The sequence below is a fragment of the Bacillus rossius genome, chromosome 16 (genome assembly GCF_032445375.1).
Source record: "Bacillus rossius redtenbacheri isolate Brsri chromosome 16, Brsri_v3, whole genome shotgun sequence".
NCBI lineage: Eukaryota > Metazoa > Arthropoda > Insecta > Phasmatodea > Bacillidae > Bacillus > Bacillus rossius.
Window position 1 is genome coordinate 42,659,959 of NC_086343.1, and position 288,358 is coordinate 42,948,316.

A 288,358-nucleotide genomic window follows, 5' to 3' on the forward strand; every position below is an offset into this window, starting at 1 on the left:
TTATTTACGCCATTTTACCCAATTATGAAAATTATTGTTTTATTTACTCATTTGATGTATAATAACCCAAAAAAGGATAATAATCTAGGCGTTCACAACACTGATCATTATAAAAAATAACTACTATAACATACAAAGATCGCCTGCAGTAGCGGTAGCAAAGCGAACGAACTAAGTTATCTGTGACCTGTCTTCTTTGAATTCGAGATGGGAGCGGACAAACTAAAAGAGCGACCTAGCTCGCCGAGCTGCAAACTAACGTCCTAGTTCGCCAAGGAGCTGCGAACTAACGTCCTAGTTCGCCAAGGAGCTGCGAACTGAAGGAGCGCTCCCGGTCGCGAACTATTATGCGCAAGTCTAATGATAAGCTACTCTTAGTATTTACCTTTCACTTTTCTTATCCTGTATTGGAATTCATTAAAAAATGGTTTACTCCATAAAAGTAATGGGCTAAAAATTTGAATATAACCGAATAAACACTAACTCATTACTCACCTTTACTCTTAAGGCCGGGCTACATTCGCAATAGCACGCAAACAGCACACAGATAGCACACACGCACAGAGATAGCACAGAGCTTGATGCTACATTCACGCACAACACAACACAAAAGAATACCGGAAGCATTAAAAAAAATTTATTTTAAGAAATAATGTACATAGCTATAAAACCAGAAATAAATATTTAATTGATGTCAGTTATGAACGACTATGTAAATCATATAAGAGTTTTGAAAATGTAAGTGTAAGTTTTTTTAATAGATTACCCTTGTGTGCAAGGAGAGTATCTTTTGATAAGTATAAACAAATCTTAGAACAATGGCTCATATCCAATCCTTTATACTCACTAGACGAATGGAACAATTTAAATTTTAATGATCTTAAGTTTGTGTAAAGTTATATTATTGTTAAGATGTTAAGATGTATTTTCAATGACAATGTCTATTGCACCCTGTGTCTAATGACAATAACTATTATCAATTATCAATCAATTATCAATTATCAAATCTGGCTTCTTTAACACATTCATACACGGACTTCCAAGCATTTAATTTAGCTTCTTCATTTTTGTATCCTGCGGATCCCCTGTCATACAAAATATTTTTACTTTTTCTATTACAGCTATCAAATAGCTATCAAATGTGCCTCCATTTTTATGTTATCGTATGTTTGAAAACAATAACAAACCACTCAAGTCAACAGCACCAATACTTTCGTGACAATTGTTCTTTTATAAGCCCACTAGAGTAGTACTTAAACTGTTTGCTGATTGGCTACCACCAGGGTCGCGCACAGAAAATAACCTAAATGTTAAAAGTTAACGAACTTTCTGTGCGCGTGCTATTTGCCAATGTGACAGCTCATATCTCATAGTGTATGTTGAACTTCTGTGCGTCTGTGCTGTTTGCGTGCTATTGCGAATGTAGCCCGGCCTTTAACTTTCAGCAACGGCAACTGATCCCGCGCACTTTTTTTTTCATCTTTGTCTTCTACTTCTATTATTTCCTTTTTATCTTCAGAACAAAGCCCGACTAGCTTACTAAATAATACTGAAAACCTGTACACGCCACTATTCAAAATGTTTACACAAAGAGGACAGCAAAATAAAATAAATAGTACATCTGAAAAGTAAAACGTAGAGAAGCACTACACGACTGGGAACAAAAAAAAAATCACACACGTTTTCATACCAAAACGTTCGTGTACTTGTACCACAGTTGCCAATAATACGAGAAACCAAAATAAAACTATCTCGGTCATCTCGGTGTACTATGAGCTATAAAACTAGTAAGCATAGAATAATTTGGTACACGTACCATGACTATGGTGGCAATACAATGCTTGCGCGCGTGCGCGCCAGTCAGTTGTTATCACTTATCAGCAACGCAAACGCAGCAAAGATTTTTTCATGGATCCGCGACATCAAAAATGGCTTCATTAAAATGTCAAACTTCGTATAAATTATAGTATTCATAATTTCAGTTAATAATTCGCTACATACAATTAACAAAGACTATGAATAATATTAAGCTATAAAATGCTGCAGCAGGAACTTTAGACAAGATTTAATTTTTTCCCTGACTAGTTGAAAAATTTCCTGACTTTTCCATGACTTTTCCCTGCTGGCAAAATTCCCTGACTTTTCCCGGTTTTCCCGGTTGGTCGCCACCCTGTTATTGGACTTACGCACAATAGTATTGCTATCATACTAGCACAATCCCGGTAACCATAACTTAAATATTGTACTTTTTACATTTGGAAAACAAAGTGGTATTCCATAATACCCGAAGTTCCTCTAACCATGAGAAAATACACCACATATTCTCTGACTGACATGTATTCTTAAGTTATATATCTTACACCTAATATAATTGTCTTTTCTTATTTCTGAGGTCATGGTGTTGATCTAGTCATCTGGAGGCTGAAAGTGTGTCTCTGCCGCTGCGATGCAGTGCGCTGAAATGCAAGTTAGTACTAAGTGTTGCTAGAGCACATCCACCAGAATGGCAATATTCAAGTTTAGATTTTAAACTTATTTAACCTTAGTATATCTTTTTTCTGCCTAGGTCAAGATTGAAGTTTGTATTTTCTTTAAACTGTAATAGATACACTGTATGAAATCAGTAATTTGTTTACATTAGTGGTACAGCAATGGCGGTCCGAGCGCTGTTTCGGGTTCGAGGTGTGAGGTGGCGTCAATGACCACCGAACTCTGGATTTATTGACCTTCAATATTCCTCAATAATTACTAAATGTTAAAAAATTTCCCTATTCAGAAGAAAAATTTACTGTTTTTAGGGAAAATTTCCCATTTTCCTTAAAAAAAAAAAATCATAAATTTCAAATTTGAAAGAACTCAAATTCATAAAAGCGGCAAAGACTCCTAAAAGTAAGCAGCCATATGCCCCCAAGGTCATGACCGTGACCTTGACCATAAACAAAAAAGCTTTGATTTTTCACCAAAAAATTACGAAAAAATTAAAAACAACTGTTTACTTCAAACCTTGAAATTTTCGTTACGCCCGCTATATTGGTCATGTATGAAGCCATCGTTGCACTTTTCATTCCGGCCGCCATCTTCGATTTTATAACATTGCAATTTCTGTTACGTACGTCATCTTGTTGCAGCCTGTCATAGTTCGATTTATTTCTGTCGTTGTTTCGATCCTTGCTTGATGTAATAAAAGATTATTTAATTAAAATTACTAAAAATGTCAGATTAGAAAAAAAACAACTAAATAAAAAAATTTAAAAATTATTACTTAAAATTTACAAGTACAAAAACAAAGCACTAACGTTTCTCGATTCCTACGTTGTTCTTAGAAGGCGCAGCGAGTCGTTTGCATGCCTTGACATGTGTTTCCACCTGCAAGTCGAATAACCAGCTACGTCAGGTCGGTGGCCAGACGGTCGGTTGGAAAGGCTATCACGTCAAGTTGATGGTGAGGTACGTCCAGTAGGTGGACAGCCACGTCCAGTTGTGACCTCAGAATCCAAGATGGCGGACAGAATATCACAATCCACAACCTGCAGCCTGTCCCAGGAGCCTCATTTACATATTACTTTTGAATAACTTTATTTTTGAATTATGGATTTTTCTGTCACTTATAATTTACATACAATTATTAGCAATTTTGTTCGTGCTACGTAATTATGCATATGCAATTTATAATGTAGTTAACATTTTAAAGTTGTCAGTGGAAAAATATAGATACGAAAATAATTGGCCAAGTAGACATAAAATGTTTGCAAAGTGGTAGCTATCTTTTTTATACTATTATGAAAATTAATTTGGTAGCGCTTTCCAAGAATATAGTTCTGCTAAACTTTATTTATTTAAAAACCAGTGGCACTCGGCCGTGTTTGTTTACTTTTAGCTGTGAAGAATCGGTAGAATCATGTCCCGTTAGTGATAGACTTGCCAATCCTGTCGTTTGGAAATGAACTTAACTTTTGGAGTTCCGTTTTTGAAATAGTTAATATATTTAAGGGTAGTTGCATATAATGCATAATTATGTAAAACCAATGACATTTATACCTATAGACTATAATTACGTTATCAAGCATACAGTCAGCAAATAGGGCCTGCTGACTATAACTCTTGTACGTATGTAGTAGCAGAAGTTTTGTTTATGTATTTATTCCCTCGGTGACGAATCGCCTTTGAACGGATTTGTTTTTAAATCTAGAGACATCGTAGTTTAAATTATTTCGAGCTGCTGTTTACGAGTTCTGTTATATTTCTGGTAGCACTTAATTATTTATATATAGGTATATATATTATTATTTAATCTAGAGTAGTTCATAGGTCGCAGCTGTGGCCTAGGAGGCTTTTTAAAACATAAAAAATTATAATTAAGTTGATTAATTTAATCAATCAGAGACCAAAGTGATCTAGTATTAACTACTAATGTCGTATGAAACTATAAGATGTTGTAAAGATAGTTAATTTAAACATTTTAGTTTGGTCTGTGATTGTTGCATTCCCTTGTCGACCGGCTGCTAAAGGAGAGAATTGCTTCAGCCTCGCCGGGCCCTCTATGAGGAGGGGGGGGGGGGCAGAGCTGTTGTGGATTGACGAGCCTGATTGGGCGCTCCGTCCCGCCAATAGCGCGACCCGATGCTGCCCGTGTATTCCCCTGGGAGGTAGGGGGTGCGGGTGGAGACGGGATGGCTAGCCCCTCTCACCACTGGTTTTTTAAAGCGAAATAATGTAACATGATTCGCCTCTCAGCCTCGCGATAAACAATGCGTGCAACAACTGCCGTAGTCGCAAATACTTACTCAATTAGTCAACGGTCGCCATTTTCGTGGCTTCTGACATGAGACTGATGAAGCCGAGAAATATATGTTTATTTGTATACTACAACTCTTAAAAGGATAAAAAAAGAAACGCACAATTGGAACTGTAAAACTTTTCTTTTATAAACAAATACGCAGGGCTTCACTATAAGAACCATTCGGAAATTATTTTCATATGCTTAATATGTTAAATTAAAATCAAATATATCTCCTCAGAAATTTCCAAATTTTATCTTTTGATTTGATTACAATGAACAAAAGGAATAAACCTAATTAACTGATCCAGTTGTGTTATGAAAAAATATATTTATTGTTATTGAAAATCTTTCAGCTTGTGTCTTAAAAAATTTTCCTGAAAGAAAAAAAAAATCTTTATTTGCATACAAACCAGTTTCTCCAATAACATGCACTTGTTTGTAGCCACCGGCAGTACCACTGGCGTCGGTTCAATTCGCAATTTATTTCGTAATGAACTGAGCGTCCACGCAAGTGCTGCCGGACAGCTGTCCACACCAGTGCTGCCGGACAGCTGTCCACGCCAGTGCTGCCGGACAGCTGTCCACGCAAGTGCTGCCGGACAGCTGTCCACGCCAGTGCTGCCGGACAGCTGTCCACGCCAGTGCTGCCGGACAGCTGTCCACGCAAGTGCTGCCGGACAGCTGTCCACGCAAGTGCTGCCGGACAGCTGTCCACGCCAGTGCTGCCGGACAGCTGTCCACGCAAGTGCTGCCGGACAGCTGTCCACGCAAGTGCTGCCGGACAGATGTCCACGCAAGTGCTGCCGGACAGATGTCCACGCAAGTGCTGCCGGACAGCTGTCCACGCAAGTGCTGCCGGACAGCTGTCCACGCCAGTGCTGCCGGACAGCTGTCCACGCAAGTGCTGCCGGACAGCTGTCCACGCCAGTGCTGCCGGACAGCTGTCCACGCCAGTGCTGCCGGACAGCTGTCCACGCAAGTGCTGCCGGACAGCTGTCCACGCCAGTGCTGCCGGACAGCTGTCCACGCAAGTGCTGCCGGACAGCTGTCCACGCAAGTGCTGCCGGACAGCTGTCCACGCAAGTGCTGCCGGACAGCTGTCAACGCCAGTGCTGCCGGACAGCTGTCCACGCCAGTGCTGCCGGACAGCTGTCCACGCAAGTGCTGCCGGACAGCTGTCCACGCAAGTGCTGCCGGACAGCTGTCCACGCCAGTGCTGCCGGACAGCTGTCCACGCAAGTGCTGCCGGACAGCTGTCCACGCCAGTGCTGCCGGACAGCTGTCCACGCCAGTGCTGCCGGACAGCTGTCCACGCAAGTGCTGCCGGACAGCTGTCCACGCAAGTGCTGCCGGACAGCTGTCCACGCAAGTGCTGCCGGACAGCTGTCCACGCCAGTGCTGCCGGACAGCTGTCCACGCAAGTGCTGCCGGACAGCTGTCCACGCCAGTGCTGCCGGACAGCTGTCCACGCCAGTGCTGCCGGACAGCTGTCCACGCCAGTGCTGCCGGACAGCTGTCCACGCCAGTGCTGCCGGACAGCTGTCCACGCCAGTGCTGCCGGACAGCTGTCCACGCCAGTGCTGCCGGACAGCTGTCCACGCCAGTGCTGCCGGACAGCTGTCCACGCCAGTGCTGCCGGACAGCTGTCCACGCCAGTGCTGCCGGACAGCTGTCCACGCCAGTGCTGCCGGACAGCTGTCCACGCCAGTGCTGCCGGACAGCTGTCCACACCAGTGCTGCCGGACAGCGGTCCACGCCAGTGCTGCCGGACAGCTGTCCACGCCTGTGCTGCCGGACAGCTGTCCACGACAGTGCTGCCGGACAGCTGTCCACGCCAGTGCTGCCGGACAGCTGTCCACGCCAGTGCTGCCGGACAGCTGTCCACGCCAGTGCTGCCGGACAGCTGTCCACGCCAGTGCTGCCGGACAGCTGTCCACGCCAGTGCTGCCGGACAGCTGTCCACGCCAGTGCTGCCGGACAGCTGTCCACGCCAGTGCTGCCGGACAGCTGTCCACGCCAGTGCTGCCGGACAGCTGTCCACGCCAGTGCTGCCGGACAGCTGTCCACACCAGTGCTGCCGGACAGCTGTCCACGCCAGTGCTGCCGGACAGCTGAGGCTCGTCGCTGTCAGTGGTCACGTGACCAGCGAGACGCCTCAGGATCCAGTCACGTCACAGTGAGTGTCACGACCGTGTGACATCCGCACCTGATCGGTCACAGCTCACTAGTACGTTCTCTTCGCATACAATCTATCTTCTAAAATACCCACGTGTTTTCACGAATACTGCAGTAGAACAATATAGGAAACTCCGGTCTTTTAACATGGCGACACCCTACTGCAGCGATCCTAGCGGCTCGGCCTGAAGAACACCCGCGAAATTCAAATTTCCCTGTGATATAATGGGCGATTTTCTCTCGTCTTTTGAAAAATTGCTGTCATCGTGAAATAAATTTACTGTTCATATATTTGTGTTAAAACAGTGTATTCATAATTGAAACAAGTGTCTTAAACGTAAATGATCAAGCAACATTTGGCTACAAGGCAACATGGCTACGAACCTACAATACTTCGAAGCTACGAGTCTACGAGGCTCAAACTAGCTACGAGACTATGAGGCTAAGAACCGCTACGAGTCTGCAAGGTTCCAGCTGGCTACAAGGTTGCAAGGTTACGAGTCTACATGGCAAAAAAGGCTACGAGTCTACATGGCAGCAAAGGCTACGAGATTATGAAACTACAAGGCTGCAACTAGCTACAATACTTCCATTCAGCAGCGAGAGTTAATTTATCTCATGCAAATAACTTGTTAAAGTAGCCCTGATTCTTGCAACAGTTGGCCCCACATGCTGTGTTGTACAGGCAGTCACTCTTTCTATGTGGGATGCGGGATGCGGGATGCTCACTCACGACCGCAAGAGAAAGAGGGCTTCGCTAGACTTCAAGGAGAAGGAAATTCGTGTTGCATTATAGCGTTTCTTAGTCATCTCAGGACGTATTAATCTACTTAGTAAGAATCTCTTTTGTTTAAATTATACCTTATAAAATTATTGTAAGTGCTAGTTTAGTACGTAACAGAAATTCACTAATTAAATGTTACTCTGAATAAAATTGCATGTCTCATTAAATAAAAAAAAATTATACAGAGCTCGATTTATCAGAAATAATTAGAAGCGCTCGGAGAACATCAGCAGATGTCTGACAAGGAATATTCAGGAGCACTCGGAAAAAACCATCAAAATACGGTCAGGAATAATCAGGAACACATGGATTGAACGAACGCACGTTTTCCTTAATCATTATCATCAAATCACAGGGAAAAAAATTAAAAAATTAAAAAATTATAAAAATAATGAACTGTGTGTTCATTAATTATTTACCTATTGCATATCCAGTGTGTGTAATGCGTGTTCATTGCATGTCCTGTGAATGTGCACTGTGTCCTTTTTTTTGTATAATGTGTTTTTTTCTACGAATGTGCTTCCAAATATGTTTCCAAATGTGCTTCATATTATAAGCGTGCTTCCTTTATTGAATATTTTCTTTGACTAGCGTATTAATGTAAATGGTCCGTGTTTGACTAGTATATTTTTCGATCGGTCGTGGGTATATAAGCGAGTCCCAGACGACAGGACTTTCAGTTTGTAACTGTCTACGACGGTGTACGGATCACCGAGTTTGAATCGTCTGATACATAAGTACGGTATCTGGCTATTCTTGAGAACTCGATGGCATCTCTACCATCTTTAACGACGGCCTCAATGACAGTTGTACCATCGACGGAGACCTCGATAGCAGCGACGCCGACGGCATCGGAGTTCCCGGTGGCTACTCAGAACTCGATGGAATGTGTATCATCGCGACCGACGACATTAGAGGAGACTTCAGCAGGTGTGGATTCACCTCCAATGGTACTACATCAGTTAAATCAGCAGAATAAACTTTAATGTTTGCAGTGCTGGCTGCAGAGGAAACCTCGATGAGGGTTTTTTTTTTCGCCAGCAAAGGAGACTTCAATGGTTGTTGATACGTCAACAAATAATGAGCATCAATGCCGATACTGTGACAAGTTATTCTCGATCAACAGTAGTGTTTGTCGATACGAGAAGAAAGAGTGTGCTAAGAATCCTCCTCGCAAAATGTTTGGATGTAAGAAATGCCATAAGCAGTTTGTCAGAAACCACACCTGAAGACATGCACAGGTAGTGCTGCACGGTATAGGAAGTAAAGGTTTAGCTGCAACTGCGACGTCTCTGTGTGTATAAGAGTACACCGGGAACTGGCACTACATCAGTAACATCAGCATCTGGTTCTGGTCTGAAAGGTTCGTCTTCATCGACTAGACAGTCTTGCGGCTACTGTGATATGTCGTTCGCATTTTCCCATGATGCACGAAGACACGAGAGAAGTAAATGTACAAGGAATCCATCTTGTATGAAGTTTCGCTGCGATAAGTGTCATGTTTCAGACGACCCACAAAAAAAGCAAACAAAGCAAAAACGGTAAAGGTGAAGTCCGTGTGCCTACTGTGGATCTACCTGCAGACATTTCAACTCCTCGGTTTAGGTTGGAGACTCAAGCGTACAAGCTCACAAGCAGATGAGCCGCAACCGATTACGATGACGCCTGGACATTAAACTAAACACAAGAGAATGCTGGGTACCATACAGGCAAATAAATGAAAATGTATTCCACATGACAAAAACTACTATTATTTAAGTGAGTCCAGAGACATTTCTACTTTTCTTGACAATATCAAGCAGAACATTATCAATCAGCTTGTGGCCGGCAGGGCCACATTTTTACTTGTAATTTATTTTTGTTGCTGGTCTCTAGTTTTATATGGTTTTTTATTTCACGTATTTTTACGCCTTTTTTAATTAATGTTAATTTATCTGTAAATTTTTTAAATTATATTTGTTTCTGTTAATTAGTTATACGCCGTTTGGTAGCTATCGATTATGAGTTTAAGAACATCGATTGTGTTTCACGTAAATACCACTTGGCGAGCGCCCGGCGGTTGGCTGATGACGTCAGACATTCGGCTTGCCGGGAGTGGAAAATCAGCTGGGGCCGCGAGGAGTGTGTGCCCAGCGACCGTCGAGGACAGAGCTATGTGACGGTGCGGACTGGTGTGCCGGACGGCAACGGGCGACGAAGAGTATTGGGATGGAGGCTCCACGCTGGGTGACAGGGCAATGGATTGCCCTGTGATACAGAAGTTATCAAGGTAAAGAGAGGCCGCGATTTTGATTTTTACCCTCGTGGTGCTGCACTGGTTTTTGGCAAACCTAGTGAACTGTGTATTTTCCCATACTAAATTTTATTTGGACGGAACTTTTATTAGCCTGTTTGGTGAAGAGGCCCATTTGTTTCACACGTTGTTCCAGTGTGGGATTTTTTAAAAAGGTCGCCCGTTTGCCTGTAGTTGTAATAAAAGTATAAGTTTGGAAGAAACGAACATTTTGCAATTTGTTTTTGAGACTTTGTCTTCGAATTTGCATACTTAAAGTTGGCTTTAGCTAATATAATCAGCTTGCGCAGTATTATTAAAAGTATGCGATCGGTATTGGACTACATGCGCAGCCTGATGTTGGTTGGTGCGGCCATTCTACGTTTTTATGAAATCATTGGCAAGTTAATAAAGAAGTAAGACTTTGATAAATACTTCTGTGGTAACATAGTTATGTTACGTGAAGAGTTTTTGCTACATTTCCCTTAAAAATAAGATAATTTTTTTTTGATCATCGTTCACGCCTTTGTGAATTCGTACCTATGGCCCGGCGTGGCATTAGACTCTGGAGTTGGTGAGGAAGGTCAGGAAGCCAGCGCACGCCTAGGATATTAACTTTGTTTTTTGGCAAGTCTTTAGCAACGAACATCTGAAGAAAGACTAAACCGTTGATTGAGAGTTTAAGAACTTTATTTAAATAAATTTTTTGTACTTCAGTATTATTATTGTAGAATTTTTTATATATTTGTATTGATTGTCTTGTTTGATTTTTGGTATTAGGGCAGTCAGTTAAATTTGGTATTTTATAGTGGCCACGCCTCACGCCCTTTTGGTGATAATAGTTGATTACTTATTAAAGGCGTTGTTAATATTTTATATATATATTAATATATATATATTTTTTATACTTGTTATCAGTATTTATATTTTTACGATTTTTTAAAGGTTATTGTTAGTATCGCAAATGGGGATAAGATGCTGCCATTATTAACGTCAGCTTTTGTAACTAAGCTTGTATGGTTATGTATAGTAAATACTTTTTTTGCAAATTTCTATTTTTTAATAACATACGTCCAAAGTCTTGCCTCTTGTTTGTTTAATGGTTACTCTGCTATTATATCCTTTGAAGTTTTTGGCCTGACCCCTGGGCAGTGGTGTGGGGAATTTATATTGTTTAGCTTTTTATGCCTGGTTTTAATATTTATTTTTTTCCTTCGCGCCCAGAGTGAGTCGGGGACGCAACCCCTCTTCCAATTAAGGAGGAAGAAGGGTTTAAAGCTTACTGATGAAGTAGCAACATACGGACCTTTACAATATAACTTGTGGCTGGACTGTGTATATGGTAAAACTTACCATTCGAGAACCAAGAAAAGTTGTGCACTTTGAAGACTATGAATACTGCTCTTTACCTATCATAAGACGTGTAAGAGTCTGTTAAACAAATTATCGAGAATCTCTGTCGGGAAGAGTAAGACTAAGTCAGTAAAGGATCTGGCTGGTCTCTGTCTTCAGTAAACCGATTGGAGCTGAGAATTAGTCAGTTCACGCCAATGCAGACCTACTTGTTTATTAGTTTGCTAACTTAGGTGTTTGTGTAGTAGAGTAGAAATTATGTAATACCTTTTTTATTCGTAAATTTGTGGTTTTATTTCTCGGACATGTCATTTTTTGGTAATTTAATTCAAAATATCTTTTTTTTTTTTGCGTCAGTTAAGTATTGAACTAATGGTATCGAATCAGCCAGTATATAAATAACAATTTTTTAAAATGAAATTGGGAATATTTTGCGAATTTATAGCTTAAAAGTTACAAATTTTCAAGATGGCGACTAAATGTCAAAACGTCGGGCTCCCTGGCAATAAATGAATACTGCAATCTAGCGGGAAAAAATTAAACTAATATGGTGACAGCGCACTCTATCAGACGAAAACCATATTTCGGCAGCGACATCCAGGAGAATAAAACAAAATGGCTGACCTAATATCTGCATTGGCATTAGTGGTGGCTTCTGTGGAGGAAGGATCCATCGCCATTTTCAATCGATTGCCCCAGTCGGGTTTGAACCAAGTACCATTTTATAAATTTGACTATCGAAATTTAATTAAGTTTTTTATCAATTTTAAAATTTTCCCCGTTAAAATGGGATAATATTTACGGATTTTCTAGATTGCGGCTAAGATGCCCGACAAGATGGCGAATGGTACTAGAATTCAAGATGGCGGAAATAACATTTGTTATTAAAATTTATTTAAATCGCAATAAAGATTTTTTAATTTTTTTAATAAATCACATGTTAACTCTCGCCGGGAATCGAACCGAGGGCTGAGATGGATTCGATAACTAAACATTTGAAGTAAGCAATTTTTTCAATATTTGGGGAATTTTTTGTGGAAATTCTGGTCAAAAATTAAAGAATTTCAAGTTTACTGTCAAGGTCGTCATTACCTCGGAGGCTTAGGGCGGTTTGCTTTTAAGAGAATTAAGCCATTTTTATGAGTTTTGGTTTTTTAAAGGCCAACAATCTTTTGAGGCATTTTGAATTTCTAATTTTTGAATTATCGAGGAACTAAGCTGTAAATTTTCCCTCAAAACAGGAATTTTTTCTTCATAAAAGGGGAAATTCTAAGAATTTTGAGTCTTTTTAGGGGAATTTTGAGGAAATTTGACACCACAAATGGCCGCCACGACATCACAATACAAGATGGCGGACATTAGCTTTGGCTGAACACCCTGGACCCTGCGTCCAGAGCCCCATGCTCCTATACGACTATCCTGCGCTATAGTGAGTAAAAATTAAACTAATATGATGGTAGCTCCCTCTAGCATACGAAAACAATATGAGGTCCAAGATGGTGGCCTCCAGCTGACGAAAGCAATATGGCAGACGTGACATAATACTAGATGACGATATATATGTATATACACACACATATACACCTTGGCATTAGTGGTGGTAGGTCAGTCTGCCCGTGGCTTCCATGGAGGAAGGATCTACCGCCATTTTTTTTTGCACTCACCGGGTTTGAGCTGAGGACTCCTCGCTCCATGAGTAGTGCGTTTTTAAAATAAAGTTTTATTTAAATTGTAATTTATAATTTTTCATGAAATTAAAAATTGTTTCCGAATTTTTTTATTATAAAATTTCAATTGGCGGACGGTTTTCAAAACAGCGGAAGAATTTTTCATTAAGATTTTATTAAATATATTTTTTATTAATTTTAAAATATATCCCATTAAAATATGAAAATAATTACGGATTACAAGATGGCGACAGTATCGAAAATTGAATTGGTGACGCCTTTCCTTTCAAAATGGCGACTATCACATCCTAATTGTCAAGGTCATAATCTTAGCGGCTTAGGGCGGCTTGCTTTTAGGAGTCTTAAGCAGCTCTCAGGAATTTTCAATTTTTCTAAGAAAAAACTTTTTGAAATTTTTTGAATTCCAAACCTTTGGATTTTTTAAAATTTTTTTTTTCTCTCGAAAATAAAATTTTAGAATTTTTGGTAATTTTGTTTCTATGAAGTGGAGATTTTGGCGAATTTTTGGCAATTTTTGAGTAATTATTTTTTCAATAGTTGGCAAATTTTAAAGGTTAAGGTCAATTCCAAGGTCAAGGTCATCCAAAATGGCCATTGTGACGTCAGAATCCCATCCTCCATCCTCCCTCCTACTCCCGGGCCAGTATGTCCCCTTATATATTACTTCAGTGTCATAAAGCAATAAAAATTAATTCCTCAGGACTTCTAACCTTGTTTGTCTTGTTTTGACGGTTTATATTTACGTTATTTGAAATTAGGCCGTCGAAAACAATGGAAATGTTTGTAATTAATAGGTTCAAGTCAAAAAACAAGTTTCCACACAAACAGGAGTGTTAAAATGGCCTGAAAAATGCAAGGCGTCAGTAAAAAATATATAACGACCGTTTCAATATGGCCTACCTCAATGCAGGATAGCTGGACAATACACACTGACACACGCAATCTGTTTATGTGTGCGGATCGTGCGGAACTTTACCGTGCACAGAGTCAAGTGCACTGTACTGCGCCGACACTGCGTTCATTACGTCGCATACGCAACATGTACAATGTTTTTAGGAGGTCCTGACGGGAAGCTGTATTTCACAAGCTGGACCAAAACGTTCCATTCCTCAGAATGCTTGGCGCCAGGCGCTCAGTGATTGGAGGCGCCGCCAAAGCCTCGGCCAATCACAGGGCGCCGTCCAGGAAATCGAAGAAAACGAAATTTCGCGTTCTCAAAATTATAAATAAATAGTTATTTAAACAAACTGTCACTTGGCAACGTCTTTAAATATGCCTTAAATAGTGTTCAAGAAACAAAACAGTTTAGTAAATATTGTTTTTACACCTGTAAACCAAAACAAATAGTTACTTCAGGTATTTCGGCAACGGCAATCAAAACGCAAACAAAAGTTTAAATGTATAGTTTCAATGCTCTGTACTACTGTTATAGTACACCTCGACTGACACGTCCTACCCTGAGTGAAATAACAGTTAATATTATAACAGATATAAAATATATTTATTTAAATGAACAGTGACTAACTTATTGATCTTCAAGAGTCTATATTCGAACTTAGCATGTGTAATTTAAAAACTAATTTGAAAACATACAAAAAATTAAGATAAATTGGTATTTACACAAAAAAACTCCGAGGACGGGGCTAATACGGCCACACTAAATATGGTGAAAGCTGCGATAGCTCTTACTTGTCACTATGTGCTTAACCGGGTGAAACGAAACAATGTGGTATACGAGTAACTACCAGACAGGAGTATCCATCCTAGCTGACAAAATGGCTGCCGTGACGACACATTAGCTGGAGTAATATATCGTTTAGCATAGGTTGAGGGCGAGCAGGTAAGATGGACTGGGTGGTGGGTGGACATGAATGTATTTGATGGAAGCCATGTGTAGTGACTGGAGCCTGAGAAGGTTTGACAGAAGGAGAGCGGTGAGTGGAGGGGGAGCATGTTTGATGGAGAGTGTCTGTAGTGAGTGGAGGGTGAGTGGGTTTGAAAAATTGCGATGTTTGTGAGTAGAAGGCAAGCAGGTTTGACGGTAGGTGAGTTTATTGAGTAAAAGAGTAAGGGGTTGATGGAGGGCTAGTGTGGAGGGTTAAGAGTGAGTGTGTTTGACAGAGGGTGATTTTAGTGGTTGGAAAGTGAACGGTTTTGATGTAGGGTGAGTGTAGTTTGTGGTTGGTGAGCGGGTTTGACAGAGGACGAGTATGGTGCTTGAGGGGTGAGAGGTTCTGATGGAAAGCTAATTTAGTGGGTGGAGGGTGAGAGGGTTTGATTGAAGCGAACTTGGTGGCTAAAGCGAACTTGGTGGCTAGTAGGTAAGCCAGTTTAACGAAAGGAAAGGCAAGAGTAGTGGGTGGAAGTTGAGCTTTTCATGGAAAGCAAATTTGGTTGCTAGAGGGTGAGCAAGCAAGCGAGTGTGTATGTTGGGGGTGAGCAGTTTGAATGAAGTACGGGTATGTTTGAAGATGTGCGAGTTTGGTTGATTGGGGAATGAGCATGTTTGGTGGAGGGCCACTGTGGTGAGTGGAGGATCACCAGGTTTGAAAGGGCGGTGTATGAACAAGCTTGCCTGAGAGCGAATGTGGTGGCTGGAGGATAGGAGGGTATGAGGTGAAGTGAGTTTGGAGGTTGGAAGGTTGTGCAGGTTTGACAGGAGGCAAGTTTGGAGAGCGGAGAGTGAGCTGGTTTGACTGAACGAATGTGGTGAGCTGAGGGTAAGAGAGAGCATGTCGGATAGAGGGTTAGCTGGTTTGATGTAATGCAATTGTAATGCATGGAGGGTTTAGGGGCGAGCGTGTGGTTGCAGGGTGGGTGTGATGGAGGAGGGTGAGTGGGTGTGTGAGAGAGGCAGTGTGCGGTGTGTGGAGGCAGGCGGGGTTACCTCCTGGAGAAGGCAGCCTCGCAGTGGTTGCAGGGTGAGTGTATGATGGAGGCAGTGTGTGGTGGGTGTGATGGAGGAGGGCGAGAGGGTGTGATGGAGGAGGGCGAGTGGGTGTGATGGAGGAGGGTGAGAGGGTGAGAGAGAGAGGCAGTGTGCGGTGTGTGGAGGCAGGCGGCGTTACCTCCTGGAGAAGGCAGCCTCGCAGTGGTTGCAGGGTGAGTGTATGATGGAGGCAGTGTGTGGTGGGTATGATGGAGGAGGGCGAGAGGGTGTGATGGAGGAGGGCGAGTGGGTGTGATGGAGGAGGGTGAGAGGGTGAGAGAGAGAGGCAGTGTGCGGTGTGTGGAGGCAGGCGGGGTTACCTCCTGGAGAAGGCGGCCTCGCAGTGGTTGCAGGGTGAGTGTATGATGGAGGCAGTGTGTGGTGGGTGTGATGGAGGAGGGCGAGAGGGTGTGATGGAGGAGGGCGAGTGGGTGTGATGGAGGAGGGTGAGAGGGTGAGAGAGAGAGGCAGTGTGCGGTGTGTGGAGGCAGGCGGGGTTACCTCCTGGAGAAGGCGGCCTCGCAGTGGTTGCAGGGTGAGTGTATGTTGGAGGCAGTGTGTGGTGGGTGTGATGGAGGAGGGCAAGAGGGTGTGATGGAGGAGGGCGAGTGGGTGTGATGGAGGAGGGTGAGAGGGTGAGAGAGAGAGGCAGTGTGCGGTGTGTGGAGACAGGCGGGGTTACCTCCTGGAGAAGGCAGCCTCGCAGTGGTTGCAGGGTGAGTGTATGATGGAGGCAGTGTGTGGTGGGTGTGATGGAGGAGGGCGAGAGGGTGTGATGGAGGAGGGCGAGAGGGTGTGATGGAGGAGGGCGAGTGGGTGTGATGGAGGAGGGTGAGAGGGTGAGAGAGAGAGGCAGTGTGCGGTGTGTGGAGGCAGGCGGGGTTACCTCCTGGAGAAGGCAGCCTCGCAGTGGTTGCAGGGTGAGTGTATGATGGAGGCAGTGTGTGGTGGGTGTGATGGAGGAGGGCGAGAGGGTGTGATGGAGGAGGGCGAGTGGGTGTGATGGAGGAGGGTGAGAGGGTGAGAGAGAGAGGCAGTGTGCGGTGTGTGGAGGCAGGCGGGGTTACCTCCTGGAGAAGGCAGCCTCGCAGTGGTTGCAGGGTGAGTGTATGATGGAGGCAGTGTGTGGTGGGTGTGATGGAGGAGGGTGAGAGGGTGTGATGGAGGAGGGCGAGTGGGTGTGATGGAGGAGGGTGAAAGGGTGAAAGAGAGAGGCAGTGTGCGGTGTGTGGAGGCAGGCGGGGTTACCTCCTGGAGAAGGCGGCCTCGCAGTGGTTGCAGGGTGAGTGTATGATGGAGGCAGTGTGTGGTGGGTGTGATGGAGGAGGGCGAGAGGGTGTGATGGAGGAGGGCGAGTGGGTGTGATGGAGGAGGGTGAGAGGGTGAGAGAGAGAGGCAGTGTGCGGTGTGTGGAGGCAGGCGGGGTTACCTCCTGGAGAAGGCAGCCTCGCAGTGGTTGCAGGGTGAGTGTATGATGGAGGCAGTGTGTGGTGGGTGTGATGGAGGAGGGCGAGAGGGTGTGATGGAGGAGGGCGAGTGGGTGTGATGGAGGAGGGTGAGAGGGTGAGAGAAAAAAGGGGCAGTGTGCGGTGTGTGGAGGCAGGCGGGGTTACCTCCTGGAGAAGGCGGCCTCGCAGTGGTTGCAGGGTGAGTGTATGTTGGAGGCAGTGTGTGGTGGGTGTGATGGAGGAGGGCGAGAGGGTGTGATGGAGGAGGGCGTGTGGGTGTGATGGAGGAGGGTGAGAGGGTGAGAGAGAGAGGCAGTGTGCGGTGTGTGGAGGCAGGCGGGGTTACCTCCTGGAGAAGCCGGCCTCGCAGTGGTTGCAGGGTGAGTGTATGATGGAGGCAGTGTGTGGTGGGTGTGATGGAGGAGGGCGAGAGGGTGTGATGGAGGAGGGCGAGTGGGTGTGATGGAGGAGGGTGAGAGGGTGAGAGAGAGAGGCAGTGTGCGGTGTGTGGAGGCAGGCGGGGTTACCTCCTGGAGAAGGCAGCCTCGCAGTGGTTGCAGGGTGAGTGTATGATGGAGGCAGTGTGTGGTGGGTGTGATGGAGGAGGGCGAGAGGGTGTGATGGAGGAGGGCGAGTGGGTGTGATGGAGGAGGGTGAGAGGGTGAGAGAGAGAGGCAGTGTGCGGTGTGTGGAGGCAGGCGGGGTTACCTCCTGAAGAAGGCAGCCTCGCAGTGGTTGCAGGGTGAGTGTATGATGGAGGCAGTGTGTGGTGGGTGTGATGGAGGAGGGCGAGAGGGTGTGATGGAGGAGGGCGAGTGAGTGTGATGGAGGAGGGTGAGAGGGTGAGAGAGAGAGGCAGTGTGCGGTGTGTGGAGGCAGGCGGGGTTACCTCCTGGAGAAGGCAGCCTCGCAGTGGTTGCAGGGTGAGTGTATGATGGAGGCAGTGTGTGGTGGGTGTGATGGAGGAGGGCGAGAGGGTGTGATGGAGGAGGGCGAGTGGGTGTGATGGAGGAGGGTGAGAGGGTGAGAGAGAGAGGCAGTGTGCGGTGTGTGGAGGCAGGCGGGGTTACCTCCTGGAGAAGGCGGCCTCGCAGTGGTTGCAGGGTGAGTGTATGATGGAGGCAGTGTGTGGTGGGTGTGATGGAGGAGGGCGAGAGGGTGTGATGGAGGAGGGCGAGTGGGTGTGATGGAGGAGGGTGAGAGGGTGAGAGAGAGAGGCAGTGTGCGGTGTGTGGAGGCAGGCGGGGTTACCTCCTGGAGAAGGCGGCCTCGCAGTGGTTGCAGGGTGAGTGTATGTTGGAGGCAGTGTGTGGTGGGTGTGACGGAGGAGGGCGAGAGGGTGTGATGGAGGAGGGCGAGTGGGTGTGATGGAGGAGGGTGAGAGGGTGAGAGAGAGAGGCAGTGTGCGGTGTGTGGAGGCAGGCGGGGTTACCTCCTGGAGAAGGCAGCCTCGCAGTGGTTGCCGGGTGAGTGTATGATAGAGGCAGTGTGTGGTGGGTGTGATGGAGGAGGGCGAGAGGGTGTGATGGAGGAGGGCGAGTGGGTGTGATGGAGGAGGGTGAGAGGGTGAGAGAGAGAGGCAGTGTGCGGTGTGTGGAGGCAGGCGGGGTTACCTCCTGGAGAAGGCAGCCTCGCAGTGGTTGCAGGGTGAGTGTATGATGGAGGCAGTGTGTGGTGGGTTTGATGGAGGAGGGTGAGAGGGTGTGATGGAGGAGGGCGAGTGGGTGTGATGGAGGATGGTGAGAGGGTGAGAGAGAGAGGCAGTGTGCGGTGTGTGGAGGCAGGCGGGGTTACCTCCTGGAGAAGGCGGCCTCGCATTGGTTGCAGGGTGAGTGTATGATGGAGGCAGTGTGTGGTGGGTGTGATGGAGGAGGGCGAGAGGGTGTGATGGAGGAGGGCGAGTGGGTGTGATGGAGGAGGGTGAGAGGGTGAGAGCGAGAGGCAGTGTGCGGTGTGTGGAGGCAGGCGGGGTTACCTCCTGGAGAAGGCAGCCTCGCAGTGGTTGCAGGGTGAGTGTATGATGGAGGCAGTGTGTGGTGGGTGTGATGGAGGAGGGCGAGAGGGTGTGATGGAGGAGGGCGAGTGGGTGTGATGGAGGAGGGTGAGAGGGTGAGAGAGAGAGGCAGTGTGCGGTGTGTGGAGGCAGGCGGCGTTACCTCCTGGAGAAGGCAGCCTCGCAGTGGTTGCAGGGTGAGTGTATGATGGAGGCAGTGTGTGGTGGGTATGATGGAGGAGGGCGAGAGGGTGTGATGGAGGAGGGCGAGTGGGTGTGATGGAGGAGGGTGAGAGGGTGAGAGAGAGAGGCAGTGTGCGGTGTGTGGAGGCAGGCGGGGTTACCTCCTGGAGAAGGCGGCCTCGCAGTGGTTGCAGGGTGAGTGTATGATGGAGGCAGTGTGTGGTGGGTGTGATGGAGGAGGGCGAGAGGGTGTGATGGAGGAGGGCGAGTGGGTGTGATGGAGGAGGGTGAGAGGGTGAGAGAGAGAGGCAGTGTGCGGTGTGTGGAGGCAGGCGGGGTTACCTCCTGGAGAAGGCGGCCTCGCAGTGGTTGCAGGGTGAGTGTATGTTGGAGGCAGTGTGTGGTGGGTGTGATGGAGGAGGGCAAGAGGGTGTGATGGAGGAGGGCGAGTGAATGTGATGGAGGAGGGTGAGAGGGTGAGAGAGAGAGGCAGTGTGCGGTGTGTGGAGGCAGGCGGGGTTACCTCCTGGAGAAGACGGCCTCGCAGTGGTTGCAGGGTGAGTGTATGATGGAGGCAGTGTGTGGTGGGTGTGATGGAGGAGGGCGAGAGGGTGTGATGGAGGAGGGCGAGTGGGTGTGATGGAGGAGGGTGAGAGGGTGAGAGAGAGAGGCAGTGTGCGGTGTGTGGAGACAGGCGGGGTTACCTCCTGGAGAAGGCAGCCTCGCAGTGGTTGCAGGGTGAGTGTATGATGGAGGCAGTGTGTGGTGGGTGTGATGGAGGAGGGCGAGAGGGTGTGATGGAGGAGGGCGAGAGGGTGTGATGGAGGAGGGCGAGTGGGTGTGATGGAGGAGGGTGAGAGGGTGAGAGAGAGAGGCAGTGTGCGGTGTGTGGAGGCAGGCGGGGTTACCTCCTGGAGAAGGCAGCCTCGCAGTGGTTGCAGGGTGAGTGTATGATGGAGGCAGTGTGTGGTGGGTGTGATGGAGGAGGGCGAGAGGGTGTGATGTAGGAGGGCGAGTGGGTGTGATGGAGGAGAGTGAGAGGGTGAGAGAGAGAGGCAGTGTGCGGTGTGTGGAGGCAGGCGGGGTTACCTCCTGGAGAAGGCAGCCTCGCAGTGGTTGCAGGGTGAGTGTATGATGGAGGCAGTGTGTGGTGGGTGTGATGGAGGAGGGTGAGAGGGTGTGATGGAGGAGGGCGAGTGGGTGTGATGGAGGAGGGTGAAAGGGTGAAAGAGAGAGGCAGTGTGCGGTGTGTGGAGGCAGGCGGGGTTACCTCCTGGAGAAGGCGGCCTCGCAGTGGTTGCAGGGTGAGTGTATGATGGAGGCAGTGTGTGGTGGGTGTGATGGAGGAGGGCGAGAGGGTGTGATGGAGGAGGGCGAGTGGGTGTGATGGAGGAGGGTGAGAGGGTGAGAGAGAGAGGCAGTGTGCGGTGTGTGGAGGCAGGCGGGGTTACCTCCTGGAGAAGGCTGCCTCGCAGTGGTTGCAGGGTGAGTGTATGATGGAGGCAGTGTGTGGTGGGTGTGATGGAGGAGGGCGAGAGGGTGTGATGGAGGAGGGCGAGTGGGTGTGATGGAGGAGGGTGAGAGGGTGAGAGAGAGAGGCAGTGTGCGGTGTGTGGAGGCAGGCGGGGTTACCTCCTGGAGAAGGCGGCCTCGCAGTGGTTGCAGGGTGAGTGTATGATGGAGGCAGTGTGTGGTGGGTGTGATGGAGGAGGGCGAGAGGGTGTGATGGAGGAGGGCGAGTGGGTGTGATGGAGGAGGGTGAGAGGGTGAGAGAGAGAGGCAGTGTGCGGTGTGTGGAGGCAGGCAGGGTTACCTCCTGGAGAAGGCAGCCTCGCAGTGGTTGCAGGGTGAGTGTATGTTGGAGGCAGTGTGTTGTGGGTGTGATGGAGGAGGGCGAGAGGGTGTGATGGAGGAGGGTGAGAGGGTGAGAGAGAGAGGCAGTGTGCGGTGTGTGGAGGCAGGTGGGGTTACCTCCTGGAGAAGGCGCCCTCGCAGTGGTTGCAGGGTGAGTGTATGATGGAGGCAGTGTGTGGTGGGTGTGATGGAGGAGGGCGAGAGGGTGTGATGGAGGAGGGCGAGTGGGTGTGATGGAGGAGGGTGAGAGGGTGGGAGTGAGAGGCAGTGTGCGGTGTGTGGAGGCAGACGGGGTTACCTCCTGGAGAAGGCAGCCTCGCAGTGGTTGCAGGGTGAGTGTATGATGGAGGCAGTGTGTGGTGGGTGTGATGGAGGAGGGCGAGAGGGTGTGATGGAGGAGGGCGAGTGGGTGTGATGGAGGAGGGTGAGAGGGTGAGAGAGAGAGGCAGTGTGCGGTGTGTAGAGGCAGGCGGGGTTACCTCCTGGAGAAGGCAGCCTCGCAGTGGTTGCAGGGTGAGTGTATGATGGAGGCAGTGTGTGGTGGGTGTGATGGAGGAGGGCGAGAGGGTGTGATGGAGGAGGGCGAGTGGGTGTGATGGAGGAGGGTGAGAGGGTGAGAGAGAGAGGCAGTGTGCGGTGTGTAGAGGCAGGCGGGGTTACCTCCTGGAGAAGGCAGCCTCGCAGTGGTTGCAGGGTGAGTGTATGATGGAGGCAGTGTGTGGTGGGTGTGATGGAGGAGGGCAAGAGGGTGTGATGGAGGAGGGCGAGTGGGTGTGATGGAGGAGGGTGAGAGGGTGAGAGATAGAGGCAGTGTGCGGTGTGTGGAGGCAGGCGGGGTTACCTCCTGGAGAAGGCAGCCTCGCAGTGGTTGCAGGGTGAGTGTATGATGGAGGCAGTGTGTGGTGGGTGTGATGGAGGAGGGCGAGAGGGTGTGATGGAGGAGGGCGTGTGGGTGTGATGGAGGAGGGTGAGAGGGTGAGAGAGAGAGGCAGTGTGGGGTGTGTGGAGGCAGGCGGGGTTACCTCCTGGAGAAGGCAGCCTCGCAGTGGTTGCAGGGTGAGTGTATGATGGAGGCAGTGTGTGGTGGGTGTGATGGAGGAGGGCGAGAGGGTGTGATGGAGGAGGGCGAGTAGGTGTGATGGAGGAGGGTGAGAGGGTGAGAGAGAGAGGCAGTGTGCGGTGTGTTGAGGCAGGCGGGGTTACCTCCTGGAGAAGGCAGCCTCGCAGTGGTTGCAGGGTGAGTGTATGTTGGAGGCAGTGTGTGGTGGGTGTGATGGAGGAGGGCGAGTGGGTGTGATGGAGGAGGGCGAGAGGGTGAGAGAGAGAGGCAGTGTGCGGTGTGTGGAGGCAGGCGGGGTTACCTCCTGGAGAAGGCAGCCTCGCAGTGGTTGCTGGGTGAGTGTATGATGGAGGCAGTGTGTGGTGGGTGTGATCGAGGAGAGCGAGAGGGTGTGATGGAGGAGGGCGAGTGGGTGTGATGGAGGAGGGTGAGAGGGTGAGAGAGAGAGGCAGTGTGCGGTGTGTGGTGGCAGGCGGGGTTACCTCCTGGAGAAGGCGGCCTCGCAGTGGTTGCAGGGTGAGTGTATGTTGGAGGCAGTGTGTGGTGGTTGTGATGGAGGAGGGCGAGTGGGTGTGATGGAGGAGGGCGAGAGGGTGAGAGAGAGAGGCAGTGTGCGGTGTGTGGAGGCAGGCGGGGTTACCTCCTGGAGAAGGCGGCCTCGCAGTGGTTGCAGGGTGAGTGTATGTTGGAGGCAGTGTGTGGTGGTTGTGATGGAGGAGGGCGAGTGGGTGTGATGGATGAGGGCGAGAGGGTGAGAGAGAGAGGCAGTGTGCGGTGTGTGGAGGCAGGCGGGGTTACCTCCTGGAGAAGGCAGCCTCGCAGTGGTTGCAGGGTGAGTGTATGTTGGAGGCAGTGTGTGGTGGGTGTGATGGAGGAGGGCGAGAGGGTGTGATGGAGGAGGGCGAGTGGGTGTGATGGAGGAGGGTGAGAGGGTGAGAGAGAGAGGCAGTGAGCGGTGTGTGGAGGCAGGCGGGGTTACCTCCTGGAGAAGGCGGCCTCGCAGTGGTTGCAGGGTGAGTGTATGATGGAGGCAGTGTGTGGTGGGTGTGATGGAGGAGGGTGAGAGGGTGAGAGAGAGAGGCAGTGTGCGGTGTGTGGAGGCAGGCGGGGTTACCTCCTGGAGAAGGCAGCCTCGCAGTGGTTGCAGGGTGAGTGTATGATGGAGGCAGTGTGTGGTGGGTGTGATGGAGGAGGGCGAGAGGGTGAGAGAGAGAGTCAGTGTGCGGTGTGTGGAGGCAGGCGGGGTTACCTCCTGGAGAAGGCGGCCTCGCAGTGGTTGCAGGGTGAGTGTATGTTGGAGGCAGTGTGTGGTGGGTGTAATGGAGGAGGGTGAGAGGGTGAGAGAGAGAGGCAGTGTTAGGTGTGTGGAGGCAGGCGGGGTTACCTCCTGGAGAAGGCGGCCTCGCAGTGGTTGCAGGGTGAGTGTATGTTAGAGGCAGTGTGTGGTGGGTGTGATGGAGGAGGGCGAGTGGGTGTGATGGAGGAGGGCGAGAGGGTGAGAGAGAGAGGCAGTGTGCGGTGTGTGGAGGCAGGTTGGGTTACCTCCTGGAGAAGGCAGCCTCGCAGTGGTTGCAGAGTGAGTGTATGATGGAGGCAGTGTGTGGTGGGTGTGATGGAGGAGGGCGAGAGGGTGAGAGAGAGAGGCAGTGTGCGGTGTGTGGAGGCAGGCGGGGTTACCTCCTGGAGAAGGCAGCCTCGCAGTGGTTGCAGGGTGAGTGTATGTTGGAGGCAGTGAGTGGTGGGTGTGATGGAGGAGGGCGAGAGGGTGTGATGGAGGAGGGCGAGTGGGTGTGATGGAGGAGGGTGAGAAGGTGAGAGAGAGAGGCAGTGTGCGGTGTGTGGAGGCAGGCGGGGTTACCTCCTGGAGAAGGCAGCCTCGCAGTGGTTGCAGGGTGAGTGTATGATGGAGGTAGTGTGTGGTGGGTGTGATGGAGGAGGGCGAGAGGGTGTGATGGAGGAGGGCGAGTGGGTGTGATGGAGGAGGGTGAGAGGGTGAGAGAGAGAGGCAGTGTGCGGTGTGTGGAGGCAGGCGGGGTTACCTCCTGGAGAAGGCAGCCTCGCAGTGGTTGCAGGGTGAGTGTATGATGGAGGCAGTGTGTGGTGGGTGTGATGGAGGAGGGCGAGAGGGTGTGATGGAGGAGGGCGAGTGGGTGTGATGGAGGAGGGTGAGAGGGTGAGAGAGAGAGGCAGTGTGCGGTGTGTGGAGGCAGGCGGGGTTACCTCCTGGAGAAGGCGGCCTCGCAGTGGTTGCAGGGTGAGTGTATGATGGAGGCAGTGTGTGGTGGGTGTGATGGAGGAGGGCGAGTGGGTGTGATGGAGGAGGGCGAGTGGGTGTGATGGAGGAGGGTGAGAGGGTGAGAGAGAGAGGCAGTGTGCGGTGTGTGGAGGCAGGCGGGGTTACCTCCTGGAGAAGGCGGCCTCGCAGTGGTTGCAGGGTGAGTGTATGTTGGAGGCAGTGTGTGGTGGGTGTGATGGAGGAGGGCGAGAGGGTGTGATGGAGGAGGGCGAGTGGGTGTGATGGAGGAGGGTGAGAGGGTGAGAGAGAGAGGCAGTGTGCGGTGTGTGGAGGCAGGCGGGGTTACCTCCTGGAGAAGGCAGCCTCGCAGTGGTTGCCGGGTGAGTGTATGATGGAGGCAGTGTGTGGTGGGTGTGATGGAGGAGGGCGAGAGGGTGTGATGGAGGAGGGCGAGTTAATGTGATGGAGGAGGGTGAGAGGGTGAGAGAGAAAGGCAGTGTGCGGTGTGTGGAGGCAGGCGGGGTTACCTCCTGGAGAAGGCAGCCTCGCAGTGGTTGCAGGGTGAGTGTATGATGGAGGCAGTGTGTGGTGGGTGTGATGGAGGAGGACGAGAGGGTGTGATGGAGGAGGGCGAGTGGGTGTGATGGAGGAGGGTGAGAGGGTGAGAGAGAGAGGCAGTGTGCGGTGTGTGGAGGCAGGCGGGGTTACCTCCTGGAGAAGGCGGCCTCGCAGTGGTTGCAGGGTGAGTGTATGATGGAGGCAGTGTGTGGTGGGTGTGATGGAGGAGGGCGAGAGGGTGTGATGGAGGAGGGCGAGTGGGTGTGATGGAGGAGGGTGAGAGGGTGAGAGAGAGAGGCAGTGTGCGGTGTGTGGAGGCAGGCGGGGTTACCTCCTGGAGAAGGCAGCCTCGCAGTGATTGCAGGGTGAGTTTATGATGGAGGCAGTGTGTGGTGGGTGTGATGGAGGAGGGCGAGAGGGTGTGATGGAGGAGGGCGAGTGGGTGTGATGGAGGAGGGTGAGAGGGTGAGAGAGAGAGGCAGTGTGGGGTGTGTGGAGGCAGGCGGGGTTACCTCCTGGAGAAGGCAGCCTCGCAGTGGTTGCAGGGTGAGTGTATGATGGAGGCAGTGTGTGGTGGGTGTGATGGAGGAGGGCGAAAGGGTGTGATGGAGGAGGGCGAGTAGGTGTGATGGAGGAGGGTGAGAGGGTGAGAGAGAGAGGCAGTGTGCGGTGTGTTGAGGCAGGCGGGGTTACCTCCTGGAGAAGGCAGCCTCGCAGTGGTTGCAGGGTGAGTGTATGATGGAGGCAGTGTGTGGTGGGTGTGATGGAGGAGGGCGAGAGGGTGTGATGGAGGAGGGCGAGTGGGTGTGATGGAGGAGGGTGAGAGGGTGAGAGAGAGAGGCAGTGTGCGGTGTGTGGAGGCAGGCGGGGTTACCTCCTGGAGAAGGCGGCCTCGCAGTGGTTGCAGGGTGAGTGTATGTTGGAGGCAGTGTGTGGTGGGTGTGATGGAGGAGGGCGAGAGGGTGTGATGGAGGAGGGCGAGTGGGTGTGATGGAGGAGGGTGAGAGGGTGAGAGAGAGAGGCAGTGTGCGGTGTGTGGAGGCAGGCGGGGTTACCTCCTGGAGAAGGCGGCCTCGCAGTGGTTGCAGGGTGAGTGTATGTTGGAGGCAGTGTGTGGTGGGTGTGATGGAGGAGGGCGAGTGGGTGTGATGGAGGAGGGTGAGAGGGTGAGAGAGAGAGGCAGTGTGCGGTGTGTGGAGGCAGGCGGGGTTACCTCCTGAAGAAGGCAGCCTCGCAGTGGTTGCAGGGTGAGTGTATGATGGAGGCAGTGTGTGGTGGGTGTGATGGAGGAGAGCGAGAGGGTGTGATGGAGGAGGGCGAGTGGGTGTGATGGAGGAGGGTGAGAGGGTGAGAGAGAGAGGCAGTGTGCAGTGTGTGGTGGCAGGCGGGGTTACCTCCTGGAGAAGGCGGCCTCGCAGTGGTTGCAGGGTGAGTGTATGTTGGAGGCAGTGTGTGGTGGTTGTGATGGAGGAGGGCGAGTGGGTGTGATGGAGGAGGGCGAGAGGGTGAGAGAGAGAGGCAGTGTGCGGTGTGTGGAGGCAGGCGGGGTTACCTCCTGGAGAAGGCGGCCTCGCAGTGGTTGCAGGGTGAGTGTATGTTGGATGCAGTGTGTGGTGGTTGTGATGGAGGAGGGCGAGTGGATGTGATGGAGGAGGGCGAGAGGGTGAGAGAGAGAGGCAGTGTGCGGTGTGTGGAGGCAGGCGGGGTTATTTCCTGGAGAAGGCAGCCTCGCAGTGGTTGCAGGGTGAGTGTATGTTGGAGGCAGTGTGTGGTGGGTGTGATGGAGGAGGGCGAGAGGGTGTGATGGAGGAGGGCGAGTGGGTGTGATGGAGGAGGGTGAGAGGGTGAGAGAGAGAGGCAGTGTGCGGTGTGTGGAGGCAGGCGGGGTTACCTCCTGGAGAAGGCGGCCTCGCAGTGGTTGCAGGGTGAGTGTATGATGGAGGCAGTGTGTGGTGGGTGTGATGGAGGAGGGCGAGAGGGTGAGAGAGAGAGGCAGTGTGCGTTGTTGGAGGCAGGCGGGGTTACCTCCTGGAGAAGGCGGCCTCGCAGTGGTTGCAGGGTGAGTGTATTTTGGAGGCAGTGTGTGGTGGGTGTGATGGAGGAGGGCGAGAGGGTGTGATGGAGGAGGGCGAGTGGGTGTGATGGAGGAGGGCGAGAGGGTGAGAGAGAGAGAGGCAGTGTGCGGTGTGTGGAGGCAGGCGGGGTTACCTCCTGGAGAAGGCGGCCTCGCAGTGGTTGCATGGTGAGTGTATGTTGGAGGCAGTGTGTGGTGGGTGTGATGGAGGAGGGTGAGAGGGTGAGAGAGAGAGGCAGTGTGCGGCGGGTGGAGGCAGGCGGGGTTACCTCCTGGAGAAGGCAGCCTCGCAGTGCGTGCAGCGGTACTTCTTGTCCCCGGTGTGCAGCTTGATGTGGCGGTCTCTGCTGCGCTTGTGCTTGAACAGCCGGCTGCAGAAGTCACAGCGGAAGGGCATCTGGTCGCTGTGTGACTGCCAACAACACACCGGGACTGCCATTAGCCATCTGCTACCTGACAACACGTGCCCACACCACAGTCAACCACTTTTCACTGTGCTGCGAAAGTCACTTGCATTTATTCTCAATGTGTATGCACGGGTATGCTTACAGTTACAATACTTTTAAAAATAAATTGGAGTTAAAAACACTTCTAACTAAACTGAAAAAAAGTAATCATGTTTTATTTCCAGTGTTGTTGGTATCAAAGATCACTGGAGTGTTCCCCTATTCCCGAGCATACCTGGAGCCTCCAGTTGCAGGAGTGCAGACGGTAACGAAAACTCTATTACACATATTGCTTTAACTCACTGTCAGGTTCGATTGGGAAAGTAGGTTTTTTAACAAAAACTTGCACATTTATGTGTCATGTTACTGTATTCATGATAAAATATTTTTGGAATGTAACTCACAGTATTTTTTTTTTAATTACATGCTGTTGTATATCTGGTGTCAACTATTTAGATTTCCATTTCATCACTAAGGTTTCTGGTGGGCTACCACTGTCCCGAATGTTGTAAATATCGGTTCAGAAGTAAGGACGTGATCATTAACAAACAGCAGGACATACTCACTATTATACATGTTTATTAGCAGGATTAAATGTTAGCTTCATGACGAAAATAATGCATCCCAAGTCTGGTCCTTGTGTATCAATACATGCACATCTTGGTGCTTGCCTTTTGACTCTGGGCACTTGCGATCACAGCACCTTTACTTCTAATACACTCCTGTGCAAAAAAAAAAAAAGTTTTTTTTTTTTTTTGTCAAATGGATACTGGCTAGAAATACTCATGTTTGCCACCATAATTTGTACAATGACATTAGTTTCATTTTTGCTTAGCAGTGATTCTTGCCCGCTTCGTCTCTGTATTACAGTAAGAAATTTTAAAAGCCACCGCAATTGTAAAGTTAATGGCTGAGAGATGAAAGATTGGCCTTCCAGGAGAGATCCTCCAGAAGTATTCTTCTCTGTGTTCTCCGAGGCGAGGTGATGGTGGACTCCCCGCAAGCCGCTACAGTCGACTGTTCCCGCACAGAGAGTGTACCACACAACACCCATGCAGCACGCGGCTATACAGGCGGTGCCTCCCATTTCAGGTCATCACTGATCTACTTTAAGACTTTTTCAATTGTTTAACTTTCACGAAATGAAATAATATACAGCGCATCCTTTTTCCATAATTAGCGGCCTAAGTTACATTTTGAACGTTTATGGGTTGTACAAATAAGGAGAATTTAACTTATTACACAACTGAAACTTTTAAGGTTTAACTGCAATGCCACTGGCTACTTCATGATATGGTTTGCTTTTCTTTCACAAAAACTGATTTCATGTTTCTTGGCTGCCAAAATTGTAACAAATTTGATAAGTTTGAAATGCCAGGTAAAATTAATTAATATTATCTGAAATAAATTCAAACCATTTCTTGAAGTAGCCAGTGGCATTTCAGTTAAACCTAAAAAGTTTCAGTTGTGTAATAAATTAAATTATTCTTATTTGTACAACCCAAAAACGTTTAAAAAGTAACTTTGGCAGCTAATTATGCAAAAAGTATGCGCTGTATATATTTTTCATTTCGTGAAAGTTAAACAATTGAAAAAGTCTACAAGTTTATCTGTAATTACTGTAAATATAAAATCTTGACCTGCAAAGGGAGGCTCCCCCTTAAGGCGACAGAACTGTATCTGAGCTGTGAAGTCCCTGGCACCGGCTCGGTGGTAGCAGTCGTAGCCCGGGTTGTTCCTGAGGGTCCAGCCACAGCTGTCACCGTGGGGGTGTGACACGTCAGTAACCTGGACCCACGCGTGTTCTCTGCTGGCTCGTTTAGTTTAGGTGACTTCATCTGCGAGAACAACTCGTCCATGCGTGTGTGCTTTTATGTGGAATGAAAGTTTAAGTGTACGCCAGAATGTAGTTTAACCACACAATGACCAACTGCAAGCAAAAGTTGCTGTGTGTCGCAGACATGTTGTTCTGAAACAGAGTTTGGTTTATAAAAGTATTAATTATGAATAGTGGCTATATTTTCAAACGCAGATAACATGAAAAACTATCTGGCAACAAACATTTTGAACAAAACGCACAATGAAAATGGCATAAAAAAACCAAAAACACAACATGAGAGATAAATTAAAATTTTAATTTGTCCGCCTGGTTATAGGTATGTTTGGGTTCAGGAGGCAAGATGATAAGTGCGACGCTCGCTAGTGATTCTAGTGCGGTATCGCCTCTAAGCGCATGGCTGTTGACTGGCACGCAGTCTTCTCGTCGTTCATGAGGAACTAAGATAAATAACATATAGCAGGAAAATGAAGATAAAAGTGTAATGCACGTCTCTTGAGTACTTTTAAGAAAAACATACTGAAGGTTGCACTCCGAACTATCATTGTGAAAAAGCGTGTTAAGCCATTTTCAGTCTTATAAAACTACCGTTAAAACAACTACTCGCTCCCCTTCGAATAAACAATTTTTTTTTGTAAACAGACACCACTCGGATATCATAATCCGATTTTAAATCGGGTGGTTTTTTTTTCTGAGGTTCTGCACAGTGTATGTGTACTCAGATAGCTGAGTTCAATGGAAAGGAAATGTTAAACTTAAGAACATCTTGCTAATTGATAAGACTGAGTTTGGAGTATGGTCGGTAGAACATAGTGGTGTCCACATTCTTGGTCTAGAACCACAACAACTTAACCAGAGGTCCCCCCCCCCCCCCCAAACACTATGACTCACCCCCCTAAACTAATTATGTGCCCCCCCCCCCCCCCCCGAATTTTTTTATGCCATTTTCTAAATGATTTACTCAATTATTTTATAATATTATACTTTTTTAGTATTATATTTTATCACATTTTGCATTAATTAAAACTGATTTTCTAATAATAATTTTGGTCATATCAGGTAATATTTCCATCCTGAACCGACAGATGCCAAACTGCTTTTGTTGAGGAAAGTGCGGGGTTGCCAATTTTATTTACAAGATCCCTTTCAATTATCAAAGCACCAGAATCGTATTTTCACATTAGAAGCTATAATAATGTAAATAATATATACATTTTTCTCGTCTTTTAACCACCCCCCCCCCCCTGAAATTTTAATGACGCAGTCTGCGTCTTTACCCCCACTTGTGGGCACCCCTGGCTTAACGCTACCGTAGCCGAAGGTAATTTGTCTCCAGAAAGCAAGACACGAGTGCGGGACTCCAGACTCCAGACTCCAGGGCCAGGAGACACCCGCAGATGAAGCCGCGAGGCCAGATGGTATCTGGGCGGCGAGCTCAAAGCCGGCCCACTCCCCTCGCCACTGTCCTGTTCTTTTGTTCGGGCCGCCGCGGTCACCCAGACCTGCTATCAGACACTCGCTGGCATGCGCCCCGCCGTGTCCGCAGCCGTACTCACCACGTGGTCCGAGGACTGCGACCTGGCACCGCCGCCCATACTTAACAAGTCTACGTGTTTCCTGCACCTTTGAAACTTTATGCAGTCCCAGCTTTATAGCGTATGTAACTTTACTGGGCTAAATTACAAAATAAAACCCTGCCACAGACCTTAATATTACCTACACTGAAATGTGTTACAAACTTTTTTTCCAATTTCGTAACTATTGTTCTTTACATCAAACGAAAACAAACGCAAACTTACACATAATCCATTGCTATCACCCTTACCAAGTAAAAAGCCAAGAAATTTCTTAGCAATATTAAAGCAATCATGAGCAAGAAATTTACCCTGAAGCAAGTTCCAAATATTACTCTGCGTGAATGCGTGACAGTATCTTATTCGAAGTTGATGTGGCTTGTGAGGCGTCCTGAGTAACCATCTTTGGCCTGTCTTTATGAGTTAAGGCCACCCCTCACGAACTTTACGAGTCCCATAATATACTGCAATATCTTTTATCCGTCTATCATATCCTAGCTATAAAAAAATGTAGTTTTACGAGTGGAAAGAAACAGGCCCGGAAAGGATAAACCGTTTATTAAATGACAATTATATTTTTTTACCTAAAATTTAAATTTTTGTTTAAATGAAATGTTTATGTCTGCCCACACGTTATTGTAACTTTCACTCTTCCCACTGGCACTCAGCTCGACAGGTGCCAACTCCCTGCACGCACAGCTCTTCCACCCCGATGCACCAGTCCCCGATGCACCAGTCCCCGATGCACCAGTCCCCGATGCACCAGTCCTCGATGCAGCAGTCCTCGATGCACCAGTCCTCGCTCACGCAGCCAGTCGCTGTCCGCCCGCCTAGCGCCGCCTAGCAGTCATCTCGGCCCCGCTTGGCGAGGAGTCCCAATGCTGCGAGGTGCCTCGTCAGTAGGAGCCCCGACTTGACGCTCGAAGCTCCCAGAACAGCGGCTCCTAGTTACGCCACTTCAGGCAGCCTGGGCTCGGGGGAGACAGAGAGACGCCCCGCTGACAGTGCATGTAGGATATGTACTGCAGGCTGGCGTGCCTCGTCGCTAGTCATGTCCTTACAGCATATGTTTACTAGTTGATAAGCATACTCTCATGCGGTCTTAAAGTGCGTTGTTGTTTTACATAACATTTCAGTTTGGTTTTTAATTGTAACATTATACTTGAAACACTTTCAAACTTTCTTCATTCCTGGTTTATAAGAATTTTTCATTCATTGTAATGAACAGCTAAACTCTGCGCAAATACATGCAGCACAATCTAGTCAGTTATTTTATGTTAGTTTGTATTTATTTAAAAAAAAATATGAATATTTGGACATTAAAGTCTCCCTCAGCCATTCCGAAGTAACAGATGTGACAGACATATTTACTATCATTGAAACTATAGAATAATCAGGTTATTGGATTTTTAATTTCAGGACCATGTACAATTCAGTTCTTTTTACTTCTCTTGTAACTTTTAAACAAAAAATAAGTACTAATAAATGATGTCTTAATATGATTGGTAACGGACGTGACTCATAAAACTAATAGTCACGAGACTTACACATAACTACTTCAAATTCATCTGATCTGGATCATGTTATGTAAAAATTATTTTTACGTGTTCTGGTAAATAAACAAAGAAGCTTTCCATATGATTGAAATTAACACATCTACACTTGGAATGAGAATATGAATTTTTAGTTGGGTAATGGATGTGACTTCCTGAAGTAAACGATGTGACCAAATTGAGTACTGATTGTTCGTAATGTTATATGTCGTAATATTTCTAAGTCATTATGAATAATTGTGCAATAAACAAACTAAAATGTACACAATTAATGAAGACATTAATTCATACAAAATACCCTTGATTGCAATTAAATACGCATAACTTAGTCATGTTTATAAATGTCGAATATTCACATCTCTTTTGCCAGAAGCTTGGCAACTTATTTCATCAGAACTGTAAAACTTTTTTTTATCTTTATTCTGACTCACTGATGTTTTTTTGATGTTTTGGAAGATCTTCTTGCATACTTCAGGGTTAAATGTTTTTCTAGCTAGCTCTTGAACTACAAAAATACGTTTTCGTGGCAGTACTGAAACAGCTTTCTTTTCTGCTTTCCCAAAAGTTTGTGGTCCTTGATAATATTCACACTTGAAAATCGGGGAATCTCATTCAGTATATGCTAATCTTTTTCGTGCTCTACACTTTTGCTGTCGAGCTTTGGCTTCCGTCCTCTTCTTTTCTACTTAATTTTTGTCAAATGTATAATGTGACGAGATTTATTTTCTTCTGATTTCCTTTTTCTAATCAGAATCTTTCTGAAGGTATAAGTGCCCCTCTTATGGATCTTCTTTCCCCTATTCTTTCCAGACTCTGCCATCAGTACACCTTTTGGTTTTCCCATTTCTTGAAATAAGAGAGAATATAAATGATTATATGGTGTTTGCTGGCTGAATGTAAGAATCAAGTAGTGACTCTTGAAAAAATGTGTTGAGAAATGTACTGCATGGCTACAACACTAGCTTTTGCGAGTAACATGCAGCTGAACAGTAAGTCATTTATGTAACTACATAGTTTGACCCAATGTCACACCATAATTGAAGATGATAAGCATAAAATTATATACTCAACTTTCTGAAAACTTAGTACATATCTTTATTCAAGCTCTTGTACTAAATACAATTATTAATTTTCAATGTTATTATTCATATATTATCAAATAAATCCTTCTTGAACAAACACAAAGAGACTAGTATTAACTTATAAACGCCTAGAACACGGTACCAATCCTCACAACTGTTTCAAGAATGTTTTATTTTTTAAGTGGGCAAGTTTTGGCTTATAAAAACTTTTCATATCCGCTACCAAATTCAATGTCTCACGTCCGTTACCAATTTTTTTATATTAAAAAGAGTTTTTTTAAATTCGCATAAAATAATATATATATTTTTGAGACGATGATTTATGTATCCAAATTATAGTAATGCAAACTTAATAAAGTAGCAAAAAGATAAACTTATGTAAGTTTATGGTAACGGACGTGACACGAAAGTTGTTTACAAATGACACTCAAAAGTAAAATTTAAACTTACCTTTATCTACTTAGAGTTAGTCTTACAGAAAACTACTTGATTCAAGCTAACCGGAACATATACCGCAACTTTTACGGGAAACCTTTTTTTCACAGACGAGAGAGCCAAACGCCCGATCGTGTATCTTCGGTTTTTTTTTGTTCATTGTAACTCATGATAACGAATGGTCAATTAGGTTAGGTTAGCTACATTATAAATACTTTAAAACATTGTGGACGATTGATTTGGTTAGGATAGCTACATTAAGGATACTGTGAAATCATGCAAACGGTTTCCTAGCCCTTGATAGCTACACGTTAAAAAGTTATTTGCTAAGCAACCATAACATGATTTTACAGTATTTTTAATGTAGCAATACTTACCTAATATAACCAACCACAAACAATGTTTTAAAGTATTTATAATGTAGCTAACCTATCCTAATCAACCGCAAAATTTAATGCCACACAGATTTATACAATGAGATAGAACGAAAAAAAAGAAGCGAACATGAACTTCGGGGAACTTCGGGTGTGGCTCTCTCGTCTGTGAAATGAAGGCTTCCCCAACTTTTACAGCTAACCAAAGCAAAGACATTACAACTGTTAACATTATGATGGTGGCAGAGAGGTTTAGTGCAGTTCATATGTCACGTAACATACTAACCTAAAAAACACTGGGAAAATATAAAAAAAAATAGCTTTAAGATTAGTTTTATGAACTTTTTACGTTTATCATATACAGCATGTATACGTTTATAATGAGCAAAATTATTTTACATTTAATAATTTTGGTTTTACTTTTGTGGAATGGCTGCCCTTCTTTTGCCATTGCTGGCTATAATATAGTGCAGATAAAAACATAATTCCTCCTAGTAATACTATTATTTTACCTTTTTTGCGTCCAATGTGGTCCTTCTACAATATTGCATTCCTTATATTTCATTTTCATGTATTTTTACTATTTAATAATTTAATAGTTTCTTCCATATAATTTAACGTTGCTTTCATGCATAATTATGATTCTGTTTAATCACTACGTCTTCGTCAAATATTTAGATTGTTTTTCTGATATCTAATATAAACATGCGATAGTCAAAATTTTCTTGAGTCTGGCCATTTACTGTAGTACAAGCCTGAATAGAACATCAAGATCGATAATCCACAGTTGTGTGTAACTGCACATTTCCCTATACTTTTTTCCACACTCTTCACATATGAATGATGTTTTTGTCTTTATTTATTTCCATATTGTTTGAATTTTTACAATTATTTTGCTCACTGATCATTATCAATAAAATTAAAAATATATTGGAATGCCATCTAAATAGCTTATGTGTATTTCAATAGTCAATTACTAGGTCAGTTTTGGTTCAGAAATCACTCAATTTTCTGTTAAATTACATGATCACATCATAGCCTAGCATGTGATTATTAAAATTATTTTATTTAGTATTTTTGAGTGAAGCAAGGTAAAAGTAATATTGAATGTATTGCGACAACATTACACTTAGTGCATTCCACAAAATTGCAACATTTTAAAAATGATATAAGACAGTAAATATTTCATAAAAAATGCACAAATTTAAACCCAGGACAGATTGTCTTACAGATTTTGAAAATGAAACACAATACATAAAGGCAAATATTTTAATGCCTTATTAACACAAATAAAATTTTTAGCAATGAATCCTTACAGCTTATAGTAGATATAATGCAATATAAATAAGTTGAAATTTTTATAATTAAAATAGTAAAGTTTTTTTTTTGCATATTTAAATATTTATTATTTATAATTTTTGTAATATTTTGTCAAAATAATGTAAATTAATATAGAAACAAGAAGCATTCACCAGCAAGTTTGCGATTGTGAGGGTGTGGCCGGCAGGGCCACATTTTTACTTGTAATTTATTTTTGTTGCTGGTCTCTAGTTTTATATGGTTTTTTATTTCACGTATTTTTACGCTTTTTTAATAAATGTTAATTTATCTGTAAATTTTTTTAATTATATTTGTTTCTGTTAATTAGTTATACGCCTTTTGGTAGCTATCGATTATGAGTTTAAGAACATCGATTGTGTTTCACGTAATTACCACTTGGCGAGCGCCCGGCGGTTGGCTGATGACGTCAGACATTCGGCTTGCCGGGAAGAAAAAATCAGCTGGGCCGGCGTGAGTTGGTGCCGAGCGACCGTCGAGGACAGAGCCATGTGACGGCGCGGACTGGTGTGCCGGACGGCAACGGGCGACGAAGAGTATTGGGATGGAGGCTCCACGCTGGGTGACAGGGCAATGGATTGCCCTGTGATACTGAACTTATCAAGGTAAAGAGAGGCCGCAATTTTGATTTTTACCCTCGTGGTGCTGCAGTGGTTTTTGGCAAACCTAGTGAACTGTGTATTTTCCCATACTAAATTTTATTTGGACGGAACTTTTATTAGCCAGTTTGGTGAAGAGGCCCATTTGTTTTCACACGTTGTTCCAGTGTGGGATTTTTTTAAAAAAGGTCGCCCGTTTGCCTGTAGTTGCAATAAAAGTATAAGTTTGGAAGAAACGAACATTTTGCAATTTGTTTTTGAGACTTTGTCATCGGAATTTGCATACGTAAAGTTGGCATTTAGCTAATATATCAGCTTGTGCAGTATTATTAAATGTATGCGATCGGTATTGGACTACATGCGCAGCCTGATGTTGGTTGGTGCGGCCATTCTACGTTTTTATAAAATCATTGGCAAGTTAATAAAGAAGTAAGACTTTGTTTGAAGTATATGATAAAAACTTCGGTGGTAACATAGTTATGTTACGTGAAGAGTTTTTGCTACATTTCCCTTAAAAAAAAATAAGATAATTTTTTTTTTGGTCATCGTTCACGCCTTTGTGAATTCGTACCTATGGCCCGGCGTGGCATTAGACTCTGGAGTTGGTGAGGAAGGTCAGGAAGCCAGCGCACGCCTAGGATATTAACTTTGTTTTTTTGGCAAGTCTTTAGCAACGAACATCTGAAGAAAGACTAAACCGTTGATTGAGAGTTTAAGAACTTTATTTAAATAATTTGTTTGTACTTCAGTATTATTTTTGTAGATTTTTTATATATTTGTATTGATTGTCTTGTTTGATTTTTGGTATTAGGGCAGTCAGTAAATTTTGATATTTTATAGTGGCCACGCCTCACGCCCTTATATATTTTTATACTTGTTGTTATCAGTATTTATATTTTTACGATTTTTTAAAGGTTATTGTTAGTATCGCAAATGGGGATAAGATGCTGCCATTATTAACGTCAGCTTTTGTAACTAAGCTTGTATGGTTATGTATAGTAAAAATTATTTTTGCAAATTTCTATTTTTTAATAACATACGTCCAAAGTCTTGCCTCTTGTTTGTTTAATGGTTACTCTGCTATTATATCCTTTAAATTTTTTGGCCTGACCCCTGGGCAGTGGTGTGGGGAATTTATATTGTTTAGCTTTTTATGCCTGGTTTTAATATTTATTTTTTCCCTTCGCGCCCAGAGTGAGTCGGGGACGCAACCCCTCTTCCAATTAAGGAGGAAGAAGGGTTACAACCTGCGCCACTCTGCTAGGCAGAGACTTTGGACTTTTGCGATTTTGCTGACTTTTTTGATTTTTTTAATAATGGCAGTTTCTTGGATTTATAAACTTCCCAAAGAACAGGTTTACGCTAATTTGCAAGCTGCGGGAGCAGGATCAGCACCAGGAATTTTAGTGGTCTTTTAGATTTCCAGTGATGGTTTTGATTTTTTTCCTGTGAGGTTATAGTTTTTATAGTTCTTTGCTTTAGTTTGCAACCTTTAGTTATTGATAATTTTGAGAGAGAAGGTTTTGTCTAATACGTTTCGGATTTGACTTTGGAGCTTGTTTGTTTGTTTTGGCATACTTAGATCCCGTTTGTTCGGTTTGTGAGTTTAGTTTGTCTTTTCCGTTACTTGTTGGAAAATCCTTCTCTTGTTTTTTTTTTTTTTGAGCGTTGAAATTTTGACTGAGGCTTTGGAGGCAAGTTTTCCTTGTTGCAGGTTTGTTTGTTTGAGTTTGGGCTGGTTTGTTGGATTAGAAGTTTTTGAGAATACTTTGTCTCCAAGTCCAAGGTTTTTTTTTGACGTTTTAGTTTTTTAAGGTTGCTGTTTAAATTTTTTTTTGTTCAAGGCGGAGGTTGTGGCCGGCAGGGCCACATTTTTACTTGTAATTTATTTTTGTTGCTGGTCTCTAGTTTTATATGGTTTTTTATTTCACGTATTTTTACGCTTTTTTAATAAATGTTAATTTATCTGTAAATTTTTTTAATTATATTTGTTTCTGTTAATTAGTTATACGCCTTTTGGTAGCTATCGATTATGAGTTTAAGAACATCGATTGTGTTTCACGTAATTACCACTTGGCGAGCGCCCGGCGGTTGGCTGATGACGTCAGACATTCGGCTTGCCGGGAAGAAAAAATCAGCTGGGCCGGCGTGAGTTGGTGCCGAGCGACCGTCGAGGACAGAGCCATGTGACGGCGCGGACTGGTGTGCCGGACGGCAACGGGCGACGAAGAGTATTGGGATGGAGGCTCCACGCTGGGTGACAGGGCAATGGATTGCCCTGTGATACTGAACTTATCAAGGTAAAGAGAGGCCGCAATTTTGATTTTTACCCTCGTGGTGCTGCAGTGGTTTTTGGCAAACCTAGTGAACTGTGTATTTTCCCATACTAAATTTTATTTGGACGGAACTTTTATTAGCCAGTTTGGTGAAGAGGCCCATTTGTTTTCACACGTTGTTCCAGTGTGGGATTTTTTTAAAAAAGGTCGCCCGTTTGCCTGTAGTTGCAATAAAAGTATAAGTTTGGAAGAAACGAACATTTTGCAATTTGTTTTTGAGACTTTGTCATCGGAATTTGCATACGTAAAGTTGGCATTTAGCTAATATATCAGCTTGTGCAGTATTATTAAATGTATGCGATCGGTATTGGACTACATGCGCAGCCTGATGTTGGTTGGTGCGGCCATTCTACGTTTTTATAAAATCATTGGCAAGTTAATAAAGAAGTAAGACTTTGTTTGAAGTATATGATAAAAACTTCGGTGGTAACATAGTTATGTTACGTGAAGAGTTTTTGCTACATTTCCCTTAAAAAAAAATAAGATAATTTTTTTTTGATCATCGTTCACGCCTTTGTGAATTCGTACCTATGGCCTGGCGTGGCATTAGACTCTGGAGTTGGTGAGGAAGGTCAGGAAGCCAGCGCACGCCTAGGATATTAACTTTGTTTTTTTGGCAAGTCTTTAGCAACGAACATCTGAAGAAAGACTAAACCGTTGATTGAGAGTTTAAGAACTTTATTTAAATAATTTGTTTGTACTTCAGTATTATTTTTGTAGATTTTTTATATATTTGTATTGATTGTCTTGTTTGATTTTTGGTATTAGGGCAGTCAGTAAATTTTGATATTTTATAGTGGCCACGCCTCACGCCCTTATATATTTTTATACTTGTTGTTATCAGTATTTATATTTTTACGATTTTTTAAAGGTTATTGTTAGTATCGCAAATGGGGATAAGATGCTGCCATTATTAACGTCAGCTTTTGTAACTAAGCTTGTATGGTTATGTATAGTAAAAATTATTTTTGCAAATTTCTATTTTTTAATAACATACGTCCAAAGTCTTGCCTCTTGTTTGTTTAATGGTTACTCTGCTATTATATCCTTTAAATTTTTTGGCCTGACCCCTGGGCAGTGGTGTGGGGAATTTATATTGTTTAGCTTTTTATGCCTGGTTTTAATATTTATTTTTTCCCTTCGCGCCCAGAGTGAGTCGGGGACGCAACCCCTCTTCCAATTAAGGAGGAAGAAGGGTTACAACCTGCGCCACTCTGCTAGGCAGAGACTTTGGACTTTTGCGATTTTGCTGACTTTTTTGATTTTTTTAATAATGGCAGTTTCTTGGATTTATAAACTTCCCAAAGAACAGGTTTACGCTAATTTGCAAGCTGCGGGAGCAGGATCAGCACCAGGAATTTTAGTGGTCTTTTAGATTTCCAGTGATGGTTTTGATTTTTTTCCTGTGAGGTTATAGTTTTTATAGTTCTTTGCTTTAGTTTGCAACCTTTAGTTATTGATAATTTTGAGAGAGAAGGTTTTGTCTAATACGTTTCGGATTTGACTTTGGAGCTTGTTTGTTTGTTTTGGCATACTTAGATCCCGTTTGTACGGTTTGTGAGTTTAGTTTGTCTTTTCCGTTACTTGTTGGAAAATCCTTCTCTTGTTTTTTTTTTTTTGAGCGTTGAAATTTTGACTGAGGCTTTGGAGGCAAGTTTTCCTTGTTGCAGGTTTGTTTGTTTGAGTTTGGGCTGGTTTGTTGGATTAGAAGTTTTTGAGAATACTTTGTCTCCAAGTCCAAGGTTTTTTTTTGACGTTTTAGTTTTTTAAGGTTGCTGTTTAAATTTTTTTTTGTTCAAGGCGGAGGTTGTGGCCGGCAGGGCCACATTTTTACTTGTAATTTATTTTTGTTGCTGGTCTCTAGTTTTATATGGTTTTTTATTTCACGTATTTTTACGCTTTTTTAATAAATGTTAATTTATCTGTAAATTTTTTTAATTATATTTGTTTCTGTTAATTAGTTATACGCCTTTTGGTAGCTATCGATTATGAGTTTAAGAACATCGATTGTGTTTCACGTAATTACCACTTGGCGAGCGCCCGGCGGTTGGCTGATGACGTCAGACATTCGGCTTGCCGGGAAGAAAAAATCAGCTGGGCCGGCGTGAGTTGGTGCCGAGCGACCGTCGAGGACAGAGCCATGTGACGGCGCGGACTGGTGTGCCGGACGGCAACGGGCGACGAAGAGTATTGGGATGGAGGCTCCACGCTGGGTGACAGGGCAATGGATTGCCCTGTGATACTGAACTTATCAAGGTAAAGAGAGGCCGCAATTTTGATTTTTACCCTCGTGGTGCTGCAGTGGTTTTTGGCAAACCTAGTGAACTGTGTATTTTCCCATACTAAATTTTATTTGGACGGAACTTTTATTAGCCAGTTTGGTGAAGAGGCCCATTTGTTTTCACACGTTGTTCCAGTGTGGGATTTTTTTAAAAAAGGTCGCCCGTTTGCCTGTAGTTGCAATAAAAGTATAAGTTTGGAAGAAACGAACATTTTGCAATTTGTTTTTGAGACTTTGTCATCGGAATTTGCATACGTAAAGTTGGCATTTAGCTAATATATCAGCTTGTGCAGTATTATTAAATGTATGCGATCGGTATTGGACTACATGCGCAGCCTGATGTTGGTTGGTGCGGCCATTCTACGTTTTTATAAAATCATTGGCAAGTTAATAAAGAAGTAAGACTTTGTTTGAAGCTGATGATAAATACTTCTGTGGTAACATGGTTATGTTACGTGAAGAGTTTTTGCTACATTTCCCTTAAAAATAAGATAATTTTTTTTTGATCATCGTTCACGCCTTTGTGAATTCGTACCTATGGCCCGGCGTGGCATTAGACTCTGGAGTTGGTGAGGAAGGTCAGGAAGCCAGCGCACGCCTAGGATATTAACTTTGTTTTTTTTGGCAAGTCTTTAGCAACGAACATCTGAAGAAAGACTAAACCGTTGATTGAGAGTTTAAGAACTTTATTTAAATAAATTTTTTGTACTTCAGTTTTATTATTGTAGAATTTTTTATATATTTGTATTGATTGTCTTGTTTGATTTTTGGTATTAGGGCAGTCAGTAAATTTTGATATTTTATAGTGGCCACGCCTCACGCCCTTATATATTTTTATACTTGTTGTTATCAGTATTTATATTTTTTACGATTTTTTAAAGGTTATTGTTAGTATCGCAAATGGGGATAAGATGCTGCCATTATTAACGTCAGCTTTTGTAACTAAGCTTGTATGGTTATGTATAGTAAAAATTATTTTTGCAAATTTCTATTTTTTAATAACATACGTCCAAAGTCTTGCCTCTTGTTTGTTTAATGGTTACTCTGCTATTATATCCTTTAAATTTTTTGGCCTGACCCCTGGGCAGTGGTGTGGGGAATTTATATTGTTTAGCTTTTTATGCCTGGTTTTAATATTTATTTTTTCCCTTCGCGCCCAGAGTGAGTCGGGGACGCAACCCCTCTTCCAATTAAGGAGGGAGAAGGGTTACAAGGGGTTAAATTTTCTGAAGGAAAAAAAAAACGACAGTGATTGTGTAAATTATGTGAAAATAACCACTTAACAACTAAAATTTTTTTTTAACAAAATGCATCATGTTGGTACTTATTTAAAAGTTTATTTAAAAGTATTCAGCTATGTTTATACTCGTATATAATAATATTATATGCGCCCATGTAAGACTAATATAACAAATACATTCTGAAAAAACCCATGCAAAATAAACTGTATATATACACATATATACAATTGAAAATTTCCGCACGGAGGTAGGTAGCAATGTTAACTTTCAAAAGTAAAATAAAAACGGAGGTACTAATATCTGGACGATATCATTATTTTGCCTTGTGAAGCTAAAAGATCCACTAGTGACCCCGAGCCATCGAGAGAGAGGTTCACTCTGCTGTGACTGAGGAGTGCAGCAAGGGCGCAAGCTGCACACTGCTGCAGCGAGGCGTGAAGCCCGGGCGACTGTCCACTCCGGGAGCAGCTCGCATGCTCGTGTCGCCACTAGAGCCGCGGCACTCGCAGTCCCGGCGCGGGTCAAGTGTCGAGGGGCGACCCCGCGCGGCAGTATCTCAGCCGTTATGCCCCGCGCACGCGCCGCAACCAGGCCGCGGTCTCCGGTATCACTCCGCGTGCCGGCCTTCTCCGCCACAACACGAGTGCTTGCTTTTCATTTGCGGTCTGTGACTAACACTTCAGCACATGTTTTATTGGGTGTAAGACTATCTTCAAACAGACATAAGCTGGCTGCAGACGGATATCTTTTTTTTAATTTACTGAACCAGCGTAGTCTCGTTGATTGTTGTCGGATGCCTGAATAAACCCACCGTTAATTTTCTTTGCATATGCGGTGATTATCTGAACTATGTTTATTGTTTCGTCATGACGATACCAGTTTGTTACTTTCAGAGTAGCATTGCCTTAGTGACGGATTCAGAAATTTTTTTTTATGGAGCTGGAAAGAGGGGCATTTGGAAAAAAAATCTTATAAAATGAACACGTGTATTAAAAAAAACATACATTACTATTTACACAAACACACCGACAGAAGTTATCCGTGGTCGATGTGGCTTCTCACACAGGAACATACTGTCTTCACTGACTCCAGTCCTGTGAAGCACGAGCCGAGGAATATTGCCCTGCCGCTCTCTACGCGCGAGCCGGTCAGATTACTGTCAGTTACTCGTGTATCTCCATGTACTTTGCAGACTAGGTTTCAGTACTGCTTCGAGCTTCGTGTAAATTTATTTTCAATGACATATTGTTGCGTTGGAATTTCTTCTATTTTCCATTCATAACTGCACGGCAATCTTATTTAACTAATTTCATTGGTAGACCTACTCAGTACTAGGCAAGAAAGTCAAAAATTCTTTTTAATATAGGAAGAAACCAATGCAGAATAGTTCTTCCTAGTTTACCTCACTCTAGCGCGGTATCCATCAACATGGCACCCAGCATTATGAACATTCAAGAATTCGAGGGTTTATTGATCTGCAGGAATGACTTCGTGAAATCATGATCGCCGGATCACTAGGAACTGCTCACTGACATTGCCCAAGTAAGAGACCACTTCTGTGTGCAACCATGCACTTTGGTTCCCCCAGTACGTGTCAGCCAAACAGCAAGGCAGTTTTAAGAACAAAACAAACAAGCGAATGAATAAAGTGTTCCCTGGAAGTTCCAGGCCCTCTAAGTCTTCACCAGCCAGTTATCACCCACGCATGAGCTCGTAACCCACGAGCCACAAAAGCAGCATTCCCTGGCACATGAGCTTGTAAGACACAAGACATCAGACCCTGGCTCATTAGCTTGCAAAATACAAGACCGGAGACACTGGCACATAAGTTCGGTAGCCACTAATCAGCAGTTCCTGAACTATAAGCTCGTGAGCCACTAGCCAGCATCCCCCCCCCCCCGACACATGAGTCATCAGTCCTCGACACATACTATCATGAACCACGAGCCAGAAATCTTTGACACACGTGAGCTCGTGAGCCTATAGCTAGCAGTTCCTGGCCCAATAACGTATGAGCCACTATCCAGCAGTTCCCAACTCATGAGCTATTGAGCCACTAACCAGCAGTCCCTGAAATGTGTTCGTGAGTTATCATCTAGTAGTCTCTTGCATATGAGCTCGTAGTCACTAACCAGTAGTTCCAGTTACATTAGCTCGTGAGCCAGAAGTCCCAAACACAAGACATCATAGGACACTAGCATGCAGACGTTTGGCACATGATAACGTGAGTCACTAACCAGCAGTTTCCCGCAAATAAGATCATGTGCCACGATCCAGGAGTCCCTGGCACATGAGCTCGTAAGCCACTAGTCAGAAATCACCAATATATGATCTGGTGAGCCACTAACCAGCAGTCTCTGCTCGTGGGTCACTAGCCAGCAGTCCCCCGATATATGCACGTAAACCACTACCCAGCTTTCTTACATCCATAAGCTAATGAGTCACTAACAGCAGTCCCTGGCACAAAATCTCTTAAGGCATTGGTCGGCACTTCCCCCACATAAGCTCGAAAACCACTAGCCAGCAGTCCCACCATATGAGCACATGAGGCACTAGCCATCAGTCACCTGACAGATTTCGTGAACTATTAGCCGGAAGTCTCATAGACGAGTGTTCGTGAGCCACTAGCCAGATGTCTCTTGCACACGAGTTCCTAGATCCTGAGCCATTATTCAGTAGTCCCCCTAATGAGTTAGTGAGAACCTAGCTATCAGTTCCCCGTACATGAGCTTATGAGCCATTTGCTTCCGATCTCTGACACATGAGCTTTCGAGCCTCTATCTAGTAGTCACTGGTACAAATTCTCCTGAGCCAATAGCCAGCAGTCCCCGGCACAAAAGTTCATGTGCCACTAGTGAACAGTCCGTCGCAAGCAATGAGCAAACAGTCTCAGGTACAAGATCTCGTGAGCCTTTATCAAGCAGTCCCAAACACATGATCGCTCGTGAGCCATTAGCCAGGGGCACCCCCTACATGAGACTGTGAGTCACTAGTAAGTAGTCCCGCCATATGATCTCGGCAGCAATTAGCCAGGACTTCCTGGCATACGCGCTGAAGAGCCACTAGCTAGCAACCTCATGCTCAAAGGGGCTGGTGAGCCAATAGCTCCTACATGAGTTTGTGTGCCACTAGCCAGCAGTCCGCGGCACGGCGCACAGAATGGCGCTCGCCCTATGACCTCGCTTGTTCGTGTCTCCACCGGCGCTCGTTACAAACCCCGCGTGCCTCGCTGTAATGGCGTCGTCCAGGCTCGCATGGCCTGAGGTTACTGTCCGCGGCAGGTCAGCTCCTGTCTTGCGACAGCTATGCGCGTGCTACCTCGCGTACATCCACCCAGCCTTGCCGAGGAGTCAACATCTCGTGCTGCAGATATACCATGGAAACTATCCCAGATTTGAGGAATTTTAACTTTCATAGTTTAAATTGTTCAGTGAAATGTCTCTGACTAAGAAAGCCAGACATAGCATTTAATTAATCAATACTTTAATGGGTGACTTTTTGGATGAATTATGGTATTTTTTCCGATGTGTATCAATTTTGTGTTCATCTTAATTGAATGTGTGTCCTGAGTGTTTCCTTTTTGAAGATTGTGATCAGTGAGTGTTCCTTTTTTTTTATTGAAAATGTGTCCTTTTCATTATTGTACACAGTCAGGTTTGTAGTCACGACTGAATTTTTAATGGATCCAAACCCTTTGGTATGATTGTAAGCATAAAGCCATATTCAAGAAACCATGTTCTTTTTTAGTAAGTATAAAGCATGCTTAGATTGTCTATTTGCTTGTAACATATTATCGCCATACTCTAGTTATGACTGTTCAGAGACTCTTGTCTTATCTGCTTGAAATAGGACATAATTGTTTGAAATACATAACAAATTTTGACGACGAAGATCTCGTGGTTCGCAGATGCTTGGTCTATACGCCTGATACTGGACATGTGCGGGTTGAAAGGTACGCCGAGTATCGACGAAGTAGGCCTCTTGTTTTGGGGGCGCTTCACCTACACGCCTGACATTGTACATGACCTGTTTAACATTTCCGCCGAGTATCGAAGATAAGTCCGCTTGGCTACTGACTGAATGTGCTGCCTGACCACATAATGGTCATGCTTCGTTCAACCTACTAGTTGTGCTTGGTAAACCTGCTGGATGTGTCTGGCCACCCTATCTGGACGTGCCTGGTCAACATTTGGACATGCATGGCCATTGAAGAGACATGCCTGACGACCAACATGGACATGCATGGCCATAATTTGGGTGTGCATGTCCACTGACTGCACATGCCTGTTTAATTGACTTTGATGTGGGAATGCCCTGAAAACACATGCCAAAGCATTTATAGGACTCGCTTTGCACTCCATAAAACTTATTTGTTTCTGTTTTGAACTTGAAGAAACAACATTTGAAATTTTTGTTTTTGTAAATGTAATTTTTATCTCTGACTAAGAAAGCCATACATAGCATTTAATCAATAAATACATTAATGGGTGATTTTTTAAAATGAATTATGGTAATTTTCCCCGATTTTCTAGCTAAATAATTACTGATTTTCCAGATGGTAGACAAGATGGCGCACATTATGGTAGTAAATACTACTGCACTCTAGCGGGTCAAAATCAAACTAATATAGTGGCAACGATCTCTCATTGTGTGTACTATGTGACATTAGGGATCCTTGTATCGAGTATTGCAAACAAGATGGTGGCAACACTCTGCAGCAGATAATGATATTATTTATTCACATTTTAAAAATTTACAATTGTGAATATGTGCAATTTTGTATACATCCTTAATTCTCTGTCAGTAAATGTCTCGATGGCGTTCGGTCAAAGATGTATCTTTTCCAATCATGAGGCCTGAGCTTTCATTGTTCGAATCATCTCGCTACCAATGTATTTTTTTTATTAAAAATTAAATTAAATATGTCATAAACAGTTATAAAAAATGGTAGGCAATGGAAAATCGACATTATGTGCATGAAACAGAGTGATGCTGGCGCTCTCTAGAAACAAATAGTAGAAACAAAGCTATCGAAAAAGTGTCTGTTATGAAATATTCAAATATGGCTTATGTGACATTATAATCCAAAATGGCGGAGTATTCTACTGAAACGGAAATTACAAGGTGAAGGCAGTGGGGTAATCGTTGTAAAGATGGCTGGGTTAGGTCAAGGTCAAAGTTATCTAAGATGGCTGCTGTGATGTCACAATTCAAAACACCTGATCTGACGTAATTCAAGTTGGTGGGCATTATATTAAGGTCATGATCATAGCATAATAAAGAAATTCATTGGTGACATCATAATTCAAGATGGCCGCCGAGGTAAAGGTCAAGGTCAAGAGTCCCCTTCAAGGCTAATTGGAGTCTTGTAAATGAGGAATTTAACCTTTTTTTTGGGACATTTCAAGCTATCTTAATTTTTGAGGAAAAAATAGGAAATTTTTTCGTGAAAAGGGAATTTTTCCCTTGAAATAGGGAAATATTTTAGGAATTTTGCATCCATATGGCCGCTGTGACGTCACTTTACAAGATGGTGGACTCGCTACTCAATCATGAACTAGGGCTCGTACCTACAGTTATATACACTACTACCGACTCTCTTAGTTTTGGTACTGGTCGGTATTGTTTACTTCTGTCATCCGCAACTACTCGCCAGACTGTGGCCCCGCTGTCTGCCAGCAGCGTCCAGTAACCGTCCACACACCGCATCGAGCCCGACTGCTTTGCTGCAGGTCTTACAAGCATCTTACCCTCCCCCGGCCCATAGTCGACCCGACAGGGAAGTCTGAGAGCTGCTTGGCTTGTGCACGCTGGTGTTTTACACGAGAGCTTAAGGTTTTCAAATGTCTTAAAGAATAATTCACTGTTTAAGTTTTCAGCTGGCAATAGTATAACATGATAAAATTTGGAGTTTGGTTTTATAAAATGATCAGCCACGCATTTGTACAGTTTGTTTTTGCAGTCTGCTCATTTACCTTCTAGAGCGAACGCCATTACAGTGGTCAGACAAGTCACCATTAAGGCTCTTACGTGCCCAAATATATAGGCCCTTGCAGTGTGTGATTTCTCTAAAATATTGCTTCCACCAAAATTGCATTTGTTATTTTTACAGACCAGGTACCGTAAAGGAGGCAAGCATTCACGGAAGCCTGAAATTTCCGATTCAAATAGTTGTAATTATTTTTAAAGAACTGAAAATTATTCATTATGCATTCATTCTCGCCCCTTTAAGGTGTCTTGCATGCCTCTCCAATTAAGGGAAAGTAAATGCTTTCTGATGTAGTTTAACCTCGAGGAAGACTTTTCGTATAACAGGCTGAATAATATCTGCTTCACAGGGGTTGGCTGAGTTAGACAAGTTAAAGCTCACCTTTCCATGCTTCTTGAAGTAGTATTACCAAGGAAGGAATTGTCTCAGAACTGACCACCTGCTTTAGAGTGTACTGGCCATGTTTCACAGATGTTGAGGCTCACCAGCTATTTTTTTTTACGTTGGATAACCTCGGCTTGGCTTTGTCATATATTTGTCGGTATGGATTAGAGTGAACGGACTCTTTTACACTGGGATTTTCTCATTGTGGTGTGTTAAAGTTCACCTGCTCATTATTCTTGAATGATGATACGTGTAGTAAGTCAATGTTTTAGATGTGTTTGGCTGGATGTACTAACTCTGCTTCAATGTGTTTGGCTTAAAGTTGCTTCTTAAGATTCGCCTGTTTATGCTTTTGGAGATAGGATAAATTCTAGAAGGCCTGATGGCATAACTGATGAGCTGGATAAGAGTGTACTGACTATAATTCACTGAGGTTGGTTTAGTGTTGTGTTTAGGGGCCCACTTGCTCATGCTTCCTGTGGTAGGATGACCTCAGGAGCATCGTGACGCAGAAAAGACTGGACTATATTGTAAAGACCATGCTTTAGCGAGGTTGGCTTATGTGACACGTTGAGACTTACATGTTCATGCTTTCTGTCGGAAAAAAACCCTTGGGGTGGCTTTGAAGCATAACTGAACAGCTGAATAAAATTGTTTTGGCTCTCCTTCACTGGGCTTGGTTGAGTTTGTCATGTTGAAGCTCACATGCTCATGGTTTTTGTGTCATAATAATCTAATAAAGACCATTCCACAATACTGACAATATGGAATAAAATTTACTGACCTTCCTTCAATAGAGTAGGCTCAGAGTGATGTGCTGAAACCATCATGCTCATGCTTTCTAAGGTAGGATACACTCGGCAAGCATTTTAACAAAACTAACAGCATGGAAAAAAGTATACTGATGCTTCTTCACCAAGTTTGGAGAGTGTGATATGTTGAGGCTCTCTTGTACAAGCTTTCTAATAACCTAAAGGAGGACTTAAAGCATAAATTATGTGGTCGCTTATGGTCGACTGACGGATTTACTGGGGTTGGATTAATGTTGCATATTGAGTCTTAAATGTTAATTCTTTCTGTGGTAGAAGCACTTCGGGAAGACCTATTTGCAGAACAAACATCCAGGATACATGTTTAATGATATTCCTTCATTGAGTTAAGCTAAAGGTGGCATGATAAGCCTCAGTTGTTTATGCTTACTAACAAAATAAAATGTCAGGGACGACTTGTCGCAGAACGGGCAGACTGGATAACAGTGTGCTGACTCTGATTCAACAGGAATGCAAGAGTTTCGCATCATGAGGTTCATTGGTTCATGTTTATTAAGGGAGGATAACCTCGGCAAAGCCTTGTTAGAGAACTGACAGCCCGGATAAGAGTATTGACTTTACTTCACGGGGGTTGGCTGAATGTGGCATTGAGTATTACATGTAATGTTTTCTGATATAGGATAATCTCAGAGAGGCCTTGTAGTATAACTAATGAGCTGCTTCACCGGGGTTAGCTGAGTTTGGAATGTTGAAGCTCACCTGCTATGCTTCTTGAGGTAGGATAACTTCAGGTTAATCTAGTCGCAGAACTGACAGATTTTATAGTAGGTAGTGTACTAACCAAACTTTAACTATGTTGGCTGATGAGCCATGTTGAGGCTCAACTGTTTATGAGGAAGGATAACCATGGGGAGGACTTGTCATAGAGTGTAATAACTTTGCTGTAATGTAGTTTGCTGAGTGTGGCATGTAACGCTCGCCTGCTCAAGCCTCTTGAACTAGGATAGCTGCAGGAAGTATTTGTTTTAGATATTGTGGGCTAGGTAAGATCATTAAGACTCTGCTTCACTGGGTTGGGCTTAGTGAGGTATTTTGTGGCTAGCCTGCTCATGCTCTTGAAATATGATAACCTCCGGGTGGCCTTGTCACAGAACTGATGGCCTGATTAAGAATGTACTTACTCTGTTTCACCACATTTTGCTGAGTGTAGAATGTTTTAACTCAACTATTCATGCTTTCTGATGTAGGATAAACCTAGGAAAATCTTGTCGGATAACTAAAATACTGGCTAAGAGTATTTTGGAACTGCTTCATCAGGGTTGACCAATTGTGTCGTGTTGAGGCTCATCTGCTGAAGCTACTTAAACTATGACAGTCACTAATAGCCTTTGATTTAGATCTGTTAGTCTGGATAAGGAAGTACTGACTCTGATTTAATGGCTTTGGCATATTTTGGCTTGTTGAGGCACACCTGTTTTGATGTAGGATTACTTTAGGGAGGCTTTGTGGCATAAATTTTGAGCTGAATAAAAGTATATTTATCTCACTTAAACGGGGTTGGCTGAGTATGGCTTGTTAAGGATCACATTCTAATGCCTTTTTTAATGAAAATTTCCTAAGGGTCTTGTTGCAGAATTGACAGCCTGGATAATGGTGTTCTGATTCTGTTTGATCGGGATGTTATGTTTGGGGTGTGTTGAGGCTCACCTTCTAATTTTTCTTTAGCTATTGTATTCGCAGCAAGATTCTGTTTTATATCTGTTGGACTAGATAAGAGTAAACTGTCTTTGCTCCACTAGGGTGGTTGATTGTGGCATGTTGATCCTCACCTGCTAATGTTTCTTGATCTAGGATGGCAGCAAGAATACTTTCTTTTAGATATGTTAGCTGGATAAGCATGTACTGATTCTGATTCATTGGGGTTGAATGAGTGTGGCATGTTAATGCTCATATGCTCATGCCTTTTGAAGTAGGATAACCTTGGTAAGGTCTTGTTGGAGACCTGGCAGTCTCGATATGTGTATACTGATAATGCTTCACCGATATTGTCTTAGTATAGTGTGCTAAAGCTTGCCTGCACATGCTTATTGAGCTAGGATATCCACACAACGTCTTTGTATTAGATCTGGGGCGAGATATGTGAGTAATGATTCAGCTTCACTAAAGTAAGCTACGTGTAGTTCGTTAAGGCTTACCAACGCATGCTTCTTGATCTAAGATAGCCCCTGAAAGTCTTTGTTTAGATATGTTTGGCTCAATAAGAGTACTAATTCTGTTTCACTGGATTTGGCTGATATTTGGTTATTGTGGCTCACATTCTCATAATTGTTGAGGTGGTAAAACCACAGGAAAATTTTATATCTGACAGGTTGATAAGATGGAGCTGATTTTGCTCTACTCATATTGTTTGATTGTGGTTCGTTAAAGTTCACCTTCTTATGCTTTTTGAACTAGGAAAGCCATGGGAGGTCTTTGTCTTAGAGCTGTTGAGCTGTATATTAATTTACTGACTCGGCTTTACCAGGTTTTCAGATTGTGGCTTGTTGAAGCTCACCTGCTTATGTTTTTTTTAAGAAGAAAAATCAAAGGAAGATTTTGTTTTAGTTATGAGGGATATTTTGCTTTTCTCGGGTAGTTTGAGTGTGGCTTGTTAAGGCACACCTCCTCATGCTCTTTGAGGTAGAAACGCTGTGGGAAGTCTTTGTTTCAGAACTGTTGGGCTGGATATGAGAGTACTTACTGACTCTGCTCACTGGGGTATTTGATAGTGGTATGATAAGGCTCACCTGCTCATGCTTCTTGAGGTAGGAGAGCCGCGGGAAGGCCTTGTCGCAGAACTGACAGGCGTACGGAGTGCCCTCGGTCACCCCCACGGTGAAGGTCAGATCGGCGTCGGGCAGGTCGGTGGCGGAGTTGGGCGTCGTGCAGGAGCTGGGGGAGGGGGACGTCTGGTCGTCAGGCGTCTCGGAGCGCCACGACGAGCTGGGGTCGGTGCCCAGGGCGTCTGTGAACAACAAGCTCTGTGTCACTGGTGCTGCACGGCCCTTACTGGACCCTGGGAGTCTGTGAACAACACGCTCTGTGTCACTGGCGCTGCACGGCCCTTACTGGACCCAGGGCGTCTGCGAACAACACGCTCTGCGTCACTGGCGCTGTACGGCCCTTACTGGACCCAGGGCGTCTGTGAACAACACGCTCTGCGTCACTGGCGCTGCACGGCCCTTACTGGACCCAGGGAGTCTGCGAACAACACGCTCTGTGTCACTGGCGCTGCACGGCCCTTACTGGACCCAGGGCGTCTGTGAACAACACACTCTGTGTCACTGGCGCTGCACGGCCCTTACTGGACCCAGGGCATCTGTGAACAACACACTCTGCGTCACTGGTGCTGCACGGCCCTTACTGGACCCAGGGCGTCTGTGAACAACACACTCTGCGTCACTGGTGCTGCACGGCCCTTACTGGACCCAGGGCGTCTGTGAACAACACACTCTGTGTCACTGGCGCTGCACGGCCCTTACTGGACCCAGGGCGTCTGTGAACAACACACTCTGCGTCACTGGTGCTGCACGGCCCTTACTGGACCCAGGGAGTCTGTGAACAACACACTCTGCGTCACTGGTGCTGCACGGCCCTTACTGGACCCAGGGCGTCTGCGAACAACACACTCTGCATCACTGGTGCTGCACGGCCCTTACTGGACCCAGGGAGTCTGTGAACAACATGCTCTGTGTTACTGGTGCTGCACGGCCCTTACTGGACCCAGGGAGTCTGTGAACAACACGCTCTGTGTCACTGGCGCTGCACGGCCCTTACTGGACCCAGGGAGTCTGTGAACAACACACTCTGCGTCACTGGTGCTGCACGGCCCTTACTGGACCCAGGGAGTCTGTGAACAACACACTCTGCGTCACTGGTGCTGCACGGCCCTTACTGGACCCTTGGCGTCTGTGAACAACACGCTCTGTGTCACTGGTGCTGCACGGCCCTTATTGGACCCTTGCTCAACAACACATCTGTTAGACGATAATTTTGATGTTTTATATCACAGATGCACCTTCTCGTTTTACCTATAGTATTCTAAATAGAGAATATTTAACATCGTATTATTATGGAAGCTCAGCTTACAGAACTATTTGACATACATATTTTTGCGAAGTCATACTTTCCAGCAACATAAAGTGCTACATTCCAATAGTTAATAATATTGATTTTTTACAACAAAATTTATATTTTAAAGCAATAATCATACACGTTTGGTTTTATTATTTTGTGACCTTTCTAGGTGCATTTAATATAGTCTACTGAGAATATAGTGGAAATTATAAAATGTTCTACAATTGTGCACTAGGAAAGACAAGAACTGCCTGCAGGTTTGGAAGGGGAACTTGTTTGTGAAGATCACTGCGAGTCTGGTTTTGCAGTGTGTGACATTTTGGTGAGTTAAAAAAAAAGTGTATGGTTCTCCGTAGTTTACTGAATTTGCACAATAGATGATAAATGAAACATAAAGTTTGTATGAATTTGGTTTTAAAACCAGAACATATGCTTTAGGGACTTGTGAATTCTTTTGAACATCTTTCTGGTATATACATGTCACGGAGTCTTTTTATTTCATCTGGTTTAACAGATCAGTCAAAGATGATCCTATGCTAAGCAGGACTTGCACTTCAAAAACAACCGAAAAAAAACCTTTAAGTTCTGATTTAAAATTCTTTGACACTAGAACTATAAATAGGAAAATATCCGATTAACAGGAAAAAATGTATTTATGCGCTAGGAAATATATTTTAAAAGAATATATGACCATGCATCGACTGTTCGCGAAAATCATTACGAAATTGTCGTCAGACCAGAAAAAAGCCAACATGAAATGTTCCAAGAACGTATTGACTGAACTGAAACAGATCCTTAATTGGTTAAATATTTCCCTTGGATAGTCACTTTAATAAATCCTTATATTGATTGTTATTTTATTCTAAGAAATAACCTTCTTTAGTTATAGATGTCAATATTGTTTGGTAAAACTTTATCAAAAATATCTCTGCTCGATTTTAAAAAAATCCCTACGGCATAGCTTTCAGGCGTAGGTAGATTTTGAAATATCTATTTATTTGAGAAATATTTTGTAAAATTATACAAATCACTGGAAAATTATTAAGAACCTAATGTTCATAAGATATTTATGTTCTCCAATATTACAGAATGGTCTATTTAATACTTGCTCATTATCCATGCAGCGAAAATATTACGAATATTTGTACTCAATGTATCCAGGATTGAATAGTTAACAACGCAGCATTGAATAGCTTAGAACGAATTTAAAATTATATGCCAACTAAGGAAATTATTTAATTTAACAATATTTTTCACCCCTTGCACTAATAACGTGGTCGTATAAAGATATGCTTTGCACCAAGTTGTAAGATAATATTAATATGGTTTAAAATAAATTCGAATTATATTGAGAATAAGAATTTTTTTTTTTTTTAATTTCAACCCCTGTATTTACGGTAATAATTCGATTCACCAAAAATTGTTTTAGAAAAAGTTTTAGATGAAGTTTAGGATTCATACAATAAATTATAATGTATTTGATTGTAAATCTATTTAAACAAGTAATTTTTTTTTACTTTCAAACATTATTTCCACCCCTTAAAATAATGGTTGGTTAGATAAAAATATATTTATACAATTGTTTTAGTCAGTATTAAGAAAGATAAACAAAAAATAGAATGGATTCGGTAGTGTACATGGTAGGGAAGTTTTATTTATTTTCTTATTCCAACCCTAGGTTTTTTCAACTACTTGCAATAGTGGTTTGTTTTATCAATAAATATTACAGACAAAAGTTTTCCATAAAATTATAAGTTTGACAAACAATCTGAACGGACTTGATAATGTGCCTACTTAGGGAGAATTGATTTTTTTTTGTTATTCAACCCTATAATGGTAGGTTACATGGAAAAATATTTTAGCCAAAAGTTGTAGATAATAATTTAAGGTTTTAAAATCAATTTGAACGAATTTGGTTGTGTAAATGGCACAAATATTATGATTTTTTAAAATTTTTATCCTTGTTTTTATCAACTCCCTACTCCCCACTGCCTTGGTTCATCTCATGAAAAATTGTTTTAGATAAATTTTCAGATAAAAATTCTAAGATTTGCAAATAATTTGAATCCTTCGATTGTGTCCTTCCTAAGAGAGTTTTAAATTTGTTTGACTTCCAACCCTTGTTTTTTCCACCCCTTGCAGTTATGTTTCGTCTAATCAAAAATTGTTTTAGACAAACGTTTTAGATAAAAATTATAAAATTAATACAAATTCGCACGAATCCGATTTTGTGCCTATGAAGGGAGTTATAATTTGTTATCCTCCAACCCTTAATTTTTTCAAACCCTTGCATTTATGGTTGGTCATATAAAAATCTTATATTATCTTTGAAAGATTTGTGCAATGGGAGTGCATGACTTGATGTAAGCTTTTGGACATACGCCATTGATAAGCACTGTATGTCTGTAAAAGAAAACTACAAAAAACACAAATTAAGCAAAAAAATTGCTGTTGTCAACAGGATATAAACACCACATAATATTCCATAACAGGAATATGGTCAACAAACACAGAAAAACAAAGAAAAATGGAGTAACAGAACCAAAAAAAACCCAACAACAGCAATTTTTTGCTTAATTTTTTTTTGTCTTTTTTGGGTATTTTCATTTATTTCTTTATATTTTTTAGTTTTTAGTTTTTCTTCAACAGAAAAAGTTCTTAGCAATGGCGTATGTCCTAAAACTTACATCAAGTCATGCACTCCCATTGCACAAATCTTTCAAAGATAACTTCTGTGTTGTATCATACAATCCTTGGCTACTGTCCATTACACTTCCCTTTTTAAAACGAAAGGGGAGAATATAGGTGGAAAAAAAATATATATATTACACAACACAACATTAAATAATATTTTCTTCTCTGGATCAAAGCCTATTGCTAAGAAATATTCCTACTAGTAATAATTTATGTATATAGATTGTTCAGTAATATTCTGTATTAGTTGTATTAGTTTATACGCCTATTTAAACAATTGTCTGAAAACTCTCCAAGAAATATGTGGGATTCATTGGCATGAAAAAATTTATTAAAGTAACAGTAATTGCAACACCAAAATCATACAAAATAAAAGTAAATAATTTCAAAGGTAGAACATTATTCAGAGTAGATAAAACAACAATAACTTTTACAATCAGGTGCTTCAAAGTTGTTTAGATGTTTGTGTTAAGTCTATCACTGCGAGTGTACGAACTTTAGTGTTACCATCATTTACACGGACCTCCACCACAACAACAAGTACATTTTATAAGTTTTGATACCACCATATCCGGAGTTAATTCTGGATGACTTGGTGCATATTTGCGTGGTCAATGGTGCGTGGGCTAACATTGTAGACTATGGGGCGCAGCAAACACACGGCTTATTGTGGACGGTCTCATCCTTCGCTCTCTGTTGTTAATACGATAAGGCCAGCGCTGTGACTAGCGACAACTCGGCAGAGCGTCTAGCGGCGTGACTGTGTGTCTGCACGTGTAGTAGTCACTGATAAGCAGGCCACGTGAAGGTGGACCCGTGTCTCTGTCGACGCCTGGAAGAGCAGCGACCCGCAACACACGCGGCAGTGGCTGGTTGCGGTCGCCAGGCGCCTGGTGACGGCACAATGCTGTTATATCTCAGTACTTATCCTACAATATCTAAAACAAGCTATTATTAAGGTTTTTTGGTGAACATATTCGTTGATGTGTGCTATTTTAATTACAAGATAAATAATGATCATGATTTTTTTACACGTGGCTGGTTGTCCCGAGCAAAGGCAACGCCACGGTGAGACAGCCGTGACGTCATTGTGCTTGTCGAGGTGGGTGATTCCGCAATGGTTCACCATGACCTTCCGCGGGATGAAGGTGACAAGAGGCAAGGTTTGAAAGATTATCTCCGCGGCCGGCCACCAGCCAGACTCGCGAGCCATTAGACCGAGCGGGCGGACAAATGATAAGTAAACCAATATTAATTTATTTAAAATTAACTCTGGGATTTACAATGCGTAATGGAAACAATGTGATTATTACTGCTAGAATTGTGGGGCAATTTGAGTACACATTAAAGCTGTACATATCTGTGAAAAAGCTTGCAAGTTGATAACTACAAGTCTGTGTGCTGTGTGGATTTTCCAGCTGCGAAACATTGTGTTATCTCCTCTCTTGTAGAGCGAGATTCCACAATCACAACACCCAGCTGGTCTTCTTAAAAAAATATTTATAAATTTATATTAAATTATACTTGAAATCAATTTTCTCCAAAATACATGAGGTAGGCAGTGACTATTAAATCTCAAAAAGCAGGGTCTCAAACAAAGGGACGTTGAGTCGAATTGTGCCAGTTACTAAATTAAAATTACGTTCTTAGAACTTCAACTGGCGTTTTATTTTACCGAAAATCCAATACAAAAATTATTGCAGTAACATGATATTGGTGATGGACGCAATTCAAAAATATAATTATTACTAAAAATAACGATAATACTTAAAAAATGATTAAAAATATAATTTTATAATTCAAGAAAGAATTAAAAACCCATACATCATGCATGGTGCTAAAAGTCAACCTGACACCAGGGAAAAATTACCCCAAAAATCAACAATTTTAACATTACAAAATATCCCCTGTTAAGCGATTCTAACGCAAATAAACAAATGTGTTACAGTTATAACTATAACAGTAAATAAATAAAATTTCAAAATATTATTAAAGTCTCTAATAACTGGAGTCACACGACTAACTAAAACTTCTTCGCGATAGTATATCATTAAAGTACATGGGCAGTTAAAAAATATAGTAGACGCATTTTTCTTGCAATTTGAACCCACAAGTCAACAAGTTTTGGACTAAATCAAAGTTACTCCAAAGGTCGCTGACGGCTACGATTCCTTGAGTTTGACATGACTGTTTTACCAATAAACTCTTCCAAATTCACAAAGAAGTCTACTTCTAATTTAAAAGCTCAAATCCCACAAAACTTTCTGGAGTAATGAAACAAACTAAAAAGTAAAAATGAACAAACACTACTTACTCAGTTTCTGCAGCACTCGTACACTCAAAGACATAAAAAGCGCAAGCCTTCACAAAATTGCATCGAAAACGTCAACATATTGTGCTGAACCGATGTGCTCCAAGCAAGTGTGGGTGAACACACATCCACACACCCGCTCACCCGCACACACTCTCTCTCTCACACACACCACACAACCACTCACGCACCCGCTCACCCGCACACAGCCAGGAAACAAGTCCCGCCGCGCTATCGCGACAGTCACCGGTCAAGTCGCCCACGCACGCACGCACGCACGCACGCCTCGCAGCTCCCAACTACTGAGTGCTTCTCGCACTCCGAGTCCTCGGCCGAAGGTGCCAGTCTTGCACTCGGCGCCGTGTCTGCCCGCACGGTCTTCCAGTCACGCTCATACCTGAACAAAGTAACGGTCAGCTTTTATATGCAACTTCTTTAAAACGCCTTTAATACTGTTTTCAAGTCTCTTTATAAATTTAGGTCCTATAACAATTAAAACGTAAACTTCGACAACAATTCTAACAACTAAAATATTTTTCAAACCTAACAAAAATCTTAAATAAAATCATTCTAACACAAAACTAAGAATAAACCAAACTGAATTAACTAAACCTACTCGCTATGAGGCCAGGGAGCTGCCACAACATGAGGTGTTCTCTATTGTGACCCTTACAGGCAGTGCGAGCTGGACCCACAACACACGCGTAGGGCCAGCGAGTTGGTCGCCCACAGGCCTTACTGCGCAGTTCCTCTCTCTACTCTGCTCTCAGTTTGTTTCCCTATTCAACTGACACGGGGCTGCAATTCTGAAAAACAATTATTACCAAAGACAGAAGAGTGAAGCCTTGCTAAATGTTTAACTACATTACCGTCTTGTTAGCAGTCTGAATGAGATACAAAACGCTGTTTCTTATTGGGCATTCATTAAAATTCCCCAAAAATGTTATATATTTTTTAATGAAGTTATTGAAAAGTTTTAGAATGATACAATCTATATTATTGTAAAACTAAAAGCAATGAAAGTAGTCATTATTTATTCCAATGATTTAAAATATTTTGGTGAATAATATATAAATTGTTTTACCACCAAGCGCTAGTAAATTTTATGCAGTAACGTATCCTAACAATAAGAACATTTTTTTGACCGCAGATACTATTTAGTTAGTACACATAAAATTTTTATACATTTAGATATGCTGTTGCTTATTTTTGAAATGAAACTTCTTTACTGAGGACGTAACAATTTTCATGCGTTACGAATATTTCGAACGCATGAGGGGAAACTGCTAGATATGTGGTGGGGGACTTGGAAGAGGAAATGGCACAGAGCAGTAGAAATGACGCTTCATACTTGCACTCTTGCTCTAAGAGAGAGCTTAAAAATACATGGCAAGACTTGTAAAGCTACACTCACTTTCAATATAAATTACAATGATGGAGCTTCGATACGAAAAAAAAAAGGATTATACTGAATGACGAATATTATTCCTTGCCTTGAATGTGTTTATGTTCATAGCTCTCTGATATCGACCGAGAACTTGAAATTAAGGATGTTGAAGGTTTGAGGAAGACTGAACACGGTGAAAGTATTATTTAATGTGTAAAATGTGAAAATGTTTCAGACCATTTCTAATAGATCCTTCAAACTTTGAAAACTGATGGACACTTAGAAAGGATGCTTCAAGAAAAGGAAGAAGCTTCGATGTCAAAGATAACGAAATCTTACAGTAATCTGAATGAGTATAATGATTATGATAGCTGTACTGATGATTGCTGAGAAGATTATGAGGATAATGGCTATGTGGCTGGTGTTAAAACAAAAGATTATTCTGAGTTTCAGAATAATGACAGCAGAAGAGATATTATATGTATCTTGGGATGGTCTAAATGATTTGTTGGCAGTGTGAAACATTTTATTGTTTATATTTGTGTAGGAGCCTATATTAGTATCGATAAGATAACCTCCATACTTGAACTTATGTATATTTTTCGCCGTGTATTTTTGCATTGTGGTATTTGAGTGATTTTTATGTTAGATTGAATACAAAAATGGGGCTGTAATATGCTAACTTGCAAATTAATTTGATGGTGTTGTGGGTTGGTCTGATAATTTATATCTATGATTTATGGATTTAATGTGGGTTTGTAGGTATGAAGTTATTTACTCAAAATGTTTCGTGAGTAGCTAATGTTTTCGCTTGAATCACATAATCAATTTCACACATGTAAGTGTATGTTCTGAATAAAAAAAGTATTAGTAGGCCTATATGATGCCAATTTTTTGTATTTCCTTTCATAACTATAACTGTCATGTGGAAGTTAAACTCTGTGAGTAGATAATGTCTGTGTGCTGAGCGAATCTTGTGTCCACGATGTCGTGATTGGTCGAGTCTGTTGTGGCTAGCTCAGGCTCTCAGACATTCTTGAGCGATGAGTCATGATTCCGGAAGTACCTCGCGAGCATATCTCTAATTGACAAAGTCGATAGTGGTTGTACTTGGTCCTTGATTTAGAGATTAATCATACCTGTTGGCAAGCTACTAACACACTTTTGCCCCTTACCCCTTCACAAGTCACAGACCTGCCTCAAATCACGAGTTGTTTTCAAAACCTGAACATTAGCCATGTTGTTTGCTAAACTTTTAGCGATTATTAGGTTAGGTTGGTTTCAAGCCAGGGCTGCTTTATGTTGAAGCCCTATTACCTGCCAGCAAGTCTGCTATATGGGCGGCTACAATGTTCTAGGTGCGACTGTACTGTCCGTAATGCCTTCCCTCTTCCCCCCACAAATACACTCTCACCCAGGAGGACTACCTACTCAGGGCATGCCATAACTTGCTTGGCTAGGAGGCCTTAGCCTCGCATTCACGATTCCACTGCAAACTCCAGCTGAATCACAGCACCGCGCAGGCCAGTCACCATATATGTCGGCCATCAAATCACTACTGAACGAAATTCAAATGAACAACACTAAAATACATACATTGTCTAATCCTAAACGATAGTTAATTATAGAGGTTAAATAGTACTCTTTCATACCGAAAAGGATCGAGGTCCCAAGAAAAAGACATACAACAAACATACGATACATACTTTGAGTTCGGCAGTCCCACAAGTAAGTATACTTTATCACTTTTCACTCACGAACTCGCGGCAAATTTTCACTAATTCTCGTTCAGTATGCAAGGATTGAGCAGGTGCCTAAGCAAAGAAAGGCAAAGTAAATTAATACCATAAAATTATGTGACCCTTGATAATGCGTTACAGCAAATATGAACACATATAAATAAATTTATATTTAAAAAAAAATACTAAGGATGTTTGTCCAATCTAAACTGCCTTAGATGTGCTACTTTTGAGAAATAAAATATTTATCTGAAAATTCATGTACTACTTTTTTGGAGAAGCATTAGGAATAAACCCTTCGTAATAAAAAGCTTGACTGCAAGAAAGAGTGATGAAGAAAAAAGAGATATAATTTTTGATTTAGTCCAACCATATTTATTTCCGGCGCCGAAAACTGATTAACTGAAACGATGATTTAGACAACAGAATGATAGAGAAACATAAGCTGCTTGTAACAGTGTATATTAACCATTTTATTCAAGAAAACTTTAAAAAATAAATAATGTCGTCTCCAATAATTTTTAAAAAGTGTAAAATGTTTTTATATTACTGCAACCCCAAAAATACAAAAAAAAAATTGTTAAATTGCGTCTATACCAATAATAGCCTATATAAATATATTTGGTACACAGTATAAAATACATGTTTCAGTACATGCAAGGATTCTTATGCCTTTGAAATATTTCAGGAGGTGCAAGATTCCAAACTAAGAGATCGCATAAACTCAAAGTAATGTATACAGCTATACACAGTATACATTTTTTGGGAACTAGATGTCAAAAATATTAATTTGTAGTAGACAAGCATAATTATGTTCATTTTAAACTTATTTATGAGATTTCTATTTTACAGATTGCAACATGAATTTTATATATTCTAACAAAGTTTGTTCTATAATATTAAATGGTTAACGATCTTTAAAAACTAGATATCAAACAATTTTTTTTTTGTAAAAATACGAGATTATTTTTACTGTGTATGCGCATACGCAGTACAAACATTCGGAATGCTTTCCAGCTTAATTTGTATATCCTCATAAGAAAAGAGTAAAGATTCCTTACCAATTTCGCATATATTGGTAAGAAATTTAAATAATAAGTGCCTAAACAGTCAAGATCCCAATATAAAACAAATGTCGTCTCAGATTTGCTAAGACAAAAAAAAATGTTTTCTGCAAATTCAGCACAATTTTTTAATTAACTTAAATGTTGACTGCCTGCAAAACATAAATCCCAAAACGAGGCATGTATCATCATAGTTATACTGAGACAGATCAAGCACACTTTATCAAATCTTTCCTGTAATAATCATCTCATACATGTTATATAAGGAAGTACCTAAATGTACAAGATAAATTAATGAAAAATAAAACGTAAGTTCGAACATTTTCGTATGTAAAGACGCTTTCTGTAAACAACGTAATTCATTAAAGAAAATGTAAATATACAAACAAAAATAGTATTAAGGAAAATTTATTATTTGCTAAAAATATATTAGTGGATTGTTCATTGCAGTACATGAAAATATACACACAATTTTTACCATTGCTCTCAGCACTTGTAACAAAACCGTTCTTAGCTCTAATAATTTATAAAAAATCTCAGGATAAACAGTTGCCTGTTATTTTTTTTTCTTAGTTAAGTCCTAGGCCTAATATAGCATAAACGTTTGGTAGCAGTGCCTACATACAAATCCTTTTTAATGTTATTTTACTTGCAATTCACCTTACATTTTTCATGCAGCTATCTATTATTTCAGGCATAACGTATTTTAAGTAGAACGTGTCAGATTTGGTAGTATCGTGTTCAACCAAAACTGTTCATCTTTAAAAATTCTTTCAAAAAAACTTAATTACTGCTGTACGCCAAGAAATCGCAATATTGCTTGTTTGAAATGTTGTTTTCCCTAAATTTGGTAATAGAAACTGTGCTGTTTCATACCTCAATGTAAAATAGATTTTAATATTCATGTCAATAATTACAGTCTTTAATAATAATATAAGGATAAAAAATTGTAGTTTATAAAACACAATATGAACTGTCTTAGTGTTGTTAAAGGCTGGCTTTGAGTTATTTTTTTTTTTTTAGAAAAAAGACTGTTTAATATGTGTTACTTTTGAGAACATAATTTATTACGTTGTTAAAATGTTTGTTGCAGTTTTTTGGAGAAGCATTAAAAAAAGTACTTGGTAATATTGCTTGACCCGAAGAATGTATTCACAGAAAGAACATGATGCTATAGTATTTTTATATTTGTCTTCCAAATACAGTCTCAGTGTTGTTTTAGCATTTACTTATTAATATTTACTGCTAAAGGCTAGACTATTAAACAAATTTCTGATAAATGCTTCTCTGCATCTCTCAGCAAGGAAAAGAATTTCGAGATAATCGGTGCGTACAGCTTACTGAGTTCGAGGCGACATCGTCATCAGAATAACAGCTACAATTACAGATGGTGGTATAGCACTAATATCATTTGTATCAACACGTTTTCAAAACACTGTAACGATCTGCTGCTTTTTTCGATTGGAGTGGGCACTTAGATACTTATGATATATATTAGATGGTTGGAGATTAATCACATACACCCACTGTAAGCATGGGCGCAGCTAACTTAGTGTTAGAAAAGCTGGCAAAATATGTTTAGGAACATGACACATGGAAAAAAAACTGAAATAGGAGGAAAGACCTATATATGTGGGGTCCGACACCCACCTGCCTAACGAATTTCGTTGACATGTCTCAGCAACATTTGTGATCTCGAGATTCAACACATACAGGTTTGCAAAATACATTTATGTTTTAAAATACTCGAGTATAATTTTCTTTTCTGCCTACTACTCCCTTGATTTCAAATGTCTCAGAATTCTTTTTGTCAATACAAATGGGAAAAAGCGTCGTACACAGTAAACAGCAAATAATGAAAGAATAAATTGGAAATTTGTTGATTCTATGTTAGAATCCAAGAAAATGTCAAGAAAATTTCCCGCGATACGTACTACCATTTATAGCCTTGTAGTTTAAGCAGGAGTTAAATCAAGTTTCAGCGGACCATTTAGTTATCTAGCTCTATTGGGTTTATAAGATGCATTGCTTTTGGAAACGGCTTTCACGTTAGCTAAAACCCATGAGCGCAAAAAAATAAACGTGGGCGGTATTCGAACCCGCACCCTCTTGCACCAGAAGCTGACGTTTTACTGAGTACACAGTGATAGCAAGCTCCAACATGCTGATAAAATTGCATTATTAAAAGTAAAGCTGAACGTACATAACTACAACAAATAACAAAGTAAAATACTGACTGAAAATTAGAATGTAATATTTTGTTAAATCCGTATGTTGAAATAAGCTCTCACCTCTAGGTTTGTAGCAACACGTTGCAATACTCAAATTAAAGAAAAATAATAGTTTAAAAAAAAACTAAAAAACATCCTGTATATTGAAAACCAAACTAAAAAATAGAAAATTAATTGTAATAAATTTGAATTAATAATGGTGTAAAATTTTTTTATAAATATAAATTAGTAATAGAGTATTTAAGAAAAAATATATATTTTAATTTAAAAAAAAAAGCGTGGGGTGCTTTTTAAGATATTATCGAAATGATAATCCTTCTACTCATATATGTGAATAAAATATTTATAACTATTGACACCATGCACCCCACGCTTTTTTTAAAAAATAAAATACATTTTTTTCTTAATACACTATTATTAATTTATATTTATTAAAAAATTTTACTCCATTCTTAATTCAAATTTATTAAAATTAATTTTCTATTTTTTAGTTTGGTTTTCTATATAAAGCGTGTTTTTTTTAGTTTTTTTAAACTATTATTTATTTTCTACTTTTTAGTTTGGTTTATTTATAATTTAAAGTGATACTTCTTTATCGACGTATGAAAGAAATTTTATAACATTGTAAAAAAACTTGATAGTTATTACATCAATTTACTATTAAAGTAGATTTTTAATAGATATTGGCTGCAGTTAAAATAAAATCGATAAATATTGTTTTATCTCAGAAGTGTCTCTAGATGTGGCTCAATTTTTTTTTATTTATTACATGACTTTACTATTAAAGTGAATTTGAGTAGATATTGGCTGCTTCTAAAATATATATCCAATATAGCGTGTTGAAGAACAATTTCAATATCCTACTATGAAAATCAATATATTCGGGAAGTCATTGATGTTTATTCTAAGTCAGCATATCTGATGGGTGACCATACTTTGTTTGCAAATGTCTCACAAAAATTTTTCTCCCATTTGTTCCAGTCCGAAACCACTGTAGTTTCATTTGCATGCAGTTGTACCAAACTACACTGGAGTATTCTAAGAAATGTTTTAAAATTTCTATTTTCTTTTTGTTTTCTTTGATTAGGAAACGTTCACATTCTTTGTTGAAATCTTTAATCCACTGGTAAGCATTTGAGTTTCTGCGCTTGAATTTCTCAATCATGAAATATTTTGCTATTTTCCCTAAGTTTTGAGTTTCAGATAAAAAAAATTTTCTTCAAGAAATTTTTCTAACAATTTTTCCATTTTTTTTTATCCACTAGGAATGGATTCAGCACTTTTTGTTGTTTCCTCAATTTCTTCCAGGTAAAAATCCTTAAAATGTAAGTTTTTCTCTCTGTCCAAATATGTTTTTATATATCATCTGTCAAACTTATCCATATTTTCTGCGTTTGATGTCTTTTATTTAATGATTTACTGACCTTGGCATAGTTTGGAGTATTTGTAACTGCTTGGTGTAGATTTGCAGGTTGTTGTTCGAGTGGAACTTCAAAAATCTGCCCATCAGGTGTAGCTATTGAGGTTATGCATGTGGTGTTTTATTTCCCATCTGCTGTTGGTTTCACAGCAAAATCAAACGTCAATTTTTCCATGTTTCGTGAAATATTTGCAGAAAATTTTGTTTTATAATAATGTATCACTCTTGGTTAATTGGTAAAATAAAACCAAGACGTAATTGTGTTTCTCTATTTAACGAAAGAAACAACATTTAAAGCCCTTATTTCAGGTTTTTTTTCCTTCATATTTTTCAAATATAGATAATTTTCTCTTCAAGAAAGTATATTGTTCACAATAATCATAACCCACTCTCACTTTTCATTTAATTAAATGTCACAATATTTAGTAGGCTTCGTTTATATTGCATCAAAGACAAACTGAAAGAAAAGAGTTCACACATGAGCGAAATGGTTTTCTTTACAATGTGCGAACTCTTTTCTATCAGTTTGTCTTTGGCGCGATATAAACAAAGCCTACAAAATATTGTGAAATTATTTAAATTGACAATAATCTTATTTTGCAAATTGAATAATGGAATAATCTTATCCAATTAGTGTATTGTCATCGGTCCTCGATAAATCTATAAAGTTTGAATGAAATCTGGCCGTTTAAAGAGGGTCAAAATCGCACCCAAAGTAGTCGGTTACAAACATACAAACAAACAAACAAACATACTGGTGAAGCTAATCTAAAGCGTGTAAAAAAAAGTTTAATTTTACATTTTCAAATTCAATTCACATTCGGGAAGATATTAACTCTAACATTTTTCAAATTCTTACTTCGACGCAATTCAAACACATAAAATAGAATTGTATTACTAAAATATTAAACTGTATTATTTCACGTAAAATTGATGTTATTTTATTTCGATCGTGGATGAAAATCCCGAGGTTTGCGCGGAATTCGTTTACCCATTAATACTTTAATGTTAAATAAATAAACTCGAAGAGAAAATTTAATACATAAAATAAAAATTGCATTTATTTCCACAAACTTCACTTCACCTCACTTCTTCCTAGTAATGCTCACTACGTATGTCCCTTGAACTTTGACAAGTGTTTGTTTTGTGTGACTAATCTTCAAGGTCAGACAGCAGCCTACTGCTGCCCGACTGGTGAGGGGGGGGGGGGGAGGGGACTATTCAGCGTGGTTTAACGGCAGGGGGTGCAAGTGGGGTGCGTACAACACAGGCACAACTACTGTACAGTCCAAGAGAAGAGTGTTGTAGGCAACTGACATATAACAAAAAAAGTGTTGCAAAAGTGGATATTTTTTGAGTGTTGCAAATTACTTAAAACATCAAAATTAATTATATTTTACAGATTAAGTTTCAAACTAGCAATTAGCAAAATCTTAAATTTTTCCATTGAGAGATTAATGGTGGTTTTTATCAAAATAATAAAGTCTAATTCAAGCGACACTAATGATTACAGAAAACATTCGGAAATTGATTTATCTCTTCCATAATAAGTTATTTTGTTGGGCATTTTGTACAGATCACATCAAATACAATTCTTTACGAAAAAAAAATGAATAGTTAATCAAAAATATAGTACCCAAAGCACTGAATTATCAACTTTGAAGTGAAATATTTATAGAATTATAATTTTTAAACAAAAATAACTACAATTATAATATGTCCATGCACAACTATTTTAAATGGAAAAATAAAAAAAAATCTGTAAAATATGGCCTTAACTTGAAGGGTATGTTGATTAGTTGTAGTTTGTGGGTTAAATTTCGTGGGCGGCTATCTATATGGTCTTTTAAATAATTTCGTTAGTTATCAGAACTTGTAAACATTTTTCTGCTAGAGATTTCTGTCTTCTTAAACTTTGGGTGTGGTAATGTAGCTATGTGAGAAATCCTACAAGTTGTATTTTTATGACTTTTCACAGTTGATGTGTGTCTGTTTCGTAATTAATATTTCTCACTGCGTTTAAATATCAACAACTGACCAATTAATTAAATTTTTATAAAAAAACAGTTTTTAATTTAATATGTTTGATTATGTTTCACCTGCTTTCCTTCCTCCGCTCGCCTGGATGAGCCCTAGGCGTGAACTCTGCGATGTTGCCGATACAACTGAATGTCAACACTATCGTCCATCCTGGAAGAACCTATTGTGAAATGGGAAGAATTTATATACGCACCGAGACATGGTTGGCTAAAGGTTCTCCGTACCTCTTAGATGGCTATTTCAGATTCATGGTGTACGAGTGGTATAGTAGGTAGAGCATTAACGCAATGCAGGCGGAAGTCGCTCATACAACATGTTCAATGTTCACATGTGTGTTCACGTGGGTTGGGAGACGGCAGAGGGGAGAGGGGGGAGAGGGGTGAGGGGGCTTAGGGCTCTGGCCTTGAGCGGCAGCCCAGCAGCCAGCAGCCAGCGCCAGTGCAAACACAGCTCCGCTGCTGGCGTCCCATCCGTCTCCATAGCGCGATAGCTGCTCTGCGCGCCGTGCGGCGACACTGTTCCGCTACCCTCGGACCACTGCGTGCTCTGAGGTACACTCACACTGTCCAGCTGCCAGGCATGCCCAGGTGTTATATTCTCCAGTACATGTAGACAATACCAGCAAGAAACCAGACACGCTTTCTTATTACCGACTGAGAACACATTTTGAAACTCGTGGCGTTTGAAACCAGACTTTTTTGTTTTTGTTTTAAGAATGAATAAAAAAACATGACGCTCTTTATTTCAGTTTCACCTGATTTATACTCGCGTACAGGAAGTTTATGAAAGTAATGCTTTGGTGATTTCACTATTTAAAATAATAAATAGTTAATTTTCTTTTCACCAGTTTACAAAATCTTTAAGGGCCGGTCTTACCATCCCTTGGCAAGGTCCGGGTAAAATTTATCTCCTTGGCAAATGACAAAATGCGTCTTACCACCTATGAGTAGGCGTACCCGGAAAATAAATAATTGTCGATTTTACCGGGAGGTTGAAGCGCTGGGTAAATCGCTACCCGGCAGATAACTATATAATCTGTGCGCCACATCGTGGCGCGTTTATTGCAATGTGTTGAATTGTGTTCATTTACCAAAACGTGGTGCATGGACTGTAATTTTCTTCCCTCGTTTATCTAATTGGCCGAAGCAGAGTTCGTCGATGTTGTACCGTTACGGTGCATAGTTATCTTACAAATTGTGCATGTGATTCATTTAATTATTTTTATTTGCTACTCCATGGTTGCGGTCAAAGACAACCATGTCTATGTGTACATTATTCTTTGGAAAGGCTTGTTTTATGAAAAATAAGGTGGTTGCTAAGGACGCTAAAAAGGAAAATGTATGTAATTAATGCCGAGAAGATTGAAAATAATATTACTAATCCTATCTGTTGGGAAATACCAAAGGAATTGACGTAGAGTTCATTTAAGAAACAATGTTCGTATTGTAAGTTCATCCTGCTGATGTGGTATGTGTACTTTATTACATGTCTTTTCGGGTTCTACAAGATTCAATAATTATATACATATAAGTAACAGTCTAAAGTGAAATCGGTGATATTTTTAACAAGAAAAGCTGACAATTAAATATAATTTAAAATGAATCAAATATTTTCCGGATAATATGTTTTTCTGTTGAAAGAAATCAAGTCATTTTCGGCCCCCAGCAGTCTCGTTAGACAGAACTCAAGAAATGCTACCCTGAGATTAAACTATAGCCAAGGAATTAAAATAAATTTTAACCTTAAAGGAAATAATAATTAAAAATTGTTTGGTGTCATAATTAAACATAGACATCTTAACTAAACATTCATTATATTTAAGAACACTTGAGTGTTATGTGTCCGACCTAATCCGTGTACTTGATCAAAACTCAGTCTGGTACAGGGTAGATCCTATAAATTATATATTGTAGTTATACAATAATGGTAATTCAAATATAAGCTTTCATACCTAGTGTAAACATACTAATAATTCTTAAATTTGTATTTATCATTTTATTATAAAATTTGTCTACGGATCTGGATACATAACAGTGTGATGTATATACGCAAGGAACATATACGCACATAAAAATTTGTCAACTCAACGTGGGGCTCGATATTAAGCCAGAAAGTGATTTGATTTGGTTGATAGTTATTATTCTTTTGTGTGGTATAACCCACTAAATTTACCATGTCTAGACAAACTACCGCCGGATATTGTCTGCGAAATCGCTCTGAAATGCATCCTGATAACGAATTAAATGTAGAAAAGCAATCATCAAGTAGCGAAAATCTGACTGCAAATTCGGATAACCTAAGTATAGTAGATAATGTTAATGATGACATTGACAGTGCATTGATGACACGACAAGGAGAAAACGAGGAGGTGGAGCGGCCGTTGTTAGACGAACCAAACTTATCTCACGCTTTTGTACAGCCAGATGCATTGTTAGAAAACAATGATATAGTTAACACTCAACACCCTACATTATATGACCAATTTCAAGGTGAAGATACAGAAATTAATGTAGATGTTGGCAGATCTATTACTGCAAATAGTGAGTACACACGTACACCGGTAATTACCGTGGAAATATTACAACAAGTGTTGGCTAGTTTTAAGTCAGATTTTCAATCTAGCCTAGAGTCTGGTTTGAACAGCGTACGATCTGATATAAATGGTTTAGAGGTTAAGGTGAGCAGTGGTCAGTCTAGCCTACGTGCTGATTTTTAGTATGGTCTAAGTAACGTACAGAGGGATATTGGAGAATTACAGGACAGGTTAGGGGCACAAATAGCAGAACAGAATTCTGCTATTGAACATCTCAATGAACGAGTATCACAAGGACAGTCGCGACTTGATATTTTAGAAACGAAGACCACGTCTTTATTAACTGCTGCTCAGGAGAAACAACAAGAAATTCAGAACCAGTGCACGCACAACCATATGTTACTGAGGTCTGAAATACACAAGCAGGCAGAACAGCTGAATTTGAGGTTAGAGCAGGTGGAAGAGTCTACTGCTACTTTTCACAGCAGAGTAGATGCTCTAGGAACTAACTGCATCCAGGTAGCTACCGAAACAGTAAGTAGTCACACTGAACTGTTACGAAAACAGGTTAAGGAGCTGGAGCGGCGGTTAAGCAAAATAAGCTGTGATATGTCACCTCCCCTACCAACACTAAATAATACTACACCTATTCAGGCACCTAGAGTCGATTACATTCCTGAAACAGCGGTAAATGATCATATTTCAGGACAGGCATTGTTGAGTAATACCGTCAGTACCCCAAACATGGACCCTGCCACGCTTATGCATCACCCGGCACGCCATTGGTCTGAGGCAATGCCGACATTTTCCGGAAAAACATCCGAAAATCCTATCAGATTCCTTAATAAGTTTGAGGAATACGCCCAAACGTTTGGACTACAGGACACAGAAAAATTAAAATGCCTAAACACTGCTTTAAAGAGTCACGCATTTTATTGGTGGGAGATGGTCAACACTACGATCACGTCATACGAACATTTCAGAGAATCGTTTAAACAGCAATACTGGAGCTTAAGGATCCAGGGAAATTTGCGTGCGCAACTACATACTGAGCGGTATGATCATAAGCGAGGAATGTCGCTAGAAGCTCATGTATCCAGCATGTTTGAACGCACTCGTTATTTGGATTTGCAGATGACGGATGACGAATTCATCGCCACCATACTGACGCAATTACCGATAAAATATCAATTGCAATTGACTGGTAGGACATACAGAGAAATAAATGATTTCCGAGAACAACTACTAAATTTTGATAAACTCGAGAAAATGAATCGCACACAAACACCTCGCGATAATCCTGTCCACGACATTGTTCAACATTCGAAAAATATCCCCGTTCATAACTATTGGCATAATAGAGATAATCGACCTAAGGATGAACGAAAAGCCGCGGTAAACTACGTACGTTGGCAGTACCAGGAAGAACGACCAAGGCACCGAAACAATTTCAAGGGAAATTACCAACAATCAAACCAGCACCAGCGAAAGGCTGCATACAAAGGGAAAACATGGTGGTCTCGCAACAAGTGGTACAGTAATGATCATGAAGAGGATTACCATCAGAATAGGTACAGCAGGAGCGACAACCGACAAAGATCACTAACACCAGAACAACAGCCTTCCAGGGAATCCATGTACGAGAAACGGCGAGCTTATTCCGATGATGAATATGAAGATTCACGCAAGGCGCACGAGACAAAAGAATACCAGCAAGCATCGAGACACTGCACGGAAGATCAACAGCCATTATCTCAGTCTCCTACTGTACGAGGAGATCGTCTCAGCCCCAGAACAGCAGGGTACGCCTCGAACAGTAAACAAATCATTTCTACATTTCCTCCACCGTTCACTTCAACATTATCACCACAACCACAACATAGCTATTTTTCTAGGAACGAGCCATTGAACCCTACAGCTCCAAATTTCCAAACAGCTGTAAATAATGCCAACAAAGCAGGCATATGGATGCCATCAGGAGCTGCTACATCTACAGTAACCGACGGAAGAGAGGAAGGTGACCAGACGTTAAACTAGAACGGGTCAAGGTAATATCGCCCCGGACCGAGACCCTAGTACCTGGAAAGAGGTTAACTCCATTTGAAATCCTTTGTCTGAACCGTTCCGATGCGATAGACCCGCGTTACCTTCCTGGACTAGACGAGAAATCATCAAGAGAAGACCTACCTACGAGCGAAGATGTCCATCAGCTAGTACAGGCTAAACTACTGTCTGCCGCAGCAACAAGATGCCGAAGAAAGCCAGCATCTAAGAGAAGTAGCTTCGAAATTGGATCACTAGTTCTTCGTAAGACATCCAATATTAGCAAGAAATGGTATAATGTAACCAGCAAGTTATTCTTACTATTCACTGGACCATATGTGATTACTGAAGTCATCAATGAAAATTGCTATACGCTAGCTGAGGTAGATACTAAGCGTGTAATTGGTAGATACAATATTGCTCAATTACGCGAATATAAGCCTCCGATAGTGAGATAAATAGATGTCAACACAATGCTAATGTAATCTGTTATGAAAGTAAGCAATTGAGTATGGTCAGTTAAATGAAATTTAATTATCTACATACGTAGTTCTCCGGAGTAGAGAGAAAATTCAGCTGCATCGTGTATAACAGTATGGTACAGTAGTTATAAGTGCCGACGAGTCGCTGGAATTGACTGACTGTGTTTTTTTTGTGTCGGCTGAAGTATTTTCCAGTCGATGTCTGACGTATAGGTGAGGTGTGATACCGCCTGCGTACGGAATATTATGTCACAGTTCGGCGAAGTCCGAGGACTTAAAGCATAGATTCTATTTACTGTGATTTGTGTTCAAACCATGAGTTTGGCATTAACACGTCAGGTCAAGATATACAGAAACTATTCGGTATCAACTAGTACACTACTCAAGCACGAGAGCCAGTATTATTTAATTTGACGAGATTTTATCATATGATGATAGCTGATTTTACTCACATGTATATTTCAATAACGCCTGTTACATTTTGTGATCTGACGAAAAGCGTATTTTAGAACAACATCGTAACTATCAGGCTCTAAATCAGTATTACCTGCAAAATAAAGGAAGAGACTACACAGTTGCAAATACACTGTCAAGAATGAGTAATTACCTTGTTTGATGATAATTCAGTTGGTATCCAGTGAAATAAGAAAATATATGTATCCTCACTCGTAGTTGACACTATGTCGATTGGATTGAAAAATTTTAAAATTTTAATTATCTTAAGAAGCACACGAAAGGTGTACGGTATTTACAACGCCTCCGAAAAGCGTTTATTCGCCTTGTCAACGCAACGCATCGCTATACACTGTTTACATATTTTTTTCCTCAGCTGACAAGCTAATTAAAAAAATTTACTCTAGGTTATTATGTTAATCTAACACAACGTTAGTGTTAAATATTATTAAGTGTATTTAATTTAGTTAAAAAAAAAAAAGAAAGATCTATTCTGTACCAGACAACTTCAAGAAAAGAAGCTTTGTGTAGGTGTAAGACTTGCTCAAGGAATAGTGCAAGTAGACACATTTAATGTCGAAATTGGGACACGCTATGTTTCAAAGTGTGTGATAGGTAGTTATATGTAAGTGCTGGGACACCTACCATTAAACCCAAAAACCATTTAAGAGACTTGTATAATGGGTATCTGAACGACGATCAGCGGATGGTTGTGAGTCCAAGTGGCGGAAGCGGCACGGATCGCTGCCACGTGCTTCGTCGCGGTGATGGCGCTGTCGCCTGGGAGAGGCGCCTGTCATCGGCAGCAGCGACGCATGGACCAGAATCACTATCATCACCCCGAGGCTGACGACTAGTGACTGCCTGTCAACGCAGGAAGCTGCTTGAGTGGTGTCCACTGTCAGGACACTGCCAATCGACCTGTACCATTGCCTCTACCCAGGTACACTGTTGTTTTCAACATGGAGGTAAGAGTGCACCGTGATGTCTGCTTGTTTGTGTCGTCGTCATTGAACATCAACGCAGGATATGCAGAGCATGGAGTCAGATGCTGCGGTATAATGCAGTACGTCTTCGTGCAACGAGATGCAACATTGCTTCGGACAGACATCACCCATTGTTGTGAATGTTTATGTTACAGTGTGTGTTGATCGCCCGAGCGATAGTACGTGTTAGTAGATGTATTTGGTATGTATGAGGACAGGGGCTGGGGGCTGGGGATTAGGGATTATGTCACTTCCTTCGACCATGCACACACGAAAAAGTGTCCCGTTATGTTCATCAGCCATGTTGGATTACGTCACTTCCGCCGGCCATACACGCACGAAAAAGTGTCCCGTTACGTTCATCAGCTATGTACGCACGAAAAAATGTCCCGTTACGTAACGAACGAATGGAGGAGGACGGACAGACTAGCTCACCAGGACGTCTCGCACTGAAAAGTATTAGGCGGTAATAAACAGCCAGGAGGTAACGAATATAAGCCTACTTCTACACGTGTTATGAACGCCGGATACATACGGCCAGGCAACCATGTGTTTTGGCGCGCTGTACTTCCACGACGCGCAACGGCACCGGCAAGTTTTTATTACTACCTCCTCTCAAGTTCTGATCTCCTAATACTTCACAGCAGAGAAGCGCTGTTGGTCGGAGCCCGTAGGTACTTCCTTCGCACGCCATGTTTTTTTTCTATGTGAGTTAATTAAAACCCGTGTACAACAAAAACGGAATTTTGACAAGTTATTGAGAACTAAATTATAATAATAAAAAATGTTAACCAATAAATAATATTTAAATTCCTCACTACTATTTGATTAATTTAATGTCTTGTTTAAAATCTTTGAACATTGTAATAAATGTAAAAAAAACCTTGAAACCAAACACTAGAGAAAAATTTGTGTATTTAGCATAGGTATTCTAATATATTTTCAATTAAAATAAATTAAGTTTTATTTTTGCAAAGCTTTTTTTTCCAACCTGCTGAAAACTTTTCAATTTTAACATAAAATTTGACATCTTCAGTGACATAAAACTTCTTGACCTTGACCTTTGACCTTTGACCTTGACTTTTAACCTTGACCTTACCCTTGAACATTGACCTTGAACATTGACTTTGACCTTGAACATTAACTTTGACCTTGAACATTGACATTGAACATTGACTTTGACCCTGAACTTTGACCTTGACCTAGAAATTTGACCTTGACCTTGAAATTTTACCCTGACATTGAAATTCGACCCTGACCTTTAGCCTTGCAACCCTCGATGTTGCCAACCTGATATCGTCATCTAATCCATATGCTAACCTAACCTAACCTAACCTAACCTAACATAAATTAAACTAAACTAAACTAACCTAACCTAACCTAACCTAAACTAAACTAAACTAACCTCACCTAACCTAATCCATATGCTAATCTATGCTAACCTAACCTAACCTAACCTAACCAAACTAAACTAAACTAACCTAACCTAAACTAACCTAAACTAACCTAACCTAACCTAAACTAAACTAAACTAAACTAACCTAACCTAACCTAACATAACCTAACTTAACCTAATCCATATGCTAATCTAAGCTAACCTAACCTAACCTAACCTAACCTAAACTAAACAAAACTAAACTAAACTAAACTAACCTAACATAACCTAACCTAATCCATATGCTAATCTATGCTAACCTAACATAACCTAACCCAACCTAGCCTATCATAACTCAACCTAACCTAACCTAACCTAAACTAAACTAAACTAAACTAAACCTAACCTAACCTAACCTAACCTAATCCATATGCTAATCTATGCTAACCTAACCTAACCCAACCTAACCTAATCCATATGCTAATCTATGCTAACCTAACCTAACCTAACCTAACCTAACCTAAACTAAACTAAACTAAACTAAACTAAACTAAACTAACCTAACATAACCTAACATAACATAACATAACATAACATAACATAACATAACATAACATAACATAACATAACATAACATAACATAACATAACATAACATAACATAACATAACATAACATAACATAACATAACATAACATAACATAACATAACATAACATAACATAACATAACATAACATAACATAACATAACATAACATAACATAACATAACATAACATAACATAACATAACATAACATAACATAACATAACATAACATAACATAACATAACATAACATAACATAACATAACATAACATAACATAACATAACATAACATAACATAACATAACATAACATAACATAACATAACATAACATAACATAACATAACATAACATAACATAACATAACATAACATAACATAACATAACATAACATAACATAACATAACATAACATAACATAACATAACATAACATAACATAACATAACATAACATAACATAACATAACATAACATAACATAACATAACATAACATAACATAACATAACATAACATAACATAACATAACATAACATAACATAACATAACATAACATAACATAACATAACATAACATAACATAACATAACATAACATAACATAACATAACATAACATAACATAACATAACATAACATAACATAACATAACATAACATAACATAACATAACATAACATAACATAACATAACATAACATAACATAACATAACATAACATAACATAACATAACATAACATAACATAACATAACATAACATAACATAACATAACATAACATAACATAACATAACATAACATAACATAACATAACATAACATAACATAACATAACATAACATAACATAACATAACATAACATAACATAACATAACATAACATAACATAACATAACATAACATAACATAACATAACATAACATAACATAACATAACATAACATAACATAACATAACATAACATAACATAACATAACATAACATAACATAACATAACATAACATAACATAACATAACATAACATAACATAACATAACATAACATAACATAACATAACATAACATAACATAACATAACATAACATAACATAACATAACATAACATAACATAACATAACATAACATAACATAACATAACATAACATAACATAACATAACATAACATAACATAACATAACATAACATAACATAACATAACATAACATAACATAACATAACATAACATAACATAACATAACATAACATAACATAACATAACATAACATAACATAACATAACATAACATAACATAACATAACATAACATAACATAACATAACATAACATAACATAACATAACATAACATAACATAACATAACATAACATAACATAACATAACATAACATAACATAACATAACATAACATAACATAACATAACATAACATAACATAACATAACATAACATAACATAACATAACATAACATAACATAACATAACATAACATAACATAACATAAGCTAAACTAAACTAAACTAAACTAAACTAAACTAAACTAAACTAAACTAAACTAAACTAAACTTAACTAAACTTAACTAAACTTAACTAAACTTAACTAAACTTAACTAAACTTAACTAAACTTAACTAAACTTAACTAAACTTAACTAAACTTAACTAAACTTAACTAAACTTAACTAAACTTAACTAAACTTAACTAAACTTAACTAAACTTAACTAAACTTAACTAAACTTAACTAAACTTAACTAAACTAAACTAAACTAAACTAAACTAAACTAAACTTAACTAAACTTAACTAAACTTACTAAACTTAACTAAACTAAACTTAACTAAACTAAACTTAACTTAACTTAACTAAACTTAACTAAACTTAACTAACTAACTAAACTAAACTAACTAAACTAAACTTAACTAAACTTAACTAAACTTAACTAAACTTAACTAAACTTAACTAAACTTAACTAAACTTAACTAAACTTAACTAAACTTAACTAAACTTAACTAAACTTAACTAAACTTAACTAAACTTAACTAAACTTAACTAAACTTAACTAAACTTAACTAAACTTAACTAAACTTAACTAAACTTAACTAAACTTAACTAAACTTAACTAAACTTAACTAACTTAACTAAACTTAACTAAACTTAACTAAACTTAACTAAACTTAACTAAACTTAACTAAACTTAACTAAACTTAACTAAACTTAACTAAACTTAACTAAACTTAACTAAACTTAACTAACTTAACTAAACTTAACTAAACTTAACTAAACTTAACTAAACTTAACTAAACTTAACAAACTTAACTAAACTTAACTAAACTTAACTAAACTTAACTAAACTTAACTAAACTTAACTAAACTTAACTAAACTTAACTAAACTTAACTAAACTTAACTAAACTTAACTAAACTTAACTAAACTTAACTAACTAACTAAACTTAACTAAACTTAACTAAACTTAACTAAACTTAACTAAACTTAACTAAACTTAACTAAACTTAACTAAACTTAACTAAACTTAACTAAACTTAACTAAACTTAACTAAACTTAACTAAACTTAACTAAACTTAACTAAACTTAACTAAACTTAACTAAACTTAACTAAACTTAACTAAACTTAACTAACTAAACTTAACTAAACTTAACTAAACTTAACTAAACTTAACTAAACTTAACTAAACTAACTAAACTTAACTAAACTTAACTAAACTTAACTAAACTTAACTAAACTTAACTAAACTTAACTAAACTTAACTAAACTTAACTAAACTTAACTAAACTTAACTAAACTTAACTAAACTTAACTAAACTTAACTAAACTTAACTAAACTAACTAAACTTAACTAAACTTAACTAAACTTAACTAAACTTAACTAAACTTAACTAAACTTAACTAAACTTAACTAAACTTAACTAAACTTAACTAAACTTAACTAAACTTAACTAAACTTAACTAAACTTAACTAAACTTAACTAAACTTAACTAAACTTAACTAAACTTAACTAAACTTAACTAAACTTAACTAAACTTAACTAAACTTAACTAAACTTAACTAAACTTAACTAAACTTAACTAAACTTAACTAAACTTAACTAAACTTAACTAAACTTAACTAAACTTAACTAAACTTAACTAAACTTAACTAAACTTAACTAAACTTAACTAAACTTAACTAAACTTAACTAAACTTAACTAAACTTAACTAAACTTAACTAAACTTAACTAAACTTAACTAAACTTAACTAAACTTAACTAAACTTAACTAAACTTAACTAAACTTAACTAAACTTAACTAAACTTAACTAAACTTAACTAAACTTAACTAAACTTAACTAAACTTAACTAAACTTAACTAAACTTAACTAAACTTAACTAAACTTAACTAAACTTAACTAAACTTAACTAAACTTAACTAAACTTAACTAAACTTAACTAAACTTAACTAAACTTAACTAAACTTAACTAAACTTAACTAAACTTAACTAAACTTAACTAAACTTAACTAAACTTAACTAAACTTAACTAAACTTAACTAAACTTAACTAAACTTAACTAAACTTAACTAAACTTAACTAAACTTAACTAAACTTAACTAAACTTAACTAAACTTAACTAAACTTAACTAAACTTAACTAAACTTAACTAAACTTAACTAAACTTAACTAAACTTAACTAAACTTAACTAAACTTAACTAAACTTAACTAAACTTAACTAAACTTAACTAAACTTAACTAAACTTAACTAAACTTAACTAAACTTAACTAAACTTAACTAAACTTAACTAAACTTAACTAAACTTAACTAAACTTAACTAAACTTAACTAAACTTAACTAAACTTAACTAAACTTAACTAAACTTAACTAAACTTAACTAAACTTAACTAAACTTAACTAAACTTAACTAAACTTAACTAAACTTAACTAAACTTAACTAAACTTAACTAAACTTAACTAAACTTAACTAAACTTAACTAAACTTAACTAAACTTAACTAAACTTAACTAAACTTAACTAAACTTAACTAAACTTAACTAAACTTAACTAAACTTAACTAAACTTAACTAAACTTAACTAAACTTAACTAAACTTAACTAAACTTAACTAAACTTAACTAAACTTAACTAAACTTAACTAAACTTAACTAAACTTAACTAAACTTAACTAAACTTAACTAAACTTAACTAAACTTAACTAAACTTAACTAAACTTAACTAAACTTAACTAAACTTAACTAAACTTAACTAAACTTAACTAAACTTAACTAAACTTAACTAAACTTAACTAAACTTAACTAAACTTAACTAAACTTAACTAAACTTAACTAAACTTAACTAAACTTAACTAAACTTAACTAAACTTAACTAAACTTAACTAAACTTAACTAAACTTAACTAAACTTAACTAAACTTAACTAAACTTAACTAAACTTAACTAAACTTAACTAAACTTAACTAAACTTAACTAAACTTAACTAAACTTAACTAAACTTAACTAAACTTAACTAAACTTAACTAAACTTAACTAAACTTAACTAAACTTAACTAAACTTAACTAAACTTAACTAAACTTAACTAAACTTAACTAAACTTAACTAAACTTAACTAAACTTAACTAAACTTAACTAAACTTAACTAAACTTAACTAAACTTAACTAAACTTAACTAAACTTAACTAAACTTAACTAAACTTAACTAAACTTAACTAAACTTAACTAAACTTAACTAAACTTAACTAAACTTAACTAAACTTAACTAAACTTAACTAAACTAACCTAACCTAACCTAATCCATATGTTAATCTATGCTAACCTAACCTAACCTAAACTAAACTAAACTAAACTAAACTAAACTAACCTAACCTAATCTAATCCATATGCTAATCTATGCTAACCTAACCAAACCTAACCTAACCTAACATAACCTAACCTAATCCATATGCTAATCTATGCTAACCTAACCTAACCTAACCTAACCTAACCTAACCTAATCCATATGCTAATCTATGCTAACCTAACGTAACCTAACCTAACCTAACCTAACCTAATCCATATGCTAATCTATGCTAACCTAACCTAACCTAACCTAACCTAACCTAAACTAAACTAAACTAAACTAAACTAACCTAACCTAATCCATATGCTAATCTATGCTAACCTAACCTAACCTAACCTAACCTAACCATTGTAATGCTAGAGATTCGGGAAAAAGTTCAAAATTCATTAAATAAATTTGTAATTTATATACTGATTGATTAGATCGTCTAAGGTCCTTGGTTCGATCCCTGGCCGATATAAATCAACTTTAATTTTAAAAAAGTACCAGAAAAGTGTAAGGTTCGAGAAATAAAACACCTCAAAGTCATTTACAAACATAATATTTATTACTCAATTTCTATCCTACTACAGAATCACTTGCAAAAGCCAGCAATCTTATAATCATTTAGCCCTGCATAGACGTGCAACGACTACTTCTTAGCTCCAAATGGCTCCAAATGCTCCAAACGACCTTCAAATGGCTCCATCAGCTCCAACAACCTCCAAATGCTTGACAGCTCCAAATGACTCCTAATGCTTCAAAAGACTCCAAATGCTCCAACAGCTCCAAAAAAAGGCTCCAAATGCTCCAATAGCCTCCAAATGCTTAACACAGCTCCAAATGGCTCCAAAAGCTCCAAACGGCCTCCAAATGCTTGACAGCCTCCAAATGCTTAACAGCTCCAAATGGCTCCAAATGCTCCAAACGGCGCCAAATGCTCCTAATGTCTCCAAATGGCTCCAAATGCTCCAAACGGCTCCAAATGGCTCCAAATGCTCCAAAAGGCTCCAAATGCTCCAACAGCTCCAAAAAAAGGCTCCGAATGCTTGACAGCTCCAAATGGCTCCAAATTCTCCAAATGGCTCCAAATGCTCCAAATGTCTCCAAATGGCTCGAAATGCTTCAAAAGACTCCAAATGCTACAACAGCTCCAAAAGGCTCCAAATGCTTCAAAAGACTCCAAATGCTACAACAGCTCCAAAAAAAGGCTCCAAATGCTTAACACAGCTCCAAATGGCTCCAAATGCTCCAAATGACTCCAACAGCTCCAAAAGGCTCCAAATGCTTGACAGCTCCAAATGCTCCAAATGGCCCCAAATGCTCCAAATGGCTCCAACAGCTCCAAATGCTCCAAATGACTCCAAATGCTCCAACTGCTCCAAAAAAGGCTCCAAATGCTTAACACAGCTCCAAATGGATCCAACAGCTCCAAAAGGCTCCAAATGCTTCAAAAGGCTCCAATTGTTCCAAGAGCTCCATCTTCAATAGCTTCCAACTGATTCCAATTAATTTTCTTATCGAACTTGGCATGATTACTAACATGTCTTTATTAGTATACATTTTGTCTGACAGTGGTAACGTATTTTGCACCTTTAAGTTATAAGTTTTATTTAGAAATCAGATTTCGATAAATCGTAGATACCATTTGGAAAGAAAATATATTAATTTATCTTCAAGTTTATACACATACATTTAATTTAAGCCATTATTGTATGTAACCAGCTTCCCTCAGTTCTTTGAGTATGAAGGATATTTCTTTAATGTTCGAATAGTTTCCTGCACAAAGCGATCCATGTAGTAGTCGTAGCCTGTCAACCAATATGTTAGGATCTTCCCATGAGGTATAATCAAACTCTTCTGCTGCGTTCATCATCCTTGCATGTTTATAATAAATATTATTATCTCTGGTGTCTATCGTTTTAACACCAACCTCAAGGTCACTTTCGTCATCGTGCCAGTGATTATCACAAGCTTGATCAGGATAATTTATTTTATTACAACGTTTCCATCGTTTTGGTCTCAAACCACCATCACAGTCTTCACTCTTGCATGCTTTTGGTGCTTCAGCACAGTACTCAATCATGTCAGCCTTAGATGTGTCAGCACAGTCTTCGTTCACGCCAGCTTCTGATGTGTCACCACAGTCTTCAATCATGTCAGCACCACAAACTTGATCAGGATAATTTATTTTATTACGTCGTTTCCATCGTTTTGGTCTCAGACCGCCATCACAGTCTTCGATCTTGCCTGCTTTAGGTGCTTCAGTACAGTACTCAATCATGTCAGCCTCAGATGTGTCACCACAATCTTCAATCATGCACGCTTCAGATGATTCATCAAAGTCTTCGACCTTGTAAGCTTCAGATGGTTCTCTATCTTTCTCATTTTCATGGAGACGACTAGATATTGGAGTAAATATATTTTCATTTCTAATGTGGTTACAACTACCTTCGTTTGTTTTAAATTTTAAATTATTATCTTGATCTAGATCAGTAATTTTAGCATTAGCTTTTTCGCCTTCGTTCCTCTTCCGCGATGTTGTAGCCCAGTCTTCGTTATCTTTATTCATCTTAATTGTACAGGTCTTGTAATGTCTATCCAAGTAATATCTTCTACCAAAGGATTTCTGACACTGACTGCAATGAAACGGTTTTTGACAAGGACCCAAATTACACTCGCTTCTCTCATGTCGTTTAGCATTCTTTCTCAAGGTAAACACCTTGCTACAGTATCTACAGTGATGACGTTTCGATACAGCGTCAGATCCTAAATCGGAATTCATATTAGTTACCGAGACTAATGCCAGATGCAAACTAAGAGTTTTAAATTAGATATATTACTTAAATAGAATTTTTTAATTATTTCATCAGCGAGAATTAATTTATCTCATTCAAAGGTACTTGTTGCAAGTAGTTCTGCTTTTCAACAACAGATGTCGACACATGTTACTTTCAGGTAAATAATATTTAGTTCTTTTATGCGGGATGCTCACTAACGATCGCGATAGAACGATGGCTTCGCTAGACTCCAAGGAGAAGGAAGTTCATCCATCCTGTTAGTGCTTCTTAGATTTCTCAGAGATCATTTGACTGAGTAATGATATTTTTTTTTTTAATTTCCACCTGATAAAAATATTACAAGTGATGATTAAGTAGGAGATGTTCACTAATTATATGCAACCTTGAATAAAAAATGACATGCTTCATTAAGTAAATAATCCTTCATGCAGAGATAAATTCCTCATCAGTAACCAGAAGCACTCGGAGAAAACCATCAGATGTCTAGTCAGGAATAATCAGAAGTACCCAGTGAAAACCATCAAAATATTGTCAAGAATAATCAGGAGCACACGGAGAAATCCACCATAATACTGTCAAGAATAAACGGGAGCACACGGAGAAAACCACCATAATATTGACAAGAATAATCGGAAGCACACGGAGAAAACCGCCACAAGTTTTCTTTGATATCATAAAATTTCAGGAAAAAATAATAATAAATAAAAATAAATTAATAAAAAATTTAAAAAAATAAAATAAAAAATACATAAAATTCTGGCTTGTACTAGAACTATATCTTTGCTCAACAATGAGAAGTTCACAAGCTAGCAGAATCTGTTTATGTATTTTTTATTTTATTTTTTTTAATATTTATTAATTTATTTTTATTTATTATTATTTTTTCCTGAAATTTTATGATATCAAAGAAAACTTGTGGCGGTTTTTTCCGTGTGCTTCCGATTATTCTTGTCAATATTATGGCGGTTTTCTCCGTGTGCTCCCGTTTATTCTTGACAGTATTATGGTGGATTTCTCCGTGTGCTCCTGATTATTCTTGACAATATTTTGATGGTTTTCACTGGGTACTTCTGATTATTCCTGACTAGACATCTGATGGTTTTCTCCGAGTGCTTCTGGTTACTGATGAGGAATTTATCTCTGCATGAAGGATTATTTACTTAATGAAGCATGTCATTTTTTATTCAAGGTTGCATATAATTAGTGAACATCTGCTACTTAATCATCACTTGTAATATTTTTATCAGGTGGAAATTAAAAAAAAAAATATCATTACTCAGTCAAATAATCTCTGAGAAATCTAAGAAGCACTAACAGGATGGATGAACTTCCTTCTCCTTGGAGTCTAGCGAAGCCATCGTTCTATCGCGATCGTTAGTGAGCATCCCGCATAAAAGAACTAAATATTATTTACCTGAAAGTAACATGTGTCGACATCTGTTGTTGAAAAGCAGAACTACTTGCAACAAGTACCTTTGAATGAGATAAATTAATTCTCGCTGATGAAATAATTAAAAAATTCTATTTAAGTAATATATCTAATTTAAAACTCTTAGTTTGCATCTGGCATTAGTCTCGGTAACTAATATGAATTCCGATTTAGGATCTGACGCTGTATCGAAACGTCATCACTGTAGATACTGTAGCAAGGTGTTTACCTTGAGAAAGAATGCTAAACGACATGAGAGAAGCGAGTGTAATTTGGGTCCTTGTCAAAAACCGTTTCATTGCAGTCAGTGTCAGAAATCCTTTGGTAGAAGATATTACTTGGATAGACATTACAAGACCTGTACAATTAAGATGAATAAAGATAACGAAGACTGGGCTACAACATCGCGGAAGAGGAACGAAGGCGAAAAAGCTAATGCTAAAATTACTGATCTAGATCAAGATAATAATTTAAAATTTAAAACAAACGAAGGTAGTTGTAACCACATTAGAAATGAAAATATATTTACTCCAATATCTAGTCGTCTCCATGAAAATGAGAAAGATAGAGAACCATCTGAAGCTTACAAGGTCGAAGACTTTGATGAATCATCTGAAGCGTGCATGATTGAAGATTGTGGTGACACATCTGAGGCTGACATGATTGAGTACTGTACTGAAGCACCTAAAGCAGGCAAGATCGAAGACTGTGATGGCGGTCTGAGACCAAAACGATGGAAACGACGTAATAAAATAAATTATCCTGATCAAGTTTGTGGTGCTGACATGATTGAAGACTGTGGTGACACATCAGAAGCTGGCGTGAACGAAGACTGTGCTGACACATCTAAGGCTGACATGATTGAGTACTGTGCTGAAGCACCAAAAGCATGCAAGAGTGAAGACTGTGATGGTGGTTTGAGACCAAAACGATGGAAACGTTGTAATAAAATAAATTATCCTGATCAAGCTTGTGATAATCACTGGCACGATGACGAAAGTGACCTTGAGGTTGGTGTTAAAACGATAGACACCAGAGATAATAATATTTATTATAAACATGCAAGGATGATGAACGCAGCAGAAGAGTTTGATTATACCTCATGGGAAGATCCTAACATATTGGTTGACAGGCTACGACTACTACATGGATCGCTTTGTGCAGGAAACTATTCGAACATTAAAGAAATATCCTTCATACTCAAAGAACTGAGGGAAGCTGGTTACATACAATAATGGCTTAAATTAAATGTATGTGTATAAACTTGAAGATAAATTAATATATTTTCTTTCCAAATGGTATCTACGATTTATCGAAATCTGATTTCTAAATAAAACTTATAACTTAAAGGTGCAAAATACGTTACCACTGTCAGACAAAATGTATACTAATAAAGACATGTTAGTAATCATGCCAAGTTCGATAAGAAAATTAATTGGAAACAGTTGGAAGCTATTGAAGATGGAGCTCTTGGAACAATTGGAGCCTTTTGAAGCATTTGGAGCCTTTTGGAGCTGTTGGATCCATTTGGAGCTGTGTTAAGCATTTGGAGCCTTTTTTGGAGCAGTTGGAGCATTTGGAGTCATTTGGAGCATTTGGAGCTGTTGGAGCCATTTGGAGCATTTGGGGCCATTTGGAGCATTTGGAGCTGTCAAGCATTTGGAGCCTTTTGGAGCTGTTGGAGTCATTTGGAGCATTTGGAGCCATTTGGAGCTGTGTTAAGCATTTGGAGCCTTTTTTTGGAGCTGTTGTAGCATTTGGAGTCTTTTGAAGCATTTGGAGCCTTTTGGAGCTGTTGTAGCATTTGGAGTCTTTTGAAGCATTTCGAGCCATTTGGAGACATTTGGAGCATTTGGAGCCATTTGGAGAATTTGGAGCCATTTGGAGCTGTCAAGCATTCGGAGCCTTTTTTTGGAGCTGTTGGAGCATTTGGAGCCTTTTGGAGCATTTGGAGCCATTTGGAGCCGTTTGGAGCATTTGGAGCCATTTGGAGACATTAGGAGCATTTGGCGCCGTTTGGAGCATTTGGAGCCATTTGGAGCTGTTAAGCATTTGGAGGCTGTCAAGCATTTGGAGGCCGTTTGGAGCTTTTGGAGCCATTTGGAGCTGTGTTAAGCATTTGGAGGCTATTGGAGCATTTGGAGCCTTTTTTTGGAGCTGTTGGAGCATTTGGAGTCTTTTGAAGCATTAGGAGTCATTTGGAGCTGTCAAGCATTTGGAGGTTGTTGGAGCTGATGGAACCATTTGAAGGTCGTTTGGAGCATTTGGAGCCATTTGGAGCTAAGAAGTAGTCGTTGCACGTCTATGCAGGGCTAAATGATTATAAGATTGCTGGCTTTTGCAAGTGATTCTGTAGTAGGATAGAAATTGAGTAATAAATATTATGTTTGTAAATGACTTTGAGGTGTTTTATTTCTCGAACCTTACACTTTTCTGGTACTTTTTTAAAATTAAAGTTGATTTATATCGGCCAGGGATCGAACCAAGGACCTTAGACGATCTAATCAATCAGTATATAAATTACAAATTTATTTAATGAATTTTGAACTTTTTCCCGAATCTCTAGCATTACAATGGTTAGGTTAGGTTAGGTTAGGTTAGGTTAGCATAGATTAGCATATGGATTAGGTTAGGTTAGTTTAGTTTAGTTTAGTTTAGTTTAGGTTAGGTTAGGTTAGGTTAGGTTAGGTTAGCATAGATTAGCATATGGATTAGGTTAGGTTAGGTTAGGTTAGGTTACGTTAGGTTAGCATAGATTAGCATATGTATTAGGTTAGGTTAGGTTAGGTTAGGTTAGGTTAGGTTAGGTTAGCATAGATTAGCATATGGATTAGGTTAGGTTATGTTAGGTTAGGTTAGGTTTGGTTAGGTTAGGTTAGGTTTAGTTTAGTTTAGGTTAGGTTAGGTTAGGTTAGGTTAGGTTAGGTTAGGTTAGCATAGATTAGCATATGGATTAGGTTAGGTTAGTTTAGTTTAGTTTAGTTTAGTTAAGGTTAGGTTAGGTTAGGTTAGGTTAGGTTAGCATAGATTAGCATATGGATTAGGCTAGGTTAGGTTAGGTTAGGTTAGCATAGATTAACATATGGATTAGGTTAGGTTAGGTTAGGTTAGTTTAGTTTTGTTTAGTTTAGTTTAAGTTAGGTTAAGTTAGGTTAGGTTAGGTTAGGTTAGTTTAGTTTAGTTTAGCTTAGTTTAGTTTAGTTTAGGTTAGGTTAGGTTAGGTTAGGTTAGTTTAGTTTAGTTTAGTTTAGTTTAGGTTAGGTTAGCATAGATTAGCATATGGATTAGGTTAGGTTAGGTTAGGTTTGGTTAGGTTAGGTTAGGTTAGCATAGATAAGCATATGGATTAGATTAGGTTAGGTTAGTTTAGTTTAGTTTAGTTTAGTTTAGGTTAGGTTAGGTTAGGTTAGCATAGATTAGCATATGGATTAGGCTAGGTTAGGTTAGGTTAAGTTAGGTTAGGTTAGCATAGATTAACATATGGATTAGGTTAGGTTAGGTTAGTTTAGTTAAGTTTAGTTTAGTTTAGTTTAGGTTAAGTTAGGTTACGTTAGGTTAGTTTAGTTTAGTTTAGCTTAGTTTAGTTTAGTTTAGCTTAGTTTAGTTTAGTTTAGGTTATGTTAGGTTAGGTTAGTTTAGTTTAGTTTAGTTTAGTTTAGTTTAGTTTAGTTTAGTTTAGTTTAGGTTAGGTTAGGTTAGGTTAGGTTAGCATAGATTAGCATATGGATTAGGTTAGGTTGGGTTAGGTTAGGTTAGCATAGATTAGCATATGGATTAGGTTAGGTTAGGTTAGGTTAGGTTAGGTTTAGTTTAGTTTAGGTTAGGTTAGGTTAGGTTAGGTTAGGTTGAGTTATGTTAGGCTAGGTTGGGTTAGGTTATGTTAGGTTAGCATAGATTAGCATATGGATTAGGTTAGGTTATGTTAGGTTAGTTTAGTTTAGTTTAGTTTTGTTTAGTTTAGGTTAGGTTAGGTTAGGTTAGGTTAGGTTAGCTTAGATTAGCATATGGATTAGGTTAAGTTAGGTTATGTTAGGTTAGGTTAGGTTAGTTTAGTTTAGTTTAGTTTAGGTTAGGTTAGGTTAGTTTAGGTTAGTTTAGGTTAGGTTAGTTTAGTTTAGTTTGGTTAGGTTAGGTTAGGTTAGGTTAGCATAGATTAGCATATGGATTAGGTTAGGTGAGGTTAGTTTAGTTTAGTTTAGGTTAGGTTAGGTTAGTTTAGTTTAGTTTAATTTATGTTAGGTTAGGTTAGGTTAGGTTAGGTTAGCATATGGATTAGATGACGATATCAGGTTGGCAACATCGAGGGTTGCAAGGGTCGAATTTCAATGTCAGGGTAAAATTTCAAGGTCAAGGTCAAATTTCTAGGTCAAGGTCAAAGTTCAGGGTCAAAGTCAATGTTCAATGTCAATGTTCAAGGTCAAAGTTAATGTTCAAGGTCAAAGTCAATGTTCAAGGTCAATGTTCAAGGGTAAGGTCAAGGTTAAAAGTCAAGGTCAAAGGTCAAAGGTCAAGGTCAAGAAGTTTTATGTCACTGAAGATGTCAAATTTTATGTTAAAATTGAAAAGTTTTCAGCAGGTTGGAAAAAAAAGCTTTGCAAAAATAAAACTTAATTTATTTTAATTGAAAATATATTAGAATACCTATGCTAAATACACAAATTTTTCTCTAGTGTTTGGTTTCAAGGTTTTTTTTACATTTATTACAATGTTCAAAGATTTTAAACAAGACATTAAATTAATCAAATAGTAGTGAGGAATTTAAATATTATTTATTGGTTAACATTTTTTATTATTATAATTTAGTTCTCAATAACTTGTCAAAATTCCGTTTTTGTTGTACACGGGTTTTAATTAACTCACATAGAAAAAAAACATGGCGTGCGAAGGAAGTACCTACGGGCTCCGACCAACAGCGCTTCTCTGCTGTGAAGTATTAGGAGATCAGAACTTGAGAGGAGGTAGTAATAAAAACTTGCCGGTGCCGTTGCGCGTCGTGGAAGTACAGCGCGCCAAAACACATGGTTGCCTGGCCGTATGTATCCGGCGTTCATAACACGTGTAGAAGTAGGCTTATATTCGTTACCTCCTGGCTGTTTATTACCGCCTAATACTTTTCAGTGCGAGACGTCCTGGTGAGCTGGTCTGTCCGTCCTCCTCCATTCGTTCGTTACGTAACGGGACATTTTTTCGTGCGTACATAGCTGATGAACGTAACGGGACACTTTTTCGTGCGTGTATGGCCGGCGGAAGTGACGTAATCCAACATGGCTGATGAACATAACGGGACACTTTTTCGTGTGTGCATGGTCGAAGGAAGTGACATAATCCCTAATCCCCAGCCCCCAGCCCCTGTCCTCATACATACCAAATACATCTACTCGTGTTTTATTTAGTAATACAGTTGAGTGTACACGGTTAATGTGATTCTAGAGATTGTTAATGAACACAAAAACTCCATAGTCGAATTACTGTGTGCTGACATAGTCTGTTTTGTGTCATTATCAGAAGCGGCAATTATGTACCGTTACGGTGCATAGTTATCTTACAAATTGTGCATGTGATTCATTTAATTATTTTTATTTGCTACTCCATGGTTGCGGTCAAAGACAACCATGTCTATGTGTACATTATTCTTTGGAAAGGCTTGTTTTATGAAAAATAAGGTGGTTGCTAAGGACGCTAAAAAGGAAAATGTATGTAATTAATGCCGAGAAGATTGAAAATAATATTACTAATCCTATCTGTTGGGAAATACCAAAGGAATTGACGTAGAGTTCATTTAAGAAACAATGTTCGTATTGTAAGTTCATCCTGCTGATGTGGTATGTGTACTTTATTACATGTCTTTTCGGGTTCTACAAGATTCAATAATTATATACATATAAGTAACAGTCTAAAGTGAAATCGGTGATATTTTTAACAAGAAAAGCTGACAATTAAATATAATTTAAAATGAATCAAATATTTTCCGGATAATATGTTTTTCTGTTGAAAGAAATCAAGTCATTTTCGGCCCCCAGCAGTCTCGTTAGACAGAACTCAAGAAATGCTACCCTGAGATTAAACTATAGCCGAGGAATTAAAATAAATTTTAACCTTAAAGGAAATAATAATTAAAAATTGTTTGGTGTCATAATTAAACATAGACATCTTAACTAAACATTCATTATATTTAAGAACACTTGAGTGTTATGTGTCCGACCTAATCCGTGTACTTGATCAAAACTCAGTCTGGTACAGGGTAGATCCTATAAATTATATATTGTAGTTATACAATAATGGTAATTCAAATATAAGCTTTCATACCTAGTGTAAACATACTAATAATTCTTAAATTTGTATTTATCATTTTATTATAAAATTTGTCTACGGATCTGGATACATAACAGTGTGATGTATATACGCAAGGAACATATACGCACAATGTCGTCAATAATGTTGGTGAGATTTTTGGAGACGATGACGACGATGAAGAGATCATTGAAGTAATCAATGCTTTAGCAAGAGGTCCACGTATCTTTAGAGAAAGACCAGACCATTTGAACCAATGGAACGATAAAGAGTTTTCAGCGAGATTCGGGCTAAGTAAAGACACAGTTCTGCACTTGGAAGAACTTGAACCACTGATTAGATAGCGAACAGACAGGTGATTGCTTTTACCAAAAAAAATGCATTTGTTTCTACATTACAAATGTATGCTTATGCTATATATTCTGTAAAATTGAATGAAACTGATAGGTTTATAGGTTATATCGGACCATAACATGTGCATAATGTTTACATTGTCAATATCGCTTCAATAAAATATTCCTGCTTTTATTTTGTAAATTACATTCAGAATGTGCTTTATTTTGGCTGTTCTGAATTCTCAAAGTGCCTTTTTGTATTCCTACCCCAGTGTCCTAACCTACATGTAAACAACAGTTTGTCATCTTGTTGCTTTTATTTCCCCCAGAAATCATGCAGTCTCGCCACTGAACAAACTGTTGCTGACACTGCAGTTTTATGCCCTGGGAACAATGCTATTCAGTGTTGGATATTTTGTAGGTGTCAGTAAAGCAACAGCTTGTAGAATAATTAAACAAGTGACATTTGGAATTGCTTCATTGAGACCTGCATATATTAGGATGCCATCGACTGAGCAAGAAATAAGAAATGCTCAGACAAATTTCTACGAAATGGCCCAGTTTCCAAAAGTAATTGGTGCTATTGATTGCACACATGTAAGACTTAAGTCCCCAGGTGGGTATTTTTTAAAAAAAATCATTTTTCATCACTATAATAGGGCATAAGTTTGCATATACATGAGCTTTAGTTTTTTACACGTTTTGCTGCCCCCCTTTGTTGCACTTGGTAAACTGAAACTATGGTCACAGTGTGAATTACAGCTGTAGCCTTATTTGACAAGAATTGTTTTAAAGAGAAAGGAAATTCTAATTAAAACTACTGTAACATCTTCTACTTGACAAGTGTTTATTTATATTCCCAAATTACCGGGCGAATTTTCATCACAATGTAAATACACTAAGCATTCGGTACTCTAATGTTTAGCAAGATAAAATAAAAATCTGAGGGCCAATCACAATCATCGTTTCTCCAATATCTCTGTTAAAAATATACCAACCTAACACACATCCTCGCTATCCACAGGGCAAGTTCCAGTTAGCTACACGGAGGTGTAAATGGGACGGTAAGACAGGACCATCGGGTAAAGGGTCCGGGTAGCTTATCCGCAGGGTAGCTACCTGGAAGTTTGCCCAGAGGATGGTAATACCGGCCCTAAAACTAAGAAAATAAGTTTATAGTCAGTAAATTAACTTATCGATTGCAGGAAACATGAAAAGCTCGATCGAATGTTTCTAAAATTTTTTTACTCTTTATTATCATTCTATCATGTCTATCCCCGAACAGTCTGCGACGATTCATGTCGTCTTTTTATTAATACTCTTGAAAATATTAATATTTTCCCACACTATTCTGTACAAATAGTATACGTCACTTTTCTTAATTCAAGCATGTGAACAATTTTCTTTCGCTTTTAGAATTAAAAAAAAAAAATGCTAATAACTACGAAAACCCTAAAAATTTCAAATGTTTGCGGCGTTTGTGGAACCTCAAGATGATTCTCGATCGAGCCCCAGTTTTGACGAATTTGTGTAAATGGTAAAACGCAGGTTTTTCCTACTATTATGAAACGATTAGATGAAATACAATTTTTCTTTCCACCCTAGCCAAGAAGTGGGGACGAAGCACTGACGGAATAAATAAGAAGTATGACGTTCAGTCCACAACAAGGTGACCAGCCACGACACCGGGCTAATAGGTGAGGACAGAGCACTTGCGGAATGAACACACCGAGGTAGCCAACAGGCAGTGAGGGAAGCGATGTGTGGAGGATCATTGACGTAGTGTATACTAGGGTATGACATCTAGTACATACCGAGGTGACTAGAGACATGGTGATAACGTGGCACTAACGGAAATAAAGAGAGTGTATGAAATGTGGAACACACCCAGGTTAGAACACATCAGAAGGTATGCGAAGAGTGAACGCAGGACTGACAGAGTGAATACGAGGGTACGAGGTGACTAGAGACCACGAGGGCAGAGCACTTGGGGAACACAAAGAGCACACGCGCCTGTGCAGTGGCTGCTGGTTCCAACAGCTACAGTCCACTCCGTGCCGCATGAGGCACCGTGTTGTGACAGGGTCTAAGAGCAGTCAGAGGGGAGAGCGCAAGCGTCTCCAGAGAGGGGTGGAGGGGGGAGTGTTGTTCCCAGTGCTCCTGTTGCCTGCAGCCAGCCCAGTTGTCCAGCGGAGCGGTCCAGCCCGCGGCAATGACACACTTCCAGCGTCTTCCTGGCGTCGTCCAGAAGGTCGCCATGCGGCCGTCATTGGTCAGCCGGCATCGCTCCAGCTCTCCAGTACTCCAGCCTTCATTTACCTCTCCAGGCTTCTTCCAGTTCCTCTCTAGTCTTCCAGCTTTCTTCCAGCACTGCTCCAGCCGTCTGGCCTTCTATTAGCCCTTTTCTCTACCATCCCTCTGTATTTCATTTAAACATTTTTTCTTTATTTTGAATGAAGATGATTTTGCATCGAATAATCTTGTTAAATGCAAAATAAATGTATCATTTAGGATAATATATTTCCAAAAATATGTTATGGCTACATGAAACCAATATATCGATTAAGGTATATTTTTTAATTACAAATAATTATTAATCGTTCGTAATTAAAATTTTTAACTTTAAATGTAGCAAAGAAATTGTCACAATTTGAAAAAAAATTAATAACCCGGATTAATTAACGTGATTTTTTGTAGATAAATTTGATACAAACTTGGAGATCAGATAGCAGCTATTAGCCAGAAGCACCCTAACTACTAATTTTATCAAATGTTTCACTGTAATTTTTTGAGCACGTTTCAATTCCAAACCGCTCAACATACAACTATAAACACTAGTCACCCCTGGCATTCCCCTGCGGGTCAACTGTGCCGCCACGGCCACAGCCACGGCCACAGCCACGGCCACAACCACAGCCACGGCCACAACTATGGCCACAACTACGGCCACAACTATGGCCACAACCACGGCCACAGCCACGGCCACAACCACAGCCACGGCCACAACCACAGCCACAACCACAGCCACGGCCACAAGCACAGCCACGGCCACAACCACAACCACGGCCACAACCACAACCACAGCCACGGCCACAACCACGGCCACGGCCACAACCACAGCAACAGCAACAAACACAGCCACGGCCACAACCACAGCCACGGCAACAGCCACGGCCACAACTACGGCCACAACTATGGCCACAACCACGGCCACAGCCACGGCCGCAACCACAGCCACGGCCACAACCACAGCCACAGCCACAACCACAGCCACAGCCACGGCCACAACCACAGCCACAACCACAGCCACGGCCACGGCCACAACCACGGCCACGGCCACATCCACAGCCACGGCCACAACCACGGCCACGGCCACAACCACAGCCACGGCCACAACCACAGCCACGGCCACAACCACAGCCACGGCCACATACATAGCCACGGCCACAACCATAGCCACGGCCACAGCCACGGCCACAACCACAGCCACGGCCACAACTATGGCCACAACCACGGCCACAAATATGGCCACAACCACGGCCACAACCACGGCCACAACCACAGCCACGGCCACAACCACAGCCACAGCCACAGCCACGGCTACAACCACAGCCACGGCCACAACCACAGCCACGGCCACGGCCACGGCCACGGCCACGGCCACAACCACAGCCACGGCCACGGCCAGAACCACAGCCACGGCCACAACCACAGCCACGGCCACAACCACAGCCACGGCCACAACCACAGCCACGGCCACAATCACAGCCACGGCCACAACCACAGCCACGGCCACAACTATGGCCACAGCCACGGCCACAACTATGGCCAAAGCCACGGCCACAGCCACGGCCACAGCCACGGCCACAGCCACGGCCACAACCATGTCCACAACCACAGCCACGGCCACAACCACAGCCACGGCCACAGCCACGGCCACAGCCACGGCCACAACTAGTGCCACAACCATAGCTAGAGCCACGGCTACGGCCACAACCACGGCCACAGCCACAACCACGGCCACGGCCACAGCCACGGCCACGGCCACAATCACGGCCACGGCCACAACCACAGCCACGGCCACAGCCACGGCCACAACTATGGCCACAACCACAGCTAGAGCCACGGCCACGGCCACAACCACGGCCACAACCACAGCCACGGCCACAACCACAGCCACAACTATGGCCACAACTATGGCCACAACTACGGCCACAACTACGGCCACAACTATGGCCACAACCACGGCCACAGCCACGGCCACAACCACAGCCACCGCCACAACCACGGCCACGGCCACAACCACAGCCACAACCACGGCCACGGCCACAACCACAGCCACGGCCACAACCACGGCCACGGCCACAACCACAGCCACGGCCACAGCCACGGCCACAACTATGGCCACAACCACAGCTAGAGCCACAGCCACGGCCACAACCACAGCCACGGCCACAACCACGGCCACGGCCACAACCACAGCCACGGCCACAGCCACGGCCACAACTATGGCCACAACCACAGCTAGAGCCACGGCCACAACCATAGCCACGGCCACAGCCACGGCCACAGCCACGGCTACAACCACAGCCACGGCCACAACCACAGCCACGGCCACAGCCACAGCCACGGCCACAACTATGGCCACAACCACAGCTAGAGCCACAGCCACGGCCACAACCACAGCCACGGCCACAACCACGGCCACAACCACAGCCACGGCCACAACCACAGCCACGGCCACAGCCACGGCCACAGCCACGGCCACAACTAGTGCCACAACCATAGCTAGAGCCACGGCTACGGCCACGGCCACAACCACAGCCACGGCCACAACCACAGCCACGGCCACAACCACAGCCGCGGCCACAACCACGGCCACAGCCACGGCCACAACCACGGCCACGGCCACAGCCACAACCACAGCCACAACCACGGCCACAGCAACGGCCACAACCACAGCCACGGCCACAACCACAGCCACGGCCACAACCACGGCCACGGCCACGGCCACGGCCACAACCACGGCCACGGCCACAGCCACGGCCACAACCACAGCCACGGCCACAGCCACGGCCACAACCACAGCCACGGCCACAGCCACGGCCACAACCACAGCCATGGCCACAACCACAGACACGGCCACAACCACGGCCACGGCCACGCCCACGGCCACGGCCACAGCCACGGCCACAACCACGGCCACAACCACGGCCACAGCCACGGCCACAACCACAGCTACGGCCACAGCCACGGCCACAACCACAGCCACGGCCACAACCACGGCCACGGCCACAGCCACGGCCACAACCACAGCCACGGCCACAACCACAGCCACGGCCACAACCACAGCCACGGCCACAACCACGGCCACAGCCACAACCACGGCCACGGCCACAGCCACGGCCACAGTCACAGCCCCTGCTGAGCCACACGCAGACCTGCAGGCGGACTCACCGGCTCTTCACGCGGCTGCTGTCGCCCGATCCATCTCCATTAGCCGGCGCGCGCGTCTCCGCAGACATGCCGCGTGTATAAACCATCTTGGCACGTGGTTGGCGGGCCGCCAGGTGCAATAAGCGACCAAGTACACACGTCTACAGTTTACTCAGATAATAACAATGGTCTCCCAGGGGTCAAGTCCTGCAGATCGACAGTCACGAATTAAACACCCAAAGTTTTAATTACATCACATGTATTGTTTCAATCAAGTAATGACCGAGTAAATGGCACAAATAAAGTGTGTGAACTTCGAATTGCCGATTTCCACGCCCGGTTACCAGAGTCAATACTACCCAATAATAATCTACACAGTAAAGGAGAAAACCCAACACTCAATTGTTACCGAGAAATAGCAAATCAGAAAACGAAGCATAACATTATAAACCCGTAAAGTTGCACTCTGAGTCACCAAGGCAGCATGGCAATGGGTTAAAATGTCTGACCACCGCGCTAGCGACACGCTGGCGAATCATTGGCGACTTGCTGGCGACATGCTGGCGACATGCTGGCGACATGCTGCTGACACGCTGGCGACACACTGGCGACACGCAAGCGATACGCAGGTGTCACGCTGGCGACTCTATGGCTGGCTCTAACACTGGTTTCATTGCACACTGAACAGTTTATTTACTTATTTACGACAAACTTTCAACTGCTAGGGTGAAGGTGATACAGTTTATGTTTCAAACACATACCAAAGTGTGACAGTATTTACACAGCACTGTCACTGTCAATTTCTACAGATTTGACACACACTTGTGGGTGATACTTATCATAATATATGTATGCTTCTGCTTTAAACTCTCAAATTCTTCTTCTTAGGCAGAGTGACCTATTCTCCTATTCTAACCTTCAACCTAAACATTATAATATAATATCTTATACTTATTATGTTGAATCACCTTTATAATGTTTAGGTTTGTTTGTAAAACAATATTTACAGAATGATTTCAGTCGTTGCTTAATATATTAGTAATGTCATAGAAGTATATCTTATACTTAACGTGTGCATAAACTTTATACTATTATCTGTGTAATAAATGTTAACAAGGTGAGCAATATTTTAATAAAATTTCGTGTCTAAAATCAAGTCCATAGCCAGGATCTGATGAACCACGGTCATACAGACAGGTCCTATCCTTTGCCTTGGTGTGTCTCGCCGGCTCAGTGGAGCTCGTGGCGGCGCGCGAACTGATGGCGCTAGTTGCAGTTGTCCCCTCATGGTTAAATGGGAGTTTCATATAAAAGTAGGTATATTTATTAAAAAAACTCTTTCTTTCTAAACGTCGGGTAAAGTTTAGGGTTTTTAATTTATTTGGAAGTTTTATAGGGTTTGAATATACAGCAATAACTTTTATCTTTGCCGCAATCGTCAGTTTAAGTTTTAATCTAACCAATATATTTTATTCAATTGTTAAGTCAGTGGCATGTGTAATGGTTAAATGAATGGGTTGATAATCTGTGGGCTCCTGAGTCACAGTTGATGAGTAAAACTGATTAACAACACATATTCAAACTGAAATTATGGAAAGTTTTTTTGAATACATCACTGCAAACAATCGAACTCTAATGAACAATAGCGCAAGTCAGTGCTGTGTAACGGGATGTCCTCGTGGCACGGTGCATCAAGGAATATGTACAAGGACTAGTGTCTTACCTTACTCGTTAACTTTTCACGATAAAGACCAGAGTTGAGTTGACGTGATATCAGCGCAAATTGTTGAGCATCAAGACGAAATATGGATTGGCTAGACCAAACATACACCGCGGTAACAAGGATTTTTTGAAACAATTTCCAGACAGAAGGTCCCCAACTAGAGCATGCCTCTGATTGGTGTAAGCACACCTAATATTCGACATTGAGGTCGACTCGGATATCACAGTTAAATAACAGTGTGGTTAGTTAGTTTAAAATAATACTCAGGACTCTTTATAATTTAATCTTATTATTATTCAACACACATAAATGATTTCAGAAAATACTTAAAAACGGGTCTGAGACGTTCTCATGCATGTGAGAAGCCACAGCTCGTGTCGAATTCATGGCATGAGCAGGTTATATGAACTGGTGGTCGGAACACACATGACTCGCACATACCTTGGTCTGGGAGAAAGACAAAACAGGCAGCGCCTTAAAGCCCGCAACCAGCATTGCCGGGCAACATGGACTTTTTGCATGCCCGGTTTGCTGGCCATATTCCCGCTACCAGCATTGTTAGACTAAATGAGCTGTCGTCATGTCAAGTGTTCTGGCCTAGAAACCTGCTATCAATGCAGTCCTCCAACCAGGGCTGTCTGCATGTCAAGTATGCTGGCATTGACACACGGTATTAGCCATGCTAAAAAACGTGAGCTGTTGGCATGTCTTGTGTGGCTGCCTTGACGCCCGCTACCAGCGCTGCAACGCAACAAGGGCTATCTGATAGTCAGGTGTTCTGGGCTTGATGCCTGCTAAAAGTGCTGTCAGGCAACATGGGCCGTATGACAGTCAAATGTGCTGGATTCAAGCACGTTTCAGCGCTGCCGGACAAAGTGGTATGTCAGCCTGTCAGGTAGCTGTTAGACACACAGTACTAGCGGTGCCAAAAGAAAGTCAGGTGGTCTGGCCTTGACAGCTGCTACCGGCGCTGCTTTGTGACGGGTGCTATTCTGGAAGACAACCTAGGCAGTGCCTGGAAGTCTTCCAGCATGTTTCGACACTGTCGTCAGGCAGGCTGACATCGCCTCTCTCCAGTACAATGTTGGTTCGAATACTGCTGAAACAAAAACTTTTATTTGCCGCAAAGTGGGAGTTGTAGTAGGATTTTTATATTTCTTTTGTGTTAAATTTCATCCTTTCCTTGTCAATAATTTTGTTTTACAGAATTGTTTTTGATTAAAGACTCCTGTTAATTTTAGCCTCCTTTGATCAGAGCCTCTTAAGACCCTGTATTTTTTCCGTTTCTTGCATATCTTTTATGAAGAAAACAACATACAAGCTGGCGCAGTTCAATCTAGGAGCTCAGAGGAGTTCCCTACCGGTCAATATAACCAGCATATTTGGCAATAGTTTTTTTTTGCGCTTTCTGTATTATCAAAATATGAACATACAGTGCTAAATTTCATAATGGGATGTTATATCGAACTTCATAAACCCACCTATATGCATAAACCTACGAAAACAAATAATAAAAAAAAGTCTTCCACTGAAGTCATGTGCAGTTGACGTGCAAGCTGGTACAGGTTGTGCAGAGATGGGCCATCTCTCCTCCCGGCATGTCTTCATTACACGTGATGGATGTGAGTCGATGTTGCGCGCGGCAGACGGGCGAAGCAGATCTTCCGCCGCGCGTCATTTGTCTGCGTTACCGCCGCGCTCCAGATCCGCCATCATTGGCGCTGAGAGCGACCCGTCCCGAGCCCTGCTGATCCCCGCCACGAGGTCTGCTGGCGGCCAGTTCCCTCTCCGTGTCCAGTGCATTCCAAACATACCTTCACCTTACTTAATAATGTTCGCAGGCTTTCACGGCCATTTTCTGAAGTAGCTTGGCTTCTGGGTTGTAGCCGTGTCCTTGACGTTTCGGTCGACATTGCAGTCACCATCATCAGGGATCAGTTTGAGGTAAATGCTACCTGATGATGGTGACTGCAATGTCGACAGAAACGTTGGTGAATTATTCGCCAAGGACACGGCTACAACCCAGAAGCCAAGCTACTTCATGCACCAATACTTTCAAAGGCGAGAGTGTGTCTTTCGAACATTTGATTGCAAGTTGGATTCAAACTACGACTGCCACGAACAACGGCTGAAGCTCCTGAGCTGGTACTTGGACTGGTAATCAGGCACCGGTGCTATGCAGGCAGGCAGGCGCCAGGGCCCAGGTATGTGACGTCACTCGCAGCCGCCTCGACAGCTCACTCCATCATGCCGTCGGCTCCCTGGAGTCCTGCAGAGTCGCCTCCTTATCTGCGCGTAAATCACTCGCCCCCTCCCCCTCGCCTAGCTCCCGGCTGCAGGAGCGCCGAGAGCTCTGCATACTTCCTGGTGTATGGAAGCATATGCCACAGGCATTAGTTATTATTAGAGACCGGAAAAATTCGCGAATTCATTTCACGACTTGGTAAAATGCATATAAGTTGTTATATTTTTATGCAACTTCTGCTATTGGTTCACTGTTAACCTGGAGGACTGTGGGCCAAGTATAGACCCTCAGTCAAAGCAGTATCGAATCACGAGTCTCCCATTTGATACGCCTCACAAGTCTGTAGCCAATGAATAGGTGACATTTGCCCGAGTATGCACAGGATCGTGGAGTCTATCCTGGCGGTCATTCAAACCCGCGAATTTTTCCAGTGCCTAGTTATTATGATACTTGTATCGTGATGACATTTAAGAAGTCCACTTCCTGTGTGTTCATAAAAGGGAAGTACACATAACATGAGCTGAATAGATTTAGTTGACAAACATAACTTCATAAGCGCCAAATAAACACACTAAACTGTAGCACTGATATAAGTGTTACTATCGATACAATTGCTATTGTCGATGCAAGGCTACTGTAGATGCAAGGCTACTGTCGATGCAAGGCTACTGTCGACAGTGCAGTACCGAGGCCCGCCGGCCCTGAGGTGCGAGACTCCCAGGTACAGGTGAAGGTCGTGGTGTTACAAAACACCGACGACAAACACAGGCGCACACGACAATAGTTTGTCATTTTACAAGCTCCCTAGATGCGAGGCTATGCCCAGTACTAGTAGTGCCTGCGGGTGGTTCAAATTTAAACATTTCAATAATTTGGCCAGCGGTTGTAGCCTCGTGGACAGGGGTCTTGGAAACTGACGATGTTTGGTCGTGAGCGACGAGGTGTGTGGCTTGTCGCGGCTGTTTGGGCGTGCCTAATCCTTGCAGCATGTAATACGTCACTGGACGAGCACGTACCGGGCATGCCACGTGCTGCACACGTGGAAGATACCGGGGCAAGAACCGTCGCACTGAAACTGGATACAGTATGGATTGAAGTGGGATTTAAAATTACAAGAAAACATTACGAATTAATGCGTTATTTACCTACTTAAAGAAGAATTGTTTATTGATAAATGTGCAAAAAATGTTATAAAACACGAAATGATAATACTTCAACGGAACCTCGGTGTTGCTGAAACATGCAGAACATCACAAATAGACACGACGTGTACTTTTCAAAGCAACCCGCACAACCAGAGCATGCCAAGTTGCAGTGTTTCTGAGACGAGCATGGTTTATACCAATGTTGCCGCAGTGTCGCAGGCACATGTGTTGTCTGGGCCATAGGCGGAGGAACAACTCATCGCTTACCGGCTTCTCATGTGTCACTGATGGTCAACAATACATCATACAATACATCATATATTTAAAAAAATTAATTTTACTTTGATTTGTTTACTTAGCGTTCCTTATTATAATAAAGTAGCATTTAATTTTATAAAAAATTGGTTGTCTGTAAAGTCGGTTTACGGACGATAGTTTAATGTGACAACGTCATAACAAAACATTGATGAAATGATTGCATACTTTTATGAATAAAATTGAATCATTTTTATTTTAATAATAAAAGAATAAATACTTGAAATTACACTAGTAATCAGATTTCTAAAATGCAAGAATAATTAACCTTCACTGTCGAAATTGTTGTTGTAATAAGCAATGAAAACTACATTAACTTTTCATTTCACTTTATAACCAGTCGACGAAACAGTTCACGTGTAGATGTAAGTTGTGTGCTGCCGCTGTCTTTCTTCTCCTCGGACGCATAGGCCAATCGAGTGGAAGAGAGATAGATGCGGCGCAAGCGTACTATGAGCGTAACGGGACACAGTGAAACGGAACAGTGTGCGTAACGGGACACTTTTCCGTGCGTGCAGCCGGCGTTCATCGATTTATTAGACGTTGTCACGTCAAAAATTAAGCGTTTTTAATCCAAATAATTTATTTTAATTTTTTTTTAAACATTTGCAATATATTATAACACCACAATTTTTGTAACAGTAGAACCTTCCGCCATATTGAATTTTGACGTAATGTCCGCCATATTGTATCTGGGATCACGGCCACTTTTTCGATTCTGACATCATGTTTGCAATGTTGTTTTCGTCTGCTGGAGACCACCAACTAGGATGGAGTCACAGCCGCCATCTTGATATTTTTACACTTGTTATTATTATTAGTAGACTAGCAATCCACCCCGACTTCGTATGGGTAGCAGATCATATACGCATAAGTTTCAGTGTCGTATCCGCCTGTTGCGTCAAGCATGTGGGTAATATTAACTTCTGCCGGATTATGTGTAAAAACGAACATCTTATGTTTAGATGTTACACGTGACAGGGCATCTTGCAATTGGCAGTGTGAAAAAGCATTGAGTGGTTAAGTCAATCCCAGCAACATTCAAAGTTTGACCTTGAGCTTTATTAATAATCATTTCAAATAATAATTTAATTGGATATTTGAGCCGTTTGAACTGAAAAAGAAATTCTGAGGGTATCATCGGTATTCTTGGTATCAAAACATTATCATCAGTTCCGTAGTCATTTAATATTGTTCCTTCGAACAAAAAAATTCTGAAATAAACTATTTTGAGTCTCGCAACGTTGCACAGTTTAGGTGGGTTTTAATTTCTTAGTAATATAATAGGTGAACTTACTTTAAATATTAATTTGTAAGGATTAATTCCGGGAGGCATTAAAGAATTAAAAAATTCAGTTGGATAGGCCTAATGTACTGCCTCCTCCCTATCTACTAACGGGTCAACTGAGGAGTAGATTTGTGATGATACTTTAATATTTGAAAGAAACAAATAATTTATTTTACTAACTTTCTTATTTGTAGGTGATAGTATAGCCCTTTCTTAAAACCAAAATATTGTCTTAGTGGTTATGTTACAAATATCGATTCCTCCACATTTTGCACCAAAACACATAGATAATTAAGATTGATTTGGACATTGACGGCTTGAAATTCACCATTACCTATTGGGAGTAGGTCTTTAGAAAACTGCCTATCATGGTCTAAGGACAAACGGATGTCACGTTCCACATCGACATCCATCACCTAATTGAAAAATTATGCATCCAACCATTGTATCCAACAGCGAACATTAACACGTATGTGTAATACTCAAAAACAGACAACGCGCGATGAATCCACTCGCCTTCGAAAGTCAGTTTACTGAAGGGAATCGCGCGCTTTACCGCTCGGCTGAAAATTAAACTGGTTGCAGTCAACATATTCAGAGAAATTACACTCACATGTTGTATGTATACTAGACGGAAAACTTGCGTTTAAAACATTTCCACATTCACTGACAATTTACACAAAAGCTTAATGAATTATACACCTAATCCTTCCTCATGAACCACACGGTCCATTGGTGAAAACTGTGTGAAAATCCGTTCTGTAATTTTTGAGATTACCGCGTTCAGACAGACAGAAAGACGTGGTGGGAGGACTTAATTTTATGATATATACTGACTAATAGTTAAAGATAAAAAATATATTCCTGGGTGGTATTTCCTTGGTACAACCCCCAAAGTCCACGTACGCGAACATATACGGGTGCGTGCTACCACGCGCGCGAGTCCACCATCTTGCCGGCTTCTGTTCGTGGATACAGTTTCCCAGCATTCAACAGTAGTCATGCCTCTTGGAGGGGGGATTATGATTGAGAAATTAAAGATTTATGAAATGCATGGCGATGAACACCCGGTTAAGTATTAGCCTATTAATTTACAGTTTATAATTGAAATTATGATAGTTATTTCCAGACAGTGTAAACAGGCGAGATTGGATAAAATTTTAAATTAGCGGAATTATTGTATTTTTTGTATCGTCTGCAATTGTGAGGTTATTATTATGTTAGGCACTGTTGGTGATTAATAATTCGTCAACTGCAGCAATTTTATTCATGGTGAATTGTGTGTGTACTGGAAACACCAGTCTAATGGCTACGATTGAACCTTAATATTACAAAATTTCAGCTCGAAACCTAGAATTCGAACTGAACTCAGAATCACGAAAATTTTACTTTAGAAGTGTTACATAAAATGGTGAATTTGTAAAAAAAAGTTATTGTAAAACCATCTTTTAAAGTCTCGTGTAAAAGCAAAAAATAACCGGAACATTTCCACAAAATTAAATAAATTGGATGATGGTTTTGTATATTTGGTGCAACTAATTCTGGGATTCTTTTATTGTTTTTAAATATGCTGGTTGTAACTTCTTATTGCCTGCACCTTTCTTATAACATCATTACATGCTTTCCCCAAGGAAACATTATTTCGCGACAACAGATTATTTAAGAACTCTAAGCGGTGCTTTCCCACAATATTTAAGGACAAAAATAAAACATATCCATCTTTGTTTGTTCGTAAGTCAACATGATCCGTCAAATCTTCTTCATGAAAGTAATTAACTATTTTCCTTGTGTACATATAGTCACATGTTAAGTACTAGCCTAGTGTGAAGGGTAGAAGCAGGCAGGAGCTGGGAACACCGGCGCTGGAGGATTGCGGGAGTAGACGGGAGGTCAGCAGCTCTACTGCGAGACTGCCTCCGGGGAGAACACCCGTCATGTGGACAGAGAACCACTCGACCGCACGAGTGCATGCGACTCAGCACTGTTGCATTAAAGACAATACGTCAACTCCAGTGTACCAGAAAACACACAAGTGGGTCTGAGCCGGGCACCCATCGTGTTGATCCAGCAAGCTATCTCTTTTACAAAATTTGGGTGAAACCCAGTGCCGGCAGTGTTGCAGTGCCTGCAGTGTTGCAGTGCCTGCAGTGTTGCAGTGCCTGCAGTGTTGCAGTGACTGCAGTGTTGCAGTGCCTGCAGTGTTGCAGTGCCTGCAGTGTTGCAGTGCCTGTATTGTTGCAGTGCCTGTAGTGTTGCAGTGCCTGCAGTGTTGCAGTGCCTGTGTAGTGTTGCAGTGCTGCCTGTGCGACTGGAGACACCGAACCAGCGCTCCTGCAACGAGACCTGCCGTGGCTAAAGGCCGACCCCAGCACAACACCACCCATATCTCTTCAAGGGTTTCATGATTTAGTTTTATTTAAAGTGGAACATAATACTAACACATTAGCTTACTCTCTACTAGCTGCGCCCCGCGGTTTGACAGTTAAACTTAACTAAGAACCGGCCAAGTGCGAGACAAGGGTTCTTCCCACCACGCACTGCCACGCACTGCCACGCACTGCCACGCACTGCCACGCACTGCTACGCACTGCAGCGCTTAGCTCGAGTCCGACCACAATTAACCACATTTTATTATTTGTTTTTGTACTTAAGAGTTTGGACTGTAATCACACTATGATTGAATGTCGCCTGTATTGCCGTTTTTTTATGGAAACCTAAACAAACAAGTTGAAAAAAATCCGTTATCATATAGTTATATCATATAGTGACTATACCTTGTTTTGCACCTCATTCAACAATATTACACCATTACAATACTGTTATAGTTTCGGGGTATTTTGAGAGACCAAGATGGCTCTGCAATATGTCTCTGTAAACGTCTCTGTCTGCGAATACGTAGAGATTTTTGGCTCTCGATACACACCAGCAGCCAACATACAGCTGTTCTTGACCTTTGTTACCAGTAATAGAAAATGACATTTCCACAGAGTTTGAACTGGAAAAGTAAATTTTTAGGGATAACGGGAATACTTATATCTCTCGTTTGGCTCCGCCGGTGATACTAGTGGCCGTGCAACAGGCCTTTTCAGCTCTGTGATGCGTACCCTAGTGCCACTGCACAACCTTGGTGCGGCCAGGTTACCCATCAGAATGGCAGACACATGCAACTTATAGGACGTCACTCCTCATAACTGTAATGAGCTTAAAAACTCAACAGGGTATGTAGTTGCGTCATCATTTGTCATCACTGTGTCAATAAGTGTGTAGATTGCCTCCTTACCACGTAAGTTACTTGATCGATAACTTTTTAATTGATATATCATCTGTATTTTATAGTATATATTATTGGTCTATGTTGTTAAAGAGTTTAGTGATAACACTATCCTGCAATAACCCTCTCTTTCTCCTCGATGAAAGTATTTAGTTTGTACAAACCAGTTAGGACGAACCTCTACATCAAATATTAGGCAGTCACGTTTTAATGACGTTTTAGTTCCCACAGGAACAGCGTTAAGAAGTAACAAAGATACAAAACCTCGCAAAACCCTAGGCAACACGTGATGGACATCCCAAACGATAGCGCGTTTAAAATTCAAAGTAACGCCATCTATTACTGAAGTTCAGAACTAAACTTTTATTGGCGCCGTTAGTTCACTGTTTGTATGTCTATTACCCTATGATTTTCTGTTTTAAAAATGAATTTACCCTTTTTTCACTCCATTATGGATGGAATTTCGTAGTAATATGAAGCCTATGTGTTAATCCAAGTTATGAGCTTATGAGCTAACTGTGTGCCAAATCTCATCCAAATCCGTTAAGCACTTCGGGCGTTATTGAGTAACAAACAAACACGCAAACTTTCGCATTTTTAATATTACTAGCCTTTACCCGCGGCTTCAATCGCGTTGATGTCCTTAAATAAGTATCCAAGATCATTGAAAAAAAAATGTAATTGCTTTTTATTGCTGACTGGGATCATCAGTATTTAAAAATTCTAACATACAATTTAGTTTCAAAAACTGAAAACATGCTTTATTGAAATATGATTCACTATTACAAAAAAATAAATAATTTTAAATACTAGCATTTTAAAAAGTTCAAAGTATTAACGTATAATAAATTATTACCTGGATGACCGGGCTTTGCTAGTTTTTTTTTTGGTAAATTGTGTTTTTTAGAAATTATATTTATATACGAATTACATACTGATGAAATGATGAAATATGAATAATATATTTTCCCAGCGGCCACACGTTGTGACACACGCTCTCGTGGAACAGCTAAATCACAAGACCTTTCTGCTCGTATGATGTTAGTCAAGGTTTGCAAGCATCTCACTTTAGCAGCACGTGTGGGACGAGCGGAAACCTGATTATATTCATGAAGGTTTTCTTGAAATGAGTCTTCACTTCCTAAAAATGAATCCTAGCTAGATCTATTTATCGCCCCCGAAACCCCCTGCATACTAAATTTCATGAAACACGTTGGAACCGTTTCCGAGATTCAGACTATATATATAATAATTGCTCGTTTAAAGATATAAGATTTTTTAAAAAGAGATTAAATCAGATTATTATTATAGGATTCTCCTGTATACTATGTTATACGTTTTTCTGTCCGGTGCAAAAATGTGTAGATTTCGGACTTTGGACACACGCGAACAGGCTACATATAGTTGGCCATGGGAAAAGCATGGCTGCTACCTGCTACCTCTTGTGCTTTGTTGATGGAAACAGCAAAACTAACCTTGGCGGTCAGCTTCCTCATCTAAACGAATCCGCGCTTGAAGAGGCGTCTCAGAAGCTTGTAAAGTAGCTTGACGGTCGGCTTGGCCCTCTAACCTTTCTTGTCTCCGAGAAGTTGTTTCACCAGCTCTCAAAGCAGAGTGCCGCCTCGCTTCTTCTTGTCTTCTTAATTCTGCATGAACGGAAGATTCTTGAGTTCGAGCAATTTTTGCCTCCTGGGCCCGAGATGAATTATTAGACAGGTTTGCATGGCATTTCGAAAAAGAAAATACAGTAAAAACTGAAGATATATTGAGAATAAAATAAACGGACACATAATCTTACAATTTTAAAAAAAATTTAAGTACTGCTTGGAAGGGACAGAAAAATCTAAATAAATGTGGAAGCAGATGCCATAATAAATTGAATAGTGAATTGACCGCTGGAGTTACAGTATTAGATTGGCTAATGATTTATATTACTTATTGAAACGCCAGATAGCGTTAAATTTCATTAAAATTACTCAAACTCTCAGTCGGACAATCATACATAACAATATCAATTTTTTTTTTGCCCTTCGGAAATTTTTTTTATATAAAAAGTGTCGTATGTCCTTTACTATAACCTTGAAAATATGCGCACAAAATTTCATGATGATCGGTTGAGTAGTTTGCGCGTGAAAGCGTATCAAACAAACTCACATTCGCATTTATAATATTTGTAAGAATTAGGACTTTCGTTTAACATTTAACATGTTTTGAAACTTACCTAACAAAAATCACTTAAAAATGATAGATTTTCACTTGAAATCAATTTTGATTTCTCATTGACGTATGCTAGTGTGAAGTTTCGCCGGGAGACTAGGAGCAGCAGTGGCGCCCCTAGCGGCGGCGCTGGAACCAGGATGCAGCTCTAATTGAGTCTTCCCTCGCCGCGCCACGAGCCCGGCTCCGGGAAACTGAGCATTTGAGCCAGGAATGTCAAGTAGCGGCGGCCCGAGGGACTGCACCGGGGCGAAGGGCCTGGGGGGGGGGGGGGTAAGAGGGCGCCGGGAGGGGGGAGGAGGGCTGTAATTGGCGAATTTCTCAGTTAGAGCCAGTTGACGGCGCGGGCGTGGGCCGGCGACCACAATTACCGCTCGTCGGGCGGCAGGATGCGCGCGAGGGCTTCCCGTTGCCTTCCGGCCCGGAGGCGCCACACGCCTCACGCCCTCGGCTGGAGCCGGTGCAGACGCCTCAGACACTGCGACCAGGTGGAGCATGTCACCGGCAATGTTCCGAGACTCACTGGCCGAGTGGTTGCGCCCGAGGACCACACAACTTAGACGGTAATAAAAGGGGGTTTGTCTTTAAAGTCGGTTTACAGACGATAATTTTACGTGATAACGTCATAAGAAAACATTGACGAAAAAATTGCATACTTTTTTTAATATTCAAATATTATTTACAGTTTTTTTGCAAATTTAATTTTAATAATTTGTTTAAATATAATCACGAACAATTAGTTTAAAAAGCCCGCCTTAACCTGTTTGATATTATAGAAGATTTTCTCGCACGGGTGGTTGGCCGGTTCTTGCACGCTCGGCTCAGGTGGAACGTGTAAATATTTCGTGCGTGCAGCCGGCGTTCATCGATTTATAAGACGTGATCACGCCAGAAGGTTATACAGTATTCTACTTCGCTATAGTGAGTGTGCTGAGCGACTGCGGGCCCGCCACGTGCCGGCACACACTCGCGCGGCGCCGAGAGGCAGTGACGTCACGGCGCCTCCCGCAGAGCGACTCCCGCGGAGAGCAGCTGCCAGACGCGTGGTCCAGCGCCGCGCAGCCTCCGAGCCGTACCTGCCTCGCCGAGCCGTGCCATCCCGGGCTCGGCTGCGGCGCTCGGCTGAGGTGGTGCTGCGATGAACCCTACCCCAACTAGCGGCCAGTGTGCAAACCGAACAGATCGCCAGCCGTTTTAAGGGGCCCGCCTCGTCAGGGGTGTACGTGTGTCGGCGAGGCGGGACTGGCTGGTGCTTCTAGCGCGGTGTCTCCTCTGGACTGGCGCGCAGTCTTCTCGTCGTGCACATGAGCGGTGAGCGTATCATTATATTGCGGGGAAATGAAGATAAAGGGGTAATGCAAGTCCCTTAAATGCTTTCAGCAATCTGTACTGGTTGTTTTACGCCTAAAAATTACTCTAAAAAACATGCGTTTTAGCAATTTTAACTCTTCTAAAAATAAAGTTTAAAAAACTTAATCCGAAACCAAGGGTACTTTTCGGCCCTCAGCGAATTTTTAAATGCTTTTCGTAAACAGACCCCCACTCGGATATCTTGAGTGGTTTTCAAATCGCGTTGTTTTCCCTGTAGCTCTGCGCACCGCGTGTGTGCCCGGGTAGGCAGGGCCCTTAATAAACGGCGCCCTGCGCGGGGCTATGAACTGGTTCCGATGCATTCTAGCAGACGTTTCGCAACTACCGATACAATTGCTATGGCAAAAAACACAGGGATAGAAGCATGATCGCAAAAAAAAAGGCAACAATCTTTCTAATTTTCTCAAGTACTTTTAATAAGTTATGTTTATTTCTCGTTAAGACCATTAAAATATACTGAATGATATTCAGGATAGTTTCGCCACCATAAAGATTCATTTGGCACACCAACAAGCTTGGTACTTCCCATGATGTTCACGAAAGTGACTATATACGACCTAATGGCGCCATACGCGGGTACGCCATCTCGACGAAATCAACCAAAACGTGAGCTCTGCGCATGCGCGGGAACTGGCAACTGAATGGCAGCGGACGGGACACCAAAATCCTTTTCCTGAAAAAAGGGAGTAGCCGTGTAGTATCTAAGGGTTTGGGAGCGGTTTCGTGCCCTAGAATACAGGTGTGGCATATTCAACACCTAAACCCTTACTTTTGTGTCTTGGAATACTGGGCTTGGTTGACTTCTTCAAGTGCCGGGGGAGGTAAATGCATTATTTGTAAATACACTAGTAGGTAAATATAGTTCGTCCTGGGACACTGGCTTCAGACATCTTGTATTACGTCACTTTTGGCGGCAATCATGGAGTGTGTCATTTCCGGCGGTAAAACACCTCACTATGCACCAAAACGTCCCTATTTCAAGGAAAAATCCCGTTTATGAGAGAAAACTTCCTTTAGAAAATATTTTTCCCTTTTTTCCCTGAAAAAAAATAAATTTCGAAGGTGCAAGCTCCCTAGTAAGAGGCTATTCTCCTCGTTTGTATAGTACTAGTTTAAACTGTAAATCCATATACTTATAAGTTAGGCAATTTATTCAGTGTCTGATTTAGAGAGCCAGCGGCCATCTTGGAAGATGTAAATTCTGGCAGCCATTTTGGATGAACTTAACGTCAGACCCCAACGGCCATATTGAATTCCGCCATTTGGTTTCCTAGAAAATTTTCGCCATTTCGAATAATCATGTTACATCCACCAATTTGTTTTCTAAACTTTCCACACGGAATCTGTGTATTTCACTTTTTCGTTACGATGACATCATCGAGCACCCCACTCCTATGCGTTGCTATTTTCGTTACGATGGATCATCGAGCAACCAACTCTGGTGTGTTGCACTTTTAATTGCGATATCGTCGAGCAACTCACTCATGTGTTTCGCACTTTTCGTTACGATGACATTGTCGAATGCCCCACTCCTATGCGTTTCACTTTCCGTTACTATGACATCATCAAACACCCTACTCTTGTGCTTTGTACTTTACGTTACGATGAAACCGTCAGTGTCTGCTAAAGACAGCCATTATGTTTTAGTTTAGTGGTTGCTGCGATCTTGATTTCATCTGGTGGGTGTCGCCATATTGTTTCACGTGTATGTTCCCAAAGTATGTCAGGGTACGCATGTATAAGGTCAAATTTCTATTTTTTACCAGTGTTGTTATGAAACTTTTATAGGACCACACAACTCTACTATAAATCCACAAAAAATCCACGAATTTTTCAAAATCCTCAGCCATTTTGATTATGATAAAGGTAGTGCCAGATATTTTTTTCATGAAAACATACAGTTTTTTTTTTAACACGTTCCATATCTTCTTATAGCTATAGCAATGTCTAATATTCAAAATGCAGACTCAGAAATATGTTTTATATCAAATTAATCAGCTCATCGTTTTGGATGTGATGAGATATTATACTTTTTAAAAACACTTATCAAATTCATAACTTTTCTTCCAACAAATTTATTTTATTTATTTGTCGTCACCATTCTAGGCATTTCACCATTCAGGACCAGAAAAATTTTCAGTTTTCTCACTCACTATAATATTTTATTAAAGTATCTTCAAAGCAGGAATGTGTTTGCGTATCCGCTTTTAAAAACTGCTTGGAAGCAGATATTTAAGTGTTTACATGTAAATTTACATTTCTCTCTTCCCAAATGTTATATTATGATATCTCTTATATGTAAAAAAACCCTTAAAAATTGTAATTTGGTACGTTGAAGGGTAAATTAAAAGAAAAACAAATTAAAAGGCAAAAAAAATATCTACAATATGCTCTCGAATTTGAACAGAAGTATATACCTACAAATATGAACTATCAGCAAACCCCCCACGCAGTGACAGGTTCAGGAGGCTGTGGTGGTTCCTCCCCGGCTCTGGGAACTATCACCCCCGCGTCCCTGCAGCCAGGCGCTGGAGGTGGGGGTCCCATCCACACTGCGGTGAGGCGGGAAGGGCAACCCGACTAGGAGCAGGCGGCGGTGACTGGTGGCGTGGGCAGTCTTGTGGCAATAGCCACGGAGCGTGATGTCAGCAGAGTGACCACGGCCAGCCCCTGGTCGCACCTGAGACTCCGAGTCGCCGCCTGCAGAGCCCAGCTGTGGAGGCCTGCTTCCTGGCTCGCGTCAGCCCGCTCATCGCTCACTTGTACCAGCGCAGCAAGTCATTGCAGTGATGCTCAGCTAACTACTTACACCATCCCAGACGACACGCCAGCGTATACAGTAACACCAGGCATTTTTCAGCGTCTTCACTCAGAAATAAAATTTTTAAAACTATAAATATGTCTCCTAAGAAGAAACGTGTTTGCGTGTTCGTGTGCAAAAGCTGAATTGAAGCAAATATTTTAATGTTTGCGTATTTATTTTGATTTTCATTCTCAGAGACCAATTCAATGTTTTATATTTTCCTATTTCATTAATGTAAAAATACTTAATTTTTATAACTGTACCCTGAGAGAATAATTTCGAAAAAAAAATAATTTGCGTGGCTATTTTTAAATATATTGTTTGTCGATACCAATTCAAAGATGAACAAAAAACAAACACAAAAATGTATACAGTCAGGGACAAGAAATAAATCACAATTTTACAAAATTATATATATTTATGTAAATTATTTTCGACTTCAAGTACAAAAACAATGCAATTATTTTGAAACTATTCATTCAGCGAACAGAGTGTGTTTATTCTCAGTAGCCGACCCACGTTGCTAAGTGTCCGGCCGCTACATTTTCCCTGGTATTCTTCATCTTCGTGACGGATATTTTCAATACCGTCTTTTCCAGACTCTTCCACATTGCTGCCCAGGTAAAGGCTAGTATTCACCGTCTTGAATGCTCTCTCGAAATTCTCATCTTTTAATGGTTCAGGTTTACCATAAGTACATTATATTTCACAGTATGATCATTTTCCAAAACGTCTTCAAGCTGATATACTATATAATTTTTGACATCAGTTAGAAAGGCAGAAACTATTTTTTTTTTGGCAATAGAACCATTCAGATAAAAAAAAAAGATTTTAAACATTCCAAGGAATGCTGATTTCGCCAGGTAGAATACATTTTCATTCTGTCTGAACGCGCCGAGAACAGTTGTAGTTTGTGTGGGGCGTCGCGCCTATGATGAAGCTTCTAGCTGCAAGTCTGTTTCACTGTGTCATTGCGTGCCCGAGTCTCAGACTACTTGAGGCCAGAATGCAGCACTAGCTGGTCTGCAGTGGGCGGACGAACCTCACCTTGGCAGTTCTCAAATTGTCAGCACGAGTAAACCGCACATGACACTAATCACAACGAAATGCCAAGCGTGATGGTTTTTTCACACATTCTCTCTTCTCACGTCGCCGTACACCTCGACAGAACGCAAATGTCTTTCCACCGAAGTAACAAGGATGTCTATTGGTTGCTTTCATTGATGTATCCGTATTCATTAATGCACTGCCACAAAACTACTGCAAATACATCATCCCTCGTTTGGTAGGAGTACTTTGTTCGCATATTTTCAAGTGACTTTTCAACTTATCATTTCAAGGAAACTGCTTGAGGCATTTTGTACAGCTAAACTTCTCGCATGGCGGATTCCTTACACAATCGATCCTTTCATGATGCTAGACATTATTGAAGTGAAAACTTCTATAGGAAAGTTCGGATAGGGAGTAAATTCATGTGAGTCGTCATCGACATGGTCACGTGACGTCAGCTGTGAAGGTATATACCTATATATACTCAGTGATGCGCGCGCAGCCAGTACACATAACACAGGTCGACAAGTAATGCACACGACATATAGCAATACATATCTTAATAATACGCGTCTTTAGTCCCTGTACATCAGTTCTGTGCATATGTGAATCGAATGTGTGTATGCAGTAAAAAGTGAGTATAAAATATACTAATATTCTCATATAGATATATAGTTTGAATAACGAAGAAAACGCAGTCGTTGTAGCAATATAACCTTAAAAGAACGTCATTATTTTTTTAACACTACAATTTCTATGGAAAGCGTATTTTATAGTAATTTAGAAGTTTTTTTACTAACGTGATAAAACAAATTTTTTGTGTCATAATATTTTTTCGTAAAAATTGCGAAAAAGTCTCTGATTTTTATCAAAAATTAATTTGGATATCCAAAAAATAACAATTGTTTGTTTATAGATTTAAGTTTTCACTTCCGTCGGCAGTCCTCATGCATACTTTGAATTTTTTTTAGGGTAAACTCCTGACTGCAGTAAATACAACGGTGACCTTGTGATAACACTGCAGGCATAGATCTGGAACCCATATTAATACGTGCGACTATTGTCAGATGCATTCTGATATTTTATATTAAAATGAAATTCTTAAATATGATTTTTTTAAAACTAATATTACATTTAAACTAAATCATTGTTCAAGAAGTTTTACATTTCGCCAACAGATGTCGGAGTCCACCTAGCATCAGGTCCCAGGTGACTCCATGCAGGAGCCGTGAGGAGGTTGATGAAGCTTGTTAACCCACCCAGACCCCCTCCCCATGGAGTCCTCTTCCTTGCAGATCTCAGAGATGGATGTGCGAGTTGCTAGACCCAGGAAGAGGCTGCGGTCCATGGGAGGAACTACCTCAGCCTCGAGTTTGTGCTCGCAAACTTGAGCGGAGAGGTACGCCTCCTAAACCTGTCCGTGCGTGTGTTTGATATTATTTGTATAGAGTAGTGTTTAAGATTCAAGAGTATGGTGTATATAATATTTGGTTATTTAAGAAAAAAAATTATTTATTTTTATTTAAATTCACACTTCAAGATACCAAACTAAAATTTTAAGTTATTTTTACATGCAAGAGAGAGTAAATATAACATATGGGAAGAGAGAAATGTAAATATATACAAAAAAAGTATAATATCTGCTGCCATGCGGTTTCTTTAAACACGGAAACGCATGTTTGCTTAAAAGATACATTAATAAAATATTGTTTTAGGTGAAAAATCTGAAAAATTTTCTGGTCCTTAGTGGTGTAAGGACTAGGATGGAGATGTAAAATAAATAAAATAAATTTATTGGAAAAGGATATAAATTTGATATGTACTTTTAGAAAAACTACTATAACTTAAAAACAAATTTCACCATCGCAACCTAACCAATGAGATGATTAATTGTATATATGATTATATATATATAGGTATATATATATATCCTTACTTAATATTATAAATGCGAAAGTAACTCTGTCTGTCTGTCTGTCTGTTTGTTACCTTTTCCCGGCTGAACGGCTGAACGGATCGTAATGAAATTTGGCAAGGAGATAGATTATATCCTGGGTATGGACATAGGCTATCTTTTGTCTAAAAAAATTAATTTTAAACGGGTTAAAAAAATATATCATAATTTTATGTAACGTGTGTCATAGATATACAAACTGTTAGTGTCATTCCTCTATGTCTGCCGATCAATAGCTTTCAAGCCATTACGTTACGTTTTGCTATTGTAAGGAACAAAGTAGAGAGTAAGAAAAAAATAAATATCTTGACAGTTTGTAGTGTCGCCATATTTGTTTCAGTTTTCAATACCGTTTTTGTATATTACCATTTAAATTTTTTTTTTTACAGTACCTACTTATAACTTATTTGCAAGGAGTTTGGTTTAGTGTTTATAATTTATCTGCTGAGTGTCAAGAGTCTTAGGGCTACTGAGACCGAAGACCAGAAATATTTATCAATAATTATGTAATATATTGTTGAAAAATTTGAATTTTACTATTTCAGGTAGGTCGATTTTTTTTATTAATTATAATAGTTGCGTGTAATTGCCATCTTCCTTTATTTCATATTAAACATTATGTTTGGTTGAGTGTGAGATAATTTTATTTAAGTATGTTTTAATTTTATTTATTTTCTTATATATGTATATATATTCTTACCTACCTACTTCTATTAAATTTCAGGTGGATGTTAACATTGTCATTCCAGTTGAATATATTTTTTGACAAATAAGTTGTTATTTATACTTTTTGTTTCATTTTGGACTATGTTTTTTTTTTTTACTTAATTCAAAGATTTGTGGTAATTTCTATACTCCTTTGGATAAGCGGAATATGGCCACCACAGTTTTACATATCAACAAATCCTACAAATGTTTTAAACATTATGACAAATAAAAAATAGTTTCACAAACATCCTTAGTTTTTTTTGGTGTGTATAGTTTGAAGTTTAATATTATGTATGTACGTAATTTCTTAAACATAGAGTTATTTATTAATTTATTTAGAAAATTATTCATAGGTAGGTAATAAGTTTTCCTTTATATCTCTTTCGATTTGGAGTGTTTCCGAGCCATTCGGGGTCCTCAAAATCAACCCCCCCCCCCCCCCCCAGGTGGTTAAAGCCCCAAAATTTCGAAAGTTTAAAATTTTTAAAAAATCTTTCTCTTTCGATTTTAAGCGTTTTAGAGCCATTCAGGGTCCTAAAACCCCCCGCCCCCCTCTGGGAAAAAGCCCCAAAATTTCTATAATTTTAGGAATTTCAAATATCTATTCTTTCGAGATGAAGTGTTCCGAAACATTCGAGGTCCTGAACCTCCACCCCCCCCCCCCCCCTCTCTTTTCTCAAAAGTGAAAGCCACAAAATTTCGAAAGATTGGAGAAAATTGTATTAAAATTAAGTCATTACGAACTAAAGTGTCCGGGGCATGGTGGAACTTTTACCCAAAGTCGACTTCGCAACCCAATTTTGTGGGACGGGGGGGAGTGCAAAACTCCAAAATTACGACAAATTTCAAAAAATTCTTTTACTATTTGGAGTGTTTCCGAGCCATTCGCGGTCTTCAAACTACCCTCCCCCCACAAGGAGTCAAAGACCCAATAATTAAAAAAAATTCCCAAAATTTCCAAAAACCTATTCTTTTTCGATTTGGAGTGTTTACGAGCCATTCGGGGTCCTCAACATCACCCCCCCCCCCCCCCCCCCCTCAGGGGTAAAAACCCCAAAATTTAAAAAATTTCAAATATCATTCTTTCGATTTTTATTGTTTCCCAGCCATTCAGGGTCCTCAAAATCACCCCTCCCCCTCTGGGGACAAAGCCCCAAAATTTCGACAGTTTCAGGAATTTCAAATATCATTTCTTTCGAGATGGAGTGTTCCAAAACATTCGAGGTCCTGAACATCCACTTTTTGCAAAAGTGAAAGCCCCGAAATTTCGAAATATAAGAATATATAATTGTATTTTGGTATGTATGACGTCGATAAAATCTTACAACGTTTGACCGATCGCCATGAAAGTTGGCACATCAAAGTGTTTTTATCATCAATTTTTTTTTTAACTTGCCGCTAGATGGCGCTGTAGCGCATCAACTTCTAAACCTTTCAACCGATCGCCCTGGGTAAACAGAAAATCATAGGTCACAGATACACAAACAGTAATTATGTGTCATTTCTTATGTCCAACACACTGGACATATCGCTATCCATTTTGCTGTAACTCGCGGACAAAATTTCACCCGGTGTTCAGCCCGGGCAAAGCCGGGACCTGCAGCTAATATATATATATATATATATATATATATATATATATATATATATATATCTGAATTTACCCTTTCAATAATATACATTATAATGTCTATAAGAATTTAAGCTGGACGAGAAGAGCGAGAAGGGCGAGAAGGGCGAGAAGTGCGGGAAGAGAGAGAAGGGCGAGAAGAGCGAGAAGGGCGAGAAGGGCGAGAAAGGCGAGAAGTGCGGGAAGAGAGAGAAGGGCGAGAAAAGCGAGAAGGGCGAGACGGGCGAGAAGTGCGGGAAGAGAGAGAAGGGCGAGAAGGGCGAGAAGGGCGAGAAGGGCGATACGGGCGAGAAGGGCGAGAAGGGCGAGAAGTGCGGGAAGAGAGAGAAGGGCGACAAGGGCGAGACGGGCGAGAAGGGCGAGACGGGCGAGAATTGCGAGAAGGGCGAGAAGTGATAGAAGGGCGAGAAGGGCGAGACGGGCGAGAAGTGAGAGAAGGGCGAGAAGGGCGAGACGGGCGAGTAGGGCGAGAAGGGCGAGACGGGCGAGAAGGGCGAGAAGAGCGAGAAGAGCTAGACGGGTGAGACCTAGAGCCGGGCGACGCGGCAGACGGACCGCAGAAGCGCCGACAGGACCCGGACAGGCTGGCATCGGCCGGGATCACAGCCGCGCGGAACCAGTGGCCGCGCGCAACTGGGTCGCGAAGGCCGCGGGAATAAACAAAAGAAAGCGTCTGCCCCGTCGTATACGCACCCTCCCGTGTCCGCAGCCGAGGGGCGTAGCTCGAGGCCACTTGACATCCATCAGCGGAGCCAACTAGGCGCACAGCGGAACAGCTCTGGCCGGGAGGAGACAGCGCCTGCCTGGGCCTCGCTCGGCAAGTCTGCCCGCTCATGTGCCTCGTTCGGCCAGTCTGCCCGCTCATGTGCCTCGCTCGGCCAGTCTGCCCACTCATGTGCCTCGCTCGGCCAGTCTGTACGCTCATGTGCCTCGCTAGGCCAGTCTGCCCGCTCATGTGCCTCGCTAGGCCAGTCTGCCCGCTCATGTGCCTCGCTCGGCCAGTCTGCCCGCTCATGTGCCTCGCTCGGCCAGTCTGCCCGCTCATGTGCCTCCTTAGGCCAGTCTGCCCGCTCATGTGCCTCGCTCGGCCAGTCTGCCCGCTCATGTGCCTCGCTAGGCCAGTCTGCCCGCTCATGTGCCTCGCTCGGCCAGTCTGCCCGCTCATGTGCCTCGCTCGGCCAGTCTGCCCGCTCATGTGCTTCGCTCGGCCAGTCTGCCCACTCATGTGCCTCGCTCGGCCAGTCTGCCCGCTCATGTGACTCCTTAGGACAGTCTGCCCGCTCATGTGCCTCGCTCGGCCAGTCTGCCCGCTCATGTGCCTCGCTCGGCCAGTCTGCCCGCTCATGTGCCTCCTTAGGCCAGTCTGCCCGCTCATGTGCCTCGCTCGGCCAGTCTACCCGCTCATGTGCCTCGCTAGGCCAGTCTGCCCGCTCATGTGCCTTGCTAGGCCAGTCTGCCCGCTCATGTGCCTCGCTAGGCCAGTCTTCCCGCTCATGTGACTCGCTAGGCCAGTCTGCCCGCTCATGTGCCTCGCTAGGCCAGTCTGCCCGCTCATGTGCCTCGCTAGGCCAGTCTGCCCGCTCATGTGCCTCGCTAGGCCAGTCTGCCCGCTCATGTGCCTCGCTCGGCCAGTCTGCCCGCTCATGTGCCTCGCTAGGCCAGTCTGCCCGCTCGGCCTGTCTGCCCGCTCATGTGCCTCGCTCGGCCAGTCTGCCCGCACATGTGCCTCGCTAGGCCAGTCTGCCCACTCATGTGCCTCGCTCGGCCAGTCTGCCCGCTCATGTGCCTCACTCGGCCAGTCTGCCCGCTCATGTGCCTCGCTAGGCCAGTCTGCCCGCTTATGTGACTCGCTCGGCCAGTCTGCCCGCTCATGTGCCTCGCTCGGCCAGTATGCCCGCTCATGTGCCTCGCTCGGCCAGTCTGCCCGCTCATGTGCCTCGCTAGGCCAGTCTGCCCGCTCATGTGCCTCGCTAGGCCAGTCTGCCCGCTCATGTGCCTCGCTCGGCCAGTCTGCCCGCTCATGTGCCTCGCTCGGCCAGTCTGCCCGCTCATGTGACTCCTTAGGACAGTCTGCCCGCTCATGTGCCTCGCTCGGCCAGTCTGCCCGCTCATGTGCCTCGCTAGGCCAGTCTACCCGCTGATGTGCCTCGCTAGGCCAGTCTGCCCGCTCATGTGCCTCGCTAGGCCAGTCTGCCCGCTCATGTGCCTCGCTAGGCCAGTCTGCCCGCTCATGTGCCTCGCTAGGCCAGTCTGCCCGCTCATGTGCCTCGCTAGGCCAGTCTGCCCGCTCATGTGCCTCGCTAGGCCAGTCTGCCCGCTCATGTGCCTCGCTCGGCCAGTCTGCCCGCTCATGTGCCTCGCTCGGCCAGTCTGCCCGCTCATGTGCCTCGCTAGGCCAGTCTGCCCGCTCATGTGCCTCGCTAGGCCAGTCTGCCCGCTCATGTGCCTCGCTAGGCCAGTCTGCCCGCTCATGTGCCTCGCTCGGCCAGTCTGCCCGCTCATGTGCCTCGCTCGGCCAGTCTGCCCGCTCATGTGCCTCGCTAGGCCAGTCTGCCCGCTCATGTGCCTCGCTAGGCCAGTCTGCCCGCTCATGTGCCTCGCTCGGCCAGTCTGCCCGCTCATGTGCCTCGCTCGGCCAGTCTGCCCGCTCATGTGCCTCGCTAGGCCAGTCTGCCCGCTCATGTGCCTCGCTAGGCCAGTCTGCCCGCTCATGTGCCTCGCTCGGCCAGTCTGCCCGCTCATGTGCCTCGCTAGGCCAGTCTGCCCGCTCATGTGCCTCGCTAGGCCAGTCTGCCCGCTCATGTGCCTCGCTCGGCCAGTCTGCCCGCTCATGTGCCTCGCTCGGCCAGTCTGCCCGCTCATGTGCCTCGCTCGGCCAGTCTGCCCGCTCATGTGCCTCGCTAGGCCAGTCTGCCCGCTCATGTGCCTCGCTAGGCCAGTCTGCCCGCTCATGTGCCTCGCTCGGCCAGTCTGCCCGCTCATGTGCCTCGCTCGGCCAGTCTGCCCGCTCATGTGCCTCGCTCGGCCAGTCTGCCCGCTCATGTGCCTCGCTCGGCCAGTCTGCCCGCTCATGTGCCTCGCTAGGCCAGTCTGCCCGCTCATGTGCCTCGCTAGGCCAGTCTGCCCGCTCATGTGCCTCGCTCGGCCAGTCTGCCCGCTCATGTGCCTCGCTAGGCCAGTCTGCCCGCTCATGTGCCTCGCTAGGCCAGTCTGCCCGCTCATGTGCCTCGCTCGGCCAGTCTGCCCGCTCATGTGCCTCGCTCGGCCAGTCTGCCCGCTCATGTGCCTCGCTCGGCCAGTCTGCCCGCTCATGTGCCTCGCTCGGCCAGTCTGCCCGCTCATGTGCCTCGCTCGGCCAGTCTGCCCGCTCATGTGCCTCGCTAGGCCAGTCTGCCCGCTCATGTGCCTCGCTCGGCCAGTCTGCCCGCTCATGTGCCTCGCTAGGCCAGTCTGCCCGCTCATGTGCCTCGCTAGGCCAGTCTGCCCGCTCATGTGCCTCGCTCGGCCAGTCTGCCCGCTCATGTGCCTCGCTCGGCCAGTCTGCCCGCTCATGTGCCTCGCTCGGCCAGTCTGCCCGCTCATGTGCCTCGCTCGGCCAGTCTGCCCGCTCATGTGCCTCGCTCGGCCAGTCTGCCCGCTCATGTGCCTCGCTAGGCCAGTCTGCCCGCTCATGTGCCTCGCTAGGCCAGTCTGCCCGCTCATGTGCCTCGCTCGGCCAGTCTGCCCGCTCATGTGCCTCGCTCGGCCAGTCTGCCCGCTCATGTGCCTCGCTCGGCGGGTCTTGCCCCTGGCTGGTGCTTCTTCTATGGCACTGGGCTGTTTGTGTATCCAGGTAGACACTAAGCCTACACACATTTAACAGTTAACGGGAATTCTCTTCTTAAACCACCTACATGTTTTTATTTTTAAAATTAAAATTTGAAATTATAGTAGTATGTAAATGTATGTCCGAGCGCAGGCTGCAGGCTGTGGAGCCGGGAGCGGCTCAATGACCGACCTTTCTGACGTCACGGTGGCCATCTGTAGATACTCAAAAATTACTCAAAATGACTCAAAATTATCACAAAAGGACTTAAAATTACTCAAAATTCCTTAAAAGACCCGTTTTTAGGTATTATTTTTTGTTTTATATCTCGAAAAATCAAAAATTCGGAATTCGAAAAACCTCAAAACACTTTTGCTTTAGAAAGAACCCCAATTCCTAAAAATGGCTTAAGACTTCTAAAAGCAAGCCGCCATAAGCCTCTGATATCAGGAACTTGACCTTGACCGTGAAATTCTAATTCTTTAATTTGAGCAACAATTCAGGAAAAATTCCAAAAATATTAAAAAATGGTTTACCTCAAATATTAATTTACTTAATCGATTTCGGTCCTTGCGAGAGTAAACATGTGATTTATTAACATATTAAAAAATATAAAAAACAATAAATGTAAATGTCTTACCCCACACCTGCTATCTTGAATTATGACGTCTCCGTTGCAATTTTCGTTTCGGCTGCCATCTTGAAAATACGTAATTTTATGCTAAAAATTTGGAAAATTTTTTAAAATTATTTAGAAAAATTTAATAAAATATAATTTATAAACACCGTTGTTATGTATAACAGTTGATTAACCAGGCATGTTTATTCAGTATCCAGAACAGCACATCCAGTAGGTGACAAGAATCATCCAGTTGGTGGTTAAGCCTTTCTATTCAGTAGCCAGGCTCGTAATCGCTCTCGGCTCCACAGCCTGTATCCTGCGCCCGGACATACGTTTACATACTACTCATTATATATTTATTAGGCCTTATATATATGTTCTGGTTGTACTTCAATTACAGCATCATCTCATAATATTCAATTTTGTCCTCTAAGGAAAAGTTAATGAGAGACGCCATTTCAGTTTCAACAGTTGTCTCAATTTTGTTATGTTTTGATATAGAAAATTTTGGCTTTGTTCGACATTAGAAAATATTTACGTAAATCCTTGTTATTAATAGTGAATGGCTGTTTCTAATAGTTTCTACTTTGAATTAATGTTTTATACTTAGGATTAAAATTAATTTATAATAATGCACACAAATCTCATAAAACTATCAGATGATATATATATTTTTTAATATTAGAAATTTCAACAAAAACTCAAATTACAAATAAACTATTAAAGTGATTAAACATACGTAGAATAATCCTATACAAAATAATATTTTTTATCGTTTAAAGTAGATTAGTATCAATCTGAAAATGGTGGGGGCAATTTGCTCTGTACTCAATAGTGGTACTCCAAAAGTCACACATGTTAGCTGAAAACACAGTAATGAAATTTCAAAAACGTTCTTCATTATAAAGCTGACTTACAAAGCGCTATGAGATATTATAACCCCAACAACAAGCCATCACTTCCTAACAACACACATAAGTGTTTGCTTTATCGAAAAGACGTGTTTGAAAACTCCAAGGTCTGAACTGCTCTGGGTATATCTCCCGCCTGGCCTGGATTTAGCGAAACTCTATTGTTTTTTCTTCGAATGTTCCTAATTATTCCTTTAGATGTTTTCTTTGTTTTGTGTACTCCTGGTTGTTACTGGCAAGAAAACTGCTGGTTCTCTCCGTTCGCTTCACGTTATTTCTGAGAAAACAATCGCTGCATGCATTTTTTTCTATATGAGCCATGCAATCGTACTAGAGTTTCGTTTAATTTCTAAATTCCTGTTACAAAATAAGCACTTACAATTATTATTTTTTTATTTGGTGTAATTCAAATAAAATAGATTACAGTACTGAGTCGATAACTAAGTATGTCTTGGGACGGCTGGGAAACACTATAATGCAAGACGATTTCCCTTCCCCTTGAGTTCTAGTGAAGCCCTTCTTCTCTTTCGATCGTGAGTGAGCATCCGGCATTCCGCATAAAACAACGTGTGCTCTTCCCCACTCGGCTACTTGCTACTATTATTATGCTAGATAGGTTTGACTGTTGGTTACTATTACTTTCTGTCGGTATATATATATATATATATATATATATATATGTGTATATATATATATATATATATATATATATAAAATTTGTAATAATGTATAAGGGCAGGTCAAACAACACAGATATTATTCAGGTTCTGGTAATTATGTGTAATATTTAATTACATGTGTGGCAATTTATTACATCGGCGCCTATTGCTACACAAGGGCCTAACCCACTTAACACAAATGAGCATTAGACACAACACAAAGCATAGGTTCATATGACAGTGTAGCCAACACCGGACTCGAACCCAGCACATCACTCCCCTCCGTCCCACTTCCCCCACTCCAACGGGCAGCCTTTCCTCACCTACCAGTGCCCCCTCCACCATTCCTCCTCCCTTCCCCTTTTTTAGGTCGACAGTAGCGCCTCTTGTGGCATAGATTTAGTGGGGTATAAATAGGGCCGCCCGACCGGTCTTCCTTGCAGTCCTCGCTCACTAGGAGTAAGGCTGTCCATCTGCGTAGGCACGCTCTTTGGGATCATTTAGCTAGGTCTATCTAGGTCGTCAGTATGCTCGTGGAAACCGCACATGCTTAACATGGGTCCCAGTTAAGAATTATTCTTCGGTGTGAAGCTTGCTTACTCTGGATGCACTCAGGCAGTGGCGTGAGCTCCGCCTCTGACTGCGTGTTGCGGGATTGTCGGCGTTTGAACTTTCTATCAGGCCGTGGGTGGTTGTAGGTCTTCCCTTCATTTGTTTAGATGCGTTTTCAGTCGCTTTACACTGACTTAGTGTTGTTTCTAATTCAGTTAATCGGGTCCGTTTCATCCGTCATTGTGTGCCTACGTTCGATGTTAGATATTGATGGTTAATGATAGGTAGAATCCTTAGTAATGATGTAATGGTGTATGCGTACACTCAGTTGGAGTAAAATTTACGTATTTAAATGTTGCTATAATAACATTTATATCGCAAGGTTTAACGTATATTTTTTTGAGAGGTGTTTTTATGGGGTTCTGCTATACACGTCCTAGGGTTGATAATACTAATGTACCTGAGATTACGTAAGGGTGGATACGTAACATAGTTTTCTTATCCTGTGTTGTAATGAAGTTTTTGGTCGAGTTAATAAGACGTCCATTAAGTTTGGATATGCACCTAAAGGCGAAACAATTCAATTAAGACGATTCATTGTTATGTTTGTTGTTCAAAAAAAATATCGTCATAACTATTCTTCATGTACCTAAGACTATATCTCTAAAAAACTAACTATAAGCGTGTAAGATGATATAAATGTAAAGAACTAAGTGATAAGATAATTTGTAAATCACTGCTTATGTTACATGATTAAAGTTACATATATATGTCACCGTTTTTAATCTTTCATTTCATAAAAAGATTACCTTAAATTCTTCAAAACAAACAGAATACTGTATGCTAAACTAGCCTTCGCTAGTATTTTGCTCTGGTCACGTGTTATTTGTTCGCCCAGCTAATGTAATCAATCCGGGTGGTCCGGGGATTGGTTACAACAGGTTCATTCATATCTCGGGAAATTGGTAAGGAAAATTAACATTCGTTGAAACTTTATTAATTATTAAAATTATTAAATAAAAATATTTAAATAAAATTTATTATCAATAAATTATACTGAACTGGTTTGTGGAATGACTATTATGTTCGTTAATAATCTGGATATTTACGTCGCACACATGATTACGATACAACAGTTCATTTAGGTCTATTAAAAAATACGTAATATTATGTTGCACTTTTGCGTGATCAACGAGTTAGCAATCCACAAAATCAATTATTTAAATAACAATAATTTCAGTTCGTTGTAGAGTTCGTGTACCTAGGCTTTAGCTCAGTTTTTACGATCGGTAGAACACAAAACTATCTCTCTTGTTTCACCTCTGGGTTAAAATTGTTAAAGTAGATTATTTATAATTACAATAATAATTACTGTTTTTGGTTATTTAATCTCTTTTAAAATGTTGATAATATAATTTAAACTCAATGTTCTTTCAATTAGTACGTCGCTATAACAACTTTAGTATGGCGCTGTTTCACATGATATGGAGGGGTTTTACTTACATAAACTAATCACTCCTGGGTACATATTCATCAGAATATGCCCTGAAAAACTAGTAAACATTTAACAACACGACGTAAAAACTCATCCTTTGTTGTGGATGGTCTGAAACAGCTCATATATTTTTTTCTTTTTGAATTTTTAACAGGCTCCGCGCCTTTGCATCTCACTGGGACGCCAATTATTCCATAACTCTTCCTCAAATAGAAACATTCCAGACGCCTTCTACTTGAAACATGGCCTCTGATTGGCCGGGTCGGAATGCCGTTAACGTAATTTATAAAATCACATCTTGTAAACAAAATGTATTAACAAAGTTGCAAACACAAAACTGAATAAAATTTAAAAACAGAATTTACAACAATGCCACATCCTTCGTATATAACACTTATAATAACACAGTTTATACGTTTTTTTCAATTGGTCCTTAGAGGGGTCTCTTTAATTGCCGGTCCATATATGTCTTCCCCACTACATACAGCATAGCTCTCGTAGACAAACACTTAAGTTACAAACCTAGGTATTTAAGTCCTGTGGGGTAAAACAATATTTAAAACAAATAATAAAAATACAATATTCTTATTCATAAGAATGGAAAATAACTTAATATATTCTGTACGTTAAATGTCTAGGCGTGTAACGGTACATGCGACGGATTTAAAACGCGATATGTAACGAATTATGATGGCGAGTATTAGAACTGCTTGCACTTTGTGTTTTTTTTTTTACATAGGATATCATATCTTGCTCAAAAAATGTACAATGCTCATAAATAAAAATACGATGTACCTAAAAATTCATTAGTCTTTATTCAACCATTATGAAATGTGTACATTCTATTGAAGGTGCGATACTAAAATATCAATTGCGAACTGAAAGACATTGTCCATAGTGTAGCAAGTACCTATTTGGATAAAAGCTACAATGCTCGTAGACATGAGAAGAACGCCCATTCCGCCAAATGCTAAGTTGTGACAAGTGTGGCAGGCATTTGACACGAAGATAGATTCAAAGACACGTTAAGACTTGTACAGGTAAGATCATGCATTACATAGAGTTCAGAGATGGAGTTACTATGCTCAAGGAGAGTATGGCGTACAATGAAATTAATCTTCCTTATCTTAATTGTGATTATACTAATACCTCTCCTGGTCTCAACAAGGGACATAACTTAAAGGAAGTTGAAGATTTAAGGAAGGTAGAAGATAATGAAAGCAGCGTCACTAGAAACAGTGAAGTTTGGAAATAATTTTTGGTCTCTTAGCAAGTAAACATGATGACAACGACAGAGCTCCAAAACACAACCGGTGAAAGTCCCAGATATGTTAGGATGGTTTAAATTTAATGCATTGTGTTATTTTGGATAAATAATAAAAATTATGTTATCAGTAATAATGAGATAACTAGGCAAACATACTGTCAATAATAACCAACACTAATATGTTAAAGTGAATGGGGTTAAAATATATCAAAAAAAATTATTACGGGGCAGCAAAAGAACACACAAATATCGGATTGGTGCGGGCTGTAATTTTTGCCATGTTAAAATAAAATATGAAGTAACGATAACAAACAGTTAACACATATTCAACCATAATTGAGTATTAAGACTTGGTGAATAGCTCGCCTATAATTAGGTAGGTACCCTTTTAATTACAAATCTAAACAGGTGAATTAACAACATTAGTCTAAGATTAAATTTTTTAAACTATTCTTCTTTAAATGGTTTCTTTAAATTAACCAACGAAAGGTAAAAGCAAAAAACCTCATTCTTCCTAGATATCAAAGTTAAAGTTGAATTGCAGAAACATTTATTTTATGTCAAAAACTAAATAAGAGGCAGTCGCTGTAGACACATATAGGATACATAAAATTATTTAAAAAAAAGGTAAATACAATTTCTGGCCTTTGTGGAGTGATGTGTCATTCAGTTAGTTAACTGTGTTTCCTTCTCCGGAACACCAAAGACAGGAGAAGACCCGTGACTATAACCGCCAAAATGGTGGTAACGATTTATATGTTACACTAGCTGCAGTACCCGGCGTTGACCGGACTGAACACAGGGTAAAAAGAACCTTTTTCGAAATCAGATGTAGTAACTAATTGTCTTCTTAATTTGAATGTCAAGTGTGCAAAATAATTTATATCACTTTCAGATACCGACAGACGTTGTTCTGCCAGTGTATAGTTATCTATTTACCTCTATATGTATAAAAATTGGTGGTCTGTATGTAATCTAGACTCTATAAAGCACTATAGAAAAAAGATGCAAAATAAGAGATTACTAATATTGAAAAGATTCCATTATCTAGCTAATGCTCGGTCTGCATTGCAATGCCTCATTCAGTTTTGTTTTGTAATGTGTTTGAAGTAGGTAGTTACACATATACAAATAATCTATCCATCTCTCTAAATATATATTAATCTGTATCTACATTTATATATCTATGTATCTCTCTATCTCTATTTACGTATTTATATCTACCTATATACATACATACATCCCACTATCTCTTTTACATATAAATCTCTATATGGCCCTATACATCTATGTATCTCTTTATCTAATCAATTTCATTCTCTATACCTCGCTCTATCTCAACTTATCTCTCTCTATCTCACTATATATATATATATATATATATATATCACTCTATGTCTCTCTTTTATATTTAAATAAATTGTGCCATGCGTGAGCACTTATAAGTACACCAAAAACAGACGAAGTGCCGCTATATAGGCTAATAAGAAAAAAACACATTTTTTGAAACGATTCGTGCTCCAACTATTGAAAAATAGTTATACCGTCTCAGAAACCTTCACGGGCATGCGCATAAAAACTCACCAAAATTTCATCGCAATCGGATGAATGGTACAGGAACGCATACGGCACAAACAAACGAAAATTAAAGATATAACAAATGCATCAAATGGTGGTGCGTTTAAAATTCAAGGAAACTCTATCTATTGACGAAGTTAAGAACAAAACTGTTATTAGCGCCTTTATTTTGCTAGCCGCTGCGAGCTCCACTAAGCGGACTGGTCTCACCAAGGAGAAAAATATGAATTTGCAAGACCTTACTATGTGTATGATCGTGTGTCAGACATAGAAATGACACTCACTCACTATTTGTATGTCTATGACCTATGATTTTTTCTGTTATAAAATGAAATTATCACTTTTTAACTGCGTTAGGGAAGGAATTTCATATTAATATGTGGTATATGTGTTAATCAAGGTTATGAGCTCGCTGTAGGCCAAATTTCATCCAGATCCGTTCAGCCGTTCTGGCGTGATTGAGTAACAAACATCAATCCATCCATCCATCTATCCATCCATAAAAACTTTCACATTTATAATATTAGTAGGATGATGATATTAACTTTTACATCAGCAGCAACAATAATTAGAAGTTGGTAGAATATAATTCTAAAACGGCAAAGTTTTATTTTTAATTTGGCACGACAGAAAACATACATATAGTTACCCAAATTGTGGTGGTATAAAAATAAACAAGATAGCCATAAAACTATTACTGTAACAGAGTTCTTTTTAAAAATTTAGATATACTAGAAAAAAACGCAACTATCAATATTGTCACGCGCGCGTATTAAATAAATAATAACGAAAATATAAAATGTAAAAATATTCCAAATACAGGGATGAAAACTCATACTTAAAAATAGAAGCGTTATATTACTCTCGAATAATTAAAGTTTTGTTATTTAATGTGAACAGTATTTATGTTTATAAAATGTATTCCAAGGTAGTTTCACTGTAAGGTCTGATTGGACCCGCGGTCCAGAAGCGGCGACATGCACATCGAGCAGTCAGCAGGCCCGCAGACTGCCTGCTCGTGAGAGAGACGCGACCAGGGCCTGGCAGCAGGGCGGCGGGGGGCCGACCCGGGGGGCCGTGCCAGCACCACTGCCTCCTGGGGCGCCGCCCCCCGCCACGGGGTCCCCTCACTCGGGCCAACACAGCTGTTGTTCCCGCAGCTCTCACTGCACCGGGCACCAAGCACATGCCTCCCTCGCCTGCACGCACCAACCACCACTGGGAGCAGCAGCATTCCACCACAGGGTGCTGTACCAGACCACCACAGGGTGCTTTACCAGAACACCATAGGGGGCCGCACCAGACCACCTAAGGGTGCCACACCTCTCGATCACAGAGAACCACACAAGTTCACCAAATGGTGCTGCAGAAGACTCCGGGTGTAACACAAGTTTAAAAAAAAGGAAACCGCACAGGGCTATTACAAGTAACCGCATCGGTCTACAACAGGAAGCCTCAACAGTACACCACAAGTATCCACACGGTCCACCACAGGTAGACGCATCATTCCACCACAGGGTGCCACACCACTTCAAAACTGGGAAACGCACAATCAACCACAGGGAACGATAACAGTCCAACACAGGGTGTAAAAATTGAAAACAACAGTGAAACACAAAAGTCCACCACAGAATACCACACAAGCCCCCCCCCCCCTCACCAAAAAGGTAGCCGCAACGGTACACCACAGAATTCCGCAAAAGATAGCTCAAGGATGCCGCAAAAAATTACTACAGGGTGCAGCACCAAAAAACCCAAGAAAACCGCATCAGACCACCACATTTGGAGGAGAATCACAGTGACAACTCACTCCTCGTGCACAGATAGGTAGCACAGTGACGACTCACTCGTGCAGAGCGAGGTAGCACTGTGACGACTCACTCGCGCAGAGCGAGGCAGCACAATGACGACTCACTCATGCAGAGCGAGGCAGCACTAAAACGACTCACTCGTGCAGAGCGAGGTAGCACTGTGACGACTCACTCGTGCAGAGCAAGGCAGCACAGTGACGACTCACTCATGCAGAGCGAGGCAGCACTGTGACGACTCACTCATGCAGAGCGAGGTAGCACTGTGACGACTCACTCGTGCAGAGCGAGGCAGCACAGTGACGACTCACTCATGCAGAGCGAGGCAGCACAGAAACGACTCACTCCTTGTGCAGAGTGAGGTAGCACAGTGACAACTCACTCGTGCAGAGCAAGGCAGCACAGTGATGACTCACTCATGCAGAGCGAGGCAGCACAGAAACGACTCACTCCTCGTGCAGAGCGAGGCAGCACAGTGACGACTCACTCATGCAGAGCGAGGCAGCACAGTGACGATTCCCTCATGCAGAGCGAGGTAGCACTGTGACGACTCACTCGTGCAGAGCGAGGCAGCACAGTGACGACTCACTCATGCAGAGCGAGGCAGCACTGAAACGACTCACTCGTGCAGAGCGAGGTAGCACTGTGACGACTCACTCGTGCAGAGCGAGGCAGTACAGTGACGACTCACTCATGCAGAGCGAGGCAGCACAGTGACGACTCACTCGTGTAGAGCGAGGCAGCACAGTAACGACTCACTTATCTTGCAGAGCGAGGTAGCACTGTGACGACTCACTCGTGCAGAGCGAGGTAGCACTGTGACGACTTACTCGTGCAGAGCGAGGCAGCACAGTGACGACTCACTCATGCAGAGCGAGGCAGCACAGTGACAACTCACTCCTCGTGCAGAACGAGGCAGCACTGTGATGACTCACTCGTGCAGAGCGAGGTAGCACTGTGACGACTCACTCATGCAGAGCGAGGCAGCACAGTGACGACTCACTCCTCGTGCAGAGCGAGGCAGCACTGTGATGACTCACTCGTGCAGAGCGAGGCAGCACAGTGACGACTCACTCGTGCGGAGCGAGGCAACAGAGTGACAACTCACTCCTCGTGCAGAGCGAGGCAGCACAGTTACGACTCACTCCTCGTGCAGAGCGAGGCAGCACAGTGACGACTCACTCCTCGTGCAGAGCGAGGCAGCACAGTGACGACTCACTTGTGTAGAGCGAGGCAGCACAGTGATGACTCACTCATGCAGAGTGAGGCAGCACAGTGACAACTCACTCCTCGTGCAGAGCGAGGCAGCACAGTGACGACTCACTCGTGCAGAGCGAGGCAGCACAGTGACGACTCACTCATGCAGAGCGAGGCAGCACAGTGACAACTCACTCGTGGAGAGCGAGGTAGCACTGTGACGACACACTCGTGCAGAACGAGGCAGTACACTGACGACTCACTCATGCAGAGCAAGGCAGCACAGAAACGACTCACTCTTCGTGCAGAGCGAGGTAGCACTGTGACGACTCACTCGTGCAGAGCGAGGTAGCACTGTGACGACTCACTCGTGCAGAGCGAGGCAGCACAGTGACGACTCACTCGTGCAGAGCGAGGCAGCACAGTGACGACTCACTCGTGTAGAGCGAGGCAGCACAGTGACGACTCACTCATGCAGAGCGAGGCAGCACAGTGACAACTCACTCCTCATGCAGAGTGAGGCAGCACAGTGACGACTCACTCGTGCAGAGCGAGGCAGCACAGTGACGACTCACTCATGCAGAGCCAGGCAGCACAGTGACAACTCACTCCTCGTGCAGAGGGAGGCAGCACAGTGACGACTCACTCCTCGTGCAGAGCGAGGCAGCACAGTGACGACTCACTCGTGTAGAGCGAGGCAGCACAGTGACGACTCACTCATGCAGAGCGAGGCAGCACAGTGACAACTCACTCCTCGTGCAGAGCGAGGCAGCACAGTGACGACTCACTCGTGCAGAGCGAGGCAGCACAGTGACGACACACTCATGCAGAGAGAGACAGCACAGTGACGACTCACTCGTGGAGAGCGAGGTAGCACTGTGATGACACACTCGTGCAGAGCGAGGCAGCACACTGACGACTCACTCATGCAGAGCAAGGCAGCACAGAAACGACTCACTCCTCGTGCAGAGCGAGGTAGCACTGTGACGACTCACTCGTGCAGAGCGAGGTAGCACTGTGACGACTCACTCGTGCAGAGCAGGGCAGCACTAAAACGACTACTCGTGTAGAGCGATGCAGCACAGTGACGACTCACTCATCTTGCAGAGCGAGGCAGCACAGTGACGAATAACTCCTCGTGCAGAGCGAGGCAGCACAGTGACGACTCACTCCTCGTGCAGAGCGAGGCAGCACAGTGACGACTCACTCATGCAGAGCGAGGCAGCACAGAAACGACTCACTCCTCGTGCAGAGCGAGGTAGCACTGTGACGACTCACTCGTGCAGAGCAGGGCAGCACTGAAACGACTACTCGTGTAGAGCGATGCAGCACAGTGACGACTCACTCATCTTGCAGAGCGAGGCAGCACAGTGACGATTAACTCCTCGTGCAGAGCGAGGCAGCACAGTGACGACTCACTCCTCGTGCAGAGCGAGGCAGCACAGTGACGACTAACTCATGTAGAGCGATGCAGCACAGTGACGACTCACTCCTCGTGCAGAGCGAGGCAGCACAGTGACGACTCACTGTGCAGAGCGAGTTAGCACAGTGACGACTCACTCCTCGTGCAGAGCAGGGCAGCACAGTGACGACTCACTCCTCGTGCAGAGCGAGGCAGCACAGTGACGACTCACTCCTCGTGCAGAGCGAGGCAGCACAGTGACGACTCACTCGTGTAGAGCGATGCAGCACAGTGACGACTCACTCCTCGTGCAGAGCGAGGGAGCACAGTGATGACTCCCTCGTGCAGAGCAGGGCAGCACAGTGACGACTCACTTGTGCAGAGCAGGGCAGCACAGTGACGATTCACTCCTCGTGCAGAGCGAGGCAGCACAGAAACGACTCACTCCTCGTGCAGAGCAAGGCAGCACAGTGACGACTCACTCGTGAAAAGCAGGGCAGCACAGTTACGACTCACACATGCAGAGCGAGGTAGCACTGTGACGACTCTCTCGTGCAGAGCGAGGCAGCACAGTGACGACTCACTCATGCAGAGTGAGGCAGCACTGAAACGACTCACTCGTGCAGAGCGAGGTAGCACTGTGACGAAACACTCGTGCAGAGCGAGGCAGCACAGTGACGAATAACTCCTCGTGCAGAGCGAGGCAGCACAGTGACGACTCACTCCTCGTGCAGAGCGAGGCAGCACAGTGACGACTCACTCGTGCAGAGCGATGTAGCACTGTGACGACTCACTCGTGCAGAGAGAGGCAGCACAGTGACGACTCACTCGTGCAGAGCGAGGCAGCACAGTGACGACTCACTCCTCGTGCAGAGCGAGGCAGCACAGTGACGACTAACTCATGTAGAGCGATGCAGCACAGTGACGACTCACTCCTCGTGCAGAGCGAGGCAGCACAGTGACGACTCAATCGTGCAGAGCGAGGCAGCACAGTGACGACTCACTCATGCAGAGCGAGGCAGCACAGTGACGACTCACTCATGCAGAGCGAGGCAGCACAGAAACGACTCACTCCTCGTGCAGAGCGAGGTAGCACTGTGACGACTCACTCGTGCAGAGCAGGGCAGCACTGAAACGACTACTCGTGTAGAGCGATGCAGCACAGTGACGACTTACTCCTCGTGCAGAGCGAGGCAGCACAGTGACGACTCACTCCTCGTGCAGAGCGAGGCAGCACAGTGACGACTAACTCATGTAGAGCGGTGCAGCACAGTGACGACTCACTCCTCGTGCAGAGCGAGGCAGCACAGTGACGACTCACTGTGCAGAGCGAGTTAGCACAGTGACGACTCACTCCTTGTGCAGAGCAGGGCAGCACAGTGACGACTCACTCCTCGTGCAGAGCGAGGCAGCACAGTGACGACTCACTCCTCGTGCAGAGCGAGGCAGCACAGTGACGACTCAATCGTGTAGAGCGATGCAGCACAGTGACGACTCACTCCTCGTGCAGAGCGAGGGAGCACAGTGATGACTCCCTCGTGCAGAGCAGGGCAGCACAGTGACGACTCACTTGTGCAGAGCAGGGCAGCACAGTGACGATTCACTCCTCGTGCAGAGCGAGGCAGCACAGAAACGACTCACTCCTCGTGCAGAGCAAGGCAGCACAGTGAAGACTCACTCGTGAAAAGCAGGGCAGCACAGTTACGACTCACACATGCAGAGCGAGGTAGCACTGTGACGACTCTCTCGTGCAGAGCGAGGCAGCACAGTGACGACTCACTCATGCAGAGCGAGGCAGCACTGAAACGACTCACTCGGGCAGAGCGAGGTAGCACTGTGACGAAACACTCGTGCAGAGCGAGGCAGCACAGTGACGAATAACTCCTCGTGCAGAGCGAGGCAGCACAGTGACGACTCACTCCTCGTGCAGAGCGAGGCAGCACAGTGACGACTCACTCGTGCAGAGCGATGTAGCACTGTGACGACTCACTCGTGCAGAGAGAGGCAGCACAGTGACGACTCACTCGTGCAGAGCGAGGCAGCACAGTGACGACTCACTCCTCGTGCAGAGCGAGGCAGCACAGTGACGACTAACTCATGTAGAGCGATGCAGCACAGTGACGACTCACTCCTCGTGCAGAGCGAGGCAGCACAGTGACGACTCTCTCGTGCAGAGCGAGGCAGCACAGTGACGACTCACTCATGCAGAGCGAGGCAGCACTGAAACGACTCACTCGGGCAGAGCGAGGTAGCACTGTGACGAAACACTCGTGCAGAGCGAGGCAGCACAGTGACGAATAACTCCTCGTGCAGAGCGAGGCAGCACAGTGACGACTCACTCCTCGTGCAGAGCGAGGCAGCACAGTGACGACTCACTCGTGCAGAGCGATGTAGCACTGTGACGACTCACTCGTGCAGAGAGAGGCAGCACAGTGACGACTCACTCGTGCAGAGCGAGGCAGCACAGTGACGACTCACTCCTCGTGCAGAGCGAGGCAGCACAGTGACGACTAACTCATGTAGAGCGATGCAGCACAGTGACGACTCACTCCTCGTGCAGAGCGAGGCAGCACAGTGACGACTCAATCGTGCAGAGCGAGGCAGCACAGTGACGACTCACTCATGCAGAGCGAGGCAGCACAGAAACGACTCACTCCTCGTGCAGAGCGAGGTAGCACTGTGACGACTCACTCGTGCAGAGCAGGGCAGCACTGAAACGACTACTAGTGTAGAGCGATGCAGCACAGTGACGACTCACTCATCTTGCAGAGCGAGGCAGCACAGTGACGATTAACTCCTCGTGCAGAGCGAGGCAGCACAGAAACGACTCACTCCTCGTGCAGAGCGAGTTAGCACAGTGACGACTCACTCGTGCAGAGCAAGGTAGCACAGTGACGACTCACTACTCGTGCATAGCACGGCAGCACAGTGACGACTCACTCCTCGTGCAGAGCGAGGCAGCACAGTGACGACTCACTCGTGTAGAGCGATGCAGCACAGTGACGACTCACTCCTCGTGCAGAGCGCGGTAGCACAGTGACGACTCACTCGTGCAGAGCGGGGCAGCACAGTGTCGACTCACTCGTGCAGAGCAGGGCAGCACAGTGACGACATACTCCTCGTGCAGAGCGAGGCAGCACAGAAACGACTCACACCTCGTGCAGAGCAGGGCAGCACAGTGACGACTCACTCGTGCAGAGCGATGCAGCACAGTGACGACTCACTCGTGCAGAGCAGGGCAGCACAGTGACGACTCACTCCTCTTGCAGAGCGAGGCAGCACAGAAACGACTCACTCCTCATGCAGAGCGAGGTAGCACTGTGACGACTCACTCGTGCAGAGCAGAGCAGCACTGAAACGACTCACTCGTGTAGAGCGATGCAGCACTGTGATGACTCACTCGTGCAGAGCGATGCAGCACAGTGACGACTCACTCGAGCAGAGCAGGGCAGCACAGTGACGACTCACTCCTCGTGCAGAGCGAGGTAGCACTGTGACGACTCACTCGTGCAGAGCAGGGCAGCACTAAAACGACTCACTCGTGTAGAGCGATGCAGCACTGTGATGACTCACTCGTGCAGAGCGATGCAGCACAGTGACGACTCACTCGTGCAGAGCAGGGCAGCACAGTGACGACTCACTCCTCGTGCATAGCGAGGCAGCACTGTGACGACTCACTCGTGCAGAACGTGGCAGCACAGTGACGACTCACTATTGCAGAGCGAGGCAGCCCTGTGACGACTCACTTCTCGTGCAGAGCGAGGTAGCACAGTGGCGACTCACTCCTCGTGCAGAGCGAGGCAGCACTGTGACGACTCACTCGTGCAGAACGTGGCAGCACAGTGACGACTCACTATTGCAGAGCGAGGCAGCCCTGTGACGACTCACTTCTCGTGCAGAGCGAGGTAGCACAGTGGCGACTCACTCCTCGTGCAGAGCGAGGCAGCACTGTGACGACTCACTCGTGCAGAACGTTGCAGCACTGTGACGACTCACTCGTGCAGAGCGAGGTTGCACTGTGACGACTCACTCGTGCAGAGCGAGGCAGCACTGTGACGACTCACTCGTGCAGAACGTGGCAGCACAGTGACGACTCACTATTGCAGAGCGAGGTAGCACAGTGACGACTCACTCCTCGTGCAGAGCGAGGCAGCACTGTGACGACTCACTCGTGCAGAACGTGGCAGCACAGTGACGACTCACTATTGCAGAGCGAGGTAGCACTGTGACGACTCACTCGTGCAGAGCAGGGCAGCACAGTGACGACTCACTTCTCGTGCAGAGCGAGGTAGCACCTGGACGACTCACTCCTCGTGCAGAGCGAGGCAGCACAGTGACGACTCACTCGTGTAGAGCGAGGCAGCACTGTGATGACTCACTCCTCGTACAGAATGCTGCAGCACTGTGAGGACTTACTCCATCTGGTGCGTCTTATTTCCCAACTCCCTTGGCCCCCTGCTGGGTGGGAAGAAACCCCAGAGCAATGAATCCTCCCTGCTGTGTGAATTTGTCGTGAGGACCGCTGTTATCGGCGCTGGGGTTGCGAGCGAGACGTCCATTGTGCGCCCTTTCCCACTTCCACAAGAAGGTAGGAGTCATTGTGAGCCAAGCTTCCAGGTCCCTGCATGAGCACTCTCGGCACTCACTTCGCTGTGAGTGATATCCAGGCCACAGGGAACTCTTCCAAATATAACGGAGGGACAGGGTTGATACTGCTGTGTAATAGCAGTGAATTTTACTTTTGCTGAGCTATATGAAATAATTTATACACTGCTTAAAAACACTATCTTACCAGCAATTTTTTTAACACGCGTAAAATCGCACTTAGGTTTATTGTAGTATCAAATAAATAAAAATTCACTGCCTTTTTTCAACTGCCGTGCTTGAATAATGCTGGTTGACTATAGGTACAACTTGTAACGATATTGCTATTTTTTCCATCAGGTGTCTGGTAATGCAGTTTGATTGTAACCTTGTAACAGGGATATTTTGATGTGTAAACATCTTAGTTCTCTGTAGATTGCATTATGTAGGAGTAATTTCACGAATGGAATGAAACGGTTGTCGATTGAGACGGAAATGTGTAAACACGATGGCCACTTCTATGGAAATCTCAGAAATCACGAAAAACCGATGGACCCGCGTGATTCATCCACATACGTATATTAACTTTCGCGAGCATCAGGGATGTAGCCTAGTAATCGTAATGATGTGCCCAACGAAACTTTATAAAATTACAATTTTTTTTGTTTATTAATCTATGTTTAATTTATGGACTTAAAAATAATTTATGATAACTTAATATAAACATTACAATTTTTACAATCCTTAGTTAAAAAAAAGAAATATAAATATAGTGCAGCGTTCGTCATTCTGTAGAGCCACAAGAAAGTGTTAGCGTACATATATTAGACGGCATTTGAATAAAATATAGTACAGATGAAATTTTTTACTGGTGTTTGTTTGAAGGAAGTATTTACAGACACAATCCTGTCGTTTCAGGGGGGAAAAAAACCCTGCATATACCAAGTGTATAATGTGTGTTTTAAGAATTCTTCATGTTAATTTTGTTTGAATGTAGGTCTATCATTTTATGTTTATATTTACAGGAGTTTCCATTTACATGGACGGTAATTGCAGCCACAGGTAGACGGATGTGCTTATTCTTGTTGATAGCATTTTGTTGCGTTAAATAAGCTTTTATTAATCACTTATTATTTGATTTTCAATTCAATTTAATTTAACTTTTATTTTAAAAAAATAAAAACTTTAGCCGCACAATATTTTTCACGACGGTTGATAATGTGCTTAAGTAAATGTTTGTTTTTCACATCGCTGTAGGATGTGTGATTGCCTGAAAGGCTAATACTGAAGGAACTGCTGGCTTTCACGGTTGTTCTTGAACCCTACCGCAGCGGTGGTGTGTACCGGCCACAGATAATTCCATGGACACACGCCACTCCTGTTTACACTGGTTGTAATAGAAACACCTGAAGGATGGGTATCAAAGCCCAACACACACACGGATATAGGTAAAGCATATATCAACTGATGTGAAATTTTACATACACACACAGCAAAGACATTTGTTTGCGAGTCTAAGTGATTGTAAAAATAAGGAAATGGTTAATTAGGTTCAGTCAGCTACATCGAACATAGTGTAAAATAGTTTAATTGTATGAATTTAAGCAAAAGGAGATATTTTTTTATTTAAAATAGATTTCGGAAAATTCAACAGCTGTGAAGAGCTTTGATGCCGAGGAAAGATGCCTGGTTTAAGAAATTAAACGGAGTAAATGTAGACATAAATTACTGTAATTTAGTTATCAAACGTTTTTAAAAGGTAGTAATGGTTTTAATTATGTTTAAATTTTAGTAGTTTTAATTCCAGTTTTTCCTTAGAATTTATCACCCTTCTTATACCAATATTATTATTTTATTAAATTATTTATATTTCCAAAACGCTATGTTGGGTGATGATGCGGCTTCAGTTGTACCGAAACACACCTTACATCTATAAGTTTATTGAAGTATTTTAAACCACGACCTGCAATGCTAACCGCTCTTGGCAGATTAACTGTGGCACAAAAACAAAACAATGGGGCCGCAGTTATAGCAACTCGTATCTTTTATCGCGCCAGCCAGGACTTTTTGACACCCCAGAAATCAAATTAGAATTAATTTGTAACGTATAGTACTTGTAAAGTCATATTCCTCTGAGATTCTTAAGTCTGCTTATAAATACCTATATGGACTGTTGTTAAATATTAATTATGGAATTATTTTTAATAAAATGAACATTTAAAAAAATGTATTACAATAATTTGAGGGACAAGAAAATTTTTGGATAAAGGGAGAAACTTATCTTTCATTCGACATGTTATAGGGCCTTATTTTATTTTCCTTGCGTTTGGAAACACATTACATGGGATGGTATTCCTCAACAAATAATTAATACCTAGATAACACCTTAATTGCTACAAGAGTTCGATTCATATTCATTGAAATAGTCTACTCCAAGAAAAATTTATTATTAGAGTTTTTAATATTGCTATTTTATTAATTTTACAAATTTAATTTGAACCAAGCATTAATGTTTTCGAAAAAAACTTCAGTAAAAAAAGGGTTGACCGTCTGCAACTATTTTACAGTGGAGGTTCCACGTGTTCAGCAGCTCAACATATTAAAGTCAAATAAAGCAACTATTTTAAAAATAAATATGAGATTAAGGGCGTGCCTCCCATTTCAGGTCATGGTTTTATATTTATATTAATTACTGATCAACTTTTAGACTTTTTTTAATTGTTTAACTTTCACGAAATGAAAAAATTATACAGCGCATACTTTTTGCATAATTAGCTACCAAAGTCACATTTTTAACGATTATTGGGTTGTACAAATAAGGAGAAATTAATTTATTGCAGAACTGAAACTTTTTAGGTTTAACTGCAATGCCACTGGTTACTTCATGATATGGTTTTCATGTCTATCACAAAAACTCATTTTTCATGATTCTTGGCTGTCAAAATTGTAACAAATCTGAGAATTTTGAAATTCCAGGTAAAATTAATTAATATTTTCTGAAATAAATTCAAACCATTTCTTGGAGTATCCAGTGGCATTGCAGTTAAAACTAAAAAGTTTAATTTTTTCAATAAATTAAATTCTCCTTATTTGTACAACCCAAAAACGTTAAAAATGTATATTTGGCAGCCAATTATGCAGAAAGTATTCGCTGTATATATTTTTCATTTCGTGAAAGTTAAACAATTGAAAAAGTCTAGACCTTACTAGGTTATCTGTAATTACTGTAAATATAAAATCTTGATCTGAAATGGGAGGCACCTCCCTAACAAGCAAAACTGCTGTCTACGACAGGCAACAATAGCTATCTCCTGCTGGCAACGGGAGAGTGTAGTTTAGTTGGAGTCAGAGGCACACACACTTGTTCAGTCCGGCAGAGGACGGCGATACTCCGTGGAGTTGTGGAGTCTCACTGGTCCAGCTGACAGCCCGCGCCGGTCTGCGTGGCTCGAGTGCTGCCTTGTCAATGTCAATGACTGATTAACGGGGTAAAAAAATATTTCCTAAAGTTATTTACCATCATCAAACGTGGTTAAGAGCTGTATCCGCAATGTTTTGTTTTGTAATATTGCACTGGTTGTGAAAATTTCCTCCGGCCATGTCATCAGCGTGACATCTCCTGAACACTCCCGACTTCTTAGTTCCACTAGTAGACTTCACAGCCAGCCGTTTTTATATGAACAAGACTGGCACTTAGTTTATTATATAATCGGGCTCGAAGAATATGTCCGTTACAGATGCAGCCTTATCAAAGCTGTATTTACTGACGTAAAATGACATCCCGATTATTTCGACGCCAACTCAACCTGGTGTATATCCACAAATACAAAAAAAAAAAAACAATTTATATAGTCAAATGTTTGCATTTACATATTTTCATACTATATTTTCAAGCAATTTTAAATTTTCGCTCAATCAATGTAATGGTTTGCGAGGGACCGTTAAACGTCAAAGGGTGCAGACGGCTTCTGACTTGCTAAGCAACAGACTATTGCTACATGTTAGCAAGGAGACACCTGCAGCCCGCGAGAGTACTTCCCCTCACCCTCTCACCCCCTTCCCCCTGCAGCTACTCGCGAGGATGACACTCCACGGTGACCTTGTAGCATCCGCTAGGCTCAAGGCTTCTTCAAGGAAGTATTCGCAATCAGCAAGTGTAAGCAATATTCACTGTCCAATTAAAATTTTGTACCTTGTAAATTATTGCGTGTATTTGCGTCAGCGTTTCCGCCGATGTTGTTCTAACTGCACGCCTGTGCAGCTGTTTCTAACTCTCGTGCTAAGTAAACAACCCCTCACTTTTCCTGTTTCATTTTGTGAATTGTAAACAACATGAAAAAGTAATAATAAAATGAATAAATACGTAGTTAAAAAAATTATCTGGTAAAAATGCCGAAACTGAAAAGTGTTTTTTTTTTCACACTGTGGTACACAAATTTACAAATACATGCATACTTATATAAATTTATCATAAATGCCACTTAATTTTACTGTTAATTTCATTCAGTTAATTTACAAAGTATGAACAACTAAATATTTTTAGGAGCTAAGAGTTCTTAGTGAACAATGAGTAGGTTAGGGTGATTTTAAATTTCATCAAATCACGTTTTAATGAAGAAATTAACACACTGAGTGAATTACAAGAGCACGGAACTCAAGACTTAGCCTAACGATAGACCGTCTTGAGTCTCAACCTTTCGGTCATCATGTACGTGAATAGAACACAGAGTAATGTAAATTCATGTGTTTTGGTCAATTTGCACACGCATATTTGTAGTTGTAGTTTCTTGGTCGTTGTAAACTTAGGTACTCTAACCAATATTATGGACTACCACAATAACGCAAGCGAGTAACCCATAAACAACTATAGTGACTGCGACATAACTTAAACTTTTTCTATTATTAAATTTACATATATGTGCATACGAATGTGTAATCAAACACATAAGTTATTGAAATGAAACATTCTTTGTCGTGTATTTTAACCGAAGCCTAAGTCACAATTCGGTTTTATAGAAATATTTGTCAAAAAATTTTTTAAGCGCTTGTATTTTAAATGATACGACAAACATTTAACATTCGGTTAACTTCGATAAATGTAGGTAAATAAGATCACATGTTTAATTGGTTCAAGTGTTTTCATCACTGTGTTTTGTAAACATTCCTGCAGCTACTGTGATAAATTGCTGACCTCAGCATGGAATAGCCACACAATATTTCCTTTGAGAAGAATGACGTGGTCGCATTCACGACCTGTCGTCTACTGTCGTCTACTGTTGCTAACACCGAGGCGTGTGAGATCACACAGTAGACCGTGCAAGCTCACCTTTGATGTCCTGCTCGGACACGCTGTTGTTCTCCTTGTTGGCCTGTATCTTCTCGATGAGCAGCTCCAGGCGGCTGCTGTTGCCCTTGAACAACATCATGCACGCCGCGCGCGAGGTTACTGTCTGCACCAACCACTCGGGTCTCCACACCAGCTCGCTGCTCGGCGCGCCACGACGGACTGGCGCGCGCCTAGGGGCAACTCCTAGCGCCCCCCTCCCGCCCGGGCGAGCCACGCCATTGGCCGAGCCGGCCCCGTGGGAGGGGCTCCCCCTCCCTGCCCGCGCAATGGATGGCGCGGCTGCATGCTGCACGGCTATTGTGCAGTCTCAGGGGCGCGGTATTTGTGGCCGCCACTTCCTTCCTGAGCGCGCTCTAAGAGCTTGTGCTGCTGAAAGCAGCGCACTTCCTGTCGCGCGAGGGTGCCGCTCCCCTCCGACTGGCGGAAACACCGCGCCAACATGTCCGCCGCTTACTGCCCGAGTACACTCCTTCACCAATATCAAATAAACGTGGAATAAATATAACCTGATCGCACAAAATTACTATTATGACTTGCTCGTTATCGACAGTAGGCACCATTCTGTTGAACCAGCAGGGCGTTTGCGGACGCAAATATTTGTTAACTTTTTCGAAACTGTCCCGAAAAAAAAAAAGCTGGTGCGAAGCAGAAAGCTGCGTGCAGAACGTGCGTACACGAGGCCGGGGAGACATGTACAACCCGGACTGGAGGGTTGTCTCTCGGCGTATCGGACAACCTGCATGCCAGCAGCTGCAGCTGCAGCGGGCCTGCGCGATACCAAGTAAAAACAATCGCGAGCTACACACACGCGAATACATAACTCTGTTAATTAGCAACGCTCTGTTACAAAAAAAAAGAGCGTTTGTCTGTAAAGTCGGTTTTCTGACGATAATTTTACGTGATAACGTCATAAGAAAACATTGATGAAAAATTGCATACTTTTTAATTTTCAAATATCATTTACAGTTTTTTTGCAAATTTAATTTAAATAATTTGTTTAAATATAATCACGAACAATTGGTTAAAAAAAAGCCCACCTTAACTTGTTTGATATTATAGAAGATTTTCTCGCACGGTGGTTGGCCGGTTCTTGCACGCTCGGCTCAGGCGGAACGTGACAATTTTTCGTGCGCGTAGTAGGCGTTCATCGATTTATAAGACGTTATCATGTCAAAAAAAAATTTGCATAGGTCTGATTCGTAGACACTGGTTAATAATTGTTCTGTATGTGCAGTGTTATTTCTGCAAACACACATCCGTGACTAACGTGAACTGGCGATCAGCACGTCTGGGCGAGGACTGACCACGCCCCGCACGCAGAGGTGCGGCAGTCGAGGGTGCAGGGCTTGTCTCCCTGCGAGGTGAGTGCAGTTGAGTGCCACTCAGCTGTCAGCTCGGGCAGCCGGGAGGGGGGGAGGTGGTCGCTATCCCAGGCCGGCCAGGTCCATGTCTGTGGCGAGGGTCAGGTCACCGTGCAGTTGGCAGTGCTGGACACACCTTGCCTCGAGCTCCTAGACATGTTTCACTGGTCGGCCGCAGAAATACTCCATGTTATAACCATGACTATATGGGCGAAACAATCAATAACTGCCTTGTTACGATTTGATTTTATATTCTGTAGCGAACATCTGAACACAACATTTTTCCAATAAATTATGTAACACAATATACTTATACAGTGGAACATACGTAGCAGTTCTCCTTAAACAGGAATATGTAGTTTTCAGTAATCGGTAAGGCCTCATTTATTTTTGCGTAGTGCAAGCACCGACCGTTGGAAATTACGGGAACTGTGCGGACTTTGCAACGAAGACGCGTGTGTTTAGTTCCAGATGACTGCATCTCCGTAGACAATACGCCAGTTTCCGACTTACAACTTCTGTTTTTGATTTTGAATATGTTCAAAAAACATAGAGAAGGAAAAAAATAAACCCACCAGTCCCCCACCCCTCCCCTTTCCCAAACGATTAATATCCATGTTTGTTGTGAGTTCTTGATGTAGTTAATTAAGTAAGATAACTCGGATGTAACGAAATAAGATGGATAATTTGTGAACAGCGTGTTTTGTGTATTTCAAGTGAAGCTGTTCGCAATATTAATTAGGCTAATTATAAATTGGAATCCAAATTAGAGGCACGGCGATAGAGAGATCGGAACTTACCTCGCTCGCCTGCCACCCAGCGGGGTCTAATCCGGTGTGGCGTCTGGTCAAGGATGCAATAGGAGAAGGCTTAAAATGTGCGAGCAAAACTAGAAAAGTCTTGTGAGAAGCACGTATTCATTGCAAAAAAACTTTCAATTAACAGAAGCACTTGATAACTTGGTAATTTCGGATACCCAGCGGCACCAAAAACATTTAAGACTCACGAGATAATACTAAGTTTTAAAGTTCAATACATATGGTCATCGTCCAGTAGTCCTAAGCAACGTAAGTAAAAAGCGCCAAGGGACCACCTAAACTCGTCTTTGTACTCCGTCTACTCTTTCTCCCCTGTCATCTCTCAGTTTTGAGCCTCCTAGACTCTGTCCGTCCTTTTATCGTGATTGTTGTCACCTACCCGTTTACCGTCCTTCAACTGACTATGCTTTCTCTACTCTGTCAATCACCCCGACTTCGAAAATAGCAGTTCCCGGCTAAGTGATTCTTTTCCCCACAAATGTGCTAAGCAACTAGGACCCGTGGCTGACGTAGCCGTGGCCTGTGGGTTTCCTCGGGGTGCTCCGTGTATTCCATCCCTGCTCCATGCCGCATCCCTGCTCCATGCCGCATCCCTGCTCCATGCCGCATCCCTGCTCCATGCCGCATCCCTGCTCCATGCCGCATCCCTGCTCCATGCCGCATCCCTGCTCCATGCCGCATCCCTGCTCCATGCCGCATCCATGCTCCATGCCGCATCCATGCTCCATGCCGCATCCATGCTCCATGCCGCATCCCTGCTCCATGCCGCATCCCTGCTCCATGCCGCATCCCTGCTCCATGCCGCATCCCTGCTCCATGCCGCATCCCTGCTCCATGCCGCATCCCTGCTCCATGCCGCATCCCTGCTCCATGCCGCATCCCTGCTCCATGCCGCATCCCTGCTCCATGCCGCATCCCTGCTCCATGCCGCATCCCTGCTCCATGCCGCATCCCTGCTCCATGCCGCATCCCTGCTCCATGCCGCATCCCTGCTCCATGCCGCATCCCTGCTCCATGCCGCATCCCTGCTCCATGCCGCATCCCTGCTCCATGCCGCATCCCTGCTCCATGCCGCATCCCTGCTCCATGCCGCATCCCTGCTCCATGCCGCATCCCTGCTCCATGCCGCATCCCTGCTCCATGCCGCATCCCCGCTCCATGCCGCATCCCCGCTCCATGCCGCATCCCCGCTCCATGCCGCATCCCCGCTCCATGCCGCATCCCCGCTCCATGCCGCATCCCTGCTCCATGCCGCATCCCTGCTCCATGCCGCATCCCTGCTCCATGCCGCATCCCTGCTCCATGCCGCATCCCTGCTCCATGCCGCATCCCTGCTCCATGCCGCATCCCTGCTCCATGCCGCATCCCTGCTCCATGCCGCATCCCTGCTCCATGCCGCATCCCTGCTCCATGCCGCATCTCCACTCGCCTCATGCATCCATGCGACAGGTCTGTCCCTGCAGCAGAGCAGCCGGCTGCTGCGAGTCCATCCATGCAGACCCTGCCCCGGGCAGGGAACTAACGTCGAGTTTCATTTCTCACTTACATGAATGAATTCCATACGCATACCTATTTTCATATACGATTTCAGATGACAGGTAGCTAATCTGTTTTACAAGCAGGTACTGCGTGTATTCGAAGGGCAACTGATAACAGGACAGATAAGTTGCTACGCGGTGCTTCTCTCTGTGACTCAGGCTGTAGTTCGGCAGACTGGTGGTCGCAGAGCAAGGACCGACTGAGTAATGGCTCACGGGGTTACCTTCGTGCGAGGCGCAGAAGGGATGCAGTAGAGAGGGTGCATGCTGGTGCACTCGATGCAAACTGCATGATTGCACGCAGTCTCGGCATGCAGTGTGCAGCCAAGTACCTACACTTATTCAGAGTAGAAAACTCACTCCTTAGTTCAGGGTATTCGGTGTTCTTACACTAAAAGTTATTTAGGTAATACTTTCAACCTGTATAATTAAGCAAAAGCTGTCTTTGTGCGTTAGATAAATTAAATTAAGTATTTATATTTTTCGTAAAGGCTTAAAATACAGATTCTTAGTTGACTATATTATGTTCCATATGGTACGAAAATAAATGCTTTGAAATTACAGGCAGGGTTTAGCAGGTAATATGCAGAAACAAGCGTGTTTAAAAAAAAAAGCGTTCCTAACATCAGCTCTGTTATGTTAGTCAGCAGTAGACCCAATCATATTGGTAAACTCTATTTTGTCTTTTATACGTATGCCATGTGCCAGCTCACGGGGCAAGTATGTTTTTTTTATACACCTCATTGCCCTCAGAAGCAACAGTAGGTACTGGCAGAACTGGGGGATGTCGAGGCAGCTACACGAAGACTGTCAGCATCGCTTCAGTGGCGACGTGGCTATTGTTTGCTTTTGCGTATCTACATGAAGTACATTTCACCCGCTAAAACTGATTATTTCTTATGAAACTAGCCTAATAATTTTATATTTTAATTGATGTTTCATTCAAGCATACTTTGTTGAACCATGGAAACCATGATGATGTATTAAATAATATTAATGTGCGTCGTTAATACTGAAAAGCTATTCAGGGAAACGGTTTAAGATTAACTCTTAACTATTGGAGGTACTGGGACAACACAATGCTATAATGCTCGGGTAAAAATCCGAACCCAGTATTTTTGTAGTAATTCAGTTGTTTTCATGTAAGCGTACAAATTTACAAAAATATTTATGTTCAATTTGCAAAAAAAAAAAAAAAAAACTACATTGTAGAACTCGGGAACACACGAAGACTGCAGGTGAAACATCTCTCGGTCTTATAGATGTTATTACAGGAGCAAGTACCGGTCAATGACTCCAGCGAACCGATATGATGCTTATTACATGGAAATATATTTTATCCGTGTTTCATACGTCCTGGATTTAATTCGGCTACAACATTAGCGTTACAGTTAATAATCGACATGCTCGTGTGTTGCGAGGATTGGAGTATTGCCCCCGGCCGGCCGTCTGGTCAGGAGGGGGGAGCAGGGGTGGGAGGGGCGGTGCTCTGCGCATGCGCGGCGTCGCCAGGGGGCGGGGCTTGTCTGCGCGCCGCGACGCGGGCGTCCCCCGCCGACCACGTGACCACGTGGTCCCCCCCCCTCCCCCTGTCTCCTGCCGCGTCCACACCACTGCGGCCGTCGCTTGGAGCACTTCTCGCAACACAACTTCACTTACTGAATATCGGATCCTCTGCAACATACACCTATATGTACAGGGAATAATACTAACGAACACTGCCACTGAAGATGCATGCAAACGAGGCCATCTGGTTAAGAATTCTGTTCGATATTTCAACACAAAAACCGATTCATTTCTAAACTACGGTAAGTATCAACTACTACTCACACCCCACCACTCTAAACAATTAAAATATGTTCCTTGGCTCTTTGAAAGAATTATATTTCTACGAAAGGTTTCAGTTTCAGTTTTCTTTAACATAGTGATTTCACCGAACTCATAATCTGGAGTCCAGGTAAGCGTAAAACGCATAAAACAATATAAAAATTTGCCCGCACTCAATATGCATAGCATTTTGTCAGAGCCACAAAGCTTGGCTCCCATGGGAAAGCTGCAGCAATTACATCAGTTCTGTGTGTTTAAAGAGTACGTGTTCAAAACTGTAAAAAAAAACTTGTATTCATGTCAAATACCTTGATATAAAAATATTGGTTTTACGATGACATCAAATTAACTTTAATAAACGCCATTTAGGTGCTTAAATGTTTATACTCCCAAGTAATCACAATTTTATTTTGTAGATAGCAAACAAGTATTTTCTTGTGTAATATGATTAATTCGCATAGTAAATCTACCATAGTAGTAGTAATTATATAGTATTTATACTACTAATACGAGTTGGAAAAAAGAGTTCCGGAAAGGATCAATCTTTGAATTAAGTATGTATTTATAATTTTGAAACTATTAAGCTATAAAAACTTAATTGTCTGTCCACCAATTAATCACTCTTTTATAAAGTCCACAGTTTACTCTCCCCACTGTAGCTCGGCTCTTACTGCACACCTCTGTCCCGACACTGCCTCGCACCACTCGCTCGTCCGCCGCGCACACAACACCCGGTCTTCGCTCGCACCAAGGAGTCTCCCACTCCCGCCACCCACACAGCTGCCAGGTCCCGCCCTCGACACTCGAAGGCACGAGAACAGTGGCGCCTAGTCGCGCCACTCCAGGCGACGGGGCAGAGCGCGGCTCTTGTGCTCTAGCCGGCTCGAATAATGCCACATCAGTGAATACTTGTACTCATAAACCATGTGTTACCCACAAATCTGGACTTCTCGTCCCACGATTAATATTAAAATGAACATATAAAGTGCGTTTCTTTCACAAAAAAAAAAAAAAAAACAATAGATACGTGGTCAAGATGCTAGATGAATAACTTTGTGAAAAATAAATAAAATAATGCTCATCTCAACGTGTGAAAGAACATCAAACCTTCTACGACTTGACCACCAACATGGTGTGGCGGCTCAAGTATTGCACATCGCGGACCTAGAGAGAGGTGATGTAGGCCTACTCTGTCCGCACCCTCACCCCAGCTGGAGCGTGGAGCGTGGAACGTGACTATTCCTGACGCCGGCTCCCCGCACAAGCCCGGCCATGGAGTCAGCACAGTACCACTGCAGAGTGGCCACTCAATGTTACTGAGTCTTCGCTTATTTTATTCATAGATGTGCTACAAGATCACAAGCCTGACGGTTTCGTCACGCATGCAATCCACTATAAACGTTCTGCAAGCCAATAAAAGATGTGTGTTATTCATAAAATGTATTCTTAAATGCTATCCTTCTATATAGTCAAACAGTCAAAATGTGCATAAAATTTGTATGAGAAAACAAGGCATTTTTGAAGTTATACTTCTTTAGGCGCGTTATGAAATAATAATGAGAGTGAAATTTTAAGATGCGCGCGCATCACTGTAACACAAAATTAACAGGTTGAAGCTTCCCGCTAAACCAATCATTAAGTCTCGAAAAAAAGCTACCAACAAAATAGAAATAGAACCTCTATTAGTCGCGCATGTTGGCACACTCGTCGCCTCTGATCACTGTTTACATATTTATAATATTTATCCACATGTTTCTAGTTTATACATTCACAACACGTGTTTTTGTTTCATACAAGTGCGAATTATATATGTGCTAATAAATTATATTCAGAAGTGATTTAAATTGAATATTTTGATTAATATTATTTACTATTCGCAAATATTAGTAAAACAAAGTGTGCCTTTATACATTTCAAGTGCCCCAATATAATTGAGGTTAACTTTTCGTATGTAGGCCCTAATATTTATTGATATAAATAAAAATATTATTATTTATTATAATTAAAACTAAATATTATTAAATTATTAATGTTAAATATTTATTATTGCTTATTTAATATTTACAAAATAAAAAATAAATTTAATAAAAAATGTGTGGTAAAAATTAAAATCGAACATCAAATTAAAATATTAATTTTTAATATTTATTATTAAATTGAATAAATAATAAATATTCATAAAAATGATTGGACAAAATTAATGAAAACTTTTTGATAAAAATGAAAAATGAATATTAAATTAAGAAAATAATAACTATTTAAAAAATGAGTAAAATAAAATTAAAATTTTGAATTTAGGTATTATTAAATTTTTTAATTTTCTTTTAAAATATTAAATAATCAGTAGTAAATATTTAAAATTAAGAATATTATAATATTATTACAAATTATGTCATAGGCCTATATATTTATTAATCTCTAATTTTATTTATTTAATTTTTCAAATTTAAACTGAACTTTATTGACTGTGTTGACTATCTTTTTCATGCCCTTTTATTATTTTATTGTAATTAATTATTTGCATGCAATTAAATCTATTTTTTTTATGATGCCAAAGTAGTATAACTTCTCACGCGCGTACATAAGTACAAGCACCCATTTTTTTTCTTTAGCTTTTGGAGTACCAGCCCTGCAGTTTATTTATTGGCCTATAGATATACTATTTTATTTAGCTGATACAACAATGTTAACATTGAAGAAAAGCATTTAAATATACGTTATTTTCTTTGCAGTAAAATGTTTACAGTAAGTATCAAATCCACGCGTATTTCACAAGAATTCCTATCAAGGAATGAGATTCCTCGCAGCTAACACTCCGGTCACTTTCAACCCGCCATGTTGTCTTCTTCGTTTTGACAAGATCCAAAACGTGCAACAGCGTTAAAAATTAATAAAATCTCCGTTCATCGTATTTAAAAATTGGTTACTATTTAAAATTTGAGGGTTTTATGACGTTAAAAATAAACAGAATAAAATACCAAATGTCTTAAAGATGGGTAAAGGGTCGTTACCACAACGCCGAAATACCATAACCCCGAATGTCAAAATTGACCACAACGCCGACAGCTAGAAAACTGCTGTGACCACAACGCCGAAATAACAACTGCAAAATTTGTGTGTGTTTCTTAAATGTACCTTAACGCCGAAATACCACAATCAAACGTAACCTTACCTAACCTAACCTAACCTAGTCTAACCTAACCTAGTCTAACCTAACCTAACCTATGTGACAGTTCTGCAATGACATTTTTCGGCGTTAGTGTATTTCGGCGTTCAGCAGTTTTCTAGCTGTCGGCGTTGTGGTATTTCGGCGTTGTGGTGCGTCCCCATGGATAAATACCTACAAGGATTGAGAAGGTCCAAGGTTGTATCTATTACAATCAACTGGCTCACTGCACGGCCCCCCTGACAAAGCGACGAGGCACGGCCTGTTGTCATGGTAATGGCGAGCAACCAGCCAGTGGCGAGTCGACACGTCACGGCCTGGGAGGGGCGAGCCCAGGTCGCCACATACGAGTCCTTCATGCGGAGCTCTGCGAGCAAGAGCGCGCCAAGTCCTCTCTCCTCTCCGCGCGGTCGTGTGTCGGTCCAACACTAGCAATATTACTGCACACGTTCCACTACGTTTGCTGCGGTGAATAACACATCAGCATGACGTTGTGAAACCGAGATATTATTTGGAAATAAATAGATGCGTATGTGATTGTATTGCGCATCATTTGGAATGCATTATTAACGGGTTTGTAACCCCAGATGGAGAAATTTAAAATTTGCAATCCAGAAAATTAACGTACGCGGACTTAGAAAAAATTATAACCTATTCTGTTTCATTGGAATCACTCTTTTAAAAATGTACACTCTGAACGGACACAAGCCTCGGGGAGACACTCTCAGGTCGCGTCGTGCAGAGCGCGGGCCCAGACCGCAACACCGGTGTGTTGGGGGAAGCAATTTGTACGAACATATGGGTTTTCAAAATTCAATTAAACATGTAGATAAAATTTTTAAAAGTGATTTTCAAAATATATTTTCAAAAATCTCCTGGCAACGACTATTCCATTGAAAATGCTTTCTTCAGTAATTATTTTTTACCTTATGTTAGCACTGTATGAGTAGAATAAATATGAATTTTGGCCTTAAAAAAAACCCAGAATAAAGAGAGACATTATCTTATTTCCTCAGAGATGTGTTAGTCGTGCAGTGACATGGCGGCCCTGGAGGAGGGTCGTTGGACGGGTGCTGAGGACTGCAGGTGGAGTGCACTGACCGGTGTCTGGCCTGCTGGTTGACACTGGTCTCTGTGGAAGATGAAGGAGCATAGTCTAAGTAACTATAAAACAGATAGTGCAAATGTGAGGCTTTAAACCACCCCACAGGTTGGGCCTCAAACTAAATATTGGGTGTAGACCAGCTGTAATCCAACAAAAAATCGACCCAGTAGACACGCTGTCTACACACACGCAAAAAAGCAGAGTAAAACAGACATTAGCGGAGAATATTATGAGAATAATTCGCGCAACGTTAGGCCCTTCAGGGCGTACAAACAACTTACAATGACTTGTTCTTGGATTCCGACTGCGATACATTTATTTTCAAACAAAAAGCTGATTTCATAAAAAGCAGCGGTTTTACACGCTTGGTCTTACATGTCTGCATACAAAATAATTTACAACAGTAACAGAAAAAAAAAATATTACAGTACGTTCAAAGATAGTGTCAAAGTCCTTGGGTTGCACTCGTACCAAGATTTGTTACGGAAATGCTAAGTCTGAAAGGCCTTTGATTGTCTATTCCAAGTTTACTTGTTGGGTGACATAGAGTAGGGATTTCTCCACAGCGTTTCGCAGTTGGAAAAATGCGCAGGTTACACGAAGCGTGCACAGCAACCGGTGTAGAATGGGTTGAGCTCGTTATTAACGACAGAGTGCTGTGGACGACGGGCAGCGCTATGCCCGGCTGGCCGGCAGGTGAGGGTGTCCCTGGGCGAACAGGACCTGGCCGGAATCCCCCGGGGGCAGATCCCCCCCCTGGGCCCCCCTGGCACAGGACACCTGGGGGCCACACTCCCGCCACTGACCACCCAGCGCGCCCCCCTCACCCTGCTGCTACCCGCCCCAGTGGCCTGTGTTCCCAACCGCGTCGTGGTAAAGGCTGCGGGAGGATTTCAAGTTTGGAATAATATCTCGTGTTTCATATAGGCCATGCTGCATGCGGTATTCGCGCTATGTTAAACGTGTCCGATCAAGCCTCCCAGAAATGGCTTCTTTGAAATGTTTAAATAACTGTAGGTATTTTTTGTATCTATTAGAATATAGTTAGTAAAAACGCGTATCTTATTACTAAAACATATTCGAATAGTTTTTTTTAAACATTTCCCATAGTTACTTTGTTTGTTTGACGGAGTGGTGCGCACGGCCTGCATGCACGTGTGGTGACGCAACAGCTCAACTCCGCCACTGACCAGGCAGTGATGGCTGCAGCGACCAGGCAGTGATGGCTGCGGCGACCAGGCAGTGATGGCTGCAGCGACCAGGCAGTGATGGTTTCATGAGGCCGGACGTGCTTCCAACACGGCAGTTACTGGTAGCAATTACAGATCTCCAAGTTTCAAGCTGACAGAAATATGAGTAGCTAGAGTGATAGCCCTGGTCAGTTAATTTTAATCTGCTACGTAATAACGTAAATTTTATGACCGAGCATCTGAGATTTGACAACATATGTAAATTATATTCTCGCGTTTTTAATAATAATTGTTTTGACATGTAGAACTACAGTGATTTACGAACAAAGCCAATAGGCTCAGACTCGGCCACCGAATAGCATGGACGAGAACAAACAGCAGTTTACCTAAGGCTATCTTAAATTAAGACGCTGTAAAATGGGTTTAATGTTTTATGAAATGTACTCGTAAAGACGTGCAATCCAGTCACCCTTCAGAGGCCAGCAGGCCTGTGACGAGCTGTCAGGGGCACCAGTCAGCCACCCCCAGGCCGCGGCTGGTTATTTATGGAGCCCGCCTAATGGGTTCCGGTGGGCCGCGCCTCACCTAACACTCCGACACTCCAAACACTCGCACAAAGCCCGGGAGAGGGCTCTGACGGCTCCATTGTGGCTGCTGCCCCAGCACGAACACGCGCCAGCCTCTCAGCAACTGCATTCTGCATATACCAAGTGTTACCGCATATGTAGGCCATCCCTTACAATGTTCCCATCGACGTAGACTCGCGGTGAAACTACCAGCGTAATTTAAAACTGTTTTTTTTATAAAACCGTGTAAAAATATTTAAAAGTTAAATACTAAAAAATAAATAAAATATGATTAAATTATTGATTATGTTTTTTAATTATTTTAACACGGAAATAACATCTTTATGTAGGTATGAATTGTTTAGCGCAACTTGTTGTAGGCCTACATATCGCTAGAGTAGCTAGGCAGCTAGGGATGGCAAACATGTAGCAGTACATCGAAAATATCGATATTTCATATTAAAAATATGGATGATTTACTAACGATATTTTAATGTCGATTTATTTTTATATCAACATGTTGTTCCGATATATTTAAATTTGAATAAATTCATATGTTTCAAGTAAAAAAAAAAATTATATATAATATGTAAATAATTTTGGCAGAAAAAATAATAACATGGTGTATCGATTCCTACGGAAGAAACAAAGTATTATTTAAAGGAGGGGGGGAAAGGGAAATATTGGAGTTCACAGTAGGGAATTTCTTTGGTTGGTAAGTTGAAGCTTTGCAATGCAGTAACAGGTTGAATGTAAGCATATAATTAAATTGCCTATAGAAGGTTTTGCTCTTAACAGCGAAAAACAATACAAGAAACGTAAGTATTTTTTTAAATTTTTTATTATTCAATTAAATTTCTACATTTTTCGAACTTTCAGAATTCTAAAACAATCCAAATTAATTACTTTTAAAAACTTAGGGGGAAAACTGTCGAAACATATAGAGCAGGTATAATTTAATGAAAAAAGTAAAAATTGGTTGTATTAACTTTTGCTAGAAAGAGTTAAAGTTGCATTCGATAAATTCTTTTGATTAGCTTGGATGAATCAAGACCTCAATATAAAAAATACTTAAATAATAATTTGATAATATGTAAAGAAAGGGTAAAAGTTGGTATTGTTACGACCTGTATGTGGAGAACTGGGTTCCTAAGGGATAGCCCAATTAAGTTTTATTACAGTTTTATTATTTAATAATATTTGTACTACTAATAAATAACTGTACTTAAAAATATCCTTTCACCAATCACTCGCACTTAGTAAAAATGTCTATTCGCAAGTCACTCAATGTCTGTCAGGTTCCACAGTCGCACTCCTCACTGGAGCTAGGCTCGACAGTGGTTCGCCCCTCACCTCGCGCCTGTTCACACACACAGCCTCGCGCCACTATCGAAGGGGTCTCTCACCCTCTCCGCCGATGTCGCACTTCCATTGGCTCACGGAACTCTCTGAACTCCCGCGGAGGCCGGCGTCGCTGCTTAAACACTATTGGTGCTCTTCTCGAACAGACGAGAGCGGCTGTGACGAGTCGCGTCATCCCGGGCCGACCCAACGCCCGAAACATCCAGAATGGCGACGCTTATTCACGCCACTCCACGCGGTGGCCTCTGTAAGCCGGGAATTCCCAGGCCGCTGAAGGTGATAATAGCCCAAGGCGGGACGATGTGCGTGGAGCGGGAAGAGGGGGGAGGGGGAGGAGGTAGTGAGGACTCTTGTAATCCGGCCAGGCACACGTGGCATGCCTCACGTCAGTGGACAGCGCGTGACGTCAGTGGCCGTGCGTGTTTCCCTTTAGCCCGCTCCGAACCTGGCGCGCATTGCGGTCTTGACTCTCGCGTTCGTAACAGTCCATTATAATAGACCGATATATCGAATATATCAATATTTTCAGGCCGATATTTTATCGGTATCGATATAATTCAAGAGGTACATTGAAAGACAGACATATCGGTGTGTTGACAAGTTTCGCCCAGGCGCCGGAGCGCTGCTTCAGTCGCAGCTAGCCGGTGAGTGCGTTACGTGACTTTCACGACCAAGCGAACATGTTAGTGTGTTTGTTTTGTTTGGGGAATGCTGCAGATATCTTACAGTAATTCGATTTAGAATATTACAGTTCATTTAACGCAGTAAAGGTAACGTTTTTATCACTTTTCTCTTGCAAAGGCTACATAAAATTGAAATGAACTTATTTTTTACAGGAACAACCTAAAATCCAAGTTTAATAGTTTTGTATGTAGATATAAATGTAAATTAGCTAGGCTTTCCATCCCATAAAACACGATTAAAGCAATTATTTGAAATTTGACTGGTATCTGATTGGAATGGGAAAAGGGAATCACTTTTGAGGTTTAAAGTCGTACAGGCTAGGAATCGAACATATAACCTCACATTGCGGGTGTGTCTTATGCGAATCATTTGAGCAAATAGTTTCGACATTTAAATTATCAAGAAAAAATTGTTTTATTGAAGGCTTGAAACACGAATTGAAAAACTAACTACTTAAATTAACACAAATACTAATAGGTACACCAATACTAATAAGTATACAAATAGGTTTAATCTGAAAGTCAATGACCTCAAGTAGATAAGAGTTCCTCCTGCGGCAGTTCTGGCAGGTGGAGCCAAGCACTCGACCTCAAATTTACCTTGTGACGTCACTGTGGCCATCTTAGATGATCTACCCTTATCCTTCACTTTAATTCGTGGGTAGCATGTAGAAAAAGAGAAACACTAGTAATTTGTTTGTAGTAGAGTAGATAAAATAATAATATGTTTTAAATTATTGTTGTTTCATTTTTCAAACCTCTAATTTTTTGGTAATTATAATTAAATTACCTTATTTGTATCGTTCAAGGATCAAACTGAGGAATCAATAATTATTTTAACAAGTGATTTTTTGATGATTTTTGGAATTTTATCCGTTTTTATAGCTTAAAAAATACATATTTCCATGATGGTAGAAAAATTACAAGATGATTGACGCCCTGGCAATAAATGATTACTGCACTCTAACAGGTAATAATCAAACTAATATGGTGGCAGCTTACCATAGCAAATTAAAACAATTTGCCGGATCCAAGATGTCAACTTCCAGCAGATTCAAGCAATATGGCCGACATGACGTCATACTGACTGATGTAGTATCTGTCTTGGCATAAGTGGCGGGAGGTCAGTTCGCGAGTGGCTTCTGTGGTGGAAGGATCCATCGCCATTTTTAATAGATTGCCCTCGCCGGGTTCGAAGCCAGTATATCATGAAAATAGGCAGGTGCACCACTGGCTAGGCAGACTCGGTTCTGAGCGCACCATTGGCTGGACACACCATTAGCTAGACATCCTTGGTGAGGTGTCCATCACTGACTAGACGGTTCTTGTGGTGCACAGTAACACAACTGGGCAGACAGAATAGTTGCTCGTCACGACTGTGTTGTCAAAGTAAATATTGGAATGTGCATGCGAAATACTAATTGTTTTAGTCCGCCTTTTACATAACTTAGGTTTATTTCAGTTTAATAAATCACGGTATCGTTCCGTAATGTAGTGCCCCCTCCCCCTAATTTACCAGTAAAAGTCAGCCGGACCATGGTGTCAACCATGTTGACGATAGTTCATGCGAGAGGAGGAAGAAAGAAATGATTCCGCGAATTGCCCAGAAACTCTCTGAGTAAAGAAACTGTGGCTGGCAGTTTATATGAGTGTTTGATTCGACATAAGTAACACAGCTATTGAGTACTGGGTGCTGAGAGTCTCAAACAGGATTACTTGGTTCGCATCTGACCCGAGTCCTTGTACGCAGGTCTGCGCTGTTGACTTCTAGCGAGGCTTGTAAGTTCCTCTGCAGTACGTGCCACACCACCACTGGTGGGATCTAGTGGGAATAGGTGGGGCCTGGTGGAACCTGGTGGGGCCTGGTGGAACCTGGTGGGACCTGATGGAACCTGGTGGGACCTGATGGAACCTGGTGGGACCTGGTGGGACCTGGTGGGACCTGGTGGGACCTGGTGGGACCTGGTGAGCCCCACGCTCGTGCTGAGGTGCTCCTGGCGACAATGGAGCGCCTTCAAGTAACACGCCGGGATAATTAATTCGGAATGTTCTCTCCCCTCGGGCGACAAAAGGGGTGGCAGCGGCGACAATAGGCGCGATCGGGCCTCGCCGCTCCAGTCAGACGTCAATCAGAGCCCCCCCCCCCCCCCCCCCTCCTTGTTCTCACTACAACCCGCTGTTCCGGCGGCCGTTGGAGCAGTTGGCGCGCCTGTGGCCTGCTTCTCCGCGCATCTGGACACTGCACCGCCTCACTGTCTCACTGTCTCACTGTCTCACTGTCTCACTGTCTCACTGTCTCACTGTCTCACTGTCTCACTGTCTCACTGTCTCGCTGTCTCACTGTCTCACTGTCTCACTGTCTCACTGTCTCACTGTCTCACTGTCTCACCTGTGGTTCTCTTTCACGGGACTCCGTGCAGTGTCGGGTTGTTTTCCCATCTTCTATTTTGAAAGGCACTTGTTCATCTAACATTAAAAGTATATTTTCACTGACATACGAACTTAACCGTATCTGATGGGTTCATTATTTTAGTATTGAAAAATAGAAGTAAAAAAATAATAATGAAAATTTAGAAAGCTTTTCAAAATTTTCAAGTTGACTGTTTTGAAGTAATCATCAAGTGAAGAAAACCAGATGTCTTAACTATTAGTCATTTATTTCATGTATATCAAAATATATTTAAAAGACAAAAAAATACTGGAAAACAATGAAATAGTGCAATTAAATAGTTGCATTAAAATGTAGGGAGAAATATTTAAGTTATATTCTACAAACTTGTACTAATTTCCTTGTGAAACTGATTTTAATATGACTCCTGTATAGTAAGCCATAAAATAATTTATTATGTTTATAGTTAATTATTAGTTTTTTATTCCTTTAATAGTTTTCAGTACATTATCCACTAACTATCAACCCATGATTTTCCTGTTGCAATTTTCGGGTCAGCTGATATATTACCATTGTTAGAAACGTATGTGACATATTTTAAACCTTTTTACTAAAGAAATATAAAAAATTAAATGCTAACTGTATATAAAATATAATTCATAAAAAACCTTTTAGAATTGTATTCTTGAAGTGGAAATGCGTAAGACTGTTTCATTTTAAGTATAGCCAAGTAACCGATATTATAACTCCTAATATATTGTATTATACTTAGTATAGATTTGACCTTGATTAAATCACACTTACCCCCATTTTCATTTATGAGGTAAAAGGTTACAAAATTGTGAAACAGGTGTCTATTTCAGTTTAGTTAAGATTATATCATCGTTTACGCTAATAGTGCCATTTATTTAAATTATAACTATCCCAAAAATTACTAAATAATAAAATTTTATTACAAAAAATTAAGATTTTTTAATCACATGAATGTTTTTTTAATGATAACAAGTATCAAATTTCTTGTCTAACCTTAAGTTGATTATTTGTTATGCGTAGTAATAATGAAACAAAATTATTTCCCCTCGCCTCTTTTTCCAATGGAAGCGTATGATAGTAAATATGGCGAAATCCGTTAACTAAATGAATCCAAACTGCGTATCACAGGCGTAAACAATATAAGTTGAGCGAGTCCTTCAGTTCTCGCCAGGTGTGTAACATCTCACCTCGGTAACCAGCACATTCATGTGTTCTCAAGTTTCAAATAAACTTATAGTAAGAAACTGGGACACCAAATTAAACGTAGAACTCTTTAAAATTTTGCGTACCGAAATAAATATACAAAAGTATTCATTTTAGGGATAAACAGTAAGATAAAATTCCCCTTTTCCAAACCTAACTATATTTATGTTAAACAAGAGAGCACGGCTGGACGAACAACAGGACTGAACTCGTCGCATGTAAATGCCTCACCGCTGAACATGTGATATTTCTCCCTGGACCGGAATTATCGTTGCCTGAATTTTTGAAGGTAGACTTCTTTAGACGCATTGAGGGTGAAGTTTAGTAGGCACCAGAAATGCAATGAAATAAGCGCGCATTACACAATAAAACAGGTTGAAAGTCCAATGCGCATGGATGCAGAAACTGCCATAGCCACGAGCTGCAGTCGTCAACATGGCGGACTCACATCTACCAATATACACCTGCGAATATCAGGAGAAATACTGTGCGCATTGGTGTGCCAAGGTAAACTTAATGATAGTGAAACTATCCTGGAATATTTTTTCTAAACAAAAATAGTCATAACAAAATATAATAGCAAATTAAAAAAATACTTATAATGTATTAATACATTTAGCAAGGAAAATTGTGTCGGGAAAACATAACAACAATACATTTGGAATTTTGTTGTATTTCTAAAGCATTCCCAACGTTGCGCTATCTTTAAGGTATTTTTCAATATAAAAGTTAAAAGTCCAATAGATCCCAGGCTTGGACTTCATTTTTGAAAAGAGATTTTTATTAAAAAACTGCTCAACCTTTTAAAACTCATTAAAAAGTTAATACCATAAACTTTACCCACACGGTAGAAGTTATACGAAAATGGAATTACTAAAACACTAACCCAAAATATCTTTAAACACGAATTATTAAACTTATTATATATTTGTTTATTTGATTTTGCTTAAACGACTGAATGAAATTCAGTCAGCTAATACTTCCTACTAACAAACATTTTACCTTAATGAGTTGATTTAACAATATTATTATATTATACTGTTGTTAAAAATTAAAAAAAAAAAAAAATTCCTAGTAGTTAGATTTTAACCACAATCCTTGAGGTAAACAGACGGGAGTTAAACCGCTCTGCTAATTAGCCAATTAAGAATCTAAGAAGAGAAGATTTATTATAATCAACGTACTGCTAGTTTTTCTAGGAATTTGAAAACCTCTTATTACTTTTTACTATGACTATTATATTTTACCAAATATATTACAGTGTAGTATCACTATCATAAAGTTTTATTTGGGATACGAATAATAGTTGTATGTACCATAACGTGTACTACAGTTACTTAATACGTGTTTATGTCGCTTCATGTGCGTTTGCCGCGTGTGTGTCGTCCCATTTCCGTCATCGACTTCCGTCCCATTTCCATGAAAACGCTTCTACCGCATGCCGTATACTGGGAGCTAAAATGTTAACACATCAAAATATTGCATTATTATTTAATTTAAATTTATCTTCCCATATGTACTAAATACCGATTTAAAGAATTTTATAGTAGCATAAAGATTTTATTTTGAAAATATTAATCGCCTCTGTTAAAACTGAAGTATAAGGTAATATCATAAATTAAATTTTTATTGAATTAGTATAGGTACACAACAGTTAAGTGTTAAAACTTAATTTACAACATTTTCACGCCTTCAGGGGTATAACTTCAGCAAGCAGTAAATAAAATATATGATACATTTTTATGTTTATAAATCTTAGCGATTACCTCACCTCCCGCTTTATAAGCTTCAGTTGTAAAATTTTTGTAGCAAAAGAAAACTCATTGTAGTGGTTGAATTTCAAAATATAAAACAAATATGGTGTGAAATTACAATGTACATATGTTTTTCTTGCTAGGAGATATGATTGATTACTTTGAAAAACTTAACCCGTTTCACTACATTTGAGGTGAATTTCGAAAAATCGATAAAGCTCCTACGTAACTAATTTATATGTTACTCATGCTTAGTTTCCTAGTTCTCACTTGATTTTCTTTGTAGGTTATATGTTGAATTGTAAAACCTCACTCCTCCCTTTTAACACCATGTGTAGTCGCATCTCAAGAAAATACTTATATACTTATAAAAAAATTGCTAGATATTTCAATAAATATGCTATTCGTGCTCGGTTTCTTACTTACCACTTGATTTGCCTTGGTCTATGATTTTTATGATGAAACTTTACTTTACAAAATTTAGAAAAATGGAAAAAGATGAAACTGTTTATAGCTCTATATCGATTATATTCATTCTTAGTAATTTTTATTTAAATTAAGAAGATTCAGAAGTATGCATTTCTTTTATTTAAACTAAACTTAAACCCTTTTACAAAATTTAAGAGCAGAATCTCGCAATAGGGGGAAAAATATGACTAATTATAATTTTTTTATTTTTCCTACCAAAAATTTACATCTTACTTTGTTAGTTTTGGAGATATACAATTTATTACATTAAATAAAAACTAAAAATTTTATCACCTTCACAAATAAATAATTTAGATAAATGAACGAGTTGTTCATAGTTAGTTTCTCTATTCTAGTTCTATTAAATTCGGACATATATTTTACTTTTTAAAATCATACTACCACTTGTGTTGAATTTCGCCAAATTATAAATTCATAAGGGGTTGTCTTAGTACGTTTATTATTTATACACAATATATTTCCTAATTTTTTATTTGATTGCGAGATACAATTTTCTATCTCAAAAACACATTTTCCCATTTTTACCCTCCTTCAATTTTGAATAAGAAACTAAAAATATAGTAATACTATATACATTATCCGTTCTAGGTTTCCTAGTTTTAAATATAGTTAATTCGGAAGTACGTATATAAATATTTCTTAAAACTAAACTGGCTCCTTAGAGGAGGAATGTCGCAAAGTGGTAAAAAAAATATATTTTTTACTATTAATATAATTATAATAAATTTTTTTACTACGTACTGCTTTAGATTCAGAAATAAGATTTTTAAAATAAATAAAAACGTTTCCCTTTTCACCCCATTATTGGACGAATTTCGAATTTCGATTATATAATACGTAACTATACACGCATTTGTAATTCAATATCGTACTTTCTTAATTCTAGTTCTAATATGTTCTAATGTGTTTATTAAACATTTAAAAATTAACTTACTTTTTTTCAATCAGTAGGGTTTCAAATTCAAAAAATATTAGAATTTTGGTTCGGAGTTTTGGAATGTTTATTTTTTATATACGGATTATTTTTTATTATGCTTTTAATAATCTGAAAAGAATATCAATCCTTTTTTATTCTCTTAGGGATGAAGATATGTAATTACAAATTTTATAATGTTTAAGTTAGTCAAATAGCTTCCTAATACAAAGTCTCATTCAAATCTATCTTGTAAATTAATATTTATTCTGGAACAAACAAACATATTAACTAATTATTATATTTATAACTATATTTTTGTTTTAAATGTAATACTAGAATTAATTTCCAATACATATTATTATAATGTATTTAATGTATAGTCTTTTTAGCTTTAACATGTTTATTATTGTAGATAAATTATTTACGGACTCTAATAGGAGACTTTAATACCCTCTGCACCTAAAAGTTCTTACGTACACGAGTATCTACTAGCAGCTTTTATTTACTCTTTGCTGGAAAGCAGCCTTATAATTCAGTTGTTAGTAGAAATATGATAAACAATAACAATAATAAATAGTAAAAAATAAATAAAATATTTCTTTGTAGGTTGATTTTGTTAACCCAAACAAAGTGTTCCTTCAAAGAATAAATACTTCCTTTGTATTACAAAATCAAAGATAAATAATTAATGAATTTAAGTATAATGAGTAAAATATTTTGTTGCACAATTTATTTGTAGGCCAGTTAATTTTTTATTGCCAATGAAAAAAATATTTTTTTCCCTTAAAAACTATTTTTTTTTGTACTAAGAAACTAATTATTATTTTTCTTAGACACTAAATATTTTGAAACACATCAAAATTATTATGCAAATTTTGCAAAAATTTTATACTGATTTTTTGAAAATATTGTCCACGAATAAATACCTATGTTAAAATTTTTTTCAGATCTAAAAAATTATTAAAGACATTTCTAACAGATTAATATTTTCAAAATGTGATTTTTTCACAAAATATTTTACTTAGTTGCTAATCATAATTCAATGGAATCACGCTTTTTTTTCCATTTTTTTTATTTTCAAGTTTTTCGCAAAATACCTTTGTGGCAATAAAGGCAAAAAAAATAGCGTGTGAAAGAATAATTTTGTTGGAATATCCACAAGAATAATATCAAGTTTGATTAAACAGTGCACAATATTAAACAGTTTTTTTCACTAGGTATGTCAGAAATGCAATATAAACATTTATACCTATTATAAAACATTTTAAGCCTTAGACAATAGATATTACATTTCAACGTTCGTCTGAAAGAATTTAAAAGTAAAGAGTTATATAATGATGCAGAATAAATTCAGAAAAAAATATTTAAATAAATTTATGATTTACAATCTTTGCAAATCGACACTTGCGTAAACCTTTCAAATTGAGTTTATTACGACTGATATAACACAAATTTTAGCAGTACACGCTTTAAAAAAACTTAAATTTATGGAAATTTTTAACTTTGGGTATACCAAAAAATTTATTTAGTTATTAACAAAGTAAACAGCTTTATGAAAAATTTAAAAATTATAGGCTTCTTAGAAACTTGTAGTCTTATAACAATCAAAAATATACATTTCACCAAATATTTAATTGAATTACAAATAGATAAAAACAATGCTGTCAATATCTTTAATATTACGAAATTTTGGTTTATAATCATTAAACTTTTGTAAACTGAAAAAAAAAAAAATATTTTTTCTCTTACAAATAATAATATGTGAATGTTACTTTACAAAAATTTTGGTTTTGAACCCAAAATACATTCTTCTTACCAGAATATTATTAAATAACAGTCAAACATTGTTGTCACTAATATTCTCATGATGTATAAAATATTTTCCTGCAAGAACATAAAACATTTCCGCGAAAACGACGACGTTAACTGTTCGCGTATGTTCCAAAAACTGACATAACATATATTTTTAAACAGGGTACTAAGTTGTTAGAGTGTTGGTGGGTGAAATTATTGCAATGTTGATAATTAAATTTCAAGGATAAAGAAAATCCCACACCCCTTTGCAATTTAGATCACAAACAAATTTATTATTTTGTAATGAAGTTAAATTATTATAACATTCTGGCATGTGTTAAGTATACTTGTTTAAAACTGCACAATTCATTACTATTCGTCCTTGCGAGTACATTAAAAGCTATTAAAAGAACTTCTAGCATAACCTTTACTTTATTACAACTAAGGATTTTTATGTTGACAACTTCTCACCAGAGTGACATGAATTATAGAATAGAAACCCACTCCATAGAATAACATTTATTTGCTTCTAAGTAAGTGTAATCACATGGATGATTCCTAGACCAAAATAGCTTGAATTATAGTAAGAGCTAGTAAAGGAAATGTTTACATTAAAACTGCAGTAGTCAACTAGACATGGGCTACGGGGGAGCCAGCAACGAGTCCGACTGGAGAAGGATGTTCCGGCGGTGGGAGAACGCGCGGGTCAATGAAGAAGAAGGTTGCGTCGTCCCGCGCGGCCAGTGTTGCAGACAACGAGAACACTTTCCTTTCTTCGGCTGCTCAAACCCTTCGCCCTGTTTCACAGTGAGCCGACAAAACAGTCCCTTTCTCTCCGCCTGCAGCCCTCCCAAGGGCGGGGTGCCTCGCCGGCACAATGGCGAGTACCCGGGCGACAATGGCCTGTCCCCACTCCAGCACCCCGACACACAATACCCCGGCCGGCATGTGAGCAGTGGAGTTGCAGAGGGCGACACTAACCCTCCCCATGGCGAGCAGGCTCAGTGTCATGTCTTCATTCGAGGTGTTTGGCTTGAGGCGCTAACGAGTCGGTAATTACTGCCGGGAGCTCATGTTCCGGCAGTACCCAGCACGAACAGCCAGTACCCAGACCACTCTTCTTCCTTATCCACACTTAACTATACATTCTGCACCTGCCCTTCTAGCGAGCAGGCTCAGTGTCATGTCTTCATTCGAGGTGTTTGGCTTGAGGCGCTAACGAGCCGGTAATTACTGTCGGGAGCTCATGTGCCGGCAGTACCCAGCACGAACAGCCTGTACCCAGGCCACTCTTCTTCCTTATCCACACTTAACTATACATTCTGCACCTGCCCTTCTAGCGAGCAGGCTCAGTGTCATGTCTTCATTCGAGGTGTTTGGCTTGAGGCGCTAACGAGCCGGTAATTACTGTCGGGAGCTCATGTGCCGGCAGTACCCAGCACGAACAGCCTGTACCCAGGCCACTCTTCTTCCTTATCCACACTTAACTATACACCCTGCACCTGCCCTTCTAGCGAGCAGGCTCAGTGTCATGTCTTCATTCGAGGTGTTTGGCTTGAGGCGCTAACGAGCCGGTAATTACTGTCGGGAGCTCATGTGCCGGCAGTACCCAGCACGAACAGCCTGTACCCAGGCCACTCTTCTTCCTTATCCACACTTAACTATACACCCTGCACCTGCCCTTCTAGCGAGCAGGCTCAGTGTCATGTCTTCATTCGAGGTGTTTGGCTTGAGGCACTAACGAGCCGGTAATTACTGCCGGGAGCTCATGTCCAGGCAGTACCCAGCACGAACAGCCTGTACCCAGGCCACTCTTCTTCCTTATCCACCCTTAACTATACACCCTGCACCTGCCCTTCTAGCGAGCAGGCTTAGTGTCATGTCTTCATTCGAGGTGTTTGGCTTGAGGCGCTAACGAGCCGGTAAATACTGCCGGGAGCTCATGTCCAGGCAGTACCCAGCACGAACAGCCTGTACCCAGGCCACTCTTCTTCCTCATCCACACTTAACTATACACCCTGCACCTGCCCTTCTAGCGAGCAGGCTCAGTGTCATGTCGTCATTCGAGGTGTTTGGCTTGAGGCGCTAACGAGCCGGTAATTACTGCCGGGAGCTCATGTCCAGGCAGTACCCAGCACGAACAGCCTGTACCCAGGCCACTCTTCTTCCTTATCCACACTTAACTATACATTCTGCACCTGCCCTTCTAGCGAGCAGGCTCAGTGTCATGTCTTCATTCGAGGTGTTTGGCTTGAGGCGCTAACGAGCCGGTAATTACTGTCGGGAGCTCATGTGCCGGCAGTACCCAGCACGAACAGCCTGTACCCAAGCCACTCTTCTTCCTTATCCACACTTAACTATACACCCTGCACCTGCCCTTCTAGCGAGCAGGCTCAGTGTCATGTCTTCATTCGAGGTGTTTGGCTTGAGGCGCTAACGAGCCAGTAATTACTGTCGGGAGCTCATGTCCCGGCAGTACCCAGCACGAACAGCCTGTACCCAGGCCACTCTTCTTCCTTATCCACACTTAACTATACACCCTGCACCTGCCCTTCTAGCGAGCAGGCTCAGTGTCATGTCTTCATTCGAGGTGTTTGGCTTGAGGCACTAACGAGCCGGTAATTACTGCCGGGAGCTCATGTCCAGGCAGTACCCAGCACGAACAGCCTGTACCCAGGCCACTCTTCTTCCTTATCCACACTTAACTATACACCCTGCACCTGCCCTTCTAGCGAGCAGGCTCAGTGTCATGTCTTCATTCGAGGTGTTTGGCTTGAGGCGCTAACGAGCCGGTAATTACTGCCGGGAGCTCATGTCCAGGCAGTACCCAGCACGAACAGCCTGTACCCAGGCCACTCTTCTTCCTCATCCACACTTAACTATACACCCTGCACCTGCCCTTCTAGCGAGCAGGCTCAGTGTCATGTCTTCATTCGAGGTGTTTGGCTTGAGGCGCTAACGAGCCGGTAATTACTGCCGGGAGCTCATGTCCCGGCAGTACCCAGCACGAACAGCCTGTACCCAGGCCACTCTTCTTCCTTATCCACACTTAACTATACATTCTGCACCTGCCCTTCTAGCGAGCAGGCTCAGTGTCATGTCTTCATTCGAGGTGTTTGGCTTGAGGCGCTAACGAGCCGGTAATTACTGTCGGGAGCTCATGTGCCGGCAGTACCCAGCACGAACAGCCTGTACCCAAGCCACTCTTCTTCCTTATCCACACTTAACTATACACCCTGCACCTGCCCTTCTAGCGAGCAGGCTCAGTGTCATGTCTTCATTCGAGGTGTTTGGCTTGAGGCGCTAACGAGCCGGTAATTACTGTCGGGAGCTCATGTCCCGGCAGTACCCAGCACGAACAGCCTGTACCCAGGCCACTCTTCTTCCTCATCCACACTTAACTATACACCCTGCACCTGCCCTTCTAGCGAGCAGGCTCAGTGTCATGTCTTCATTCGAGGTGTTTGGCTTGAGGCGCTAACGAGTCGGTAATTACTGCCGGGAGCTCATGTCCCGGCAGTACCCAGCACGAACAGCCTGTACCCAGGCCACTCTTCTTCCTTATCCACACTTAACTATACATTCTGCACCTGCCCTTCTAGCAAGCAGGCTCAGTGTCATGTCTTCATTCGAGGTGTTTGGCTTGAGGCGCTAACGAGCCGGTAATTACTGTCGGGAGCTCATGTGCCGGCAGTACCCAGCACGAACAGCCTGTACCCAAGCCACTCTTCTTCCTTATCCACACTTAACTATACACCCTGCACCTGCCCTTCTAGCGAGCAGGCTCAGTGTCATGTCTTCATTCGAGGTGTTTGGCTTGAGGCGCTAACGAGCCGGTAATTACTGTCGGGAGCTCATGTCCCGGCAGTACCCAGCACGAACAGCCTGTACCCAGGCCACTCTTCTTCCTTAACCACACTTAACTATACACCCTGCACCTGCCCTTCTAGCGAGCAGGCTCAGTGTCATGTCTTCATTCGAGGTGTTTGGCTTGAGGCACTAACGAGCCGGTAATTACTGCCGGGAGCTCATGTCCAGGCAGTACCCAGCACGAACAGCCTGTACCCAGGCCACTCTTCTTCCTCATCCACACTTAACTATACACCCTGCACCTGCCCTTCTAGCGAGCAGGCTCAGTGTCATGTCTTCATTCGAGGTGTTTGGCTTGAGGCGCTAACGAGCCGGTAATTACTGCCGGGAGCTCATGTCCCGGCAGTACCCAGCACGAACAGCCTGTACCCAGGCCACTCTTCTTCCTTATCCACACTTAACTATACATTCTGCACCTGCCCTTCTAGCGAGCAGGCTCAGTGTCATGTCTTCATTCGAGGTGTTTGGCTTGAGGCGCTAACGAGCCGGTAATTACTGCCGGGAGCTCATGTCCCGGCAGTACCCAGCACGAACAGCCTGTACCCAGGCCACTCTTCTTCCTTATCCACACTTAACTATACATTCTGCACCTGCCCTTCTAGCGAGCAGGCTCAGTGTCATGTCTTCATTCGAGGTGTTTGGCTTGAGGCGCTAACGAGCCGGTAATTACTGCCGGGAGCTCATGTCCAGGCAGTACCCAGCACGAACAGCCTGTACCCAGGCCACTCTTCTTCCTCATCCACACTTAACTATACACCCTGCACCTGCCCTTCTAGCGAGCAGGCTCAGTGTCATGTCTTCATTCGAGGTGTTTGGCTTGAGGCGCTAACGAGCCGGTAATTACTGCCGGGAGCTCATGTCCCGGCAGTACCCAGCACGAACAGCCTGTACCCAGGCCACTCTTCTTCCTCATCCACACTTAACTATACACCCTGCACCTGCCCTTCTAGCGAGCAGGCTCAGTGTCATGTCTTCATTCGAGGTGTTTGGCTTGAGGCGCTAACGAGCCGGTAATTACTGCCGGGAGCTCATGTCCCGGCAGTACCCAGCACGAACAGCCAGTACCCAGGCCACTCTTCTTCCTAGTTCCTTTGCACCCGACTTCCCGGAACCTCTTGGAGTGGATAGTGCATCATCATACTATCTAGGAGACGATCATCGATAATGGCACAATCCTGTGAGAATTTCAATCCCAATTTGAATCTTCATACATTTTTTTATTTGACCATGCTTGATAAAATACCAATAATAACACCTTTTTCTTTGTACATCACACTGAAAACGTGCAGTGTATTCATGCGTAACAGTGTCTTACAGTTTTTCATTCAAGTGATTCTCATCAACACATAGTTACAGCAGACTCTCAGCAATACTAATCAAATAATAATAATAAAGAATTTCATTAATTTTTAAAATATAATTTATTGTTTAAGTCTAGGTGAAATATCAATAATGTTGTATTTTAATATATTTGTAAAGAATAGGTACAAACAAAAAATATTTGAGGTACATACAAATCAAGAGCCCACAGTGTAAAAAATCATTATAAACATATGTGTTGCGTTATTATTCAAACCATAAGGCATTAGTTATATAAATAGTACTAATGCATTTTTTTTTGATCAATAGAGTATCCTAGTCATTGGAGTGTGTATTGTACTACGTCAATGCTCCAGTCGCAGCAAACCGGCGCGAATTTCGTTATATGCGACCTTATGGCCACATATTAGAAGCACAATGTGTTCTTTGTTCAGAAAATGCTGCAGATACGTTCATTTTGGTATTATATGTAATTTGAACTTTTGTAAGTAGACCGCTATTAATTATGTAACTTTATGACGTGACAACGTCTAATTAATCGATGAACGCCGGCTGCACGCACGAAAAAGTGTCCCGTAACGCACATTGTCCCCAACGCTGTGTCCCGTTACGCTCATTGTACGCTTGTGCCGCATCTATCTCTCTTCCACTCGATTAGAACAACCATCGATTTGACTTTTTCGAGGCACATTAAACTTCAAACACTCCCATTCGTTTCCTACTTTTCCTATCATCGTCCTATCCTTAAAAGAATAAGACAGATTGGAAGAAGTTAAATAGCAAACATGTATAAAAGTTATAATTAAAATAATCTTTTCGTTAAAGTAATAAACATATTTGAATTAATGAGTGCAAATAAAAAAAAATATACAATTAAATTGTAGATTTCATTTCACTCCTTCTTTGTATCCATACAAAATAGTGATAATTCAATAAAAGTGATTACATTTTATTCATAAAAGTATGCAATCATTTCATCAATGTTTAGTTATGACGTTGTCTCGTTAAATTATAGTCCGTAAACCGACTTTACAGACAACGAATATTTTTTTAGTTAAATAATTACATTAGCATCATAATATTATTAAATTAACTTAGCAATGACTCTTCATGCTTCTCCTAGTTTGACGTATCCCTGATTGGATGCAAACGGAAGCGCTCGCAGGGCAGGAGTCTTCAATTCGCCTGTGGCTTAGGGGACCCGTAATGCTTCAGCAAAGTTCTTCAAGAATATCATCGCTCATTTTACCGCAACGTAGGAACGGAGCTACCCCCCGGTGTATAGGCTTCCCGCACAACGTGCACGAGCGTAATCAAAGATATTATCGGTTATAAACACAGTTACCCAACACTACCCAGGACTACCAAGCACTACCCAGCACTACCTAGCACTTTCCAGAAATACCCATGACTACCAAGGACTACCAAGCACTACCCAGAAATACCCAGAACTACCCAGAACTACCCAGGACTACCCAGAACTATCCAGCTCTACTCAGGACTACCAAGGACTACCCAAGACTACCCAGCACTACCAAGGACTACCCAAGACTACCCATCACTACCAAGAATTACCCACGACTACCCAGCACTACCAAGGACTACCCAGGACTACCCAGGACTACCCAGAACTACACAGAATTACCCAGATCTACTCAGGACTACCCAGATCTACTCAGGACTACCAAGGACTACCCAAGACTACCCGGCACTACAAAAATTACCCAGGACTACCCAGGACTACCCAGAACTACCTATAACTACCCAGAACTACCCAGAACTACCCAGAACTACCCAGCTCTACTCAGAACTACCAAGGACTACCCAAGACTACCCAGAACTACCCAGAACCCCCCGGCTCTACTCTGGACTACCAAGGACTACCCAAGACTACCCAGAACTACCCAGAACCCCCCAGCTCTACTCAGGACTACCAAGGACTACCCAAGAATACCCAGCACTATCAAAAATTACCCAGGACTACCCAGCACTAACCAGGTCTACCCAGAACTACCCAGCACTACCCAGGACTACCCAGAACTACCCAGAACCACCCATCTCTACTCAGGAGTACCAAGGACTACCCAAGACTACCCAGCAGTACCAAGGATTACCCAGGACTACCCAGCACTACCCAGAACTACCCAGGACTACCCAGCACTACCAAGGATTACCCAGGACTACCCAGCACTACCAAGGACTACCCAGGACTACCCAGGACTACCCAGCACTACCCAGAACTACCCAGCACTACCCAGGACTACCCAGAACTACCCAGAACCACCCATCTCTACTCAGGAGTACCCAGCACTACCAAGGATTACCCAGGACTACCCAGCACTACCAAGGATTACCCAGGACTACCCAGCACTACCCAGAACTACCCAGCACTACCCAGGACTACCCAGAACTACCCAGAACCACCAGCTCTACTCAGGACTACCAAGGACTACCCAAGACTACCCAGCACTACCAAAAATTACCCAGGACTACCCAGCACTACCCAGGGCTACCCATAAGTACCTAGAACAACCCAGGACTACCCAGAACTACCCAGAACGACCAAGCTCTACTCAGGACTACCAAGGACTACCCAAGACTACCCAGCACTACCAAGGACTACCCAAGTCTACCCAGCACTACCAAGGACTACCCAAGACTACCCAGCACTACCAAGGATTACTCAGGACTACCCAGCACTACCCAGAACTACCCAGCACTACCCAGGACTACCCAGAACTATACAGAATACCCCAGCTCTACTAAGGACTACCAAGTACTACTCAAGACTACCCAGCACTACCAAGAACTACCCAAGACTACCCAGCACTACCAAGGATTACTCAGGACTACCCAGCACTACCCAGAACTACCCAGGACTACCCAGCACTACCCAGTTCTACCCAGAACTACCCAGAACCCCCCGGCTCTACTCAGGACTACCAAGGACTACCCAAGACTACCTAGAACTACCCAGAACCCCCCAGCTCTACTCAGGACTACCAAGGACTACCCAAGACTACCCAGCACTATCAAAAATTACCCAGGACTACCCAGCACTAACCAGGTTTACCCAGAACTACCCAGAACTACCCAGGACTACCCAGAACGACCCAGCTCTACTCAGGACTACCAAGGACTACCCAAGATTACCCAGTACTACCAAGGACTACCCAAGACTACCCAGCACTACCAAGGATTACCCAGGACTACCCAGCACTACCAAGGACTACCCAGGACTACCCAGGACTACCCAGAACTACCCAGATCCACCCAGCTCTACTCAGGACTACCCAGCACTACCAAGGATTACCCAGGACTACCCAGAACTACCCATATCTACTCAGGACTACCAAGGACTACCCAAGACTACCCGACACTACCAAAAATTACCCAGGACTACCCAGGACTACCCAGCACTACCAAGGACTACCCAGGATTACCCAGGACTACCCAGCACTACCCAGAACCACCCAGAAGTACCCAGAACTACCCAGGACTACCCAGAACTACCCAGGACTACCCAGAACTACCCAGAACGACCCAGCTCTACTCAGGACTACCAAGGACTACCCAGGACCACCCAGGACTATCCTGAACTACCCAGGACTACCCAGCACTACCCAGTTCTACCAAGGACTACCCAGGACTACCCAGCACAACCCAGGACTGCCCAGAACTACCCAGATCTACTCAGGACTACCAAGGACTACCCAAGACTACCTGACACTACCAAAAATTACCCAGGACTACCCAGCACTACCCAGAACTACCTATAACTACCCAGAACTACCCAAGACTACCCAGAACTACCCAGCTCTACTCAGTACTACCAAGGATTACCCAAGACTACCCAGAACTACCAAGGATTACCCAGGACTACCCAGCACTACCCAGGACTACCCAGAACTACCCAGAACTACCCAGCTTTACTCAGGACTACCAAGGACTACCCAAGACTACCTAGCACTACCAATGATTACCCAGGACTACCCAGCACTACCCAGGACTACTCAGAACTACCCAGTACTACCCAGCTCTACTCAGGACTACCCAGCACTACCAAGGACTACCCAGGATTACCCAGGACTACCCAGCACTACCCAGAACCACCCAGAAGTACCCAGATCTACCCAGAATTACCCAGCTCTACTCAGGACTACCCAGCACTAAACAGCACTACCCATGACTACCAAGGACTATCCAAGTCTACCAAAGACTACCCAGGACAACGCATAACTGACCAGCACTACCCAGGACTAACCAGGACTACCCAGAACTACCCAGCTCTACTCAGGACTACCCAGCACTACCCAGCACTACCTAGCACTTCCCAGAAATACACATGACTACCAAGGACTACCCATTACCTCCCAGGACTACCAAGGATTACCCAGAACCACCCAGATTTACCCAGACTACCCAGGACTACCAAGGATTACTGAGGACTACACAGCCCTCCCAAGGACTACCCAGGACTACCCAGAACTACCCAGGACTACCCAGAACTACCCAGCTCTACCAAAGACTACCCAGGACTACTCTGCACTACCCAGGACTACCCAGAACTACCCAGAACTACCCAGCTTTACTCAGGACTACCAAGGACTACCCAAGACTACCTAGCACTACCAATGATTACCCAGGACTACCCAGCACTACCCAGGACTACTCAGAACTACCCAGTACTACCCAGCTCTACTCAGGACTACACAGCACTACCCAGCACTACCCATGACTACCAAGAACTATCCAAGACTACCAAAGACTACCCAGGACAATGCAGAACTGACCAGCACTACCCAGGACTACCAGGGATGGTTTGCAGGAAGTATTTACAGATTGATATCAGTCGTTTAAGCCAAAAAAAAATATACAAGCATATACGTTTTGTTATAATATGTGTTTTAAAATGTTTGAGAGTAGTATACGAATGTATGTCCGGCGCCAGGCGGCAGGCGGTGGAGCTGTGTGTCCTATCCGCCATATTGGATTGTGACGTCACGGCGGCCATATTGGATGCAGCGTAATGGGACACAACGTAACAGGACAAAACATTACGTTACACAGCATAACGGGACATAATGTAACGGGACAAGTATATCACTGCTGCCATTTTGGACCCGCCATCTTGGATCCGCCATTTTGGATGACGTAATTGTGTGTTCTCGAAAATTCCCGTGACGTGTTTTCCGCCATATTGGATGACGACATCACCGTTGCAGTTTTTCTTTACGGTCGCCATCTTTAAAATCTTTATTTATCATCTGATTTTAATGAATTGTTTTTTAAAAATTATAAAAAAAATTTAAATAAAAATTGTTTAATAAATTATTTATAAAAACATACATTTAGGACACGGAGCTCGGAGTCCTCGGTTCGAACCCGAAGAAGGCAAAAAAAATGGCGACCGATCCTTCCCCCCGCGGTGGCTGCAAGCAGACTGACTCTCACCACATGTTTCATAGCATATATATAATCCGGCAGTATGACGTCATGTACGCCATCTTGAAATTTGGACGCCATCTTGAAAATCTTTATTTATTATCCGATTTTAATGAAAAAAATTCCAAAACTCATCAAAAAATTAACGTATTTGAATTCTGTTTGATTATATCGATGTACGTCCTTCGTTCGATTCCCGGCGAGAGTAAACGGTCGATCCTTCCTCCATGAAAGCTACCTAGACTGATCTACCACCACCAATACCAAGATATATATCGTCAACTGGTATGACATCATGTCCGCCATCTTGTCTTCATCCGCTAGAGACCACCATCTTGTTTTCGTCTGCTAGAGTGTGCCGATACCATGTAGTATAATTATCTGGTCACCACACCTTTGACCTTGACCTTGAAATTATACCTTGACCTTGAAATTTGACATTGACCTTGAAATTTGACCTTGACCTTGAAATTTGACCTTGACCTTGAAATTTGACATTGACCTTGAAATTTGACCTTGACCTTGAAATTAGATCTTGCCCTTGAAATTTTACCTTGAACTTTGACCTTGACCTTTAAATTTGACTTTGTCCTTGTCGACCATCACGGACCCGACATTTTATTTTCCGTAGATGCTACCAGGAGCTACCACCTGCTGAAGTACGCCATCTTGTGTGTGTACTCGTATTAAAAAGTACATTTCCATCTGGATAATTTTATTCTAACCTGCTACAGTGCAGTAATCATTTATTACTGTGACACCCGACAACTTGTCATTTAGCCGCCATCTTGAAAATCCGTAATAAGTTAGCTAGAAATTCGGGAAAAATTCCAAAATTCATTAAATAAATCACTCATTAATTTACATATTGATTCGATCAACTCCTGTCCTCGGTTCGATACCCGATCGATGCATCAATGTTTGATTTTATGTAAAAAAAATAATAATTTCAATAAACCATGTTCAACATTCTTAAAGAGACTCTAAATCCTCTACGAACATCATCCTATCAGACATAAAGACCACCATATTGGAAATTCGTAATTTCAATGCTAGAGATGCGGGAAAAAGTTCAAAATTCATTAAATAATTCACTCATTAAAGTAATGATTGATTAGATCGACTAAGGTCCTTGGCTCAATCCCTGGCCGATACAAAACAACTTTAATTTTAAAAAAATACGACAAAAGGGACTGGTTTGAGAAAATAAAAACACTGCAAGTTCTTTTAAAAAAAATTTATTACATAAATTCAATACACTACTACAAGTACAAAAAAACACTGACAAATTACTAAAGCATTTTTGGATTCCCCGATTCAAACAGTCTTCTTAATGGACGAAGTAAGTCTTTTACATGACTATGTCTATGTGTTCCGTTCATCACCGCAGCCAGAGACGGACGGAAGTTCATATCACTTATATAGTCTCATTAGATGGTACAAAACATGAGTAAAATCAATAACCATGTTCATTATACTTCTCGGAGAATTTTTTATAATGATGATGTAAGCTATCGAGACGTGAAATTAGTTTATTGCACTTATTTCACTGAAATTGTATTCTTTGAACATTATTAGAACAACCGCTTCTTTCATGTCTGCGAGCATTTAAGGTGATAGTAAATGATGCACCACAGTATTTGCACTGATGCGAAGTACGCTCTTCATTAGTGGAAGTATCCAATGCTGATGATGAAACTTCAGATGATAGTGGTATCACATCTGTTGAAATCTCCACCAATTTTGACGTCGTCGTCGTTGCCAACGGGATCTGCTCCTTCTCCGTCGTAGCTGTCGTCAAGGTTCCATAGTCGATGGTACAACCTCCGAGTTCAACGTTAAAGACGGTAAAGATGCCATCGAGGTCTCAAGAACAGCTAATTGACACGACTTATGCACCAGAAGAAACAAACTAGGTGATCCTTACACCACTGTCGTCAGAAACAAACTGAGCGTACTGCTGTCTAGGACTCGCTTATATACATGCACCGTATGGAATAATACGCTAGTCAAATCAAGAACCATTTACAATAATACTAGAGTCAAATCTACAAATTAAAAAAGACGATCATTTGATCGAAAAAAAAAAATTCGATCTCTCCAATATACGCCAGGCTCAAAGAGCTACAATTCACGTCATCAGGTCCATCTAAATTTTGCTCCTATGCTTCAATTGACCATTAGCTGCAAGTGCTCCAACAGCTCCATCAGCTCCAACACATAATGTACGCAATGTACGCACAATACATGCAATTTACATGCAATAAATGTAATGATCACACAGTACACACAGGAAACGGAACGTATACACACAGGAAACTGAACGTACACACAGTACACACAGGAAAAGGAAGGTATACACACAGTACACACAGGAAACGGAACGTGCACACAGTACACACAGGGAACGAAACGTACACACAGTACACACACGAAACGAAACGTATACACACAGTACACACAGGAAACAGAACGTACACACAGTACACACAGGAAACAGAACGTACACACAGTACACACAGGAAACGAAAGGTACACACAGTACACACAGGAAACGAAACGTATACACACTTAAAAATACAAAAATAAAATTAATAAAAAATTAAAAATAAAAACGAAAAAAAATTCAAACATTCTGGCTTGTACTAGAACTCTATCTTTGCTCAACAATGAGAAGTTCACAAGCTAGCAGAATGTTTGAATTTTTTTTTTAAATTTTTTATTATTTTTTTTTGTATTTTTATGATATCAAAGAAAACTTGTGGCGGTTTTCTCCGTGTGCTCCTGATTATTCTTGCCAATATTATGATGGTTTTCTCCGTGTGCTCCTGATTATTCTTATCAATATTTTGATGGTTAATCCGTGTGCTTGCGATCATTCCTGCGGTTTCGGTCAAAGGTCAAGGTCACACCCATCCAAGATGGCCGCCGTGACGTCGCAATCCAAGATGTCGGACCGTGAGAAATCTGAGAAGCACTAGCAGGAAGGACGAACTTTTTTCTCCTTGGATACTATCGAACCCAACCTCCCTTTGCGATCGATAGTGAGCGTTCCGCATCTCACATTAATGAAATAGATATTATTTACCTACAAGCAACACGTGGCGACATCTGTTGACGACAGCCAGAACTACTTGCATCAATTTGCTTTGCATTAGATAACTTAACTTTCGCTGATGAAATATTTCAAAAACTCTATTTCAGAAATGGTTCCAATTGGAGAAAACTGACAGTTTGTATCTAACATTAGTCACAGAAGCTACCATGGATCGTGGTTTGTTATTTGCAGCTGAATCGGAAGGAAGCCGCTGTAGATACTGTGGCAAGGATTTTGCCATGAGAAGGAATGCTAGACGTCATGAGAAGAATGATTGTGCTAGAAACCCACTACGCAACATGTTAAGCTGTAATCGTTGTAGCAGGTTGTTAACACGAATTGACAGCTTAAAAAGACATGGTAGAACATGTAAAGTCAAGACTACTTACGGCATAGAGGACACCGATGGATCCACTAGACTAAAGAAGAGTGATCTGCATTACGACAATAATTTTCCTTGTCCTGAGCGTGATGGTATTAGCTCACCCTATCGTGAGGAAGAACATAAATTGAAGGATGCTAATGGCTTCGAGAAGACTGAAACTAATGGAAGTATCAACACCGTGAAAAGTGAGAATACATTCAAGCCTATATTCAGTAGATCCTCCATTCTTTGTAAAAATGATGGACTCCTAAAAAGGAAGCATGAAGACGATGAAGACACTTCGACATCATTGATAGCGAATTCATACGGTAATCTGGGTGAAGAGGATGTCTTCTACAGTGATTGTTACAATGACTCTGAGGCTGTTGACAAAGGCATAGACTGTGATGAAGCACCTAGAGCTGACAAGATCGAAGAATGTGACGGTGTCCTGAGACCGAAACGATGGAAACGTCGTGTTATAATTAATAAATCTGATAATGCTTATTATGATCACTGGGACGATTGTGATATTAACAGTATTTATAATAAACATGCAAGTAAGATGGTGGTAGAAGATATTGATTACACATCATGGAAAGATCCAAACATATTGGTTGACCGGCTAAGACTTCTACATGGCTCGCTTTGTGCAGGAAAATATTCGTGCATCAAAGAAATATCCTTCATACTCAAAGAACTGAGGAAAGCTGGCTACATACAATAATGGCTTCTTTTACTTGTGTTTGTGTAATGTTGAGAAGTAATTAAATATTGAAAGTAAAGATTTAGTGTTTTTATTTCTTGTATTCTGATTTCCAACTAAGCCTGTGTGTTTCCGCTACTGTATGTGTGATCATTCCGTTTCCTGTGTGTACTTTGTGTATACGTTTCGTTTCCTGTGTGTACTGTGTGTACCTTTCGTTTCCTGTGTGTACTGTGTGTACGTTCTGTTTCCTGTGTGTACTGTGTGTACGTTCTGTTTCCTGTGTGTACTGTGTGTATACGTTTCGTTTCGTGTGTGTACTGTGTGTACGTTTCGTTTCCTGTGTGTACTGTGTGTACGTTTCGTTTCCTGTGTGTACTGTGTGCACGTTCCGTTTCCTGTGTGTGTACTGTGTGTACGTTTCGTTTCCTGTGTGTACTGTGTGTACGTTCCGTTTCCTGTGTGTACTGTGTGTATACGTTCCTTTTCCTGTGTGTACTGTGTGTACGTTCAGTTTCCTGTGTGTATACGTTCCGTTTCCTGTGTGTACTGTGTGATCATTACATTTATTGCATGTAAATTGCATGTATTGCGCGTACATTGCGTACATTATGTGTTGGAGCTGATGGAGCTGTTGGAGCACTTGCAGCTAATGGTCAATTGAAGCATAGGAGCAAAATTTAGATGGACCTGATGACGTGAATTGTAGCTCTTTGAGCCTGGCGTATATTGGAGAGATCGAATTTTTTTTTTCGATCAAATGATCGTCTTTTTTAATTTGTAGATTTGACTCTAGTATTATTGTAAATGGTTCTTGATTTGACTAGCGTATTATTCCATACGGTGCATGTATATAAGCGAGTCCTAGACAGCAGGACGCTCAGTTTGTTTCTGACGACAGCGGTGTAAGGATCACCTAGTTTGTTTCTTCTGGTGCATAAGTCGTGTCAATTAGCTGTTCTTGAGACCTCGATGGCATCTTTACCGTTTTTAACGTTGAACTCGGAGGTTGTACCATCGACTATGGAACCTTGACGACAGCTACGACGGAGAAGGAGCAGATCCCGTTGGCAACGACGACGACGTCAAAATTGGTGGAGATTTCAACAGATGTGATACCACTATCATCTGAAGTTTCATCATCAGCATTGGATACTTCCACTAATGAAGAGCGTACTTCGCATCAGTGCAAATACTGTGGTGCATCATTTACTATCACCTCAAATGCTCGCAGACATGAAAGAAGCGGTTGTTCTAATAATGTTCAAAGAATACAATTTCAGTGAAATAAGTGCAATAAACTAATTTCACGTCTCGATAGCTTACATCGTCATTATAAAAAATTCTTCGAGAAGTATAATGAACATGGTTATTGATTTTACTCATGTTTTGTACCATCTAATGAGACTATATAAGTGATATGAACTTCCGTCCGTCTCTGGCTGCGGTGATGAACGGAACACATAGACATAGTCATGTAAAAGACTTACTTCGTCCATTAAGAAGACTGTTTGAATCGGGGAATCCAAAAATGCTTTAGTAATTTGTCAGTGTTTTTTTGTACTTGTAGTAGTGTATTGAATTTATGTAATAAAATTTTTTTAAAAGAACTTGCGGTGTTTTTATTTTCTCAAACCAATCGCTTTTGACGTATTTTTTTAAAATTAAAGTTGTTTTGTATCGGCCAGGGATTGAGCCAAGGACCTTAGTCGATCTAATCAATCATTACTTTAATGAGTGAATTATTTAATGAATTTTGAACTTTTTCCCGCATCTCTAGCATTGAAATTACGAATTTCCAATATGGTGGTCTTTATGTCTGATAGGATGATGTTCGTAGAGGATTTAGAGTCTCTTTAAGAATGTTGAACATGGTTTATTGAAATTATTATTTTTTTTACATAAAATCAAACATTGATGCATCGATCGGGTATCGAACCGAGGACAGGAGTTGATCGAATCAATATGTAAATTAATGAGTGATTTATTTAATGAATTTTGGAATTTTTCCCGAATTTCTAGCTAACTAATTACGGATTTTCAAGATGGCGGCTAAATGACAAGTTGTCGGGTGTCACAGTAATAAATGATTACTGCACTGTAGTGGGAAAAGAATAAAATTATCCAGATGGAAATGTACTCTATAATACGAGTACACACACAAGATAACGTACTTCAGCAGGTGGTAGCTCCTGGTAGCATCTACTGAACATAAAATGTCGGGTCCGTGATGGTCGACAAGGACAAAGTCAAATTTAAAGGTCAAGGTCAAAGTTCAAGGTAAAATTTCAAGGGCAAGATTTAATTTCAAGGTCAAGGTCAAATTTCAAGGTCAATGTCAAATTTCAAGGTCAAGGTCAAATTTCAAGGTCAAGGTCAAATTTCAAGGTCAATGTCAAATTTCAAGGTCAAGGTATAATTTCAAGGTCAAGGTCAAAGGTGTGGTGACCAGATAATTATACTACATGGTATCGGCACACTCTAGCAGACGAAAACAAGATGGTGGTCTCTAGCGGATGAAGACAAGATGGCGGACATGATGTCATACCAGTTGACGATATATATCTTGGTATTGGTGGTGGTAGATCAGTCTAGGTAGCTTTCATGGAGGAAGGATCGACCGTTTACTCTCGCCGGGAATCGAACCAAGGACGTACATCGATATAATCAAACAGAATTCAAATACGTTAATTTTTTGATGAGTTTTGGAATTTTTTTCATTAAAATCGGATAATAAATAAAGATTTTCAAGATGGCGTCCAAATTTCAAGATGGCGTACATGACGTCATACTGCCGGATTATATATATGCTATGAAACATGTGGTGGGAGTCAGTCTGCTTGCAGCCACCGCGGGGGGAAGGATCGGTCGCCATTTTTTTTGCCTTCTTCGGGTTCGAACCGAGGACTCCGAGCTCCGTGTCCTAAATGTATGTTTTTATAAATAATTTATTAAACAATTTTTATTTAAATTTTTTTTATAATTTTTAAAAAACAATTCATTAAAATCAGATGATAAATAAAGATTTTAAAGATGGCGACCGTAAAGAAAAACTGCAACGGTGACGTCATCATTCAATATGGCGGAAAACACGTCACCGGAATTTTCGAGAACACACAATTACATCATCCAAAATGGCGGATCCAAGATGGCGGGTCCAAAATGGCCGCAATGATCTAATTGTCCCGTTACATTATGTCCCTTTACGCTGTGTCCCGTTACATTGTGTCCCTTTACGATGTGTCCCGTTACGTTGTGTCCCGTTACGCTGCATCCAAGATGGCCGCCGTGACGTCACAGTCCAATATGGCGGATAGGACACACAGCTCCACCCCTGCCGCCTGGCGCCGGACATACATTCGTATACTACTTTTGAGGTTAATATTTTGGGTAGCCATAGGAGTATAACTGCTACTGTGGGTGGAAACTAAATAGTATGAGTATTATTTATGGAAATTATGTTTTGAGATCTGGTCCCAACCATGGTTTAGGACATTTCCAAGTCTTTTTCACTTTTATCTGAGCTGTTTCTAATAGTTTTAACATTTCAATTTGTTATCCGCGCGTGGTGGAGGCAAGCAACGTCCACGGTTCAGGCAGCGCATTCTAGCGGCAGCCCATGAAGTATGTGTGTGATTCGCTTATAGAAATTTTGTTATTTGAAAAGCAAACTTTTTATTTAAAAATATAAATATTAATTTAATGAGTTATATGTTAAATTGTGTTTCCGAGGAACGTATTATAAGTTTCTTTCTAACATGAACATAATAACACATTATGTTTACACATCACTTGCGAGTACTAAAATAATCGCACACTATTTTTAATAATAATAATAATAATATAAGGTGGCAGGGCAAATGGGCGGAGAGAGACACTGTACACTGGGAGGGTCCGCATAAGTGGTATTAGTAGTATGTCAGCAGTTGCAATAGGATAGGTTAAAAGCTTAGCGTGTGTTTTTGGAATATGAGTATAAGTCAACTTATATTTGTGGCGAACTGAAACAAACAAACATCATTAGCCAACTTATACTACTTGACTTAAAGCAAAATATTAAATCACCTATGTACGTTTGACATATTAGCCTCAATAAATGAAAAACTCAAATGTAAGTAAAAGCTTCCTATTATTTACACTGGAATAATAATATTATTACAATTTTTTGACACTTCATAAGATAAAATTACGTATAAGAACTTTCAAACAAAACTGTGGTAGATATTAAAGAACCCAATAACATCAAATTTTCCCACTAAGTAAACGATCATTTTTAGACTTACATAGAATGTAATCTCCAAGAATTATTCCACACTCTATTGCGTTTCTTTAATTACTTTAATATTTAGGAATATGTACAAAGAGTTTAACACATATGATATACCTCTGAGATTCCTATGTTTGTGAATGTTTTACTACTTTGTATTATTTTTATTTTTGTTTTGCTGTAATATTTAATCGCAATGTTATTGGACAATATTAAAAGTAGAATTAATAATATTGAAGATGTCTTCAAGATCAATAAAGATAATGAATCTTGCCAAGATGTCACTAAAGGATAGCAACAAAGACAAAACAGGTAACTTGTTCATGAATAAATGCCTCATAAGGAGTGGGGTGATATTTTCCAGATTATTTATTGTGAGTACATAAATTGTGTTTTAGCTCATGAATACATTCAGATACAAGAGAGAACAGAATTATTATATGAATGTATTTCCGGACCCAGACTTCAAACTGTGGAGCCATAGAGCCGACCGCCATCTTGGATTGTGAAGTCACAGCGGCAAACTTGGATGACTTTGACCTTTGACCTTGACCTTCAAAATTTGTCAAAACTGACTCAAAATTTGCCAAAATCCGAAAATATTTCCAGTTATAAAAAAAAATCCGACAAAAACTATAAATATTTTTGAATAGTAAAATATTTCCCTATTTAGAGGGAAAAATTACCGTTTCAAGGGAAAATTGCCCATTTTAGTACTCAAAAAATTAAAATATTCGGACTTCTAATAACCTTAAATACTTTTGCCTTAGAAAGAAACAAAATGACCATAAATGACATAAATTTCCCGACAAGCAGAAAAAAATTCCCAAAATATAAAAAAAAAATGCTTACTTCAACATTTTAGTTACTTAATCTATTTCGGTTCTTGGTTCGATTCCTGGCGAGAGTAAACCTGTAATTTATTATTTATATATTTTGAAAACTTAATAAAAAGTAATAACAATTCATTACGTCCCACGCGCCATCTTGAATTATGACGAAATCGCTGCAAATATTGTTACGGCTGCCAACTTGAAAATCTGTAATTTGTATGCTATAAATTTTTAAAAACTTCTAAATATCGTCAAAATTTTTACTTAATAAATTTTAATAAAATAATATTTTAAAAAACCCGTTGCACATTTTGTTAAGGTCAAATCTTGGATTTTAGGAAACGTTGCACATTTCGATACGCCCGCCATGTTGGATGTGCATGATGCTATTGTTGCAGTTAAGTTACAGACGCCATCATAGATTATGATGTCACGGCCGCCATATTGAAAATTTGTAATTATTTAGCTAGAAAATCTGGAAAAACTTTAGAATTTATAAAATTTATTTAATCAAATTTTGATAAATTATAATTAAAATGCACATACATCATGGAGTCTTCGGTCAAGCCCGGCGGGCGATGGATCCTTCCTCCACTGTGGCCGCCGCAGACTGAACTGCCGCCACTAGTGCCGATATATAGCTATACACACAGCTATTGTATCATCTTGTTTCGTCTGCTGAAGGCCACCATCATGTTTTCGTCTACTAGAGTGCGCCTACTGCTATATTTGTTTGATTTTTACCCACTAGAATGCGACGCCCACCATCTTGACATTTGGATGCCATATTAGAAATTCGGAATTATTCAGCTAGAAACTCGGAAAAAATTTCAAAAATCATCGAAAAAATCACTCATTATTTTACTAATTTATTCGATGTATATACTTCCTTGGTTCAATCCTTGGTCAATGCAGAAATATTAAATTTTATTAAATATCACATCAATGTACCATTAAAATGACATGTTCGAAAAGAAAATATGTTTTTTTTACAAATACAATTTATTACACAAACCCTACACATGTGCAGAAACACTTGCTAAAGTTAGCAATCTTATAAATAATTAATTCTTCATTGGCTTGAACCATAACTAATTCTCAGCTCCAATCGGTTTACTGAAGACAGAGACCAACCAGATCCTTTGCCTACATAGTCTTTTTCTTCCCGACAAAGTTCTTCGATACTACGTTTAACAGTCTGCTTCACATCGTCGGAATTGTAAATGTCACTGTCTTGAATGCACACTCTTCACTTTGTCCTGGAACGGATATGGTTTGCCAAATACACAGTCCAACAACAAGTTATATTTTGAAGGTCCGTATGTTGCTACTTCATCAGTAAGCTGATTGATAATGTTCTGCCTGATATCGTCAAGAAGAGTACAAGTGTCTTTCGACTCACTAAATATAGTCTTTCAACGTTCCAATAAATGCAGATTTCGCCAAGTGGAATCCGTTATCATTTACCTGTAATGCACCGAGCACAGTCTGAGGCCTAGATTCATGTCCAGGCCTCATCACATTCGGCTGCTGAACATATGTTTTTGTGTTTGTGCGCATACGAGTCTCCAATACAAACCGAGGAGTCGAAATGTCTGCAGGTAGTTCATCAGGAGGCACACGGACTTCACCTTTACATTTTTTCGCATGCCGTCGCAAACTGGCAATACGTGTAAAGCGAGCATGGAACTCATCACAGCGAAACTTCGTACGAGAGGGATTCATTACACATTTGCTCCACTAATGTCTTCGTGCATCATGGGAAAATGCGAACGACATGTCACAGTAGCTGCAAGGATGTCTATTTGATGAAGACAAACCTTTCAGACCCGAAACAGATGATGTTGCTGCAGTTGTACCGACTCCCGATGTACTATTAAGCGAATCAATCAATCACTATTGTGACGAAACCTTAACTTTCTGCCACGCAGCAGAAGCTTTGCATGTCTTCCAGTTGCTCTTCAACTTATAATTTCTTGCAAATTACTTGCGACATTGGTCATAGCCAAACATTTTGCGAGGTTCAGTTCAAACTAAGCAATCTACTATTCTAATCATTATTTTGAAGGAAAATTAAAGCAAAGACGTTCTGCTGTATGTAACAAGCATTTAAAATGCACAGAAAAAACAGTTTATAGTACAAGGTTAGGATCGAAACTGTGAGTCTTATTCTGAAAGTTTAGCTGACAACCAATTACTTTATAAAGGTTTAAAACCAACATTAAATATTAAAAGTGATACATATGTTGTACCCCGTTTTCTCCCAATTAAAAAAAATCACGAACTTCTTGAAGGAAGGGTACAGTCGCATGAAAGGCGAACTCTCACCTAACACTGTGGCCTCACCGAAAAGCACCTTGCTTCATGCTGGAGACAGCCAGATTGCAGGCAAGACCACTCAATGTAAAATTCACCCCAACCGCGAACACGAGAAGCATTCCAAGAAAACCTCACCTCAAAGTCCCTTCGACTCACCCGAGAATCCATGCAAGGAAAATGGAAAACATCCACTACAGATCTACAATTTTGAGAAAAAACATTTAATGCGTTAGAATCGAGCTAACTGCCGCAAAGTGGTTCCATCACAATTCACAAAAAAAAAAAAAAAAAATTAAATTATGGGTGAATCAAAGTAACGAGAGAAACTCTTTTGAGATCTGACAACGTTCGCCACGTCCCACTCACGGTTTCGAAGTTGACGACCTTTTTTATATTCTGCCATGCTCGGCATGCATTTCAATTCATTTTTGTTTTGTAATATGTTTGAAGTAGTAACACATATACAAATCATCTATCCATCTCAGTAAATATATATATATATTTATCTCTATCTACATCTATAAATATCTATGTATCTCTCCATAACTAGCATTAGCTAGATAATGGAATCTTTTCAATATAAGTAATCTCTTGTTTTTCAGCTTTTTTCTATAGTGCTTTATAGAGTCCAGTTTACATACAGACCACCAATTTTTAGATATATACAAGTAAATAACTATACACTGGCAGAACAACGTCTGTCGGGATCTGAAAGAGATATAAATTATTTTGCACACTTGACATTCAAATTAAGAAGACAGTTACTAACTACATCTGATTTCGAAAAAGGTCCCCCTCACCCTGTGTTCAGCCCGGGCAACGCCGGGTACTGCAGCTAGTACATATATACCTTCCACTCTCTCTCTCTTTTTTATATACCAATCTCTATATAGCTATATACATCTATACATCTCTTTATCTAACTTCATTTAATTCTCTTTACCTAGCTCTATCTCAACTTATCTCTGTCTCTCTCTATCTCACTCTATATATCACTATATCTCTGTATCTCTTTTATATATAAATAAATTGTGTCATGCGTGTGCACTTATACAAAAAATCAGACGAAGTTCCACTATATAAAATGAAATAAACACATTTTTTGAAACGATTCGTGCTCCAACTATTGCAAAATAGTTATACCGTCTCATAAATCTTCACGGGCATGCGCATAACAACTCACCAAAATTTCTTCGCAATCGGATGAATGGTATAGGAACGCATACGGCACAAACAAACGAAAATTAAAGTCATGACAAACGCATCAAACGATGGTGTGTTTAAAATTCAAGGCAACTAACTCTATCTGGATTAACACATAGACCACATATTAGTAAGAAATTCCATCCCTAAGGGAGTGAAAAAGTGATAATTTCATTTTATAACAGAAAAAATCATTGGTCATAGACATACAAATAGTGAGTGAGTGTAATTTCTCTATGTCTGACACACGATCATACACATAGTAAGGTCTGGCAAATTAATATTTTTCTCCTTGGTGAGACCAGTCCGCTTAGTGGAGCTCGCAGCGGCTAGCAAAATAAAGGCGCTAATAACAGTTTTGTTCTTAACTTCGGCAATATATAGAGTTAGTTGCCTTGAATTTTTAACGCACCATCGTTTGATGCGTTTGTCATGTCTTTAATTTACGTTTGTTTGTGCCGCATGCGTTCCTATACCATTCATGAGAATGCGATGAAATTTTGGTGAGTTGTTATGCGCATGCCCGTGAAGGTTTCTGAGACGGTATAAATATTTTGCAATAGTTAGAGCACGAATCGTTTCAAAAAATGTGTTTATTTCATATTATATAGCGGGACTTCGTCTGTTTTTGTTCTATAAGTGCGCACGCATGACACAATTTATTTAAATATAAAAGAGAGACAGAGATAGAGTGATATATATAGAGTGAGATAGAGAGAGACAGAGAGATAAGTTAAGATAGAGCGAGTTATAGCAAAATGAAATGGGTTTAGATAAAGAGATGTATAGATGTATAGAGCTATATAGAAATTTATATATAGAAGAGATAGAGATAGTGGGAGTTATATATGTATATATGTATATATAAAGAGATAAATAGATATAGAGAGATACATAGCTATATAGATGTAGATAGAGATTTATATATATTTAGAGAGATGGTTGGATGATTTGTATATGTGTAACTACTTCAAACATATTACAAAAAAAAACTGAATGAGGCATTGCAATGCATGCCGAGCATTAGCTAGATAATGGAATCTTTTCAATATTAGTAATCTCTTATTTTTTAAGCTTTTTTATATTGTGCTTTATAGAGTCTAGACTACATACAGACCACCAATTTTTAGATATATATACAGGTAAATAGATAACTATACACTGGCAGAACAACGTCTGTCGGTATCTGAAAGTGATATAAATTATTTTGCACACTTGACATTCAAATTAAGAAGACAGTTACTAACTACATCTGATTTCGAAAAAGGTCCCCTTCACCCTGTGTTCAGCCCCGGCAACGCCGGGTACTGCAGCTAGTATATATATATACCAACTCAAGGTTCTAAAAACGTTACTCAAACATTTACTATTAAAATATGAAATAAATATTTATATGTAATAAAAACATGAAAATAATCAAGTCCAACATTGATGCCGTGTAGACTCGCTTGCGGGGAACCACGTGCAGATGTAAACTGTCTCCCAACTCCACTCACCCCGAGGCAACGGCAACACACTCTACTACGTTCCTCCTGCGAGGGGAACCGTATGTATCATGTATCATGATAGTTATGTCATTAAAAATAATATTAATATTAAATGGATACCAACACTGTATACCGCGATCCCGAAAACAACCCCTTCACCCCAAGATAAGACTTGCTAGAAACAATGAAACAACAGCACACACTCCTACTATGAAAAACCCAGATGCGACCTCCAACAAGTATCGAACCAAGGTCTTCTGCGTGAAAGGCAAGCATCCACTGCAAATATATACAAATGTAACACAAAAAATTAATTTACGTTCAAATAAATACAATTAAACATATCTAAATATACAATTATAACCAAAAACAGTTTAAAAATCCAAAATTTAAATAAGATGTAAGAGACAAAACACCATGAAACAAAAAAAACAAGCATAATTTGAGAAAATCTGCAAAGTTTATTTAAAACTAATGCCATAATTCGAAAGCCCCACACACTTATGCATTACACATGACAAAAACCACTTATCGATTATAAAAGTGGCTATACTACTATGAAAGAGCCAATAGGATATTTATGTAGCCAATCACCTACAATGTACCTATAGATTGGCTATTAATGTAGCTTCGGCTACAAATAGGCCACCCATGTAGCCAATCGGCTACAAATGTAGTCTTGAACTGGCTCCAAATGTAGCAAATTGGATACAAATGTAGCATATATAATATAATTGTAGCTAATCGGCTACAAATGTATCTGGTTGGCTTCAAAACCAAACACGAATAAAGCCCCCGGCTACATGAGAAAAACTTCATGTTGAACTCGCGCATGCATATATAAATACGAACACCCCCGTGCAACCTCACCAAGTCTCGAACAAAGTCATCTGTGTGAAAACAAGTTATCACTGCCTATTGTTTCAAATAAAATATATATATATATATATTCACATGAAATTATAATAAAACAATGCTAATTATACACATTTACGACCAACTGCTTCAATTGCTTACATACAGGTATAAGTACAGCCAGTCTTCATATGTAGGCAAATGCTCCAAGCAACAAGTAAAGACTTCATTTGAGGAAGTACTATCCACAAAATAAACAATTTTAAATAATCAAATTCCATTAATTAATAAAACAACAGACACTAAAAAACCCTTGAAAAAAAAAAGAGCTCGTATAACTCAGTAGACGTGATAGAAGTGACACTTCTTTGGTTATATTCATCTCTACTCGTAAGCATAGCTATCTGTCGTGAGGGGTAAAATGGCAGAGAGGGAAAATGAGAGAAATAAGACAATTGTCCAAATAAACATAAATTTACAAAATTATTACTCACTTACAAATCTTCACTGGAAAAAAAGAGTCAATAATGAATAATTAAGAATAAATATTACTAACTGTTGAAATAACCACACAATAGAAGTATTCATTCTGATGTTTAGGAATCTTCTATAGTATTAAATAAATTCTAACTACAATTTATACACGTTATAAAAAGTAAATCAACTTCAATAAATTTTATCCTCAACCACGTTTATAGTTTTACTTAATATTACTCAGCAAAACCATTTATACAATTTAAAAACAAGATAACACAGCGCGGGGGGTTTTTATGCTTTTTTTTTCTTTTTCAAGTATATAGGAATCCTAACTTTTTTTCTATTTATTGGAGTTTTATTAAAAATAAATATGAATTAACGAAACTATTACTCACTTAAAATAACAGGTAGGGATATCAATAATTATACATCAATATAAATTAATTAGAAATAAATATAACGCATTGTTGAAATACTCACACAATAAAGAAAATTTGTTTAGTAAACTTTTCAAAGATAGGATTGACTATAGTCAATTAGTTTTCAGTTAAATTTTTATTTTGTATAGATTATGTGTGATCAAGCACTATAATAGACTGACTTTGTAGTGTGCCGTGTATTAGGGATTTAGGCACGTTTTATTTAAAATTTTGTAATATTAAATATTTTTGGAAATAATCTCTTTTTTCTCACATCTTATTTTCTTTACTGCCAGGCCCTCAGCCTCTGTTCTCAGAGGTGAGCTGATTCTCTTTCCCAGCCTCATGCTAGGCTAGCATTCTGGCTAATATTTCTCCCGCCTCCAGGCACGTCGGGGCCGGTAACTTTATTTCTTCGCGGGTCTACTTTTGCCTACAGCAGCTTGTGAAGCAGTGCTGAGCCCTGCTAACTCTGTCACGAATCGGTATAAGGTTCACTAGCAGCAAGACACGACAGGAGGATCCCGTGGGCCTTGTGTCCCACAGACCATGCATTTTTTGAAGCCCTCCTCCTGCTCACCCACCACTTTCTTCTCAGAAGTGTGGCTAGGGGCGACGACCGCACGGGTACGTTAACCGAAGTCAAGGCCATCTCAGGCTTGACAGCCGCAGTTACGATTCTGGACTTTAGCGACACCTAGCGACGGCTGTGGTAACTAATGCCACTTGTGAGGCGTCGGCAGCGCCGACACTACCGCGCTCGCGCGGAGGTAACGACAACCTCTCTCCCCTCCTTATGTCTCAGGCCGCTAGGTGGCACCACTGGTTACTCCATTACCCCCTAGCTTGACACTCTCGTCGGCCACAAGTCGATTTATTAGTACTTCTTCTCGCCACCAAAAGATAGCGCCTCAGTCGCGCAGTCACTCCAGTAAGATCTAATTTTTTTATGCCGGACACCTTCGGGTGGACTCGGTCATTTTTGGCTGAGCCTAACCCCCCCCCCCCCTTCCCATTCTCTAGAGACCCCGCGCTTATAATATTCTGGTGATATCCCGCTCTGAACTTACTTCGGTGCGCGCCACCTGACTGACTGGTACCGTTTGTATCTGCGATCTTCGGCGAATCATCGACATCGTATATTATGTAGTCTTCTCAGACTAAAGGGATGGAGTCCCTAGCTAAAATTATTAACCAGTCAGTAGTTTAGTTGAAAGTACCTAGAGCAATTTAGTATTTTTTTATATATTTTTTAAATTAATCATGATGACTTCCGTGGCTACCGCGAATCGTGGTTCGAGTTTGCGGAGACGAGACGCCCTCTCCTGAGCGCCAGGACCAACACCCTGTTTTGGTAAGTCTTGACGTCATTCCCCCCCTTTTAATTTCCCTCTATTGGCCTTTTGCGCCATTTAAGTATACTGTCTGGAAACAGGTCTAATTCTTTGGAATTTGGACATCTGTTTCAGACAGGGTTCCAAGTTTGGGGCAACCAAAATCCTCTGCCAGAACCTCTGGAGTCGGTTCCTGCGCAGAATCCAACATCATTAGGCCTACTACCTCGACCACCGTCTACCTACAGCCCCGGGTGATACCCGCATAATTCTATCTTTTTATTCACGAACTCAGAAATAGTGTAACCCAGTTAAGACAGCGGACAGTAAAAAGCAGTTCGAGGAGAAGAAATTTATATTATGTTTTGGAAGGACTATATGTACAACCTTTAAAGTTACCAATGTTAATTTCATTCTTGTTTTTAAATATTTTAATTTTTGTTAGTCATTCAGGGCCGGCCCTATCGTAAATAACATTAAGGAATATCATATAATAAGTGTAATTGTGAGTTATGTAAATAAGATCACTTATCAATGAAAAACAGACTTTACTAAGGAAAATTTAATCTATAAAAAAGAAAGAACAATGATTAATAAATTAAGGAAGTCTATAGACGTAACAGTTGTTTGTATTTATTTAATATATAATAACGATCCTTTTACTCCCAAGTATTTTTAGGGAGTCCCTAAACTTTCTTTGTTTACTCCTAGTGTCGCCTCTGTTGTTGACTTTTATAGTTATTAATTGAGGGCCCCAGTAATCAAAGTTTCCAAATCTTTTAACCTTATTATTTAATTATTCTTTAAGACACTTGGGGTATTACAAAATGGTAGCAGAGCATGGTTACGTCTATAGGCATACCTAATTAGAAAGGTCATACCTAAAATTAAAATTCAAAAAAAAAAAAATTGAATAAAATTTTTTTTTTTTTAATATTTTTTTTTGTCACTTAGAATATTTTTGTAGTAAGTAATTTGTGAACTGCCCGCTGATACACGTAGTAGCTAAATTGACCCTTGAATTTTAAAATTATCATAAGTTTTGTTGCACGGTGGGGTCTCTGTGTTTACATTTGAGCGCGCCCGAGAGGCAGCTGGCTGCCCGTCCGCGCGCGTGGCTTATCAACAGAGACGTGTCCGCTGGACAAGATACACCCTCCCCCCCACACCCTAGTTAAAGGCGCTGCGCGCCAAGGTCAGTCCTGCCGGCTGACGTGATGTTCATTGTAGGTACCTTGTTGTGCAAGCTAACCTGACAGCTTGTTACACCCGAGTACACTGTTCATTTCCCGACGCGCGTAGTAATAATAATAATAAATTATGAAGACACATACTGCCCACGCAATAAAGCAATTGTTTTAATTATAAGCTATATTTAAGTGTATCTTCATTTTTTTGAGCATATAATATTTAAATGCTGTGTTATAGGGCTATATATCTATACATTATTATATTCAACATTTTAAGAATTATATCCAGTTAAAATTCATAAAATTTAAATGGGGTCTAGAAATTACTTTTATAATCATTCTTAATACAATAATCATAATATAACTTTACGCCGATTATGTAATATTAGAACTAATGTAAGCATAATTATTCTATTTACTATTGTCCCAAGTACTTAATATTTACTAGATGTAATCCATGTATTAATATTTACATTTTACGAGAAGTTTATTTTGCAAATTTATCTAAGGTCAGAGACAATTATAATGACTATAATAAGAAATAGAAATTTATCGTATTCTATACATACAGGTTTACAGTCAATTTTATTTTAAAAGTAATGTATGCATTGATGCTATTGATTATTGTTTATTACTTTTCCAAGATTTGCATCCATCCATGTGCCTAGCTTTTGTTTAGATTTATTTCGTGATTACCCAATGAGAGGTGTATTCATTTTAGCCTTCGATGAAAGGTTCCTAAATTAAGTTATTATGGTGTAGGTTAATTAACCATATTTTTTTTATAAGCTAGTACGGAGGATATGATTGCCTAGGACGTGAAGTAAGTCCATTTATTTACGTTGACTATTTTTAACCAGTAACTGAACTGTATATTCATAGTTTCTCAGACTGTATTGAGTGTTAAATAATTTTGTGTTATTGTTTCAATAAGATCTTAATTTGTTTTATTTTCATTAATGATTAAATTTTTTGTTTGTTTCACTGCACAGCTACGTAAATAGAATTTGAGCACAGTAGCTGATACCTTTGTGCATCTAGATATTTAATGTTATTTTTAAATTCTATTAATTGTCTTGCTCACTCACTCCAAAATTAGTAGCTATTTCACATCATTATGATAGTATTATTATACATTGTTTTGCAACTGTGACTTCCACGGTGGCATTAAGGTTTAAATTTTGTGTATTTCTAAAGTCGAACTAGGTCACGCTCGCCACAGTGGAGCACTATATTCAGGCGTAAAATCGCGAGAGGTCCTCTGAGCCAATGAGCCAAGACCTGGTCCTCTGAGTGAAACATCTCATGACCGTTTTCGAGTGTTCTTTGGGTTTCATTCCCACCACTCATCTTTGGACGGCCTATGTTCAAACCCCCTCTCCAGGCAGTGTGAACTTTTGTGCCCGCCATGGAAGATCCGACAGCGAAATTAATTAAGTTAAATTTAGTTATGTTTATTACGATTATAATATTGGATGTTACGATTTTATATTTATATTAATTAAATTTGAGTGCGAGGATTAATATTAATTATTATTTTATTATAACTACAACTAATAACTATATTACTGAACTTTTAAAATATAGTTTATCAAATAAAATATTTTTCAGAATCTAAATATTATGGTTTTTACACAATCTGTGTTTGTTTAAATATTTTTCTAAATTCATCTAAATTCGTTGATCTTTCGGGTTTCGAACCCGATCTAACTCAGGGTGAAATTCCCTCGTAGGTATCTTTGCTTCAGCCTGTTGGTCTGATCAACCATCAGAGCTTGAACATATTGATCCTATGTAAGTTAATAAATGTAGTTTTCGGGACTGAGGTGTACTTAGCTTTTTGAGCAAGTATAAAATTATATAATTTAGTTTGATCCATCGTCAGAGTGTGCCGGGCTTGGACCCATGCCTTCGACTTCTTATGGACAAACGAATATGTACAGGGGTTTTCATTCCCATTTAGTTTGTAAGTTACGGGTCACCATACCCATATACAGGGGTTCCAATCCCCATATGTAGCTGAGTGCTCAAGGACGCATTTCCCTTGTTTGGCATCAGTAATTTCGGCTTTCCCTCACAGTGCCCACTTTGTGAAACTACATGATGTCCAACATCTGAGATCGACGTGATTCAATATTTACTTTATTAACTAATTATGTGTGATCATTATATATAAATTTAGATTTATCATATGCTAAATATTAAAAAAAGTCCATTTTGAGTCTCTTGACCTAACAATATATGAAACTTACTTTATTAATATTGCACCCACAACAATAATCTATAATTATAAATTTTCTTTAAGAATAAGTATTTTTCTAATAAAAAGTTTAAAGTGACCCAACTAGTAATTGAAATTATCTGCAAGGTATTACCACCTACATTAACAAAAACGTTTATTCATTTGCCTCTATCTCGACCCGACTCCCTCTCTTACTTAACGCGATTACAGGTGCCGACGCGCAGCAGCCGTGCGTCAAATGTAAGTAGTAGGATACAGGCGAACCTGGTAACTCGTCCTACTGAAGTTTTTGTTTTTTGTTTTTGCTTTCCCCTAAGCTCCGCTTTAACGCGGGGGAGTATGTGCCGTGTATTAGGGATTTAGGCACGTTTTATTTAAAATTTTGTAATATTAAATATTTTTGGAAATAATCTTTTTTTTCTCACATCTTATTTTCTTTACTGCCAGGCCCTCAGCCTCTGTTCTCAGAGGCGAGCTGATTCTCTTTCCCAGCCTCATGCTAGGCTAGCATTCTGGCTAATATTTCTCCCGCCTCCAGGCACGTCGGGGCCGGTAACTTTATTTCTTCGCGGGTCTACTTTTGCCTACAGCAGCTTGTGAAGCAGTGCTGAGCCCTGCTAACTCTGTCACAAATCGGTATAAGGTTCACTAGCAGCAAGACACGACAGGAGGATCCCGTGGGCCTTGTGTCCCACAGACCATGCATTTTTTGAAGCCCTCCTCCTGCTCACCCACCACTTTCTTCTCAGAAGTGTGGCTAGGGGCGACGACCGCACGGGTACGTTAACCGAAGTCAAGGCCATCTCAGGCTTGACAGCCGCAGTTACGATTCTGGACTTTAGCGACACCTAGCGACGGCTGTGGTAACTAATGCCACTTGTGAGGCGTCGGCAGCGCCGACACTACCGCGCTCGCGCGGAGGTAACGACAACCTCTCTCCCCTCCTTATGTCTCAGGCCGCTAGGTGGCACCACTGGTTACTCCATTACCCCCTAGCTTGACACTCTCGTCGGCCACAAGTCGATTTATGAGTACTTCTTCTCGCCACCAAAAGATAGCGCCTCAGTCGCGCAGTCACTCCAGTAAGATCTAATTTTTTTATGCCGGACACCTTCGGGTGGACTCGGTCATTTTTGGCTCCGAGCCTAACCCCCCCCCCCCTTCCCATTCTCTAGAGACCCCGCGCTTATAATATTCTGGTGATATCCCGCTCTGAACTTACTTCGGTGCGCGCCACCTGACTGACTGGTACCGTTTGTATCTGCGATCTTCGGCGAATCATCGACATCGTATATTATGTAGTCTTCTCAGACTAAAGGGATGGAGTCCCTAGCTAAAATTATTAACCAGTCAGTAGTTTAGTTGAAAGTACCTAGAGCAATTTAGTATTTTTTTATATATTTTTTAAATTAATCATGATGACTTCCGTGGCTACCGCGAATCGTGGTTCGAGTTTGCGGAGACGAGACGCCCTCTCCTGAGCGCCAGGACCAACACCCTGTTTTGGTAAGTCTTGACGTCATTCCCCCCCTTTTAATTTCCCTCTATTGGCCTTTTGCGCCATTTAAGTATACTGTCTGGAAACAGGTCTAATTCTTTGGAATTTGGACATCTGTTTCAGACAGGGTTCCAAGTTTGGGGCAACCAAAATCCTCTGCCAGAACCTCTGGAGTCGGTTCCTGCGCAGAATCCAACATCATTAGGCCTACTACCTCGACCACCGTCTACCTACAGCCCCGGGTGATACCCGCATAATTCTATCTTTTTATTCACGAACTCAGAAATAGTGTAACCCAGTTAAGACAGCGGACAGTAAAAAGCAGTTCGAGGAGAAGAAATTTATATTATGTTTTGGAAGGACTATATGTACAACCTTTAAAGTTACCAATGTTAATTTCATTCTTGTTTTTAAATATTTTAATTTTTGTTAGTCATTCAGGGCCGGCCCTATCGTAAATAACATTAAGGAATATCATATAATAAGTGTAATTGTGAGTTATGTAAATAAGATCACTTATCAATGAAAAACAGACTTTACTAAGGAAAATTTAATCTATAAAAAAGAAAGAACAATGATTAATAAATTAAGGAAGTCTATAGACGTAACAGTTGTTTGTATTTATTTAATATATAATAACGATCCTTTTACTCCCAAGTATTTTTAGGGAGTCCCTAAACTTTCTTTGTTTACTCCTAGTGTCGCCTCTGTTGTTGACTTTTATAGTTATTAATTGAGGGCCCCAGGTGTGTACACTAGCACCAGGTGCAGGGTAAAGGTGTGTACTTTAGCACCAGGTGCAGGGTGGAGTGTGTACACTAGCAGAAGGTGCAGAGTGGAGGTGTGTACTCTAGCTGCAGGTGCAGGGTGGAGGTGTGTACTCTAGCACCAGGTGCAGGGTGGAGGTTTGTACTCTAGCACCAGGTGCAGGGTGGAGGTTTGTACTATAGCACCAGGTGCAGGGTGGAGGTGTGTACACAAGCACCAGGTGCAGGGTGGAGGTTTGTACTCTAGCACCAGGTGCAGGGTGGAGGTTTGTACTCTACCACTAGGTGCAGGATGGAGGTGTGTACACTAGCACCAGGTGCAGGGTGGAGGTTTGTACTCTAGGACCAGGTGCAGGGTGGAGGTGTGTACTCTTGCACAAGCGCAGGATGGAGGTGTGTACACTAGCACTAGGTGCAGGGTGGAGGTGTGTACTCTAGCACCAGGTGCAGGGTGGAGGTGTGTACTTTATCACCAGGTGCAGGGTGGAAGTGTGTAGTCTAGCACCAGGTGCAGGGTGGAGGTGTGTACTCTAGCACCAGGTGCAGGGTGGTGTGTACTTTAGCACCAGGTGCAGGGTGGAGGTGTGTACTCTAGCACCAGGTGCAGGGTGGAGGTGTGTACACTAGCATCAGGTGCAGGTTGGAGGTGTGTACACTAGCATCAGGTGCAGGGTGAAGGTTTGTACTCTAGCACCAGGTGCAGGGTGGAGGTATGTACTCTAGCACTAGGTGCAGGATGGAGGTGTGTACACTAGCACCAGGTGCAGGGTGGAGGTGTGTACTCTAGCACCAGGTGCAGGGTGGAGGTTTGTACTCTAGCACCAGGTGCAGGGTGGAGATGTGTACTCTAGCACTAGGTGCAGGATGGAGGTGTGTACACTAGCACCAGGTGCAAGGTGGAGGTGTGTACTCTAGCACCAAGTGCAGGGTGGAGGTGTGTACTCTAGCACCAGGTGCAGGGTGGAGGTGTGTACTCTAGCACCAGGTGCAGGGTGGAGGTGTGTACTCTAGCACCATGTGCAGGGTGGAGGTGTGTACTCTAGCACCAGGTGCAGGATGGAGGTGTGTACTCTAGCACCAGGTGCAGGGTGGAGGTGTGTACTTTAGCACCAGGTGCAGGATGGAGTTGAGAACTCTTGCACCAGGTGCAGGATGGAGGTGTGTACACTAGCACCAGGTGCAGGGTGGAGGTGTGTACTCTAGCACCAGGTGCAGGGTGGAGGTGTGTACTCTTGCACCAGGTGCAGGGTGGAGGTGTGTACTCTAGCACCAGGTGCAGGGTGGAGGTGTGTACTCTAGCACCAGGTGCAGGGTGGAGGTGTGTACTCTAGCACCAGGTGAAGGTCGGAGGTGTGTACTCTAGCACCAGGTGCAGGGTGGAGGTGTGTACTCTAGCACCAGGTGAAGGTCGGAGGTGTGTACTCTAGCACCAGGTGCAGGGTGGAGGTGTTTACTCTAGCACCAGGTGCAGGGTGGAGGTGTGTACTCTAGCACCAGGTGCAGGGTGGAGGTGTGTACTCTAGCACCAGGTGCAGGGTGGAGGTGTGTACTCTAGCACCAGGTGCAGGGTGGTGGTGTGTACTTTAGCACCAGGTGCAGGGTTGAGGTGTGTACTCTAGCACCAGGTGCAGGATGGAGGTGTGTACTCTAGCACCAGATGCAGGGTAGAGGTGTGTACTTTAGCACCAGGTGCAGGGTGGAGGTTTGTACTCTAGCACCAGGTGCAGGGTGAAAGTGTGTACTCTAGCACCAGGTGCAGGGTGGAGGTGTGTACTCTACCACCAGGTGCAGGGTGAAAGTGTGTACTCTAGCACCAGGTGCAGGGTGGAGGTGTGTACTTTAGCACCAGGTGCAGGGTGGAGGTGTGTACTCTAGCACAAGGTGGCAGGGTGGAGGTGTGTACTCTAGCACCAGGTGCAGGGTGGAGGTGTGTACTCTAGCACCAGGTGGCAGGGTGGAGGTGTGTACTCTAGCACCAGGTGCAGGGTGGAGGTGTGTACTCTAGCACCAGGTGCAGGGTGGAGGTGTGTACTCTAGCACCAGGTGCAGGATGGAGGTGTGTACACTAGCACCAGGTGCAGGATGGAGGTGTGTACTCTAGCACCAGGTGCAGGGTGGAGGTGTGTACTCTAGCACCAGGTGCAGGGTGGAGGTTTGTACTCTAGCACCAGGTGCAGGATGGAGGTGTGTACACTAGCACCAGGTGCAGGATGGAGGTGTGTACTCTAGCACCAGGTGCAGGATGGAAGTGTGTACACTAGCACCAGATGCAGGATGGAGGTGTGTACACTAGCACCAGGTGCAGGGTGGAGATGTGTACTCTAGCACCAGGTGCAGGATGGAGGTGTGTATTCTAGCACCAGGTGCAGGGTGGAGGTGTGTACACTAGCACCAGGTGCAGGGTGGAGGTGTGTACTCTAGCACCAGGTGCAGGGTGGAGGTGTGTACTCTAGCACCAGGTGCAGGGTGTAGGTGTGTACTCTAGCACCAGGTGCAGGGTGGAGGTGTGTACACTAGCACCAGGTGCAGGGTGGAGGTCTGTACACTAGCACCAGGTGCAGGATGGAGGTGTGTACAGCAGCACGGGAGGCCAGGGTCCCACGGAGCGGTCCCCGGTCCGCAGTAGCCGTGACGTGACACCACAGAGGAGCAGCTCGTCGCAGCGACAAGCAGCATGGTGGTGTGTACTCTAGCACTAGGTGCAGGGTGGAGGTGTGTACTGTAGCACCAGGTGCAGGGTGGAAGTGTGTACAGCAGCAGGGGAGGCCAGGGTCCCACGGAGCGGTCCCCGGTCTGCAGTAGCCGTGACGCGACACCACAGAGGAGCAGCTCGTCGCAGCGACAAGCAGCATGGTGGTGTGTACTCTAGCACCAGGTGCAGGGTGGAGGTGTGTACTGTAGCACCAAGTGCAGGGTGGAAGTGTGTACAGCAGCAGGGGTGGCCAGGGTCCCACGGAGCGGTCCCCGGTCCGCAGTAGCCGTGACGCGACACCACAGAGGAGCAGCTCGTCGCAGCGACAAGCAGCATGGTGGTGTGTACTCTAGCACCAGGTGCAGGGTGGAGGTGTGTACTCTAGCACCAGGTGCAGGGTGGAAGTGTGTACAGCAGCAGGGGAGGCCAGGGTCCTACGGAGCGGTCCCCAGTCTGCAGTAGCCGTGACGCGACACCACAGAGGAGCAGCTCGTCGCAGCGACAAGCAGCATGGTGGTGTGTACTCTAGCACCAGGTGCAGGATGGAGGTGTGTACAGCAGCAGGGGAGGCCAGGGTCCCACGGAGCGGTCCTCGGTCCGCAGTAGCCGTGATGCGACACCAGAGAGAAGCAGCTCGTCGCAGCGACAAGCAGCAGGGAGGTGTGTACTCTAGCACCAGGTGCAGGGTGGAGGTGTGTACTCTAGCACCAGGTGCAGGGTGGAGGTGTGTACTCTAGCACCAGGTGCAGGATGGAGGTGTGTACAGCAGCAGGGGAGGCCAGGGTCCCACGGAGCGGTCCTCGGTCCGCAGTAGCCGTGACGCGACACCACAGAGGAGCAGCTCGTCGCAGCGACAAGCAGCATGGTGGTGTGTACTCTAGCACCAGGTGCAGGGTGGAGGTGTGTACTCTAGCACCAGGTGAAGGGTGGAGGTGTGTACAGCAGCAGGGGAGGCCAGGGTCCCACGGAGCGGTCCCTGGTCCGCAGTAGCCGTGACGCGACACCACAGAGGAGCAGCTCGTCGCAGCGACAAGCAGCATGGTGGTGTGTACTCTAGCACCAGGTGCAGGGTGGAGGTGTGTACTCTAGCACCAGGTGCAGGGTGGAGGTGTGTACTCTAGCACCAGGTGCAGGGTGGAGGTGTGTACAGCAGCAGGGGAGGCCAGGGTCCCACGGAGCGGTCCCCGGTCCGCAGTAGCCGTGACGCGACACCACAGAGGAGCAGCTCGTCGCAGCGACAAGCAGCATGGTGGTGTGTACTCTAGCACCAGGTGCAGGGTGGAGGTGTGTACTCTAGCACCAGGTGCAGGGTGGAAGTGTGTACAGCAGCATTGGAGGCCAGGGTCCCACGGAGTGGTCCCCGGTCTGCAGTAGCCGTGACGCGACACCACAGAGGAGCAGCTCGTCGCAGCGACAAGCAGCATGGTGGTGTGTACTCTAGCACCAGGTGCAGGATGGAGGTGTGTACAGCAGCAGGGGAGGCCAGGGTCCCACGGAGCGGTCCTCGGTCCGCAGTAGCCGTGACGCGACACCACAGAGGAGCAGCTCGTCGCAGCGACAAGCAGCATGGTGGTGTGTACTCTAGCACCAGGTGCAGGGTGGAGGTGTGTACTCTAGCACCAGGTGCAGGGTGGAGGTGTGTACAGCAGCAGGGGAGGCCAGGGTCCCACGGAGCGGTCCCCGGTCTGCAGTAGCCGTGACGCGACACCACAGAGGAGCAGCTCGTCGCAGCGACAAGCAGCATGGTGGTGTGTACTCTAGCACCAGGTGCAGGATGGAGGTGTGTACAGCAGCAGGGGAGGCCAGGGTCCCACGGAGCGGTCCTCGGTCCGCAGTAGCCGTGACGCGACACCACAGAGGAGCAGCTCGTCGCAGCGACAAGCAGCAGGGAGGTGTGTACTCTAGCACCAGGTGCAGGGTGGAGGTGTGTACTCTAGCACCAGGTGCAGGGTGGAGGTGTGTACAGCAGCAGGGGGGGACAGGGTCCCACGGAGCGGTCCCTGGTCCGCAGTAGCCGTGACGCGACACCACAGAGGAGCAGCTCGTCGCAGCGACAAGCAGCAGGGAGGTGTGTACACTAGCACCAGGTGCAGGATGGAGGTGTGTACAGCAGCAGGGGAGGCCAGGGTCCCACGGAGCGGTCCTCGGTCCGCAGTAGCCGTGACGCGACACCACAGAGGAGCAGCTCGTCGCAGCGACAAGCAGCAGGGAGGTTTGTACACTAGCACCAGGTGCAGGATGGAGGTGTGTACAGCAGCAGGGGAGGCCAGGGTCCCACGGAGCGGTCCTCGGTCCGCAGTAGCCGTGACGCAACACCACAGAGGAGCAGCTCGTCGCAGCGACAAGCAGCAGGGAGGTGTGTACACTAGCACCAGGTGCAGGATGGAGGTGTGTACAGCAACAGGGGAGGCCAGGGTCTCACGGAGCGGTCCTCGGTCTGCAGTAGCCGTGACGCGACACCAAAGAGGAGCAGCTCGTCGCAGCGACAAGCCGAGCGGAACTGCGCTCATCACGACCTCCGTCCATGGAGGAATGGCATTGACCCGCCGCCAGCACGACCAGGGCTACCAACTGCCCGTCCTGGGAACTAACCTCTGTGTCTGCTCGGTCTGGACTGCCACTCTTACACGCTACAGACGCCATGCTTAGCTTTTTATAATTATTTATCACTTATTATAGTTTAGAAAATAAATTATGCGGTTAGTATTGTTGGCATTTATTTTTATTGTTTGGTCTACAGATAATTGCGTTTTTTTAAATTAAAACCATTCTTTTAACATTTTAAAATGTTACGTAAAAAATACAAGTGTTAATTCAGGCCGTCCATTATGAACTTGCAGTTGGAAACACGTTAACACTGATATAATATATTTATTTATTATATAATCTATTTTACCCGACACAACATATTGATGCTGTTCGTCAAGAAGCCACTGGTTGTTATCGCTGGCGAGAGCTGATGCGTAAGAGCGACTCAGCCACTCGGCTGGAGACAGAGTGTAGCTGCGCTCAGTGGTAGCACTTAGTGTCCACTCTGGCGAGAACCCTGGCTCCTTCTGCTGTCAGTGTTCTTAGCACTTGCGTTGTAGTTCTTATTGTGCTATTTTAGTTCAGTTAATTCTTATGCTTAGTTCGTAATTTATTTTTTATAGTTGGCGATTTGTTTGGAAAAAGGCTTAACAGAAGTAAATATTAAGATAGTAATAAGTACTTTAAATGCTCTGTAATCTAGGAGGACATTCTAGTTTCTTTAAAATTTATATTGTATTTAGTATGCAATTATTATTTTCTGAGTATTATTTTTATTTTAATGCTAGAGAATTTTGTTACATTTATTTCACGTTTCACATTTACTTTCTGTCAGACGCGTGGTTGAGGGAAAGTCGCGAGTATGTACTCGTGCATTTGGTTGGCTAACACAAGGATGTGCTTATGGGCTTTAATTATAAGGTTACGCCTTCTTTGGCGTGTACTAATACACTAGCCCAGTGTTTCAGCAAGATCATCGGCCTGTTGGTGCGGTGCAGTACTCTGATGTGTAGCACTGGCGAGCTCTATTGTGCTGTAGTCAATCAGCATGATGTACTACTATGTATTCCTTGGTTTATAAGATGCTATTTCATTCACAAGCCCAGCACCTGTGCCAGATGCTGGCAGCCTTCTGAAAGCATAGGAAATAGAAAATAACGAATTACGGAAATGCTTGCTCCCGTCACGAGCGGTCTTGGAAGAATTTTGAACAAAAACATTGTTACGATTTACTGCGGGTTCGTAAAGGATAACCAAATTGAAGATTTTTATCACACACAGTTTTATTTTTTGCCACTATTTACATTACTAGCTAATAATCTAAAATTGCCAATTAATCAATTGTACTTAAAAAATGTTGCTTCCTCCAGTCACTCGTTTCTCATAATCCACACGCCTCGCTGGGCCGCACCTCTGGCGCAACTCTCGCCGCAGCACCCCTCGTGGGCCTCCGTCGCAGGACTCCATCGCCGCACTCTGCCGCCACCGTCGCACTTCCCCTTCGCCGAGATCCCACTCGACGCCTCGCTCGGAACTTCGCTCGGGACACCGCCGCGTCCGCGACACTATCGCCCGGAACTGAACTCTTCGCCCTGGAACCTTCGTCCAGGGACTTCGCCTCTCTATCGCCCGGAAACTCCGCCGCGGGAAAACTCCCGACTTCACTCTGAACTCCACTGACTCCCTGCCCTGACGTCCTCGGGCATATATATAGGCTTCGGTGCAATTCCAGAACTCACGAGAGCGGCCGGGGCCAGTCGCGTCATTTCGAGCCATCCCGAACGCAGAAATCTCTCGAAAACACGTGTTGGCGGCTCAAAACTCTGCAGCTGGCAGGTTTAGGATGTCAAACTAACAGTGCCGCGCGGGGGGAGCGGAGGGCTGGAGGGAGATAAAGCGGCGACCCAGGTGCGCACAGCACATCTCATGTTACGGCGGCATGTGATGCAGCCCAGCTAGCTCTGAACCTGCGCGTGACTTGGCCTTGCTAACGTTCGTAACAATATATTTAAGACTGTATAAAGCTGGTAAAACTGACCAGCTCACAGAACCAGACGTATTTACACGTGTGGACACGTAGATGCGGTGGCAGACCTGGTTATGGCACCATTGAACTGTCACTATTCCTTACGTAGTGAAACCTGCGCGTGGGGCTGGGAAGGGGTCGAAGGAGCATGCCCCGCTGTTGGTTGAAAGGAATGATGCTCCACGGCCATGCACCCCAGACCCCGGGAGCGGCGCCCAGGACTCCGCCCCCTCTCACCGCGGCTGTACAGCGGTCCGGCGAGGTCGTGATGACACTTTGTTTACGCCGAGGCTGGGGACGCGCTAAGCCAGCGTGTCGGCTCTGCGCTCCACGGATACCTTCCCACGCTCTGCTCCCCCCTCTCCCGCCAGTCCACCCCCTCCTCCGGCAGCAGTTCCGGCCACAGCGCGCAAAAACTGCGGCCGGCTTGTCCTCTGGGCACCGGGTACCTGGACAAGTCCCGAGCCACTGCAGTACCCCCCCCCCCCCCCCGTGTCAACGGGTGCCATGTGACTTTATGCCAAACAATATTAGGTCAAATGACTTTAGGTCAAATATCTTTATGCCAAACGACTTTAGGCGAAATAATTTTAGGTCAAATGACTTTAGGCCAAACAAATTTATGTCAAATGGCTTTAGGCCAAATATGTTTAGGATAAACGTCTTTAGGCCAAATAATTTTAGGTCAAATAAATTTCCGAAAAAAATTTTAGGTCAAATGATTTTAGGCCAAACAATTTTTGGTCATTTGGTAGAAAGTAACTTTATTTCTGGCAAAAGGAAGTCCTTGCACATTTAGCTCTCTCTATCTCTATCTATCTACCACACTCTTCGAACATTCAACATGGCTAGAAAACTTAAAATAAGTTTAGCGAATTAAACACTGATGAACTTTTCTGTTCGCAAGTTTTTTGTTTGGTTGTTATTTACATATTGCTTCTCTGGCGGTTATTTTAATAAGCGAAATTAGTGAATGATTATTTTATTTTCTGGTTAATTCGTTTAATAAATACCCCGTCCCTGGAATATGAGTGTCCTGTCATACTGTCCTTATCACAATTGTGTGGTTCGAGTTGAGTGAACCAGAATAAATTAATAAATTACATGAGTAAGACTTGTTTAACTATATTTTACTTAGGTGATAGGTAAATTTCCCTAATAAAGAACTTACAGTATCAGTATCAGTATCCAGTACCTAACTGAATACATAAAACCAACTGTAAACATAACATAAATAAACAACACGGAAACTATATTTGGTCTACCACCTGGCGATCTCGGGTTCGGTCCAGCGGGTGATCCTGTCAAGTTTAGTAGCGTATCAACTAGATGGCGCTGCAGCGCATCAACTTCTATCTTACAGTGACAGAACTATATCTACCGGGTTCTGCTAATTAGCAATAAAATGCTCCAATCAGGCTTTAAAGCAGAAAAATTTGATTGCCACACAGAAATGACTTGCTGCAAAAAATGTTTGTAGATATCAAAAACATTTTCCAATACAAAGTCAGTAATTGTAGCCAACTTTTTTCCAAGTGAGATGCACCAACTTGCAAAAAAAACTACTTTCACTTATCCAGTATTTTTTTATGTATTTAATTTTTTCGTCATACTGAGTGCATGAACTATTTTCTTAACTGGACAAATTATTTAACACGTAAATGGGAACCAGTTGTGACATGGAGAAAAACTGGCGCTACTTTCTAAGCGACACATAGGTTTCATCAGTAGCGGTTGTTAAAATGTATGTTGTCATTATTTACTGTAGGGCACAGAAAATATATCTTGTTACTTTATGTCGGTAATCCAAATGTTCTGTTGTACACATACTGTAACAGCGATAATTGGAAGAATAAAAGACAACAGATAAGCGTAATAAAAGTCTCATCTAAATGACAATACAATAATTAACCGCAAACTATACCAGCTATAATTTGACCCAAAGCATCTCGAAAATAATTTCTTTTAGATTTATTGGAAATGTATTTTATTCATGCACTAGTCATTTCACATTAATTTGTTTTTTCTTGTAACCAATACAATAATAATCTATAAATCACAGTGTAGGATAGTACTTAAAAATAACAAATAATTTGTGGAAAAAAATGGCTTTCCAAAAACTGACTCAACTGTTTGTTAAATAAGTTTCTTTTTGTTTAATTTATTGTTTAGTATAATAAATTATAGTGTTTACATATATTCTTTAATTCAAAACATAATGCTATGAGTATGATTTATAAATGGTATTTTCCATCATTTCTACCAATATGCTATCACTTACATTGTTTTTTTTTTACAAACGCAAAACAAAATTTATATTTGTGAGCAAATTTGCAATTTACAGCTATAATAATCTTGTGAACTACAATTCTGTGTGCATTTTAAAAAATGTTGTATGTCTAAATAAAGGGTTGCAAATTATTGCTCTATAAACCCTACAGCTCAACATATAGCATAGCTGGAAGTAACTAAAACATTCTACTATTTGCTAGAAGTACCGGTTAAACAATCAGAGTTAATTATTCTAAAACAGTTTTAGGCCAAATACCTTCAATAGAAATTATTTATGCCAAACGACTTTTGAGGAAATAATTAAGGTCAAATGACTTTAGGCCAAATACGTTTAGGTCAAATAACTTTAGGCCAAATTCGTTTAGGCCAAACGTCTTTAGGCCAAATAATTTTAGGTCAAATAAATGTCACAAAATTATTTTAGGCTAAGTGACTTTATGTCAAACAATTTTAGGTCAAATGACTTTAGGCCAAATAACTTTATGCCAAACGAATTTAGGTAAAACTATTTTAGGTCAAATGACTTTAGGCCAAACAAATTTATGTCAAATGGTTTTAGGCCAAATATGTTTAGGCCAAACGTCTTTAGGCCAAATGTCTTTAGGCCAAATAATTTTAGGCCTAATGACTTTAGGTAAAAAACGTTTAGGCCAAATATTTTAGGCCAAACGACGCTAATTTCAGTGTATTGTTGATCTTGCAATACAGTATAAAATATTTATGAAAAATCAAACACTTTTACAAAAATAAAGTTGAGGTGAATATGAGATTTTATTCAAGGCGAAACCGTTCAAGGGTGAAACTTTTGAAGTTTAAGTTATAACAGACTAGCTTAAGTGACGTGGCTTCGCTTGCGAAATTCTAGAGTTTTGCTATATCTTACCACTGATAGAAGAGTATGTAATTAGTTCCAGACATTTTCTGTTATAAATATAAATAATACATTTTTCAGGCGAATGATAGTTATATTTAATAGCAAAAGCGTTTAAGAATAAATTTTTTAAAGTGTATATGTGCAAGCCTTATTAATTAGAATAGATCAAGTATCTGAATTTAAAACTTCTGTTTTAGAAAGTTCGAGTATATATATGTTACCTTGTTGAAATCACACTTACTTCTTTTTCATTTCATGAGGTAGAAAATTTTATCAACTTGTTATCATGCACCGATTTACTTTTAACTAAGTTTATGCCATCGTTTACACTGACACTTTTATTTAATATGGTTAAGTCTATGGTTAGAATAATAAAATAATTTCACTTTTTTTTACAAATACCTCATATTATTTAAGAATATTTTATACATTCGCATCTTTATTTTAAATAGAGTGTACATATATCAAAATTATTATAAGTTTAGTTAGTATTACTTAAATATTATCAGCAAATTATTACCCATAATCTATTTTCCCACACAGATGCCCGTCTAAAATTTTAACTAAGTAAATTTAGCAATATCCGTACTTCAGATGAATTCCAAAATTATTATAATAAACATATTTTTATATTAAGTTAAAATTTATTTTACCCATTCCATTAATTTAAAAAAAAATAATACTAACTCCTTTTCAACTTAAGATGTGATATTTCAGGGAACGTCGAATAAGAGAAGGTAGCAAAAGGTATGTTTATTTATCATTTATATTAAAATAAATTAATTTGTTTTGGTCAGAAATTCCTAATTATGAATTTTTTCAAACTAAACTTACTGCCCTTAGAGGTGGAATATTGCAAATAAGTATAATAATAATAAATTTGTTCATACATTTTACTATTTATTTACTTGATGTAAGTTTTTGGACATACGCCATTGCTTAGCACATGTATGTGCTAAGCAATGGCGTATGTCCAAAAACTTACATCAAGTCATGCACTCCCAATGCACAAATCTTTCAAAGATAACATTTATTTACGTCTACCTAAATAAGTTTCGGAGATATTTTTTTTAAATATATGACACCTGCCGCATTTTCACCCGCATTAAAAGACGTATTTTAATAAATACAAAAAATATATGTTAGTAATACGTGACTCTAAATACAATTTTTTTCTTAGTTTCTAACTTCTTATTTAATAGAATTTAGTGTTTGTTTTAAAAACACACCTACGCCTTTTACTAAACTTAGGGTTTTAATTTCACAATCTGGCAAAGTTGTGATTGGTAGATTTCGTCTTTTTATTATTGGTAATATTAATGTTTGAAAAAAATATGTACCCTTTTTAACATCTTGGGGGTTGCATCTCGCAAAATGTGAAAATTGTGTTTGGTAGTTTTCGTACGTTTTTTTGGTACCAAATATTTTACTATTTCCTAATTAAAATAAAAGTTAAATTTGTTTATCTTTAAACCATATTCCCTTCTTTTCCCCCATTGAGTCTGGAATTTCACAAAATGGTAAAATTGTGGTTGGTAGTTTTTGTGTGTTTAATATTGGTCCAAGTATCGTTTGTTATGCTTGGTTAGCTTAGGAGATATGACTAATTTTATTCAATCCAATCCACCACTTTGACTTAATTTTACGAAATGTTAAATTGGTAGTTGGTAGTTTTCTTATGTTTATTATTGATACAATAATTATTCATTATACTTAAGTTTATTCGGAGATATAATTGTTAATCATAAAACAGTATCTGTCTTGTTTTAACCCTTAGTGATTGCATTTCGCTAAATATAAATTTGTGGTATCTATGTAATATTCGCATGTTTATTATTTGTACCCAATAAAATGTATTACATTTATTTAATTCAGAGATATAAAAATTAAACTTAAAATTATACCCACCACTATTATTATCCCTGAGGGTAAGAATTTCGGAAATTATAAAAATTGTTTTTGGTAGTTTTCGTATGTATACTATTGGTACCCAATATCATTTATCACGCTTAATTAAATTCGGGAATATTACTTGTCATCTTTAAAACATACTTAACATCATTTTCACTCATTAGGGGCTGATTTTCACAAATTTTAAAATATTGGTTACATGTTTTTGTATATTATATATTGGTAAGGAATAATTTATATTTAGTTTGATTAGTTTCAGAGCATAATTAACTTTCTTGAAACATATTTACCCCCTTTTCATCCCTTTAGGTGTGAAATTCTGAAGTTAAGTTAGTTATTGAACTATCAAATAAAAATATTCATAAAAATTCGTTTAGTAGATTTTTATTGGTGCTCAAACAAACAGACGAACAGACAAAAATGTTAAAAATATATGTTCTTGAATCCTCAATAATGTAAATATCAATTTGGAATAGTTTTTTCATTATTTTTTCATTATTTCATCTCATGTACAGACTTTTTGCCTCGAATAGTTTTATTATTATTAGAGATTAAGTATGCCTATTATATAACCAATAATTTTCACCCCTCTCCACTTTTTTCTCATGGATGCTTGTGTAAACATTCCGACATATTATTTTTTAGTAAATAATGCGATATTTGCTGGCCAAAAAAATATAATCCACTTTTACTTCTTCAGGTGTGAAACAAAAATCTTTAATTTTAATATTTATAAACAAATGCACCAATATCCAGATTTTATAAATCAATTTTTTTAAATCTCTTTTACAAGTGTCACAAATTAAGAGGGTAAATTTCAGGAAATTTCTTTAATTTACTTCATTAGATTATTAGAATTTTTTATATCTATGTTTCATTTACATTTTTTCTGCCTCCTTTGGATAAGAAAGTAGGAAAGGAGTAATCAAGATTTTGTAGTTTTAACATTTGCTATATTATAATAATACTTTAGGTACCTATCGCTTGATTAGCTTTGGTGATACGATTTAGAAATAACACTAATCTTATTTGCCTTTTAGCCCCTTTGTTGTAAAATTAAAGCAATAACACATTATTAAATTTATTAGGCTATTATTACTCAGTTTTTATCGCCTGCTTGATCTGCTCTTGAGATATGATTATTATTTTATATTCACCCGCTTTGCATTTTAACTGAAAAAAATGTAAAAACACGCTAAGCCACTCATTATTAAATAAGGCTACTTAGTTTCTTATCGTGCTTAAATTTATTGAATGATTCATTACTATGAAAACTAACTTACACAATCAAAAATTTTCAGGTAGAATATCTAAAGATAATAAAAAAACATTATATATTTAATTATTTACTTAATCTGCCGACAGGTGAGCTTCTACGCCACAGGATGTACAAATCTCATGGTTATGGGGGTCGAGAAAGACTTCCACCTTAAATGGAGCTTGGTATGCTAAACTTAATTTACTGGAGTTGAAATCTACCTTCTAGCTTTGGGTGACCTTGAGGTAGACCACTGGATCCCCAACTGCAGTACCACACTCCACCCGACCTTTGTTGTATTTCTTGCTCATCACCTTGTGTGTCTTTTCTAGGAACCGGATTTACTATTTCAATTAAAATTTTCATGTGCTTACTATTTACCGCTGTGATTATTGGTATGGTAGAGTTGGTATAACGACTGATGTCGGTGCCTGGAATGCGAGAAGCTACTAGTCACCATGCTAGCTGCGACGCTAGCGGCGGCTAGAAGAGTCGGGAACATGTGGCACTGTGGCAGGCGTGTGGTTGCCAGGCGACACAGCGAGCTGAACGGAGGTACGCGTGAACAATCCCTCCCCGCTGCCACAAATTAGCTGACTGAAATAAATAATTGCCACATCGTTTACAGAAGAGAAATTCAAGAGAAAGAAATATTTTCGCCCTAGCTGGACTACAATAACCTGTCCGAGTAATTTATGAAGATTTTAATTTTTCCTTACATTTCAAACTGCAGTGACATTTTGGTCTAGTTGAGTGAATAGTAGGTTGTATTTGACTGGTTGAAGTCACCGGGCCAGCAGGTGTTTAAGATCTGGTACCGCGTGGTGAGGCGAGCACAGAATATACATGCGTGCAGAAGAAAACAAAATAATTAGCAAGATTTCAAACAGTCGTAAGGTAGAGACATTTTCTGAGGATAAGCGGCACTAGACACTGCTTGCAGTTTTGGGGCACTATAAACTTTATCCGAGAAGAAAAACAATATAAATTTCTAGGAAATGAAAGGAAGTTTATGTTACAAAGTAATTTTTTTGAAACTAGTAAAGTTTTAAGGAAATTTATCGCTGTTAATGATGTTTTATCTTGTCTAGATAAATAAAAACTTATTTTTAAATTAAGTGCATTGTAATAGGGCGGTAACTTAGGTAATACACCTTTTGGTTGGTGACTTTGTAGTTAATGAGATTTAATAAAGAAAGTGAATTTATTAGTTTTTGTATACATAGTGTTTTTAAGGATTTTGACCTTGGACAGACCTGTGTTTGAAGTGAGTGGCACGAATGCAGCCAGTGCAGTAGCCTCACCCGGCGAGAGGCGGTGCTCACTGACAGCAGGAGCTACCACGCAGTGCTGACTGACAGCAGGAGCTACCACGCAGTGCTGACTGACAGCAGGAGCTACCACGCAGTGCTGACTGACAGCAGGAGCTACCACGCAGTGCTGACTGACAGCAGGAGCTACCACGCAGTGCTGACTGACAGCAGGAGCTACCACGCAGTGCTGACTGACAGCAGGAGCTACCACGCAGTGCTGACTGACAGCAGGAGCTACCACGCAGTGCTGACTGACAGCAGGAGCTACCACGCAGTGCTGACTGACAGCAGGAGCTACCACGCAGTGCTGACTGACAGCAGGAGCTACCACGCAGTGCTGACTGACAGCAGGAGCTACCACGCAGTGCTGACTGACAGCAGGAGCTACCACGCAGTGCTGACTGACAGCAGGAGCTACCACGCAGTGCTGACTGACAGCAGGAGCTACCACGCAGTGCTGACTGACAGCAGGAGCTACCACGCAGTGCTGACTGACAGCAGGAGCTACCACGCAGGTGCTGACTGACAGCATAGCTACCACGCAGGTGCTGACTTGCACTGCGACAGTCGCACTGACTCGGACCCCTCCTCCCCCTCCAGCAGTCTGACCTGAGAGCTCTGAGCGCGCATAATCAATTACACCGGACAACAGTTTCCCCCGAGAGCCGCTCTGCTGGAAGACGGGAGTGATGAGCTGTAAAAAGCAGGTCTCCGCCGGCGCAGAACAGGCCGTGGCAGAGGCACGACTCCTCCAGACGCTATCTGTCTCCCGGAGGACGGCGCATTACGGCGGAAGGGTTTTATTCTTGGGTCGACTTGGAGAAGTGCGGCCCGCGAGGGAGTTGGCATATTTGAGGAGGGGGTAAAGTTCTGCGGGGGGTGGAGTCTCTGGGGCCGCGGGCGATCACGTGGCAGCCTCTCCGAGGGGGACATGGCAGTCTGCCGTGGGTCGAGAGCGCGCCAGACAAACGCCGACAATATCTCACGGCCGGCGCCCAGGCTGCGAGCGGGCCGGCGGTGCAAGAACGTGCCCTAATTACAAGCAGCGACGCGAGGCGGTAAGGGCGGTAAGTGGCATCGTGCTCCTAGCGCACCATGTAAAGTCGCCTCTACGAGCGTCGAGGAAGAGGTAGAGACCGCCTTGGCTGGAGGTCCTGGAGGTGTCACGTCCACTTACAGTCAGCTCAACCGGAGAGCTATGACGGCGCTCCTTCAGCGCCTGGAGGCCACGAGATGGTTGTGTGAGACTTCGAAGGAGTTTTTCAACTCTGCCAAACACCATATATGCTGCAAAGTAGATGGGGGTATCTCTCTGGGCAAACTATAAAATGCATTATGCCATAGTTTGTGAACTCTTTCCTCAGTTATCAAAGCCTGTTTATTTATGGGATTGTTTTCAATAAGTTGTGCTGGGGATCTTTAAGGTTTCACAATGTTATTAGAAATGAACAGAAACAAGGTGTGATTCCGTCTGAATATAATTACGTCAAATTTATAAAAGGAAAAATTATAACAGATATTAAAAAAATATAAACATACAGTATCAATTAAGTACTTAAACAGATCTCAGGTATATTCAAAAAAAATATATGGGTCGACCCTAAATTCAATTATAAAAGGTTTCATTTAGTAAAATACCTAAACCAATAAAAAAATACAAATATATTTAAACTATCCCAGCATAGGTATGCACTTAAAGTCCAGAAATTATGTTTATATGATGAACTTCGTCTGACGGCGTAATTTAGGAAAGTTCAAAAAAAGGTTGAAAGATACAGTAGCACCGGAGCTCGGGGCTTCGCTTCCCGGAGATCACGCGGGAACGTGATGCCAGGGCGCTTGTGTGTTGTAGAGGAAGGGAGATGAAAATGCCAATTCGGCGTCCGGCTCTCGGACCCTGTCAGACAGGGGAGTTGGCTTCTGTTTACTGATGCGTCGCCAGCCAGGAACTGGATCCCGCGAATACGCGGCTGGGCACGGACGTTTTCATCATTTAAAAATAAATAATTTAAAAGAAAAATAACTATTACTCTTGTACTATGCAGACGGACTAAACTACTTGAAGAAGATTACAGGGATAGCATCCCTCATTTAAGCGACTACATCGTCGGTTGCGGCCGGATGGAAGTCTTGCAGTGTCTCGTCGATCCGCCGATTTTCGCAAACGGTCCGTCTGCAGTCGCGACGCGAAGTGTCCCGCGGAGAACCGCGTCTCGTAATTAAAAGTAAATGTTCTATTAAAAGTGGAGAGGGGGGGGGGGGGGTACTGGGAGGTTCGGACCGAAAGGTACCGAAGTTCCCCGAGTGGGTATCATAAAAAACTCTGGCTTCGATGTCTGGAAGTTGGTAGCACTGGCCGACCTTAGCGCTACCTGTTGAGGGGTGTCTGAAATAAAAAGAATCGACTCGCCCAAGGCGTCTGCTTAAACCAGGGGTTAAAGGGGCAGTCAGGTGCAGCTCTCTGGCGGCCTACAGGGTAATTTGGCTGGGCAGTTAGCGAGTTTGCCGCTAGATGTCGTGTGCGGTCCATCTTGGCACAAACATTTTTTATGCCAGTCGCCCTTGGAGACGGTCGCTGTCTGCTGGGGTTTATGACCGGTCATTGGTCTTAGGCGAATTCTTAGAACCGAGAGGGGAAGGGGTGAACAAAAAGCGCAACGACGCTGGGAAAGAGCGTCTATGACGTGGCTCTCGAGGAGTGAACCTAAGACGTTTGCGTGACGGTTAAGGCTACGGTCAGCTCGTCTCTGAGAAATGGTAACTTATCGTCCAGAGCGGTTGTATGCAGTTTTAGTCATGAAGTGAAGTAACGTTACAGGCCTGGGACGTGCCTGTAAGCGAGGGAAATGTTAAACGGGCTGCCAACAAAGTCTTAGATCTGCAAAAGATCCTATAGGTCTCTGGGAAAGGTGCTTCAGACTACTGGCACAAAGTTAAACTAAGGGGAGTACACCAGCATAACAAAGAGTAAATCACCCAAAAGTAGATATATAAAGTATGTATGGGGACAGGGGCTGGGGGCTGGGGATCAGGGATCCGATCATGCCACCTTACGACTTCGCTTCATCACCCATGTTGGATTACGTCACTTCCGCCAGCCATACACGCACGAAAAAGTGTCCCGTTATGTTCATCAGCCATGTACGCACGAAAAAATGTCCCGTTACAGTAGTTGGAAATAGGGGGTTCAAGAACAGGCGGAGGAGCCAGGAGCCGGCCATCTTGGATGACGTCATCGGCGGCCATCATGGATGACGTCATCATGACCTTTGACCTTGACCTTTGACCTTGCCAATCTATGCTAATCTATGCCAATCTATGCCAATCTACACTAATATATGCCAATCTATGCTAATCTATGCCAATCTATGCTAATCCGTATGCTAATCTATGCTAATCTGTATGCTAATCCATGCTAATCTGTATGCCAATCCATCCGCCATTTTGTATTTCTAGAAATTTCCACCAACTTCGAATCGTGACGTCACCGTTGCACTTTGTGTCACGGACGCCATCTTGGATTTGATTTTTTTTTCGAACTTTGAAATTCGATGTAAACATCCACCGCCATCTTAATTTCGTCTGCTGGTGGCCGCCATCTTGTTTTCGTCTGCTGGTGCCGCCATCTTGTTTCGTCTGCTGCAGGCCGCCATCTTGTTTCCGTCTGCTGGAGGCAGCCATCTTGCGACGTCATATAGTTCTGTTGGTCGCCACCAGATAGCAGCAGGGATTATTTTATTTTTTTTCTTTAACTAAAATAATTTCAGTGCCGAGGCTGGGATTCGATCCATGGGACGTGAAAACGTCCAGGATGTCGTGGTTACGAGGCGGACACCTTGACCACTAGACCACGAGACCAATTGGGATATGGTGGAATAAATAATCTATATATGCCACGTACTGACGTCAAGTTTTATGACAAAAGGGGGGAGGGTGTCTTTGCCTTCCCAAATGCATGAAATTCAAATTATTATTATACCATCGCCATCTTTAATTCCAGCACAGACTACCAGATGGCGCCAAATTCAAAATATTAGTTAGGGAGTCGGCAGGCAGGTGTCGCATGCCGCCATCTTGGTTCTCAAGTTGACTGGTAGATGTCGCTAGTATCGCGCGCCAAATTCAAAAATTAGTTGCCAGAGGCGCCGCCATCTTGGTTCTCAAATTGGCTGGTAGATGTCGCTAGTATCGCGCGCCAAATTCAAAAATTAGTTGCCAGAGGCGCCGCCATCTTGGTTCTCAAGTTGGCTGGTAGATGGCACCACCGTCGCCATATTTTAGTTCATACAATCGATACCAGATGACGCCACCATCGCCATCTTTAGTTCCTAGTATTGCTACCAGAGTGTGCCACCGTCGCCATCTTTAATTCTTAAAGTTACCGCCGGAGCGCGCCACCATCGCCATCTTTAATTCATAAAGTCGCTACCGGAAGGCACCACTTTCGGCCATCTTTAATTCAAGGTATTGTCGCCGGATGGTGCCAAGTTTGAATTTAAAAACCTACAAGTGTTATGCAATGTGTAACCAGTCGAGATAAGTTTGGAACCTGTAGCCATATTATTATTATTATTTATTAATGTATGTTTATTAAATATGATAGAGTATTTATAAAATATTGGTGTTGTGTAGAGTCTCTCTCTTCTTCTCGTAGTGGCGGAAGACATCTCGAAGGTAGTGTTAGAATTTATGTATTAAAGCAATCACTCTAGCTGAGCAGACTAATAACTTATAGTTACAATTCAATAATAGCGGCAATTAAATGTTTTGAAATTAAAGCAAACAACGTAAATGTGAAACACATATTTATTTAAATCTTATTACAAACAGCAAGGGGTAAGAACAATCGATGATTTAAAAGAAGTAAATAACGAGTAATAAAATCACATAATATTCACACACTACACATCATAGTGACAAAGGCAACATTAACTCGAGACCCAATTATACATTGTAGTATGGGTGGTCGAATAGCCAGAATTTAAGTAGCTGAACATTACAATGGGCGCAATGCAATTTTCCAGGATGCTGAATGTCAGACTGGTTGTAACAACCTTTGGTGTCGTAGTACACACAAATTTATAATTCGTCTTCATCACTATCCCCCAAGCCACTATCCGTTCCTTCATCCACATCTTCGTTCGCCTCTTGCGCTTCCTTTGCGGCCTCGATGCAGGTCATAACAGCCTGATATAAATAGGTAATAAATTCCTCTTCCTCAGGGAACTCAGCGAGAATGTTGAGGGTGGAGGATGTAAGGTGGTAATGTATATCATTAAAGTCCATACCTATGTAGCGACGTACTACCTCCATTACAAATTCCCGAACATCGTCCATCGTAACACTGTTTAAATTACAATCGCAAACACTCTCCGCGTAAACACTGGTGGAAGCCATGTTGACTGGAGCTTGGTCAAAGCAGAATGAATTCTATACCTACCACGTTAGCATGGAGATGTCGTCAGAGCCCCCCACACCACTGGGCGGCAGTTACGGTGACTCCAGAACTCGCTCGAAATATCCTGCACAACACATTCCAAAAACATGACGTAGCCTATGGTTGACGGCACAAACACCCTGAGTGGCTCTGTGTGTTTCCTCCTGCCCGAACACGCGCTGCTGTGAAAGCCTCTTCCCAAGCACAGACGTCACTCCCGCAGCAGACATAACAGGCGTATGCTACAGGAGCTAGAACAATTGAATAACCAAATATATTTAGACTACCCAACTACATAAATGACATGAGATAATTCCTGTGCGATAATCGTACTTTAAATGTTGTAATGTATGTATAAACATTAATCATTCCGAAGTACTTGAAAATAAAAAAAATGTAAGTGAGGTGTTATTCACCTTTAGCGCTTCTCGATTTCTGTATCTGCTACCCACGAATTAAATTGAGACGGGAAACCCCACCATTTCACAAAAGACCGGCCATTTCTTCGTTTGAGAACTTTCTCCACCAAATATGTGTCTGGATACATCGTAGGCTGGATCTCTTCAGCATAGAAGCCACCACGAATAGGCTTGTGGTCCAAGTCTTCGAGGTAGTAGGTCCTGGGTTCCGATTCACGAACGTGTGTCACACGGAAAAGTTCAGAACTCCAATTCGCCGTGAAACCTTTCTCAAAGACACCTTTCTGCTTGGAAATTCTCACAATGTCACCAACATTAGCTTTATGCTTGCGTGTATCTTTCTTCTTCGTGTTGGTGAATACAGTCCCAAGTAGACGATCATCCTTTACATCTTTAGGCTTCATTTTCGTGGTAGAATGCACTGTGGAATTATATTCACAAATGCCACCTGCTTATTGGCTACTGACTCGTGATACCTGTCAACTGGGACGCTTGCGATTCGATGCTTTTTTGGTTGAAGGTTTTTCATTGGCTCAAAGTCCTTCAGATAAACTGTGAACCAATCAGTCCAGTCACGTGTACCGTTGTTGTCCCCCCGCCTAGCTGGCGGCCTCCAACATTCGAACGAGGTGATCAACCATCCAAGCCCTAAGCATGTTCGCATTGTGTCTTGAGATCGGACCTGGACATCCAAGTTACATAGAGTATAATATACTCCGAAATACATAATAAAGAGAAAATTGATATAAATAACATTATACTTTGCTTAATCGTTCCAGAAGTAATGAACGCACTGCTTGACCAGTGACAGGTGTAACTAAATATTAAATATATTTTATATTTTATTTTCCATTACCTTTCGTGGAATTTATTAATCATTCACTCTACGAAAAACAACTCAAGACAATATACCTGACCATCGAATTAAATACAGTACCGCTATGCCTTACATGAAAGTCTAATTATTCGATAATCTGAAACCATGAGACCGAGTCATGACAATATCAGACGTATAGGTTAGAATTTTCAGAACCGCAGGACCTTCTTCGTCTTTAGATAATTACAGTCATTTAGACCATCATTAAATTTTAATACATACTAAAGGACCAAGCGACCTTGAAAAATATTTTAGTAACACCAAGAGGTTTTGAACTAGTAAATATTCAGTCACTACATATTTTACTATGCGCAATCAACAAAAAGGAAGCACCATCAACGAAAAGGCAGCACATTTGTAAACACCATCAACAAAAAGGAAGCACAATCGGAAGCACATTCATAGAAAAGGAAGCACAATCGGAAGCACAATCACAAAAAGGAAGCACATTTGGAAGCACAATCACAAAAAGGAAGCACATTTGGAAGCACAATCCACAAAAAGGAAGCACATTTGGAAGCACATTCAACGAAAAAGGAAGCACAATCATAGAAACAACGCACAATCGGAAGCACAATCAACAAAAAGGAAGCACATTTTGGAAGCACAATCAAAAAAGGCAGCACATTTGGAAGCACAATCAAAAAAGGCAGCACATTTGGAAGCACCATCAACAAAAAGAAGGAAGCACATTTTGGAAGCACCATCAAAAGGCAGCACATTTGGAAGCACCATCAACAAAAAGAAGGAAGCACATTTTGGAAGCACCATCAAAAGGCAGCACATTTGGTAACACAAGTTACGAGAACTAAGTCTTAGTTAGAAATCAGAATGCAAGAAATAAAAACATTAAATTTTTACTTTTAATATTTAATTTATTTCTTAAGATTATACAAATAGAAGTAAAATAAGCCATTATTGTATGTAGCCAGCTTTCCTCAGTTCTTCGAGTATGAAGGATATTTCTTTTATGCACGAATAGTTTCCTGCACAAAGCGAGCCATGTAGAAGTCTTAGCCGGTCAACCAATAAGTTTGGATCTTTCCACGATGTGTAATCAATCTCTTCTACCACCATCTCATTTGCTTGTTTATTATAAATACTTTAAATATCACAATCGTCCCTGTAATCAATCTCTTCTACCACCATCTCACTTGCTTGTTTATTATAAATACTTTTAATATCACAATCGTCCCAGTGATCATAATAAGCGTTATCAGATTTATTTATTATAACACATCGTTTCCATCGTTTCGGTCTCAGGACACCGTTACATTCTTCGATCTTGTCAGCTTTAGGTGCTTCATCACAGTCTATGCTTTTGTCAACAGCCTCAGAGTCACTGTTACAATCACTGTAGAAGACATCCTCTTCACCCAGATTACCATATGAATTCGATATCGATGATGTCGAAGTGCCATTATCGTCTTCATGCTTCCTTTTAGGAGTCCATCATTTTTACAAAGTAAGAAAGATCTACTTGAATTCGGCTGGAATGTATTCTCACTTTTCACGTTAAGGATTCTTCCATTGTCTTCATTCTTCCATAAATCATCATCGTCCTTCAATTTAAGTTCTTCGTCGAGATCGGAAGAGCCACGAACATAATCTCTCTCAAGACAAGGAAAATTATTGTCGTAATGCAGATCACTATTCCTTAGTCTAGTAGATCCATCGTTGTACTCTGGCTTGTACGCAGGCTTAACGTTACAAGTTCTGTCATGTCTTTTTAAGCTCTCTCTCCGCGTAAACGACTTGTTACATCGAACGCAACTTATCATATTGCGTAGTGGATTTTTAACACAGTCATTCTTCTGGTGTTGTCTTCCATTCTTTCTCAAGATAAATTCTTTGCTGCAAAACTTACACCTGTGTCCTTTCGATACAGCGACAGACACCGAATCAGGATTCATATTAGTTACTGTGACTAATGTTAGATACAAACAGACAGTTTTCCAATTGGAACCATTACTTAAATATAATTTTTTAAATATTTCTTAAGCGAGAGTTATCTCATGCAAAGGTACTTGTTGTAAGTAGTTCTGCTTTTCAACAACAGATGACACCACGTATTGCTTGCAGGTAAATATTATTTCTTTCTTTCATGCGGGATGCAGGATTCTCACTAACGATCGCAATACAGGGATGGCATCGCTAGACTCCAAGGAGAAGGTAGTTTGTTCATCCAGTTAGTGTTTCTCAGATTTCTCAGGGCATATATTATTATTATTTGACTGAATAATGATTTTTTTTTTAAATTCCACCTAATAAAAATAAAATAGAAGCACTCAGAGAAAACCATCAGGGATGATGTCGTTTATAAACATCATAAATTACCAATTTTTTTTAAAAAAGTCCAAACTTAATCCTGATTAAGCAAAGAGTTCTAGCACAAGCCCGCTTGTGAACTCTTTGCTTAAGCAACATGAGAGTTCTAGCACAAGCCCGCTTGTGAACTCTTTGCTTAAGCAACATGAGAGTTCTAGCACAAGCCCGCTTGTGAACTCTTTGCTTAAGCAACATGAGAGTTCTAGCACAAGCCCGCTTGTGAACTCTTTGCTTAAGCAAAATGAGAGTTCTAGCACAAGCCCGCTTGTGAACTCTTTGCTTAAGCAACATGAGAGTTCTAGCACAAGCCCGCTTGTGAACTCTTTGCTTAAGCAACATGAGAGTTCTAGCACAAGCCCGCTTGTGAACTCGTTGCTTAAGCAACATGAGAGTTCTAGCACAAGCCCGCTTGTGAACTCTTTGCTTAAGCAACATGAGAGTTCTAGCACAAGCCCGCTTGTGAACTCTTTGCTTAAGCAACATGAGAGTTCTAGCACAAGCCCGCTTGTGAACTCTTTGCTTAAGCAACATGAGAGTTCTAGCACAAGCCCGCTTGTGAACTCTTTGCTTAAGCAACATGAGAGTTCTGGCACAAGCCCGCTTGTGAACTCTTTGCTTAAGCAACATGAGAGTTCTAGCACAAGCGGGCTTGTGAACTCTTTGCTTAAGCAAAATTAGAGTTCTAGCACAAGCCCGTTTGTGAACTCTTTGCTTAATCAAGATTAAGTTTGGACTTTTTTAAAAAAAATTGGTAATTTATGATGTTTATAAACGACATCATCCCTGATGGTTTTCTCTGAGTGCTTCTATTTTATTTTTATTAGGTGGAATTTAAAAAAAATCATTATTCAGTCAAATAATAATAATATATGCCCTGAGAAATCTGAGAAACACTAACTGGATGAACAAACTACCTTCTCCTTGGAGTCTAGCGATGCCATCCCTGTATTGCGATAGTTAGTGAGAATCCTGCATCCCGCATGAAAGAAAGAAATAATATTTACCTGCAAGCAATACGTGGTGTCATCTGTTGTTGAAAAGCAGAACTACTTACAACAAGTACCTTTGCATGAGATAACTCTCGCTTAAGAAATATTTAAAAAATTATATTTAAGTAATGGTTCCAATTGGAAAACTGTCTGTTTGTATCTAACATTAGTCACAGTAACTAATATGAATCCTGATTCGGTGTCTGTCGCTGTATCGAAAGGACACAGGTGTAAGTTTTGCAGCAAAGAATTTATCTTGAGAAAGAATGGAAGACAACACCAGAAGAATGACTGTGTTAAAAATCCACTACGCAATATGATAAGTTTCGTTCGATGTAACAAGTCGTTTACGCGGAGAGAGAGCTTAAAAAGACATGACAGAACTAGTAACGTTAAGCCTGCGTACAAGCCAGAGTACAACGATGGATCTACTAGACTAAGGAATAGTGATCTGCATTACGACAATAATTTTCCTTGTCTTGAGAGAGATTATGTTCGTGGCTCTTCCGATCTCGACGAAGAACTTAAATTGAAGGACGATGATGATTTATGGAAGAATGAAGACAATGGAAGAATCCTTAACGTGAAAAGTGAGAATACATTCCAGCCGAATTCAAGTAGATCTTTCTTACTTTGTAAAAATGATGGACTCCTAAAAAGGAAGCATGAAGACGATAATGGCACTTCGACATCATCGATATCGAATTCATATGGTAATCTGGGTGAAGAGGATGTCTTCTACAGTGATTGTAACAGTGACTCTGAGGCTGTTGACAAAAGCATAGACTGTGATGAAGCACCTAAAGCTGACAAGATCGAAGAATGTAACGGTGTCCTGAGACCGAAACGATGGAAACGATGTGTTATAATAAATAAATCTGATAACGCTTATTATGATCACTGGGACGATTGTGATATTAAAAGTATTTATAATAAACAAGCAAGTGAGATGGTGGTAGAAGAGATTGATTACACATCGCGGAAAGATCCAAACTTATTGGTTGACCGGCTAAGACTTCTACATGGCTCGCTTTGTGCAGGAAACTATTCGTGCATAAAAGAAATATCCTTCATACTCGAAGAACTGAGGAAAGCTGGCTACATACAATAATGGCTTATTTTACTTCTATTTGTATAATCTTAAGAAATAAATTAAATATTAAAAGTAAAAATTTAATGTTTTTATTTCTTGCATTCTGATTTCTAACTAAGACTTAGTTCTCGTAACTTGTGTTACCAAATGTGCTGCCTTTTGATGGTGCTTCCAAAATGTGCTTCCTTCTTTTTGTTGATGGTGCTTCCAAATGTGCTGCCTTTTGATGGTGCTTCCAAAATGTGCTTCCTTCTTTTTGTTGATGGTGCTTCCAAATGTGCTGCCTTTTTTGATTGTGCTTCCAAATGTGCTGCCTTTTTTGATTGTGCTTCCAAAATGTGCTTCCTTTTTGTTGATTGTGCTTCCGATTGTGCGTTGTTTCTATGATTGTGCTTCCTTTTTCGTTGAATGTGCTTCCAAATGTGCTTCCTTTTTGTGGATTGTGCTTCCAAATGTGCTTCCTTTTTGTGATTGTGCTTCCAAATGTGCTTCCTTTTTGTGATTGTGCTTCCGATTGTGCTTCCTTTTCTATGAATGTGCTTCCGATTGTGCTTCCTTTTTGTTGATGGTGTTTACAAATGTGCTGCCTTTTCGTTGATGGTGCTTCCTTTTTGTTGATTGCGCATAGTAAAATATGTAGTGACTGAATATTTACTAGTTCAAAACCTCTTGGTGTTACTAAAATATTTTTCAAGGTCGCTTGGTCCTTTAGTATGTATTAAAATTTAATGATGGTCTAAATGACTGTAATTATCTAAAGACGAAGAAGGTCCTGCGGTTCTGAAAATTCTAACCTATACGTCTGATATTGTCATGACTCGGTCTCATGGTTTCAGATTATCGAATAATTAGACTTTCATGTAAGGCATAGCGGTACTGTATTTAATTCGATGGTCAGGTATATTGTCTTGAGTTGTTTTTCGTAGAGTGAATGATTAATAAATTCCACGAAAGGTAATGGAAAATAAAATATAAAATATATTTAATATTTAGTTACACCTGTCACTGGTCAAGCAGTGCGTTCATTACTTCTGGAACGATTAAGCAAAGTATAATGTTATTTATATCAATTTTCTCTTTATTATGTATTTCGGAGTATATTATACTCTATGTAACTTGGATGTCCAGGTCCGATCTCAAGACACAATGCGAACATGCTTAGGGCTTGGATGGTTGATCACCTCGTTCGAATGTTGGAGGCCGCCAGCTAGGCGGGGGGACAACAACGGTACACGTGACTGGACTGATTGGTTCACAGTTTATCTGAAGGACTTTGAGCCAATGAAAAACCTTCAACCAAAAAAGCATCGAATCGCAAGCGTCCCAGTTGACAGGTATCACGAGTCAGTAGCCAATAAGCAGGTGGTATTTGTGAATATAATTCCACAGTGCATTCTACCACGAAAATGAAGCCTAAAGATGTAAAGGATGATCGTCTACTTGGGACTGTATTCACCAACACGAAGAAGAAAGATACACGCAAGCATAAAGCTAATGTTGGTGACATTGTGAGAATTTCCAAGCAGAAAGGTGTCTTTGAGAAAGGTTTCACGGCGAATTGGAGTTCTGAACTTTTCCGTGTGACACACGTTCGTGAATCGGAACCCAGGACCTACTACCTCGAAGACTTGGACCACAAGCCTATTCGTGGTGGCTTCTATGCTGAAGAGATCCAGCCTACGATGTATCCAGACACATAGTTGGTGGAGAAAGTTCTCAAACGAAGAAATGGCCGGTCTTTTGTGAAATGGTGGGGTTTCCCGTCTCAATTTAATTCGTGGGTAGCAGATACAGAAATCGAGAAGCGCTAAAGGTGAATAACACCTCACTTACATTTTTTTTATTTTCAAGTACTTCGGAATGATTAATGTTTATACATACATTACAACATTTAAAGTACGATTATCGCACAGGAATTATCTCATGTCATTTATGTAGTTGGGTAGTCTAAATATATTTGGTTATTCAATTGTTCTAGCTCCTGTAGCATACGCCTGTTTTGTCTGCTGCGGGAGTGACGTCTGTGCTTGGGAAGAGGCTTTCACAGCAGCGCGTGTTCGGGCAGGAGGAAACACACAGAGCCACTCAGGGTGTTTGTGCCGTCAACCATAGGCTACGTCATGTTTTTGGAATGTGTTGTGCAGGATATTTCGAGCGAGTTCTCGAGTCACCGTAACTGCCGCCCAGTGGTGTGGGGGGCTCTGACGACATCTCCATGCTAACGTGGTAGGTATAGAATTCATTCTGCTTTGACCAAGCTCCAGTCAACATGGCTTCCACCAGTGTTTACGCGGAGAGTGTTTGCGATTGTAATTTAAACAGTGTTACGATGGACGATGTTCGGGAATTTGTAATGGAGGTAGTACGTCGCTACATAGGTATGGACTTTAATGATATACATTACCGCCTTACATCCTCCACCCTCAACATTCTCGCTGAGTTCCCTGAGGAAGAGGAATTTATTACCTATTTATATCAGGCTGTTATGACCTGGATCGAGGCCGCAAAGGAAGCGCAAGAGGCGAACGAAGATGTGGATGAAGGAACGGATAGTGGCTTGGGGGATAGTGATGAAGACGAATTATAAATTTGTGTGTACTACGACACCAAAGGTTGTTACAACCAGTCTGACATTCAGCATCCTGGAAAATTGCATTGCGCCCATTGTAATGTTCAGCTACTTAAATTCTGGCTATTCGACCACCCATACTACTATGTATAATTGGGTCTCGAGTTAATGTTGCCTTTGTCACTATGATGTGTAGTGTGTGAATATTATGTGATTTTATTACTCGTTATTTACTTCCTTTAAATCATCGATTGTTCTTACCCCTTGCTGTTTGTAATAAGATTTAAATAAATATGTGTTTAACATTTACGTTGTTTGCTTTAATTTCAAAACATTTAATTGCCGCTATTATTGAATTGTAACTATAAGTTATTAGTCTGCTCAGCTAGAGTGATTGCTTTAATACATAAATTCTAACACTACCTTCGAGATGTCTTCCGCCACTACGAGAAGAGAGAGAGACTCTACACAACACCAATATTTTATAAATACTCTATCATATTTAATAAACATACATTAATAAATAATAATAATAATATGGCTACAGGTTCCAAACTTATCTCGACTGGTTACACATTGCATAACACTTGTAGGTTTTTAAATTCAAACTTGGCACCATCCGGCGACAATACCTTGAATTAAAGATGGCCGACAGTGGTGCCATCCGGTAGCGACTTTATGAATTAAAGATGGCGATGGTGGCGCGCTCCGGCGGTAACTTTAAGAATTAAAGATGGCGACGGTGGCACACTCTGGTAGCAATACTAGGAACTAAAGATGGCGATGGTGGCGTCATCTGGTATCGATTGTATGAACTATAATATGGCGACGGTGGCGCCATCTACCAGCCAACTTGAGAACCAAGATTGCGGCGCCTCTGGCAACTAATTTTTGAATTTGGCGCGCGATACTAGCGACATCTACCAGCCAACTTGAGAACCAAGATGGCGGCGCCTCTGGCAACTAATTTTTGAATTTGGCGCGCGATACTAGCGACATCTACCATTCAACTTGAGATCCAAGATGGCGGCATGCGACACCTGCCTGCCGACTCCCTAACTAATATTTTGAATTTGGCGCCATCTGGTAGTCTGTGCTGGAATTAAAGATGGCGATGGTATAATAATAATTTGAATTTCATGCATTTGGGAAGGCAAAGACACCCTCCCCCCTTTTGTCATAAAACTTGACGTCAGTACGTGGCATATATAGATTATTTATTCCACCATATCCCAATTGGTCTCGTGGTCTAGTGGTCAAGGTGTCCGCCTCGTAACCACGACATCCTGGACGTTTTCACGTCCCATGGATCGAATCCCAGCCTCGGCACTGAAATTATTTTAGTTAAAGAAAAAAAATAAAATAATCCCTGCTGCTATCTGGTGGCGACCAACAGAACTATATGACGTCGCAAGATGGCTGCCTCCAGCAGACGGAAATAGATGGCGGCCTGCAGCAGACGAAACAAGATGGCGGCCACCAGCAGACGAAAACAAGATGGCGGCCACCAGCAGACGAAAACAAGATGGCGGTGGATGTTTACATCGAATTTCAAAGTTCGAAAAAAAAAATCAAATCCAAGATGGCGTCCGTGACACAAAGTGCAACGGTGACGTCACGATTCGAAGTTGGTGGAAATTTCTAGAAATACAAAATGGCGGATGGATTGGCATACAGATTAGCATGGATTAGCATACAGATTAGCATAGATTAGCATACGGATTAGCATAGATTGGCATAGATTAGCATAGATTGGCATATATTAGTGTAGATTGGCATAGATTGGCATAGATTAGCATAGATTGGCAAGGTCAAAGGTCAAGGTCAAAGGTCATGATGACGTCATCCAAGATGGCCGCCGATGACGTCATCCAAGATGGCCGGCTCCTGGCTCCTCCGCCTGTTCTTGAACCCCCTATTTCCAACTACTGTAACGGGACATTTTTTCGTGCGTACATGGCTGATGAACATAACGAGACACTTTTTCGTGCGTGTATGGCTGGCGGAAGTGACGTAATCCAACATGGGTGATGAAGCGAAGTCGTAAGGTGGCATGATCGGATCCCCGATCCCCAGCCCCCAGCCCCTGTCCCCATACATACTTTATATATCTACTCCCAAAGTAACCAAATTATAAAAAAAAAATTACAAAAAAAATTAAAAATAATAATTGAATTTAAAAAAAAAATCGAAATACCAACTTTCCGGCACAAAGTATACCATTTTGTTATCGTAAGGAGCAAGTGCTTACATATGACGCTGCGGATCTGAAGCCAATGTTGAAGTCATTGTGAAATATGTTTTGGAATAATGAATATTTTACACGGCGTGGTTTTTGAATTTAATTGTTATACATTTTGTGCAACATTCTTATGTTCACATCTCCTTGCAGGTATATTCGACTAAATATTGTTCTGCTGTAGTGACTTTTTGTAGCTTTTAGGCTTCCCATGTATTTACTTATATTCAATAATATAACCTTCCGACGAAAGAGTAACTTAAATTTGGCCTGCCAGTACTTGATAAAGTCCACATTCATTTAGAGCATATTCCATAAGTTTCTATAAATATATCCGATAAGTGGGACAGCAGCACGTGGACATCTCGAGTTTTGCCCTAAAACCCATACTTAACACCTGCAATTTTTGGACATGGTACTGTTTTTAGCCTCAGAAAAAGGTTCTCAAAACATGTGAAACGACATTTTTACTGGAGACGGACAAGACGAGTTTTGCACGAAAGCTCCTGAGTTATAGTCAGTCAGCTCGGTTGTACAGATCTTGCGATGTTTATTTAAGATATTTTTTCGTGTAAACGATGTCCGGCACTGGCTAAAACGAAATAATTTTTGGTATGGACCCAAAAAGCACTCGCTCCTCTCAAAGTGTTCAGCATTTTTACTCAAGGTAAACTGCTTGATAACGTAATTGCACCGGTAGCCTATCGGTACTGCGGCAGGCAACGATCCAGAATACAAAACAGATTCTGCAACTTACACCAAATACATTTTAAGAGTTTTAAATTTAGATTAATAATTAAATACAAATTTTAGTAATCCATCAGCGAGAGTTAATTATACATTTTCGAAGATTCATGATCAAGTAGTTCTACGTTTTACCAAAAGATTTCATCACATGTTATGTTGAAGAAATTATTTATTTTTTAATGTGGGTTCAAGTATACTCTCTCATAGCTCACTTGAATAATTTATAACCATTCATGTATTTTAAATATAATAATAAACTCGCGATACCTATATAATTAACTGTATCCAACAGACGATAACAGGAGTTACCTAGCTGAGGGACGACTGCCACACGTGTGTTAGGAAATGAAATGGACTGAAGCATTATGGGCTGCGGAGATTTTCTTGTTTTGGGGCTCGACAGACAACTAGAATAGGTAGAAACCCAAAGCATTACTAAAACACAATAAAAATTTATAATCATGAATATGGGATCACTTTATTGGAATATCATTAAGATGTCATCAATTCAAACGTATATGAATATTCTCTAACTTACTTAATATTGGCACATACACATACTTTAACAGAGCTTAACCCATTGACAGTGGCGTAGCGTGCCATCTCGGCGCCTGGGGCGGGAGACCCATTTTGCCACCCCCATTCTATAGGTGCTTAGTTAAAATTAAATTTCACATGCAATGAGGTACCTTTTATTGAAGTTAAAATAGGATGAGTGGTTTTACAAGCGGATTCTACGGGCCTTATGAGCAGCGAAGTCAGAAATAACTTTGTCAAAATCAATATTAGCAGCCAATTCTTGTTCAATCGACAATATAGCCAAGTTTATAGTCTAGCGGAGCTCATAGTAGATCTGAGGTAATTGTGCCACTACCCCGTTGACCCTTTAGACCCCTGGTGCGAAACTATAATTTGTGGATTTTTGGGATTTAAATTAACGGACTAATAAAACTGAAACTGGGATTTTACGTTCAGCGTGTTTCACCCAATCCCTGCCAGACTAAGAAGAAAAAAGGCGTCGACCGTTAGAAAATGATTTAACTGAGAAGGGCTTGTAAACCCATAATTTGTAATTTGCTAAATTTTTGGTATATTTATTTGCATGTTAAGGTGTGTCAATTTTTTGCTAGATTTCGCCTATGTTAATTAGTAATTACAGCGGTGATACGCCCGGTGCGTATCTATATTTGTATTTGTATTTGTATTTGTATTAATATGCTCTTATATATTTTTAATGCCTTTTTAGTAATTATATTTTATTTTTGGAGCTCCGAAGTATATGATCAAATTATAATTTTTTCGGGGAATTGTTAAAGTATTTTTTTAGTATTATTATATAGCTATTTTTTATAAGTAGTAATAGGGTAGGTATTTTATGATGGATGCGCCGATTTGTGATGAAACGATTTTATGATATATATATATATATATTAAATGTTGTCATATAAATTTTGCGTCTTTTTAACTTGCTGCCTCCTCTCACTGTTCGCAACCTTATTAGTATTTTTTAAGCCTGCTATTAGTTTGGGTTTTAATATTTTTTTGGGTTTACCTGCGCTCGCGGTACGGGGCAATATAGGAGTTTACTGTATCCCGGTTTGCGGAAGTTGTTTGGTTTGCCCTGGGTTAAGGTCAAACTTTACAGTACAATGCGTAGTACTAAATTCAATGAGTGCGAAAGAGAGGCATCGACACGGGCCGACGCGTGAAACAAAAGATTTTGTATGAGTAATTAACATAATAAGGAGTGCCGCTCAACTCGGCTCGCGCGCGCCGGGCGGCGCGGCGTGATGCGATGTTGCCGTTCGTATGTAAACAAACAAACGTTATAAAGAGCTCTGTCAGTGATTTCGCAGTTTTTCTTTTAAATAAATATTAAAAAATAGTTGGTGCGCAAAATTTTAGATAAAAATGGAACATTATAGTGTGTCTGACACATGTAATGAATGAATCATAGATCAGATCTTAACCCGCTTCACCGGCGACCCGCCCCCGCCGGCTGCCGCCCGGGGCGGGCCGCCCCCTCCGCCCCACCCACGCTACGCCACTGCCCATTGAATATTACATTAGAAATATATAAACCTCATATAATTACTGCTATGTTTTACTAATTTTAATAATTATTAAAGCACGGGCTTACGTTATTTAATATATTATTTCAGTTAATATAATTCTTTGCGTTTGCTTTAAACATTTTTTGGATACAAAATAAAATACGTATAAAGTTACGGAAAATGATGGTTTCTTTTGTTGATAATTGACTTAAAAGTTATTTACGAGGAAGTTTAAACATTCTTACTAACTGTCTGGCGATTACTAAACCAACAACGAGGTTCAGATTATACTTGTAAGCTTGAACACACCAAGGGGCGTTGCGCTGTCGCAAAAAAACTCTTTTCATTAAACAGGCGGAATAGTGCTGCTCTCTAGTGGCGGACTTACAAACGAAGGGCTAACACATGCTTGCAAGTCCGCAGCAAGCAGTTGGTTTCTTCTCTGAAGTGAGCTGAAACCACAGCACACGGCGTGGCTGGCGAACAACTGCCTCCCGGACCTAGGGAACTCGTAGGCCTCGCGCACCACCAAACACGTTATGCACTCGTCGTTAGCAAACACACGGACATAGTTGCTATGCGATACAGAAAACACGTGACGCTCGCGTGACAGCGGTTAAACTGCCAGTCCGCGGAGCGCTGGTCTCTTCCTCTTCCGGTGCCTCCGCGGGCACGTGTGACCTTCTTCCGGCCAGACACGCACCAAAGAAAATAGTTCTAACACGTTCATTGTTACCAATATACCTATTCCTAGGGGAGCCATACTAAAATATTAAGCTGTAGAAATTCAAGCTTAAACTTAACATAATAAAATACTCTAAAAATACTTCCAAAATATTAATTACAATATTAATTACTCTCAAACTGAATGTTTTCCGACCTTCTAGACCATTTAAGGTCTTACTATCTTAATATCATTTCCTTTTAGGCATATTAAAAAAAATGTTCACCGATTACCAAAAAAAAAATTACGAATTTAACAACTAAATGAACAATTAGAAGCAAACAAGTGCAAGAAATACTAACGAAACTAGACAAAATAATAAAATTCCAACTAGGTAAAAAACAGTGGTATTGCATTTACACCAGCGTTGTTATGGTTTTATAGAATGTCATCAAAGTTCTCAAATCTTCACTATCCTTAAAACACTACGAAACACATTTTTCGCAGTATTATTATTACATACTTTGATACCCGTTCTGCGAGAATAAAATTAATAAAATTTATATATATTTATGATAGTTTAAACACAGCTGCTTAAATAATTTCTGAAAAACATTGACAAGCTTCATTTATGGCAAACAAATATTATAAACAAAAATGTATGTACGAACCTTGCAGCCATGATCACCCCCCTGGCAGTGTACGAGTGGGAACACATCGCTAAGGAAGCTCACACCCCTTGCTGTGTATGTGTGGGCGCACAATGCTATGACAACTCACATCCCTTTGAGTGGAGGGATGGGTGGACAATGCTATGATCGATCACACCCCTGGCAGTGTATGGGTGGGAGGAAACTGCCTTTACGGTCCAAAGGTTCCTCAGGAAGCTATCAGCATTTTCCTCTGCACGAGAAGCTAATCTCGCGCCTACCACGAGGCTTCCACTGTAGCCCTGCAGCGATTCAAGGGAGTTGAAGAAAACATTTGATGTTCTTTGACATATTGTGCTCTGTATAAGTGTGTATGTGTGGTTATTGGCCACCTGCATAGACGTGGCTGGAAGACAGCAGCGATATAAAGTAGTGTAGACTGCATGTCACTCAACACCAGGGGCTCCCGCATGGACGCGAGGCGGACCAGGTGCGCCGGAATGCTCGCACACACGCAGGGAGATGAGCCAGCAGGCCGGTGTTGTCGCCCCAGGAGGCCCGGGGAAAGTGTGGCCACGTGGCGGCAGGAGTGAGTGTTCCCGGCGCGGCTGGGGCAGTCCTTGAACCCACGAGGACACGAGAGGCATCACGATCACCCCCCGGGGGGGGGGGGGGGGGGGGCTCCGGAGGAATTCGCGCCGGCTGTCCGACACCGGGCAAGCAATTAGTCAGAGGAGCGGCAGCGGGGCCGTGTTCCTGGGGGGGGGGGGGGTGGAGGGGGATGACACGCCGGGAAGGATCGTCTCTCTCGCGGACACCCGGACACCCCCTGCCCCCCCCCCTCCCCGGGCCCTAAGGTGGGCGGCGTCTAGGGCCCTCCATCAGCGGGGCTCCTGGTCAAATTAATACTTCCCGCCCTCCCCTTGACCCCCCTCACGCGGCCTGCTTCCTCCCGCGACCGGCGACACTTCAGTCTTTACCAAGTCTCCCCTCTTCACACTTCTTCAGAGTTATGGCAGTTGTGGAAGTATAAGTTCCTCCTTAACCATATCTACATCGACAACTGTATCTTTATATAGTGTACAAGTCTGGAAACAGGTCCGAAATGATTCCCTAATTAATAAACAGTGGCTTTATTTTGGGTTATTTTTTTTTACTGTAATTTAAATGTGTGTCCACCAAAATTTACCACTCTTTCATTAAGTCCACAACTTACTGAACCAATTGCAGCTGGGCTCGACAGTGGTGTCTCTCTACTGCTCGTTTCCTCCCGCGCCCCCCTGTCCCACACTCGCTCGTCCGCCGCGCACACAACACCGTCACGCATGCTTCAGTCCTCGACGCACAAATCCTCGCAAACCCACTCCGTCGTTCTTCTCCTCGTTTATGTAACTCTCAGCCCCTCTCGTAGGGCTTAAAAGTGTCGCGTCATCAGAATCCCCCTACTAGACACTCGAAGCTCCAAGAACCATGTCGTCCTAGTTAGGCCACTCCACGGAGACGGGGCTGTGGGAACATGCCGAACTCTCTCGAAAGAGGTTAGAGAGCCACCGCTGCTAGTCGAAGTAGGCGTGTAGCGGTAATGGACGGATGGGTGCTACCTGCATCGCACCCCTCCCACACACTGGCTGGCCAGGTCTGTCACTAGAGTCCTCGAAATAACATTAGAAGTTTTAAAGATTTATAATAACATAAATTTTATAATATAATTATTTTATATTGTTATATCGTAACTTAAAAATTTATTAGCAAAAATGATGTGAATGATTTTGTGTCTTTTTTTTAGGTATATTTCGAAGAAATACTAGCTATTTAGCCGTTACCATGGTGCAAATCCGGAAAATTTTTATATAGTTTTTCATTTCATAGTCCATATTCCCCAAATCACTTCCAAGCTCACACATACACCATAATAATGAAAAATCTCAGTGGAGTTCGTTAATGGGCAATATCCGACAAAAAGGGTTGACATTGTAAAGGCATTTTGAAAAACAAAAAAAAAAAAATTGTAATGGTTTCCATGATATGATGAAATCACATTTGTTTGAACGTAATATAACTCGTAGGATTAAAACCTTTGCTCTAACAGATTTTTTATACGACCAACTCCAAGGGATAGAAAAAACCATGGTTGGAGGACCAACAGAACATAACTGCGTTTGTAGGCACACTATCGAATCCGTTCTGAGGTTTGGCAATTATTATAATTTTTATCTAAAGATTTTGTCTGAAACGATTTTTGATAAGACGAGCCATTCCTGCAAGGGTTTAAAAAAAAAGTGGGGGGGGGGGGGGGGGGGGTGTATAATAAAAAAAAAATCATAATTTTAGTACTTTTTACACTATGAAATATAATATAAATTATTATTTACAACTTTCGTCCGAATTAATTTTTATACGACCAAATATATAACTGTAAAGGTTGCAAAAAAGGGACTGAAGGGCAAAAAATTAATAGCTCCCTTAGTAAGTACAATATTAAATCCGTTCAAATTGTTTGTAAAAATTATAAATATTAGCTTAAACTTTTGTCTGAAACAAAGTTTGACACAACCAACTTTTAGTGCAAAGGGTGGATAATTAGTGGTTAAATACAAAAATAAATTCATAACTTCCTAAGTAATCGCACTATAAAATCCATCCAAACCTTTTGAAAATCTTATAATTTGTAGCTTTTACTTATGTCTAAAACAATATTTATAATAATAACCATTATTGCAAGGGTTTGAAAAAACCTAGGGTTGTAATAAAAAATTAAATAAAACTTCCGTACCATTAACACTATCGAATACATTCTGATATTTAGTTAACTTTCTAAATATTGTCTATACTTTTGTTAAAATAAATTTTTATCCAAACAACTATTACTGAAAAGTGTCAAAATAACAAGGTTTGAAAGTAAAAAAAATATATATATATCACTGTATAAAATGGTTACACAGTAAGATCCGTTTAAATTTATTGTAATAATTCTAAACTTTATACAAAACTTTAGAATAAATTTTTTTAACTAAAGGAATTATTACTGTAAAAACAGAGATAATTTAAAAAAATTCACAATTTTCTTAGTATCAAATTCCTCCGAATTCATGTTAAACCATCTTAATATTGTTTCTAACTTGGGTGGGAAGCAGATTTTTTACCACCACGTTATAAGTACAAGAGATGAAAAATAAGTTTTGGGAGATTAAAATAATTAAATAATTATCTTAGTTGGCATAATATGAAATTATTTGTAGCTATTCAATGCTGGATTCACCAAGTTAAAAACTATCATAATATTTTCGCTGGATTGAAAATGATAACATTATTAATAGATCAATTTGTAATGTTGGAGAACATAAATGTGTTAGTACATAAAGTTCTTAAAAAGTTTATAGAAGTTTATAAAAGTTTCCAAAATATTTCCGGAAGGAAGTTACATAGAAATATACCTACGTCTGTAGGCTTTTCCTGAAAATGATTTTTTTTTGTTTTAAAATTTGTACCAAGAACCAAATAAAACATTAATAAACACATATTAGCATTACATTTTTGAAGAAGACCAACAGGCCATTTTGTAACGTTTGCATGTTTGCGATACAGCCATTCGAATGCATGTGTTCAGAGAAAATGTGTGAGCGTTTGGGGAGAGCTCACATATTACAACCTGCAGACTGGTCCGGTGGTCTGGTTGTGCAAATAGTTCGGGTACCTCAGTCATTACATTTAAATCTTCAACACCGACAAGGCAATTATTTTCACTCTTCTCTATCTTATAATGTTCGGAGTGAAAACAGGAAAATATATCGCCCAGTCATGAATACTTGTGAAACAGAAACCGCAGGAAGCCAGGATCGCGCATGGAGCGGCAGTGCCGTCCTGCCATGTCGCAAGAACCTCCCTGACTTCTAGAGACCCGTGACACGACACAGCCACCCCTGCCCCGGCTCACCACAGCCCGTGTGCCGGCACTGCGCTCATTGCAAGTGCTCGTCTCGAACCACTATTAACAACACACATACAAATATAGTTTAAAAAACTAAAGAAACATGCTTTTAAAGATTATCAAACTAAAAAGTAAAAATAATTTTAAAATTTAATTTATGACAATAGTATATAAGCAATACTAGTATAAACGAGAAAAAAGCTTGAGGCGCTTTGTGCCATATTTTTTGTATATTAAGCGCCCCATGCTTTTTTCTCTTATAAAACTGGTATTGCTTATATACAATTGTCATAAATTAAATTTTAAAATTATTTTTAACTTTTTAGGTTGATAATCTTTAAAAGCATGTTTCTTTAGTTTTTTAAACTATATTTATTTTTAACTTTTTAGTTTGATATTCTTTAAAAGAATGTTTTTTTTTTTAGTTTTTTAAACTATATTTATGTATAATTATTATCATAGGGAAATGAGTTACCGACACTACCTATTACCATCTGAGATAACTATTTGGAGTTGCAACGTCACAAAGAAATGGTAAAGTCTCTCCGAATCATTTGCAGTTAGATGTATGGATATAATCTTAGAACTTACAGAAAAAAAAAAATAAAACATTTTTTTTTTTCGGCGTGGCCGGGAATAGAACACACGATCGCTGAATTCGAAAGCTAACGCTACAGCAGTCGCGCGCCGTAGACCGTTCGGCTAACGAACGTAATGAAATTTGTGGGACATTTAACAGTGATGAGTCACTCACTCTTAGTCGAAAGAGTTACAGACGGACAGACAAACAAACATACAGGTGAAGCTAATATAAAGCATGTAAAAATAGGGTTGTCTGTAAAGTCGGTTTACGGACGATAATTTTACGTGATAACGTCATAAGAAAAAATTGATGAAAAATTGCATACTTTTTAATTTTCAAATATTATTTACAGTTTTTGCAAATTTAATTTTAATAATTTGTTTGAATATAATCACGAACAATTAGTTAAAAAGCCCGCCTTAACCCGTTTGATATTATAGAAGATTTTCTCGCACGGTGATTGGCCGGTTCTTGCACGCTCGGCTCAGGCGGAACGTGACAATGAGTCATGCTTTTTCGTGCGTGCAGCCGGCGTTCATCGATGTATAAGACGTTATCATGTCAAAAACGTGTATCATTGAACTATACAGTTGAACTATACAATTTGACTATACAGTTGAACTATACAATTTTCCACAGCCCTTGTTCCACGCGGCTTGTAAAATGGCACAAAAAATGTGTGGCCTGTGGATGGTCGAAGAGGGGGTGAATGAGGGAAGAGTGGGCAGAAGAGAGAAACACTGCGATGCAAGCGAGAATAAGCCGTAACGCCCGGCCGAGAGTCAAAGACGCCCCAGTAGGTGACCGCTCGCAGTACCGGACAGAGCATTGGTACTGACATCTTGTGGCTAGTACCGAGACCACCCTCCACCTACCATATCAAGCACGCACGTGCTGCCCGAGGGACATAAAATAAAAGGTAGCTGTTGTAAAACATGGATCGGATTCAAATTGTTTTTAGATTTAAAACTGAATTGAACTTCTGACGTGAAGGATGTTATGAAAAGAGTAGGCTTACACAGAAAACACAGGCCTGCCTACATGTATATGATATTTATTATTTAAAGTTAGCTATCTACAAAAATGCTTCTTAATGTTAGCATTACTTTATTTTCTGCAGTCGTAAAATATTTTGAGTGATGTATCAATTATTGTAACTAAACTAATACCTGCCTGGTCCTTATACGACTCTTCCACGACTTTATTTTATACATAAAAACTACACGTACAAAAAAATAACAGATTTCAATTTCTTTCGATAGAATAATGGCACTTTTAAAACATGTTGCATATCACAACAATACATTTTGGACCATTAGTCTTATTTCTGTTAAAAAAGGTCTGTCATTGGATCTCAACTCCCTGGACCCGGTGAGGCATCTGAAGTACACCCGAGGTACATCCGAGGTACATCCGAGGTTCATCTGAAGTACATCCGATGTATATCCGAGGAGATGCTGCAGGTACTTGCAGAGAACACTAGTGCCGGACATACTGGGTGTACCATGAGCAAGTGGGCACCTAGCTCCAGTACTGTACTGTAGACTCAGCAGGGGTGAGGTAAGTACCAAGGCCGAACCATGGAGGTGATTCCATAATCGAAGATCTCCGTGTACGCATATGTGCTTAAGGCTAATACTCCCGGATAGGGACATCGTTTTCTGTCCATCTGTTGTGTAAGCCAGCTATCGTATCATGGGAGGACACTTATGTGTTTACCATTTTGGAAACAGGAGCTTATTACATCAGCGATGTAGAGAATTCATCAAATAACTAATGTGAGGGGAACATTTCCTTACCAGAGGCCTGTACTCACCTAAGAACTCTTAAATCATAGTGGAGATTATTTAAATGTTTCTCAGTCAAATTTTGATGATGCCAGAAGAGATTCACTACTATATTCTAGGTGTGACGTAGTTAAAGTACATGTATTCACATTATGTGCACGTGGGATGGAACCGAGTGAGGCAGGTAGATGCAAAACAGTTGTCTCGCATTATAGATACCCTTGCTCGATCCTGTGCGGCCATCCAGATATGTGTGTGTTTGCTATTGAACAGTTATATAATTGTAAAAAATAAATTTATAGACAGTCATAAACAGTGGCCGACCTCAGTGCATCAGTTGTTTGGAGCGATTTTAAAATGCTGTGCGAAGGGTTATAATCTCGGGGTGTTGGATGAAACATCAAAAATTATCATTAGCCTCTAAATCAACCTACCCTGTGGTACCATGACAAACTCGGTAATGTTATTTATGAGTATTAATAAGGAAACCGACACGATTGTGAGAACCTGGGAGAGGAATTGTCTAGGCCAATGGTATAGAGCCATTAGTATTAGCAGGAAATAATGGTTTCCTGCCACCAAGTAAATTAAAATATGTGTGTTCGTTTTGGGATTGAACTGGAGTCCTCGCTCGTGCGAGTGCAGTATTCAACTCTGTGTAAACTCACATGTTTTTGAGACGAACCGCATCGTTGACTACAATCACTGGCATCTTGTCCTTTGTGCCACGTGACACGCATTAATTGCGGTATCTTGTCAGAGATGGGTCCGGTCTAGATATATTGTAACGTATAAACAATTTGACTGGTGCTATAATAATCCAGTTGGAAGTATCTTAGTCGTGTCTCGTGAATAACACGTGCATTCCCGTCACGCTGCCCGCAGCAGAGCCAACACAGCGAGGCGGAGGTAAGAAGCAGAACGGCTAGAGCAGGCCAACAGTTGTATCGAGCACAGAGCAGGATAGAGCACGCTGTGATCCGGCAGGTCTCACCAGCCACGACTGGAATGCGCGATGTGACACCAGGAGTGTGACGTATGCTCCAAGGAGCTCGGTAGTCGTCATTTCGCTCGGCAACTGTTTGTACCGTGAGCGCTCCCCCCATGGTCCCGGGGGAACAGCCGCCCCGCCATCTTTTATAATTTGTTTGATCACTGGCGCCCCCCCCCCCCCCGCGGGGCTGGAGACCCCGAGGGGAATCCCCGAAGCAATCTCAGCCGGCTTCCTCCCGGAGCGCAAAGACTCAATTAAACTTTAAGATGATATGCACGGGGGTAAGGAAGGTAAGGCCAGGCAGGGCGATATCTCAAGGGTTACTCCCGGGCTCAAGAAATTTGCATGCTGCATTATTATATGGGAGGAGGGGGTGCGAGGCAGACGGGGCAAGGTAATGAAGGAAATGTTTCAGCCTGTTCTCCCGTGGGAGTCGCTCTCTCCACACCCCCCGCCCCGCACCCTCCTGCGCACCAGGCCGCGGCCACAAGGTGCCTCGGAAACTGCGACACTCTGGCGCGGCCGTCTGCAGGAGACTCCCTCCCCCTCCCCTCTCTGGAGCACCCCCTCTCTCCCCACTCGGGCTAACTAAGTGCTTTTCAAGGGCCTGCTCGGGGTTCTCTTTCCCGCCGCGCCTACCTTCCGCCACGAGTACATGTCCCCGGCACGCGCTTTCAACTCCACGCTTTAATAGCTAACTAAACAATACTACATGAGTTGGTTCTTGCTGTTATTTTTCATAGTTTTACATTATATTATCAACGTATTAATAATTTATTCGATTATGTGCATAAATAAATCATTGTTTCGATGTAACTTGATATTTTTTGTAGAGTACTGGTATTAAAACGATAAATTTGGTAAAGAGGTTAGACTAAAATGAAGAGTTGTGAATAAAACATTTTGTTAGTGCACGAATGCAGAGGGTGGACTCTAATAGGGTGAATAATGCGTCTAATAGATGGCAAATGATTTATGCTCTTTCAGAAAGTAATATATATTTATTTTTAAATTTTAACTTGTAATTTTTTACTTTAAAATTGAATTTATAATGGTGCTTAAGGGCATTTTTAATCCTACATATCTAAAAATGTGCATTTTCGATATATAATTTTGTAAAAGTTGAAATTTTGAAATATGTATTATTTATATTAATTAATAATTGTTTTGATATTTATTTAAAACACTTTTACATGTCTTACTGCAAAAATATAAATTATTTCAAAAATTTAGAAATAACTTTTCATGACATATGTTTATAATCGGTAAAGTACAAAACCATACAATTTTAAAATTGAGTGGTACGGTGAAATTACAATATCGTAATAAATAAAAATTATTATTTTTCAAATTTGGCATTCATTTTTAACACAATTAAGTATGAAAACGTGTCTTCCCTAGAGTATAATTGTCAGTAATCAGAAAAGTCGGTGTACTTGTATACTTGTAGGATCGACTTAACACATCAAGACGATGCCACTTGTGTTCAGCTACTGCAGAAAACACACTTGCTTATGATCGCTGGTTTACTCTCAGAGTTTTACTTTAGTTAAAAAATAAGTGAATCTCAAAACGGACACGAAAGTTAGAGCTAAATGCGTGTCTAATCACGAAGTACATGAGCGTATCACTAAGTAACGCACATAATGTAAAATAAAAAGAACGAAGAAATTCATGACAATATGAAACAGAAGTGTTACTTTTCCGCATGACGTCCATGCCTGTTGAGTCATTTGCCCGACGATGTATCAGTTTGAAAATCTCGGTATCATATCTCCGTCGTCGGCGAGAAGAGCGACATTCGCGTGGCCTGCTTGTGTTCTGTCATCAGCCCCACTTCTTAGCGTCCAGGAACCTCTTCATGGCCCAGACAGAAGGAAGTGGCAGGGTGCCATGTCCGGCCTTTAGGGCGGTGCTACACCATCTCCCCACATGGGCACGGCCAATACAGTCTTTCCCGTGAACTTCCACCATTCTCAACTTCCTTTCCTTTTGCGAACATCAATCTTATCACAGCTCGTTGCTCCTACACTGTTGACGGTGTAATCACAAGCGCCATTTCACCGGTGACTGGCGAATGCTATCGGTACGTGGAATCACGGGATCTTACAATGCACCCAGGCATTAGCGCTCTCTTGTTCCCTTTATAGTAAATAATTTCATTTTCACTAGTTATTTTCCAAAGTAAAAACTGACAACTGCGTTACTTATTAACTCGACCTGGTATATGCTTAAAAATTTCCTGCTTGGTTATAGAAATTCGTGTAGCTTTGATTAACATGTTTTGAAGTAGTTTAGCTATGCATTTTGACATAATGCCAAAACATAAACTCCACTTTCTTTTGTGTAAATCACGTTTTATGTTGAAAAACTTTCAAGGATTAGATTTTTCAGTGAACTTTGGTGTCCGTAATCGGCATGTACGGATGTTATTTGCTGAAAAACGGCCGATGCGTCGAGGTTGAAGGTGATGCTCAAATAGTTTTCGTCTAAGTTTTCCCATTGGCGAGTCTTAGATGGAGATGCAGGGAAAAACAACTTTATTGAATTCACCGCCTCCGCTTCCAGGCGCAGCATGGTCATCACCTGCCCCCTCCACCCTCCAAAACATACGTGTCATCATTATCCCCTCTCCTAGCATGCTTCTGACCAACCCGCTGGGTTCCTGCGCTCACAACATAGCCAGTGAGTGATGTGTGCGCCTGGCACGCCACAACATAGCCAGTGAGTGATGTGTGCGCCTGGCACGCCACAACATAGCCAGTGAGTGATGTGTGCGCCTGGCACGCCACAATATAGCCAGTGAGTGATGTGTGCGCCTGGGACGCCACAACATAGCCAGTGAGTGATGTGTGCGCCTGGCACGCCACAACATAGCCAGTGAGTGATGTGTGCGCCTGGCACGCCACATCATAGCCAGTGAGTGATGTGTGCGCCTGGCACGCCACAACATAGCCAGTGAGTGATGTGTGCGCCTGGCACGCCACAACATAGCCAGTGAGTGATGTGTGCGCCTGGCACGCCACAACATAGCCAGTGAGTGATGTGTGCGCCTGGCACGCCACAACATAGCCAGTGAGTGATGTGTGCGCCTGGCACGCCACAACATAGCCAGTGAGTGATGTGTGCGCCTGGCACGCCACAACATAGCCAGTGAGTGATGTGTGCGCCTGGCACGCCACAACATAGCCAGTGAGTGATGTGTGCGCCTGGCACGCCACAACATAGCCAGTGAGTGATGTGTGCGCCTGGCACGCCACATCATAGCCAGTGAGTGATGTGTGCGCCTGGCACGCCACAACATAGCCAGTGAGTGATGTGTGCGCCTGGCACGCCACAACATAGCCAGTGAGTGATGTGTGCGCCTGGCACGCCACAACATAGCCAGTGTGTGATGTGTGCGCCTGGCACGCCACAACATAGCCAGTGAGTGATGTGTGCGCCTGGCACGCCACAACATAGCCAGTGAGTGATGTGTGCGCCTGGCACGCCACAACATAGCCAGTGAGTTATGTGTGCGCCGGGCACGCCACATCATAGCCAGTGAGTGATGTGTGCGCCGGGCACGCCACATCATAGCCAGTGAGTGATGTGTGCGCCGGGCACGCCACACCATAGCCAGTGAGTGATGTGTGCGCCGGGCATGCCACAACATAGCCAGTGAGTGATGTGTGCGCCTGGCACGCCACAACATAGCCAGTGAGTGATGTGTGCGCCTGGCACGCCACAACATAGCCAGTGAGTGATGTGTGCGCCGGGCACGCCACATCATAGCCAGTGAGTGATGTGTGCGCCGGGCACGCCACAACATAGCCAGTGAGTGATGTGTACGCCTGGCACGCCACAACATAGCCAGTGAGTGATGTGTGCGCCTGGCACGCCACAACATAGCCAGTGAGTGATGTGTGCGCCTGGCACGCCACAACATAGCCAGTGAGTGATGTGTGCGCCTGGCACGCCACAACATAGCCAGTGAGTGATGTGTGCGCCGGGCACGCCACAACATAGCCAGTGAGTGATGTGTGCGCCTGGCACGCCACAACATAGCCAGTGAGTGATGTGTGCGCCTGGCACGCCACAACATAGCCAGTGAGTGATGTGTGCGCCTGGCACGCCACAACATAGCCAATGAGTGATGTGTGCGCCTGGCACGCCACAACATAGCCAGTGAGTGATGTGTGCGCCTGGCACGCCACATCATAGCCAGTGAGTGATGTGTGCGCCGGGCACGCCACATCATAGCCAGTGAGTGATGTGTGCGCCGGGCACGCCACATCATAGCCAGTGAGTGATGTGTGCGCCGGGCACGCCACAACATAGCCAGTGAGTGATGTGTGCGCCTGGCACGCCACAACATAGCCAGTGAGTGATGTGTGCGCCTGGCACGCCACAACATAGCCAGTGAGTGATGTGTGCGCCTGGCACGCCACAACATAGCCAGTGAGTGATGTGTGCGCCTGGCACGCCACAACATAGCCAGTGAGTGATGTGTGCGCCTGGCACGCCACAACATAGCCAGTGAGTGATGTGTGCGCCGGGCACGCCACAACATAGCCAGTGAGTGATGCGTGCGCCTGGCACGCCACAACATAGCCAGTGAGTGATGCGTGCGCCTGGCACGCCACAACATAGCCAGTGAGTGATGCGTGCGCCTGGCACGCCACAACATAGCCAATGAGTGATGCGTGCGCCTGGCACGCCACAACATAGCCAGTGAGTGATGCGTGCGCCTGGCACGCCACAACATAGCCAGTGAGTGATGCGTGCGCCTGGCACGCCACAACATAGCCAGTGAGTGATGCGTGCGCCTGGCACGCCACAACATAGCCAGTGAGTGATGCGTGCGCCTGGCACGCCACAACATAGCCAGTGAGTGATGCGTGCGCCTGGCACGCCACAACATAGCCAGTGAGTGATGCGTGCGCCGGGCACGCCACATCATAGCCAGTGAGTGATGCGTGCGCCGGGCACGCCACATCATAGCCAGTGAGTGATGCGTGCGCCGGGCACGCCACAACATAGCCAGTGAGTGATGTGTGCGCCGGGCACGCCACAACATAGCCAGTGAGTGATGTGTGCGCCGGGCACGCCACAACATAGCCAATGAGTGATGTGTGCGCCTGGCACGCCACAACATAGCCAGTGAGTGATGCGTGCGCCTGGCACGCCACATCATAGCCAGTGAGTGATGCGTGCGCCTGGCACGTCACATCATAGCCAGTGAGTGATGCGTGCGCCGGGCACGCCACATCATAGCCAGTGAGTGATGCGTGCGCCTGGCACGTCACATCATAGCCAGTGAGTGATGCGTGCGCCTGGCACGTCACATCATAGCCAGTGAGTGATGCGTGCGCCGGGCACGCCACATCATAGCTAGTGAGTGATGTGTGCGCCGGGCACGCCACATCATAGCTAGTGAGTGATGTGTGCGCCTGGCACGCCACATCATAGCTAGTGAGTGATGTGTGCGCCGGGCACGCCACATCATAGCCAGTGAGTGATGTGTGCGCCGGGCACGCCACAACATAGCCAGTGAGTGATGTGTGCGCCTGGCACGCCACATCATAGCCAGTGAGTGATGTGTGCGCCTGGCACGCCACATCATAGCCAGTGAGTGATGTGTGCGCCGGGCACGCCACATCATAGCTAGTGAGTGATGTGTGCGCCTGGCACGCCACATCATAGCCAGTGAGTGATGTGTGCGCCGGGCACGCCACAACATAGCCAGTGAGTAATGTGTGCGCCTGGCCTCAGAGGTGCGCTGCGCGGGAAAATCCTTCGACTGCGTGCAACAGCATTTACGCACTTGGAACACTCACCACACTAGCAACACCAGCAACATTCGAAAAATCTTTGCTTGGCCATATTGATTTACTTGCAACCACAATCGGTCGTGCATATCAATCGTCAATTTGACAATATTAGTGATCACGGTTGGGTGATTTCGCAATCTCCCGTCTTTCACTTACTTGCCAGGCCTGTTATTCTCGCCAGCTGGCTCTTGCAGAGATGCCAACTATTCAGAGTGGTGTATTGAAGAAATGACAGGTAGTTACTCGCTCCGCCGCTCCGCTGCCTGGAGGCGCTGTGTGCACTCGACTGCAGCGCGACGTGGCAAGTCCAGTTGCTTCCTGACTGCAGGTGTCTTCAGGCGTGTTTACTCTCTGTCGTTGGTCTTGTTGTGAAATGCTGCACCAACCTCGGTGATTAGTACAAGTATTTACCAATTAATTTAATAGAAAACTGCAATAGAACATTAGCATAATTTCGTTCAGCAAATGACAGTTTATTTTTTCAAAACAAGTAACCTGAAACTATGAAACTGACAGCGATAAGTCGGAAGTAAGCACATAAAGGTACAAAGTTTATGAAAATAACGACCAAAAACAATGTTTCCTGCACATCATGATCAAACAATTAAAGCTTAACAGCACAATGCCTTAAAGTACTAACTTCCTTAGCGCCTATATACAATTTAACTTAAAACTCATTTACGGTCTTCATATGCCACTCAATCCTATCCTAGAGAAACTACGCAATGTGATGAGGTAATTGGTGGTCTGTGAGACTCAAAACATCTTACAAACACTTTATTGGGTAAGCATAAATAAAACACAAAAAACATTACTGTGCTTGAAACGACATTTTAACATTTAATTATGTAAAAACGACTGCTAGGCAAATGTTTTAGGTTTGGATTATTATTTTGCTTACTTATTTTCCGATTCGGGCCTCTAAATTGCACAAGACTACAAAATTTCCTTTACCAGTAACAAGTGTAGGTAGAAAAGAATAAATTTACGTATTGTAGCGTTAAAGACACTATAAGTAAAATATCGTCCTGGGGTTTGGAGCAATAATATGATACAACACGTTGCTTTCAGACACTACTAGTCTACTACAGTTATTTTTTAAACAAGACCCGAGAAGTAAAATAGAATATGAAAAGTTTACATTTTCATTTTAAATTTAAAATATATGCCAAACAATTATTTATTTATGTTATGAGATTATCCTCAAAAAATTAGGCCATCAGAGGATGTTGTCTTTCTGTCTCAGGTGTAACACAAAGCTTGTGTTTACATCCTCTGGTGCGGGCTGATCGAATCTTCGATAATTGAACACTTCTGGAAAATACGAGCACAGTTTAGTAACTATTTTATTATCGAGTTCTGCAAGCAACTTCAGCCAGGCATGCACGTCAGTAATAAAAGATATACGTTCAACTTTCAGCTATCTAACTTCAGCTTCAAAAGCAGTATTTAAATTAAAGGATCTACTCAAGAAATGAATGCCATTTTCTTTGCATTTAACAAGTTTGAGTTTCATTTTATTTTCTATATTGCAGAATACCTGATTTTTCTTTTCAGACGTTGGGTTTAACCCTTATAAAAGTAAGTACATGGCAGGGTAGACTGTAAATTACTTTATTATGTATTTCTTGGTAGTGACAGTGGCTGAAGTATTAGCATAATGTTCCAAAAATTCTATCGTGTCGTTTTCATTGATTTCAAACAATATAATGAAAGCCTTTCTTCCTTGTTGTCTGTTTAGTTATCAGTCAACTTAAACATTAGTAATAAGTGTCTCATTTTATTGAATGCTGTAGTACTTCGTCTGTGGCCTCCATGGTTGAAGACTGATTTTCTGTATTGGTTTTAAGAGACGTTTGAAAGAGTGTCTCCAATTTTTCTTGACATATATTACAGTTGAACTATTAAATTTCCAGCAACGTATTTTTGCCTGTGACTTTAAATATATTATTAGCTGTATTTTTTTACAATGTTTTGTGTCGCTTCAATAACCTTCAGCTGGCAGTTCGCGAACATAAGAACATTCCCATGCCAGCAGACAGATAGTGACGTCCATGTTTTATGTTCACTTTTTCCGTAATCAGCTCGTTAAACTTAGTGCGTTTTTTTGTTAGTCAGTAAAATTAATTATTAAAATCTGGACTATTTAAGAAAAATTAAAGCGTTGCAATTATATGATTCAAAAGCACTAGTGAGTGTAATCAGTGTACGCACAGAAATCTACGTACGTATTAGAGCCATTCATGTCTTTACTTTTTACCTTTTTTCCTGTGCAATCACTTTCTATAGTAACAATAAATTTCAACACCCAATACTTCATGTTCATACTTCGTTCTTTCTTTGCATAGTATTTTTAATTTAATTAAATATGCATTCAGCGTTTCAAAAAGCCTCTCAACCAGCTTGATTTTCTTCGCCGAATCTACGTACAAAATAGCAATAAGTTGTGACAGCCAAACTACAAAGTTTCACCGATGATTACAAATAAAAGTGACCTTTTAAATTATAAGAGATACTCTTAGGCTGGTGTCACGCAAAATCTTCAAGATTCAAGAAATCATATTTTAATAAAATTCTGATATAGGTACAATATTGTAATTGTATTTCAAGACATGATTACCACTTTTCAAATAGACCTTACTCTTGGCTATCTGCATGTCATTCCGCGACCTATTATCAAGTCAAAGGCACTTCTTTTCCACTCCTATCCCGTTTTTCCATAAATAATTTGTTAGAAAGAAAGTGGGATTAAATTTGTTCAAAACTTTAGCTGTGCAGAATGTAAACGATCTGATGTATCCAGGTTTTTCATTAACCAAATTTTTGTGTATAATTTTTCAACGTATTTTATTAGAGAGTTACTAACAATTTTTATTTAGGGCATGGTAACATATGAAAATAATTTAGGTAATGATAAACAAACAAAAAACTGTATTAGCATTCCAACATTCACATCAACATTGCTGTGAACCACAAGAGTAGAAAAGCGAGTCAGACTGGTAACTGCTATATTCTAAAAACATATCTGTGACTAATAAGGGTGTCACACCTCCTTCAGGTAATATAAACCACCACAAGGACTTCACTTACCTATACTCAAGAGTGCTCAGTTAGCTGCTAATTTAAGAAATGAATTTTAGTGTTCCAGCCAAAAATGTATTGTTTTTTTTTTAAGTTTATCACTACTTAATTATAAGCTGTGCAGAACTGTAAAATGTTAAATTACTTTATTCCCAATTGTCTTTTTGTGGTATCACCTTATGATTTTACGCCGATTTCAATAATCAAATGATGCCCATCTGTTTACAAAATAAGTATCAGGTTTTACTAAATTTGCAAAGTTTTTATTTTGAAATAAAGACGATATTATAGCCGTGAGCTCAGCGGAGTGCAGTTTACAGACTAGAGTTGCCTGAGACGGCACTTGATCACTCGTTCAAATGTAACGACGACAGGAATGCTATTTCTCACACCAACTATAGACCAGAGACCATGCTACAAACTGTGAGGATAACTCTGTTTAGTGTGGAGTCTGCGGTTAGTAGTCCTGGGCGCTGGCCACATCTTGTTTCCTGAGCGCCGGGCGGAAACACCCGAGTGTTTCCGACCGAGGTCGGGCGACCCCTGCTAAAGACTTCCGGAGTCCCTCCCCTCCTCACAAGAGTTATTGTTCTCGACCGCCGAGCAGAATAGCCGCTGCCTCGTGGCGTGCGCTGGACAGTCGCTGTGGACGCCATTGCGGGTAGTTTACGACTCAAGTTTAACATCTCAGATGAACATAAGTGTGTACATTAATAATATTTACATTGAAATGTCAAAATCCCAGTAAATAATTCTGGTGTAATAATGTTATTTTAATATCATTATACTCAATAAAATCATTTTTAAATGATTTTTCTTTTAAATTTATGATACCAGGTAAAAATGATACCCAAATGATACATTTATTTTTATGTCTAAACATTAACAAAAAAGTTAATTTCTTAACACCGTAATTTTTTATCACTACTACTTGAAAATATAGTAGTGTTTTGAATTATGATTTCTGTAGAATCACAAGTTTGAATAATTTTTGAATTTTTTTTAAAGCAATTTTTACCCTTCTTACTATCCTGTGCAAATAATCTCATGCGTACATTTAAATGCAATCTAGTAACTCTTTATATATTTATATATAAGAATTACATGCACTATAAACATGTTTCGTTTGTCAGAGGCTTGTAGAAATTCGATAGACCTTGAATCCAAAAACTGCAGTTTCAAATATCTATGAGACGTTAATTTTTATTTTTTTAAGTAAGATTATATTAGCTTAGTACATTAACTGAACTTTTACCAGCCTAACGACGAGGTAAGTATGACATCAATCGATCCTAGTAATTTTGTGACCTAAATCCGCCTACTTTTTTCTCTCAATATTATTATTTAATTTTTTTGACGTGACAACGTCTAATGAATCGATGAACGCCGGCTGCACGCACCAAAAAGTGTCCTGTAACGCACATTGTCCCACTACGGATGTGTCCTGTTACGCTCATTGTACGCATGCGCCGTATCTCTCTTCCACTCGATTGGAACAACAATCGATTTGACTTTTCAATTATGTTTTCGTCGTTTAAATTATTAATATTATATAAATTAACGATCGTCCACCGGTTTTCAGCACAATCGGTACTATTATTTAAAAGTAATGTTGAATTTTCAAATACGTTTTTAACAAACAATGGTGTTTTACAGTTACACATAATAATTCAAATAACACCCGGGATATTTTGCACAATGTTTTAAAAAATATTGTAACACATTATAAATATGTTTGGTGTATTTGAGATGCGTATTTGTTATAAAATCGTATTATAAAAACGAAATAATATTCCCCTACGGTGCTGTTATCTACGGTGACGGACGCGAACCGAACGAATCGTGCTCTCTATCAGCTGTTGTGGGAACCAGGCACTCGTTAATACATATTTTCCTTTGTTTATCGCGATGGGCGTTATTATTAATGAATTATAAATAAAATTTCGTGCCCGGGGCCACAATTACATATCTTTCTGAGCACTGGAAGACATAAAAATGTAAAATATTCTCGACGATTTTTAATCTGTGGTTTAGATTGCTTATTACAACAACAATTTCGTCAATAAAGGTTAATTATTCTTGCATTTTAAAAATCTTATTACTAGTATAATTTCAAGTATTTATTCTTTTATTAATAAAAAAGTAGCATCTGTTGGCGAGTGCAGTAATAATAGGTTATGTTAGGTATTTGATTACAGTTTATGTATATGAAAACTTGTTCATAATTATATTTAAACGAAAAGTTAATGTGATTTTCATTGCTTATTACAACAACAATTTCGGCAATAAAGGTTAATTATTCTTGCATTTAAAAAATCTGATTACTAGTATCTATAATTTCAAGTATTTATTCTTTTATTATTAAAAAGTAGCATCTGTCGGCGAGTGCAGTAATATTAGGTTATGTTACAATCGTCTAAAAAATTATGGTGATTCATAGAGTTGATTGTAGATATTTGATTACAGTTTATTTATGTGAAAACTCGTTCATAATTATATTTAAACTTTATAGCTAAACGCCAATTTTTAAAGTTAATTGCAATTCATCTACACGTGAAATGTTTCGTCGACTGTTTATAAAGTGAAGTGAATAGTTAATGTGGTTTTCATTGCTTATTACAACAACAATATAGGCAATAAAGTTCAATTATTCTTGCATTATAAAAATCTGATTACTAGTATAATTCCAAGTATTAATTATTTTATTATTTAAATAAAAATGATTATATTTTATTCATAAAAGTATGCAATTATTTCATCAATGTTTTGTTATGACGTCACGTTAAAATATCGTCCGTAAACCGACTTTACAGACAACCAATTTTTTATTTCTCTTTGGCATACTTCTGGAACTATTTTGTTAAATGGAATTATAGCAATGCAGTCGTATGTTACTGCAGGGATATTTTTTCTAGCTTCTGTCACTTTGATCTTTCGATGACTCTTTTATCAAAAGCTGAAGCTGGTTATCTCCGAGAGTACGCACAGTTTGTATGAAAACGAACACCAAGATGCGGGTTGGGATTCAGGGATTTGACCACCATCTCGGATGACCCTGATATCAGCCGCCAACTCGAACGACCTTGACATTGGTGACCATCTGGAATGACCTTGACCCCACAATGAACTCAGTCAAGCACTTCTGAACGTTGCGCTTTCCATTACGGGCGTCAACATCGAACTCCCTGCTCCCCGACAGCCATTTTGAAAAATTCTTCCCGCTCCCCCATACCACCTATGCTGTAGGGGCAAGTGTGGTATCAGGATACTCGTTGCAGGTAACTGTCACTCAGGGGGAGCTGCCACCCACCAACAAAATTTATTGAAGTGGTACCTTATCCCATACAGGATAACCACTTCGGTACTACACTGGGGATCACCTGCCCCATACCACTAACACCTCAGGGTTCTCCCGACCCTTTATCCTGTAGCCAGCCCATCTCCTATGGGTCTGCTCTGCAATTATCTCTTCCCTACTCTCCCAAGGACACAACACCTCAACTTGTCCCAGCTCAGCTCCACTGGCTGGACAATAACAAAAACCCTCACATTAGGGTCTCTCAACTTAAAGAAAACACTTATTCTACCTCTCTTTGTCCTTGGAGTTAATTCCCTCAACACCCGAATAAACAATCCTCACACTTTTCTCAGGGATTATCCATTTTACAGTGTACCTCCTAGTGATTCGAAACTGAAAATTAAAAAAATTAATTATCGCCAAAACAAAAATAATTATGACGAAAAATAAATAAATTCTGTTGAACTTATTGTTCTCAACATTACTAATTTTACTTATAAAAATTAACAATAGACGGTGTGGTCAATAACGCCCAAAACATTAAAAAAAAAAAAACTATAAAACTCTTATCTGTCTGCGCCACTGCTGTGCCCTTGAAGTCCAGCCTTGATGAGGGAGGGGTGGGGAGGGGGGGGTGTTGCGACGACCTTTGTAATCCGGGCAGGCACGCGCGGCTTGTCTTACGTCGATGGATGGCGCATGACGTCAGCGACCGTGCGGAGCCGCCAGCCAGCTCCTGACCCGGCGCGCGTCGCGGCTCTGCTTGTGCTAGTGACAATACTGTGGCAGTTACAGTGATTTTTCTGTTTTTTTTTTAAAAAAAAAAACCTTCCCTATTTCCACCCCTTTGGTCTAATTTTGCCCAATCAACAACTCGACAAAGATTTTCCATTATTATATTTTATGTATCAGTTCTGAAGTCATTTAGAAAAATTAAGGTAGTTATCGTGTCCATAAAATAAGATTTAAATGTATATAATTTTGAAATGACGATGGTTTTGGGGCCTATGGGCCATGCAATGATAAACTACATAATAATTTCCTGGAAGTCGCACCATGGTAACGTTTACAATATGTAGTCTTTCTTAGAAATATACCTAATAATCAATAAAGTAATGTGCTAATATTTATGATATATGAGGTTTTCTAAAATGTTTGGTTAAAAATTATAAATATTCAATATGGTGGGCGGTATGACTTTGTTGGCTTACTGGTGGTTAGTAGGGGACTTTTCAGCCACTTTGGATGATTTTTGTTGTTAGTTAAATAAATTATTAATATTTAGATATTTAGGGCTAAATATACCTATTTTGCATTGACCATGGGTCTGATAAATCAGTAAATATTTAAAAAAATAATTTTTATACTTTATGGATTTTACATGTTATTGATATTAATGTTTTTTTTAAATAACAGTAAAAATGGTAGATAAGACGTAATAAGTTAGGATATATAATTATCACGTGATTACAGAACTACACTCTAGTGGTAAAACATAAATTAATATGGTACTAACGCACTCTAGCAGCCTATTGGAGAATCCAACATGGCGTTATCCAACATGACAGCCATTAAATAACACTTGATAGAGTAATTCATGCATTGAAAGTAGTAATGGGATCAGTTTGCTGATATTCAGCATAGAGGAATTTTTATTGAAAATTTTACCCGTTAGGTTTGAACCAACGACTCCAGACTCGGTGACATAAATGTATTATTATAAATTTTATAAAATATTTGAGAATTTTATTAAAATAATTTTTGGTAATTTGTAGAATAATCCAAATTATTTGCGTGATAACTGCTGATTTTCAGTATGGTAGCCAATGTCATCCATGACATTATCCAAGGTGGTAAAATGTTATAGAATACAAGAGAGTGGAACCTTAGATAATACAAAATGGTGGCCTCTGGAATATTCTATAATCTAAGTTGTGCAGCCGGGGTCATGGTTAAGGGTCAATGGTTCAATCCAGTGGTTTGAGTTGAGTGGTTTTGTGGATTTTTAAACAGATTTTCAGACTTTAAGTGTTATTATAAATAAATAAAAATAATTCATTTTTTTATATTTCGATGGAATATTTTTGACTTAGAACGGAATATAGTTTCGTCAATTGATACAAATTTAAGTCCATTTTACTATTATACAGAATTATTGGAAGGTCAAATTCATAGTTATACAAGATGGCGGCTCTGAAGCTACAATACAAAATGGAAGATCCCGGAACCGACCCAACGTCCTGAACCAAGGTGAAGACCTACGAACACATGCTACTGAATAGGACAGCATGACTAGTCGACACACGCGCAATGGAGATGAGGACAGCAGGTCCACTTCAAATGCGAACGTGGAGAGAAGGCGCCGCTAGCCGGGGTATATTGGAGACAACAAGGAGAGGGAGACGAGGACAGCAGGTCCACTTCACCTGCGGACGTGAAAAAAAGGCGCTGCTAGCCGGGGTATATTGAAGACAACAAGGAGAGACAGCTAGGCGCAGTGGAGACGAGGACAGCAGGTCCACTTCACCTGCGGACGTGGAAAAAAGGCGCCGCTAGCCGGGGTATATTGGAGACAACAAGGAGAGACAGCTCTGCGCCGTGGAGACGAGGACAGCAGGTCCACTTCACCTGCGGACGTGGAGAGAAGGTGCTGCTAGCAAGGGTATATTGGAGAAAATAAGGAGAGACCGCTCGGCACTGTGGAGACGAAGTCAGCAGGTCCACTTCACCTGCGGACGTGGAGAGAAGACGCCGCTAGCCGGGGTATATTGGAGACAACAAGGAGAGACAGCTCGCCGACGTGGAGACGAGGACAGCAGGTCCACTTCACCTGCGGACGTGGAGAGAAGGCGCCGCTAGCCGGGGTATAATAAAGACAAGGAGAGACAGCTCGGCGCCGTGGAGACGAGGACAGCAGGTCCACTTCACCTGCGGACGTGGAGAGAAGGCGCCGCTAGCCGGGGTATATTGGAGACAACAAGGAGAGACAGCTCGTAGCCATGGAGACGAGGAGAGCAGGTCCACTTCACCTGCGGACGTGGAGAGAAGGCGCCGCTAGCCGGGGTATATTGGAGACAATAAGGAGAGACAGCTCGGCGCCGTGGAGACGAGTACAGCAGGTCCACTTCACCTGCGGACGTGGAGAGAAGGCGCTGCTAACCGGGGTATATTGGAGACAACAAGGAGAGACAGCTCGGTGCCGTGGAGACGAGGACAGCAGGTCCACTTCACCTGCGGATGTGGAGAGAAGGCGCTGCTAGCCAGGGTATATTGGAGACAACAAGGAGAGACAGCTCGGCGCCGTGGAGACGCGGACAGCAGGTCCATTTCACCTGCGGACGTAAAGAGAAGGCGACGCTAGCCGGGGTATATTGGAGACAATAAAGAGAGACAGCTCGGCGCCGTGGAGACGAGGACAGCAGGTCCACTTCACCTGCGGACGTGGAGAGAAGACACCGCTAGCCGGGGTATATTGGAGACAACAAGGAGAGACAGCTCGTAGCCATGGAGACGAGGACAGCAGGTCCACTTCACCTGCGGACGTGGAAAGAAGGCGCCGCTAGCCGGGGTATATTAGAGACAATCAGGAGAGACAGCTCGGCGACGTGGAGACGAGTACAGCAGGTCCACTTCACCTGCGGACGTGGAGAGAAGGCGCTGCTAGCCGGGGTATATTGGAGACAACAAGGAGAGACAGCTCGGCGCCGTGGAGACGAGGACAGCAGGTCCACTTCAACTGCGGACGTGGAGAGAAAGCGCCGCTAGCCGGGGTATATTGGAGACAACAAGAAGAGACAGCTCGGCACCGTGGAGACGAGGACAGCAGGTCCACTTCACCTGCGGACGTGGAGAGAGGGCGCCTCTAGCCGGGGTATATTGGAGACAACAAGGAGAGACAGCTCGGCGCCGTGGAGACGAGGACAGCAGGTCCACTTCACCTGCGGACGTGGAGAGAAGGCGCCGCTAGCCTGGGTATATTGGAGACAACAAGGAGAGACAGCTCGTAGACGTGGAGACGAGGACAGCAGGTCCACTTCACCTGCGGACGTGGAGAGCAGGCGCCGCTAGCCGGGGTATATTGGAGACAACAAGGAGAGACAGCTCGGCGCCGTGGAGACGAGGACAGCAGGTCCACTTCACCTGCGTACTTGAAGAGAAGGCGCCGCTAGCCGGGGTATATTGGAGAAAATACGGAGAGACAGCTCGGCGCCGTGGAGACGAGGACAGCAGGTCCACTTCACCTGCGGACATGGAGAGAAGACGCCACTAGTCGGGGTATATTGGAGACAACAAGGAGAGACTGCCCGGCGCCATGGAGACGAGGACAGCAGGTCCACTTCACCTGCGGACGTGGGGAGAAGACGCCGCTAGCCGGGGTATATTGGAGACAATAAGGAGAGACAGCCCGGCGCCGTGGAGACAAGGAGAGCAGGTCCACTTCACCTGCGGACATAAAGGAAAGGAACCGCTAGCCGGGGTATATTGGACAAACAAAGAAAGACAGCTCGGCGCCATGGAGACGTGGACAGCAGGTCCACTTCAATTGCGGACGTGGAGGGAAGGCGCCGCTACCCGGGGTATATTGGAGACAATAAAGAGAGACAGCCCAGCGCCGTGGAGACGAGGAGAGCAGGTCCACTTCACCTGCGGACGTGGAGGGAAGGCGACGCTAGCAGGGGTATATTGGAGACAACAAGGACAGACATCTCGACGCCGTGGAGTCGTGGACAGCAGGTCCACTACAACTGCGGACGTGGAGAGAAGGCGCCGCTAGCCTGGGTATATTGGAGACAACAAGGACAGACAGCTCGGCGCCGTGGAGACGTGGACAGCAGGTCCACTTCACCTGCGGACGTGGAGGGAAGGTGCCGCTAGCCGGGGAATATTGGAGACAATAAAAAGAGACATCTCGGCGCCGTGGAGAAGAGGACAGAAAGTCCACTTCACCTGCGGACGTGGAGGGACGCGCCGCTAGCCGGGGTATATTGGAGACAACAAGGAGAGACTGCCCGGCGCCGTGGAGACGTGGACAGCAGGTCTACTTCACCTGCGGACGTGGAGAGAAGGCGCCGCTAGCAGGGGTATATTGGAGACAACAAGGAGAGACTGCCCGGCGCCGTGGAGACGTGGACAGCAGGTCTACTTCACCTGCGGACGTGGAGAGAAGGCGCCGCTAGCCAGGGTATATTGGAGACAACAAGGAGAGACTGCCCGGCGCCGTGGAGATGAGGACAGCAGGTCCACTTCACCCGCGGACATTGAGAGAAGGAACCGCTAGCCGGGGTATATTGGAGACAACAAGGAAAGACAGCTCGGCGCCGTGGAGACGTGGACAGCAGGTCCACTTCACCTGCGGACGTGGAGGGAAGGCGCCGCTAGCCGGTTTATATTGGAGACAACAAGGAGAGACAGCTTGGCGCCATGGAATCGAGGAGAGCAGGTCCACTTCACCTGCGGACGTGGAGTGAAAGCGCCGCTAGCCGGGGTTTATTGGAGACATAAGGAGAGGGAGACGAGGACAGCAGGTCCACTTCACCTGCGGACTTGGAGGGAAAGCGCCACTAGCCGGGGTATATTGGAGACAACAAGGAGAGACAGCCCGGCGCCTTGGAGGCAAGGAGAGCAGGTCCACTTCAACTGCGGACGTGAAGGGAAGGCGCCAGTAACCGGGGTTTAGTAGAGACAATAAAGAGAGACAGCCCGGCGCCGTGGAGAGGAGGTGGGCAGGTCCACTTTACCTGCGGACATGGAGAGAGGGCGCCGCTAGCCGAAGTATATTGGAGACAATAAGGAGAGACAGCCCGGCGCCACGGAGATGAGGAGAGCAGGTCCACTTCACCTGCGGACATGGAGGGAAGGCGCCGCTAGCCGGGGAATATTGGAGACAATAAGGAGAGACAGCTTGGCGCCGTGGAGACGTGGAGAGCAGGTCCACTGTACCTGCGAACATGGAGGGAAGGCGCCGCTAGCCGGGGAATATTGGAGACAATAAGGAGAGACAGCTTGGCGCCGTGGAGACGTGGAGAGCAGGTCCACTTTACCTGCGAACATGGAGGGAAGGCGCCGCTAGCCGGGGTATATTGGAGACAATAAGGAGAGACAGCTTGGCGCCGTGGAGACGTGGAGAGCAAGTCCACTTCACCTGCGAACATGGAGGGAAGGCGCCGCTAGCCGGGGAATATTGGAGACAATAAGGAGAGACAGCTTGGTGCCGTGGAGACGTGGAAAGCAGGTCCACTTTACCTGCGAACATGGAGGGAAGGCGCCGCTAGCCGGGGTATATTGGAGACAATAAGGAGAGACAGCTTGGCGCCGTGGAGACGAGAAGAGCAGGTCCACTTCACCTGCGGACATGGAGGAAAGGCGCCGCTAGCCGTGGTATATTGGAGAAAATAAGGAAGACAGCCCGGTGCCGCGGAGACGAGGAGAGCAGGTCCACTTCACCTGCGGACATTAAGGGAAGGCGCCGCTAGCCGGGGTATATTGGAGACAATAAGGAGAGACATCTTGGCGCCGTGGAGACGTGGAGAGCAGGTCCACTTCACCTGCGGACATGGAGGGAAGGCGCCGCTAGCCGGAGGTGTATAGGAGACAATAAGGAGAGACAGCTTGGCGTCGTAGAGACGTGGAGAGCAGGTCCACTTCACCTGCGGACTTGGAGGGAAGGCGCCGCTAGCCAGGGTGTATTTGAGACAATAAGGAGAGACAGCCCGGTGCCGCGGAGACGAGGAGAGCAGGTCCACTTCACCTGCGGACGTGGAGAGAGGGCGCCGCTAGCCGGGGTATATTGGAGACAATAAGGAGAGACAGCCCGGCGCCGTGGAGACGAAGGGTGCAGGTCCACTTGACCTGCGGACTTGGAGGGAAGGCGCCGCTAGCCAGGGTATATTGGAGACAATAAGGAAGACAGCCCGGAGCCGCGGAGACGAGGAGAGCAGGTCCACTTCACCTGCGGACATGGAGGGAAGGCGCTGCTAGCCGGGGTATATTGGAGAAAATAAGGAGAGACAGCTTGGCGCCGTGGAGACGTGGAGAGCAGGTCCACTTCACCTGCGAACATGGAGGGAAGGTGCCGCTAGCCGGGGAATATTGGAGACAATAAGGAGAGACAGCTTGGCGCCGTGGAGACGTGGAGAGCAGGTCCACTTTACCTGCGAACAAGGAGGGAAGGCGCCGCTAGCCGGGGTATATTGGAGACAATAAGGAGAGACAGCTTGGCGCCGTGGAGACGAGAAGAGCAGGTCCACTTCACCAGCGGACATGGAGGGAAGGCGCCGCTAGCCAGGGTATATTGGAGACAATAAGGAGAGACAGCCCGGCGCCGCGGAGACGAGGAGAGCAGGTCCACTTCACCTGCGGACATGGAGGAAAAGCCGCCGCTAGCCAGGGTGTATTAGAGACAAAAAGGAGAGACAGCTTGGCGCCGTGGTGACGTGGAGAGCATGTCAACTTCACCTGCGGGAGTGGAGGGAAGGCGCCGCTAGCCGGGGTATATTGGAGACAATAAGGAGAGACAGCCCGGCGCCGTGGAGACGAGGAGAGCAGGTCCACTTCACCTGCGGACATGAAGGGAAGGCGCCGCTAGCCAGGGTATATTGGAGACAATAAGGAGAGACAGCCCGGCGCCGTGGAGACGAGGAGAGCAGGTCCACTTCACCTGCGGACATGGAGGGAAGGCGCCGCTAGCCGGGGTATATTGGAGACAATAAGGAGAGACAGCCCGGCGCCGTGGAGACGAGGAGAGCCGGTCCACTTCATTTGTGGACATGGAGGGAAGGCGCCGCTAGCCAGGGTATATTGGAGACAAAAAAAAAAGAGAAAGCCCGGCGCCGCGGAGACGAGGAGAGCAGGTCCACTTCACCTGCGGACATGGAGGGAAGGCGCTGCTAGCCGGGGTATATTGGAGACAATTAGGTGAGACAGCTGGGTGCCGGGAGACGTGGAGAGAAGGTCCACTTCACCTGCGGACGTGGATGGAAGGCGCCGCTAGCCGGGGTATATTGGAGACAATATGAAGAGATAGCCCGGCGCCGTTGAGACGAGGACAGCAGGTCCACTTCACCTGCGGACGTGGGGAGAAGGCGCCGCTAGCCGGGGTATATTGGAGACAATAAGGAGAGACAGCTAGGCGCCGTGGAGACGTGGAGAGCAGGTCCACTTCACCTGCGAACATGGAGGAAAGGCGCCGCTAGCCGGGGTAAATTGGAGACAACAAGGAGAGACAGCTCGGTGCCGTGGAGACGAGGAGAGCAGGTCCACTTCACCTGCGGACGTGGAGGGAAGGCGCTGGTAGCCGGGGAATATTGGAGACAATAAGTAGAGACAGCCCGGCGCGGTGGAGACGAGGAGAGCAGGTCCACTTCACCTGCGGGATTGGAGGGATGGCGCCGCTAGCTGGTGTGTATTGGTGACAACAAAAAAAGACAGCTCGGCGCCGTGGAGACGAGGAGAGCAGGTCCACTTCACCTGCGGGAGTGGAGGGAAGGCGTCGCTAGCCGGGGTGTATTGGGACAACAAGAAAAGACAGCCCAAAGCCGTGGAGACGAGGAGAGCAGGTCCACTTCACCTGCGTACGTGGAGGGAAGGCGCCGCTAGCCGGGGTATATTGGAGACAATAAGGAGAGACAGCCCGGTGCCGTGGAGACGAGAAGAGCAGGTCCACTTCACCTGCGGTTTTGGAGGGAAGGCGCCGAAGGCCGGTGTATATTGGAGACAACAAGGAGAGACAGCCCGGCGCCGTGGAGACGAGGAGAGCAGGTCCACTTCACCTGCGGACGTAGAGAGAAGGCGCCGCAAGCCGGGTATATTGGAGACAATAAGAAGAGACAGCCCGGCGCCGTGGAAACGAGGAGAGCAGGTCAACTTTACCTGCGGACGTGGAGAGAGGGCGCCGCTAGCCGGGGTATATTGGAGACAACAAGGAGAGACAGCTCGGTGCCGTGGAGACGAGGACAGCAGAACCACTTTACCTGCGGATGTGGAGAGAAGGCGCCGCTAGCCGGGGTATATTGGAGACAACAAGGAGAGACAGCTCGTAGACGTGGAGACGAGGACAGCAGGTCCACTTCACCTGCGGACGTGGAGAGAAGGCGCCGCTAGCCGGGGTATATTGGAGACAATAAGGAGAGACAGCTCGGCGCCGTGGAGACGAGGACAGCAGGTCCACTTCACCTGCGGACTTGGAGAGAAGGCGCCGCTAGCCGGGGTATATTGGAGAAAATAAGGAGAGACCGCTCGGCACCGTGGAGACGAGGACAGCAGGTCCACTTCACCTGCGGACGTGGAGAGAAGGCGCTGCTAGCCGGAGTATATTGGAGGCAACAAGGAGAGACAGCTCGGCGCCGTGGAGACGAGGACAGCAGGTCCACTTCAAATTCGAACGTGGAGAGAAGGCGCCGCTAGCCGGGGTATATTGGAGACAACAAGGAGAGACAGATCGTAGCCGTGGAGACGAGGATAGCAGGTCCACTTCACCAGCGGACGTGGAGAGAAGGCACTGCTAGCCGGGGTTAATTGGATAAAATAAGGAGAGACCGCTCGGCGCCGTGGAGACGAGGACAGCAGGTCCACTTCACCTGCGGACGTGGAGAGAAGGCGCTGCTAGCCGGGGTATATTGGAGGCAACAAGGAGAGACAGCTCGGCTTCGTGGAGACGAGGAAAGCAGGTCCACATCAACTGCGGACGTGGAGAGAAGGCCCCGCTAGCCGGGGTATATTGAAGACAACAAGGAGAGACAGCTCAGCGCCGTGGAGACGAGGAAAGCAGGTACACTTCACCTGCTGACGTGGAGAGAAGGCGCTGCTAGCCGGGGTATATTGGAGAAAATATAGAGAGACCGATCGGCGCCGTAGAGACTAGGACAGCAGGTCCACTTCACCTGCGGACGTGGAGGGAATGCGCCAGTAACCGGGGTTTAGTAGAGACAATAAGGAGAGACAGCCCGGCGCCGTGGAGACGATGTGGGCAGGTCCACTTCACCTGCGGACATGGAGAGAGGGCGCCGCTAGCCGAAGTATATTGGAGACAATAAGGAGAGACAGCCCACGCCGCGGAGACGAGGAGAGCATGTCCACTTCACCTGCGGACATGGAGGGAATGCGCCTCTAGCCGGGGTATATTGGAGACAATAAGGAGAGACTGCTTGGCGCCGTGGAGACTTGGAGAGCAGGTCCACTTCACCTGCGGACATGGAGGTAAGGCGCCGCTAGCCGGGGTATATTGGAGACAATAAGGAGAGACAGCTTGGCGCCGTGGAGACGTGGAGAGCAGGTCCACTTCACCTGCGAACATGGAGGGAAGGCGCTGCTAGCCAGGGAATATTGGAGACAATAAGGAGAGACAGCTTGGCGCCGTGGAGACGTGGAGAGCAGGTCCACTTCACCTGTGAACATGGAGGGAAAGCGCCGCTAGCCGGGGTATATTGGAGACACGAAGGAGAGACAGCTTGGCGCCGTGGAGACGTGGAGAGCAGGTCCACTTCACCTGCGAACATATAGGAAAGGCGCCGCTAGCCGGGGTATACTGGAGACAATAAGAAGAGACAGCTTGGCGCCGTGAAGACGAGGAAAGCAGGTCCACTTCACCTGCGGACATGGAGGAAAGGCGCCGCTAGCCGTTTTATATTGGAGAAAAAAGGAGAGACAGCCCGGCGCCGCGGAGACGAGGACAGCAGGTCCACTTCACTGCGGACATAGAGGGAAGGCGCCGCTAGCCGGGGTATATTGGAGACAATAAGGAGAGACAGCTTGGCGCCGTGGAGACGTGGAGAGCAGGTCCACTTCACCTGCGGACATGGAGGGAAGGCGCCACTAGCCGGAGGTGTATAGGAGACAATAAGGAGAGACAGCTTGGCGTCATAGAGACGTGGAGAGCGAGTCCACTTCACCTGCGGACTTGGAGGGAAGGCGCCGCTAGCCGGGGTATATTTGAGACATTAAGGAGAGACAGCCCGGCGACGCGGTGACGAGGAGAGCAGGTCCACTTCACCTGCGGACGTGTAGAGAGAGCGCCGCTAGCCGGTGTATATTGGAGACAATAAGGGGAGACAGCCCGGCGCCGTGGAGACGAAGGGTGCAGGTCCACTTCACCTGCGGACTTGGAGGGAAGGCGCCGCTAGCCGGGGTACATTGGAGACAATAAGTAGAGACAGCCCGGCGCCGCGGAGACGAGGAGAGCAGGTCCACTTCACCTGCGGACATGGAGGGAAGGCGCCGCTAGCCGGGGTGAATTAGAGACAAAAAGGAGAGACAGCTTGGCGCCGTGGAGACGTGGAGAGCAGGTCCACTTCACCTGCGGACATGGAGGGAAGGCGCCGCTAGCCGGGGTATATTGGAGACAATAAGGAGAGACAGCTTGGCGCCGTGGATACGTGGAGAGCAGGTCCACTTTACCTGCGGACATGGAGGGAAGGCGCCGCTAGCCGGGGTATATTGGAGACAATAAGGAGAGACAGCCCGGCGCCGCGGAGACGAGGAGAGCAGGTCCACTTCACCTGCGGACGTGGAGAGAGGGCGCCGCTAGCCGGGGTATATTGGAAACAATAAGGAAAGACAGCCCGGCGCCGTGGAGACGAGGAAAGCATGTCCACTTCATTTGCGGACAAGGAGGGAAGGCGCCGCTAGCCAGGGTATATTGGAGACAATAAGGAAAGACAGCTTGGCGCCGTGGAGACGTGGAGAGCAGGTCCACTTCACCTGCGGGAGTGGAGGGAAGGCGCCGCTAGCCGGGGTATATTGGAGACAATAAGGAGAGACAGCCCGGCGCCGTGGAGACGAGGAGAGCAGGTACACTTCACCTGCGGACATGAAGGGAAGGCGCCGCTAGCCAGGGTATATTGGAGACAATAAGGAGAGACAGCCCGGCGCCGCGGAGACGAGGAGAGCAGGTCCACATCACCTGCGGACATGGAGGAAAGGCGCTGCTAGCCGGGGTATATTGGAGACAATAAGGAGAGACAGCTGGGTGCCGGGAGACGTGGAGAGCAGGTCCACTTCACCTGCAGACGTGGATGGAAGGCGCCGCTAGCCGGGGTATATTGGAGACAATAAGAAGAGATAGCTCGGCGCCGTGGAGACGAGGACAGCAGGTCCACTTTACCTGCGGACGTGGGGAGAAGGCGCCGCTAGCAGGGGTATATTGGAGACAAAAAGAAGAGACAGCTTGGCGCTGTGGAGACGTGGAGAGCAGGTCCACTTCACCTGCGGACATGGAGGAAAGGCACCGCTAGCTGGGGTATATTGGAGACAACAAGTAGAGACAGCTCGGTGCCGTGGAGACGAGGAGAGAAGGTCCACTTCACCTGCGGACGTGGAGGGAAGGCGCTGGTAGCCGGGGAATATTGGAGACAATAAGGAGAGACAGCCCGGCGCCGTGGAGACGAGGACAGCAGGTCCACTTCACCTGCGGACGTGGAGAGAAGGCACCGCTATCCGGGGTATATTGGAGACAACAAGGAGAGACAGCTCGGCGCCGTGGAGACGAGGACAGCAGGTCCACTTCAACTGCGGACGTGGAGAGAAGGTGCTGCTAGCCGGGGTATATTGGAGACAACAAGGAGAGACAGCTCGGCGCTGTGGAGACGAGGACAGCAGGTCCACTTCACCTGCGGTCGTGGAGAGAAGGCGCCCCTTGCCGGGGTATATTGGAGACAACAAGGAGAGACAGCTCGCAGCCGTGGAGACGACGACAGCAGGTCCACTTCACATCCGGACGTGAAGAGAAGGCGCTGCTAGCCGGAGTATATTGGAGACAACAAGGAGAGACAGCTCGGCGCCTTGGAGATGAGGACAGCAGGTCCAATTCACCTGCGGACGTGGAGAGAAGGCGCTGCTACCCGGGGTATATTGGAGACAACAAGGAGAAACAGCTTGCGCCATGGAGACGAGGACAGCAGTTCCACTTCACCTGCGGACGTGGAAATAAGGCGCCGCTAGCCGGGGTATATTGGAGACAACAAGGAGAGACAGCTCGGCTCCGTGGAGACAAGGAAAGCAGGTCCACTTCACCTGCGGACGTGGAGAGAAGGCCCCGCTAGCCGGGGTATATTGAAGACAACAAGGAGAGACAGCTCGGCGCCGTGGAGACGAGGAAAGCAGGTCCACTTCACCTGCTGACGTGGAGAGATGGCGCTGCTAGCCGGGGTATATTGGAGAAAATATGGTGAGACCGCTCGGCGCCGTGGAGACGAGGACAGCAGGTCCACTTCACCTGCGGACGTGGAGAGAATGTGCCTCTAGCCGGGGTATATTGGAGACAACAAAGAGAGAGACAGCTCGGCGCCGTGGAGACGAGGACAGCAGGTCCACTTCACCTGCGGACGTGGAGAGAAGGCGCTGCTAGCCGGGGTATATTGGAGACAACAAGGAGAGACAGCTCGGCGCCTAGAAACAAGGACAGCAGGTCCACTTCACCTGCGGACGTGAAAAGAAGGCGCCGCTAGCCGAAGTATATAGGAGACAACAAGGAAAGACAGCTCAGCGCCGTGGAGACGAGGACAGCAGGTCCACTTCACCTGCGGACGTGGAGAGAAGGCGCTGTTAGCCGGGGTATATTGGAGACAATAAGGATGAACCGCTCGGCGCCGTGGAGACGAGGACAGTAGGTCCACTTCACCTGCGGACGTGGAGAGAAGGCGCCGCTAGCCGGGGTATATTGGAGACAATAAGGAGAGACAGCCCGGCGCCGTGGAGACGAGGAGAGCAGGTCCACTTCACCTGCGGACGTGGAGGGAAAGCGAGGCTAGCAGGGGTATATTGGAGACAACAACGACAGACATCTCGACGCCGTGGAGTCGTGGACAGCAGGTCCACTACAACTGCGGACGTGGAGAGAAGGCGCCGCTAGCCGGGGTATATTGGAGACAATAGGGAGTGACAGCCCGGCGCCGTGGAGACGAGGAGAGCAGGTCCACTACACCTGCGGACATGGAGGGAAGGAACCGCTAGCCGGGGTATTTTGGAGACAACTAGGACAGACAGCTCGGCACCGTGGAGACGTGGACAGCAGGTCCTCTTCACCTGCGGACGTGGAGGGTAGGTGCCGCTAGCCGGGGAGTATTGGAGACAACAAGGAGAGACTGCCCGGCGTCGTGGAGACGAGGACAGCAGGTCCATTTCACCTGCGGACGTGGGGAGAAGGCGCCGCTAGCCGGGGTATATTGGAGACAATAGGGAGTGACAGCCCGGCGCCGTGGAGTCGAGGAGAGCAGGTCCACTTCACCTGCGGACAATGAAAGAAGGAACCGCTAGCCGGGGTATATTGGAGAAAATAAGGATGAACCGCTCGGCGCCGTGGAGACGAGGACAGTAGGTCCACTTCACCTGCGGACGTGGAGAGAAGGCGCCGCTATCCGGGGTATATTGGAGACAACAAGGAGAGACAGCTCGGCGCTGTGGAGACGAGGACAGCAGGTCCACTTCACCTGCGGTCGTGGGGAGAAGGCGCCCTAGCCGGGGTATATTGGAGACACCAAGGAGAGACAGCTCGCAGCCGTGGAGACGACGACAGCAGGTCCACTTCACCTCCGGACGTGAAGAGAAGGCGCTGCTAGCCGAGGTATATTGGAGACAACAAGAAGAGACAGCTCGGCGCCGTGGAGATGAGGACAGCAGGTCGACTTCACCTGCGGACGTGGTGAGAAGGCGCTGCTAGCCAGGGTATATTGGAGACAACAAGGAGAGAGAGCTCGCGCCATGGAGACGAGGACAGCAGTTCCACTTCACCTGCGGACGTGGAGAGAAGGCGCCGCTAGCCGGGGTATATTGGAGTCAACAAGGACAGACAGCTCGGCGCCGTGGAGACGAGGACAGCAGGTCCACTTCACCTTCGGACGTGAAGTGAAGGCGCTGCTAGCCGGGGTATATTGGAGACAACAAGGAGAGACAGCTCGTAGCCGTGGAGACGTGGACAGCAGGTCCACTTCACCTGCGGACGTGGAGAGAAGGCGCCGCTAGCCGGGGTATATTGGAGACAACAAGGAGAGACAGCTCGGCGCCGAGGAGACGAGGAAAGCAGGTCCACTTCACCTGCGGACGTGGAGAGAAGGCGCCGCTAGCCGGGGTATATTGAAGACAACAAGGAGAGACAGCTTGGCGCCGTGGAGACGAGGAAAGCAGGTCCACTTCACCTGCGGACGTGGAGAGAAGGCGCTGCTATTCGGGGTATATTGGAGAAAATATGGAGAGACCGCTCGGCGCCGTGGAGACGAGGACAGCAGGTCCACTTCACCTGCAGTCGTGGAGAGAATGTGCCGCTAGCCGGGGTATATTGGAGACAACAAGGAGAGACAACTCGACGCCTAGAAACAAGGACAGCAGGTCCACTTCACCTGCGGACGTGAAAAGAAGGCACCGCTAGCCGGGGTGTATTGGAGACAACAAGGAGAGACAGCTCGGCGCCGTGGAGACGAGGACAGCAGGTCCACTTCACCTGCGGACGTGGAGAGAGGGCGCCGCTAGCCAGGGTATATTGGAGACAATAGGAGAGACAGCCCGGCGCCGTGGAGACGAGGAGAGCAGGTCCACTTCACCTGCGGACGTTGAGAGAGGGCGCCGCTAGCCGGGGTATATTGGAGACAATGAGTAGAGACAGCCCGGCGCCGTGGAGACGAGGAGAGCAGGTCCACTTCACCTGCGGGAGTGGAGGAAAGGCGCCGCTTGCCGGGGTATATAGTAGACATTAAGGAGAGACAGCCCGGCGCCGTGGCGACGAGGAGAGCAGATCCACTTTACCTGCGGACGTGGAGAGAGGGCGCCGCTAGCCGGGGTATATTGGAGACAATAAGGAGAAACAGCACGGCGCCGTGGAGACGAAGGGTGCAGGTCCACTTCACCTGCGGACTTGGAGGGAAGGCGCCGCTAGCCAGGGTATATTGGAGACAATAAGGAGAGACAGCCCGGCGCCGCGGAGACGAGGAGAGCAGGTCCACTTCACCTGCGGACATGGAGGGAAGGCGCTGCTAGCCAAGGTATATTGGAGACAATAAGGAGAGACAGCTTGGTGCCGTGTAGACGTGGAGAGCAGGTCCACTTCACCTGCGGACATGGAGGGAAGGCGCCGCTAGCCAGGGTATATTAAAGACAACAAGGAGAGACAGCTCTGCGCCGTGGAGACGAGGAGAGCAGGTCCACTTCACCTGCGGATGTGAATGAAAGGCGCCGCTAGCCGGGGTATATTGGAGACATTAAGAAGAGATAGCCCGGCGCCGTGGAGACGAGGAGAGCAGGTCCACTTCACCTGCGGACATGAAGGGAAGGCGCCGCTAGCCAGTGTATATTAGAGACAATAAGGAGAGACAGCCCGGCGCCGCGGAGACGAGGAGAGCAGGTCCACTTCACCTGCGGACGTGGAGGGAAGGCGCCGCTAGCCGGGGTATATTGGAGACAACAAGGAGAGACAGCTCGGCGCCGTCGAGACGAGGACAGCAGGTCCACTTCAACTGCGGACGTGGAGAGAAGGCGCTGCTAGCCGGGGTATATTGGAGACAACAAGGAGAGACAGCTCGGCGCTGTGGAGACGAGGACAGCAGGTCCACTTCACCTGCGGTCGTGGAGAGAAGGCGCCCCTAGCCGGGGTATATTGGGGACAACAAGGAGAGACAGCTCGCAGCCGTGGAGACGACAACAGCAGGTCCACTTCACATCCGGACGTGAAGAGAAGGCGCTGCTAGCCGGAGTATATTGGAGACAACAAGGAGAGACAGCTCGGCGCCGTGGAGATGAGGACAGCAGGTCCACTTCACCTGCGGACGTGGAGAGAAGGCGCTGCTACCCGGGGTATATTGGAGACAACAAGGAGAAACAGCTTGCGCCATGGAGACGAGGACAGCAGTTCCACTTCACCTGCGGACGTGGAGAGAAGGCGCAGCTAGCCGGTGTTTATTGGAGTCAACAAGGAGAGACAGCTTGGCGCCGTGGAGACGAGGACAGCAGTTCCACTTCACTTGCGGACGTAAAGAGAAGGCGCTGCTAGCAAGGGTATATTGGAGACAACAAGCAGAGACAGCTCGTAGCCGTGGAGACGTGGACAGCAGGTCCACTTCACCTGCGGACGTGGAAAGAAGGCGCCGCTAGCCGGGGTATATTGGAGACAACAAGGAGAGTGAGCTCGGCTCCGTGGAGACGAGGAAAGCAGGTCCACTTCACCTGCGGACGTGGAAGGAAGGCCCCGCTAGCCGGGGTATATTGAAGACAACAAGGAGAGACAGCTCGGCGCCGTGGAGACGAGGAAAGCAGGTCCACTTCACCTGCTGACGTGGAGAGAAGGCGCTGCTAGCCGGGGTATATTGGAGAAAATATGGTGAGACCGCTCGGCGCCGTGGAGACGAGGACAGCAGGTCCACTTCACCTGCGGACGTGGAGAGAATGTGCCGCTAGCCGGGGTATATTGGAGACAACAAAGAGAGAGACAGCTCGGCGCCGTGGAGACGAGGACAGCAGGTCCACTTCACCTGCGGACGTGGAGAGAAGGCGCTGCTAGCCGGGGTATATTGGAGACAACAAGGAGAGACAGCTCGGCGCCTAGAAACAAGGACAGCAGGTCCACTTCACCTGCGGACGTAAAAAGAAGGCGCCGCTAGCCGAAGTATATAGGAGACAACAAGGAAAGACAGCTCGGCGCCGTGGAGACGAGGACAGCAGGTCCACTTTACCTGCGGACGTGGAGAGAAGGCGCTGTTAGCCAGGGTATATTGGAGACAATAAGGAGAGACAGCTCGGCGCCGCGGAGACGAGTACAGCAGGTCCACTTCACCTGCGGACGTGGAAAGAAGGCCCCGCTAGCCAGGGGTATTTTGGAGACAACATGGAGAGACATCTCGGCGCCGTGGAGACGAGGACAGCAGGTCCAATTCACCTGCGGACGTGGAGAGAACGCGCCGCTAGGCGGGGTATATTGGAGACAACAAGGAGAGACAGCTCGGCGCCGTAGAGACGTGGACAGCAGTTCCACTTCACCTGCGGACGTGGAGAGAAGACGCCGCTAGCCTGGGTATATTGGAGACAACAAGGAGAGACTGCCCGGCGCCATGGAGACGAGGACAGCATGTCCACTTCACCTGCGGACGTGGGGAGAAGGCTCCGCTAGCCGGGGTATATTGGAGACAATAAGGAGAGACAGCCCGGCGCCGTGGAGACAAGGAGAGCAGGTCCACTTCACCTGCGGACATGGAGGGAAGGAAACGCTAGCCGGGGTATATTGGACAAACAAAGAAAGACAGCTCGGCGCCGTGGAGACGTGGACAGCAGGTCCACTTCACCTGAGGACGTGGAGGGAAGGCGCCGCTAGCCGGGGTATATTGGAGACAATAAGGAGAGACAGCCCGGCGCCGTGGAGACGAGGAGAGCAGGTCCACTTCACCTGCGGACGTGGAGGGAAAGCGAGGCTAGCAGGGGTATATTGGAGACAACAACGACAGACATCTCGACGCCGTGGAGTCGTGGACAGCAGGTCCACTACAACTGCGGACGTTGAGAGAAGGCGCCGCTAGCCGGGGTATATTGGAAACAATAGGGAGTGACAGCCCGGCGCCGTGGAGACGAGGAGAGCAGGTCCACTACACCTGCGGACATGGAGGGAAGGAACCGCTAGCCGGGGTATATTGGAGACAACAAGGACAGACAGCTCGGCACCGTGGAGACGTGGACAGCAGGTCCTCTTCACCTGCGGACATGGAGGGAAGGCGCCGCTAGCCGGGGAAAATTGGAGACAATAAGGAGAGACATCTCGGCGCCGTGGAGACGAGGACAGCAGGTCCACTTCACCTGCGGACGTGGAGGGACGCGCCGCTAGCCGGGGTATATTGGAGACAACAAGGAGAGACTGCCCGGCGCCGTGGAGACGTGGACAGCAGGTCTAATTCACCTGCGGACGTGGAGAGAAGGCGCCGCTAGCCGGGGTATATTGGAGACAACAAGGAGAGACTGCCCGGCGTCGTGGAGACGAGGACAGCAGGTCCATTTCACCTGCGGACGTGGGGAGAAGGCGCCGCTAGCCGGGGTATATTGGAGACAATAGGGAGTGACAGCCCGGCGCCGTGGAGACGAGGAGAGCAGGTCCACTTCACCTGCGGACAATGAAAGAAGGAACCGCTAGCCGGGGTATATTGGAGAAAATAAGGAGAGACCGCTCGGCGCCGTGGAGACGAGGACAGCAGGTCCACTTTACCTGCGGACGTGGAAAGAAGGCGCCGCTATCCGGGGTATATTGGAGACAACAAGGAGAGACAGCTGGGCGCTGTGGAGACGATGACAGCAGGTCCACTTCACCTGCGGTCGTGGAGACAAGGCGCCGCTAGCCGGGGTATATTGGAGACACCAAGGAGAGACAGCTCGCAGCCGTGGAGACGACGACAGCAGGTCCACTTCACCTCCGGACGTGAAGAGAAGGCGCTGCTAGCCGAGGTATATTGGAGACAACAAGAAGAGACAGCTCGGCGCCGTGGAGATGAGGACAGCAGGTCCACTTCACCTGCGGACGTGGTGAGAAGGCGCTGCTAGCCGGGGTATATTGGAGACAACAAGGAGAGAGAGCTCGCGCCAGGGAGACGAGGACAGCAGTTCCACTTCACCTGCGAACGTGGAGAGAAGGCGCCGCTAGCCGGGGTATATTGGAGACAACAAGGAGAGACAGCTCGGCGCCGAGGAGACGAGGAAAGCAGGTCCACTTCACCTGCGGACGTGGAGAGAAGGCGCTGCTATTCGGGGTATATTGGAGAAAATATGGAGAAACCGCTCGGCGCCGTGGAGACGAGGACAGCAGGTCCACTTCACCTGCAGACGTGGAGAGAATGTGCCGCTAGCCGGGGTATATTGGAGACAACAAGGAGAGACAGCTCGACGCCTAGAAACAAGGACAGCAGGTCCACTTCACCTGCGGACGTGAAAAGAAGGCACCGCTAGCCGGGGTGTATTGGAGACAACAAGGAGAGACAGCACGGCGCCGTGGAGACGAGGACAGCAGGTCCACTTCACCTGCGGACGTGGTGAGAAGGCGCCGCTAGCCGGGTATATTGGAGACAATAAGGAGAGACAGCCCGGCGCCGTGGAGACGAGGAAAGAAGGTCAACTTCACCTGCGGACGTGGAGAGAGGGCGCCGCTAGCCGGGGTATATTGGAGACAATAGGAGAGACAGCCCGGCGCCGTGGAGACGAGGAGAGCAGGTCCACTTCAACTGCGGACGTTGAGAGAGGGCGCCGCTAGCCGGGGTATATTGGAGACAATAAGGAGAGACAGCCCGGCGCCGTGGAGACGAGGAGAGCAGTTCCACTTCACCTGCGGGAGTGGAGGAAAGGCGCCGCTTGCCGGGGTATATAGTAGACAATAAGGAGAGACAGCCCGGCGCCGTGGCGACGAGGAGAGCAGATCCACTTCACCTGCGGACTTTGAGAGAGGGCGCCGAGCGCCGGGGTATATTGGAGACAATAAGGAGAGACAGCCCGGCTCCGTGGAGATGAGGAGAGCAGGTCCTCTTTACCTGCGGGAGTTTAGGGTAGGCGCCGCTAGCCGGGGTATATTGGAGACAATAAGGAGAGACAGCTCGGCGCTATGGAGACGAGGAGAGCAGGTCCACTTCACCTGCGGGAGCGGAGAGAAGGCGCCGCTAGCCGGAGTATATTGGAGACAATAAGGAGAGACAGCTCGGCGTCGTGGAGACGAGGAGAGCAGGTCCACTTCACCTGCGGGAGTGGAGGGAAACCGCCGCTAGCCGAGGTATATTGGAGACAATAAGGAGAGACAGCTCGGCGCCGTGGAGACGAGGAGAGCAGGTCCACTTCACCTGCGGGAGTGGAGGGATGGCGTCGTTAGCCGGGGTATATTGGAGACAATAAGGAGAGACAGCCCGGCACCGTGGAGACGAGGAGTGCAGGTCCACTTCACCTGCGGACGTAGAGGGAAGGCGCTGCTAGCCGGGGTATATTGGAGACAATAAGGAGATACAGCCCGGCGTCGTGGAGACGAGGAGAGCAGGTCCACATCACCTGCGGGAGTGGAGGGAAGGCGCCGCTAGCCGAGGTATATTGGAGACAATAAGGAGTGACAGCCCGGCGCCGTGGAGACGAGGAGAGCAGGTCCACTTCACCTGCGGACATTGAGGGAAGGAACCGCTAGCTGGGGTATATTGGAGACAACAAGGAAAGACAGCTCGGCGCCGTGGAGACGTGGACAGCAAATCCACTTCACCTGCGGACGTTGAGGGAAGGTGCCGCTAGCCGGTGTATATTGGAGACACAAGGAGAGACTGCCCGGCGCCGTGGAGACGAGGACAGCAGGTCCACTTCACCTGCGGACGTGGGGAGAAGGCGCCGCTAGCCGGGGTATATTGTAGACAATAAGGAGAGACAGCCCGGCGCCGTTGAGACGAGGAGAGAAGGTTCACTTCACCTGCGGACATGGAGGGAAGGAACCGCTAGCCGAAGTATATTGGAGACAACAAAGAAAGACAGCTCGGTGCCGTGGAGACGTGGACAGCAGATCCACTTCACCTGCGGACGTGGAGGGAAGGCGCCGCTAGCCGGGATATATTGGAGGCAATAAGGAGAGACAGCCCGGCGCCATGGAGACGAGGAGAGCAGGTCAACTTCACTTGCGGATGTGGAGTGAAGGCGCCGCTAGCCGGGGTATATTGGAGACAATAAGGAGAGGGAGACGAGGACAGCAGGTCCACTTCACCTGCGGACTTGGAGGGAAAGCGCCGCTAGCCGGTGTATATTGGAGACAACAAGGAGAGACAGCCCGGCGCCTTGGAAACGAGGAGAGCAGGTCCACTTCACCTGCGGACGTGGAGGGAAGGCGCCAGTAGCCGGGGTTTAGTAGAGACAATAAGGAGAGACAGCCCGGCGCCGTGGAGACCAGGTGGGCTGGTCCACTTCACCTGCGGACATGGAGACAGGGCGCCGCTAGCCGAGGTATATTGGAGACAATAAAGAGCGACAGCCCGGCGCCGTGGAGACGAGGAGAGCAGGTCCACTTCACCTGCGGACATGGAGGGAAGGCACCGCTAGCCGGGGTATATTGGAGACAATAAGGAGAGACAGCTTGTCGCCGCGGAGACGTTGAGAGCAGGTCCACTTTACCTGCGGACAAGGAGGGAAGGCGCCGCTAGCCGGGGTATATTGGAGACAATAAGGAGAGACAGCCCGGCGCCGCGGAGACGAGGAGAGCAGGTCCACTTCACCTGCGGACATGGAGGGAAGGCGCCGCTAGCCGATGTATATTGGAGACAATAAGGAGAGACAGCCCGGCGCCGCGGAGACGAGGAGAGCAGGTCCACTTCACCTGCGGACATGGAGGGAAGGCGCCGCTAGCCGGGGTATATTAGAGACAATAAGGAGAGACAGCCCGGCGCCGCGGAGACGAGGAGAGCAGGTCCACTTCACCTGCGGACGTGGAGGGAAGGCGCCGCTAGCCGATGTATATTGGAGACAATAAGGAGAGACAGCCCGGCGCCGCGGAGAAGAGGAGAGCAGGTCCACTTCACCTGCGGACGTGGAGAGAGGGCGCCGCTAGCCGGGGTATATTGGAGACAATAAGGAGAGACAGCCCGGCGCCGTGGAAACGAGGATAGCAGGTCCACTTCACCTGCGGACATGGAGGGAAGGCGCCGCTAGCCAGGGTATATTGGAGACAATAAGGAGAGACAGCCCGGCGCCGCGGAGACGAGGAAAGCAGGTCCATTTCACCTGCGGACATGGAGGGAAGGCGCCGCTAGCCGGGGTATATTGGAGACAATAAGGAGAGACAGCTTGGTGCCGTGGAGACGTGGAGAGCATGTCCACTTCACCTGCGGACATGGAGGGAAGGCGCCGCTAGCCGGGGTATATTAAAGACAACAAGGAGAGACAGCTCTAGGCCGTGGAGACGAGGAGAGCAGGTCCACTTCACCTGCGGACATGGAGGGAAGGCGCCGCTAGCCGGGGTATATTGGAGACAACAAGGAGAGACAGCTCGGTGCCGTGGAGACGAGGACAGCAGGTCCACTTCACCTGCGGACATGGAGGGAAGGCGCCGCTAGCCGGGGTATATTGGAGACAATAAGGAGAGACAGCCCGGCACCGTGGGGACGAGGAGCGCAGGTCCACTTCACCTGCGGACGTGGAAAGAGGGCTCCGCTAGCCGGGGTATATTGGAGACAATAAGGAGAGACAGCCCGGCGCCGTGGAGACGAGGAGAGCAGGTCTTTTCACCTGCGGACGTGGAGAGAGGACGCCGCTAGCCGGGGTATATTGGAGACAATAAGGAGAGACAGCTTGGCGCCGTGGAGACGAGAAGAGCAGGTCCACTTCACCTGCGGACGTGGAAGGAAGGCGCCGCTAGCCGGGGTATATTGGAGACAATAAGAAGAGATAGCCCGGCGCCGTGGAGATAAAGACAGCAGGTCCACTTCATCTGCTGTCGTGGGGAGAAGGCGCCGTTAGCGGGGGTATATTAAAGACCATAAGGAGAGACAGCCCGGCGCCGTGGAGACGAGGAGAGCAGGTCCACTTCATTTGCGGACATGGAGGGAAGGCGCCGCTAGCCAGGGTATTTAGGAGACAATAAGGAGAGACAGCCCGGCGCCGCGGAGACGGGGAGAGCAGGTCCACTTCACCTGCGGACATGGAGGGATGGCGCCGCTAGCCGGGGTATATTGGAGACAATAAGGAGAGAGAGCTTGGTGCCGTGGAGACGTGGAGAGCAGGTCCACTTCACCTGCAGACATGGAGGGAAGGCGCCGCTAGCCGGGGTATATTGTAGACAATAAGGAAAGACAGCTTGGCGCCGTGGAGACGTGGAGAGCAGGTCCACTTCACCTGCGGATATAGAGGGAAGGCGCCGCTAGCCGGGGTATATTGGAGACAATAAGGAGAGACAGCTTGGCGCCGTGGAGACGTGGAGAGCAGGTCCACTTCACCTGCGGTCATGGAGGGAAGGCGCCGCTAGCCGGGGTATATTGGAGACAACAATGAGAGACAGCTCGGTGCCGTGGAGAAGAGGAGAGCAGGTCCACTTCACCTGCGGACGTGGAGGGAAGGCGCCGCTAGCCGGGGAATATTTGAGACAATAAGGAGAGACATCTCGGCGCTGTGTAGACGAGGACAGCAGGTCCACTTCACTTGCGGACGTGGAGGGACGCGCCGCTAGCCAGGGTTTATTGGAGACAATAAGGAGAGACAGCTCGGCGCCGTGGAGACGAGGAGAGCATGTCCACTTCACCTGCGGGAGTGGAGGGATGGCGCCGCTAGCCGGGGTATATTGGAGACAATAAGGAGAGACAGCTCGGCGCCGTGGAGACGAGGAGAGCAGGTCTACTTCACCTGCGGGAGTGGATAGAAGGCGCCGCTAGCCGAGGTATATTGGAGACAATAAGGAGAGACAGCTCAGCGCCGTGGAGACGAGGAGAGCAGGTCCATTTCACCTGCGGGAGTGGAGGGAAGGCGCCGCTAGCCGGGGTATATTTGAGACAACAAGGACAGACAGCCCGGTGCCGTGGAGACGAGGAGAGCAGGTCCACATCACCTGCGGACGTGGAGAGAATGCGCCGCAGTAGTATAGGAAAGTATTTTCTAAAACTGGCTTCTGGCTGTGGTGGTTGGTGCTGAGCCACATCTCTGACGTCACGTCTATATGTGACGTCACGGCGGCCATCTTGGACTCAAAATTTCTTTAAAATTGCTCAAAATGACTCAAAAATTCCCGTTTTTAGAAAAAATTTCCCATTTTCAAGGTGAAGGTCAAATTTCAAGGTCAAATTTCAAGGTCAAGGTCAAAGGCCAAGGTCAATTTTCAATGTCAACAGATGAGGACAAAAGTATGGTGACCAGACAACTATATTAACATGTCGCCTGCACACTCTAGCGGACTACAACAAGATGGTGGTCTCCAGCGTATAAAGACAAGATGTCGTACATGACGTCATACCAGTTGACGATATATACCTTGGTATTGATGGTGGTAGATCAGTCTAGGTAGCTTTCATGTAGGAAAGATCGACCGTTTACTCTCGCCGGGAATCGAACCAAGGACGTACATCGAAATAATCAAACAGAATTCAAGTAACTTAATTTTTTGATGAATTTTTTTTTTAAAATTGGATAATAAATAAAAAAGTTAAAAATGTCGACCGTAACGGAAATTACAACGATGACGTCATCATCCAAAATGGCGGAAAACACATCGCCGGAATGTTGGAGAACACACAATGACGTCATCCAAAATGGTGTATCCAAGATGGCGGGTGTAACGAAATATGCAACATTTATATAATCCAAGATGGCGACCGTAACGATAACTGTATCAGTGGTTTTTAAGATTTTTATTATTTATTGGATTAAATAATTTTTTTAATGATTTTTAAAAATTTCCCCCGAATTTCTAACATAAAAATTGCGGATTTTAAAGATGGCGGGCGTAACGGAAACTGCAACGGTGACGTCATCATCCATGATGAGGCTTATCTGAGGCTGTTGACATGGATGCTTAAGCCCTCATATGGACATTACTAGCTGCTGGGATTTTTACGGAATAAAACGGGAAATTATCCCTCGAAACGGGAATTTTTCCCTCGAAAACGGGAAATTTTTTCTTATAACGGGATTTTTTGAGTCATTTTGAGTCAATTTTGAGGAATTTTGAGGAATTTTTGAGTCAAAGATGGCCGCCGTGACGTCACAAGTTGTTTTGGGGCCGAAGCCCGGCCATGCCTCACCACCTCCACCTCCTAGGTCTGAACCCGTTAGGGTATAGCCAGGAGCACTAACTTTTCTTCTTTTCATCCAGATGACAGCCGGTGTTTGGCTGGGCATCTGGATGTTGGCCTCAGATGTTCTTTGTACCGATTTTGGAATGGTTTTCACCATTCTCTTGCCTCGACCTTAAACAACTTATCCATTCTGTTCACCGCCGTGCCAGCAGCCAGAATAAAGCTTTGTCAGTTTATAAATTCCTTTTCCTCTTGCGTCCACGCATAAGATTTGTTGCACGACGGTGGATGTTAAAAACACTGCATGTCAAGCCACGTGGGATCTCATGCATGTTCCTGCATTGGGACGGTTGCCTGTACCCAATGCAGACCCATAGCGCGGGCACTGATCCCACTGCCTTTCTTTGGGTTTTCGATCTTTTCCATCTTGACTTGTCCTTGGTAAAAAACTCTCTTCCTTGCCTTCCTGCTGCGTCCGCAGCCTCTTTCCTGCTCCTGCTTTCTGATTCCCTTCCTGTCACTCTTGTTCCGTCTTCTGTTGTAAAATCCATGATGTCACGTCTGATAAAATCCTTATTCAGGGGTGTTAAGCCCTGAATAGATCTTCTGTAATAAAAATAGTCATTGGTGGTAATCTGACTATAAATATCTCTTCCGGTTCGTGTTGTGATTTGGCTTGCCTTGCTGAAGGACTCTCTACAGCCTTTTAACGAGATTGTATCCATTAAAAGGCCGTGTATGATCGAACACGAATCGACCATAGGTCCTTTCAGCTTGCCTTTTGAGTTCTAGGAAATCGATGTCCATTCCTAGTCTTGAGAAGTTAACCTGTAACAGCTCCTTCAACTGTTCGATCTCCACAGGGATGTTGTTTCTTGCCAGCATATGCCTATCTACTGCATCCATGTTTGGGAAGTTGATCTTGTCTCCTCCTTCCATGCTGCGAAGTACCACAGCGATGGCAGCCTTCTGGATCTTGGGCTCATCGAGCCGTGACATTCGCAGGTCATATTCAAACTTGGCATAAATTTCTGCTGGACTTAAACTTGGTCCATCCACTTGGTGTATCTCAGGGAGTTCTTCCAGTTGAATCGCTGGCACAGCATTAATCTCATAGTCCAATAGTTCTTGTTGTCTTTTCTGGAACAATATTAGTTCTCTTTGCCTTGGATCTGTTTCATCCAGTTCTGCTAGGCGTTTTGCATATTCATGTTCAGTTCTCCGTTGTTGGTCACGGATTATTTTTTGTACAGGTTCAGCATTTCTGCCCTCCCTGACGAAACAAACAGGTTTCCAAGAGAAAGGCCATATTTTGTTAATACATGTTTCACTCCCCATGGTGTTCTATGACTTGTCCTTCTGTTGCCATCCATGCATCGAATTGTTCCAATCTTTTGCTGATTTCATGCACGTATTCTCGCCAGATGTTAAAGCTATTTTTCTGTAGCATGTGATCTAAGTTTGCCATACTTAGGCCTGCCAGTTCCGGGTGTCCCGTATAAATCTCCCTGATATCTCGTGTTTTGGAGCATTCATTCAGAACATGTGTTACTGTATCTGGAACTTCACATGTTGCACATAGTTCGTCCTCTACCAGATTCATTGAATACAGTTTTTGCTTTAAGTTCCCATGTCCTGTTAAATATTGGGTAACATAGTGATCTGGCTTGATCCATGTTTGCTTAAGTCTTTTCCGGATATCAGGGAAGAGAATATACGTGTATCTCCCCTTTCCTGACTGGTCCCAACGTTTTTGCCATTCGTCTAGTGTTATTTGTCTGGCGATCCATCTGTCCTCCTCAGTGACCACCTCCCGCGCAGCAAGCAGTGCTAGTTCACCTCTTTCCTTTATCTTCAGGTCGATCGGGATCTCCCCCGCGATTACCTGTAGTGCTTCAGTTGAAGTTGTCCTGTACGCCTTTGTTATTGTTAACAAAGCTGCTCTTTGCGAGCTCAGTGCGGTTCTTTTGTTATGTTCTTTGCCAACTTCCGCGTACCAGACTGCTGCCGCGTAACAGATGACGCCAAGGAAGACTCCAGTATATATCGTTTTTAGTGTATCGTACACTAGACCCCAATTGGCAGGTGCTACGGCTCTTAGTGCATGAAACAGCTCCATTGCTTTGTTACTTGCATTGGCTATGTGACTCCCAAAGCGGGCACGTGCATCTATGGTGACTCCAAGATATTTGAGCGCAGTGACAGCCTTGACTGGTCTTCCTTTGTAGCGGACTATTGGTGGTCTTGATGTGCTGAGTTTGCCCTTTAGCATTATTGCTTCCATCTTATGAGGAGCAATTCGCAGTTTGCATTTGTCTGCCCATGTACTGACGATCGCAAGGGCTTCTTCGGCCTTTTCTTCAAGCATTCTTCTGGATGTACCGGGTATTTTAAGCAATCCATCATCAGCGTACCCGTACATTGTGCAGCCCTCAGGTAGTTCTTGCTGCAATAGTTCATCAAATAGAACATTCCATAGGAGTGGACCCAGGACAGAACCCTGGGGACACCCCTTAGTAAGTTGCTTTTGGTGTTCCGCTTGTCCCACTGTACACAGACAAACTCTATTTTCAAAGAATGCTCGTATGCTCTTGTAGATATTCTGTGGGCACTTAAGTTCTCTTAGCCTCCACAGAATTTGTGGCCACCATGCATTATCGAAGGCCCCCGCAATGTCAATAGTGACAGCCAGTACACACTGCTTTCCACAGGTATTTATTTCCTTGACCACATCCAGAATTGCCAATTCTGTACTTCGTCCTTTCCTGAATCCAAATTGCTTGTCACAGATGCCGTGCTCAAACTCCAGGAAGTCCACAAGCCTCTGCGATAGTAATCGTTCGTATATTTTGCCAATTAGTGGAAGCATCGTTAGCGGACGATACGAGCTTAAAGACCCGGGATCTTTGCCTTTGCCCTTATAAAGAATTTTAAGGACACCGATTTTCCAGTCTTTTGGAAATGCACCTTGCTCCAAACAGTTGTTAAATAATTCCAGCATTTGAGATCGAGTTCTGCTGTGGACCCTCCATAGGATTTCAGATGTTATACTATCGTGACCTGGTGCCTTCTTCGGTTTTAAGTTCTTGACGATCCAATTGAGCTCATTGTCTGTGAAAGGCGGAGTGTTCTCCGTATTCGGTACCGCAAAGGTAGAGTTTCTTTTTTCACTTTGCTCAAAGGTGTCCATTTGAGGATCGTCGTCTGGTAACAACCCGTCCATTATATGAACAAGGTTCTCTTGCACTGTGGTTAACTGTATACCGTTAAAGACAAGGCCAGGTAACTCAATAGGACTTTTCATCTTGTTTGCACATAGTTTATAAACTAGTCCCCAGGGGTCTTGGTTCCCCTTTTCTGTGACTAATTTTCTCCATGAGTCCTTTTTGGCAGACTTGATCATTTTTGTGTATCTCTTTCTAATAGATCTATACTCTTCAAGGTGCAAGTTCCTCAGAGCTGGTGTTGTTCTTCTCTTTAGTTGTTTCCTTTTGTCTCTCACATTTTTCCTCATGGTCTCCAGCTCGCACGTCCACCAACTGCCTCCTTTGCCACGATTTTTAAGGACAGTCATATGTTTGTTGCATGTATTAATAATGGCCTCCTTCAACAGGTTGGCATCATGATCGGGGTCGTTCGTCTTTCTTAGATCGTACTCATCCATTTCCCTGACTAATGCCTTGTCAAACTGATACCAATCTACATTTTTGCATCCATATCTTCTCCCGTTTTCGTTTTTGATGCGCTCTGTGGTTGTTTCGTGCAGCTCAAATCTTATGAGTCTGTGAACACTAGTTATTTCATCCAGTACATCCCAGTCCCTGATGTTATTTTGCGTTCTTATGTCTGAGAGAGTGACATCGATGTAAGATTCTGTGTCTCGTTCTGGTGAGACGTAGGTTGCCATTGATCCTGGGGTGTTCACAATCCAAAGATCTTTTGCCCTTATAAATTGTGCAACCTGCATGCCTTTTTCATTTGTTATTGGAGATCCCCACATCTCCGATTTTGCATTTACATCTCCACAGACGTACGACAGCCATGATTTTGTCCCAATGTCGTATATGCGTTTCAGTTTCATCTGAAAACTGGAAGTAGGATGATACCAAGAACACCCTCCTTTGCCCCAGTTCCAGGCTCAGACAAACATGATGTTCGTTACTGATCGAAGACATCAGTATGACTGTTCTGTCTGGATCTCTCACCCATATTGCTGCTTTAGGATTATCTCCAGCACTGTAAATTTTCCTTGGTATCTCACGTATTTCACCTCTGACAACATAAGGTTCCTGGATGAGCACGATATCCAATTTATCTTTATTGGCATACTTTACCAATTCTACAGATGCGACTGCCAAGCCTTGCAGGTTTATTTGCCCAAATTTTATGCTAGTTAGACTATTCATATTCAATCCTGTCTAACTCCCTGGATAGGGCTCTTTGGTATTCAGGACAGTCCGTTGAGTCAACTCTGTGATTGTACTCTCTTTTGGGCTTTTTGCAGTTAGCGCATTTGTCCCCATTGCTGTTATGTTTGCACTCCTCGAATTTATGTCCAACATCGCCACACGCTGAACAGGTCAGTTAGCCTCTGCATTTTTGTGCCGTGTGGCCATAGCCTTGGCATTTGTAGCATCTGGTTGCTACAATGTAGTCCTTAATTTTGCAGGAGGAAAAACCAATATAAATGTGACCTTTCATCATAAGTAAATTCCTGATCTTAGAAGTGCATTCAAAGACAATGTGTACCTTGTCTTTGTTTTCTTTGGGGCCTATGCGCATCCGTACTTTCGTATCTCTCACAAATGTGTCCTTTGGGATCTCAGATTCCCGCAGGTTTTACAAGTGGACTGTTTCCAAAAGGTCTTCTTTGTCCATTTCCCTTGGTACATCATAAATGATGACGACACAGATAGACGTGACGTCAGAGATGTGGCTCGACACCAAGCACCACTGCCAGAAGCCAGTTTTAGAAAATACTTTCCTATACTACTCGCCGCTAGCCAGGGTATATTGGAGACAATAAGGAGAGACAGCTCGGCGCCGTGGAGACGAGGAGAGCAGGTCCACTTCACCTGCGGACGTGGAGGGAAGGCGCCGCTAGCCGGGGTATATTGGAGACAACAAGGAGAGAAAGCTCGGCGCCGTGGAGACGAGGAGAGCAGGTCCACTTCACCTGCGGACATGGAGAGAGGGCGCCGCTAGCCGGGGTATATTGAAGACAACAAGGAGAGACAGCTCGGCGCTGTGGAGACGAGTAGAGCAGGTCCACTTCACCTGCGGACGTGGAGGGAAGGCACCGCAAGCCGGGGTGTATTGGAGACAACAAGGAGAGACAGCTCGGCGCCGTGGAGACGAGGACAGCAGGTCCACTTCACCTGCGGCGTGGAGGGAAGGCGCCGCTAGCCGGGGTGTATTGGAGACAACAAGGAGAGACAGCTCGGCGCCGTGAAGATGAGGAGAGCAGGTCCACTTCACCTGCGGACGTGGAGGGAAGGCGCCGCTAGCCGGGGTATATTGGAGACAATAAGGAGAGACAGCCCGGCGCCGTGGAGTCGAGGAGAGCAGGTCCACTTCACCTGCGGACGTGGAGAGAGGGCGCCGCTAGCCGGGGTATATTGGAGACAACAAGGAGAGACAGCCCGGCGCCGTGGAGACGAGGACAGCAGGTCCACTTCACCTGCGGACGTGGAGAGAGGGCGCCGCTAGCCGGGGTATATTGGAGACAACAAGGAGAGACAGCTCGGCGCTGTGGAGACGAGAAGAGCAGGTCCACTTCTCCTGCGTACGTGGAGAGAGGGCGCCGCTAGCCGGGGTATATTGGAGACAACAAGGAGAGACAGCCCGCGCTGTGGAGACGAGGACAGCAGGTCCACTTCACCTGCGGACGTGGAAAGAGGGCGCCGCTAGCCGGGGTATATTGGAGACAACAAGGAGAGAAAGCTCGGCGCCGTGGAGATGAGGAGAGCAGGTCCACTTCACCTGCGGGCGTGGAGGGAAGGCGCCGCTAGCCGGGGTATATTTGAGACAATAAGGAGAGACAGCCCGGCGCCGTGGAGACGAGGACAGCAGGTCCACTTCACCTGCGGACGTGGAGAGAGGGCGCCGCTAGCCGGGGTATATTGGAGACAACAAGGAGAGACAGCTCGGCGCCGTGGAGACGAGGAGAGCAGGTCCACTTCACCTGCGGACGTGGAGAGAGGGCGCCGCTAGCCGGGGTATATTGGAGACAATAAGGAGAGACAGCTCGGCGCCGTGGAGACGAGGAAAGCAGGTCCACTTCACCTGCGGACTTGGAGGGAAGGCGCCGCTAGCCGGGGTATATTGGAGACAATAAGGAGAGACAGCCCGGCGCCGTGGAGACGAGGAGAGAGGGTCCACTTCACCTGCGGACGTGGAGGGAAGGCGCCGCTAGCCGGGGTATATTGGAGAAAATAAGGAGAGACAGCCCGGCGCCGTGGAGACGAGGACAGCAGGTCCACTTCACCTGCGGACGTGGAGAGAAGGCGCTGTTAGCCAGGGTATATTGGAGACAATAAGGAGAGACAGCTCGGCGCCGTGGAGACGAGGAGAGCAGGTCCACTTCACCTGCGGGCGTGGAGGGAAGGCGCCGCTAGCCGGGGTATATTGGAGACAATAAGGAGAGACAGCTCGGCGCCGTGGAGACGAGGAGAGCAGGTCCACTTCACCTGCGGACGTGGAGAGAGGGCGCCGCTAGCCGGGGTATATTGGAGACAATAAGGAGAGACAGCTCGGCGCCGTGGAGACGAGGAAAGCAGGTCCACTTCACCTGCGGACTTGGAGGGAAGGCGCCGCTAGCCGGGGTATATTGGAGACAATAAGGAGAGACAGCCCGGCGCCGTGGAGACGAGGAGAGCAGGTCCACTTCACCTGCGGACGTGGAGGGAAGGCGCCGCTAGCCGGGGTATATTGGAGACAATAAGGAGAGACAGCTCGGCGCCGGTAAAAAGCGAATTAAAGACTAGGAGGAAAGAAAGGAAGAGAGTTGTTGGTGAGGGAGGGTGGGGCTCAATTGGCATGGGTTTCATGTGTTGGCCGGGATGGGCCCCCAGAGGGTTCCAAGTTCAAATTGTACTGCGGCGCTGGGAGCCGCGCAACCGCCAGGAGATGAGTGCAGAAGGGGAAAACAAGATGGAGGATGGATTGCGCGGGTGATGAGACTGCTGGAGCAGGAGACTGCTGCGCTCACCTGGTGGGTGTAA